We start from the raw sequence: 280,626 nt of genomic DNA, 5'->3' as shown, positions 1-280,626 counted from the left end.
TCATTTTTAAGTTACAGCAGCTATGCGTCCACTTGCTACTTCGCCTTGCCGTATCCTATTCATGTTAATTGTGAGCTCTACCATATTGCCCAGTGCATAAAGGGTTGTGGTGCGGCAAAAGCAGAACTCAGCTTCATGCAGATGAGTGCAGCTGTTCCTTTCTGTTCAGCCAATCAAGCAAGAGTAGGCCAGTCTTCTTCATGAACAGCAAGCTTTCTTTCTCATCTTTAAATCCATGACAGTGTAGTTTAGAATAAAAATGTCTGGTTTTATACAGAACTGTTGACAGTAAAGATTTGGAGGGAAGGCATTAGTTTAGATAAACTTTACATGGTTCGAGCGGGAAAGCAAACCATAAACTATATGAAGTGCGCAAGTTAGTTAGGTCTTTGTGAGATCGAGTGAGCTAAGTTCCTTGCTTGTGACGATTGGTGCATTCTGAAAGTTATAATAACATAAAAAAGCATAAGTCTAAATGGTACCACTTCAGAATAAGACTACCATCATAAAGGGTTTATAAATGGTTTATTAATGATGATTAGTTAGGTCACACAATAATTAATTAATAAACAGTTATAACACATTGATAGAAGCTTAATAGTTTAATCAAGCAACCAGCAAGATCTGAGGATTAACAGTATAAAAGAATGGGGTTTTACTATTTGGCAAACAACAGGTCAGTGTTTCCCTTTTTATTTATGTGTTGTAACTAATTTATTTTTTAATTAATGACTTTTATGTGCTTGAGACTTAATTAATAATAATAATAATTAAGGGGTATTCTTATTTTAAAGTGCTTATTTTAAAGAGTTTTTGTACAGAACCCTGCTGGTGACCCCCCGTATAAATAAAAATAACACAACATATTTTAACGTGTGGGAATAAGATCTTACTGCATGGCCACAACTTAGTAAAGCGTAAAGCATGAGCTGTAGTCATGGCTTAATTATCTCATTCTCACACCTTACTAAGTAGAGGAGATGCCTTGGGATCTTGTTCCCACACTTTACTAAGCCACAACTTAATTATCTTGTTCCCATGCCTTACTAAATTGTTATTTTTTAATATTATTATTATTATTATTTTATTATTACTATTATTATTATATTTTATTATTATTATTATTATTATTTTTATTTTTATTTATACAGGATGTCACCAGCAGGGCTCTGTACTCCGGCTATCAGATTATTTACTGCTCCTCATATGTTCAGTACACTTCCTACAACATAGAATTGCCCACCAGTGGTGAGCGGAGAGATCTGGTGTAATGAAATGCGACAAGAAAAAGTGCAAGTGGACACATAGGGACAGAGCAGGGAAAACAAAAACAGTGTGGTGCTGCAGCTTTCCAAGGTTTTAGCTTTGACAGATTTAGTATTCTTCATGTTAGTTGTCTAATTCAGTCTACCACTTTGCTATTTCCTCTGTAGGCTTCAGTTAAATCCCCAAAACACGTTTTGTCATTTCCCTATTTTGTGTGTAAATGTATGCTTGGGCTACTATAAATAAAATAAAAAACTTGCAGAAAGACTGCTATAATAGACATTTTTAAGCAGCAGCAGTGCTTTTAGACCACATCCACCAAAACCAAGATGTAACACTATGTAGATTTATTGTGTTTATTTGCCTCATTTGGTCCCGGTATCAAGTCCTGAGGCAGCCGTAGTGTTGGCAGTTAAACACATACTCAGGATAAGGCATAGACTAGGTTAAAAGCCATTCTTTATCCTGTAGAGGATAAAGAATAAAATAGTATGCAAAAGTTTGCGCGCCCCAGGTCACGTTATGTTTTGTTTTTCTAAGTGAATAAAAATAAGTGAAGCAAAGTGAAAAAATGAAGTAAATAGGGTAAAACATACTGTTTTATTTTCACTTAGAAGATCAACAAAGCGTCATTTGAACAGGGGTGTCATATCTCTAACTCTCTCATTTACTCTTAGCTAATAGGTAAATATTGTGTTTATTTTGGAGATGGAGAGTGTTAGCTTAGTTATAGGTACCTGTTATAGTAAAAATAGGCATTAGAAAGTGTTTTAAAATGGAGAAAAAAGGAAAACGCACACGTTTGCTATTGTAACTTACAACAAAAAGTTAATTGATATTTCTTTCGGAAACAGTCTTGGAATTTGAGTGCCAAGTGGTAGCGTCTCTTCAGGTAACAAAGACCTTTATGAATGTTGACTGCATTAAGCTACATACGTTGAATTCCATGCCACTGTGTGGAAATTAATGTTGAAAACTAACCATTGAAGTATGACCGGTCAGCTGAAGTCTGACAGTATGGGCTGAATCTCACCAATGTTGCAAAAACAGTGTTAAAGTACCTGTTCTCCAATTAAAAATAGTGAGTTCTAGATGTTCTAATGCTTGATACTTGTAGTGAGCATCAGCTGATATTGAGTCTGCATGGATGGAATTTGATTTGTAAATTAAGTTTGGGAGAAAATCTACACCTGAAAGTCTTTCCTGTAAATTTCCACGATCACCTTTCTGTTCCCCGTGACAGCATTTTCAAATTCCACCACTAGGGGTGGACAATATGACAAAACTAAATATCATTTTGCACATTGTGTATTGTGAAAAAAGTATTGTGATATTGTGTTTTTGCCAAATTGCCCACCTTTACTTCTACATCTTTCAGGCCTCCAAGAAGCTGAAACCACCTAGAACTCCTGCCCAAATTTCCTCCCCCTTTTACAGTGTGGCAACAACGTTGAATACTTATTCACGATTCATGACATGCATCATAATATTCAGCTACTACATCTATTGAGGACCTTGGCTAAATCTCTTTGCAATGAAAATTCAATGGGTCACAGCTTTAAAGTCCTGGCGATATCTGTGGTAGGTTCAGAAAAGCTTGATGGAATATATTGTGCGGTATCATATTGTCATCCTGCCATCACCGTAAATAGAAGAGGTGGTCTACAAATGAACACTGAATGTTATGCAAGACTGTCCAAAAGAAGGGTGCAGTATTCTTCTTAGTTTCTAGAAAATTCTCCTAGGCTGCAGTGGCATTTGTACTGTTGCCATTCGTAACACATACTCAGTACACAAACTGATACTCCTTTCTTGAATGTTATATATAATAGATCTGCTTTCATTGTCTATATGCACCATTTTGGTGTTTGGAAATCTGTAAGTCTGCTTCGGTATTCTACGATTTCGTATACCATTCAAGAAGTTGCAATACGTGTCTTATTAATAAAGTCTTTCTATATTTCCCTTTATGTCATGTTTATGTGCTGATTGGACTTCGTAGAGGCTGCCCACTTTGAACACACCGTGTGGAGAGAAGGCCTGTAAGGATGCGAAATAGCCTGCAGTTTGCTCACTCTTTCTCTCTCTTTGAAATCGTGGTGTGTGTTGTCTTGTACGCGGTCTGTAGCACATGCAAATCTTTTTTGCACATAAAAGTATGAAAAGCACAACCCCCCCCTCACTTTTGGGACATTTTTCCTCTTGCTTTTGCTGCTCTAGGCATTTTTAAATCAGTGTTTTTAACCTGTACGATTACCTGTATTAGAAATGACAATAAAACTATATTCAACAGTACCATTTGGAATGTTTTATATGGAAACAAGCTGGAATATTGTGAAATATACTGTTAAATATATTTGATATAAGGCAATATCATCTGTTATTACACTGCTGGTCTGCTGTGGTATTCTATTCTGTTCTATTCTATTCTATTTAGAGTTGGCACAGTAACACTTTCTTTTCCAGTACTGATGCAGAAACAGTGAGTATTGATTAATAGCAGCAATCTGATATCGTTTTCCTTTAAGAACTACTACACTAAAATTGAAGTACAGTACTGCAAAAGTCAGAGGCCACTCTTTATGTATTTAATTTCCAGTCAAAATATAATCATTTTTCACTGTCAAGAAAATGCAGAAAACATATTTAACAGAAAATTTATCAGCATTTGTTGTGCCCACGCTTTACCTTTATTACAGCTTGCATTCTTTTCAGGAGACTCGCTTGCGGTTTTTCAAAAACATCTTCAGGAATCTTCTTCCATATCTTTAAAGTTCAGTCTTAGAAGTTGGTTGCATTTTCTGCTTCTTATGATCCAAGTAATCCCAAATACAATGTATGATGTGGAGGTCTGGACTCTCGACTGGTAAGTCCATTGTTCTGAGAACACCAGCAGCTTCTTTGTTTGATGTACTTCTTTTTGTCTATTTCTTTTTCTCAGTGAAGGCTTCTTGACAGCTACACATCCTTTCAGTCCCATAGCATTAAGGTTGTCTTCTCACAGTGGAAAGATGGACAGAAACACCTGTTGATTTTTTCACATCTAAAGGAGGAGTGGAGTTTGATTATCCCTCTCAAAGGTGAAAGCTTTAAGTGCTGTTCTGATGGGGACAGTTTTGGTGGTCTACCAGTCTTGCACGGTTGTTAGGAGACCCATTTTCTCTTTACAACTTTTAATAATTTTTTGAGATCTGGTTTAGGGAACTCCTGTTTCTTCTTACTTCCCTTCTACTCTCCATTCTTATGCAAGTGGATTATCTTAGGTCTAATCTCTTCAGAGTAACTGCTACTTACTGGATGTTTGGACTGGGAATTAAATTAAACGCAGGGTGGTCTGTGATTTTTCACAAAAGAGTATATCATTACAATTCTATGATACTACTTAGCTGTTTGTTGTTCATACTGTATGTTTGGCTACTTGTCACTACTCTTGTTACCAGCATCTACCAGTACCGACCCAATACAGATACTCGGATCAGGCCCATCTCCAAATCTGCTGTAAAGTAAAGATGTAACCCATTCCTCTTCTTTTTCAGTGGTTCCTCAAATGAAGTATATCCTTAGTGATGGCTATAATTTTCTAGTCTTCTCTTTTCCCTGTTTTTTCCCTTTGTTTGACAAGGCCGAGATGAATTTCCAGCTGGCAACAGTTCACAACTGTGAGCCCTCATGATTGAATTCTGCATCTTCATGCTCAACATCACATCTTGTGTCAAAGCCAAGGGGAGTTCCTGGGTACTTCACATGCACTAGTGTGTCCTGCTCTGAGCCTGTGGGGGGTTATGGGTAAATGTTAAGGTATCGACTGCTCTCTGACCTTCTGACTCCCCTGTCATTTTTTCCAGCACTGCTTTCTCTTCGTTCTCCTTCTCCACACACCCTTTTCTCCCATCAGACACTTTCAGACACCTAACATCATGTACATTTTTCTCCTTTCTTCAGTATTTTTTCATAAGGCTTTATCTCCTTAAACTGCAAGGATCTGTATGTGGGCCCACACTTCAACTCCTCATATTGGTTTCACAGTAGTCACTGAATGATTAGCCTCACTGAATAGTAAGCATAAAAGGGCCCATATCATGGAAAAACAAACTTTCCTCACTCTTTCCTTTTGTTTTTCGAAATAAAAGAATTTGATGCAAAAGTTTCAACAAATATCATTCACTCCCTCATTCATACAGTCAGTATATAGAAACTAAGCTGCAAAACAGCCTTTTGAATTGATTGTTTTGTGATGTCACAAAAAACGAACATTTACATATATCTTCATCCTACAGCGGTTTCATTTACATATATCTTCATCAGCGGTTTATCCCCGCCCATTTATGGTTTTGGAAAACAAGGCAGCCCATCAGAACCATAACCATTTACATATATCAGTCTTAAAGGCACAGTAACAAATACATCCTCTTTAATTCTAATGGATAAAAAGAGTTTAGGAAATGGTCATGTTTAAATATTTTCTGGTACATACACTACGCAAAGAACAACACGGATGGATGGATGGATGGATGGATAGACAGATAGATAGATATAGGTGCTAGAAGAAACACTGGTCTGTGACGGAAGTTTCAGAGGATGGACTGTTGAGTGTGAATATATATACCAATATATTTAGATTTATTTATATTTTACTATCAAATTTGCATATCAAAACTCAGAAGACACATGTAGGTTCACTGGTGGCTTTAGATAATTAAAGTAGCTGTATGTGTTGTAGACATGGCGACTCCTGGTTCCTGTCACCACCACTGTGAATAAATCTGAGTCTGTTTATCTACAATGAACCATTTCACATCAAGCCACTCTGAATGAACTCTGTTTTCATCCCAACCATTAAACTATGCAGAAATTGTGGAAAATCTGTGGAATTCCCCTTTGAAACTAACAGCTGCATAATACGCTTGCGGTGTAAGATGTTAAACTGGTAGTTTGCTGGCATTTCTATAGTGAAGGTCATTTGTTTTACACAGAATATTTCAGTTAGTCTTTTGACACAAAAAGCCACATTTGTCTAGTGAGCTGATGGTTTCACTACTTCCTTCTGGTGTCCTAGCAGAAGATCTCACATCATCAACTCAATACACTCAATTTAAATGCTCAGTGTGAGTATTAAAATGAAATTCTGGCAGTTTTTGCATCATCGTTTGAAACAAAAGGTTCAAGCATTCACACCAGGTTTTAGTATCGTCATATGTATCAGTCAAAAGAGACTGAGTCTGATTTTAGTGTCAAAATATCAATTACAAAAAGAGTCCTTAAAAGAAATAAATGTAAGTACAGTGTGAAAGACAACCGACAGCAAAGGATTTCTTTCAAAATGTGTCAAAAAACATCAGTACCCTCAACTGTACACTAGATGGCACCATTGTCATCTTATAAAATTAAGACTGATAAAAATGGACTAAAATCGAGGTCCTTATTCAGCCCTTTATAACTTGTAGCTTTTATTTTATTAATCTATACAGTCTGTCTTTGATTAAGTATTTCTTCTCCATTACCGTTCCAAACTGAACTTATATTTGGTCACTCTCTGTATTCTAAGCGATCAGTTTGGAGCTCAGATTTATATTTTTCTGTCAGAAAATCATAATTTCCTTTCCTAATAACACATTTGCGTTCTGTTATATTCTGTTCAGCCACGTCCTCCAATCAAATACAATCGAGTTACTACAAATCACTGTATGGCACACATTTCCACTCAGTCAAATAGAGTAGAGTCAGCATTTGCGGACTTTGTTACCTCAGCATAAAATGCGAATGCAATTAATGTCATTTTCAGTTGTCACGGGTTAAACAGGCCTCTTCGCTGATGTCTAAGTGCAGTTCTGCTTATACAGAAACATTGTCTTGTGGACATTCCAACCATGAATCATAAATAACATGAGCAGCTTTACGGCTAATGAAATGGTTGATGATGTAAATCTTATGCAACATTATGGCACCTTTTTTTTAATATTTAAATGTTTACTATCATCTTCACAGTAAATCTTATACAAAAGAACAGCATATTAATCCAACACAAGAAACAAATAGGCACATCTAGGTACAGCAGCATAAAGGGGAGTTTAATGCATGTTTCAAAAGGAATTCAGAGTGGTTTTGGTGTGAAGTGCTCTGTTCTAGAAACGTGCTGAGTCAGAATGGTTCACAGTGGTGGTGATAGGAATCAGAAGCTTTTAATGAAGAGTTTAATGCCTCTAAAAACTATGTCACAAAGAGTTATTATGTAAAATGGTTCCAAATACATTGTGTGAAACTTGAGACATTGTTTTGTTTAGTTTTGTAAAGCCTGTTCATGGCGAAGGGGTACATGCAGGGTGTTTTAAGGTGAGATAGTACATTTTTTTTTCAGATACCAATATTTTACCATTGTTCACATCACAAATACAAACTCAAGACACGTGTAGGTTCACTGGTGGGTTTGGATAGTAAATAAAATGGCTGTGTTTGAAATCTAAGTCGTTACGTTTCTCCACATTGTACCATTTCATATCAAACCACTCTGGATGACTTTCAATTTTAACCACTGAATTATGCAGAAATTTTGAAAATTTGGTGCAATTCCTCTTTCAGTTAAGGATGTTAATAGTTTTTGACATTGCTATTGTGAAGGTATTTTGTTTTATATAGCATATTACAGTTAGTCTTTTGACACAAGAAGCCACATTTGTCCTGTGAGCTGATGCTTTCACTGCTGCTTCCCAGAAGATCTCACAACAACACTCAATGAGGAGGACATTGAAATGCTTACAGTTCATCTCAACCATTGAATTATGCAAAAATGTTGAAACATCAATTTAAAAAAAATAATAAACAGTGAAATTCCCCTTTGAAATGAAACACTCCAGCCACATAGCATTTCACACATTACAGGTCAGTCCAGTTTAAAAGGCCCATATCGTACATTTTTCTTGTGTTATTTTTTCCCCGAGGTCCGTTTAGCACTTTTGTGTAGACTTAGATACAAAAACAGTTCATTTTTACATGACCACTTTCTTTCCAACCTCTCTTAATCAATCAGAATTAAACAGAATGCTTTTGTTACTGTGCCTTTAAGATTGATATATGTTAAAAACCTCTGATACGATTGGTTGCCCTGTATCTGAGTCTCCTTGAAAGCAGTCAGGGCTGAAACACTTCTTAGAATGTCAGTGCAAAGCTAAGCTGGAACGTTAGGTCAAATAAACAGATATATTGGTTTTTGTGACATCAGAAAAACAGTGAATTCATAACGAGCTGTTTTTGCAGTTGAGCCATTTCTCCATATGTAGACATATAGAAACTTTAACAGTGTTTAAACACCATATCAAACATTTTTATTTATAAAAAGCAAACCTTTTTTTCCATGACATGGGCCCTTTAAACAGTCCACAGCATTGGATTAAGGACATTCTTTCCAGTAGCACGTTTTCTAGTAATCCTGGGATGTTTTCTCTTGAAGTGTAACTCAGTGATTACACCCACTGCATTTAAAGAAGCCCAGTCGTTTTCATGTACACCTGGGAAAAGAGAAACTCAGCATTATCACAAAGGCAGAGCTTTATGAGCAGTGTGAGCAGTTCTTGAGAGCATGCTGTAGGTGATGTGTAATACTGCGGAGAGCCACTAGAGGGCGGCTTTCTGTTTTCTGGCTCTGCCTCCACTCTGTTTTACCTAGTAACAGATACAGGTCATAGGTCTCTACAGGTCCACTAACCAACAGAGCATCTCTCAACTTAAAGGAACAATAACACGTGCTTTTCATCAAAACCTGATGAAATGTTAAGAGAAATGACGTCACTTAGAATGTGTGGAATGAGAAATGGTCAACAGAATTGATGTGGACAGTGTTCTATAGGCTGAGAAAGGCGTTTTTTTTTTTCTGAGCTGTTTTTCTTTCTCTGTATTCGCTCACTTAGAGCTGCCGTAGTCAGCCAAGTGCAATCTGTGTGCAATAATGATCTAAAAACTGAGCGTAATGCTGTGTGATATCGCAGTGTTACGATTAGAAATGATTAAGCAGGTGCTGTTTGAAGCAGTGATGATGGGAGTGACCTACAACGCAGTGACCTATCCCGAGAAATAAACATACTGGCCATATACTGACAGCATATAAGAATGTATTACATATTATATCTTCATACATGGACATATTTTAGGCAGCACATTGTTTGGTTTTAGACTTCAGCTAATCTGCACTTCATGAGAATCTACACAGTTGTATGGGAAAGGACTTTAGGCAAAAACTTCACTCACACTGCAGCTGCCTCTCTCTGTCTGTCTCTCTCTCTCTGTCTCTCTCTCTCTCTCTGCCACCTCTAGCGTATCTCTAAGGAATGTCACAGCAGATAACGCTCATGCCATTCTGATCCGACTGGGAGCACCAGGAATTCTGGGTCAGTGTTCCATGCTGGTGAGGTATGTGTGTGTGTATGCATGAAAGACAGTTTGCAGGGGAGAGGCACAGTACTGCAAAATTCAGAGACCACCCTTCATTTATTTGATTTCCGGTCAAAACGGCCATTAAGTACAAGTTACTCATTTTTCAGCTCAACAACACAGAAGCCTCAACAACTAAATGTACTATCAGATTTCGGTACTGAGCCTGTCCACTCTTTATATTACAGCTTCAGTTCTTTTCAGGAGACTCGATTTCAGTTCTCAGAAACATCTGCAGGGATATTTTTCCCTCCTCCTATGTTCGGTCTTAGAAGTTGGTTGCATTTTCTGCTTCTCACAATCAAACTACACATTCAGTGATGTGGAGGTCTGGACTCTGGGATGGTGAGTCCATCGTTCTGAGAACACCAGCAGCTTCTTTGTTTGAATGTTTCTATTTTCTCAGTGAGGCTTCTTGACAGATACACATCCTTTCAGACTCATAGCGCTGAGTTGTCTTCTCACAGTGGAAGGATGGACAGAAACACCTGTGTATTTTTTCAGATCTAAAGCAAACATGGAGCTTGATTTCCTCCTCCTCTTTAAGTGCTGCTTATCTGATGGGGACAGTTTTGGTTGGCAACCAGGTCTTCCAGGTGGTTGTTAGGAATCCCATTTCTGCCAGGAAGACTCAGGAGGCAAGAGTCATGGAGGACATATTTTTTATACCCTTGATGGGATTTTTCAAGTCGAAAGATAACAATTCAGTAGAAATTAAAGTGTTTGGCGTAGGCCCTGTCCTCGGTCCAGGTCTTGGAGTGTTGAGACCCTCGATGACCCTGCTGGATTGAGACGGACAACCAGACAGGGGCCCAACTGGCGGTGGTGTGGAGGAAGGAGGGGAACATCAAAAAGTAGGCACCTTCATTTTGAAGACAGGTGTAGGTCCATGATTGGTCAGGAGTAATGAATGAATGAATGATGTAGCACTACAGTCTTCCTTGCAAAACTTTTGCTAAAGCTTCCATTTTTTCTGTATATTTTAATATTTTTTTTGAACTGCCACTTTGTAAATGCTTAATTTTCACTTATTTTGCTTTGACTTCCCCCTTTCTTATTCAAGTGGATTATGTTAGATCTAATCTCCTCAGAAATATATACAGAAAAATGAATAACTTATACTTAATGGAATTAGATAGACTAGAAAATAAATGCAGACATTAGCTTTGGACTGAATCATTTTCTAGCTTTGCAGTTATGCTGGATGTTTGTTATGACTGGACATTGCATATTATACATCATTTCACACTACACAGTACACTGTTATAGGCCTATATTCAGCATATACTAAAAGGGCTCAAGACCTAAATATTAGTTGTATTTTATTCAAGAAATATGTGCTTTTACATACCACAACCAGTTTGAATTTATTTTATTTGACGGTTTATTATTATTATTATCTTTATATGACCTCTCTTTATCCCTTTGAATTAAATAGACTGTAAATAGAGGTTACTGTGCCTTTAAGACAGATGTATGGGAACAACCTCTGATTGGCTCTGACTGGCAGTCCTGCATTGTATTCAAAAAGCAGCTGAAACACTCCTTATAACTTCAGTGTGAATGGGCGGGGCTAAATTGCTGTACAATACAAAAAGAAAGAATTGAAAACAGGCTCCGTTTCCATACATGCACTGCATGAATGGTACATTCAATAATGTTTACATACAATTTCAAACTGAAAGAAATTCAAGTTGTCCATAATATGGACCCTTCAACATCACAAGAAATAAACAATAACCAACAAACTGTCAGGTTAGGGTACAGCAGGACTGGAATAAACCATCTGGAAGGGTTCAGGACAGGTTATGAGAGCGATCAGGTAAAGTGGGACACTCTGGATATGTAATGTTTAAGCCAATTCAAATGAAACACAGAAATATAAAAGAGCACTAATGGAACTAATGAAACCAAGAGAACTTTACTGGTGACTGACTGCAAAAAAGTGTCCCACTTTACCTGAACTCGCTCTATTCACTCACTTTTTTCCTCCTCCTCCTCTTCTTCCTCCCTGCTCCCTCCCTCCCCTCCACATCCACCCCCCTCCCTCCCTTCCCACCCCACCGGAATGACGAGCGCAGCGCGTGCTTAGCAGCAGAGCCCTCGCTCGCTCGTTCGCTCGCTCGCGCGCGGTTGCCGGCCCGTTGTAGGCATGCTCAGCTCCAGTCCCTTGCAGTGGCAGCCGCCCGCTCGCTCGCAGCAGCAGCAGCAGCGACGCCGCGGCGCACGCGAAGCGCCACTGGCCGCGCACAACGAGGCAGCAGGTAAGGCGGAGCGCGAGCGCGGGCTGGAGCCGTAGCCGGAGAGCCGCAGCCCCGGCCTGCTGCACGCGCACGGCTTCTATTTCCTTCATGTTTTTTTCCTTACTAGGGAGCGGTGGCAGTGTGTGTGTGTGTGTGTGTGTGTGTGTTTGCAGCTCAACACACACACATACACGCATAGGGTGCACGCGCGCGCAAACGCAGACCCCGGCAGCGAGGCATCTGCATCTGCAGATTTTTTCGTGGAAGGGGAGGAGGGGGTGGGGGGGGGGCTTTAACTTGCAAGCTGAGGAGGGGTTGGTGAGGAAAGGTGGTGTTGGTGGTGGAGGGGGTGGAAAAATAACCGTTAACAGTTCGCCCGCGTGCAGTTCGTTCGTTTAGGCGTCTAGGCCGAGTACGTGTTTATGTTCGCGGTCGACGTGGGCAATATTGCAAAAAAAGAGAAAAACTGATATAGCAGCATGATTGGCTGGCGCACGAGCCGTCCGTTTGCTGACATTTTTTTTTCTGTTACCCCACACACACACACACACACACACACACACACACCTCCACGAAGCTGAGCTGAAGTTGCCTTCTTTTTTTACGAATTTTCCCGTTCCACCTTAAATGCCAGGCGCCAGAATGTAACCGCTGCAGCAATTAAGGTGGAACGGGAAAATCGAAAAAACAGAAGCTGGCGAATAGGAAGCACCACTTCAGCCTCGTCCCACCTCCTCCTTCCCGACCCCACCAGCCAATCCCACCACCACCTTGCTTGGCTTGCTTGATTTTTTGGCCCCTGCTGCACCTGCGGCGTGGCGTTACGGTACGTGCTAGGCGCATCTCTCACTTTGCCCGTGCCCCAACGAGCGTGCGTGTGCGTGTGTGTGTGTGTGTGCGTGCGCGCGCGCGTGCGGCCTATTTTAATGTAGGTGCACCGTAGCCCACTGCAGCAGAGCGGAGCAGCGGCAGCGTAGGTCATAGCATGCTCCGTACGCACCTTTTTTCCTCTGCAAGCCGAGTGTGCGCGCGCGCGCTCGCGCATGTGTGTGTGTGGCGCAGTGGAGGGGCTTCTGTGTGCGAAAACGAGAGGTGGAAATTTCACGGGAGTGCACATTTGGAGGGGTGTGTGGGGAGGGCGCGGAGACGGGGTGTGTGTGTGGGGGGGGCAATAAAAAAAGGTAACGGAAGGCGCGTGCGTCCGGTTTTTTTTTTGGGTGTTCCTTCCTCGCTGCAAAGTTGCTGTTATGGCGACGCGCTGTTATCGTGCGTTTGAAGCGCTGAAGTGACGCTTGGCGTTGTGTTTGTGTGTGTGTGTTTTCTGACCCCCCTGTTCGCTTTGGCTCACCTGCTCGTGCTGACAAGAAGAAGCTACCTGGCTGCACTCTGCACCGGGGCCTTCCCCCTCTCCGTAGAGGCTGCATGTCTTAAAATGAATGCCTGGGCAGCTGTTGCCATGCTGCCAACTGGCCATATGCAGTTGTGCATACTGAAGCTAAAACAGCTGCTTGTAGAAGTGCCAAAGGTGATGCTTCAGTTAAACGCATGCAGTTGCAGTTCATTGTCATTGGTGTTCTCGTTTCGTCATCGCCACACCTTCAAAGTTGCTGCGATTCAAGTTGTTTGGAGGAGAGACGAGCCCACAAACTGTAACTGAAAGCGCCTAAGCAGCTTGTTATGTACCGGCACAAAAGTAAGCCATTAACAGTCTGTGCAGTCTGTGTGGCCTAAGCTGTTTCGGGCGTGGGGGTTGCTGGGTGGGGTGGGGGTGACTCTGGACTGTGTCCCGTGTCCCGCTCAGTTGATATCCTTACATTTGTTACAGCAGTGAAGCTACTGCACTCTCATATGCCATCAAGATGAGGCAGCAACACCCCTTTTTCTACCTAGCAACACCGATGTGATATCATTGACAGCAGCTGTCATGGTCATATCACACTTGGACTGTGCCTGTCTCTCCCCTCTGACTGTTATCGTTAAACAGGGAACACCACAGACGGCCGGGCCGGGGGTCCATCAGCCTGTTATAGCGTCTCACCTTGTAGCCAATCACAATGTTCAAATGTCGCTGCACAAGCATCTGAATTAGAGTAGGCCTAGTGTCATAGCAGTTCATTGTTTTTTTTTTTAAAACTGACATGCATAGCATGCACGCTATATTTATCATGAACACAGTGACATCATGATTTATTAAGTGAGTTCAGGTAAAGTGGGACACTTTTTGCCCATAAAAACAACTATATCAGCCCAGTGATAATAGTTTCAGATTGCTGCTTGATACCAATTTTGTTTATGTCAGTGCTTATCTATGGTTAAATGTGCTATGATTAGAGGTGGGCGATACGGCGAAAATTTAATATTGCGATACTTCAGGAAATTTTCATGGTACATGATATGTCATGAAATATAATTACAGACATCTGATCAGTAGGAACAGAGAAAAAAAGAACCAGTATTGCTACATTTTAAACATACTGTCAGAAACTGAATACAGTGATTTGTAGTTAATATTTGTTATACTCTGTTGCATTAAATCCTGTTAAACTGCACTAATTTTGCTCTTCATAATGAAACATGCGGTTGGTGAGTGTTCGACTGTACTGATATGTTCAGAAAAGCATATTGTATTGTGACATAATATATTACGATAACTATATATATTGTAATATTGCCCAAACCTAGCTATTAGGTTTGTTTCAATTGCTGCTGAAATAGTTTGATATTAGATTTGTGCACGTTATTGCTTATATAGTTTTATTTAAACTGCTGCTGAAATAGGTTTATATCTGTTTTGCTGAAGTTAATGCTTACATGTGGTTAAATGTGCTGCGATATTAGTATCGTTTATTATTGCTGCTGAAATAGAAATAGGCTGATATCAGTTTTGCGTAATGCTGAACTATGACTAAATGTGCTGTCTAAGCAAATAATGGATCCATTTGTTTATAAAAGGTTTATATTTTTCTTGTATTTTATATTCTCCCTAAGGCTTCACTTAGGAATTTTGTGTAGGTTTATGTACCAAAAAACAAAACTTAAATAATTAATGACTGCATCAACACTCTATAACCTCTACTTATACTTTTGAATTAAACAGTTACTGTGCCTAATTCTGATTATGTCAATGATGTCTGTTCTGATTGGCTGCCTCATTCAAAAAGCAGTCCTGGCTGAAACACTCCTTGAAACTTCACTGTGAATGGGCGGAGCTAAACTGCTGTAGGCTGAATAGGCAGATATATGCAAATGTGTTGGTTTTCGTCATGGTCTGTTTGTGCAGCTTAACCTCTATATATGGACCATATAGACTTGAGAGCAAATAGTATATTTTGGAATTTTAACAATGTTTACATTTACATACCTAACCTTTTTTTTACAGTTTATGACAATATTATATTGTATTAAGAAGCAATATTATGCACTACTATGCACTACTATATATCCTATGTATAAGATATGTACATTCACAAGATGTTCTGAATGCTATTGATTAATAGCAATAATGTGTTGGTGGTATCATGTTTTTGGTTTCCTCTAGGTTGTTTTTTCTGTTGGGTGGTAGACTCTCTCACTAGCTCAACAAATAAAGCATGAGATCACTATTTGAGAGCAAAGGGGGACCATGTGAACCCAAAGCTACGCTTCATATCTTCATATGTACTACGTTGACTAAAATGTTGTGGTGTTTCACGATAAGAATATTGTTTTGATACCTTATAAATGAACATTTGCACATGCCTGGCAGGATTATGTGTGTGGATTTGAACCACTTTTTGCAAATGCTTAGCTAACTACTTCTATTATAATTCTGACTAATTTTGATAACCGAGTTTCTGTAAGGATTAATGAATGTATATCTGTTGAAATGTGATGAAAAAATGGCAAAAAGGGAAAAAAAAATCAGATTTCAGCTGTAACTAATGAAGAACTATGGCCTTTCTTTACTGGTGCATGTTTTATTATTTAAAATAGCTGAGGGGTGGGCAATATGATGGTATTTTATCATTATCGTAACAAATTATGTCACAATACGCCTTTTGTAGATACCGTCAATATTTAAAGAACACTGACTAACTACACTTTTCTTTACAAAGAGAGCGTAATTAGGCGTAAAGAGGATTTAGTGCAGTGCAGTTTGTAAACCTTGAATAAGAATCATTGTAGTTGTATAAGTAGGCTTATAGTTAATATGATAAATTATAATATAAAATATATATAGTATTTTGTATGCGTGGCGCTACAGGTTCTATTTTGTCTGTTCCAACTAATTAAATCTCAGGAAAACTAAGATAAACTGACATCAGCATATTGTGTATCGTAAGGATGTCCTGAAGTATCGTGATATAACATTTCTGCCATATTGCCTACCCCTACTGGTACAACTGCATGCTGATGGTGACTTCTACAGGTGATTTTATTAAGGTCATCTTTATCAGATGATGTCCCAACATGTAAATTTATCAAAGAAATATATTTGAACTGTTTTTTTGGACCTATGTTAGCTAACATCAGCCTAGCCTATGTCGTGATAAAAAAAACGCGCTGTCCCTGCCTTCTCAGAGTTCTTGTCAATGCAAAAGTTAGTTTAAATATGAGCAACTCTCTCACGTTTGACCATAAATGCACTGTTTTACTGAATTGCTGTTCTGTATGTGTTCTCCGTCTTTCTGTGATGAAATGCTGCGATTACCCAGTTAGTGATTTCAGAATTTGAAGACTGGCACCATAAACGGTTAACCTGAGCGCTTACCCATGCACATCCCTATTTACATCACTTGTGTATGCCTGTAGTTGTAGCTGCAATTTGAATTACCATTAATGTAATTGTGGTTGTAGTCACTACAGTGTTGTTTTTCTCACAGCCTTACTTACAGTCTCATTAATGTTTATTAAAAGTAATGCTTAAAGTAATCCATTCCAAAGAGACACTGTCTCACAAACAGTGCATGTTCATTTTAAATTTGCTTCATGTGTTAGCCTGGTTGCAGTGTTCTGGACTATGAGCCACACACTATTTTGAGATATGAACATCTGGCTTTGAGAAGAAATCACAAACAGAATGAGAGTCTGTGCAGAGGTCATACAGAGGGCGTGTGCGCATGCTTGTGTGTGTGCGCGTGTTGGAGGACTGCAATGTGCAGAGACATTATGCTGGTTCCTGCTTAGTTAATGTAAGTCTCAGCTGAAGCCCCCAGCATAGCTTCCGGTATTTCACCCTACGCTGCAATTTCAGCCTCACTGCATAGCAGTCATCAAATCATCTCGGAGAATAGCTGTGGAAAAATAAAGGAATATATTCAGCGAGGAGAGAAAAGGACACAAGTAAACACACATGCAAATGAAAAGTATTTGCAGGGTGCCAGGCAAGGTCATTGTCATTAGCATCGTCTCGGCCAAGTTCAAGGTCACGTTGAGGTCGTTGCCAGGCTCGAAGGTTACAACTTGAACAAACACAGGATTAGGGTGTTGTTGTGTTATTGTAGGTAACCATGGAAACTCAGCTAGAGCAAACTCCTGCAGTTTAACCCAGCAGCGGCAGGCAATGCAGCTCTGGAACTGACGCCCAGTGTTTAGCAGCTACTAAAGCCTACTGAAAATGTTGGCTACATGGGCATTTTCTTTTCCATGTATCTTTATGCCTTTTCAGCATTTAACAGTTCAGTACTGGCCATAAGAAATGGATGATGTCACCCATCAGTTTTTAATAATGTTTAATATATCACTAAGTAGTTTATCAGTTTATCATTTCAATGCCAAGAGTAACGGGGCAACCTTGACTTAGACTTTTAAAGAGAAAGTTATCAAACCCAAGCATGGCCCACATTATTAAGCTTATCAAAGTAAGAATGCTGATCTAAGATCCGACCTTATTAGTCTATCAGTCCATAGCCTATTCAGTGCTTGTAAAAGACATAAACTGACCCCAGATTAACATTTTTACTCTGCAAAATTTCATAAATATGTGCTGTTGTTTGAGCGTTTTTCTGAACGAGTGTGGGAATGCGGGATTTCTGACATGCCAGATGTATTTTGTAGGCATGCACTGAAATGGGAATTTTATACTGAAACTGATATTTGATATTTTTCATGTACGTCTGCCGTTGTCATGACGTTAACATTTATAACATAGAAATTGGGAATAGATCCATCTGGATTAGCATTACAGAGAAATATAACATTTAGTTCTATATGGTTATAAATGAGTGGTGCAGTGGGTTGTGCTTTCGCCTCACAGCAGTGATTCCTCGGCCAGGCAACCAGGGTCCTTTCTGTGTGGAGTTTGCATGTTCTTCCTGTGTCTGTGTGGGCTTCCTTCCACAGTCCAAAGACAGGCCAATTAGAGATGTTAAACTGCCCCTAGATGTGAATGTATATGTCTGTTTGTCTGCCCTGTGATGGACTGGTGGCCTGTCCAGAGTGTTTTGTGCCTTTTAATTTTTCTGTGTAATGTTTAGTCTGCAACATCTGAACTTTTCTTATTTCTAGTTATGCTACCATTCAAAAGTTTGGAATAATTGGCCATATTAACGATTTTTGTTAGTTTGTATTCAATAATAACGTATACAATGTGGATTTAAACATTACAAACTAAGCACCAAATACTAAATTTAGAGGTTTTATGCAATATTTCAAGAATTTTGTGAGCAAGACATTATTAAATGTTAAATAACATACTGTAATTATTCACATTTTTTTCAAGCTATCTGCCTTTAGAAATAAACTAAATTATGGATATTAATTTTATTATAATTCTTCATTCTGAACACACCTAAAACGACTCTTCTTTTTTTACTTACAGCTTCCTTGTGTCCTATTCATTATTGAAATCTGTGAAGTTGCACATAATTAACATTTAAAAATAATTTTTATACACTTTTCTAGTTTTAGATTATTGAAAATATTGATTCCAAACTTCTGAATGGTACTGTGTCACACCCTTAACCCTCAGGCTTTTGAAATGGAAGAACCATTATTTAACAGGTGTAATGAGCACATCCTATTTGTCTAGAGAGAAGCTGCAACACTGACATAAATCCCAGCATGTAGGCTATTGTTATTTACTTGTTATCAGTTTCTGTTTGTGGACAGTTTCCACCTGAGAAATGGCAAAAACTTGCTTTGCCAGTTAACAGCACATTTATTGTAATGTAATGTAGTCAACAGCACCTGTATAAATATTATCAAACTGTTGAGCATATGGTTTATTTGCAAAAACATCCCTTTAAATTGTTTTATTGGGATGGTTCCTAACAATGACAAGAACATAACAAGAGATTTCTTATTTCTGAAAATGTGTGCATAATTAAATAGTTACGATGTAAACAAAGTCATCTAAAGTGGTTTGATGTGAGATGCTCCATTCAAGGGAAACTTACCGAGTCAGAACTGTTCACAGTGGTGGAGACAGAAACCAGATGCCTGAAGTGTTTAAAGCTCCTGAAAGCTCCCTCACAGAAAGTTACTACATGAAATGGCTACAAATATTTTGTGTGATGTCTGAGACATTGTTTTCTGAAAGTTTTGAGATTAGCTTGTGGACTAAACATATTTCATTAAATACAATCATGGCGGAGAGGTACATGCAGGGCGTTGCGGGGCAAAACAGTACCAAATAATTTTAGATTTAACACTATTTTACCATTATCCACATTACATATGAAAACTCAGAAGACGTTTTGGTTTACTGGTGGTTGTGGATAGTAAATAAAATGGTTCTGTTTGTGTACACATTGTGACTCCTGGTTCCTGTCACCACCACTGTAAAGAAATCTGAGTCTGTAAGTTCCTCTAGAATGGAGCATTTCACATCAAAACACTCTGATTGACTTCGTTTATATCTTAGCAGCTGAATTATTTAAAATTTGAGAAATTGGTGGAATTCCTCTTTAACTAATAAAAGTTATAAAATTATGCAAATATAATACCTATGGTTTCCCAAACGCATCACATTGCACAGCAGCTTCGATATAATGATAAAAAGCGCCTCATATTTTAATATGTAAAGCCATAAACCTTAGCAGGATCTAATGAACGCATGTGTTTGCAGTAACAACTTTCAAAAAAAAGAGAGGTAAAAAAATTTACTGCCAATAGATATTGAGTTACTTAGTATTATTTATGCCCATTAATGAATTTCATTAAATCAGTTAATGCTAAAAAGCAAAAGCATGTAAGGTGCAGAGTGTAAAAAAACACAGCTGCAGTGAATCATGTCTGTGTGTTTCACTGTTGATCTGCTGCTCAAACTGATCGCATCTATGCTGACCAGTCCAGTAGAATGAAGGAAACAAACAGCGTTTTTAATCAGTTTCTCATTTGAATCGACAGTTCATTGTAGACCTATTTAATCTTTTGGGTTTTTTTTTTTTGTGCCAACAATTTTGACTTTTTTCACTTTTAGCCAAACCATTTTCAGTTAAAAATTTCCTGCAGCTGAAATTTCAGTGCATCCTTAGTTTGAACTACGTCTTCCACTGACAGTTAGAATACTCAGAACCAGTTGTCTGTTCTATTAAAGTGTAAAATTATTCTCTATTTCTCTCTCTGTCTTCAGTGATGGCCTCTGCTGAGCAGCTGAGTTCCTGCCTTCACCAGCACCGCTCCTAGGCCACACACACACTCTCACATACACACTCACACATACAGACACACACTCCTGTAACACACCCCCTTCAGGTACACCTTCATACACACGCAGACACAAGCACGCACGATGTACAGCGTGGAGGACCTGCTGATCTCTCATGGATACAAACTGCCCAGGAGTGGCCCCGCATCCTCCTCATCTGCGCCTTACGACAATCGCAACAACGAGTGTCGGCGTGACAACGTGGAGAACCGTCCTGCTGGTGGTGGAGGGGGTGGGGCCCTGAACGGTTTTGGGACAGCAGAGGGCGGAGCAGACGGGCGGACAGAAACAGGGACGGGGGCATACAGGCCAGCTCAGACTGTAAAAGCATACCCCGAAAACAACAATAACATTAATGAGGGGACATGAACGAATCCAGAGGAGGCTGGAAGTTCCTGTTGGTTTCCTTGGTGACCTGCAGCCTCTGGGAGACTCACTGGCTACTGACAGTGGGTGAGTGGGTCATGCTATGTATGCAGTAATGATGAACAGCAGTGGGATCATTCCATTTCAAAACAGTAGAGCAGAATTCCACCCATCATGGACCAGTACCTACTTTACCTGATGAGTCCTTCATTAATTAAATTAGGTGTGCTGCTGTTGGAATTAAAAAAATCCATGCAATGGCTGCAAAGTGCTCATCTAACAGTCTTTTTAACTTTTTAAATGTTTATTTGCAATTATTCTAATGTTATATAGTGTTTTTACTTGCAAAAACATTTTTACTGCCAACATAAATTGTGTTCGCAATAGGCTAATGCTGGTACACGTGAACATTTTTGCCTCTTCTAGAAAACACAGACATTTAAAGCTTGCTGCCACTGCTGTTTTCTGTTTGTAACAACTGACTGAAACCAAGTTAATGGCTCATATTCACAGTCAACAACGTATCTAGAATTTCCAGAACGACTAGATAATGTATTGTATCACTAAATTGGTCCTACTCATTGAGAATCAAAATGTGATTGGTTGATTCCTCTGTCACTTCATAATTCTGTTGGTTAATTTTACTTGTACCAGCCAATGAGAGAGCTCACTTGACTGTATCTACCTAGATACCACACCAATAAAAATCCTGATTGGACAATTTTGCATCGGGCTTTTAAAGGTTTTAACCATTTAGTTTCCAAACATAACTTGAAACAATGAAAGTATTACTCCAGTACTTGCAGAATTTAAGTACAACAAGTAAAATGATTCTATTAAGCACAAATGAACTAAAAATTACTTTAGTAATTTTAAGACTTGTACCTTTTAGTTCGCAGAAATCATCAGGCATTTTCTGAAGGCTTAAAAAATAAGATATTGGCTATGAGATTTGTGACAGGCAGTGTTACAAAATCTCTTTCTCTCTTACGTGTGAAATGACTGGCCAAATTGCTTCAGGCCAGCATTTGTGTTTGTGTCTGTCGATAATGAGTGTTTTCCTATAAAAAAAGTCCATATTTTTGTGCAAACACAAAAATAAGGCATAAAATCTACAGTGCTGGCATGTGTAGGTGTGGCAGATAGCATGCACGGTTTTAAAAGGGCGGCCGGAGTGGCCAGTATCTTCCCTAAAATCTGATTGGCCACCCCAGATGCCACTCCCAAAATTTCTGCCACATCATTGGCTTTCACCTCACTGTGGGGTGGGTGTTTATGCCTTTGAGAGGAGAGCTAGAAGAACAACGCTCCAACAACTCCGGGGTCGCATAATAACACTGCCACCCTGTCAAAACTCTCTGCCACCCGTGGAAAAATTTTGGCAGATTCTTTTTTACTAGTATTAACTATCATGAATTACCAATTATTCACACTGCAAAAATGGGATTTCAGTTGTAAGAGTTATTTTTTTAGGTTGTCTTATAACTATGAATTGCATTTGTATTTCATTATTTTGATTAGATTGCGTGCATGCCGTTGGTTGATAACAGACATGACAATTGTAAATCAACCTAGACTGAGTAGTTTAGGATTTCCTAATTTGAGATAAGCGATATTTTTTAAGTTAAAATAGGATTTCCTCCTGTGAATTTGCAATTTGTAAAAGTTTGGCATAAAGTGGCATAACTGTAAAATTCAATGCATGGTAAGGCTTTCTGCAACAATATCAGTCAAATCAACTCCTCTTGTTCCCTTTGAGAACTGTGTGCACTCTGTTGGGCTCTAATGTCTTGCCTATATGTAGCCTGTAGTCCTGTAAAGAGCAGAAAAGATTTGATCATCTTATAAATTTCACATCAGTATTTTTGTAGTCTAAATAACCAGTTGACTGATATAACTCAACAATGTCATTGTCTGTCTTCTTATGTGCTTGTGAGTCATTTTCCTAGTGAATGTTCACTCGGTAGTGAGTGTTAATATTGGCTAATGCCTTGTCTCTATGATGCCAGTAAATTTGTGGAGTCTTTTAAACCTGTAAACCATGAGTGATTTGGTTAAGGGGTGTTGTTAGCCACTTAACTATGGTAAAAGGAGTCTAATGCACAGCTCCTCGTGGCATATTGCTTTTGTAAAACGGTGACAAAATACGATAAGATACACAACTTTAGCCAGTAATTATGTATTTATTCTTAATAATAATTACAATATTAGGTCTGTATGATTACTCTTGTGTAATGCTACATCAAGTGTCTGATTTAGTAGCCACAACAAAATTGTTTGTCTTTTGTTAAAATATTCTAGTCATATTTAGCTAGTATTTGGATAAATTTGCCTATTTATACTGAAGATAAAGTTTATATAGTCTACATACACAAATTGTAAGAACTGAAACAGAACTTTGCACCTGTACTTGAAGTTAGGTAATATTTTTTGTCCCTTGTGCCAAGAGTGGGTCCTGGGAGGCTCTAATGCAAGCATAAGTTTGGACTAAAAGGGGTGTGAAAATAGCACTGCACTGGCGGCTTTACGATGGCACACCCCTTGTTGCACCCATGCCAGGTGCTATCTTTTCTGGACACCAAAAAAACAACTGAACAACAAGGAAGAAAAAATGTATTTGTGCCCAACTAAATTAGCAATATTCCACTATTAAACCACTATACGAAGCTTGTGAATGCACAAAAATAGAGCCCCATGTTTTTCTACTTGAATGCAAAGCATCTATTTCCCCTTACTTCACTTCTGCTACTCATTAAATCAATTTAACAAAATAATTTACAGTTAGCTGCTGCTTTTTCTGTGGTATTTCAGAGAAATATTGTGCACTAGATATGGCATATTGGTATCAGTCTCCATTGAGCCGATATCAACAGAAAATGCTGGATGGGATAAAAAGAATAAAAAGTAAAAAGTAAAAAGAATAATTCTGATCCGATCCTGTAACAAACATATCCTGAAATTAGCTTGCTCATTCTGTGTGATGTGATGTTGTTAGCTGTGTATTTCTGTTTGATGATCGTGACAGCCTGCTTTAAATGCTCATATTAAGTGCTTCAATAAAAAAAAAAAAATTAAAGTCAGTATTTTTTAAAGTCAAATTTTGGAACAGTATTGGCTGCGATTCAAGGCTTCACTGATGGTATCAGAAAAGAAAAAGTGGTTTCATGCCATTTTCTATACATTGTAGAATGTAAGGTATCATGTTTGTATGTTCGGATGTTAACAGTGTCAGTCAGATTGCATTTTTTATCTCTGTATGCACAGCACAACCTTGGCTCCATCAACAAAACTATACTTTTTGTAATTTCTGAATAGAGCAGTGTATTCTTTCTTTCTGCTACATTGTGTCATTACATTATTACATGCTCAACAGAAAAGTTGTGTATCCATAAAATTGTATTTGTGTGCCAGGGTAAATTGTATGGCACCAAACTTGTATTACTTTTATTGCTCATTTCGCAACCAGCTTGAATGAACAAAACTTGCCAGTGTATTAATTTGTGGTCAGCTAAGATAAAGAACATATATGTAATGTGGAAGCCATATCTGCTCCTAAATATAGAGTACTGGTTCCCAGTCCTAGTCCTGGAGCACGCCTGATTTATTTTTTATATATTTGCTGCTCTAACATCCTTGATACAACTAGTCAGCTGTTGAAGAGTATGTTAGGGCAGTGAAAACACTGAGTGTGAATCAGTGGTTCCTAAACCTGGTCTTAGCATACCAGGTTTAGGAACCACTGATGTTGAGTAATTGAAACTGAAAAATTTGTATGGCTAGAAACATGAGTTGTGGTTATTGCTGTACTTCAAAAATCTTTTAAACTATTTTTGTATGCAGGTTTTATGATGCCCCCAGCCTGACATTTTCTGAACATACAGAAGAACGAGATATCTCCTACTGGAGAAGGAGAGGGCAGGACTTCAGTGCCCTGTTGGATTACGGTGATCCTAGGGAGCTGCGTGTGTCTGGAGGGCTATGGAGAGGCCCAGTGCTGGCTGCAGAGGAACTGAGGGCTGAAAGGCCATTGGCACGATGGGAGGAAGGGTCATGGATGCGAGAGCCCATAGACTCAGGCCCAGAGACTCTGCGGGTAACTGGGGAGAGGAAATGCCAGAGCCTAGGCACAGAGGAGTGGCGCCCTGCGGTGGGTCTGGGTCGGCAGTTGTCTGATGGGGAGGCTGAACGCTGGTCTCAGGAACAGCAGCACCGTCTGCGGCCTGCAGAAAGTAATGTACCTGCTACGGTCAGGATGAAGTCTCAGTCACTGCCCCGTGTTCTCTCTCCAGAAGATCCACAATACAGAGAACTTCCCCAAGCAGGTGCCACAAGCCAGGCCCCTACTCAGAGAAACAACAGCTCTGTGCCATATGGTCGTTATCATAGTGAATGGCCAATGGGGGAGCGGTGGAGTGGTCAGTCTCATGGTCAAGGTCCTGTTGCACTTGTGCCAAAGCCACGATTCAGTCGCCCTGTAAAGCCCCCATCTTATGAGACTCACCAGCAGAACAGGGGGAGCTGGGAAACACTCTCCTCTGAACCAGTTTCCAAACCTAGAGATCGGTCGGTTTGTTATTCTCAGAGCTTTGAACCATTAAGAGACAGGTCTGGATGTTATTCTCAGAGTGCAGAACCCTTAAGAGATCGGTCCATTTGTTTTTCACAGAGTGCAGAGCCTCTAAGAGACCGCATGGTGAGCCACTCTCAAAGTGCTGAACCACTACGAGATCGATTTATCAGTCACTCGCAAAGTGCAGACTTGTTAAGAGACCGCTTTATAACCCACTCTCACAGTGCCGATCTGTTAAGGGACAGATCACTTTGTTATTCTCAGAGCTCAGAACTACTCAGAGACAGGTCCATCTGTTACTCACAAAGTGCAGAGCTACTGAGACCAGAGGCATATAGGGCAGATTTGCTTTATCAGGAATTGACTGGTATGGAGCCCCCTGGATACATCCCACCCCCCTCTTACAGAAGATTTCCGCCTCCCAGGGGTGGACAGATTTTCCGTGCTGACTCTGCCCTTGTCCGATGGAAACGAGAACCAGTAAGTGCCGAGATGGGGGAGTGGTTTTCTAGAACAGCCGGATTGTCATGGTCAGAACGCCGGGAAGACAGGAGCATGGCAGTAGTCCCCAGAAGGCCAGTGCATCCAGGACCTGTTGTACCAAATCGGCCAGGGCACGTGCAGTATGTCCCGTTTGATGACCCACGCATCAGGCACATCTCAGGGGGGCCAAGTGGAAACTCACTCACAGACGCAGACAAGATCCGTCACGTCAACAAAGAGCTTCCCTGCGCTGCAGCTTTAGGACAATCCACACATGATAGTGCCTTCCTCCCTACCCAGGGGCCGAGCACGGACACTCACAAACCAGCTCTCAGTGAACATGAGAATGCTAGTCGATGGCACAGGGGGTTGAACAAAGGCAGCGAAAGTGTAGCACCAGACCAGAGCTTTTCCAAGTTCCCCACAACCTTTCAGACCAGGCCCTCACAACCAGTCATCAAAGTTGACAGAAGTGCAGACCAGCCGGTTAGGGTAGACAGAATTCCAGACCAGGGTCAAGTCAAGGTAGAGAGGGTAACAGAACAGGTTAAAGTGGACAGAGCTGCAGAACAGGGCAAAGTAGACAAAATCACAGACCAAGTGAAGCCAGACAGAGTTGCAGACCAAGTCAAAGTTGAAAGACTTACAGAAGTTAAGCCAGACAGATTTACAGACAAGCAGATTAAAACAGACAGAATGCCAGAACAAACTAAAATAGATAGGATTCCAGACCAGGTTAAAACAGAAAGATACTCTGAAAAACAAACTAAAATGGATGTGAAAGCTGAAAGAATTCCAGACAAGCCACTCAAAGCTGACAGGATTTTAGATAAGCCAAGTAAAGTAGATAGAGTGCCAGACAAGCAAGTGAAAGTAGACAGAATTCCAGAAAAATTAAAAGCAGACAAAATGGCAGAAAAACAGAGTAAATCAGATAAATTAACTGAAAAGCTGATTAAGTCAGAGAAACAGACAAAAGCAGATCTAAGTATGGAGCAGATAAAAACTGAAAAAGTCTCTGAGAAACAGACAAAGGCAGACAAATCCATGGACAAAGGTTCCTCAGAGAGTGTTTCCACAGCAAAAACAGAACCGACCCAGGAGCCTGAGAAAAAGAGTGTGAAAAAGAAATTAAGTGAGACTATTTTCTGCTTGGTGTCTGTCCCCCTTTCACAGTCTAGTGGCAAGTCCAGAGATCAAAACAACAATGAAGAGAAAGAACCGGATTCCCCTCCAATTCCTCCACCTCCTCCACCAAGCTCCTCCAGTGAGAACAGCAACACCCTTGGCTCCCTGCCAAACCAAAGCCTCAAAAGCACATCCACCACCTCCACTGACTTGGAACTACAAGCACTCACACTTGGCAGTGCGTCCAGTAGCATAGTCACAAGAAGAGCTCATCGCAGGAGGAACTCTCGTACTAGGATCATTAAACCAAATCCCCATGATGAGCTTAGACGGTATTCTGGTGCTTGGCCAGGGGACCAGTATCGTGACCAGGAAACCCAGACTAGCCCTGAACTTGCAAAGAGTGCTCAACATCCGGGTCCTGATAAAATGGAAGCACAAACCTTGCCTGCAGTCCCAGAAGCAGAGGTCCCTGCAGAAAGTGGATCAGGAGCTCCAGGTGCTGCAGGGGCTACAGGATCTACAGGGGGCACAGGAGCCCCAGGAGCTCCAGGAGCTCCAGCAGTTCCAGGAGTTACTGGAGTTCCAGGAGCTACAGGGGCCACAGGGCCCACAGGGCCTACAGGGCCTACAGGGCGGTAAAGGGACCACAGGGGCATCTGGCGCGGCTGGGGCAACAGACCCGAGTACTCCCTATGGGTATCCCATGAAAGGTCAGAAAAGCCTAAAACCATCCAGCAACAGCGCCTTTTCAAGGACAGGTACCTTCAAGAGCACAGGTTCACACAGACCTCCACTACACCCTCCTCCACACCCTCCACCCCCACCTCCAAACCAACCACCATCTCAGCCTCCACCACCACCCCCAACACAGCCCCCAGCCAAGTCACCACCTTTGGACCAGGCTGAAAATGCAAAGTCATCTGCTGGCCCTAACCCAGAGGCTTTCGGTCAATTCCTGCTGAAGCCAGTGACCCGACGGTCCTGGGACGCCATTGAGGAGCTGGAGTCTATTAATAAAGAATTGCAAGAACAAGCAAGTAAACGTCCTACTGTGGACCAGTGCATTGAAGATCTTAATGAGGCCTACAAAGACATCCTGGAGCTCAGCACTGCCAGCAATAACCTTACCAACCGCTCCTCCATGCAAATCCCTGACCGCATCAAAGCCAGACTGTCCAGTGAACCCCTGGGAATTTCTGCTACTACACTTCGGCCCAGCCTGGTCCCAGGGAGTGACCCAGAATACAGGGAGGTTAAGAGTGCCTTTTCCCGACCATCAACTGGGAAGAGTGTTAGCTTCAGTAAACAGCTAAGGGAGGAGATTTGTCCTGCACCTCCTCCACCAGACACAGGTTTCAGAGATTACAAAACAGTAATGTCCCAGATAACTCACCGCAAAGCCTGTAGATCAGTGAAGTTGGACCTCCTGACTTCTAAGGAAACTCCAGTCAAAGATGACAGTTTGGCTGCACTAACTTCCTCCACTTCGTCCATGGGAGCTGAGGTCCCATGGGCGGACAGGCAGCCCATGCAAGATGCCTCTACTCTAACCAGCCCCCCAGACTATGAGCACATATGTCAAACGCTCCAAATGGCCCGTGATTCTGGGGCCATCAGCCGAGGGGCTTCTGTAAAATCCAAACCAGGTAGTGCTATGAGCATTGACACCCCACAGCATGTGGCCATGCCTGGTGTGTCTACAGTAGATTCAGAGCAGCCATGCTGTTCCTTAGCATTAGATAATGAAAAACAGGTAAGACAGGAGCCAATCTCTCTATTCAGGGAAGAGAGAAGCTCAGGCTTTAGGCGGGTAACAAGCCAGAGTACCAAATTCCTTGGAAACAGGGGAATGCTGAGTAGTATGGCAACTGGCAAGTCAGTAGGAGACAAAACAGGTTTAGAGGCAAACCCTGAAGTACCAGCTGACTGGCAGATGCAGCTGTCATTAGCTGAGAAGCATATTGCTACCCTTATCACAGGGGAAGAGTCCAAACATGGGACAGCCGATGACATAGATGAAATGAGCAAGGTTGATAGAGCAGAGGGCATTCCTGCCAGTGAGTTAGTAGAAGATCAAGCAAACAAGACAGTGCAAGTAGACAGCCTTGTCACTTGTGAAGAAAGGGATACACAAATAGAGACGCAAGAGAGTGAACCAACACAAGGGGCTGAAAGTCAGCTGCCTATAGAAATAATGAATGATGGTGATAATACAAAGGAAAATATACAGATAGATTCAGAAAAGACTGATCAGGAAGACCCAATGATTAAAGGCACAAAGGTGCAAGAGCAAACCGAGGAGGGTGACCCAGGAGAGCCCAAGAAAGAATCTAGTGTTACTTTAAGATCTAACAAGGCTGCAATGTGGACTCATTCAGGTCTGGATCCAGGGCTACTGCCAGAATTTCCTCCTGATCACCTACCCCTGTCTGTGTTATCTTATCCAAATCGTAGGTTATCTTTAGGGTCGGATTGGGAGAGAGGTGGCTGGGAAGGAGAAAGGTGGAACAGTGGGGGTGGCTGGGCAAGAGAGAGGCGGTCCCTTGATGCTGAAAGGCAGGACTTAGATGGGGACAGGTGGGCTTTAGATGGCGATAGGCAACAAACCAGTGGTGAAAAGAGGGGTCTGGGTGGTTGGCGTGGGTGTGGAATTGACAGGCAGGGTGCTGATGACTTAGACTGGGATTTAGACATTGGTAAGCGACATACGGACACAGGGGATAAGGAGCAGAGTGTGGATGCAACAAAATGGAACGTAAAGCAAACACAGGATCAAAGTGAAGATCAAAGTAGTGCTCCTTCTAACAAAAACTTAGATGGGGACAAACATAACACTCCAGATAAGGGAGAAGTTCGAGGTGCTGAAGTAGATCCAGGAGTCAAAGAGGTGCAGGCCTCAAGTTTAGGAAGACGGGGCCGTGGACTTTCTCAGCGAATTGAAGCCCTGCATGATCGTTTTATGGCCCCACCTGGACATGGGTCAGAGGAGAGACTTGCCCGAATGAGGGAGGTGGACACTGTCTCTCGCATGAGACGCCTTAGCCTCCGTAGCACAGACTCATGGGATGGACTATACGGGGTGAGCTTTGTGACTAGAGCTGAAGAGGTGGGGAGGGATGATGAACAGTCCCTTCCTTCCTCCCAGGAGCTTCCAAACGCAGCAGAGAAGGTGGAGAGTGAAAGCAGTGTGCCCTGTACAGACAGCAGTGAGCCTGGTGAAACACAAGATAACCAGCCAATCACAACAGGTACAGTTTTTACAAGCTCTAGCAACTATTTGAGATACCTACAAATATGGCTTTGAAAACATAGTTGATACTGTATTTTTCACACCCCTACGTCATTTTCAAACTGTATAATATTGGTCATACATGGTTATTGTTTTGTTTAACAATGTTTTTTGCTTGTGACTTTCAGTCAGTGTTTTTCAGACGTTCTGACTAGTGCACTAATGAAGTGCATATAAACTGATTAGCCAAAATCGTCATAAGTCATTGGTAGTGTAAGATCTTTCCAAAGTCTTGACACACTTGGATGACTGAGGGATACAAATGGTATGAAAGTGTTGCTGTTGAGTTAACTAGGAAATTCATACACCATCCTTGTGGTGATGAATTTTCCCTATTTCCTGTGACAAGCTTTTTACAGTCATCATACGTTCCCTTACTACATACCCATACATACCCTTACTCTTATACACTTGATTAAATTCATCCAGTAATTATCAAGCCAATAAAGAGCTGATTAAAATTGAAAATGCAAAAATGTGTAGTACATGGGATCCTCAGGACTGTGATTTAGGACCTCTGCTCTGGAACCCAATTCTTCTACAAGACATCCCATAATTGATTGTTTTGGTGATGAAAGGCTGACAACTGTTAACATCTTCCTTGCTATTTTCAGCTGGATTGAGATTTGGTATCTGAGAAGCATCAAGGAGAGAATGGCATATGCAACAAATCATTCTGTGGCTACTTTTGGAACCATTTCTATCAAGGCAGAAACGTTTTATAACAGTCTTTCTAGGTGCCACTATATAGTAGCTGTATAAGGTGTCTATAGTCTGGTCTATTCATTGCTTAGTCAGCCCTGTATTGAAGTAGAATTGGGCAATATGGCAAATTGGAAAAGACAAAGTAGTGCCACCTTTTAAAAATCCTATTAAAGCCTATGTATGATTTATACTCAACAGTTCACACACTGCACTGCAATAAGTCAAATTTAACAAGTCTAATTACGCTCTTTTGTAATCAAACGTGCACTTGTGTACACTGATATGTTTTTTTGAGGACTGATGATATCCATAATCTACTCAGAAAAGTATATTGTGACATAATTTATTACAATATTGATAAATATCATCATATTGCCCACCTATACACTGAGCACCTGTTTTGGTATCTCAAATGTTTAAACAGGATAATGTTTGAACTGAAATGAAACAAAGACACATTTACTTGCTATTAGAGAAGAATCACAATCAAATAAGTGGTTGATATATACAGTCTCTTTCTAATATTAATGCATTGTTTAGGATAAAAGGAGAATTCCACTGATTTTTCAAAATTCCTGTATAATTCCTTGTGATGTAAATATTTACATGTAAACAAGTCATTCAGAGTGGTTTGATGTGAATTAGTGCATTGTAGAGAAACTGACTCAGAATTCTTTACAGTGGTGGTGATAGGACCCAGAGGTCACAATGTCTGCAACATAAATAAAGCCAAATTTTTCACTACCCAAAACCACCAGTGAACCTGTACATGTGTTTGTTTACTATTTTGCCTTAAACATCCTGGGAAGTTTATATCCAGCCATAATCTGACAAACCTGTTCCAGCTAATTAACTTCTTCAGAAGTTCTTGATTGGCTGGAACTGATAACAACACTTACGTAAGGACTGCTTTGATAAGTGGGAGGCAGCATGTTAGATGCTTGTTGGAAATAAACTTGGCAGAAAAGCAGATCTCCAGGAGAAGGATTAGTGACCACTGTTTTAGAGGCATTTAATACTTAAAATGTCTGGTTCTGTGAATAATTCTAGCTCAGTAAGTTTCTCTAGAATGGTGCATTTTACATCAAAACACTCTGAATGATTCTGTTATAGTAATAGTCGTATTGTGAAGAAGTGTTAAAAAAAATTAGTGGAATTCCCCTTTAAAATGTTGTCTGAGTGATGATACAGGATAACCACTAGAGGGAGCAGTACTCTTGCAGTTGTGATTTCAACCTAAATTCTGAGAGGGGATTGCAGGGGTTTACTGACTAGTTTTCATATGTTTTCAGACTATTAACACATTACAAAATCAACAATCATATAGGTTTTTAAGTTTTCCTTTAGGATGTACATTTGTATGCAAAAGTCTGGGTGCCAATGTTCAAGTTACATTTTGTTGATTTTCAAAGTGAAATAAGTTAACACACCCTCTACAGAGAACACACTTCTACACGTTTAAATGCAGGTACTGTTTATTTGCTGAATTTAACAAATTGGGGAAATAATAAAACATAAAATGTAGGCTGCTACGTTTTATGTTTTATTATTTTCAGTGTTAAACTCAAATAAATAGAATAAATAAATTATGCACTAAAATTTGCCAAAAAATGCCATATTTAGGTTTGTTCTCTGAGTGTTGACTTAGAAAATCAAAACATATAAAATGACCAGGGGTGCCCAAACTTTTACATACAACTGTACTTCAAAGGAATGTATTAATTAGGGCTGTGTATTGGCAAGAACCTGGCAATATGGATCATGGTACAGGGACTGCTATTCAATATATTTCGATGTACTGCGATACTGTAAGCAAGGCAACACCCCAAGGCTCTACACCCCAAGTATTAATGGCTTTTTTATTGCGTTTCAGAGTCACAGGAGCCCACCGAGGTGGAGAAGTCATAGCTGATTGCCAGAAGTCAAAGGTCACTGGGTCAGGAGTCATCCATTGCCACTAAGGGCCAGCTTCCAACACTGTGACCTGGCTGTCTGTTAAATGCCTTCATTTTCATATGCCGCTCACACAAAAATACAAAGACACACATACGCACATACACTGACAGACGCAGTTCATGCACTAAATAATTGCATAATGCATATGCAGACACGTTAACATGTAAACAAACTCACGCAAACATGAATTCATCGTCATGTATGCACATTCTTACATGCGTTCAAATACAAACACACACACATATAAAATGGCCTTCTCCGACAAGAGCATTGTGTATCAACTCCACCCCACCTCCGCTCTGATCCAGCTCTGCTGGATTTCTTAATGTTGCTGCTCCACTGCCAGAAGGAGGCAAGTCTCAACCATTCCTACCTTCCACATCCTCCCTCACACAGTGCGTTTTATTTCTATCCCTTAACGTCTGATGGGGTCTGTAAAACTCAAGCATTCCCTGTGGCCCAGTTTTCTCTACACGAAATGTAATATATCGCAAGTTTATTACAATATAATCTATATTATAATATAGCCCTGCTATATATTCCATTTTCCTATGGGCCAGACCCTTTAAAGGGATAGTTTAGCCAAATAATGTTAAATGGGAATTCCACCAAATTTTCATAATTTCTGCATAATTTCAAATGTTGAGGTGTAAACAAAGTCATTCAGAGTGGTTTGATGTGAAATGGTGCTTTGCAGAGCGGCATACCAACTCAGATTTCTTTGCAGTGGTGATATGAACCAGGGGTTGTAATGTGTACAACAAATATAGCCACTTTATTTATTATCCAGCATAACCAGTGAACCTTCATGTCTGATAAGTTTGTATATGTGATGTTCATGATGCTAAAGTAGGGGAAAAGCAAAGAACTATTTTGCCTTACAAGACTCATCTCCACCATAAATGTTTTTTATAAATACATTTAAGGCCAAAATTTTATCTTAGACGATGTCTTAGTCATCAGGCAGTGTCTTCTTTACCATTTTGTATAATAACTTTCTGGGAGGGAGCTTTTAGACACATTAAACTCTTCAGACATTAGGTTCTTATCACCACCTCAGTGAACCATTCTCTCAGTAAATTTATCCATAATGGACTTCCTCACATCAAATCACTCTGAATGACTTTTACATCTTCAATATCTAATTATGCAAATATAAAAAAAAGTGAAATTCCTCTTTACCTTTCATGAAAACTTGCAACCTTAGCTTGTATTAATTATTACCCACATTAGCATTGTTTGGTTGAATTATCCCTTTAATACTAAACCTGCATGTGTAAAATTCATTCTTATGTCTTATTGTGTCTAAAACATTTCAGACACTTGTCTCCGTTAACGACCCCCACAACAAAATAATGCCAGACCTCGTCAGCCTGTTCATGTTGGGAAGCCTCCTCCCCTGTCCTCCCCCTCCAAAGTTAAGTTGGGAGTGAGTCGTAGCGGCACCTGTCCTCTTTCCCCCAGTGCTTCTCTTCTGCTGACATGGAACTTTTGTCAATTGTCGGAACTTGTGGTCTCTTCGTAGTCCAGTGTAAGTCAGTTCGTCTGTTTGGACATGAATGTTCCGTCGGCGCTTTTACATGTTCATGTTTTGTTTTCATTTGATTTGAAACCAGTGTTCGCAGACTTTACAGGACTGTTTGCATTCCTTTCTTATTTTAAGCATTGCCTGAGCTGTTTAATTCCAAAAACAAGAGCTCCATCTCAGATGGGCAGCTGGAACTATAGTAGCAAGTGAAGATCAGTGGCTCAAGAACTGTTTTCCTTTACCACTCAAATTGATCAAAGAAGCTCATTGCTTTTTTTTATCCACAGTGCCCTAATACCAGAACTTTTTCAGCACACTGTAACATATGTCCCTGAGAGCTACAGTACATGCTGTGGTGATTAAAATGGTAGATGTATTATAGATTAAATAGAAGCCTGGGTAGGATGAGCATTTTAGAATTTGATGAGAAGCACCTTGTGAATGGAAGGTTATCAGATATTTTATTTTGCTAAAATCAAAGATAATTCGAGCTACGGAGTGGCCTTTTTTTGAGAACACACCAGTAATGATAAGCCTATGTGGAGCCACCAACACAATGTTTGATATGTTCCATATCAAAATGTTTATGAATGTTTGTACGATATGTCAAGTATCTTAAATGCCATTGATTGACCCAGGTTTGGGGAATTTTTTTTCAGGCAAAGACTTTAAAAACAGGGTCCAGATATGAACACATATATTAATTCCTGAATTCAACGCGGTGTCTCTGTCCCCCCCACCCCTTCGGTAACTCCCGAGAGCAATAAATGCTTACAAGTGTTTGCGATGAAACAGATAAACATGTACAGATTTTTAGGACTTTAAGTAGGGAAAACGTCAATAGGACATGATTTGAAAAGATACAAAACATTAAAAAACATAATGTGATATCATTACAATGCATACCATTTTGCTAATAGTGGTCCCAGAGACAGCAAACGTTTGATAGCATACGGCACGATATTGTATGGTACGGTAAGGTGATAGTGTATGATAGCTAGAGCAATATTGTCCAACATGACGCTCGGTGGCTGTAGAATATGTGAGAACCAGGATAGACTCATGTGTAAAAGTGTCATCTGTCTAAATGTCGCTCAACAAGAACGTGTTTCAGATTTCGTGTGTGCGTGTGCATGAGTGTTGGCTTGCTTCCCCCCCACCCCACCGCCTGTCCCGTCATTGCTCTCCATGCCATCCATGTGTATTTACAAAAAGAAAAACTGCATTTCACCGAATATTTATTTTTGTTATCATTAAAATTGTTAACCAGTCCGCATAATGTACAAAATAAAAGTATATTTTAAATATTTTAAGAGATATTTTGTATTTACCATGATATTTTATTTCTTCGCTCTTGGATCCAGTTGGCAGTATCATATTGCTGTATAGCGCGGGAAGAAGAGTATATAATTTTCTAGTGCTTTTAAAAAAAAATTAAGAATAAGTAAATTTAGCTGAGCTAAGAATATCTCTGAGACACCTGCAGTATGCCTTGTTCTTGCTCTGAAATTTGTGAATGATAAGGGTTGTCACTGTATACCTTGATTTGACGTGGATTTCAGCTTGTGCTTGGAATACGTATCACACTCAGTCGATATTTGGTACTCTGAATAAAGGAGTCCATATTGCATTAACATTTAGTGAATTGGCCTTTCAGTCACCTACATCAGCCTACACACTTAACAATGGCCACCTTTTTCCAGGCAGAGATTAAAGCTAATAGTAGAATAAAAAAAAAACAAAGAAACCTAATTGACATTTTAGGTTGTTTCAAGGCTAAACTTAAAGGAAACATTTGGCAAAAAATCAAATGTACACAATTTTCTACTTTCCCCAGATGTAATTCATGTTTGGTGTCTAAATTTTGCTTCTTTAGTTTAGCACTGGAGGTGCAAGGCTAACGTTGCTATTACTAGAAGTCAAAAGTCACCCACATCCATTGCATAAATACATTCTCAGAATTTCTCTCAACCCATTCAAACTGCATCCAAATCTTCGTCGAAGTTCAAATTTTGCTTCTTTACATTTGAGCTGGAGTTGCGAGGCTAACGTTGTTAACAAACACTAGAAGTCAATAGTCACCCAAATATTTTCTGGAAAACACATCCTCAAAACTTCTCTAAATCTGCTGAAACCATACCCAGATCTTCACTGCAGTCCAAATTTTGCTTCTTTAGTTTAGAGCTGGAGCTGTAGCCTAACATTGCTAACAAAGACTAGAAGTCCATAGTCACCCAAATCTTTTCTGTAAAATACATCCTCAAATCTGAGACTGACAAGAATCAGATACAAGATCAGTCCAGCTGTGTGAGCTTTGGTTTCTGGTTTGTTTGAAATGGCTGCCTGTAGCAGTGAAGTTTATTTCATTTTAATAGCTCACAGTAGGTCATAGTGTGCTCTTAAGCAGGGTTTCTCAACCTGTGGTCCGCAGACCACCAGTGGGCCATGAAGCACCCTCTAGTCGTTGGGGGGCCTGAACTGTGGGGAGGCAGTAGTTTTGAGTGACTTTAAGTCACAAAAACATCACTTTAAGTCATTAAAACATAACTGGAAAAAAGATTAACTTGTAGATTGTACATACAAATAAAAACATTGCACATCATCAGTTTGAGAAACACAGCCGTGGGCATGAGATGCAGACAGTTAGCGAGCCAGATATGGAGAAGTTTCTCAGGGTGCTTTCAGACCTGCCTTGTTTGGTGAAGACCTACCAGACTTTTTCTTTAGTTTGCCCCGTTTTTACGTCTGTAAAAACTCCACCCGTATTCGGGTCTGCAACAGACAGCTGAACCAGTCTGACGAAAAACACGGGTCTCGGTTCGCTTCCACATGACCCCAGTCTGTTGGTGGGAAGCAGTCTGTGAAGAAATGAGGGGATTCATCAACAGAGCTTGCTTTCCTCTTCTAGCAGCACGTTGGCGCTGTACTTTTAGCATAATCTGCCTGTTCTAACATCTCACTCTTTACAGACTCTAATGCTCTCATTTTTGCACAGCGAACTGCTTTAAAATAAAATAATAGTGAAGATATGTGTTTGATTTTGGCTCATAGATTGGAACATATTTTTGCATCAGTGACGTGGTTGGTTAAACTCAAATTGATAAACACATGACATAGAAGCAGATATAAAATAAGGTTTATTATCATTGTTGATTGTGACGACGCTAATCCAAAAGCCCAGTGGGTGGACTGTGGTTTGGCTATTTCAAATTAATTACAAATACCATCAAAACTAAAGAGAAATCTCAAGACCAAAGGCAATGGAGTATTTTCATTGAAAACGCAATGGTCTTCAGCTCCAAATCACAGTCCACATCCACCTTGTACTTTTATATTCAGTGTCTATTATATTCTATTTAATATCTCTGCAAATATATAAATAAAAAAAAACTTTTTTTTTAACATAACTGCAAATTTTGGGACTTGTGATTGAGCCACGATGGACAACCTGATCTTGTTCAGGCCCTGATTCACAGGTTTTCAGGTTCAGCATTTAAGAACGGAAAAAGAAAATCGTATTTAAAAAGTTGATTTTAGTTTTCTTGTGGGCCGCTGTGCTTTGTAATTATAAACAGGTGGGCCTTGGGACAGAAAAGGTTAAGAACCCCTGCTCTAAAGCACATGTCTGCATGATCTTAACGAAGACCTGGATGCGGTTTGAGCTGGTTGAGAAACGTTTTGAGAATGTATTTACGAAAAAGATTTGGGTGACTATTGACATAGTGTTTGTCAGCTGCGTTAGTCTCACAGCTCCAGTTCTGAACAAAAGAAGTAAAGTTTTAAAACCAAACATGCCTTGACTTGGATTTTTTGCCAAACTATTTCCTTATAGGAGCATTCCACAGATTTCTTCAGAATAATTTCGGAGTAATTTAAATGTTGAGATATAAACAAAGTCAAAATGAACTTCTTCTGAGTTTTTACATGTGCTGTTGCTAGACAGTAAAATCAGAAAAAATATGTTTTCTTTGAGTAATATTTTCCTTACATGTACTATTCTGCCATGAATAGGTTTTGTAAAAGGCAAAACCTTATTTTAGAAATATTATAAAACAATGCATCAGTCATCTGCATATTCGTAACTATTTGATTTAATAACTTTCTGTGAGGGAGCTTTTAGAGACATTAAAGACTTCAGATGTCTGGTTCCTATCACCACCACTGTGTTTCTCTACAACAGAGCATTTCATAACAAACTACTCTGAATGACTTTATTTACATTTTAACAATTCAATTTTACAGAATTTTTGAAAAAGTCAGCGGAATTCCTGTTTAACCTAGGGTTTAGTCCAAGGCTAGACTTAGACCTTAGATTTCTTTATGAGGCTCAATTAAACCTGAAATCCAGCCCAAAGTTCATATGGTAGCCTAAAGTGTATATGACAAAGCAAACAACTGCAGCATTAGTAATTACTTTCTTTAACTTTAGTTGTTTTATAAAAGCTAAATGTGGCCTTATTTTTATTTGAGCATTTGTATGTCTTTGATTGTGAATCATGCAGTGTTATTCATTCATTCATACCAACATTTTTATTTTCTAGAAATAAAAAAGAAATCTTTTAGTCATGCAGCCAAATATGTATTATTTATTTGCAAGTATGATAAGCTAAAGTCTAGCTGAAAGGAACATTTGTAGCACATGGACTGGAACTGTTCTCCCCCCCTCTCATTCAACAGGCCCATAACTGTTATTATTTTGAGCTGTTTTCATGACTGATGTAGCATTTTTCACCAGTGTAGCACTCGGAGAACGCTCATTGTGGAAAAAGTAGATGAAATTCATCATTCTTTTTGGAAGTTGTGACTTTATGGATTTCATAACAGTAATGCAGTGTATACCTTTAAAGCATAAACTGCTCTTTACATTTTGCTACATGCTATGGGGTGCCAAGAGTGACATGATTTACATTTTGATGCTAATTTTCCATATCTTTGAGGTACCTGGACCATTATTCATTTAGCAAAACATAACTGACTTTTGGTTCCATGTTTGTAAATGGTTAGGCATTGAAATGTAAATATGTTAAATAAGTTAAAAAAGTCAAATTTAATAAACATTTTCTACAATTTATCTCTGTTTCTTAAATGTTTGAATTATGAATGCTGAAACTGTTTGTTTTGTTTTGATGATATCTGAAGGTTTGAATTTAAGCAAAATGATAAAAAACAATGCATTGATGACCTATTTATATACATTCATATTTTCATTGCTTTTATTGCTTCATTACTTTTAGTTTTTAGGACACTGTATTGATGATTATTTGTATTGTCTAGAATTTTAGCATTAGTATAAACGCATATATTATGTATATATATCTATATATATATATCTATATATATATATATATATATATATATATATATATATCTATATATATATATCTATATATATATATATATTTTGTTTTGTTTTGTTTTGTTTTGTTTTAATTGCTGTTGGATGAAAACCTCGCATCTCCAAAATGGTAACTTTACAGGAAAAAACCTACTTTACTTTTAAGTCAACTGAACCAGACCTTTTTCCAATTCATTTTGGGCCATTTCTTTAGGTCCATTCATCATGAAATTTACAATTATTACATTTACAAATATATATATGTATACATATATATATATATATATATATATATATATATATATATATTACATTTAAGGTTTCTGACATATATCTTCATATATACACACATTATATATACATACAAGTGAATGCAAAAGTTTTGTTTTGTTTATTTTCTATGTGAAAGGGACACCAACTTAAATATGGCATTTTTCTGCACATTTTAGTGCACAATTTCTATTTATTTATTGAGTTTAACATACTGGGGAACATACAACATACAGAAGTGCTATAACTTTTGCACAGGTCACATTTTCTGGGTTTTTTACATTATACGTTAAATTGTGCAAATCATGTTATTTGACCAGGGTGCCCAAACTTTTGCATTAGACTATAGATGCAAACTGTTGGAAACTACTGTTCCAAAGTTTGAAGTCACTTGATCACTTGTCATATTAATTACTGTTATTATGTTGTCTAATAATAACATAAACAGTGCAGATTTAAATACTATAAGCTAGACACCAGAAGATATAATAAGATGTTTTATTTAATATTTTACATGTTTTGGGAACATCGAGAAGTTATTACATTTAGAGTACTTTCAGTGCATTGTGCTATTTCCAGTAATTTCTTGATAAGTTATGTGCTTCGAGATTTGATCACCTCTTGTTTATCTTTTAGCTTAAGTTTTGCTGTTAAACAGCTTTCTCAGTCATTATGGAATCTTCTACAGCTTCATTCAGGATACATCAAAAATGTCTTCATTTTCTACAGCTTCCTGAAAATTAGCTAAAACCAGTGAAGACAGGTAGCATCATAGGTTTTTATATTAATGACAGTGATTCCAAACTTTTGAAGGGTGATTCCATTTATATATAGAACTGTGCGAAAGTCAGAGCCCATAATTTATTTAATTTATTTAAACCCTTAATTTATTTAATTTTCAGTCAAAACAACAGGTACAAGGTATTTATTTTTAAGTGTCAGAAAAAAAACAGAAGACATTTAATAAAAAATAACACAGACACCTCAACAACAAACCTTTGCCTTTATTACAGCTTCCATTGTTTTTGAGAGACATTCGATCTCTCTGCAGGGACATTTTCCCATCTTCTTGTAATGACCTCCAAAGTTCAGTCTTAGAAGTTGGTTGCAGTTTCTGCTTCTCATGATCCAAGTAATCCCAAACACATTCAGTGATGTTGAGGTCTGGATTCTGTCCAGTTTGGGTGTTCTAGTGCACAGTTTCTTCCTTTTAGTCTATCACATTTTCTCAGTAAGAGCTTCTTGACACCTACTCATCCTTTCAGACTCATTGAGTTGTCTTTCCTGAGTGGAAGGATGGACAGAAACACCTGTGGATTTTTCAAATCTGTAACAAGAGAGGAACTTAATTTTCTCCTATGTCTCAAAGATGAAAGCTTTAAGCGCTGCTTTAACTGATGGTGGCTGTTTTGGTGGTCTACCAGGTCTTGCATGGTTGTTAGAAGTTCCATTTCCATCTATATCCAGTTTTGGAAACTCCTGTTTTTCCCTTTGACTTTCTCCTTCCTTGTGCAAGTGGACTGTCTTGTATCAATAACAGTCTCAGAAATATTCACTTAATATTATATAACTTATACTCAATGGCCTTTTTGACTGGAAGTGAAATAAATGAAGGGTGGTCTCTGACTTTTGTGCAGTACTGTATAAGTGGAAGTGTCAATGTAATTAAATATGTACTACTTTTGAGAATAGGGAATATTCTAGCCCTAAAGTCAGATGTCATTTTTCTAAATGTTCTCCAAGCACGTATGTTCCAGACTATTACATAACAGAACAGTTGTTTATTTCTCATTCACTTTAAAATAATTAAAAGTTTCTCAATGTCGAGAATAGCTACAGGGTTTTTATGACTTGTGCAACAAAATGTGCGTGTGTGTGCACGTGTGAGTGCTTCCACGAGTGGGGAGAGTGAGAGAGAGTTTGGCATACACAGTTTTTAGCAGGTTGGATGGATGGATGCCCTCCAAATTTCCCAGAGCATGCTGGGAAGATGTTAGCCTCCATTCAGAAAGCGCTTCGCTGCTCTGATTCATTCATGAAATACTGTGCCAGTGCTATGATCCATTGATAAAGAGTTCTGCCAACATTCAAGTCCAAATGGCTGAACTCAGTATGGCAGTCTGGCAAGAGAAAAGTGTCAAAATCACTAGCAGATCTCTCTCCCTCTCCCTCCCTCTCTCCCTTTTTCACAACACAAACAGACTCACAGACTGCGAATTAAATTGTGTTCTGTTGTACATATTAGAAAGTTTAAGATGAGGTGCAGATGACTAAAGCTTTTAACTTGCACCTCAAGTTTCATCTGCAAAGATCTAACGTTGGTCATTACCATGAATCTGGATGGAAAGAACACATTGCAATTCCTCCCCACTTTCATTTACACCTGGTGACTTAATGCATTTTGAGTATCGGGATTATATCTGGATAAGGCCAAGCTAAATAAAAATGCATGTGTGAATGCACCCATGATGCTTTTAAAACAGATACAAATCTGATCGCTCAAACCACTTCAGGAGCTGGTCTGAGACACCTTTGAGCCATGTTATAACAGTGTAAACGCATCCGTCTCTTCAAGACACATCTGACAACCAACCACCCCCGCATGACAACCAAAACTCCTCCCAGTATAACCAAAACCCCTCCCCATGCAGTACACATGATTCGTGTCTGCAAAAAAATATAATCATGGAAGACTGGATGAAACCAAATGCTTAATAGCAATATGGACAGACACTACTGTTCAAAACAACTGCAGCTGATTTACAGGAACTGTGCAATATTCCCTGTTGAATTGGTAAAGACCTGGTAGCTGACTGACGCATAAAGATATTCCATCCACACAGCAATCGGATTTCAGTCCCACTGACCGAAGACGCATTTGACTACCAAGTGTAAATGCATGCAGCTCAGGGGCGTCACTAGAGGTTCATGGACAGGGGGCTAAGACCGTACTAGGGGGATCTGGGGACACGGTCCCCCAGAAGAATTTTTTAAATGCCCCAAAATGTCTGTTCATCATGACTTTTAAAGTAGCAACAGCCAGAAAAAAACAGCTATTTGGTCAAAATAGCACACAGTAAATCTGTCTCTCTGTAGTTTATATTAAGCACAGTTAGTATAACTTAAATACTATATTCATCCACTTACAACAGACACAGATGACCCAAAGGTACTGAAGTCAAGCAATGCGATCTCCTAAATAGCCCCTAAATATATTATTCAAAGACACAGATTATAGATCAGTCTCAGTTGGTGTAATCAGTGCAATAGGCAGGTTTAATAAGCTATAGGCATGTTTAATAAGCTAGATGACAGAATTTCATGCTCACAGTAACATATAGTATTCATTTGAACTGAAAGCTTAAACAACTGTCCGTCGCTTTCTTCTTCATCACTAACCTTCATCAGATCTGCTCCTTCAGTCCTGTCAGTCTGCTTCAGCTTCTTTCTCTCTCTCTTTTCCTGTGTTTAGTAATACATTTTTAATTAAACTCTGATTTACAAGAACTCTAGAGAGCAACCTGTTTTTTTTTAACTGGCAAAAATCCTCTCATCTGGCTGGCCTTCGACAGAGCTGCCGCCTCTAAATTTACATCTACAGCTTGAGGAATTGAGGGATATAAAACTGTTTTATGAGCAACGCTAACTATATGACATTTTCATTAAGATAAACTTACTGTAAACAACAATAAAGGGCAAATACTGGTGTCACTATTTCCAAATACTTTTGAGAAATATACCAATAAAGAGCTGTCAATAACGTTATTTCTATCTCTGTCGCTCTTCACACTTTTACTGTCACTATGAAGTTTCGTCAAATTCGTAAACCAGCTGGCTTGTCAGTTAGCTAACCTAGCTAATGTTAGTGTTAGCATAACCGCTATTCTCTGCCTCACGTTAGCTAGCTAGCTAACAACCAAGAGTAAAAACCCGACAGCTATACTCACCATATTTTGCTGAAAATTCATATTGTAGTTGGGTATCTTCACTTTGTAACTACTTACTGTTTCACTCTGTATATTACAGATTTAAAATGTCTAATATTTAGCGTTACTTTAGTGAGCTTTTTGCCAAAATCCTGTAACAATTTCAGCGGTTGCTGGCAGAGTAAACCAGTAGACCCGCCCCCAAGTCTGATATGATTGGCTTACAACGTACGAGGTCTGATATGATTGGACGAGCCGGGTTCCACTTTTCACGTTACGTTAAATCTCTGGCAGCACAAGCAGAGGCAGCGCTGTATTAGAGCAGCAGCAGCGCCTCCCCCAGGTCGCGCCCTGCTATCACAGTAATGGGACGCGAAGGCACACTGTGATCTGTGCGCACACACGCACACACACACACACACACACACACACACATATATATATATATAATGTATATAAGAATATATATTCTTCAAGTGTTCTTTAGTAAAGGGAATGGTTCATGGTTCTATGTAGAACCACGAGTGCTCTATAGAACCACTGCATGCTTAAATGGTTCTTCAGATTAATGGAGAATGGGTTGTATATGGTTCTACGCAACACCATAAGGGTTCTTCTACTGTTACAAGCTTGACATTGTGACAACAGAAGAACCTTTTTTGGTTTTATATAGAACCATGCACAACACATTCCCCATCAGTCTGAAGAACCTTTTCACCACCCTTTAAGCATGAAAACTAAACGCTGAAAAACAGTAAGACTGCAGACTTAAACATTCAGCTCACAGCATCAATCACATGAATCACGTGCACAGTGCTTGGCGCGCGGCTACGTGCTGCATGCTGTGTCCTCATTGGTCACAGGGCTTGACGTAAGTTTTAAATAAGATGCCGTACCTGCTTTAACTCTTCTCACTGCGCAGCGTCGTCTCTGAGGAAAGAGCCTCTGTGTGACGATGGTTATGCCGCCTGATTAAGGAAAGTTAACGGAAGGGTACGCTGAAAGTATTGTAAGGATGCAGGAGGGCTGAAGTCGGAAGGTAAGCTAAGCAATATTTCTGTCACCAAACATTGTAACCACATGTTGAACGAGGTGTCCTGTACAGGCGCGTTTACTCTGCGTCTGTCCTGTGTGTCCATGTATGACGCTGTCTAGCCTTGAAGATTCTGTATTAGCAATACACTGATGCAGTTAACCCTTGCTGGGTGGAAATATGTTTTTTTTTCTCGCTTATTGTCTCCTTTTGTTGATAGACTGCTTCCAGCCTACCAACCTCTGGTGTCACTATCCCTGCCCTTTTAAGTTGAGCTTTAAGAAGGCAGTTTGTTTAGTTTTTATGTGTGTAGGTCTAGGATGGGATTTTAATTGAAAGGTAAATCTGTCTGGCCTCAAAGCCGGGTGAAGGGTGTTGCTTTCTCACTGTGCACAGGCCTGCACTGTGTTTTAGGATGGTTACTTTGGCCCTTTACAGTTAGTCAGTCCTGGGACCTCATGTTCTTTTACCTTTTGTTGTCCCTAAATCTGTGTACCCTGGTTCAACTCATAAGACTCAAAAGCCATTTAATTCTTTCACAAGTTGGGTCAGGAACAAGCAAAAATGAGTGAGATGAGCTCAAAGATAGTGCAGAAGTGCAAGAGCTGAGGGTATTGGGAGTCTGCAAGTGATGAATGATTGCAGTCTTTTAACACTTAAAATCTGTAAATGCTGAACATTTTACTGGACACATACAACTAGACCTGCTTTCCTGCTTATACAGTGTATTCATCAAGCAAACGTTGAAGGGCCCACATTGTACACTAATGTTTTTAGGTCCACTTATAACATTTGTGTGGTTTTAGGTACCATTTTCCAACCTCAGTGTTGTGTCCATCTTTCATAAACCATAAGTCTTCAGATTGGTTACTTTTGACTGTTACACAGTCTCAGTGCATTTGCTGTTCCAAAGCTGTGGAACAGCTTACCTCTCAATATTACAAATGCCTCATCAGACCTTTTCAAATCAAGACTTACAACTTGCTTTTTTACACTTGCATTTTGAAATTGTGTTAATATTGTGATGTTTTATTTGATCATTTACATTATCATTAGTGTTTTTATTTCTGATTAGCTATTTCACTTGTCCTGTTGCTTTTTTTTTATATGGTTTGCTATTTGTGTTTGTTTCTCTTTATGTACAGCACTTTGGTCAACTGTTATTGTTTTAAATGTGCCCTATAAATGAAAATTTGCTTAGTTACATGTGTGTGCAATTTGGTGGAAGAGTTCTTCCTCTTAAAACAGAGTTTCCCACCAGGAGGTACCTCGAAGTTGTATGTTGGCCATGTTATAATAAAGGCTTTTCTTTAATGCAGTGTGCCATGATTTTACACTTTTTTTCTCTAGATTTTTAACCCCTGGTCACAGAGCACCTTCAATACTAATTGTTTATTTCTCTACCAGCAGCACTCTCCATTTAATTTTGTTGACCCATTGTTGGTGTGAAATGCAGGGGTTGAGGGGTCCAGGACATGCAATGTCCTGAGGGGTCCAGGACCCCCTGTTTGACCTCTAGGACCCCCTGAATGTCTCAATCAACATTCTGGGAGGTCCCAGAAAATAAACTTACTATAAACTAATGCTGGCCGTTATGGAAAAATAGACGCTCAGATACAGTTTCAGGAAAAGCTCATTGTTTAGCTGCTTCATTTCACAAAGTGAAATTAATTTATCCAGTTGGTCCTTAATATCCTAGTAACTGTAGCTATGCCTGGGATACCTCTGAAAAACTTTACAATATGTTGTAGCATATTTGTAAATCTGAGTTTGGTGGAAAGAGTGAATTGTTACTCATTTCTCAAACCAAAGACAAAACAGGAGATGTGTAAGGTTGCAGTGAATGTGTGGAAGAGCGCATTACCAAACCAGAAAAGAGCCCTTCTAGAAGAAGACTTGTTAAACCAAACATTTTGCAGCCATTGAAGCTAGCATCAGTGCTGCTAAGGCAAGTGAGTTAGCAGTCAGCTAATGCTGGAGTAGCCCACCAACATGAATACCAGGGGGTATTTCGCATACTACCCATTTCACAACCAGTGTTCTGTTCATCTCTCATATAAATCACATGAGCGTTTGCCTTTGACAGTTCAACTTCAGAGAAACCTTGCGCTCCACATTAGCATTGTTAGTTTTGTTAGAGCAAGCAGTACGTTATGAAACTTCAGCAGTGCTTATATATGTCAGATTCTTATTTCATAAAGGTAAGGATTAATATTTACATGTTATGGGTTCTTTTTTTTTTTTTCTTGCACTATGCATGTTTAACAGCTTAGTTTGTAGTTTAACGTTGAAACACCATAAATCCACTCAAGCTGAGCACATTAGCAAAACACACTTAGAAGTATGTACTGTATGTGAGCCACAATGCTCTTTTGTGTATTGGTTCTCCTACATACTGACACGTTGTTCAAGGATTCAAGGAGGCCTACACTTTGCCTGTTCCTGGGACTGAGGCCCATATGTTGGTGACTAGGTCCGGTTAGTACAGGCCATAAGCAGAGTGCAATGTCCATCTTCCTAATGCTTAGTAGCTTATCCTGCATGTCTGAACCATGGCTTTGACCTGGTGGCTTCTATGGTGGTATAAGAAGACTGTTGTGAAAATGACTGGTAGCTCCAAACAGCAGCTTTTCAGAAACCTTTTATGTTTTACTGTGTTTGGATCTAATCAAAGGTTTTGAGAGCAGAAAGCAGGCAATGACTCTTGGTCTGTTTTCCCCCTTGTTTTTGACATATATGCAGAAGTCTTTACTCTGGTCTTTCTTTAATGGACTCGACTCTTAACGTGGTCCCTTTTTAATCCATACTGCAGAAGTATTTGGCACTGCAGACAATTGTATGCGATTCTTTGAGTTTCAGTACTTATTAGTGTTTGAGGTGTTGGTCAGATGAGTTGATGTGATCTTGAATAGATATGCTGATCACTGCTGAAATAAGATGCATTGATTTGGGAATATTGGGCCAGGGCTGATGGCCGATATTTTTCATCTACAATAAGTTTAGCCCAAAATTAATACCCATGCCAAATTTTGATTTGTAGGGAGTTTTATTTGCCCAGTAGGCTTCATCTGGCTGGAAATGACAAGTGACAAAGGACGATAAGACATTGAGCTATAGTTATGAATGGGGGGAAAAAAAAAACTTTGCTTTTGCCTGGGCCTGGGTTTGATTCCTTGGCTGGGTAACCAGGGTCCTTTCACGGTCCTTCGTGGAGTTTGCATGTTCTCTCCTTGTCTGTGTGGGTTTCCTACAGGTGCTCCGGTTTTCTCCCACAGTCCAAAGACATGCAGTCAGGCCATCTGGGGATGCTAAATTGCCCCTAGGTGTGAATTTGTGTCTGAATGTGAGGGATAGGCTCCAGTACCCTCTGTGACCCAGAAGGATAAGCGGCTTAGGAGATAGATGTTTGTTTTTGCATTTCTATGAAAAATGCCATGGCCTTTATTTGGCATCACAGCAATCAAATGGTACTTAGAAATGCTGCTGAGCCTTTTGCATGTCTCCACTGGCATTTGGATCACTTCTATTTTTCTGATGATCTCCAGGGCTTTGATATTAGAAAGCTTCCTTGCCATTACTCTGGTCTTTAGTTCCCTCTGCAGATTCTTGATAGGATTTAGGTCTGGACTCCAAAATGTTGGTATTGTTTTCTGTTAACTATTTCTTGACCGCTTTGGGTGTATGTTCTGGATCATTGTGTTGTTGGAGGGTCCAGTGCTGCCCAACGTCAGGTTTTGCCTGATGTTTTCCTCTAGAAACCTAATCTAGTCCTCGTTTCTCATGACGATGTTTACTTTGACAAAGTTGCCTGGCCCATTGGCTGAAAAACAGCCCAAAGAATTACATTCCCACCACCATGCTTGACCTTGGGTATGGTGGGGATGGGGTTGAATGCTTCTTTCTTACACCAAACAAAAGCCATGTCCCTGTGTCTAAACTACTCAATTTTTGTCTCATCTGATCGCAGAATTGAAGACCAAAAGCTTTCTTTTTTTGTCCAGGTGAGCTTTTCTGTGCCTGTCTTGGAGAAGTGGAGTCATCCTTGGTCAGTGTCCATCGAGACTAGCCTTGTGCAGTGTATTGGATGGTCTGCTATGAGATGTTGGTACCAGATTTGCTCAGATTAATCACAACGGCCTTGGTGGTGATCCATGGGTTTTTCTTGGCCTCTACTATTCTCGCCAGTGCAGGGAGTCACTACCAAGTCAACGCACCAGGAAATATTTTGTATTTTTTTGTAACAAGTGGATGCTGACCAAGGAGGACTCCATTACTCAGACAAGCACAGAAAAGCTTGCTGTCAATGCAGAATGTAGATATTGTAAATTACTTATAGTAATAGATGTTAGTTCCATTGTTTATTATAACTGAAATATAATTATCTGAATATTGTTACATATAAACAAAAGTGAATTTGAATCATGACAGTTTATTTGGATGATTGTGCAGATGATTTTTGTCTAAGTATACATTATCGTCCAAGCTTAATACGGATACATAAACGTTTATAAACTGTTGCAATTGGTAAGAATGCACTGATATGAGAATGAAGTGCCGATGCCATGTTATGATCACTTTTTTGGACATATCTGCTGATGCTGATACATAAATGTTTATGAAATGTAGAAACTGGGATGAAATCTACCTGGATTAGCATTAGAGAAATATAACATTTATTTTTAGAGGGTTATAAATGCAGTTAAGTGATTAAAATGCAGACGTCCAGCATCTCTTGGAATGCAATAAGCAAGTCATCAAATGTCTGTTTGAAATACCAGTCAAATATAAACATCTGTCTGATGTTGGGGTATGTCTATGTACATGTAAGCACTTATCTGTTTATGAAAACAGTAAGGTGTGGTTATGCTTAGGGCCCTAAAGCAGAGGGAAAGCAGCATAGCAGAGTTCAGATTTAATCCAAACTGTAGCACACTCTTGGTTTTATAGGTAGTGTTCCAGCGTAGAGCAGGGGCGCCCATTCCTGGTCCTGGAGATCTGCCACCCTGGAGAGTTCGTAAACCCCATACCTGGCTCTAATTCAGATGCCTCTGATAACCTTTGTTACCTGGGTCAGGTGTTTTGATTGGATTTGGAGCTAAACTTTGCAGGATGGTAAATCTTTAGGACCAGGTTGGGCACCCCATGGTGTGAAGTTTTTTTTTTGAGTATTAAAAAAAATTAATACTCAGTATTTTGGTTGTGTTGTTTTTGTATGGCAGTCTTACAAGTTCATGTCTTTGCTTTAGTGGTGTATGCAGTTTGGCCCACCAGAGGGCACTATGCAATTATTTCCTTTCTCTACATCAGGGGTGTCCAATCTTATCCGCAAAGGGCCGGTGTGAAAACCTGCAGCCACACTGGCCCTCTGCGGATAAGATTGGACACCCCTGCTCTACGTGGTGGGCAAGTAGAAGGGGCACTTCTTGCTATAAGTGCCATAAGCAGTCGCTTAGGGCCCCTGAGCCACAGAGTATGGAGCATGTAAGTATTTTTAATGTTATTTCAAGCATCATATCTGAGATACTTGGGTCAAAATAAAGAAAGGTAAAATATCAGCATTCAAATATTAAAGACCAAAGTTAAAAATAATAAACATAACATTAACAGCGTTAAAGTGTAAGCTTTAAAAACACATTAAAGTAATGCATGTCATGTAGTATTATGCCTTGAAATACCTTGCACTCTTGCTCTTTATCAGTTTCATTTTATGCTGATATGGTTGATTGGATGTTTTAAAAAAACATTGAAATGTGAAACTCATTTGACTTGTGAACAATTAAAAAAAAATGTTTTTTGAGGTTTGTAACTTTTAAAGTACTTTAAAATGTAAATTAAAATGTAAGGATTAAGTTCTTTTGTTATTTGTAAATAGGCCTGTAACAATTGGTCTCCTGGTGGCAATAAATTGAACTGATCAGTTTAAGCTGACTGCAGTTTTCCACAATTATTCCACATTATTTTCACAATCATGTTTATATCACAAACAAACAGAGTGTGTGTGTGTGTGTGTGTGTGTTTGTATGTATGTATGTACGTATGTATATATATATATATATGTGTGTGTGTGTGTGTGTGTGTGTGTGTGTGTGTGTGTGTGTGTGTGTGTATATATGTGTGTATATATATATATATATATATATATGAGAAACATCTTAAACATCGGTTAACCCCTCAGGATCCAAAAAGTTGTTATACTTTGTGATTATAAAGATGCTCTTTCCGCTGCTTTCCAGCCCTGTTAGATACACTCAAACAGTCTCCGCAACCTGCTTGCCAGATTGGTTAGGATCCCCCGGAATAGCATTTTGTTACTTGGTTCTGACAGTAAATGTTTATCAGTGATGCTTTTTCCATGACCTTATAGTGTTTAAAGGTTTAATAATAATAATGATAATAGTGATAATGAATAATGATAAGATAAAAAAATTTTCATTTCTTAATCTTTCCTTGTTCTTACAGAACAATAGAATATTTGTGATGACATTCAATAGAATATTTGAAAAATAGTTTCATTCCAAATTGTGACAGACCTAGATGGAAATGGAAATGAGTAAGAGGACAGAAGTGTTATTAAAACTGAATGCTTAAATCTACAAATCTATAATGTAATGTTTTTAGAGCTTTGTTCACACTTAGGCTTCTCCAGAGCTAACATACTTCACCCAGTGTGGACTGTCTGTTCCTGTTTATCAGTTTACTGCCGTGCTTTTGAGGTTAGGTTTCATCTGTCATGTGACAGTGTCTGATTCTAGCGTCTCTGTACTTTATGACCTAATTAATCTTTATTATATGGTCCTCATGAGTGTATGGGGGGTTACATGGCTGACTTTTAAATAACTAGTCAAGCAGACATGTGAAAAGTCTTGACAAAGATATTTTTGAGTGTGTTTAGTGGGTAGTTGACTGAGAAAAGTGAAAAGTGTTGCAGGACACATACACACTCTTTCCAAAAATACTGTCCCTCAGAAGTTTGAGGACACCTAGTGTTCCAAAATGTTTAATTCAAATGAGCACATTTTCTTTGTCTTACAGTGACATAACTATAAACTAGTTTTATGTCAAGGACGACAATTTCACGCATGTAAATATGTGGTATAGTGACAGTGCAGCATTAAGAATGTCATGACTTATCATAGGCTTTAGCATTTACACTTGTGATGTCATCATGTGTGTGAACTGTAAAACACTGTCTCTGATGCGACGCGCTGCTCTTATGAAGCATCAGAAGCTATTTGACTGCTGGTGGCGCCCCCTTGTGGAGAATTTGTAGCCTGTGAAGGGGTGAGTGCCTTGAGGTGCTTCAGTCTGAAAACTCAGGATTCCCTGAACAGCTTTTTCTGTTAGTGCCTGCAGTCAAGCTCCAAACATGAATAAATATGTTTAGTTTTATTTTCAGTATGAGTGTACAAACATGTGTGTGCTGCTTATGATGATGCAGATTTGCTGTAACAGTAGCCATTACTGCTTCATACATTTTACCACACAGTCTAAGGCCCAATCCCATTTCACCGCTTACCCCTACCATTTCACGCCCTTAGGCTTCTGTTTTGCGTGTTCATGTCTAGGGTTAGGGTGTCCCAGTTTCTGTTGAGATAGAGGGGTAGGGTGAAGTGTTAGGGCCCTCCAAACGAAGGTTTTTCAAAGACTCACTCCAAGCGGTTTGAGGAAAAAAAGAAAAACCGGCAATATGGCAGCGCGAGCGACCAAAGAAACCCACAAATGTGAGAATTTTCCTAATCAAAAAATTACGATAACCATTGGATTATCTTAGTTTAATGTCGTTTCAATGTATTATGGTGGTTTTCTTCATAACAAGCATAAAAAATCACTAATAGCATGTTAATGTCTCGGTAGCTAGCTAACCTTCCCATTCCACCTTAAATAGTCCAGCAGTTCTGACGCCTGAAGTGCCAGAATGTAACTGCTGCACCATTTAAGGTGGAACAGGAAAATTCGAACAAGAAGCTGGTGAATAGCTGACTTCATATCACCAACGAATTAGCGGTGGGTGATAATAAATAATTGTCTTATACCCCTCTTTGAAAGCATATGATGCCCTAAATGTAACCAAAGCCCAGCAGCGAGGTTGCTGAACGTTTCCCTTCTCTGCCGTCACTGAAGTAGTTCATGGTAGAAACGTTTTTGAGCTGTCTGTGCATGTTCTGGATTTTGCTGTTTGGCCGAATGAGTAAGTTATTTGCTCTCTAACGGAAGATCAGGGTTCAAGCCCAGCACAGGGAAGCACTTGTCTGGTGCTGTGTATGAGGTAATTTGATCTGTTCTGTCATAGCAGCCTTTAATGTGTTTTTTGTGGAAACTCATGTTAAATAATTTGAATTATCAAACAACCCTGGTGTAAACCACCTTTGGGCTTTTCAGTTAAAACTATACCCTACAAGAGTCTGTACATTACAGTGATTTTATCACTGGTAGGTAATTTTAGGTGTAGAGTGCCACGCATTTGTTTCTCTCACCAGGTTTAATGCTACTGATAGTAGATCTACCACAAATGGACATTTGCAGCTCGTAAGACGTTAAAGACATTCTTACTTAATGTGCTGTTTTATAGTGAATGCTTTAGGAAATGCTTGAATTCTAACACCTTAATTCTGAAGCCTAACTCCCAATAGTAATAGAGGAGCCTGTTAGCTGTCTCCTGAGTTGATCAGCCTAGTTCTAGTGTTTAATAAAATAAACAAATCCAGGTTTTTACGTAGGATATGTTTACAGATTTGGGCCCTTCATGCACATGCTGATGCCTGGTCCCATCTACAGTATCTTTAGTATCAAATTTCAGTATAGAGTGTTTCACAAGGGATTTGACCATGGCTCAATCAATCAGATTACAGGACTAGGTTTATACGTGTCCTTTTGACACCTAACAGTAGTTTGGAAAGGAACTATTGTTTAGGCAGAGCCTCCTCTTTACATATGGAAAAAGCAGTTAAAGTAATTGAAGACTAACAGTGAGCATTGAATTCACCACTTGGTAAAATTTTAAAAGAAGACAAAGTATGGCCTGACCTTTCATAAATATTTATCCTGAAGCAGAGCATGTATGTGAGTAAGTTAGAGGGGTTAAAAGATTGCAGTTGTCTGGTCATGTGCCCACGTATGTCACAAAATCTGTCACGTTCAACATGGCTGCTGCTCAGTTTGGCCAGAGTGACGCTGACCGTTTCTCCAGGCGGCTGCTGGAACGCCTGAGGCCAAAGCCAATTAGCCAGCCAATCAGCACAGCTGATATATATGTGTGTATATATATATATATATATATATATATATATATATAGTATATATATATATATATATTATATATGTATGTATATGTATATATATGTATATGTATGTGAATGAATGAATGACATTTCTTTTTGAGAAGAGATCCCACAGAAAGAAGGTGTCATTAGTGAGACTACAAATCTCTCTCTCTCTCTCTCTCTCTCTCTCTCTCTCTCTCTCTCTCTCTCTCTCTCTCTCTCTCTCTCCATCCCTCTCTCTCCCTCTGGCTATTTATGGCAGGTTCTCCTATTGCTGTTTGCCTCTCTCAGGCCCATACATGGAGCATGCTGGGTGAAGATACCTCTCCCACGTGTGTGCTCGTGTCTCTGCCTCACACTTGCCGGCGCGTCCCCCTCCCCTTCCCTCTCTCGCCCTCCTCTCTCTCCCTCTTCGTAGTAGTTTGCTGTGTCACCCCAGAGCTCCGCGGTTAGCTGAGAGGGAAATTCAGAAAATTCCCACCTGCGGCTTTTCCAACACCGACAGGAACTCTTCTCCTCCACAGCAAGAATCCAAAGAGCTTCCTTGTGGAATAGTTCCGAAGAACCCCTTCTGGAATATTCTCTTCCTTTCCAGACTTTTCTTCTCTCTATATTGTCTATATCCCTTTTTTTTTCCAATTTTTGTTTACTTTACGCTTTTTTCTCTTTCTGCCCATTTTCTCATCCCTTCCAATCCTTTCCTTCTCTCCATCCCCTCCCTCGCTCCTTCTCCTTCCCTTCCCCTTCCTTCCTTCCCCTCATCCCATAATCCTCAACTGCAATTTTTGCTTTTGGAATTTTGACTCTGAATTTTGCGTAACAGTTTAGTTTCATGTATTCGGATATACCTCAATCACACTTCTATCTTTTCGGCGGGGGGTTGTTTTTCAACCCTTCGCCTCCCTGGTTTAACAAGGAATACTGAACTATAAAGACTTCTACAGAAGCTTTCAGGCTAATAGAGCATTTTGCTGATCATCTAATAGTCACCTGCCACACCTGCTCATGGTGTGACTACATACCACCTTTTCTGGACAGAGCTTGTGACACGGTAAGTTTTTCCACGCCCCCTCCCATCTCTGATCTGGGTCGAAAAAAGGGGAATTACACCGATTTTTCCAAATTTCTGCACAGTTTAAGATTTACAAACTTATTCAGACATGGTGCATCGTAAAGACTTACAATGTGATGCTGATTTCTTTACAATATTATTGCTGGGAACCAGGGGTCACGATTGTACCCAATGCAAATATAGCCATTATTCACTGTCCAGTGAACCTACACATCTGAGGTTTTATACATAAGGCTAATATATAGTGGTGAATCCAACACGTTTTCTTTGCATATTATTTTGCCTTATAATCCTTTCCATTAAAAAAAATACATTTAAGGCCATATCTTTCTTAAAACTATATCAAAACAATGTTTTTAGAGATTTTAGAGGCATTAAACGCGTCAGATATCTGGTTCCTGTCACCGCTGCTGTGAAGAAACCTCAGTTTCTCTAGAACAGAGCATCTCACATCAAACCACTTTGAATGACTGTTTACGCTGCATCTCAGAACATCTACCACAGCTCATACATCAACTTGGATGGATGCTATTTCTTATATACTGGACTTTGGTCCTGCTTTCAGACCACTTTGCTGTCATCTAAATCAGTTTGCTTTATGTGATACAGATTACAGCTGGGCGGTGGGGCTGCTTTTAGAAAGTGGGCTATAATGCTTATCAGATTTGCCTTTTCTTTACTTGTTTGGAATCATGTGTTTAGACAGGCCTTCAGTATGTGAGCGTTTGTTGGAATATCTAGGGATGTGGATACTGATACTGATCTATGTGGTCTGAATTATTGCTGTTTTGATATGAAGGGAAAACTTGCAACTGACACTCAGACATTGAATGTGTTGTGTAGGTGTAAACAGGTAAGATTTAAACTGTAGTGGATGTCAGGCCTCCACAGTATGTTGTTTAATTATTATTACAATGTTGGCTTTTGCAATATGTATATAGCAGTAGCCTACAGAGTGCAAATTTAGCTCTCTAATTATTGTGTATTATTTATTTATTTTTTTTGCAGTGGTGTCTCAATTCAGTGCATTTTTTGATACAGAAAGAGTGCCTGAAATTATGCCGTATGTCAAGCTTTCTATTTTCAGGTTATTAGAGCATTCAACGTTATAAAAGTACAATATTTTGAAACAAAAGCTGTGCTTTAGTGTCCCAGTCTAAAAGAATGCTGCGTTAGTCCCAAGTACAGTACGATATATATGTATATATATAATATGATGCAATGTATCGTTACATTCTTAATGTACAGGCAGGCTGGATTTGTGGTGGATACATCTAAGACACAGCAGTTTAGACTGAAGCTGCTGTAGATGTGTAGGCGGTTGACACTCTATCTGCTACACTTGTTTATGTGCTTGTTTCTGTTTTAGTTTCACTCATAAACGTAGAGGTTAGAACTTGCTGTTCCTCCTGAGCCTCTGATCTTTTCTAGAATCAGCTGCCACAGGCAGCAGTGTAACTGGAGTGAGCTGGCGAGCGGCACCGCTGTGCCGGCATGTCCGTTCTTGGCAGCCTATGTCTGTTTACGTTTGAGATGCAAAGACGGATGCCGTGAAAATCGGCAGACTAATAAATACTTTGAGTTGAGTGGCAAAGATAGACTTGCTGCTCATTATTTCACTTACAAAACACAATATTCTGAAACTAAATATTAGATAGGGGTGAGTGATATGGCAAAAATATACTGTTGTGAAGTCAAGAAGTTTCATGATACCCAATATGCATGAAGATATTTAGTTTTTTTGAAGGTGATGCATTTGTTCAGACAAAAAGAACCAGTAGTGCCACAATTAAAAGAAAATAACTTATAAAAAATATATGAATGCAATGACTTTTATTCAGTGTTTCACATACTGTAGATCCTGCAAAATCCATGATATGCTCATAGTCATGTTCCATCCTCTCTTCATCCAGGCTGTTTTTGTGACTGTGCCTTTAAGATTGATATGTAAACGACTTCTGTTTTGATTGGCTGCTCTGTGTTGTCTTATTCAAATAAAGGAAATCCAAGTTGAAACACTCCTTACTTCAGCGTGAATAGGTGAAGCTAAGCTGCTGTAGGATGAATAGGTAGATATATGTAAGTGATTTTTGTGACATCACAAAAATAATGAATTCATAATCTGTTTTACAACATACCTTCCGTATATTTCCATACTGGATGGGGAGTGAACCGTACATCTTGTTTAAAGTTGGCATTTCACGAAAGGGGCCTCAGATGGCCTAAGATTTTTGCACAGTACTGCATGTTAAATAACTTAATCTGCTAATGATATGGTGCTGATACTCTGCATTGTGACTTGGATCTCCATGCCAAATCATGTAGCTAATGCTCTGCGGTCCTGAAGATCGGTCCAGCAGACGTCTCTTGAATTTGAGACAAGACTGAACTCTCTAACCTCTCTAGACCTGCAGCTGCCCTCTGACTTGTGGCTTTAGCCAATAACTGGTGGGCTGCAAATGTGCAGCAGAGGTTTGAGTATTTGTGCCTTTTTATAAGACAGTCAATATAAGTAGAAATGAACTCTTTGCAGTTCAGGTATTGTTTAAAGCTAACAATCTATTAAGAGTGTGAATTTAAAATATTCATACTTTCAAAAGAACATAGGACGCTGATGTGTCCTGTGCCGAGCAGGCCTAGTAAGTGAAGTTGAGATGAGCTTCAAATCATGCTGGCATATTGACCTTTTAGAACCAAGTCTTGCCAAGCAGTCTGGTTTAGTTGTTAGTTTGTGACTTCAGAGCCTGTGGAGAAATCATGAGAAATGATTCTTTATGAAATTAAATCTGTTTGTTGTGTTTTGTAGTTGGGAGCTTGTATCTAATTGCTCTGAAGACCCCTCCCAAAGGGTTTGGATGGCTCGTGGCCAGGCTCTGCTATTGCAGCTGTTGCGTTAGTCGCACCTGCCTTCTGTCAAAATAAACAGTCCTATAGACTGTCTGTGGTCAGCCTCACTGAATTTAATCTTGTCCTTGTATTGCCCATTCTGAAACAAACTGCAGTACTTTTAAAGGGCCTATATCCTCTATTTTTCTTGTATCTTATTTTTCTTTACTCTGATGACCACTTAATTACATTTAAACTAAAAGCTCATTTTTCAAGCCATAGCTCATTTTTACATGAGCGTGTTCTAAACTCTCTTTAGCCTTTAAAATTAAACAGGGCTGATTTTGTTGCTGTGCCTTTAAAACTGATATGTAAATGACCTCTGTTCTGTGCCTTATTCAGAAAGCAGGCCAAACTGAATCAATGCTTATATCTTCAGTATGAAGGAGTGGGGCTAAACTGACACACTGTGTTGGTGGATATATGCAAATCTGTTGCCTTTTGTTACATCACAAACATTTCCGTATGTGGACTGTATGGACTGAGGAGTTAAAACTTAAACAATTTTTAGGTACTGCAGACAAGCTCTTTTATTTAAAATAATGTAAAAATTCATTTTACATGATATGTGCTCTTTAAAGGAAGCAGGCAGAATATGTTTTTATTTTGAATTGTGTTTGTTTGTTTTAGGCCAAGGTATACTGCATGTCCAAAAGTTTGTAGACACATACTCACCCAACATATCTTTGGAAATCAAGGTTGTAGTAACTGTCTTCCTCTGGAAAGGCTTTACACTAGATGTTAGACCATTGCTGTGAAAATTTGATTGCATTCAGCTACAGGAGCATTAGTGAGGTCTGGTACTGATGTCGGATGATCAGTTCTGGATCATCCAACTCATTCCAAAGGAGTTGAATGGAGCTCCATCACTCTAGTGAATGCCTAGCCTAATGCTAGGGGCTGGTGATGTTTGGCATTGGGCATGGTGACCTTAGGGTCATGTGTGGCTGCTTCAGAGTGTTCCATTCTATTGATAATGCTTCTCTATGCAGATTATACATGCAAAGAGTGCACCTTAAAGTAGTTGATTTCACTAATTAGGAGTGTCTACAGTAGTGTACCATGTGAAGTGATGAGTCAACAGCATGAATTGCTTCTAAAATGTAGTGAAGATCTGCATACTGTTCCTCATAAACAGCCATATTTAAAAACCTCTGACTTGTTCAGTGCTTTCATTATTGAACAAATACAAGACTGTTACTAACTATTACATAATAGCTGAAAGATATGTAAGCCTTAAGAGAATTAACTCTGGAAAAGAGGATGATTTGAGTCAGGTGCTCCGGTCTGTTCATGCTCACCTGCCCTGCAACATGTTAAAAGGTTGGTTACCTTCCCATTAAAAAAAGATATTGGATTTAATTGGATTTAGTGCAGCACAAAATGTAAAGTCGGATAAAAATTATTGTACCTGGCACTACTAGTCCTTTGGGTCTTTGTTTAATGTGTCAAAACGTTGATATGTTTTGTGTATCGTGAAAATGATATATTTTTGCCACATATATATGTGTATGTGTGTGTGTGTATATGCTGCCTGTCAAGTGTTTATAGGTTGACGGGGACTTGGTTTGAGAAGCAAGTTTGTATGTGTTCCTTGGATGTAACCCTCGCTGTAGATTTGATGGTCTGTAGTCCAAGTGAAGCTCAGGCCTTTAGCGGCTCAGCTAAAGATCTTTTTCAGATCTTTGCTGTGTTCCTTAGTAATAGCCATATAAGAGCACACAGAGAGGGGTCAGTGGTACCCCCAAGGGTACGTCTTCAGGACCTTAATAATTATAACCTGTTCTGTTGTAGTCACGTTTTAAGTTGCACAATGTCTTGACTGCAGGCTTGTTATTGCGTTTTTCTATATTGAATCATTAAGATATGAAAAGGTACAAATATGCATGTTGCCCTTGGAAATTCGAAGCTATGCTTTCAAAGTTTGGGCGTTTGGAAACCTTTCTGTTGGAAATGTGGTAACACATATGGTGGAACATTTTCTAAACATCACTTGTACTTCAGACCCCTTCCCTGTGCAGATGAATCTGAAAATTATTCAAAAAGAACTTAAGTCAAAACTTGAAGGAAGTGCCTTCCGAGGATGAGTGAATTATCTACTATTGTCATCGTATGTTCATCAGTACATTTGTGGATTTTGCATCTGAGACCTTTTTATGTTCCTTTCTTTTTCTCATCCTCAGCAATGCTACTGTCAGCTTTAACCAAAAAAATACAAAGTGCAGCTTTAAGATACGTAGATCGACCTTAAGACCAGTGTTGTATATCTGAGGGTATGTTAACATACCCTGATCACCCAAAATGGTCCTGTATGGCGCCCCTGTTTCTGACAGCGTATGTGTTGAAGTTAGCTTGGAGAAAATATCTGGACCATCTGGGGGTCCCTGAGGATTGGTTTGAGAACCACTGATTTAGGCTGAATATTGGAAGTTTACCAATGTGGAATTTCAGGGCTGTTAACAATAACTGATAACAGCTTGTTTCAGCCAAAAATTGATTTTCACTCTGTAATCCATATATAAGTACAGTGAGCAGGGCAGATTAGGATGCTGGAAAATGCTAGGTGCTAATGCTAGCTGTCTTTTTCCTAAAGTGTAAATGGAAAAAGCTGAAGTTGTTGAAACCTGTAACATAATGTATTATTGTTGTTATTACTTTAACTATAATTATTACTAGTGTTATTGTTATTTGGCTGGACTCTTCTGAGTTTCCCCACCGACATCATTCCAGTTCAGGTTTAAAAACCCAGCATGTGTCCCACCTTTTCTGCCGTTGGTCTGTTTTTATTCATGACTTGAATAAATTCAACCTACTGAACAAGCCTACAGCTACCTAAAGCTTTTCTGACCTGTAAAGGTCTTATTTCCATCCGTTAAAAGCAATGCCTATTTTGTCTGTCGTCACTGGACTGAGTTTTTGTAACTGACCAATTAGATTACAGATATTGAAAGTGTACCATGGCTGAACATTTGTTGGAAACAGTTCTGTTGTCCTCCGCTGTAAGCATGGAAAATCTGCTGACGTTTTCCCTCTGCAGTATCCGAGCATGTCTGTGTGTCAGTGTATCAGCGAGCAAAAATCCAAGTTGTAGATTGTAATTGTCTGCTGTATTCCAGTATCAGATGGATAATGATTATTAAATGTGTCTTTTATCTGAAAATTAAATTGGCCACATGTCTCACACACCCCTAGTGTATCTTTTAAAGCTACTCAATGGGGGCTCCCGAGTGGCGCAACCGTCTAAGCGTTGGCCCTATCATCAGGAGATCGCGAGTTCGATCTCTGGTGATGCTACAGCCATCCGTAGCCGGGAGTCTGAGAGAGCACAATTGGCCTCGCTCTCTCTGGGTGGGTAGGATGGCCCCTACCTCTCCCCCCATCACTCAACGCGATGCTAGTCAGCGCAGGCGTCTGTTAGCTGACGTAACAGATCTGGCGGTTGGTGCTTTCCTCCGAGCCCGTTCAGCTGTCCAGTGACGTTGCGTGAGCGGCAGTTCGAAAAGAAGCGGTGGTTGGTTTCACAGGTCTCGGAGGAAGCCTGTGTTAGCCTTCACCCTCCTAGCGTTGATAGCATCGTGTGATTGGGGGAGTCCTAACTAGCGGGTGGAATTGGAAACGACAAAATTGGGGAGATAATTGGGTAAAAATCAAAAAAAAAAAAAAAGCTACTCAATGTACTGCACCCTGGTGTCTCTTTAAAGCATCTCAGTACATGTAGTGATCATGAATGAGTGCCCACTTGAGTATAATTGCTGGATACCCTGATACACAAGATAGCCACAGGACTGGGCACTAAGCTATCAGACCTGTTCACTAGCCTCACAGGGTCTTAACCTTTACAGTCCTGAGTGTGCGCTTGTAAGAACAGCACTACTACACTGGTTTGTCTCACACTGTCGTCTACAGTCTGGTGGTAAGTTAAACAAACTGCGCTGGGCCTGTGTGCATGTGCTCTTTGTGCCCTAATAAAGGCAGAGTACTGGGAGCAGAGAGAGAACGGGAACTTTCCCAGTCGGAACTCTTCCTCTGTGCTCTGGCTCTAGGAATTTAAACAGCCTTCAGCAATTACCGGAGCGAATTTAGGAATTCCTTTAGTGAGTCGATGGGAAAGTGGTTTCTAAACCCTGATGTAGGGAAGCACTGGGATACACACTTTGGCATTTCCACTATTCTAGTACCCTTTTCCATGTCATCATGGTGTTCCTGGGCAGTTGAATTCTCGGATAAAGAGGAATTCCACCAGTTTTTCAAAATTCCTGCTTAATTAAATGGCGGAGATGTAAACAAAGCTATTCAGTGGTCTGGTGTGAAATGCTCTGTTCTACCGAGTCAGAATCATTCACAGTGGTGGTGATAGGAACCAGTCATCTGAAGATTTCAATGCCTCTGAAAGCTCTCTCTAAAAGTTTTTACTTGAAACAGTTATGAATGTTGCTTGTTGCCTTGTTTTGATAGTTAAATTTTTGGCCTAAAACATACATTTATAAAAAATTTCATGGTGGAGGCGTACATGCAGGGTGTTCTAAGGCGAAATAGTCCTCAAATAAAACTTTTTTTTAGATGTCATGCTTTTTTACCCTCGTCATACATGTAAATTAAAAAAATAAAAATAAAAAAGGTCTAGGTTCACTGGTGGTTTTGTATTGTACGTTATATGGCTACTTTTGCATTGTAGCCATCATGATTTCTAGTTCCGATCACCACAACTGTAAAGAAAACTGAGTTTCTCTGCAATGAACCACAATGAAACACTGTTCCTTCACTGACGGAACGAATATCCATGAACTTTTACAGATGTTTGAATATCAAGTCAGAATGCAAATCTCTAAGCAGGTGTTGATCCACAGGACTGAATTTATGCCATCAGTTATTTTTCATTAGGTAAAAAGCATTGTGACTAATCTCTCTGATCTTCAGTGTTTACGATGAGTGAGTTGTCACCGCACCTTTCAGCAGCACGATCTGATCTTAGCTCGGGCTGACATCATCCTGGGCTAACTGGGTCTGTTGTGGGTTGTCATCATGTGTGGGTGGGTGTGTAATCCCTGAGTGATGACATCCTGAACGCACAGTTGGAATGAGCGCACTAAAGCAGTAAAGTTTAGTCATTCGGCGACACTGACACTGGCTTTCTAACCTAAAACGAGATGTGTAGTCTTCTGTAATTCAGCATTGGTGTATTTTTTTCATGTTTTCCTTCATCATTTTTCTCTCACTGCAATGCCCAGCGTACATAACACAAATACATCACACAGCCATATAGGCTAATAAATACACAGTTCAAGCCCAACCCCAAAGTACTTGTACCTTTTCAAAGTTCCTCCCACCTTGAAGATACATCAGAAGGTGGTTTTCTTAACAGATCTATTACTGTGGCACAGTTGCAGGATGCATGTAGCCATTTTTGCAACACATATAGCAACAGTTAATTATAAACTATAGTAATATGTAAATATAGTAACAGTATGTCCACCTAAATTTCTATCTGCATTAGTCACGATTAAAAATGAGTAGCAGTCTTGCCTTTACTTGGTTGTAATGTCATGTATTTGCCTTTTTTTAAGAGCACTTCTGACAGCTGTGGTCATCTGACTGTCTTAAAAACTTTGCTGTTTCTGTAGTCTACAGGAATGCAGGCCTCTAATATGGAGCATTTGTGCTGTAACACCCCCTATATTGGATCCAGCATCTATTTTGATGGATCTAGGTGCTTGTTCATACAAGAAATAAATTTATGAGGCAGTCATAAGTTTCATGCAAAGTCATATATATATATATGTATGTATGTATGTATGTATATATATATTATTATTATTATTATTATTATTATTATTATTTTATTTATTTATATATATTATTTTATTTATTTATTTATTTCTACAAACAACTTTCTATATCCACATAAAATGTTGCAAATTTGACAAAAATAACCCTGGCACCTCATGCCCCTCTGGGCATTAGTGCTACTACCGTGGAAATGGCTTTGGCTTTGACTTTGCCTATGAAACGTTGAGAAATACATTGAACCGTACATGGCGTCATGCTATGGCATGCAAGATATTCTCAGGTGTGGGAAGTGCTTGTTTTTGCATTGGTTTTTATGCATCTAACTGTTGATGGTGCTAAAAATGTAACACCAGTGCAATATTTATTGTTCTTGAGTAAGTTCACTGCTGATGCGATTGTCTGTTACATTCCTTGTAAGTTAGTAATGCTGATCAAAACTGGCTCATGCCATCATTTTATCAACTAGTTATACTTTAGCTTGACCACGTGTTGCAGGGAGCTGTTTAAGTTACTCTTTAGAGTTTGTCTTTGGGAATCCCATGTACAAGAGATTAGGTTTGTTGCTTAAGAACAAGATCCAATGATAATAATGAAGTCTGTAGCTGAGCTGCATGTCTAATGTTTACTTGGTCAACTCTGCTACTTTTTGGCTTTGGACATGAGCTGCATAGCACAGTGGTGTATAGAGATACAGTATGTACTGGATGGATTTAGAGTTACATTTGGGAGACATTAAAAGACAATAACTGTATCAGGTCACATGCTGATGTCTCTGTCTCTGTATTCACAGTGGCTAGTGCAGAATACCTGAACTACATGTAGCCCTGCACTAATCCTAAAGGCTTATGTGGAGGAATGTGAAATCAACAGTGGTGTGTGTGTATACTGGCAAGCGGTGGCTTATGCTCCAGAATGCAGGGTGAACTTTGTGTTGTCTGACACTTTGTGGTCTGATCGGAGAAACTTCCCACTATGCTTTGATGTGGCCTGCTGTTTTCTTTTTTTTGGTCTTGTAAACAGGTTTGTTGCTTGGAAACCACAATGCAAGCTCCTCGGGCATGACAAAGGCATGTATGTGTTAGGAATGAGGAGATTAACATTAACATTAGATTCATATTGTACATGGATAGTGGAAGCTGCCCTATAGCTACTGTAACAACCTGCTAAGAGATTCTATGTGCAGATTTCATGTGCAATATCATTTAATTGCGCCCCCTAGCTATCGGCGATCAATGATACTATCTTGAAGTGCACGGGCAGGTGGGATGGTAGGCAGGTTTCTTTCTCAAAGAAAAAGTAAGTAAAATAAATGCCTCATTGTATCACTTCATGTTAAAATAATAATACAGCTAAAGCTTAACCCTGTGAGGTAGCCTGAAGGCTTCTGTTCATGTTTCTTGAGTAAGGTCATTCCGTGCATGGAAGGCTGCAGCACGGCTTTATCGGTTTAACAAGCGCAATCACGGATAAGAATAAAAGATCTACCACGTCACTGTGTTCTAAAGCCAGACAACATAGCTGGGCTGATTCAAATCATGGACGTTATTATACATGAAAAGGAAAAAAAAACTGAGACAAGTGATTCGTTTTTTGCATCCTAAAGTCGAAGATGGCATGTTTTCGGACGTTTTAAATTGTCCAACTTGACAATTTGTTGAACTTGATTGACAGTCATGATAGTTGGAAACTATCAGTGATCAGCTCAAGCCTATCTTGTACCCCCTAAATGTTAGTCCCTGGGGATATAGTGGAAAATGATAGTTTGTATGATGGTAAACTTGAGTGTTATATTGCAGTTGGATTTAATCCAAGTTGAGTTTAAACAAAAAGAAGAAATGTGGTAACACTGCTGAAAAAACAGTTGCAGAGCAGAGCAATCTGTGAACTGTTTGAGGCCTAAAATTCTGAGCACACTTGATTGACATCCCTCTGTCCAAGACTCCTAGCCTGCGATGTGTCATGTAAATGGAACTATAAAAATATAGTGGCACATAATGGACAGGAGAATCTGGATTGTTTAAACTGACATGTACAAACCAACCAATGCTGACTTTGAGAAACATAGTTCTGCCATCAGATAACCTGCATTCATGAGCGGTGATGGAATGATCAGTGTGCTTGCTAGGTTAGATTTTTTTTTGTCTTGTTAAGTAGCCTAGATTTGCAGAGGCTGCTCAAATGAGAACAGCTGTAATGGAGGGATGAGTAATATCAGCTTTGTGACTGAAGCAGAAAGTCTTATATAAACTTTGCCCAAGGATAGGACTGCACAATTTGCATCAGAAGAGGAGAAATTCTGGTGAAGTTCATATTGGCATTGGAAAATTACTCATGGGTCCTGCTTTGTCCATGCTTATAGGTACCCCCAAGACCAACGTTAACCTAATTAAATGGCAGTCATCGGTTTTGGTTCCCTGCGTGGGAAGTTATTTGTTTATTTAAAAAAAGTAATAATAATAAATATTTAGACATTTGCATCATGCTTAAAATGTATTATGTTCATTGTGTTGAGTCACAATGTCAGAGCACTTACTTTAAACAGATCATTTCAAGGCTTATATTTCTTTTGCTGTTCTTTCAAAAGGCAGCTGATTTGTTTCAGATAATTCTTTTAAGCTGTTTCTTTGAAGACTTCTGCATATTTCCATTCAGAATGTCAAAATGTATGCTTCTGAGTCCATGTTCGCTAATGGGATCATGGACTCAGGAGTGTGACGTCCCTGTAAAGTATCCACAGCAGAATTTGAGGTTTCTACCTCTGTGCTTCTTAGAACTCTTGGTGCAGTCAGGTTAGAGTTCTCTTTTTCCATACCGAGAGTCTACAATCAGTGTGTTTTTCTCTGAAACAAATAATTTCGTTGAACATTTCGTAAAGTAACCTAAAGTTTACCAATGATAAAAGTAAATACCTCTGGGGGGAACTGTAAGTAGTATCATGATGAATCAAGTTGGTGGACCGTAGTCTAGTATTAAGACTGTATCTGTATGTTTTTTGCATGCTGCAAGCTACCATTTAAAGTTTCATCTGAACCCCTCTAATTTCAACTCCAGAATGCCCAGTTTTGTGTATTTTCGACTAATATTTGAGTCCCACGAAGGGTTAATAAATGGGTAATCGGTAAACCAAAGGGAAGGAAAAACCAATGACAGAGAAAATGGAATTGGGCTGAAATTAATGTAGGGATGTGGGTGACTGCAGTGGTGTGCAGTGTTGCAGTCTGTCAGCAGCACGCAGAGGAATACATTTGACAACTTGTCGTAATATATTTTAGGGGCGTCTTTCAAGAAACCCAAGGTTACCTTACAATGAAAAAAAAATCAAAAGAAAAACTGGATGCTGATGAGGGCTCATCGTCTTACACATGGCCTTTTTTCCCCCTCAGTGGACGATGTGCCAAAATATTACTTTTGTCAGAGAAATGTGTTTTCAGTGTTTCTGGACCTAGCTAACATCAGATAAAGTAATGTAATATGTTTTTGTCTTCCTGTGATGAAGCGATTTTAGTATTTATTTCAACATTACCGGCACCTCAAATAGTTCACTAAGTACTCAAGTGCCCGTGCACATCCCTAATTAAAACCTTTGAAGGATTCCTATTGATTTTCCATGTTCACCCCTTGGCTAGGCCTGAAAGTAGTTGAAAGACTTCACTATCACCCTCTGGTACTTGTATTGGTATTGAGGGGGCCAAATCATGGAAAACTTATTTTTTAACTTTGACAAATAGTGTAATGTAAAGTTTAAAAACCCACCATTCACTCCAAAGTATGTACATGTCCCCATGTATGGAAAAGTTGAAGAAACAGCCTGTTTTGAATTGAATGTTTTTGTGATGTCTCAAAAAGCAATACCTTTACATATCTGTCTGTTCACCCTACAGCGTTTAGCCCCACCCATTTACGCTAAAGTTATGAAGAGTGTTTCAGCCTGGACAGCCAATCAGAACAGAGCACAGAGAACCGAGTTCATTCATGTACACCAGTTTAAAAGGCACAGTAACAAAAACAACTTGTTTAATTATGGTTGGAAAATATTCATGAGAAATTGAAGTATGAAGTATTAAACCCCCAGACATTATAAGTGGACTTAGGGGGGAGAAATAAATTACAAGAAAGTACTGGATATGGGACTTTTAAAAAGTCCTGGAATGCTTCACAAACAAAAGCAATAGTAGTATCTCAATGTCTGGATCCAGGTTATTCTAATATAGACATACTGTGGTCATACATGTGTTTGTCCGTGCTCATAGACAAATTGACCTCAGCTCACCTTTATGAAAAGGGTGCACATGTGAGTAGGACGTGTGCCCACATTACGCAGAGGTTTGTTTATTTACGTCTAAGAACGTGGATGGACAGGGAATGATCAGCATGTTGAAGATTGAGTTGTGCTCTTTGGTGATGACAAAGAAAGGGGAGGAAAAGTGCTAAAGATGGATAGAAGAAAAGAAAAGGCAGAAAGAGGAGTAATGGTATGTTAAACGAGGTAAAGATGAGAGACTGTAGCGAGTGAAGAAGGGGAAGTGGGGAGGAAAAGGCACACAGCTCAGCGGGGTAAACACAAGTTCAACACACCCCCTTTCAGGCCTCTCAGCCAATCAGAACACACATGACCTTATTAAGGGCAACCGTGGAGCATACTGGGGGATGACTGACTGTGTGTGTGTGTGTGTGTGTGTGTGTGTGTGTGTTCAGCATGAGTTTATTTTATCTAGATAGTGCTGTTTTAATATTCTAGATCTCAATGTTGTCTGTCCAGAGTTCATCTATGACATAAAACCATATTAACTGTCCTGTAACTTTAATACTAGCCTATAGAAAAGTTAAGTTTACACTTATTTCTCATTATTAGAAATGGTGGTGTCAATGTAAAGTTGACATGTCTAGTTTTTAAAAAAGCTGCTTCAAAAAGCTTTGAATATAACTTGGCACCGTTTCATGAGGTCAGCTTGAACTCAACAGTTGTTGTGTTGTTGTTGTGGTGTTGGTGTTGTTGGTATTGTTGGTGTGTGTGTTATATAGGACCAAAGATAAGGAAGGATTTCTTTGAGATGTATTTTCTCCCTTCATAGCTCACTGTGAGCTTTCGGTCAGACAAGTGTTGCCAACATTGGGCAATACATTGTCTATACCATTTTATTGATATTGACTCATTTTTAATGATATATTCAGTAATATCCATGGTAAAATGCCCAAAATATAGCCATGGGCTCAGTTCCCAAGCGGCTTGTTTTCAATCTTTTTTAATTGTATTTTGTTTATGTATCCAGCACAGTTAGTTAAAGGATAATTCCACTGATTTTTTTTAATTTCTGCGTAATTAAACCATTAAGCCATTCAAAGTGGTTTAATCTAGAATGCTTCATTCTAGAGAAACTCAAAATTGGTCACCGTGGTGGTGATGGGAACCAGACGCCCTGTAACATTTAATGCATCTAAAACCTACGTCCTAGAAAGCGATGACATACAATGGATACAAATACAATGCATGATGCACTGATCTGCAGCAATTTTGCAATAACTTCTTGGCCTAAAAAGTATTTTTTTTTTAAATATGTACATAGTGGAGGGCTACATGCAGGGTGTTGTAGTGCAAAACTGTCCCCAAAGAAAACAGTTTTAAATTTTCCTACTTTTGTGCCATTAAACATTTGCATCTCGTATGAGATCATCATAATGAATGTTGGTTTTAGACAGTGTATAAAATAAATCTGTAGACATTGTGACCCCTGGTTCCTATCACCACCACTGTAATCAGAGTTGGTAAATTTCTCCACAATTAACCATTTCGCATCACACCATGCTGAATGACTTTCTCAATGGAATTGAGATGCAAACATTTTGAAAAATATGTGGTATTCTCCTTTAATTGTGTTGAGTGCATCAAATTGTTTTGACAGGACAGTTTAAAATCTGAAAAATCAGAGTAGATTGGAAATGTGCTTGCTGGAAATCTGTCTGGTTAGTGTTTATATCATGTAAGGTTCCCTTTTGCATCATTTTGACGGAAGAAAACAGAATGACAACAGTCCAGTCAGAAAGCTATGTGAAGTTTGTAAGACAGCCTTTCAGCATTGAGTAGCAGTTCTCAGAAAGCATGTGTTCAATAACTTTATTCATTTAAACTGAAGTACCGTCTGATACGGTTACCATGATATATTCATCAAATACTGTGATATCAAATTTTATTAATACTGACACTAAATGCTGTTTTTCTTCGCATACAGTTTAAGGAGTTCTTTTCAGTTTAATCATTCCTTATTAATCTGCTCTTGTCTTCTTATGTTCAAATTGATCTTATGTGCTTGGTCATTGGCAGCCTCGCTCTAGAACCGTCACCAGCTAGAACAGGACAGTAGAAGGTAAAGGAGAATGCACATGCGGCCACACATGCACGCCAAGATTAGCTCTCACTCATTGCATTGTCATTAAATCTGAATGTCCTTACAGCTTACAGCAGTGCCTTGTTCTTGGCACAACGGTACGCCCTCTGCTGAGCTACTTTAGAAATAGCTCTTCTACAGATATGCTCTACGTGTCCAAAAGTTTGTGGACACCTGCTCATGCATTTCTTCCAAAATCAGGGGTGTTGATAGGGAGTTTGTCCCGCTTTGCTAAAGTATCAGCCACTATTCTACTGAGAAGGCTTTACACTAGATGTTGGAACACTGCTATTGCATTCAGTCACAAGAGCATTAGTGAGGTCAGGTACTGATGTTGGATGATTAGTTCTGGATAACAACTGCCACTCTGGCTCATCCCAAAGGTGTTGGATGCACCTCCATCACACCAAAGGATGCCGCTCCACTGCTCCACTGCTCAGTACTGGGTGGCTTATGACTGGGTGATTTAGTACTGAGGACCTTGGGCTTGTATGGCTGCTCCAGAGCATCCCATTCTATTGGCAGTGCTTTTTCACAGAGATTACACAAGCTGTGTTTGCACAACTGAACATCTGTGTCAGCTGTTAAAGGGACACGTCAGCCAAAATGAAAAATGTAACCATCGCTGCATCTGCTGTAAACATTTCTGCTTGCATCCTACAGCAGTGCCACTGTAGTCTCTGGAGCCCCCTTCTGTTGGAGGTGGGAGGAGCATTTAGCAAACTACAAACACTTTGGATAGATTTTTAGGGTGGTAGGCTGTTTGAATTATTATTATTTATTTTTATTGGTGAGGTGACTAATACTGAAGAAAGCCAAATGGCTTATGTTACTGCTAGGAAGCCTCTACGTTAGTGGCTATTCTAGGAGTCAGGATTTCTTTATCATGGTATGGGGGATTCCCAATGGTTGTGTGATGTAGTTGTTATGCATGTTGGGTAGTGAGAGTAGTAACATTTGATAGACAAACACACCGAAAGGATTCAAAATCATGAATTCCATCAAACTGATGAGGCTGAGGAATGCAGTTTTGGGAGCTTCCGAGTGGCGCAGCAGTCTAAGCATTGGCCTCATCATTGCAAGTTGTGTTCAACTCTACATCCATGTTATGTTGGCTCAAAAAGATGGCTGATGGGCTTCCTGAGGAAGGCCTTCACCCTTACAGTGTTGGTAGTCTCGTGTGATTGGGGGAGACAAAGATAGCAGGTTTGGCTAACAGAAAGATGCTATTTTTGGGTCGGAATGCCTCTTTAAAATTGAGTGTCATGATTTGTGTTTGTGACTAAGCACATGAGATTATCAGTAGGTATATTGTTGCTGTCAGAATCTCCACTTTTATTATTTTTTCTTTTTGACATATTTAGAAAATATCAGCTTACCTTTATAAACCAAAATGTCTTGGTGAATGAAGCAATAGAGATGGTCCAGAATTATGTGGAGTAAAAATAACTTTGCCTTAACTTGCCTTAGAAGTTATATATATATATATATTTCCTTTCTCCTGTAAAGTTACTGTTGAGATACAAGGATTTGTTCAGACAGCGACGATATACAAGTGAAAGTCTTCTGTTTTCCACATAAAGAATAATAACCATCAGGGCAACATGCGCACACACCATCGCCTGCAGCACTGTGTAATAGACACCTTTGAACTGCGTGTGTGTTGCTGTCGTAAGTCTGGGAATCCACCGTGCTCCTACAATCCACTTTTATCATCCAGGCTAATTTCTGCCTGTAATCAGATTACTGCCTGCGAGCTGCCTTAGCACCTCTCTCTCTCTCTCTCTCTCTCTCTCTCACACTCTCTCTCACACTCTCTCCCTCTTCCCCTCTCTCTCTCTCTCTCTCTCTCTCTCTCTCTCTCTCTCTCTCTCTCTCTCTCTCTCTCTCTCTCTCACACTCTCTCCCTCTCCCTCTCCCTCTCTCTCCCTCCCCTCCTCTGTATGTGTGATTGGTCTAACCCTGGACGGCTCTGCGTGGGACTGCATTTCCATCGCGTTGAGTTCAGTGTTCATAGCTGTCTGTCTCTCTCTCTCTCTCTCTCTCTCTCTCTCTCTCTCTCTCTCTCGCTCTGTCGCTTGGTTTCTGTCTCCTTTTGTCTGGACTCCTCCTTTTTAAGAGCTGGACACTTCATCTTTCATTTTTCCTTTATTTTTTATACTTTTTTTTACTGAAACATGTTGAAGAACCAGTGGATTACTAACTATCTCAGCCATGTCACACAGTGTGGCCAAGGTAAGAGCTAGCCCCCTTCACCCAGCGACTGTTACCAGGCAGCCGGATTGATTGACAGCTTGGTTGCAGGATTGTTGTGGTGCCAGGGTCAGGATGTTTACCGGGGGCGATGGAGTGATTGATTGGCCCGTTGCTGGACTGTGACAGGGCAGACTCAATGTGCATGTGTTTGGTCACTTTTTAGGCTACTGCTGATACAACGTGAAAAATCCAGTTGGTTTTACTTCCACCTGCAGTTTCTAAACATAGCTGAACTTGTGTGAAGACGGCACCAGAATTGAGGATTAGTCACAGTTTGTATGCGTCTGCTTAAAATGGACAGAATGTGCATCATCTTGTGTAAAAGGAATTGGAGCATGTTAAGTCAGACAGGAAATGATCAATAATGATGTCGGTCAGGATGTGTTCATACATTTGACTGTATCTGTTGGCTCTTGTTCTGTAGTTATTCTCAATTTTTCATGCCACATTTGAACTCCCGATGTTTCCGGCCTTCTCAACGACTGCCGTAGTTATTTTCACAGCTTGGCTCATGTATGTTGACACCATGTAAACATGACGTCAGAGATCATGGGAAGCAATGGCTGTTATAACAGTATCCTCTCCCCAACACAACCCACTGTGCTCCTATGTTGCTTATGAGGTGTCTTGCTCTGGCTCTCCACTTTCTCCTCAGAGAAGCTTCAGAAGGAGGGTGGCACTTTTAGAGAGAGATCTATTTTTCACCTTGTCTGTCCCTCCCTGTATTTTTAGAAAATCCCTCGTTCCTCCCCTCGTCGGGCCGTGGGTTTGTGGCACTCAGCATCCTTAAGCTTCTCACTGGCACTTGCACAGAACACAGACTCATCTGCACTGCATCAGCTTGTTCAGCTGGGATCTTATCCACACTTTGCATTTACACTCTTCACCTCTGTAGCCCTTCATTGGAGTATAAATGTTGTCTGTACAGGGTGAATGTGTGGTCCTGTGGAGTGTTCCTCTAGAGCATGGTGTTGGGGACCCCCTACACAGCTCTCTCACACCTGATTCAACTAATCAGCTGATTAAAAAGCCCTTCCTGGATGTGTTAAAACAGGAAAGGCACTAAAACGCTCAGGGCAGGGAGCCTCCAAGGACAGGACTGAGAGCCACTGCTTTCATGTTTCAAGTAGGCCTGTCATAATTATTATACAGTCAAATGATGGCAGGTATTTTACTCAGTTCTTAGCTTTCATGACCATATTTACATTGCAGCACACAGAATGTGAATTGAGTGTTTCATCATTTGGGTTGAGACTAATAAATATACATAAAAGAAAACAGAAAATGCATTTATTCACACTTGTCATGGGTCTTATAAAAACAAAGGTTCTAACTTCCGACACCTTTAGAGGGCGGTGGTGAGTGTTTATTTGAGCTTGAGTTGTTTTTGTTGTATGTTGGGAGCTACTAAGTATCGACAGCAAAGAAGCAAGATGGCTAATCTGCTAATTTGGCCAAGAGAGACTTGTATTTTAGTAGTTGCATAGAAAGAACAAGAAAGGTAATTAAGCAAATACGAGGAGGAGTGTGTTATCACGAAATAACATCACGGCTGTGATTTGGTCGCAGGCACGAGCCAAAGGCGAGGTGTTATATGCCATAACACATGACCTCGAGTGTTCTATTGCTTTTATCTAACAGTTAAATAAATAAAGTGAGAAATTAATAAATTGGGCCGTGAAATGTGGTATTTAATGTTTTAATGTCAGCAATTCCTTCCGCCAAAGTATAGTTCCTTAACAAGCAGCTCGTTGCTACGTCAGAGTAACGAGCTCCGCTCACTCGCTGCACAGCCGGCAGTTCGTTCAGCTCCTTACACTAAACTCCCAAACTGTCATCACCGCTGAGCAGCTTTTCTGTTTTTTATTGCGGCAGTTTTATGGCTCAGTCCGATTTGGTCAGACTCTGAAGATCAGACTACACGTTTGGTGAATGGTATTCGGTTCATGTCTGGCTAATTCTAGATTGTTTAGCTGTTCTTCTGTCACAGCTGCCGACTGAAAAGCTGCACAGTGGTGATGACAGTTTGGGAATTTAGTCTAGTCTCATCTTGAGAGACTGACCAAATCGGCTGTCGGTGAAATGTGATCTTCAAAGTATCTGTTTTCTGTTTGTACGCAAAGTCTCAGCAGAGTGATAGTGTTTGTGAAAAACCTGTGATGTTATGGTGAAATAACAGCACGGTTAGAACGCTTCTCAACCAATCAGCTTTGGTGGCCAGAACTAACTGTTGTATAATTAGATCGTAAATGATGGATATATTTAGATCTATCAGTCATTAATTAAATTTCATGATTGTGACAGGCATAGTGTCATTTAATGAATTTGGTCAAACTTTTTTGATGGTCTCTTATTAGCTTATCTACAAATGCTCAGTTTGTTCTAAAACTTGGTTGATTATTAATAGTGTTTACAATGATGACCTGGGTTAGTGTTAGGTTTAGTAGGCCTGAAGACAAGGGACATGGATATTAAGTTGAATGCAAGTTAAAATCAAGATAAACATCAATGATGGGGCTGTACCAGCTTGACATAAAATGCGATGTTTGCAAAATAAAGAGAAAATAAGTACTTTTTGCTGTTTACATCAGAAATGCAAGCAGAAGGCTGAGAAACAGTATTACCTCCACAGCTTTTTCTATAAAGGCTACAAAAACACCCACATTTACTGAACTGCTTAAACCCATATCCTTCTGGGTTGCAGGGGGATGCTGGAACCTATCCCAGTAGTCAATGGGTGGAAGGCATTCACACTTAAGGGGCAATTTAGCATGTCCAGTTGGCCTGACTGCATGTCTTTGGACTGTGGAAGGAAACCCACACAGACACAGGGAGAACATGCCAACTCCACACAGAAAGGACCCTGGTGCCCAGCTGGAAATCGAACCCAGGCCCGTCTTGTTGTGAGGCGACAGCACCACCCACTTTATATTTTACATAGGCACACAAGAATGAATAAAGTTATTAAATATGTTGTGACTGTAGGCATTACTGCCTCACACACTTAAACACAGTACTGGTTGTGAGAACAGTCCTAATGTTTGATGCATTTTTACAGGCTTGTAGTTCAGGATGGAGTTTTTGAGCTGTGCATGGTACATGTATGTGTTTTGTAATTGGCCGTTTAGCCTAATGGTTAAGTTACTTGTGTCCCATGTGGGAGAGCAGACTTCAATCCGAGCACACAGTAGTGTTCTTAGGCTTACTACTGTTTGTGCTAGCAATGATATGGCATAATCAACGATCAACAATACCTCCAGAGATTAGATCAGGTCAGTAGTGGAATATCAGGGTCTGTGATCACTTATAAATGCTGCATTTCACAGTTGGCATTAACAACATGGGAAGTTGTGTAGTGACCATAGCTACCCAGGCTGCTGCTTAGAGGTTTAGTTTGTAAAGAGGCTCCATGTCCAATAAAAGGTTTAAAAGACAGTAACTCAAGATGTTTTCTATTCTGGGAAAGTTCTTTATGACTGTTAGAAATGGTTGGAATGCAGTGAATGCTGTGAGCTGGAATGTTATAATTCTCTTTTGCACGTTTAGTTCGACCGCTTTCCAATCCATGCTATGTTTTTTATGAAGTTTACTTTATTTCAGCAGGGGAGAAGATCACTTTTCATTTTTATAACCCCCTGAGAAATTATTCTGTAATGACTTTATTAAAAACATGTCATTTTAATCATTTGATTTGAGTATGGCAGCCTACATTTCCCCCTCACTCAGCTGTCTTTATAAGGCAACTTCTGAGGGGAAATATTTGCTAAGACATTGCAGGCAGCCTTATAAAGGCATTGAATGCTGCTCTGGAGTGTGAAGAATGAGGATTGCCCATCCAAATATCGTCTTTGAATTTTGTTTGGTTTGTCTCTCTTCGCAGGGCGGGGAGGTGAGCCGCCTGTTAAATTCTGCAACCCTGCGCTGCTACAGAAAGGAGCTCTGAGGTCTGTTTCTTTTATTCCGCTTAAGTTTTACTCATTTTTTTTCAGTCCCATCATCTCTCTCCTCTCTCTCACACACAAACTCTCATGTAATCACTCCCTGAGGTCCATTTGTGCATTGTCATGCTGCTACAAGGGACAAGTTAGGTATGTGAAGTAGAGATGACACCTGTAGTCACAGTGTCAGCTCTATTATGAATGCTGTGGCCTGTGCGGCAGGCATGTTGACAGTCTTTAAACTTTTCACCTCGGTGTGAAGGCCAGCATGTCACAACTTATTGGCCAAACAGGAGGTTAAATGCGGAATCAGCTCTCAATACCAGCGAAGTCACACTGTCAGTGGCCAAATTTTTCTGAAGTGCCAGAAATTTAGCAGTGGCCTCTAAAGGCCAGTGGTCATGGACTGGATAATCACTTGCTTAGTGATGTCTTATTGTGGTTACCTTATAAATTTCACAATTGAGAATCAGTAGCGTGGCTGTAACTGCCCTCTTCAGCATCTCATTGGACTTTAAACTCCGCAGAATGGCTTTAAACATAAGCATTGTGGCCTATACTCCATTCTGGTGGGATGCTGTAGGATTCCAAAGCCAGCAAGCCACATGACCGTTAATTTAGTGCAAAGGTACATTTAAATTTTGAGTTCCATCTGTGTCACATATAACTAGGGGTCCTTAACTACACAGTTGGTAGTGTTGGGATTGGTAGGTTACTTCTCTCCCCCATTGCTGTGATGTGCAGAACTCGGGACCCCCACTCATTTATTTAATTTTCATTCAAATTGGCCATTATTTACAAGATATTAATTTTAGGAACAAGATAAGCCGCTTGCATTATGAAGGGGATAATAAGTGGAAAAACAGGAGTTTCCAAAACTGGAGATGATAAAAAGATACAGAAAAAATGAGACTCATAACCACCTTCAAGACCTGGTAGACCACCAAACATGTCCCCATCAGATAAACAGCACTTAAAGCTTTCATCTTTGAGAGTGAGGAGAAAATCCAGCTGCATCAGATGTGAAAAAATCCACAGGTGTTTCTGTCCATGCTTCTACTGTGAGAAGACAGCTCAGTGCTGTGGGTCTGAAAGGATGAGTACACTCTTAAAAAGGTGGTTCTTCAAGGGTGCTTTAGTAAAGGAAATGGTTCTTTTTGTTCTTCAGATTGATAAGGAATGTTGTACATGGATCTATATGGAACATTGGAACAAAATGGTTCTATATAGCCAAAAAAAGTGTTCTATCATTATGTCAAGCTTGTACCAATAGAAGAACCCTTTTCAAAAATGTTGTATATAAAACCATAAAGACATTCTCCATCAACCTGAAGAACCTTTTCACCATGCGAAGAACCATTTAAGCATGAAATTGTTCTATATAAAACTCAGGGTTCTAAATAGAGCCATTCCCTTTACTAAAGAACCCTTGACTGTCCATCCCAGAGTCCAGACCAAAGTATCTGAATGTGTTTGGGACTTCTTGGATCATAAAAAGCAGAAATTGCAGCCAACTTCTAAGACTGAACTTTGGAAGTGTGGAAAAAATATCCCTGCAGACTCCTTTGCAAAACTGAAAGTCTCCTGAGATGAATGGAAGCTGTAATAAAGGCTGAAAAGGCATTTTGTTATTTTTAGTTGTTGATGTTTCTGTGTAACTTTCTGGTAAATGTTTTCTGCTTCTTTTCCTGATTCTGAAAAATAAACAACTTGTATTTAATCGCCATTAAATAAATGAAGGGTGAAGAGTGGTCTCTGACTTGAATGGTAGTTAGTATACTTTCATGTGAAGTTTATGTAGGGCAGTGAACTTTACAAGGTTGTAAGTTGTGAGATGTGGCAGGCATCAGTGGAGAACACGGGTTTAACCTCTGAAGGTATGACTGATCTCGGTTGACCATGTTTTCAACAAACCTGGGTGGTATTTGGAACAAATAAAGCTTCATCAGGCGAGTGTTTAAGCTATTGTGCTGTTATCTGGCCCAACTCCATACATGGACATGTGGGTTTTCTAATGTCTTCTTCGGATTTGTAAAATGCATGTTATAAGATGAACTCAGCAAAAGTGGGATTCTTTTGGTAAATGCTCTGGGGTCCAAAGTGATATAGTCATGTCTTTTGTGTCTGTTAGTTGTCACAAGCTTCCTAAATGTAAGCGTGTTAAAACTGTATTGAATATAATTTTCATTTAGATCTCCTAGACATAGCAAGGGTGGACTTTGGCATGTTCCATACCCTGGCGAGAACTGCAGTTGAGGCTTCCATATATTTCTTCTTCCGTATTTGATTGGCTCCTTTCACGCAACGTGCAAGTTTTCTTGACACTCTTCTAATCGTATTTATAACTGTTAATCTGTATATGTTAACTGTTAAACTGTTAATAATATACTGTTAAATCATTAAAATGATCATTTATGTGTTTGAATGGTCAGCCTGTTACAACGGGTCTAATAGAGTTTTTAACTAATGTTAACGTAAAATTTATTTAATTGTTTCATGTACCTGCATTGCAAAAACTGGTATCTTGTCACATAAATTTATCTTAAATATAGTCAATAGATCTAATAATTCTCATTAAGATTGTTGTAAAGAAGGTAAATAATATAATTACTAGACATTTTTTACTTGTTTAAAGTAATTTTATTAAGTAAAATTTTCTCAATATATTGGTGGATACTTTTGCTTGTTTTAATAAATTTGCTTGAAACCAGCAAAATTCTGTCAGTATAGTGAGAATTTTACTTGATGATAAAGTCCCGTAAAACAAGCAAAAATGTCTAAAAATGTGCACAAAATGGAAATATTAGATATATTGACCAGATTTAAGAATTTCACTTGCCAAATACCATTTTTGCAGTGTACAACATTCTTCGTAGTGTAGCATTTTAAACTGGAGACATGATGTTATGTCATAAGCTTGGATGATAAACCATGTCATTATCCAAATTCAGTTATGAAGAGCCACATGTGAGCATTACAGAGCTTTACCCTATAGCTTAAAACATTTCTGATTGTTATATAATTACCATTTGAACTGGCTTCTAATATACTACTTTAATTTATAATGATAGCTATATTCTGCATAGACAGCATGTAACACTGTTAACGTCCAGTGGATCTCTGCACTTGTTTGAAAACCAAAATATGGCCAAACTGGCACATTGGCACCCTTCCCCTGGGCAATCTCATCCATTTTACCACCCATGTAGCGGAGTTTCTTTTTTGATTTGTATATTCTCAAGCATTTTTTGCCGGATTTAAGATCTACATCATAGTCTTTCCAAGTGGTGTTCAGATTTTGTGTGTAGTTGATTAGTTGATGTTCTGTCTGTATAGCCTACAGTTAGGTGTAATCTTTTCTATTGCATTGTATTGCAACATAGATTAGAATGATTGTACAAAGGCAATAGTTAAATAAAGACAAAGCAATAAAAATATTGCATATGACATGGCTAATGTCAACGTGGTTGTGAATGTCTCAGATATGCACCCACTGATTAGAGCTTGCTCCTTAAAAGATTATTTGCGAGAAGTTGCCTTATGTTTCATTAGCAGCCAAGTTGGGGAGCAATAGGAGTGCCCTGTTTAGACTGGGCGAGCATGGTGCCATGGTAAGGGGGAACTCAAGTGAAGATGTATTAATAGTTTAGCTACTAATCTATTTCTGTGTCAGACCAAGAGTACGTTCAGAGTCCTCGACACCCTCCACTAATTCATCTTAAAATGTCACACAGGAGCACGGGACCAACACAGGACTCCAAAAACATCCTCCTTCTATTACTCTTAAGCTAGTCTTAGGCAATACTATGACCTGGAAATTGAGGGTGCTCTTAATCACTCGGTGGTCTTGAGTTTGCCGTATCAATGTACTGAAATGTAGCAAATGGTTGCTCCACAAATTTCATATGCAGTAGTTAGAATTCAAAAGCCAGAGACCACCCTGTTTAAACATTTTAACAGAAAATACACAAGCTTGAACAACAACGGCATATAATATCCAGTCAAACAGTGTTTAGTGGGCCACCCTTTACCTTTTATTACAGCTTCCATTCCTTTCAGGACACTTGCTTTCAGTTTTTCAAAGAAATCTACAGGGATGTTATTTCCACACCTCAAGTTCAGTATTAGAAGTTGGTTGGATTTTCTGCATCTCATCATCCAAGTGATCCCAAACATGTTCAAAGATTATTCGTTCTCCACTTTGCAGCTTTTCTAAAGACTTTGAAGACAAGAACACACTGGTTAGGAGTGTCACAGATATCGATGCCAACCTTCTTGCTGTGTTGCCCAAAGGTGAGCAGTGTTAAGCATTCTGCTCGTCTTTAATCAAAGATGTTTATAGGGAATTTGAAGGTCCTCACTAAGCTTTTTTTTCATAGTTTCAGAGCTAAGGAAACATTTTGAAACGGCAATCAAAACTGAACCAAAAATGAATAGGTGAGTCATCCTCACGGTCTCTCTTGCTGTTTGTGTGTAAATAATGAACTACTGAAAAACTTTTGAAATGTACTTACTGACATTTCCAGCTTGTACCAATTGAAAGACCTAAAATAAGACCATTTTCTCTTACAGGAAAGAGAGGATTGCACGAAGGCTGGAGGGTATAGAGACTGATGTTCCATCAGCACTGGTTTCAAACATGCAACATACACCTGGACTGGTGACCAATCGGTTGCTAGAGGAGGACACTCCACGCTATACACGTGCTTCAGACTCCAGTGAACCAGGCATTGTGGGTAAGATAAATGGGCTGCCATACTGTTTTTGTTTTTTGTTTTTTTTTGTTTTTTTTTGTGTAGATATCATAACTCACTGGGATACTACTTAAATATATATTTCTGTGTTGGTCAAGCTTTACAGAATGCTACCAAAAATCTTGTTCAGTGAGAAATTTTACCGTACAGCTAATTTTTTGTCAAAAAACAGGGTTCCTACAGACTCTTAAAGTCTTATGTCTTAAAATAGATTTATCATGAAATAGCTTTAAAAAATCTTTTATTTTTTTACAATCCAAAAATGTTGGGACGCTGTGTAAAATGTAAATAAAAACAAAATACAATGATGTGCAAATCATTTAAACCTTATATTTAATTGAAAATAGTACAAAGACAACATATCAAATGTTGAAACTGAGAAATGTTGTGTTTTGAAAAAAATATGCCCATTTTTAATTTGATGCCAACACGTTTCAAAAAAGACTGTTGCAACAAAAGGCTTATTTCAGCAAGACAATGTAAAGCCACATTCTGCATGTATTACAACAGCATGGCTCCATATTAAGAGTGTGGGTGCTAAACTGGCTTGCCTGCAGTCCAGACCTGTCACTACTGAAAACATTTTCGTGCATTATGAAATGAAAAATATGACACATGAGCCCACAAACTGTTAAGTAGCTGAAATCCTGTATCAAACAAGAACGGGAAAACATTTCACTTTCAAAACTACAGCAGTGTCTCGTCAGTTCCCAAACGCTTACAGAGTGTTGTTAAAAGAAGAGGTGATGAAACACAGTGGTAAACATGCCCCCGTCCCAGCTTTTTTGGAATGTGTTGTCGGCATCAAATTCAAAACAGGCATCTATTTTTCAAAAAACAATCATTTCTCAGTTTCAACATTTGATATTTTGTCTTTGTACTATTTTCAATTAAATATAAGGTTTAAATGATTTTGCACATCATTGCATCCTATTTTTATTTACATTCTGTCCCAAATTTTTTGGAAATGGGGTTGTACTATTAGAGGTATTAAATGTAGGCATAATTAATCTAGCATTGACTAAAATGCCAGTCCAGTTCTATTTTTTTTTGTTGTTGTTGTTTTTTGTTTTGTTTTGTTTTGTTTTGAAAACAAAACAAAGTTACCCTAACCCTACCATCTCACCCAATGAGAGAACAAACATATTTTTGTTATATAATATAATTTTATAACTCCTTAAATTGTATTTTTGAGGTATTTTAGTAGCAGTTTTTATTTTAATGTTATACAATATTATTATTTTTTTAAACTTACCTTTTTTATTAAATATTTGTATATTGCTGTGTTTTTTTGGCCTTTGTCTTGCCACAAACATTGTCTTGGGGGGACCGAAGTGCAAACACTTTGGGGTCACTTATTTGTGTCCTGTCCATATGTTTATTTTGCTGCTCTTGTTTTGTCACAGTAAGGCGCTACAGTCGTGATGAGCTGGAGGCTCCAGAGAGGCAGTCTAGGCCGCGTACGCGGCCCGATCACCAGCCTCCTGCTCATCCAGATCCGGCCCCCAATCCTGGAGGACCCGACCCGGCAAGCCTCAGCTCCAAAGCCGAACGGATCGCACGCTACAAAGCCGAACGCCGGAGGCAGTTATCAGAACGATACGGGATCCTTCTTGACCAGGAGGCAGATACGGATTACACACCACGATACACGCGAGCACGGAGAGAGTCCGACCTGTCAGAAAAACAGGCTCTGTCTGACAGGGGGCGGGGCGAGAAACAGGAGGCGTGGCGAGAGGAGGAGGGCCACGAACGAAGTACCAGCAGGTCAAAATACAGCAGTTCTGGGATGGGACGGGTTTCTATGCCAACTGATTCCACCCCTGCCCCTGACACCACCCATTCTAGGCCCAAGGAGCAACTGACCACTGTCCAAGCCCAAGAGAAAGACCGCCGGAGCTTGGATTCAGAGCGAGAGAGAGAGAGGGCAATGAACCTGGAGAACTACAGGCGAACACCAGACAGGGGCCCTAAACCAAGCCCACAGGAAGCTCCGGTCACTGTAGAGATGACGCCTGCCCAGCCAGCCAGGGGTGTTGCTGTGGTGGCAATGGCCAGCTCCCCACGGACAGCACGACGTGCCTCACTGCCCTCCACGCGGTACGGCATCTCGCCCGGAGACCTGTTTATCGAGCAACAGGCACAGAATATTCTTAGCCGCCAGGGGTGAGTCTGCGCTTCCCTGTTCTCCTAACTATTCTTAATTCATTATGATGAAGTTGTAGAAGGTAAATTCTCTAAGCTGGCAAGCAAGCGCTAAAATCAGAAGGCAACAGGATAACATGTTTGTGAATAATTTGGTCGTTATTAACTCAAGTGCACAACACCAGTTTTACCACTTAAAGCAGCACTCTGGTCATCTTGAAACTTTTGACACGTTGGTGAGAGTTAATATGGTCAAGGGCCTGTATATCCTCAGTGAATAAATGCTCCGCAAGTGGAGACTACTGTATATTTACCACTGTTGACAACTATGTTAAAACAGGCACTCTGTGTATTACCATAAAGTCCCCATATAGAGCAGCAGCTAAGCATTGGCAGTTGAGTTAGTGGTAAAATTTAAGGTTAGCTTTGTGAGTTTCTGAGTGTCAAGATCCACCGTGCTCAGAGCGGAGTAGCAGATCTCGTACCAGAACCTGCTGATGTTTCGGAGTCTCATGTCTGTCTCAACCTCTTAGCCTCTTTTGTCTCTTCACACCTTTTAGCTTGAACCCAAAACAATAGCCTGCCAATAGCTGGACTTCGCCCACACACTGAAGCTAACAGAGCTATTATTATGGCTGTTGCAGTTATGGCAGATGAATTCTATTTAAAGTGCTTCAGATTTTTATTCCATAAATTTTCTGCATAGTTACCCTCACTCTACAGGCCCCCTAGTGGTCATTCTGCTTGCAGAATGGAAATCAGCTTGGATAATTTTATTCAACATAATGACAAAGTATTTTTCCCCAGTCACTTTATTATCAGATTAACTAGGAAGCTCTCTGTGTGTGAAATGTTCTGACTCTGCTGAGCAGCTAGTGACCAATGAGGGGTGAGATCCTCCTGCTGTGAAAACTCTTCACACCTCTCCATAAAGATGGCTGTACATAGATAAAACAGCAAAACTGCAGTATTCTTCACATAAAGTGGGGGAAAAAAAAAACATTTTAACACAAACACTTTTAAAATATTGATCTGCTTGCTCACTCGCAAAGATGAAAATCCCATTCGCTTCTGGTTCTGTAAATCACATTTCCATTGAAAATATATTCCATCAGCGTTATTGAAGAACAAGAGTCCCTCACAGTTTCACCGAGGGGCTTCCAAAACAGGTGGATATTGCATTTTATAGCTACTGTGAAAAAAGGGTTAAATCACTTAAATGTACAATGGTAGAGTGTTTTAAAGTGAAGTGCTCAGTTCTGCTGAAACTTGCAAGGTCAGAGTTGTACACAGCTACGATGATGGGAACCAGGTGTCCAAAGTACTTAATACCTCTGAAAACTACCTCACAGTTGCTATGAAATAAAATGGTTGAGTATGCTGCCTGATGCCCAGGACATTGTTTTTCGATAGTTTTGAAAAGGTTTTGGCCTTAAACATTCATAGTGAAGAGGTGCATGGAGGGGATTTTAAGGCGAAACATTCCACGAAGAAAACTTTTTTTGCGATTTAATACTACTTTACCATATGGTCATTTTTGATGGCAAATAAAATGGCTATTTTTGTCTTGAAGGCATCCCGACTCCTGGTTCCTCTCACCACTATTGTACAGAAATGAGTCAGTAAGTTTCTCTGCACTGCACTACTTCACATTAAACTCTCCAAATTACTGTTAACAATTGAAATGTGCAGAAATAAAAAAATTGAAAACCCAGTGGAATTCCTTTTTAAACCTAAATGATTACCAACAATGATTTCTTCCCCTTTCCAATGTGTGTATTCTAAGCAGCTGATGGAGACCTTGCCTTTTGCTGGGTAAGGCTGAAACATGCCCTTGTGCGTCTGCTAAATGCTGAAGAGTGGTATTTTTGAAGTCAGGAATGTGTGAAACCAGTCAGTAGAGTAATGCAGTGGAAGGAGCAGAGCTGTAATCAGTGCATCAGCAAGACTTCCACTTTACCTCACTGTGACAAGCTTTTATTTATTTATTTTTTTCCCCTAGATGTTGCTATGCAACATACTTTAGGGAAAAAAGCTATACACATGATACTTCCCCATACTGTGCATGCAGTGCATATAGTATTACAACTTGAAACATGCTGTATTGCATTGAAATATGCTATATTACTGTATTTATTACCTGAACAAACGAAGGTTGAGGTGAATTGTAAATACCCCTGTTAATGTGTTTAGTCTGCTTTTGAATCTTTTCAGAATGAAAATAGTGGTTACACAATATTGCGTACCTCCGAGGTCCACAGTGATGGCCTAGAATGTCACAGTGACGGCAGATTGAGGGTCTCTACTGTCCTTCCCAAATCCCAGAAGTTAGCTGATTCTGATATATATATATATATATATATATATATATATATGTATATATATATATATATGTATGTATATATATATATATATATGTATGTATGTATATGTGTGTGTGTGTGTGTATATATATATATGTGTGTGTGTGTATATATATATATATATATATGTGTGTATATATAAATAACATGAATAGTCATCGTCAGGAGTTTGATCACTGGTGATGTCACAGCCATCAGTGTCTGAGAGAACATAATTGGCCTTGCAAAGGATGAGCATAGAGAACATAGAGATGGCCCTCCCTCTACCCCATATAGCCCTTCATCCAAGGAGGGCATCTGTTTGCTAGCGTAACAGAATTAGCAGTTAACATTTTCCTCCAAGTATTAAGCTGTCCAATGACATTGCATTAGCAACAGTTCAAAAAGATGCGTTGGCGCTTCATGTGTCAAGAGGTAGCTTGTGATGGCTTTTATCTGTTTGGTGGCATTGTGTGATGGGGGAGATCTAGCTAGTGGGTGGAATTGGACATGGCTAAATTGGGGAGAAAACTGAGCAAAAATTACCCCATAAAAATTGTGTTAGTGGGGCTGCAGTGGGAGATGGTGTGCAGGAGGTAACAGAGGAGGATGTGAAAACTTGCGGAATTTTGAAGCCAGTTTTCTAAGTGATATGCTTATTAATTGAAATTTGCCTATATATATATATATATATATATATATATATATATATATATGTATGTGTGTGTGTATATATATATATACATATATACACACTAGGGAAGAAAGGAAGATTATGCAAAAGACCAAGCAATAAATTATTAATCAAAAGAGCAGGTATCATTAGCTCTTAACTTTTGTCTTAGTAATGAATGATTGTCCTGTGTGATGCTCTATCCTTTCAATAGAGAGCTGCTTGCTGTTTGGTTTTGTATTGTGGTTTTGTTCAGTCGCTTTAAAACATATAGTGTATGATTGGTTGAAACAATGGCAAAAGGAGCAGTTATAACGTTCTTTATTTGCCTGACTTGTAGCAAAGACATTATAAGAGGAGGTCTGTAAGGACTTTGAAATGCCCTCTTCAGCCCCCATGGCACTGGCCCTTGTACTTGGGGGCAACTAAGTGGCTTACCATGTTAGCGGAAAGTCACCGGATTTGGAAAGTGTATTTTATTATACTTTATTTGGAGGGTTGTAGGCATTTTTAATATATTTTAAATAGTCTTTATGATGTTTAAAGTTTGTGTGCATGTAATACAGATGCAGAGGGAGAGGTCAGTTCCTCGTTTGTGACCACACGTGTACAATAATTTGCCAAGAGTATAAATCATCGACTAACAGCTCTATGGTTCATCTTGGTGTATAAAGTGTCTTAAAATTGGCTGCATTCTCTGAATGCTGCCTTGTGATATAACATCCACCAAAACATGTAAGCAATGTGAGGAAGAGCTAACTTAAATATGACAGCAGTGACTGAGACACATCCTAGCATCATGGTCAAATCCTTTTTAAGAGTTCTAGCCTTACTCTGAAACTTTGAAATGATAATGGCACAGTGCTACAGTTACTTATACATTTCTAAGCTGCACTGTTTTGGCTGATGTTCTTTAGCTTGGGGTCTCGCTCTCAAAGTGAGTGGTCTCTCCTGAAAGACTTGGATGGCGACACAAACTCTGTTATCAGCTGGCCTTCCAGGTACCTGAGTGCTGGGTGTGCGACCCCACGTAAACCATGGAACCTGCTAACTTTGACTTGCTAACTTCATTTGTCCCCATCGTACTATATATATTGTGTACATTCAGAGATGTACAAACATGCACATCATAGATAGTCTTCCTTCCTAACATAGCTTCCTTACTTAATGTGATCTGTTTGAGTCTTACATCCTGACTGACAAACATAAATACCAGGAAGTACAACTAATGTTCAGCATCACCCCCCACCTCACCCACCCCCCCAATTGATTTGTTCATTCAAACCTTTTACAGTGGGTCCAGTTTCACTAAAGACATAGCTGACAATATGAACATAAGTTGCACCGAGGATATTAAAAGCGTCACTGTCTAGTGCTTCTTCAATCTAAGATTTCGGAAATATTTGTTTAAAGTTATGTGGTCCGTCCAGCATACAACTGGCAAAAATCTAACTTCGGAGCTTTTGGGATGAAGGGTCTCAGGTGTTCACTGTTCATGCGTTTTGACCATCTGAGGGTATTAAGGATTTTTATTTGTGAATGGTTGTGAATATTCATAGTTTGAAATATTGGCACTTTTGCAAAAGAATAAAGGCTATTATTCATTCAGTTGCTTAGACAGTGCAGCTGTATATTGGACCCAATTTTATTCCTGCACTCCAGCACTTTAGATTTGAAATGAAACGGTGATACTGAGGTGAAAGTGCAGAATGCCTTCCTCCATTACAGGAGACCCTAATTATTTGAAAGAAAATTAACATTTTCATAACATTTTGTCGTTTGGTAATTGCGAATCCTTTTAATGTCATCAAATGCGACTAACAGACATAACGATGGTGCGTCTTGATTCAAGGTAAAGTGGCATCCACTGAGTTTTTAAGCATTCAGTTCGATCAGAACGGTTAAATAGTTAAGATACTTCTATATGCTTCTGGATTTATCCTGCAGTTACTTCAGTAAAGGCAAGTGATTAAATATTTATTTATTTTAGCAAAGTGAAACCTGGATTTTCTTTTGCTTGTTCTTACCATTTAGCTTTTGTTAGCTTTCATGTTTGATAACACCTCTGAGGTCACACTAGTGTACTCTTCTTTTTATGGTAGTCTTTGACACACGGTCTACTAAGTAGCACCAAAAGTAGATATAATTCCTAAATAGCTAAACAGTCTTTGACACACCCACACACCAGTCTTTGATACAAAAAATAGCCAACTCAATACAGGTATAAATATATCAAAATAAAATCTTTTTATTTATTATTGGAGCACAGAGTTATGGCGAAAGTTGTCGTTGTCCTGTTACTAGCAGACTGCACTGTATACTATACATGGTTAACTGTCCATATGGTTTTATGGCTTTACAAACTTTGATGTATAGATGTACGCTAATATTTCTCTTTTATCCCCTGACAAAGAATACGAGTGAGAGAAAGACGTGCAAGGGAGGACAGCTTAGGACGAGCATCTGATTCAGGATCAGATGCGTCCTCGGTCAGACGTCACCCAACAGTTACTCCTCTGTATTTGGCCCCTCACTCTGAGCCAACAAACCAGTTGCGTACACGGAGTGCAGAACCCCCAGTCCAACAGCAGAATCTTAATGCTGAACCACTGCATCACCATCGAGCACAGAGTACTGAACGCCCACGATACCATCACACTCAGAGTACAGAATCAGCTGGCTATAAACACACACCTTCAGGTGAACATCAGAAGTACCAACACACACCAGAAGCAGAACCTCATGGGGTGCTTCCTAGCATCCTAGTGGGTCACCAGACAGATTACAGGCAAGCACAGCAATCTTCACCAAGGTGCACAGACATCAAACAATCTTCTCAAACATATGCACCTCCTCAGCAGTCTTATTCTGGATACTTTCAGCAACCATTGCCAAGCACTGGCCCACATTCTGAACCAAGATACAGAGACTCCCATCAATCAATGCATATTGGTAGTGTCACTCACCAACCTGCACAACATCTACCACCCAAATATGAGCATGCCTTGCATGCCTTTCCATCATATGGACAGACAAAACAGCTTGTACCTGGGTACGCTCATGGTCAGCCATCACCTTATGGTCCCACAGGAGGACTGCCTCCTACCTATAATCAAGCTCCCCACTCTGGTCAGGCCCACCCTCCAAGCCAACGTCCTGCTCCTTTGAATGAGGATACTGTTCACTCTTCACCTGGACCTCCTAAAATGCTTGAATCTCATGAGACTTCAGACCTCCAAGGCCATCCATCTATGACTCGGTTGGTACCTGGTAGGGAAGGTGTAGAAAGCAGGAGAAGTGCTAGTGCAGATCATATTCAGCCTGTCCACAGAGAGGGTCGAGCAGCTTCTAGGGCTGATCCACACTCTAAAGAACTGCTGAAGAGCAGAAAAGCTGTGCTGCCTTCTGAAATCCGCCGCAGGGAAAAGAGTGTAGATGATACCATGCAGAGATGCGCCGAAGAAGCTTTGGAGAGTCGGAGAAGTAGGAGGATCAGCCAGTTAGAAGAGGCTAAAGGAAGAGGTGGAGGGCGGATTAGGCAGGGTGCAGATGAAGGTGAAGGGAGAGACAGAAGAAGGATCAGCAACTTGGAGGCAAGGGAAGGGCTTGAAGAAAGGAGAGTAAGACATTTAGGAGATGAAGGTAAAGGAGAAAAGAGGATCAGCCAGTTTCAGGACAGAGTAGGTAAAGATGAGGGGAGAATCAGCCAGTCACAAGAAACAGAGGGACCAGAGGGCAGGAAAAGCATGATTGGGCAAATTTTTGAGCATGGTCACAGGAGGATGGACCAGTTAGATAAGAGACAGGAGAGGGAAGTTGGTAACATAAACATGTTAGATGAAGCTCAGCAATGTGCTGAAGGACGATTTGATGGGAAGGCAGGCCGGTTAGAAGGAAAATTTCTTTGGGATGATAAGAATATTGGGCAAACAGGAGATGCAGAGATGGAAGTTGAAAACACGGATGTACTGCAAGGCCAAGATAACAAAAGCATGAATCAGTTAGAGGTAAAACATGGACAGATTGGACAGAGAATCACACAAGTCAGTGACAGAGATGAGAAAGAAGAAAAGAATGTAAAAGAGTTGGATAAAATGGAAAGTGATGGTCAAAAGGTTATCCAAAAAGAAATGTCTGAGGTATATGGTAGACGAAGGAGGATCAGCCAGTCAGAGAATGATGAGGGGCAAGTCAGACGCAGAAGGATAAGCCAGTCGGAAGAAGATTGGAAAGGACGTAGGGTACATAGAATCAGCCAGTCGGATAAGTGGGATGGCAGAGATCAAACTGGTCAATCAGGTGGACAAGGGGAGGGAGGTGACGGAGACAGTCATCTGCATCAGAACCTGCCAGAAGCCATGGACACCACACCCCCACAGCAGCAAGCCAATGAGCCTTCAAATCAGAGGGTGCCAGAAGTGAGTGGGTACTTACAGAGAGGCTCTTCCCTCCCTCAAGCACGCCATAGGGGAAGCAGGGATGGTGGCGACCTCAAGCCAAAAATCCGGACTCGTTCCATGTCAGACATTGGAGTGACTCAGCGGTCTGCAGTATTCCGCAGCCTAGAGCGTGCTGCAAGTCGAGAATCTTTGCCGATAGGAATAGGAATCCATGCCAAAGAGACAGGAGCCACTAATGGTGAAGTGGGCACCTTGGATACAAGAGTTTCTGTGGCAAAGCTTAGACATTCCTACCTGGAGAATGCCTCTGGACGCAGGCCTGAACTGTACGCAGACATGTCACTTGTAATAAGACGGATACTCGTTAGAAGTATTCTTCCAGTGTGGAGAATGCAGCTCATGATGATAATTTGAATGCTTTGGTATTAACATTGCCAGAGGCAGTAACTAAAGGTGCACTAGTTAACGTTTTCTTAGGATTTAAAAGACGTACATAAATCTTTTGGCACCTTGAAATGGATTATCAATTGACCTTTGACTCTATAGCTTCTGTTTCTGTTTCTTGTGCCATGATACAGTGGGAGATTTTGAAAAAATCCAAGGCAACTCTTAATTAGTGCACCTTTTAGTATTCAGGATTAACTTAAATCTTGCCTTGCTTTTCCTAGGGTCAATATTACAGAGACATTCTAACTCACACTAGGGGGCAGTGACACTTCCCCAGGGCGGTGGGCAGTCCTATCCACAGCGATTGGGGAGCAGTTAGGGGTTAGGTGCCTTGCTCAAGGGCACTTCAGTCACGTACTGTCGGCTCAGGGGATCAAACTGGCGACCTTCCGGTCACAAGGCTAGTTCCCTAACCTCCAGCCCATGACTGCCTACGACTACGACAACTTAGATTAGGATCTCATTTTGTAAAAATTATTCTTTAAGAACATATTTTCCTGATCCTGCTATCTTATCCTATCTCCAGAGAGGAAAATGAGTATTACAGAAGCATCCTAGTCTGCTACAGTTTCCTAAATAGTGTAATTTCAGGGTAACTCCAATTGTGCCCTAATGTCCTTATGTCCACTGGGACAGCATAAGTTCACAGGCTTTAACTGGCATAATGATAAGGTGCCACCACAATTTTCTAACCTAAACCAAACTTTCTAAAGCTTTCAGTTCATTGCAGTTTTTTTCATTTTTAAAATGATAGCTGTCTATCTATAGCTTACATTCTTGCTTGCTTCCTATGGTTGGTTGGTAACAGACATACAAATGATTATCAACCACAAATGAGTAGTTTAGAATTTCCTTGGTTGAGATAGGATGTTACAAAGTCAGAGAATTCTTAAATTAAGTTTTACTTGTGAAATGTGAATTTGTAAAAATTCTTAGCTTGAGTTGATCTTAACTTGGGACTAAAGAGAGGATGTTTCTGTATATGGCCCCTGGTCTCTTACTTGCTTTCTGCCTTGATTCATTGTGCTGTATGAGATATTAATGTAATGGGATAATATATTTTTAAATATGTGTAAAGACTTGCTTACCTAAAAATCCCTAATATGTGATCACTAACACTAATCAGTGAGTAGAATTACTAAGATAAATCTTTTTTGAATATGGTCACCTTTATTGAATGTTCATATGATTGTGTAGCAGTCAGTTTGACATTTTCGTTCCTGAAAAACTGCATGTTTGTGAAATTAAAAAATAAAATCTTAACTGGGTGGTTGTTGAATACATTGCATGGATCTGTGCTTCTCCAGTTGCTTGCTGTGTGATTTAATGAATTTTGGAGGAAACATTTGTCTCTCTTAAGTACTGAATAGTTGTTGCTGAAAATGTAAGCATTCATTTTTGTTCTAAATTTTTCTCATGTTTCTACTTTTTGTCTATTAATTTTACCCTCTGTGGCAAAGGGAGTCCAAGGTAGACCCAACTGTTATGGAGGCTGATCCAGCAGGGGGTGTTGACCGAGAGAAAGGACCACGCCGGCCTAGACGATACATCACCCCTAGTGATGACCGCAAGGCTTCTGAAAGGTTTAGGACTCAGCCAGTCACATCAGCTGAAAGACTAGAATCAGATAGGTATGCTGAGAAATGGAAGACTTTCACTTAGTCTTTCACCTAGACTTTCTTTGGACCTTTTTGGGGTTCATTTTCTTTCAGTATGTTCCTACAGGTATTTTCTGCAATGTAGTAAAGTAGTCTGTGACAGTGCAACTGAATTGCTGCTTGAACTGACATTAGTCTTTCTTTTTTTCTGTCAGTGATAGTACAATTATTACATTTTATTTAACTTTGGTTGCTCCTTTTTAGATCTCGACTTAGTCCTACAGAGCTACAGAAGGCAGAAGGTAAGCCTCTATAGCTTTCTGTTAGTCTGTTTACCACTGCTCAAGCCTGCTGTATCAATGAAACAACAGACTTTCACCGAAGTAGCAGGATTAGTGAATAAATCTGAACATTACTCTTTGTTTCTTGATAGTGGATGAAGAGAAGTTGGACGAGCGAGCAAAGATGAGTGTAGCAGCCAAGAGGTCTCTCTTCAGGGTACTGGAACTCTGGTTCTTTATTCTGTACACACGCTTATAAAAGTGTGGCCTGTCTATAACTCTGCATATGTTTGTGAAACTAAAGTAATGCTATCCTTGTGCTCATCAAAAATCAGAGACGTATTTTACATTTCAGAGCATCCAAGAGCTCTTTGCCGTCTTCCTTTTTTATGTGTGTATATATATATATATATATATATACTTTTCTTATTATATCCCTCAGGAGCTTGAGAAAACTGCAGAAGGTGGTGTTCCCAAACCTCGGTCACGTAATGCAGCAGTGGAGCGGAGACTCAGACGGACACAGGACCGCTCACGGACCCAGCCCGTCACCACAGAAGAAGTGGTCATCGCTGCAACGTAGGTCATTTCCTCTAACGTCGCTTCAGAATCAGTATCTCTATTTCGCCAAGTATGTTACACATACAAAGAATTCGTCATGCACACGTGTGACATATAACATATTAAACAGACCAGACAACACACATACTATTAGCAAGTAACTTCTGGAAATGCTCAATTAGGGATGTGAGTGTTGATCTTTGAAATTCCTGCCTGAAGGTCTTTTGGCAGATCAGCTCTCTTTGAAAGAGTCTGGGCCTTTTTTAAGTTAGTTTTAGCATATAGCATTATGTTCTTGGATTCTAGGCTTCTGTTTAAAGCAAACACACAGTGGTTTAAACATTATTTATTTGTAGACAAACAATCTAGGAGGCTTACAGTTAATTCTGAATCATTCATTTAAAGTATGTATTTTTATGTGAAGTTATGTGTTGGGACAACATGTAACACATGCTGGCAGAATGAGAGATGACACTGGATGGCTATGAGGCTACTTGTTAATATATCGGTAAAGCCATTTGATTTTGTTGGTTTGTTGCATTGCCGTGCTTGTTGTGTCTAGTATGTCTGTATTGTTTTGACTCCTCTGCTGTGACCTCAGTGTTATTGCTGTAGCTTCTCATATTTTACTGCCTTGTGCTTCTCTAAAGTTCTCCTGGTTCCTCATCCCAAATCGTCACTGCTCAAACTACAACCCCCAGAATTCCCAGTCCCACAGTAGTCAGCACAACAATGACTAGCTTCAGGTACCTGTATGTGCGTGTGCATGAGATTTAAGGCTTCAAATGAGCTTTCTGGCTAGCAGGTCTCATGGTGTTCTTGAATTTAACCTGTGTGTAATGCCTGAATGTACATCAGGCGGTGCTTGATACTTTCTTTGCAGCATGGCTTTATCCAACTGATTTACAGTTAAGATGTAAATTGCTGGTCATTGACTTGCTCAGCTGGCAAGCTTTGCTGAACAGATCCCTGAGATCTCCATGACATGGAAATGGTCATTTCTGTTGTTTCAGCAGTCAAGTTTGTGTTCCACAGCACACTCTGCTGGTTGAATGCTGCATTGTCTCAGGTTACAACCCTATTTTTACTCTGCCACAGTCACAGGAAGATTGAACTCTGTTTTACATGTAATAATAGATTTTACTGCATTGTTGAAGTATATCCCACACAGAAGTGTACATGTGGGGTCAAACGTGTTTGTAGGTGGGGCTTGTCCACTTGGTCACTTGGAGAAAACAAAACACATTGTGTTCTTCTTGGGAGCACGAAATGTCAAAGGGGCAGCCACTTAGAGAGAGAGAGGAATGAGAGTCTGTGTATTTGTACTAGAGATAGTTACATAGTATGTTGACTTGAAACTGATTTAAATAATTGAATGTATTTATTATAATAAATAAAATAAGGGAAAATGGAAGTGTTGGGTGCTCTGAGTATTTTTGTGTAATTGCTCTTATTCATTAAACTTGCTTAGAAATTAGTGCAGATTGGAGTTTGCAGAATGACTAATTATGAACTACTTCTAGGCTGACTCATGAAACTTGTACCACATTGAAATGAGTGGATATATGAGCACAATCAATAAAGCAGCTTCAGTGTGTGAAAACAAGCACCTGTGCACCGTTTACCCATTAATATATTATTTGGAAATGGTGCACCCCAATTATTCCTCTATATTTAATTTATATGAAGCACACCCCAACTCATGCAGATTTTACCATAGTGGGCTAAAAAAGGAAATGGTTTCTCATGAACCAGTGGTTGGCCTCATAAGCAGAGTTTGGGGTCACACAGGGAGTGCACTGCTCCCCCTACTGGCCAGAGCTTTGGCAGCTGTCTAGTGTTAATTTTACAGCAATTGAAAAGAATAAAATGTAAACCAAATATTTTTAGTCTCATTTAAGATGGTACAATGATGTGATTCTGTGTTGTGATTATTTTCCTGAAAAAACGAACTGTTTGAGCAGTAATATTGCAGAATGAGAGCTTCTACTGCACTTGGTAAGCTAATTATTGGCTGGTAGTTATTTACTGTATCAGTTGTAAAAAAGCAAAAGCACAGTAGAGTATGTCTTTAAATGGAACATATTTTTTTACACAGTAAAGAAATCACAGTGCATGTTAAAAGTACATCTCTATTCTCTATTCCATTTTGTTTTGGTTAATATTCATATTGATGATAATTTGATGATTTAACTGCAAATCAAGCATTTTTCAGGTTGTTAAAATTACAGGCACTCTGTCATGAGCTTAATCGCACATATATATACCAGCAACGAAACTGATGGTAAAAACTTGCACACTTTTGTAATTGAGAAGTAGGCAAAGTGTTTGAATCTTGCGTGTCATGTCTTCTGTGTTGCGTTATCATTATTAAATATGCAGCACTTCTGATTGGGGTTAATCATGGTTTCTTGAGGGTTTTTTTTAATGTATGCTATTCTTTTCCCGGCCTACAGTTCTTCTTACATTATATTTTCTTTGTTTTACATAATTTCCATGCTTATGCTGGTAAAGGGTATTTGTGTGTTTTCTGAGATTCGGCTACCAAATTGAGCATGTATTATTAATTTCTTAGTTAATATGCTATTAACTACTTTTGTTTACTTTTTTGTTTGTTTTTCTAATTTGTGTGTAGCTACTTTGGAGCATGTGTGGCATCTGTTGTATGTAGAGTGCTAACTCTCTAAGCAAATGTGTTATTCTCATTCTTCTATGTTGGGATGTTTTCTTTATTTATTCATTATTTCTTTTATTTTTAACATGTATTCGGTTTAACTTGTCTTGTTTATTTCTCCTATAAGCCTGCAGGCATCCTCAGCCCCAGGCTCTACACCCCGAGAGAAGGAGAAGGAGGTTCCACCTAAAGAAGTGGAGTCAGGACAAGGAGCCGACACAGAGGAGCCAGACCTATCAACACTGAGTCTGGCAGAGAAAATGGCTCTATTTAATCGCCTGTCACAGCCTGCTGCCCAACCAGCAGACGGTGCTCGTGCCGAATTGCGTCAACGGCGGGTCAACACCCGCTTCCAAACCCAGCCCATCACTCAGGGGGAGGTGGATCAAGTGAGCGTAGCAACCTTTTTAGTTATTTTAGAGCAGGGGTCGCCAGTTCTGAAGCTAGAGGGCCTTAGACCAGCACAGTTTGGTGATTTTCCTGCTTTAAGACACCTGGTTCAACTCTAGGTCGTTTAGTAAATGTGTTAGAATTGGGGAGACTGGCAGACTGTGCAGGACTTTGTCTCCAGTACCAAAACAAATGATGACTGTTAGATGTTTTAGCAAAAAGATGCTTATGGGATGTTTCTGAGGTACTTTGTCATAGCTAATGTACTGCTTTGTCTACGGGTGGCACATTATTAATCCAGTGAACATTGTCTACACTCTTAAAAAAGGTGGTGCTTTAAGGGTTCTTTAAAGAAATTGGTTCTGTATAGAACCATGATCACTCAAAGAACCGTTTGCATGATTAAAGGGTTCTTTGCATCATGAAAGAGTTCTTCATGTCCATGAATGTGCTGTAGACGGTCTATATAGAACCTTTTTGAAAAGGGTCCTATATATCAAACAAAAGGGTTCTTTTATTGTTACAAGCTTGACACTGTAACAAGAGACTGCTACATAGAACCATCTATAGCACATTCTCCATCAATCTGAAGAACCATTTAACTATGTAAGGAACCCTTTAATCATACCGAGTGGTTCTGTATAGAGCCATTGACTTTACTAAAGAACCCTTGGAAAGGCATCTTTTTTGAGAGTGTAGTTTTGTAGGACATTTCCATGACTTTTTCTTTCAGTCCTGTTTTAAGTGTGAAGGAACATTGTCCCTTTTTACAGGAACTAACACAGGACATAGCTTCATCAGGTCACAAAGATCCTGATGCCATCACTAACGTTTCTGTAGAACCACCACAGGGCAAGCAAGTAAGAAAATATAGATCACTTTTGATTGGCTCATTCGTGAATCCTGCCTTGATCGTTCAACAGCTAGAACAAGTAGTTCTGCATCTTCTTAATCTAGACTGTTTGCTTGACTGCTGTGCTCTGGTTGGGATACCTTGTAAGGATGTTCTTAAGAAGGCCATGTGTGAAGGAACTGCAGCATCTAGTGGATGAAGGGTGAAAGTTCTTGGTTTGAGACCTGGGTGTGTCCTCCTTTTCTTTATGCAGTTTGTAATACTAGTTGCTATGAGAAAGCTGCAATATGGCAGCTGAAGTTTTTCCCACCTTTGAGAAACACCATCAGAAGGGGGTTTCCTAGTCTGGCTGAAGTGTCCCTTAAAAATATTTAAGACATTGTTAAAATTGGCAGACGTAGCATAACTGAGCCTGGAGGACAAAATAGCATGCTAAAATATGGTGTCAGTGTGCTGTGCTGCTTCGAGTCGCCCTGTGGAGGCTTAAAAAGAGATTTAAAAGTCAGAGGTGTCTGGTTGGATTTTAACTATGTCATACGTCTTTACATATGAACATTACGCGCACAGACTCTGGCTCAAAGGCCTGGCTCAAAGTTTAGGTCTCAAATGCCAAATCAGCATTATACTGATGAACATATGATGACAATGGTAGATAACTCACTTGCTCAGAAAACGTCCTTCAAGTTTTGACTGAGTTCTCTCTGAATACACGTAATAATCAGATTCATCTGCTTGGGAAAGGGGTCCGAAGCACCACCAGCATTACAAAATGTTCTTTGGCATGTTGTACATTTCCATCAGAGAGGTCTCCAAATCCCCAAAACTTACATAGTGTTTAAACTTAGGTTTGGGTGGTATCTGCTTTTCATGTCACCAAACAGTCGTAAAATATTCAAAGTAACTCTTCCATGCTGGGAGTGGCAAAAACCAAAAGATCCGTCTGCATCCACAAGGCATGTGCAAAATAAATCCCACAGCAAAGAGACACAGTCTTAAGAAAAAATCTAAAAAGCCTTTACTGAAACATGACAGTATGTATAAATGTGTGCCGATGCGTTGCAGCCTTCTCAGGCCTTCATCAGGACACAAATGGCGTATCTAAAAATATTAGCTCAGTATAACATATTACCAAAAAGTAGAAAATAACACTGCAAGAAAACAAACCAAAAAGTCCACTTTCCAGATGACGGACTGGGGTTCAGTTCCCTGTTTTGGCAACACTCCTAACACTGCTCACCCACCTCTGTAAAATTATTAAAACTGATTCGCTCTGGGCAAGAGTGTCTGTTAAAAAAAAAATGTATGTAAATATTCACCTGTCAGTCAGTCCATCAGGGCGTGCTATTCAGAAAGGGGGCTTTATCTGATCCAGCCTTAAGAACTTATACAAGCAATTTGTGCAGCAGCAAATGACTTTTAGATGAGAGTTTAGATCTTCTAAACTGAATTGAACCTTGTGGTCTTTAGAGCTGTTGGCTTCCTAGCTAAGCCAACACCAGTACCACAGCTGGCCCCACTCTACTGTCCTACTTAGCGCTGTTTAGCTCTTAGCGATTGATGGTTTAAAATTTGAGTGATGAATTAAAATATAAACTGAAGATTGGGCTCGGGATGTGTTTATTTGACTGCAAGTTTGTAATACTACTGTAATTTTTAAATTCCACAGGATACTATATTACCATTATGCCACCAAACCCTGATTAAAACACAGTTCATTTTGTACCAGCAGCTGCTCTGATATTAGTAGCGTCTTTTGATGCTTTATGAACATCTGACTCTTTATCATAATATGCATGTTGCAGGATTGTGGACTGAAAAGGAGGAACCCAGGTTTGCTGTAGAGGCTACTCTGTATGCCATGCTTGTAGTCACCGTCCAAGCTTTCTGTGCATCATGCTGGCTGGATATGACCTCTGTGATGAATGTTTTTGATCATTTTAGCTGAGAGCTGGTGATGGTAGTGACGTGAATGCTGACGTGTAGTGTTTTTAATGAAGATGAAAATTCATGTGCTCTTTCACAACTGAGATCTGTCTATCCGTTGTCGTTTAACTGTTACTGTATTTGAACCCAATTTTAGCTGGATCTTTTTTCTCTCTGATTGCACGTCCTACCTCTTTTTTATTCTTCTCTCTCTATTTGTTCTCTTTCTCTCTGTAGCTGCAGAACGGCAGTGTGAAGTTGGAGCCTCTCTCTGCATCGTTGGTCCGGTCCGTTGCTGCGGTCACCGCCCAGGCCTCTGTTGCCACGGTGACAAGCCCTTCTATGGCAATGACTGGAGACGTCCACTTGGGGATGTCCACGGCCCTCCCTCACACGCCGCCCACTCATCCCTCACCCAATCAGCCGCCAGACAGTAAGCTTCCAGCCTATGAGAGAGGAGTGCGATATTTCAGCCTCACAGAGAGTGGAGAGAACCGTACCCCTGAAATCTACTCTCCGCCCCCAGCAGAGGCCCTCGGCCAGTCGGCTCAAGGCAAGGGCGTGGCGGTAGCAGTTCCAGCGAATGAGCAGAAGCAGGAGGAGGAGAGTGGGTGGAGGGAAAAAATTGGCTTTGCAGAGCCCCCTCACGCCTTCCCTCGTACACACACCCTCTCACACGCTCACGGCAGGGGTGAGACTGAGCCGAGCCGCCAGCCAGAGCAAGAGAGGCAGCGTGAATGGGAGAGAGAGCAAGAAAGAGAGCAAAAGGGAGAGAAAGAGAGCACACTCATCCCGAAAAGAGGCTACCTCTCACCAGACGCTTTTCAGACGGGGCAAGGGTGCAGCAGCTCAGGTAAGGAAAGGAAAGAAAAGAGAGGGAAAATCATGCAGGACTGGGCTTAAGAGCTGTTTAGGGGGTGCAGTTTTGCTCAGCTGTATCCTTATTGTGTCTGACACACATGCACAGGCTCTGTGTCACACTTGGCTGCCTGTCCGCCAGAGCCGCGTTCTGATTGGGTTAAGTAGGCTCCGTCTGCCATGCTGCTCGGGGCTGAATGTGATTAGCATAATTTTGCCATCCATCCAGCCCACGGCTTTCTTTGTCTGCGCCGGAGAAACCGCAAAACAAACTGACGATGCTGGTGTGAAGGAGGTGGGAGGCTTTTTTCACTGGAGTGTTACTATCTCTCCTTCATGCTTTTGTCTCTGGAGAGAAGGATGTGTTCTCGGTGTTAAGTGTGTGTGAGTGGAATTGCATTAATAATTTGCTGGCGTGTTCTAAGGTGGGGAAAAAATGAATGAGCTTAATCTTCCATGAGATGTCAGTACAGTGTAGAGTGTTTTTTGATGCAAATAAATACATGCAAATATACATTTGTAACCGGCTACTTAAAGTAGGGTCACACAGAAACATAAAGACACAATGGAAGCCTTGTGTGTTGGGTTTCATTTATTCACCTCAGTATCATCCCTATGTACATTTGCAAGGAAAAAAATCCTGATCAGTGCTGATTTCCTCCTGTTTGGCATGGAGGTCTGAGCAATTCAGGTATATATGTAGCACCGTGTGATAACGACATATAAGAGACAAATAATTAAAGAAATACTTTGATGGAAAAACAAATATGCAGTTTTCCCACTTATTCCAGTTGTCGATGTTAAAACGACTTGTTTGGTGTCCACATTTTCGTGGCTGAATTTAGCACTAGAGCTACGAGGATAATGTAGCTAACAAACAATGGAACTCAATAGTCACCCAAATCGGTTCTCTAAATGCATCCCCAAACTTTTCTCAACTTGTATAACTTACACAACACTATGGTTGTACAAAATGGCTGACTGTAAAATTCAGCTACACTGTGAAGTTTTGTTAATTTTTATAGATCACAGTCTTACTGTGTCCTAAACCACATCAAGTCTGCATCACCTTAATGAAGAGCTGAGTGCGGTGTCAGTGTGTTTAGAGAAGTTTTAGGTACTTAAGGAATAGATTTGCGTGACAATTGACTTCTAGTGTACTGTCATTTTTCCACTTGGTGATTAGTACTACTGTTGCTTGTTTGCTGTTTACATTAGATTCTTATGAAATAGGGTGATGAAGTTGGGTGATGTTAAACAGACACAGGTACTTACGCAGGGTAAGGATAGTTGTGCGTTTGGATTTGTAACTGTACCATGTGGAAACTGAATACTGCTGCTGGAAAACACTATATATAAGCATCATTAGCCTCAAAGCTGCAGCCCCAACTACAGAAGCAATATTTGGACACTGAACACGTCTTAGCTGGTTGACTACATTTGGGGGACTACAATTTTAAACCAAACCATTCTTTTAAAGTGGTAGACACATCCTATTGAAAATGCAAGAATATACAAGATTGGTCACTCTTGGTCAGGATTGGTTCAATTTTCCGTTTCATGTTCTAACTTGAATATAATGTCCTTCATTTGTGTACATTTTTCCACAGACACTCCTGAACCCAGACTTCAAGTGCGTACCGTGAGCACTGTGGCTGTTGCCTCCAGAAGTTCTTCACACGCTTCACACGTCACCTCTCACACACTTCCTTACCTACAACAGACACCGCCTCACACATCACCTCAGTCCCAGCCACAGCTGCAGTCCCAGCCACAGCTGCAGTCCCAAACCAAACCGCTTCAGCTGCACTCTCAGACCTCCCCTCAGACGCACATACGCTCTCAGCCCCAACTTTACGCTCAGACCTCACCTCAGACTCCTCCTAGAGCCCAGCTGGCCCCCTACCCTGACCACCAGTCTCAGCCTCAATCCCACCTATACACAGACGTCCAGTCTTCACCTCCACAACAGACAGCACAAGCATACCAAGAACCCCAGCGACAGACACCAACTAAAGCACCCCCACAAACCCAACCGAAGCCTCAGACGTTCATCCCCACTCAGTCGTATTCCTACACCCCTCCGCAGACCAAGGTGCCACCACAGACACAGCCCAAACCCCAGTACTTCATACCAAATCAGCCCGAGGTCCAAACAGGCCCCTACAGCCAAGCTCAACCACCGGAGATCTCTGTCTCTGGCCAGCTTGGTCCCCCTGAACCCCTCGCATCCAGGGAAAATCAGCCTGTGGCCCACGAAGAACCAGAGACAATGACATCCATGTCGATTAAAGAGAGGTAAGTGGATGTGGGGCAACACTAGGCAAATACAAGCAACTACTAAGGGCTAGTGTTGGGCAATAGTCAGTTCTGCTAAGGGCTAGGGTTGGGCAGTATTCAGTTCTACTAAGGGCTAGGGTTGGGCAATATTCAGTTCTACTAAGGGCTAGGGTTGGGCAATATTCAATTCTAAAAATGACTGATCCAGACGTGTGTAAAAGTTTGGGTGCCCATGGTCAAATTCCATATTTTGTTAATTTTCTAAAATAAGGTCCAATCGCATTTCACTCTTTGCCACTACCACTAGCCCTTACCCCTCTGTTTTGCATGTCTAGGCCCTCCAAACTGAGTTCTTCCAGACACTCCAAACAGAAGTAGAAGTAATGTTCTCATTATTTGAGGGTCCCATCTCACAGGGGAAGATTTTAACCACTACCCCTTGTAACTCAGTCCCAAGGGGCAAGGTGACACTCGAAAACAAGGGGTAGGGGTTAAAATAGGAAATGGGGTTGGGCCTAAATATACACATCATCTACAGATCGTTTAATTTCAGTGATGTGCTGTAACGAATACCCAAATAGTGATTTCAGCATTCAAATGCTGGTGGTTAACCTGGACTGGTTAAATCTGTGGTGTCCTATCTGATGTGGCTGCAGTACTTCGTCCAATAGTAGTAGAAGCACACAAACTTGTTTGAAGACTTACCAAAAGATTAAACAAGTGAAATCAAGTGTGCTTCTGCATGTTTGGAACTAGAACCTGCAGGCACACTGCAGGTAAGATTGGACACCACTGGGTTAAATGAATACTTCAGTACCCGTGCACACCCTTACATGCTACGTGCAATGCAAATGTAAACCTTGAGTTGACACATGGCCTTGGTTCATCAAAATGCTCACAGAACACTCACTGAGGAGTATCTCACAGCATGCAGTAAGCAATTTTGTAATATGTTAAAGCACTCCTTTGCATTTTGTAGCCTTCTGCAGTACAGTGATGGGGGCGGTATTCACTTTTGTTTATTTAATATACTTTAGTGCATATATTCACTTCATATTTGTACTCCCAATCTCTTGACTTTGTATTTATAATTAAGAACAGATGTATTCAGAATCATAAAACAGATCAAAAACAAAATTGATGGGTGGGGGTGGAAAAAGTATTCAGACACCAAATATATTTACTTTGTTGCAAAGCCATTGTTGACAATTACAGCATTTGAGAAGTCTACACTAACAGGTAATTTGCTTTCTAACAGGATATTGGTTCAGTTTTTGGCCCATTCCTCTTGGCAAACCAGCTTCAATTCCCCAAAGTTCCAAGAGTTTTCCTGATGGAGCTGCAATTTGAAAATCCATATATTTTCAATGGGAAGTCAGGAGATTGGATAGGCCATGCAAGCACCTTTGTCTTGTTGAAACTTCCATCTTCTCCCCTTTCTTGACTGATGAGATTAAATTCTGCACCAATAAGTCCTGGTATATCGCTCCTTTCATGTAATGACATGTAATTCCTGGTTGTGTTTGTAGACATGCAGCTCCACATCACGAGGTGCTTATCACAACACTTTAATACAGTGTCATAGTAGAACATGGTCAATATTCAAAGTGTGTGTATGCGCTGTAAGTGAATATTAAAAACCAAAAACTGAATACTCGTTTCCCCTCACTGTATCAATTGTGCAGTTGTGCAACCCTTTCACAGTCTAGAGGAGACCAGAGCAATGATGCACTAAATTGTAGGGTGCTACCTAGGATATCACTTTAGGCTTTAGCCTCTCACTGAGGATGATTTTTGCCTCGTGTCGTGTCCCAGAGTAGCATTTTTCTCTGACTTAGATCAAGCCTGGTCCATTGACCATCTGTTTAAACACTAGATTTCGCACCAAATTTTGCAAAGAGACCAGAGGTTTGTTCTTGATGCTAAGCTGTGTAGTACCTAGTCACTGAGCACATTGTGCTGATGTAGGGGGCATGATACCAGCACTGTTCTCCTTGTGTCCTTTTTGATGAATGAATGTGGGTCAGCGCGCCTCTCTCAGCCTTCACTGAGCCACAGAGAGGTCGCTATTTTAGAGCACAGCTCTGCTGTCTGCTCTTCTTTATGGTGATGAAACAGGGAGAATAGAAAGAATAGGGGTGGGGAGAGGCAATGGAAAGAAAAATGTAAAGTAATGACTTAAGAGAAAGCAAAATTGCCTTGACTAAAATTATGATTGAAGTCCTTTCCTTGAGTGCTTTTCCCTGTTTTTGTTTTTGTTTTCTTGTTTTTTTTTCCCTTGAACCTTCAGGGGATCATCTGTCATCTAATAAAAGAAGTGCCACCAGTATTTTTAGGTTATATTTGGAATATTGTTCAGATGATGTCACTTCTCCTTCTGTCCCAGATTAGCCATGTTGAAAAAGAGCGGGGAGGAGGATTGGAAGAACAGGATCAACAAGAAGCAGGAAGTCGTACAAGAAGTGGTGTCAATGAGTGAGAAGAGCAGCCAAATATGGCAGGAGCAAGGCTTCAAGAAGAAGGTAAATGTTCAGACACTGCTTTCATCTGAAGTAATGTCAGACCAGACTGAACCAGTGGAGCAGAACACACTGAACATGCATGCAAACCCACTGACTTTTTGTGATATTCCCCGCTTTGGATGATGAATGTCATTCACATGAATTGTGTAGATTTGATGAGTTTAAGTTTAGGGAGCAGGGGGGTCTACTTAAAGCAGAGAGTTATGAGAGAGAATACAGTTCAGTCATTATTTAGTGAGCCCAAATGAATAGTATTTATTTTTATTGGTCAGTCAGGACTGAGATATCGTTACCGAAAAGTAAAAAGAGACACGAAGTTTTTCATTTTCGCATATTCAGATAGCTGTGGAACAGTAGCCACTGTTGGCAAATAATGTTGACTGCAAACAGTATGTCGTTGTTTTCAACCTAGACAAAGATCTACTGCTTTGTTTTTATTTTAAATTGATTTCCCCAGTTACTGTGGACTGCTATAACAGCTAAGACAGCTTAGCGGCGTTTACTTCACATATAGGTATCATCGAGAGGACCAAACACGATGACACTTGAGGCAGTAGAACACAAATGAGGTCTAAGCGGCCTTTAAGTTTTGTACACGTTGCCCTTTTGACCTTGGTATGGTAAGCAACAGAGTCAAAATGCGTAGGAAACTGTATGTGTGTATGTTTGTATGTATGTATGTATGTATTTATTAATTTATTTATTTTACAGCTCCTGTATTTTGAGAGCTCACCAGAATTTTCATGAAATCATTATCATTTTCTGCTCATGGTTCTCCCGTATTTCTTCTCAGGAGTTTATCTGAGTGAAAGAACAGAACCTTCAGGATTGGTTTTACCACAAAAAAATTTCAGCTCTGTAATTTCTCGTTGCATAAAATCGTGCTGGAGCACCTACTGTGTAAACCTGTTATACTGTAGGTTTAGAACATTGCTCGAGTTGTATTTAATGCTACATTTGTTTGCTCTCTTCGTTTTGGCTATGAAGATTTTGGAAATTCCTTGTCTTTTTTAACCAGGATTAAAAATGTTAATTATGTATTGGTGGTCAGTTCATATACTCACTTAAAAATAGCAAAAATGTGTTTTTTCATAATTGAGGCAATTTTTAGTCTAACCCTGCCATAGAAATTAATGGTGGGTGACTCTGTAATCTTGATCTCTTGACCACTAATCCTATTATCAATAATTATTCTTCAGCAAGACACCAATTATTGTCCAAGGTGTTTGATTATGTACATTCATGCAACGCTTCTGTTCATCCTGTTTTCAAGTTGACTGGCTTAACTGTTGTTGCCTAAAGAAGCATAAGTCCTTACCCTCCTATGTGTATCTGGTTATAACACAATAGTATATTATACTTTATTATAATGTTTGTCATGTTCAGTAAAGAGCACAGCTATGCTCACGCATACACAAAGTGCAATTTTGAGCTTCAAGTCTATTTTACACCTTTTGCTACTTGCATGTTATTGGTTTCTAGCTGCAAGTAACACAAAATACATAATTCAGAAAGTATTGTTCCTTCTAGGCACATGAACAAAAAGGCACATGGGCTGTATTTCAACTTTTACTTTTTCTGCATCCTCCTCCTTCTCAGCAACCGATACTGCTCCTTTGGACTTATAAGGGAAACATTCTGGTAAATTCAGTACAGTGTTTTTTGTTGTCACTGTTTCTGGGGAAAAAAAACAACCCAAAAAAACAGTATTCTTCGATGCAACAGGCGATGATGTTACAGCCATCCGTTGCCAGGGAGTCAAGATAACTGAAATGAAATTTTCTATTATTCTAGTATTGTATTGTAAATTTCATATTGCTGCAGCCGTAGCGCAAGCATAATTTTTAACGGATATCTGGTGGTGCCTTACATGCATTCCCTGTGTGTTGTAGGAAGAAAGGGCTGTTGAGGAGTTTACGTCATCTGAGCAGGTTTGGGTAAGATTCAAGAGTGCATAATACATTTAACCACTGCAGAGGCTGCAACTATCAGAGCCTTTTTCTGCTGCACTGCTTCTTGCTTTCTGCCTCACGCTTCGAGGTGAATGATGGATGCCCTAAAAGGCCAGGGAATTCTTCATGCTAAGTTCTGCCACTTTGACTTCTTGCTTGTTCTGCTTGTCTCTGATTTCACAAACTACTTACTGGGTTCCAAGCACAGGTCAGTTCCTTTATTCAGGCTGGCTATAAATGGGTGTGCACTAACAGGTGGCTGCCTTCATTCTCAGTGTTTCTTTACTCATGCTTTGCCTTAAAGTGGCTGTAGGGAAATTGGACAACTTCTAATCATTTAAATACACTCTTAAAATTAATGGTGCCTAAATGGTTCTTGGCTTTGATGTAAGGTTCTGGGAAAACCTTTCCTTGCTTTCTTGAAATGGAATGGTTTGATGTTTTGTGTAAGCATTGTTCGTTTCTAAACGCATTTTTCCATATATCGTCCATATATGAAGGCTAAGTTGCCAAAATGGCTAATTTGGAATTCATTGTTTGATGCCACAAAAACAATGTGTTTAACGTATCCACCTAATTTGGCTTACCGCAGATTAGTGCGTTCACACTGAAGTAGTGTTTCAGCCTTTTTGAATGAGGCACTATAAAGGGCAGCCAATCAGAGCAGAGACCATTTGCGTATGAGTCTTAAAGGCACAGTAGCAAAACTAGCCTGTGTAATACTAGGGCCCATGTGTCAAACACAAGGCCCACAGGCCAGATGAGGCCCACCACACAATCCTATCCGGCCCATAAAAGTATTTAAATTTTTATTAATATTAGCCTGTTTCATAATGGCCCTGCGATGGACTGGCGACCTGTCCAGGGTGTATCCTGCCTTCCGCCCAATGACAGCTGGGATAGGCTCCAGCACCCCACCGCAACCCAGAAGGATAAGCGGTTTAGATGATGTATGTATGTATGTATGTATGTATGTATGTATGTATGTATGTATCATAATGTGCTGTACTACAGTCCCCAGCATGCACTGCAAAGTAATGTGCTCCAACTCTCCTACCACAACAACAATCTATGGGACAGCGGTTGCGACTCAACTCTACACAATTCTGTGCAATTCTACACCAGTCACATAACCAAAATGCATTTCAGCTGCAGTTCAGCCAATATCAACACCTAACGTCAGCTCAGCAGCTCAGAAATTGAGCCCAGGTCTTAATGAACTTGCAGCAAAGAAAGGATACCAGGTGTGTAGTTCAATCAAATAGGCAGGTTTAAAAGACTGAGCTCCTGGTGACATTTAAAATTTGGATATTTCAAGTGTCCGTGTAATATTTCAAGGTCTACTAGAAGTGTCTGTATTTTACTGGTGAAGTTTTTGCATATGTTGAATAAACAATGGCCAGTTGGGTTATAGCACAACATAAATTGTTTTTGTTTAATTTATAATTATTTCTCTGGACCACAGATTTGATGAGATTTTTTTTTTAATATGGACCTTTTACTGGTTGAGTTTGACAACCCTGTTGTAAGGGATAAAGAGAAGTTTTGTGCGTGAAACCACACAGATATCAAAAATGGATCACATGGGTGTGGAAAACACTAAATTTGGATATGGGCTGCTGAATTGGTATAGAAACTTAAGTTCTCATTTAGAAAAATGATTCTTTATAGATGTACCCATTGAAAGGTTCTTTACAGGACCAACAGTGGTTTTTCTGTGACATTGCCACAAGGAACCCTTTTTGCACGGTTATATTTAAGATTGCTGGATTAACATTTCCAAGCTTTTATGCTTCTGACTGGTGTTGGACCTCTTGGTTCTTCATTTCTGTATCTTGTGTCCTGTCACAGATGTAAAATGTTGCAGTACTGACTCTGCGTGCATGTGCCTAATATATGACTGCAGCTTTTGAAGTCCTGTTTTGTTCTTGTCCTCTCGTACTAAAAGCTGTGCGTTTTCTTCTGCAAGGTTTTTGTGGAGGCATAGCTTTCAGAGGTCTGAGTATATTAGGATTTGGCCCACTTTTTAACCGCATTCATTTCTCTTCAGCTCTTACCCATATTCTGTGTCACTTTCTCACATTGCTCTGTGCCTTTCTTGTCGCTCATCCTGTCCTTTCATTTTGGCCTTTTTCAGTTTGTTTCTTTTTCTTTCCTTCTGTTCTCTCTCCCTCTCTCCTTCTCACTCCATCTCCTGTCTGTAGGAGCCTGTTTTTGCCTCCACCTATTCTCCCCCTCCTTTCCCTTCCACCCAAAAAAGTCAACCTGTAGAGCATCCAGGGCAGGTGAGTGTTAAGTCCAAAATGAGGTTGATGGGCCTTTCAGGGATGGTTATTTATTTATTTATTTATTTATTGCCTGTTATTCTACTAATTAGAACCTAACTGATACAGTAATATGCAAAAGTTTTGTTCATTTTCTACATAAAAATACGTTCACACTACTCTACATACTTCTGCACATTTTAATGCACAGTTACTGTTTATTTGCTGAATTGCACATATTGAGGAAAAATTATGCATTAAATGTAGCCTGTGCAAAAGGTATGACACATTTTATATTTTATATTCCCCAGTATGTTAAACTTGGCAAATAAATAAAAACTGTGCTCTAAAATGTGGAGAAAATGCAATATTTGTCTGTACCCTGTAGTTAGATTTAGAAAATCAACAAAATATGTATGTTGACCAGGGGATTTCAAAGGTTTACGTAATATTAATAATAATATTTTACAATTTTTATTTAATTGTGTGTTTCTTCATTTTAAACACCCAAAGGTTTGATTTTGACCTTGATTGTGTCTCAGGTTTGTCATCCAAACCTCGTATTTACCATTAGAACAAACAATGCAACTTTTTCTGTGATGAGTAATTAATAAAAACCAAATCACAAAGAATTCTGGGTAACTCACCCACCATCGCTGCAATGTTTATATTATTTAAGAATGAGCTTCTGTTTATTTGAGATTAAGAAACATGGCCGTTTGAGAGCTGACAGTCACAATTTAGTCACAACTGACAAACATACCTGTTTGTAAATCACTGTTTAATTAAACTACTGGGGAACATTTACCATATGAATATAAATGTAAAAATATATTTTTAGCCCCTTTACATTTGTATTGACCACAAAATGTTCATACCACAGCCTTTCTGCGAGTGGTGTAGCTGGGTAATTGTAGGTTAGCTGTGAGTCGTAGCAAATAACCGTTGAGTTTGTTCATAAAAAGATTTTAAAAGGAGTCATAGTGGGGCTAAAAAGCTCTTGAATAAGCATCTGAAAGTCTTGAATGAATGTCTTTTATGCACCATAGTGGGGAGTGAAACAAATACACCTACATTATAATCCAGTGCTAATATGCTGCTTACACTCAAACAAAGGAGTCTTTTCTTGATACTGTATGGGTCCAGATCAAGGTTACTCACTACAGCTGAAAATGATCCTTTTTTTCCTTCCATGTTAATATTCATAATTAGAGCATACATATTTAGTTCTAATAATTCACTTATTAAAACTGTGCTATGCCTCCTGCCCTGCTTTCAAACAATGGCTCATTTTATATCACTTCATTTATCACTTGACTGGCCTTGACTGTATTTTCTCCTTGCTTCCTGTTGAGTTGTGAAGCTTGCAGCATATGTAACAAGTGTCCTTTATGATGTGGTGTTTCTGATATCCAGTTTTTCTCTATCCACTCAGAGGCTGGGAGAGGAGGGCGAGAGGCAGATGTCTATTGAGGAACGGAAGCAGATGATCTCTACTCGAGAGGAGGCGTGGCAAAGCACTGGCAAGGGTGTGGCAAATGACTCTGGCCAGTACACTGTGGCAGCTCGGATGGTGAAGAAAGGTTGGGATACACGTGTGTACATGTACTGCTAGTTAGCCCAAATTCAGGATGTATTATGATGGTAAAAGTGAATTAGAAATATTATATTCTTCTGTTCTGTGATGCATTTTTGTGTGAAAGGGTCTCTGAGCTAGCTGACCATTTTACACTGTGATAGGTGGTGGTGATGGGATTAGAAGGTGAAAAAAGATTATTGGGTTGTTATTAAGTTGGTGGTGGTGGTAGTAGTAGTAGTAGTAGTAGTATGATTAATTACTAGTGCATAGTGAAATAATTGAAAAGAATTGTCTTTTAAATGATTGATTGTGCTTAATATGACCAGGAACAAATAAATATAATGAAATGAAATAAAATCAAATAAAATGAAAATGCCCATTTTAATTTCAGATAGACTTTAAGTACATATCAAATACATAATCAGAATAAAACTTTTTTTTCTTAGTCATTTTGTCTTTTCTGTTGGTCTTTTCATTATAAAATGTTCGCACAATTTAAATGGCTTTTTTACATACAAATAGACATCGGACTGATATTTTTAGTACACCTGAGCTATTTACTGTTTGCTTGTTTTTGCTTATTAATCATTATTTTTTTAAATTATTAATCAATCTTATTATAATTGTTGTTATTATTATTCAAAATATTAAAGCATCAATATTATGCTTTTTGTCATAGGTATGACCGATATTAAACAGTTTCCCTTTATTTAATTTTTAGTAATTCTTTCTCTTATTATTTAAGACTGAGTTCTTAAATGACCTTAAACTATAGAAACTCAAACTCAGTCATATTCACACTATCAGTCAATTCACACTCACAACAACCATATTTTAGTAAAGCACTATTTAACTAAAACTATTATAGTATAAAACTATTACCATATTATATATCAATATAATTGTAGCAAAACTAATTGCTTATAATTGCTTATGCATTTTCAGTTCTTTTAAATATGTAAATATGTATCTATTAACACACAAAGGTTTGTGTCTCAGGTTTGGCTGCTTCCTCAGCGGTGATCAGTCCCATTCTGTCTCCTGTTTCTGCTAAATTGAAGAGCAGCATACCAGCCGTCTCCAAACCACAGGAGGGTAAATGTCACAAACCACTCCTGCATCTTTCATAGTAACGTCTTCAATTTAGCATGCATGATGAATCATGCATGTGATCTTCAAACTTGCAAATATGATTTTCATTCATATTGGCTATAAAAGCATCTGTCCTATTGCAGAGATTGAAGCCAGAGCAGATATGGAGTCTGATAAGAAACTGGATAAGTTGGAGACGTTTTTGGGACGTTTGAACAGTAAAGGTGAGCACAGTAGATGCTGTGATACGCTCGTTCTTTAGGCCTCTCTGAATATGGAATGGCTGTTCTTTCCTGCTTGCTCTATTGTCACTTGCTTGCTCTCCCTTCATCCCCTTTATCTCTCAGTGACAGGATTGCAGGAGACAACTCTGACAGTCACTGAAAAAGCAGTGAAGGAAGTGATGCGATTGGATGACGAGATCTTCTCAAAGTTCTACCGTCACGTGGCGGACATTCCACGTAGCATTACCAGCAGAGTGCCGATTGAGGAAGATTTTGATGTCATCTTTGGTAAACAAACACCAAAGTGAGTACATAATGAAATAATTAATGCTGAATATGAAACCCCAAAATGTCAAATCCTAAATGGGCACACAGTCTTTTTTAGAAATTAGTTTACAACTAATTTTTTTACACTCTTTCTAAAGTGATGTGATGGAAGAATCACTTACTTTCCTTTCAGCACCAGTCAGTTACAAGTTTGTTTATGGAACCAACAGTGGTTTTTCAATCATCACGTCAGAGAACCTTATTTTGCATGTAAATTCAAATTATGGCATGGACCATTTCCTAAAGCCTAAAGCATGCATTGTAAGAATATTCTGACCAGATCCAAGGATTTAGGCATATTTTGATGGATTAGGTATTCGCCTCTGTTGTAGAGATGACAAAATCAGACATTATCCACAACATGCAGGAGTGAGATGCATTTTCAGAAGTTAACCAAGTTGTCTAAATGTCTGCAGTGTTTGTTGAAACAGCTAGTCCTGTTTCATCTAAACACTGTTATGGAAAAAGTAAAAAGCTTCGAGTCTACTTTTTGCCACTAACTGCGAGCATGAACAAAATACACTTTGCCACATTTTCACTCACAAGTTGCTAAAAAAAAAATATCTCTGCTTTATTAGCTGCATTAGCAGAAACCACATTCAAAACTAAGCGTGCATATTAAAATTAAATGTGAAATAATACAGTGTTCACGTCCCTATAAAATGATTACTTCACATAAGTAGTCCACAAAAACAAAATATGCATTCGGGTTATATCACTATGCACAAATAAAACTTGGCAGTCTAGCATATCTTACCTGAATTGTGACTATATTATCTATGAGAAAACAAAGATCTGATCAACCGATACAAAACAAAGTACTCGTTGATCAAGTTGGGCAACCCTAATTGTAATAAGTCTCTTTAGTCTAACATCATTCTTCAAATTATGCAGCTCTTTGGACATGGTAATCGCCAAGATCTTGCTCTGTAGTTCTTTGTTTGCTTATTGTGTAGAAAATAAAGGAGTGTGACTGACTGAAAAATGATCTGAGTATCTGCCTCGGTTGCTGTGCTCTTAGCTGTGATTGTCTTTGACCCTGATGGCTCCTGCAGTCTGTCAGCCAGAACTAATCAGAGGAGTTCAGAGTGAAACGAGAGCAGTTAATAAACTTTGCAGGAGTATTTAATCAAGCAATTATGCAACCAAATGCGATGCTAAAAATGCATGATTGAAGCGCAGTGGTTTCTGTCCTTAACTGACATTGTGCACTCCACACCTGTATACTTCACACGGTCATTTGCAAAAGTTTGGGTGCCCTAGGTCAAGCATCCTCTACAGCATTAATAATTCTGCACGTTTTACTTCTTATTTGCTGAATTTAACATATTGGAGCATAATTGTGGCCTGTGCAGACGTTATGGCACGTTTTGTACTGTTTTTTCAGTATTTATTAAATGTTATATAGAAATTGTGCACTAAATTAGCTGGAAAATGCCATATTTAAGTTCATTCCCTGTGCAGGATGTTAACTTATTTTCACTTAGAAAATCAACAAAATGTGTAATTTGAAGGTGTTGAAACTTTTGCATATGCCTGTACTTCTGAGATGTACAAATGCAGACCCAAAGCACATGTTTATGTAAGGCACATGCTTTTGAGCCTCACCCAAGACTGTATATATACTGTACACTAAAATGTACTCATTCTTTTGTCATGATTTTTTCACATATAGAACACTCCTGTTTAAAAGTTTGGAATATGTGTTCAGTAATATTCAACCAGTTTGTTTAAAGATAAAAGTAGGAAGTAAAAAGTAAAAGTTGGGACTGGGAAAGCTGTGTCACATTGTGAATTAAATTCCAGAATGCTTCGTATTTTAAAAATGATGATCAATCTTAAGGCGCATAACTTGACAAATGAATATTGCAAATGGATAATTATAGTATACTGTTTATCATTTAATGTACTTTTTGCTGATCCAGAAATATATGAAATGTGAGTAAAATACCTCAAAGTGTCTTCTACTGTCAGGTTTTTTGTTTACTGTCTAATTTCAATCTGTAATATACAAGTTATTAATAAATAACATCATTAAAAGGGGGAATTCCACCTATGTGTTTTAATAGTTGAGATGTAAACAGTCATTCAGAGTATTTGTTTGTGGAATCATTCACTGTAGAGAAACTTACCAACATTTTCTTTATAGTGGTGGTGATGGGAAGCCAGGGTTGTGATGTCTTCAACTCAAATATACCCAATTCCCTTGCTACCCAAGCAGATGAGGGAACTTATGTCTTCTGAGTTTTATATGTGTGAGAAAATGGTGCTAGTTCCTGTCAACACCACTCTGAATGACTTTGTTTACGATTGGCTTACTGATTTAATTACGCAAAAGTTGAAAAATTGGTGGAAATTTGACCAACTTTTGTGCATACACATATGTATTCATTTTCTGACCCCTTCTTGACCTGTTTGACCCCAGGCTGACTTCAGCAATGGTGCAGCACAAGAGGGCAGTTCGTCCATCACGTAATGTTCAGGCTTCTCGAAATCCACTGAAGATTCTTGCAGCGCGAGAGGACATCAGACACGAGTACACTGAACAACGGCTAAACATTGGCGTTCTGGAGAGCAAGAGGATCAAACAGGAGAAAAGTGAGTGATGGAGGGAGGGAGAAGTTAAAGTGCACATGTAATGGCAAGCCCAATTTTCTTTTTCTGCTTCTTTTGTAATATGTAAACATTTGTTGTAGTAGAAAAATTTACGATTTGCTCTCCAGTCCATACAGTCCACATACGGTCGTATGCAAAAATTTGAGTACCCCTGGTCAAACTGCATGTCAACACGTCCTCACAGCGGGGGTTCTTAATCTTTTTGGGCTTAAATATTTCACCCCACACACCCTGGTATACACATTAGAGAAATTACTGGAGAATAATCAGAATGGAAGTCTGCTCACTTACTCTAGCTGGATTCCATAGCTAGCACTTCACCACAGACCACGAATCTTTAGCCTGGTGCTGAACAAAAGTTTCAAATTCAGTGCCCAATCAAGACCCTCCCTCAGTAATGAGCTCATCCAATAGAAATGTATAATCAACATTTAGCCTGTACGTGGAGCCGCTCAGCAGACCTTCTATGCACTCGTCAAAATTATTTTCTCTGTTTGATAAGGTATACACCGATCAGGCATAGCATCATGACCACCTCCTTGTTTCTACACTCATTGTCCATTTTATCAGCTCCACTTACTATATAGGTGCACTTTGTAGTTCTACAATTACAGACTGTAGTCCATCTGTTTCTCTGCATACTTTGTTAGCCCCCTTTTACCCTGTTCTTCAGTGGTCAGGACCCCCATGGACCCTCACAGAGCAGGTACTATTTGGGTGATGGATCATTCTCAACACTGACGTGGTGGTGGTATGTTAGTGTGTGTTGTGCTGGTACGAGTGGATCAGACACACCAGTGCTGCTGGAGTTTTTAAACACTGTCCACTCACTGTCCACTCTATTAGACACTCCTACCTTGTCAGTCCACCTTGTAGATGTAAAGTCAGAGACGGTAGCTCATCTGCTGCTGCACAGTTTGTGTTGGTCATCCTCTAGTCCTTTATCAGTGGTCACTGGATGCTGTTGGCTGGATATTTTTGGTTGGTGGACTATTCTCAGTCCAGCAGTGACACTGAGGTGTTTAAAAACTCCAGATCCTGATCCACTCAGACCAGCGCAACACACACTAACACACCACCACCACATCAGTGTTACAGCAGTGCTGAGAATGTTCCACCACCCAAATAGTACCTGCTCTGTGAGGGTCCATGGGGGTCCTGACCACTGAAGAACAGGTTAAAGGGGGCTAACAAAGTATGCAGAGAAACAGATGGACTACAGTCTGTAATTGTAGAACCACAAAGTGCACCTATATAGTAAGTGGAGCTGATAAAATGGACAATGAGCATAGAAACAAGGACATATAGCTCATAATGTTATGCCTGATCGGTGTATGACTTAAAGCACCACTCTCGCAACCCCCAGGTTAAGACAGAGAACAAACATGGCAGTTTCTAAAAATGAAATGCACATTTTTCTTTCAGAATGTTAAATTCAGCAAATAAATTACAGTTGTGTGTTAAAACATGCAAAACTGTGGTCTCTGTAGAGGATGTGTTAACTTATTCTCACTAGAAAAATCAACAAAACGTAATTTAATTGGGGCGCCCAAACTTCTGCATAAGACTGTGTGGAGACGAAGCTAAAAAGGCCCATTTTGAGGTCACAGAAAACTCATTTACATATCCAACTGTTCAGGCCAGAGGTCATTTACATATCAGTCTTGAAGGCACCTAAGTGTGTTTACACATCATGTAAAATACTTTACATGGCACATAAAACCACACAGCTGTAATATGTGGACCTTAGGAAAAAGTAAAATACTGGAAAAATGTAGAATAGGAGCCTTTAAAGAATCACAGAAGAAATGAGTTAACACTGACCTGTGCAGTGTCCTGCTGGAGAAAGGAAGGGGCTGAGGGTGAGTGACTAACTAAAGGTGAACATGTACTCTCAGAATAGAAATTTAGTGCAGGCCTGCTGGAGAGCAGGAGGATCAAAGAGGAGAAGAGGGAAGTGAAGGATGTGCAGAGAGAAACAGAGGGAGGGGTGAGTGGGAGAAGAGAATAAGACAAAGACTATGCGTGCGTTGAAGTGAATAAGCACCATTTTTTAAAGCTTGTTGTTTTAATCTATTTTAATGTTGGTTTTAATGTGTGATATGCGTTTTATAGTGAGCAGGAGCTCCAGTCTATTGGAAAATGGCTCTTGCAATACTGATATTTCAAAATTCTGCTACATGCAGATAAGCCTCTAACCAGTCACTGCTGTGTGCTGTGAGCATTCTGTCACAAGCCTTTTTCTGGATGGATCAAGGAATTCATATGACAAATAAATAATTTTGGTCAAAAATAGTGTAGGTGAGCCCTTAAGGTGGCCTAGAGCTAGAGTAAAAAAGTTAGCCCCTCCAATTTTACAGAATTCAAGCTGCCTTTTATATTGTGTTATAATGTAAACATGAATAGAGCAAGATAACTGGTCCAGAATTACTCAAAGAAATCTTGTTCCGTTAACTTCCATTTAAATGCAAGTTTTTTTGTTTTTTTTCCCCTTCTCCTGCGATGTTACCATTTTGGAGATTTGATGTTTTGTTGCAACAGCAACTGTTATGCTCTATTCTGTAGCAGTGTGTGTGTCTTTAATGCTCTATTCTGTCAGTCTGTGTCTTTAATGTATATGTACATGTATGTGTATCTCTAAGTCTTACCCATTTGACAGATTTTTTATCGTTGTCATGTTTTCGTTTAATTGTTCTCTCACTACAATACCCGGCATGCATTTCACAAATACATCATATTCAAGGAATCACTGTGGAGTCAACCGATCCTGACTACTATCACAGCCCCTGATTTATAGGCTAAATCAACCAAGCCAGAATTACCTTGGTTGTTGAATGAAATCAAAAAGATTCTTTTTGCAGCCATTTTACCCATTTAGTCAGAGAAAAGGGACCAAAACTGAGGTAAGGTATCTAGACAGCCAGCAGCCTTGCTAATTATAGATGTTAACTTTTTGCCCTCCACAATTACTGAGGCATTTCTGTCCTTTGAGTAGTCCATTCTCTCCACAGTAATGATGAAACAAACTGCCTGCCCCCAAAGATTCATCCCAAACCAGTTTTTCAAAAGTTCTTCCCTTCATGGCATGTCCTCAGAAGAGGCTTCTTTTAGCTTTTAAAGCTGAAAATCTCACTCTAGAGGCTCTCTCTGTTGCAGCACTGCTATAGGATACAAGTAGTATGCTTACAGTATATAGATACACACATATAGTGAAGGATACATTTTTCATTTTGGCCAGAGTGTCTCTTTAACCCGGTGATGTAAAAGCTTCACTAATGTTTTTTAAGGATTTTGGAAGGTATATTGTAATGGCATTATATAGCAGTATAAACAGAAACATTGAGTGGTTGTTAGGTCCTGTTGGGAATCAGATAATCATGGTAAATTTGTCTCCTTTTTCTGTTTCAAGATTTGTGATACTGTGATGTTTTTCATTAAAAATACCATTTAACCCTATTTAGCAGCGAGTAAGACCTGCAGCCTGTCGTTTGCTGCTCTGTCTGTGTGCATTTTTAATATATGTTTTGTGTGTTTTTCAGTGAGTAAGAGCTCCAGTCTGTCGGATGCTGCTCTGGCTGGTTTGGCCAGTAAGGAGAACTACAGCAGCGTTAGTCTTCGCAGTGTCAGCATCTCTGAACAGGTCACCAATAACAGTGCTGCTCCCTACAAGAAGCTCATGCTCATGCAGGTCAAAGGTCAGTCTCAATCATGCAACGTTGTTGTTTGTTGTTGTTGTTGTTGTGTCAAACACAGCAAATAGAAATTGGATTATTGGAGTTTATTTTTAGAGTTTATGAGGCTGCGGGTTCAGGGGTTAAGGGGTACCTTTTCCTTACGTAGGTCGCAGACACGTCCAGACCAGACTAGTCGAGCCCAGAGTGTCCTCTCTGAACAGCGGTGATTGCTTTCTTTTGGTTACGCCTGAGCACTGTTTTGTTTGGATAGGAGAGTTTGCGAATGTCATCGAGAGATCAAAGGTCAGTCTATCGGGGTTATTCCTCATTATTAGGCATACTAGTCCTTTTTCACAAATAGTTTCAGAGTAAATATGTATTATAGTTGTAGGCATGAATGTTTACATCAATTGTGAATATATAATGTAAATGTATGAATGTAAAAACTCGTGCTGAATCAGAAAGTGGAGCGTCACTGTCCAGGATACAGAATGATCTCTTTCTGTCTCTGTCTTTATTAGGCGTCCGAGCTGGCCTCTTTCATCCAGTTGAACCATGACCTTGGTTGCCGGGCAACACAGGTGGAGACAGTTGAGGAGGGGGTGAACTCTCAAAGCCCTGCGGCAGCAGAGTTCTGGAAAATTCTCGGCGGATCATCCGGTTACCAGTGTATGTGTCTAATGCACCGACCTGTACACACTGAAATTAATAAACTTTATTAGTCCCCATGGGGCAGTTAATCACTGAGCGTCATTCATATTTACTTTTTTAAATGAAAATACATGTTTGTACAACTACAGCGGCTGGGTCTCCAGAAGAGGACGAGTTGTTTGAGAGTGCGATTGTGGAGACAAATTGTATCTTCCGTCTGGTGGATGATAAGCTGCTTCCTGATGATGATTTCTGGGGCAAAGTACCTCGCAGCTCCCTGCTGGGGTCCAAAGAGGTCTGAAATCAGCTATTCTGATTACTTCACTTTTTTGACACTTTCTGTTTTTTTTTCTGGCATTCATGACGATTGTTTTACTGTGATTTAACTGTTTTACTGTGATTTAACCATGGTTAAGGGGTGGTATTTGGTAAGGGTGGGAAGAATAAGTAGTTCTTAGATGCAGAATCCTCTCTTGAAAGTTGCATTTTGGCAAATGGAATTGAAATTTAATTGAATAAAGTATCGCTTGGAGATTCTCACCCTTAGTGTTTAGCATGGTGCGAAATAACCATGTTATTGGGTTTAGAACATGGGAGCAAATGGAAGCATGTGTTCAATAAATAATTTAGTAATAATAATAATTGCAGCAAATGTAGCAATGTAGTTTTACAGTAGGTTATTTTCTGACTTAAATGTCATTGTTCTGTGAACTGCCCAATGGTTTTTAATCACTTGTTGCATACGCGTGCGTGCGTGTGTGTGTGTGTGTGTCTTCTGCAGTGGCTTTTTGTGGCTCAGCCAATCAGATTTTAAAACTTGAACCTTTCATCAACGAGTGATATTTTCTTACTTTGAAAGCTTGTAACAGTCATTTCTTTTTGAAGTACTTATATGATGAATGTGATTAGATTCCTGGTGAATGTGTGTGTCCGTGTAGGTCCTGGTGTTTGATTTCGGTAGTGAGGTGTATGTGTGGCATGGTAAGGAGGTAACTCTGGCTCAGAGGAAGGTGGCCTTTCAGCTGGCTAAGCACTTGTGGAATGGCACTTTTGACTACACTAACTGTGACATCAACCCACTCGACCCTGGAGGATGCAATTCACTCATTCCCAGGTTTGGAAACAGTATAGTTCACACATGTACACTGAATAATCTTTGCTTTCTTGCTGAAGGTTGTACCTTGCAGTTGCTTTTTCAAGATGTATGCTATGTGTGTTTATTCAGGAAAGGTCAGGGCCGCCCAGACTGGGCCATATTCGGCAGGTTGACGGAACACAATGAGACATCTTTGTTCAGAGAGAAGTTTATAGACTGGAGAGAGATCACCAGTTCACCACCAAAGAACGGCAATGAACAGTCCTTTGAGCAGAAGGTAGGTATGATGAAATATTTGCATCTGACTGATTCACATCTAACTATATATGGATTAAGAAACAATTGGGATTATCAGACAAATCCACAGAGAATGCAGATTTATCTTTTGTACTTTGTCAACACTTCAGTCGCAGTGACGCCACACGTTTAGCAAGAATGATAATTCTGTTCAGCATGAATGATGGAAAACATGCTAGAACAGTGTGAATGAGGGAGAATATGCAAGAACAGTGTAAATACGAGAACTTGCTAGGACAGTGTGAATGATGTTAAATTTGCTAGAACAGTGCAAATGAGGAAGAATATGCAAGAACGGTGTGAATGAGGGAGGACTTGCTAGAACGGTGTGAATGAGGGAGAACTTGCTAGAACGGTGTGAATGATGGTAAACTTGCTAGAACGGTGTGAATGAGGGAGAACTTGCTAGAACAGTGTGAATGTAGGAGAATATACTACAACAGTATGAATGGGAGAGCAGCGTGAATGAGTTAGAACATGCTAGAACAGTGTGAATGAGGGTGAACTTGCTAGAACGGTGTGAATGGGGGATGACATGCTAGAACGGTATGAATAGGGGGACAGCGTTCAATAACACTGAAAGGGGGAGAACTTGCTAGAACAGAGTGAATGATGGTAAACTTGCTAGAACGGTGTAAATGTAGTAGAATATACTACAACAGTATGAATGGGAGGACAGTGTTCTAGAGCATGCTAGAACAGTGCAAATGAGGGTGAACTTGCTAGAACGGCGTGAAAGAGGAGAACTTGCTAGAACAGTGTGAATGAGGGGGAACTTGTTAGCTCCCCATTAACAACCATTACATATACACCCCTCAGCTCTCTCAGGGTCCGGACTCTCGATCAGAGTGTTGCGCGTACGATGTGGCTCTGATGTTGCCGGTCCTCCAGTCGCCCATCAGCATGATCCTAGATGGGCAGGATGTGGGTCGGGGTCACGGGCCTGTGGACAGCGGCTCTGAGGACCGTCTGCGCTCTCTGGAGATCAGTACGGTCAGTGTGGACGTCTGGCACATCTTAGAGTTCGACTACAGCCGGCTGCCCAAGCAAAGCATCGGCCAGTTCCATGAGGGAGATGCATACGTGGTGAAGTGGAAGTACATGGTGAGCGCTGCAGGTCAGTACTGTCAGCTGGAGGAAGCTATTTGAGTATTGTGTTTCATTTGAATGTGCATAACAGTTTGCAACAAATAAGATTAACCCCTTAAAATCCCAGGCTTGAAGGCCTAGATCTAATAGTCACTGTACCCTTGATTCTTACATGGCAGATGGTGAATTGGGGGAAATCTAAAGGAACTATATAAATTATATAAATGTATATATTAATTAAATATATATTATATAAATTACGTATTGTATTAACTATGCAAATGTAAATGCATGCAAATGATACCAAAGTACCCCATTAAAAATGTGAAAAAATCAATACCCTCAATTGTACAATTGTACACTAGATGGCGCCACAAAAACCTGCAGCATGTCCTACACATTGTCGGCACAATGTAGTGTATTGTTTTTATGTTTTTTTATTTTATATATATTTTATTTTTTTGTTTACAAAAAAAATTCATTGCTAGTTTTCATTTTAGTAATAGTTTTCCTTAACCGTGTAGCTTATCTAATGAGTATTCTGATAAGAATTAGTTTGACCCTGTGTGTGTCTGTGTGCAGTGGGGAACAGGCAGAAGCCTGAGCAGGTTCGCAGTGCTGGTCCAGGTCGGGAGAAGTGCTGCTATTTCTTTTGGCAGGGTAGGAACTCCACTGTCAGTGAGAAGGGAACCTCTGCGCTGATGACTGTCGAGCTGGATGAGGAGAGAGGCGCGCAGGTAGTGTGTGTGTGTGTGTGTGTGGGTGTGTGGGTGGGTGTGTGTTCGGGTGTGATTTGCTGATGGGAGCGCCATAATAGACCTTGCACCCTGTCCCCTATTTAAAGCACTCCTCAAAGTTGCCCAAAGGGTCAGTTTATTTAGTGGCAGTAGGGCTGGACAAATGCACTGATGGATCAGTCTGAAGGTGACAGTTCAACTTTTCAAGTAATTCTAAATTAGGGCTGGCCCCAGTTCAAATACTTGAGTATTCGTTTGTTACATTGGTATTTGTTTCTGTAAATAAGTGTAATCAGCAAAGACATTTTATATACAACAAATATTGTTAATATATGAATATTAAATATAATAGTTGGTTTAGTTTGCAGTGAATCTTTATCATTTTAAACTTATTTAATTTAGATGTTAGATGTAGAGCTATTTTGGGCAGATCATAGTAACACGCTCTGGATTACTGCCTGCATCTGGCCTGTACAGAATAGTAGCATGCAAGTAGTGTTAGTGTTGTGCCAAAACAGGTAGAAGCCTAATTTGAATGCGTGTTGACTGACAGGTGCAGGTGCAGCAGGGCAAAGAGCCACCGTGCTTCCTGCAGTGCTTTAACGGAGGGATGATAGTGCATTCTGGAAAGCGGGAGGAAGAAGAGGAGAACATTCAAAGTAAGGACATGTCTAAGCTTAAACACTCACTGTCCACTTCATTAAGTACGCCTTCTTGTTTCTACACCTATTGTTCATTTTATCAGCTCTCCTTACCATGTAGATGCACTTTATAGTTCTGCAGTTACAGTTTGTAGACCATCTGTTTCTCTGTGTGACTTGTTAGCTCCCCTTTACCCTGTTATCAGGGATCAGGACCTGGACAGGACCACCACAGAGCAGGTATTGGGTGATGGATCATTCTCAGCAGCTGCTGCTGGAGTTTCTAAACACTGTCCACTTGCTGTCTACTCTTAGACACAGCTACCTTGTTGGTCTAGCATGTAGAAGTGAAGCTAGAGATTATGGGCTCATCTGCTGCTGGAGTATCTAAACAACCGTCGCTGCTGGACTGGAACTAGTCCACTATAAAATAAACCCTTCAGAATGATCCACCACCCAAATTCTACCAGCTCAGTGGTGGTCCTGTAGGGGTCGTGCAAAGTTTGAATCAAATACTTACAAATAAAGTCCTAAAATAGCTTATAAATCTTAGTTTTTTTTCTATTGAATGTATTAAATTTAAGGATGTCAGATTTTTTTGCCTATTTTAATGTATCAGTACTGGCTCTTTTAAAAAGAAAAAACTTAAATATTTGTCCACAGAGGCAATTAAATTAACATAAAAAAATAATGGCTGTTCTTAGTGAGCATTTCATGCTCTTGCACATTCAGGGAATGGACAAGCACTCTGATGGACCTTTGCTGTTGAGCTTTGGGTTTATTTTATTTGTCCTCAAATTTGCATTTTGTCGGTAGGTTAATTTGAATTGGTTGTTTTTATTTTGCAGCAGCGTTGATGCTTAACATTTTCCGTTTTTGATTAACACCACAGACTTCGAATTAATGACACATCATTTTTCCGAGTTTTCCGTTCATTCGTTTTTAAGCACTCAGTTTTTGTTGTAGATTTTTATTTTTACTATGTTGTTGCTTCACTACTCAGACCAGAAATAACAAATAAAATGAAATGCCTTTGGAAATATGTGTATGTGCTTTCTGACTTGATGTCTGGCCCTTTTATTTCCTGACCGATGAGCTGCCTTTGGCTAAGTCACTTACATAAATGTGTCAGATTGGATAAGCCACAACACCAGGACTGCTACAGAAGCCACAGTGGTTCATGTTCATGTATGACTCAGAAATATGACCATTTTTTTACATACATAATTGGCTTTGCTAGAGTTTTTTTTATTTGCTGGGTCTGCCAGTTGATGACCCCTGCTTTTATACCATGATTACGCTCCTGGTGATTCTCCTGCAGCTGTATTACACTGGATTCTCATACAAAAACAGTCAAACTTTTATGAACTGTGAAGTCTTATCATATAATATGCTAGAGTACATGCCCATCACTGCAAATCAGTGGGATATTTTGGAAAAAACATTTGGTTAAACTAGATGTCAGTGAACATGTATCGTGTTGGTTGTTGGCAAATAGACTAAACTGAAAGTTTTTGAAACTCACTGATTGCTTCCGTACTTTGGGCCTGTAGTAGGTCACTCTGTTCTGTCTCTCTCTCCTGCCAGATGAGTGGCGTCTGTACTGTGTGCGTGGTGAGCTGCCAGTAGAGGGCCACCTGCTGGAGGTAGCGTGTCACTGCAGCAGTCTGCGCTCTCGCACCTCCATGATTCTGCTCAGCATTAACAAGGCTCTCATCTACCTGTGGCACGGCTGCAAGACTCAGGCACACACCCGTGAGGTGTCCCGCACCGCCGCAGACAAGATCAAAGAACAGTGAGTTCAGGAGATGTCTGTGTTTGATATAATACACATCAGCGGTGCTTGCAGTACATTGCTTTTCTGACCTTTTTTTAGGCTTACTTGTTCTTACAAAGCTTGAATAAACATGTTTTGTTGAACTGAATACCAATAGCTTGATCCTATGTATTTATAGGCGACCACTGGAGGCGGGCCTTCACAGTAGTTGCAACGTGACCGTCCAGGAGTGTGAAGAGGGGGCTGAGCCGGTGGGATTCTGGGAAGCGTTAGGCAGAAAAGATCGTAAAGCTTATGACTGCATGCTTCAGGGTACAGTATTTCACATTTACCATTAATTACAGCCCTTGTTTGGAAAGGGACTTCCATGAATTTTTCAAAATTCCTGCATAATAAAGTTAATAAAGTAAATAGTAACAGTCATTTAAGGAAGTTCCATCTATTTTTTTTTCAAATTTTTTGTGTAATTCAGTGGTTGATGTAAAATTCATTCATGGGGGTTTGATGGTTTATTGTAGAGAAACTTACGGCTCATGTTTCTTTACAGTGGTGCTGATAGGAACCAGGGGTCACAATGTCTACAACACAGATTTAGCCATTTTATTTACGATCAAAAAACACCAGTGAACCTACACATCTTCTATATGTTTTTATATGTAATGTTTATCATGTTAAAATGGTGGCAAATTTGACAAAAGTTAGGTTTTCTTTTGGGATTGTTTTGCCTTGCAAGTACTCCTCTGTCATGAATGGATTTTAAAATGACTTTTATGCCAAAACTGTGCTTCAGAACTATCATAAAGCAGTATCTCAGGCATCAGGCAGTAATGTAATCATTTCACATGATAACTGTCGTGAGGGAGCTTTTAGAGCACAAATCCTGGGGGGCCAGTGTGCATCATACTTTGACGATTTATCTGCTTAAACACACCAGATTCAGCTTCTATTTCTTGCCAACTTTAGTGGGAGTGTTTGAGTATGGCAACTATCAAACTGTGCTGGACTCCAGCCCGTCAGGACCGGAGTTGTGCACCCCTGTTTTAGAGGTTTTAAACACCTTGGACAACTGGTTACACATCAGACCAGTCTGGCTGACTTTGTTTACATCTCAGTGATTTAATTCTGAGGGTAATAATGTGGTTGAAGTTCATTCATGGCAGATAGGTACATGTAAGGCAAAATAGTCCCAAAAAAAATGTACTTATCCACCTATTCAGCCAATAGCAGTTAAGCCCTGCCAGTTCACACTGAATTTATAAAATGTATTTCAACCTGGACTGCTTTTTAAATGAGGCGTAATATAGGGCAGCCAATCAGAACAGAGTTCATTTACATATATAAGTCTTAAAGGCAGTCTAAAAACAGCCTGTTTAATTCTAAAGGACAAATAATGTAAAAGTAATGTAAAATGATAACGTAAAAATAAATTATGAATATTTGTCTCGGATCAGGACTAAATGTCATAAGTGGGTCTTAGAGTAAGAGAGGCCCTTAAAATTAAATTAAAATACAATAGAAATGCTGGACAAGTTTAACAATTGGTAGAATTTCTCTTTAACTTGATATTTTTTTTTCTTCATACTCTTAATGTTTCCAGATTAACCTTTTATAATTTTTGTGTTTGTTTGTGCTATTAAATCTCTCCCTGTCTTGTTCTTTGGCTTTTTCTCTTTAGACCCAGGCAAATTTAACTTCACCCCGCGACTGTTCCAGCTGAGCAGTTCTTCGGGTGAGTTTGTGGCTCAGGAGTTTTTCTATCCATCCAGAGTGACGGGCCTCGACAGCTCTCTCCCTTTCCTCCAGGAGGACCTGTACTCTGCACAACAGCCAGGTAACCCTAAAAACACAGCCCTTGACCAGCAATCCCATTAAAACATTCATTTAAGCCTTGTTTTGGTTTGAGGTAATCATACAAAAGTTTACAATGTAGAGAATGCGCTAAAGAATTGACAGTTGGCAACTCAAATGACCCCTTTTTCTTTTCTTTTTTTTTTTTTTATTGCTTTCTGCTCTCCCTCTCGCTCTCTCTTGCTCTTTTCCCTTCTCTTTCTAGCCCTGTTCCTGGTAGATAACTATCATGAGGTGTACCTGTGGCAGGGCTGGTGGCCGCAGGACACGGAAACGCCCGGCTCAGCCCGCATCCGGTGGGATGCTGACAGAAAATGCGCCATGGAAACGGTGCTCCGGTACTGCCAAGGTGAGGCCCAACACGAGATAGAATGTGTAAAATACCTTTTTACAGCTGGGTTAGTTTTATCTGGGGAGCTACTGTAATTTAAAAGATTATCCATAAAATCTATGGTTATAATCCAGTATGAATCTGCTGTGCCCATAGTCTCTAGAACTGTTGGGTAATAAGTCTGGAGTAAATGACCTTTTGTATTTTGCCTCTACCAGTTTGCCTCACTTGAATGTAATAACTAAAGGTGGTGACAAAGAATTTTGGAAAAATTTGATAAATCAGGTCAAAATATATTTTAAAACTACAGGTATTTGGCCCTTTAAAGGAGTAATTTATAAGATTTTTAGTTTCAAACATTCTAAAGTTAACTTAAAATTATAAGTAGACTGTGAAGAAATATGTTTTGACGTTATGTACCGCATTGCAGAGATATCTACTGAAGTTAGCATGCTAGCCCGTCCTGCCTCGTAATACCTCTTTGTACCTCGAGGCCATAGTGAGTCACTGTAGCGTCGTGTCTGCCATCCATTTCAACATGAGAGGATGAAAAAGTAGCGCACCCACTCCAGGCAAGAAACCACAAAGAAAAGAAGTGACATAAGTAGAAGCCAAACAGTAGCTAACATTGGAGCTGTTTTCCGCTGCTGGAGACTCGGCTCCTGGTGAGTAACGAGATGAAGTTTCAATGACAAACTTTTAACACTGGTAAACAGGGAGAGGAGCAGAGTGGGAGGAGGAAGGACGGTGTGGCATATAAATTCGACAGGTTGTCATCTTGCACATTGTTCCTTTAAGGACGTACGTTGCACTGGACATGTTTACATTTAAATAACTTTACAGTCTTCTTTTTGTCATTTGCTTGGCAGCCAGGCAGAGGATAAAATACACCATCCAGCAGATCCAGTCAGAGCAGGGATTTATCTTTGGATACCCTTCCACCCCGCACGTTCCACATGTGTTGCAGTCACATCTGAAACATTAGTGGGTCCAGCACAACTTATGAAAGACAAAACATTTACCTTCCGACCTTAATCTGAACATTTAAGGTTTGTGTTCAGTAACTAGTATTACTGTAAAGCTGAGTTTGAGCTGAATCAGATGATCTACTTGTAGACAGTGTATTGTATCACTACTGTCACTGCAGTTAAAAATAGAATGTCAACTTGGCCACTTCTAGACTTACACTTTAAAGGGTTAACAGGTACATATTTAGTACATCTAAGACAGTTTCCATTTGCTGTAAAGGGTGCAATAAAACCTTAAGGCCTTTTTCACAGAGTCCAAGTTTTGAATGTAACATCTCATGTAACGTCTCAGCTAACGTCTTTGTCAAATCTTTCAAATGAAACATTTCTTCTTCTGCTTTAGTGTTTAATATAAAAGTGCATTGGACTTGATGTGAAGGCTTCGGTGTATTAAAAATTACATCTGACTTTTATTCACGTGTAGAATGACCTCATGACAACTGAACATTAAACAAAAATTTAGTAGGAAGGATACTGCTTCCAGTGTCGCTTTCCCTGTGTGACAGCATGCCAGTGTGACATTAACTTACACTACAGCTCAGAGGATACTCACTGTCGTGTGTGAATGTAGTGAATTCAGCACTGAAGCTCTACATCAGGGACCAATATGCTTGTGTGCACAAACAAAGACAAATTCTATGACTGAGCACAGATACATCAGCCCATACAAATCCTTTACAAATGACCGTACAGAACAACTTCTCATAAAGCTACTCCAGCTTGAATAGTGCTTTAGTCCGTTGTGCCTTTTTGGTGAAAGATGAAGGCCAAGCTGCGTTAAGGTTTACTTGTTCAGGAATTTGTCTTCCTCTTACAGAGAACAATGAGACAAATCCACCCAAGTCATACCTGATCCATGCAGGGCTGGAGCCTCTTACTTTTACCAACATGTTCCCCAGCTGGGAGCATCGAGAAGACATCGCCGAGATCACAGAAAGGGTGAGACTGGTGGCACATACAAACATAAATACACTCACTGAGTATATACATTGCATAGCTGCACACATGTAAATATACAAAAAAGAGGGAGAGAATTCATACAACAGCTGTAGCTGTCTTTATTTCTGTATTAAATGTGGAGTTTTAAGCATTATCATACTAGGAATGAATGTGTTTATTTGAATATATGGATAACGACCTTACTATTGGTTTACTCAGTAAAATGTCTGAATCCTAGTTTATTATTTTGGATAAACATGTGATGAACCTTAAATGTCTGGAAGTTCATCATACACTGACATTGCTTTTCCGAACAGGCAAAATGATACAGCCTATATATGGAAATACTTCAAACAAAAATTGAAATGTAAACGATTTACCAACAAGATCTGTGATTTTATTCCACTACAAATGTGCAGAGTTTGCAGTCTGACGATCATTCTGGAGTTGATACTTCTGTATCTTACTAAATTTACATTTTGTAGATCCATAAATCGACTGAATGATCATGTAGGCATCACCTCTAGCTGCACAGATCTTCTGTTTTTATAATTAACGATTTCAGAGACATTTTATAATGTAATGCCTTTTGTTTAAAAATGTGGACATTCAAATAGCAACTAGTTATTTATATATTTATTCAAGTCAGTCAGTCATGTTGAATGTTCATTCATTTTTTCAAAAATGCCCCGTTATTAAAAACTGTATTTCGCTGTTACAGTGAAACATAAAATTGCTAAGAACAAGTGTCAAAAAAATTCACCAATACTGTATAAACCTAAAAAGTCTAAAATAAGTGAACATTAGAAATTTCAGCTATTCTACTACCTATATTTCATTCTCATTCAGCACTCTGCAGATATAATGTGTTGTTAATCTCTGGTATCTTTCAGTCTGGCATGTTGGAATGACTAGCTTGATTGAGTTCCTTGTTTGTGAGCCTGTAACCTCCCATCTGTTGGGAAGATAGCCAGTCTCTAAAGTCTGACCCCTACAGTTTTTAACAAAATGCAGCCACAACTTTTTGCAGTTGACAAATCCCACTGCAAGCTCTCTTTTTAAAAATTGTTCCAACATTTTGTCTTGAGCTCTAGTGAGCGAACTATACGAGACAGGAGATGCATGTACGGAAACAGGCCGCACATAGCCTATATAAAAGGGTACCATAGTCCTTATCAAGAACAGTAATTTCTTAAGGTGGCACAGGGCAAACAGTTCCCTGTTAGCTAAAGACACAAAGTGATCCACTTGACTGTCCCGGCGAATATCATCCTGAATAGTGATGCTCAAGACTTTCACAGCATAGACAGACTTCCCAGGGGTTTTGATTGATAGAGTATTACTTGTTAATTGTAGGACCTGTTGCTTCTTTAGGTTTGATCCAAAGAAGTGTGCTCACATTGACCCACATTTTTAGGTTGGTTAGTGTCATCTGGGGGGCACAAGCTGTCCAAAATGTCTGGGCCAGACTCATATCGTCCACATATTTTCTTTGACTTGCTTAACTCACAAAGGTACCATTAATTGGTACTAGAAGAATAGTTGGGCAACTCCACAGGTTGGATATTGGCAGGTGGATAAATAATTCTGGTAACACTTTCTGGCAGTGATCGGTCATAAAGCTGCAGATCTGTTGGACCAGACCCGGTCAGTAAAAATAGTTTCTATCCCTATCTCTCTGTTTTTGTGTTCCATGTGTGACTTCTTCTGATTTGTTGTGTTTAGGAGGCAGAGGTGTGTAACCAGATCATTCTGGTGGAGGACGTTCTGTCTCGTCTCTGTCAGAGCACCTATCCGCTTGAAGCTCTGCAAAGCCGACCCCTTCCCCATGGTGTTGATCCTCTGCGCCTTGAAATCTACCTATCAGATGAAGACTTTGAGGTGAGACTGCAGCCCCTCATTAGCGCTAATTTCTCTGTGTTTGAAATAGAGATGCATATGTGGGGGGGGAGGTGAACATATACAAATATGTTTGAAGTACATTTCAAATGCATTGCAGTCCATGCCTACATGCAACTGAAAAGAATATAACAAATACAAATAAATTCATTTTAAAAATACATTTAACAAACATGTTTTGGCAATTTTCATACATTGCAAAAATGTATTTGATATTTTTTTTTTTTCTGTATGGGGATCTAAAATGATTGTAACTATTTAAAGGGATGTGCTGGCTAAAATGACTACTTTAACCATTGGTGCATTTGCTGATATCATGCCTACTCACCTCCTAAAGTGGTGATACAATAGTCTCGAGAGATTTTTTTGGTTTAAAGATTAGAAAAGCCCCTTCTGATGATGTATCTTGAAGGTTTTGGAAGCTTAACTACAGGAACGTCAGGGTGGGATGCTTAGATTATTATTTACCTACCTTGCTATCTGTGTAAAGCAGATGGAAGCCAAATGGGTAGTGTTACTGCTCAGAAGCTGCAAATAACATCTGCATTTTTTAGGTATTGTAGTGAGTGGATGTTGATGGACAGAAACACAAAATAGTACAAAATTGTAACTTCTGTCAAATTGATGTGTCTGAAAGCTACAACGCTGTGTTTCAGAATACATAACTTTTTAAAGCTAGTTTTAGGCCAGAATGCCCGTTTAATATGAAAGTGTTTCCTTGTACTAAGCATCTAAATGTGTAGAATGTCTGATGTTTTGCTTTTTATGCTCCAGGCTGGTTTGTAGGGGTTTCTGGGTAGGTGAGTTTCTTTTTAAATGAGTGAAATCACTGCTCCTGTCCTTTCTTCACCAACGGACCTGCTCACCTTATTCTTCCTCTTGCACTCTGTTCCTCTTCCTCACTCATATCACAGTCTCCTCTATTGCCTTAGCTAAGGTTTAGAATGCACCTACAAACACATGCTTCAGTACAGGTGTAAGGTTTTACTTTATTGTGAATGGATGGACTTTGTCTTTCATGTTTTTCCTTGTAAGGTTGCTCAGCATGACCACACCCTTGACTTTTCTTCTGGTAAAGCAGGAGTGGGGAACTGAGGGCCAGAGTCCAGCACAGTTTAGTGATTTCCCCACTTTGGCACACCAGCTACACCTGGTAATTAGCTGTTGAGTTGGATCAGGTGTGCTTGAGCAGGCAAATCAGCTGTGCAGAAAGCTGGCCCTCGATGACTGGAGTTCCCCACCCTTGTGTTAAACCACAGCCTTAAATTCATATGGTCACTCTTGTGCTATCAGCCCTCCTTCTTGAGGAATGTCTTTTTTCCCTTCTTTGCTCCCCCAGTAAATTCATCACAGCCACAGAGGTTACATTCAGAAAAAGAGAGAAGAATTCAAATGGGCTTTGTGATGCTTGCTGAGTGGTTCCTCAGCGCAAAAGTAGTTATGAGTCCAGCAGACCCCTGAAAGGACAATGCTAGATTCATATGCTTTAATATCCGTTTTAAAGCCAAGAAACAAGCCTTACTTTAGCTATATTCAGTTCTAGAGCTCTCAAAACAGTAAAACAGTTTGAACTGATATACTGATTGACAGTACACTGACATCTACTGGCCAATAAAATTATTACATGTTAAGCACGCTCACAGGCTTTGACTACATAATGTGTGTGAATGTATGAATTAGTATTGTCAAGGATTTTGCATTTCATTTATTAGAAGGACCCATATAATCAAAAATCTAATTTTTTTTAAATAAGTCATTTTTTTAATAAGATGTAGTTTGTAATTGTTTTCAGTATTTACTGTCTAATCCATACAGTTCATACCAAAACTAAGTTGCAACACAACCTGTTTTGAAATTATTTTTTGTCATGAAAAACCAATATATTTACATGTATCCACCTCTTCAGCCTAAAACAGTTTAGCCCCACCCATTCATGCTTAAGTTATAAGGAGTGTTTAGGTCCAAACTGCTTTACAGGGCAGCCAATCAGAACAGCTGTTATTTACATATATAAGTCTACTATATTTAACATACAAGTATCATTTATATCACAACGGTAGCAGCCTGTTTAATTCTAAGGGATAAAGAGAGGTTAGAAAATGATTTTATATGAACAAGACTGTTTTTTCTGTGCATAAAACCCCAAATCCCCACCAAAAATTAAAATAAAAGAAAAATCCAGGATATGGACAACAATAAATAAAGAAATGAAACCTAAACATGTTTTAGCTCAACTTAAGTGAGACAATTGCATACCGTCTTCCCCTGGAATTTTTTTTTTTTTTATGTTACCATATCCTCTACAGAGAACATAATTCTATTACTATACTGTTTATTGTACTGAATTTAAAATATTGGGTGGGGGCGGGGGGGTATTAAGCTGTGGCCTGTGTAAAAGTTATGGCACATTTTATTTCTAATATGTTAAACAATTTGTTCACAGTAGAGTGAGTGTTAACTTATTTTAACTTAAAAACACTGGTGACATCACTACATCCTTATGGGTGGGGCTGTGCGTGTCCTCACTTGTGGTCCTCCTGTAACTGCTGTGTATCTTCTGTTTTTTTTAGAAAGCCCTGGAGATGAAGAGAGAGGAGTACGAGGCCTTGCCAGGGTGGAAGCAAGTCAACGTTAAAAAAGCCAAAGGACTGTTTTAAAATCACCTGTTGTCATGTTGATGGTACCCTCACTTGGGTAGTGTGGCCTCCAGTTGTCATGAAAACCACCCCTCAGGGGCACAGCCATGCAACACGCTGAAAACAGGGTAATGGGGGGGTCAGTTCAAAGGTCACTTTAGAATTCGCACTTGTGTGTTAACCTGCTGCGGTGTCGGTCTCTGATGTAATCGCTGTGTTTGGAGGAAGTGATGTCGTCGTGTAAGTGTCAGCACAATCTACGCACTTTCAGCAGCCACCACTGTCCATGTGAAGTCATGTTTCTATGAACTGTGCTGTGCAGTACCACAATTTACAACGATCATTTTTGTCGTTTTGTGTTTTTGTTTCTCTTTTTAATGGAAAAAAAAAAATAACAGTTTGGTCTCTCCGTCTCCCCGTTTTGTCCTGAGTCTATTCCGGGGATGGTGCTGTCCTGGTGCGTGCATGTTTGAGAAGAATGCAGCGTTATTTTTGAAAATGTGTGTTTAAAAAAAAACAAAAAAAAACAAAAAAGTCTGTTGTAGTATTACAGTTGCTCTGGTATGTTTCCATCGCGAGAGGAGTTTACATGCTAAGTATGTCAGTTCCTTTTTCTGCATGGATGAGGTTTGGCTGTTGTGGTGATCTCTTGCCTTAAAGGTACAGGAGCATCGATTATGTGAGGAGAAAAGAGATTAAATTAATTAATATCTGTAAATGTACAGCATAGTGCCTTGCTTTTGTGTACAGTTTATATACAGAAGGGACTCTAGTCTGCCTTTCAAAGACTTTCTTTGTGATAAAAGAAATGGTGAATAAATGAAGCATATTAAAAATTCAACAATCCAGCCCAATCATGTCTTACTGTTGCTCTTCATAATTGTTGGCAGCTACAGCATAATAACAGTTAGAGATGGGCACAGGTACTTGGTTAACGGTTTTAAGTGCCAGTGTTGAAATACTGAAATCACTATCTGCGTATTCATTATGTTTCATCATGGGCTACCAAATCAGGAAAACGCAGATTTTACATTAACATTTTATTGAGTTTAAGAACCTTTTTAAATGGTTCTTTGTGATGCAAACCTTTTTTTTTTTTTAGGAGTCCAGTTATGCTGCAGGGTTTGATACTGTACTGTGGGGTGGGGGTGAGCAACACAGCGTTCAGCTGCAGAATCCTGCCTGGGGTTAATAATCGGTGTTAATGACTGTTACTCACACTCCCACAACCCAGTACCTACCCAACTTGCTCAACAGTTTGCACAGCCTGGAAACATTAACATGCATACTGACATGCACAAACAAGCATACATGCAACTGAAAAACTTTGCTTAGGCCTGCTGTTTTTTTTGGTTTAAACCAAATACAGTCTAAGCATGCACAAAGCAGCAGGCTTCAACACCATAAGATTTATTGCCCAGTTGACTAGGACAAGTAAAACAAAGCCAGATCAGCAGCTTTAAATGTTTAGACTTGTTTCAGAAACATACTTATAGACTTTTCTCATATATTTTAAGGTAGCGCTCTAAATAAAACTGTAGGTAGGATATTTTTATGGCTTAAATGACCCTGTCAGAAAATGTGACCAGCACCAAAATCTATACGTAGGATAATTTGATAGCCTGAATCTCCTTATTATAAAACGGTACCAGCATTAAAAGAATAATTAGTATATTTTGATGGCCTGAATCACCTTATAAGGAAGTAAGGAATAATATTAAGTTGAGTTTGTACTGAATTAAGATTAAAAACAATAAAACACTTGAAACTAAGTTACTACACTATAGTAATAATACACAAATGCTCAGTAGGACCACTCAATATGTAGGACAAATTGTTTCATGCCTCCCTCAAAAATCTTCCATTGCCCTCAGTGTGGCCAACAGGAGTGCAGTTAGCATGTTTGGTAGTTCACTTCAACATGGAAAAAAGGCTTTACTTGGCTGAAGTGTATAAAGGAATCATTGGAGCAAAACAACTGAACACCTGTGACAGTGAAATTTGTAGTTTCACGTGTATCAGTAAATTTGAAGTCACAGACAAATATGCTTTAGGAGTTTAGGAGTCAGAATTTCAGGATGTCGCGGGCAACTTTCAGCTACATATGTCAGCGACTGTCCGATGTATAACAGAAGCAAAATACTCACATGAGGCGAACCATATCCCTGAGAAAGCAAGTAGGAGTTGTGTTGTACTGGCTGGCAACAGGGATGGGTTACCGCACGTTGTCTAACTTGTTTGGCACCAGCAAGGCGTCTGTTTGCTTGATTATCCATGATTTTGGCATGGCTGTGCGCTATATTCTCATGTCTGACTACATCAGGCTACCCCAAGCAGATTTAATGCGTTTTTGCTGTTCACACTGCCTCAAAGGTAACGCATCTGTGTGATATATGAAGAAAAAGATCGGATTTGGGCCACTTTTCCCTGCTGTGTAAACGTAGCCGTAGATTAGAGTTCAAACTAAACTTTGCAGAGCGGCAGACCTCCGGCAACAGATCTAGAGAGTACACTGAATATCATAAAACATTTTAACACTGCTGTTATATTTTTAAGAGCTTTTAAACTCGAGCTATAAGAGTTTAAAACGGCACCTCATGTATGTTCATGACGTCAGTGAGCGCGAACAGCCAATGAGCTGCTCCGCTCGCCAATCAGTCAGCACGCTCTAGCGGTAATGCCCGCCTTCTGCTGCCCAAAACCCGTTTGCTGTAGAAAAAAGGAAAAATGTAGGTGAGATTTCTTTGTTTTTTTAGTGAAATACATCCTTCTACTTTCTAAAATTAAAGAAACGTTATGGGCGAGTTATTAGAAACTATTTTAACTTTTTGTTTTTAGTCTTTGAGCACCATTTACTCCAATTCACTGAGGACTCGCGCACGGGCGCCCTCTGCTGTTCAGCAGTCCTGTTTTTGATATAAGGGGGGGAATAGGAAGAGGCCAGGCTCCTCATAAACCGGCTCTGACAGTACCTAACTAAAGCCTACCTAGCATAAACACACAAGTTAGCAGCTTTACTCACTGCCTCTTTGATAATTTATGTTTTTTGTAATCCGCCATTACTGACAGGTTTCTCTCTATTTTCCAACGAGACGCAAGGCTGGTGTTTATGTAGCAGTGTGTAGAATATATTTACTAGGTGGGTCTTATCACCACCAGCCAATAGACCACTGTGGTCTTTTTATCATTTTATTGTCGGCGCCATGCTCTTATGCCCATATTAAGAGCTCCGGGTCTGAAAGGAATTTCCCTGAGAGAATGATTGGAGTTTTAGGCTATTGAAATGTCCTACCTGGAGGTTCTATTTATGGGCATACCTGTACAAATGCACTACAGTAGGACATTTCGATAAGGTATCACAACTCACTAGAACACCGCCATAGCCCACGTTACTTTAGTGTAGCTTTGTGACATCACATTGATGTGCAGTAGCATTGGCTTGCATGTAGCAATATTAGTAGCCTATTAAGACTCTTTAACAACCTCATAATTTAGAAGATCCAGTGATGTTCAAGAGAAAAATGTACGCAGGACAAAACATATCGGGTCTTTTATTTAACATAGGGTGTGACAGAGGTAGGGCTGCAACAAACGATTAATTTCACAGTCGAATAATCGATCGATTACTGAAATTAATAATCGATTATTTGGATTATGAATCACTACTTTACCAAATAACACTGATGTAGCTATCAGCCTTTAAATTTAGCTTTTTTTTGTTTTATGCATTTGCTAACTAACTAACTAACTAGATAATAAGATGAAGATAATAAAGATGAATATCTTATTCAAAAATTCACCATTTTAATGAACTTTCCTGCTAATACAAAAGATAAATAAAACACAGATATCTTTTTCCTGTTAAAATTGAAAACCAAGGATGTGCAAAGTATCAGCATTAAAATATAACAAAACTAAATCAGTTTTCCCTAAATCAAGTAAATAAAAATTGGGACGGGGGACCAATCTAAATTTAAATTTTAAATTCAAACTGTGCTTTGTGCTTCTGCTGTCTGTCTACACTCTGTTGCAGCTAAATTTTACAGTCACAGGTCTTTATTGATGCGGAAGAGAGTCATCATCTCTCCGTGCTCCTATGAGAGTCTCGCTCTCCTCTGAGAGCAGATATTCACCGCTGCAGAGGAGACGCGCTCTGATGGAGCGGATGGGAAAGTGCCGAACATTTGTGGCAAACTTCTCTATGAACAGTTTATTTCGACGGTAACACTTTGTCCAGCTGCCTTGTATGTCCACTGAGAACTACCTCCTGAAACTGTTTGTGAGTGGAGCCAAACGTTCGCGGAAAACAGGAAACTGTGTGCAAACGCTCTCCTGTGTCCTGTGTTCGCCGAGTTTGAACGCACTGGTGGCCTCGACACTAAGACACCGATGCAATGTTTAAAAGTGTGAATGTTATCTGAAAAGCGAACAGTGAATAATAGTTACTTGCTTCTCTGTTCCAACTCCCTTAACAATTCCAGAGAACCTGCATTTAGAAATAGAAAATGTTACAGCTCTTTTAAGACGGCTTCTAACTAGCACTAACATTAACATTAGCTAACTAGCGCGCTAGCACAGCTATTGCTGCGTCCCAAACCACACACTTCTGTACTTCACAAACTACAGTAATGAGTGCACACACACACACACACACACATATATATATATATTTGCCCACTATTTAGTGTGCTAGTATGCGGTTTGGGACGTGGCATATCTTATTGAGATCAATCTTTGTCCAGTGAGCCGACGAGTTTCCTTCTCAAATGCTCCAGCGTGGAGGATGTGCTCCCATGCCAGCTAAGGTCAGCTTCACAAATAGCACAACTACAACCTTTTTTTCTGAGTTTAGCGTTAAATGCTCCCGCACTTTTAAGGATTTTGTCATTGAGGCAGACATCGTGCTTTTGTTAACTCTCCAGTAAGCAGTAACCCTCCACAGCTGCAAAAATCACTTCTGCACAACATATCTGGACCATGGAACGTGGAGCAGAAGTGATTTTTGCAGCTGTGGAGGGTTACTGCTTACTGGAGTTAACAAAAGCACGATCGCAATGAACTTGTGATAGGTGAGCAAAAAAACGCAAATATAGCCCTATTAATGTGAGGTTTTTATATGTAATACTGAAAACACATGAAAACCATCTGTCGTGCTGTCTTAAGTGAATGCACTGTCATTAGCAATGTCATTAGCTTGGGAGTTTATACACAGACAACACGGCAGCATAAAATCAAACTTTTTTTTGTATTTTTTTGCATGTTGTAATGTTCTGAGTTGTACATTCAAAGATGGACCGCACATATCAGCTAGATTTTGGCCACAGAGAACAAAAGTAAATGCTTCCATACCTAATCTCTTTTTTCCACAGAATATGGTGTTTTTACGGACATGTTAATGTGCGCAGTATTTATATAACCTAGTGTTATTTCTGTGGCTTGTTTTATTGTAGGTCAAAAGGCAGTAGAATGATTGACATGGTGCATTCGGAGGGGTCTAAAGTCACAGGAGGACATCAGTAAAAATGACTAACCTACCTCCTCATGTAAATAATCTTGTCCGAATGGAGCCTTAGTCTTTGGGAACTATTTTACCTTAAAACACCCTGCATATACCTCTTGGGTTTTAAAAATACACGTTTAGCAATGTCTCAGACATCAGTCAACATATTCCGCAGTCATTTTATGTAACAACATTCTGTGAGGGAGTTTCTAGACTCAAAAAACTCTTCAGACGTTTCCTTTCACCACCATTGTGAACAATTCTGACTCGGTAAGAGTCTTCAGAATGGAGCATTTCACACCAAACCACTCAGAATGACTTTGATTACATCTTTACCATTTGCTTATGCAGAAATTTTGAAAAATCAATGGAATTCCCCTTTAAGGCATTTTAAAGATGTGATCTCTCCACACGCCTACCTCTCCACCCACCTCCCCTTTGTTTGTTCATCAGCGAGACTGTACACGTCCTGTAGACGTACACTGTACTGTAGAACAGCAGAAACTGACTAGCATTAGGGAAGCATTGCTGTTCAGCAGTACTGATTGAAGAAAAAACCTGAAGAGACTGTCAGTGTGAGTAGGAAACTCATATAATAACTCATATAAATATTTTCTTTCCTGGCAGTTGGTAAGTAGGTAAAACCTAAGCCTATTAACGTTCTAATTTAGTCCTATCATTGTTTTGTATTAATTAAAGTTATGGCCGGATCTACCATGTTGGTGACGTGGGTGACTGCCCAGGGGCACTCAAAGGCTAGGGGCACCACACTTCTTGTATATTTATGTTCAGTTTGTTTGAAATCTGTTCATAGGCTACACTCAGTTTGACTTTTAATCCAGCTTTTAACCATTCAGTAGGCGTAGGCATAGGCATTATTTATACCTTAGGAATTATGGACAGTGAATGATAAATGATCGTTTTGGCACCTCATTCACGTTGATTCTGGCGTTAGCGATCTTTGCAAGTGAGATGTCATTTCAGATGTATGATTTTGAAAGCTGAGGAGCTGTGAAAACAAGTCTCCAATAAAACGGTTTGAAGGTGTGTGCTGTCAAACACCTTTTTTATACACATAAAACAATTGTTCTGGTCCTAAAATTTGATTTGTTGTAAAATACTTGACATCATCTCAGATGTCTCCTTCCTACTTATATAGTGTAAAAGGTAAGTTCTGAAATTCTCGGCTTCTGGGGTGTAAAGACTGAACTGTGTGATTCTTGTTCATTTTGGCCTCATACGACTTTGGTGATAAGGTCACTGGAAATGCAGTGTGTGTGATTAGGAGAATGTTTTGTTCTTAGCAGTGGGGCACCATGGCTATAACAACCAGGGGCATCAGAGATTCTTAGTCTGGGCCTGGATCTGCTGTGAGTGCAGGATTTTGTTGACAAGGCAAGCATTTTGATTTTACATATAAAGTGTATTATACAATAGATTATCTTTTTAACACAAATACTTTAATTCCATGTAGCAATTTTCATCGACTTTCAGTGATTTTTATATTGAGACCATGTAGAATATTCTTAGTAGAAATCTTTTAGGACTTAGGACCAAACTTGAGGTGTTCTGTTCACTTTGCTTGAGTTGTAGTCATGAATTCTGTGAAACCAGTGTCACCAGAAACTGAACCTGAATTCATGATGCTAAACATGAATTTATGATGCTTGGAAAAAAAAAAAAAGCCTGTGAAAGTAGGTGTTACTGAAAATGTCTGTGAAATCTTAGATATTTGAAATTCAGGTATTGAAATTTAATTTAAAAAAATCAGGTAATAAAAATTCAGGTAAAATTCAGATTAAAAAAATCCGGGTGAAACATCCAGGGTACTCAGAAAGAGCAGTCGAGCCTGGATGTAATCGAACTCAATCCTGGCCAGTCACAAGGCAGCTCACAGGTCAGTGGGCAGGGCTTCATGGCAGCGTTGTTGAAGCAGAGGAGATATATATGGAAGATATAATGGAATACAGCTTTCAACGTCATTTAGCCAATTTATCACATTTGGTATCGGCAAACTAACTCTTCACAAACTCACTGTTTTTAAGCTTAATATATGAGGTGAAATAAATTGTGACATGACTGGGCTAATAACATTAGCTGAAATGTAAGATGGTTGGTGTTTGTCTGTTTATCTTGAAGACTGAGTAGCTTAGTAATCCTTTAAGAGAAACCTAATAGGCCTGTTTAGCATGTGGTAGTCTGATGGACAACAGGGCATGCAGTAGTGTAGGCGAGCTGATGAGTCAAGACAGGAGCACAGTTAAAGTTTTTGATTTTACATGTGGATAGAATTCCTAATTTTCATAATCTGCCTTTTATATTATCACCTTATTTCTTATGTGTCACTTCTTTAGTAACAATTCTTCAAGCAGCTTTAGGATCCCACTGGCCCAGACAACTGAGGTATTTTCCTATTTAGCAGCTTATTCCAGTTGTGTGAATGAAGAATGAACGATGGAGGAGGACCGTGGTTATGGTGAGTGTGATCTCTGGAAACATTTCACAGTTCACTCTGACTGCCAAACTATGTTGGCGAGAATGTAATTGTATTAGTATGATTTAGATATTGATTATTGAACATCGCCAAGTGCATGTAGACAGTGTGCTCAGTTGGAGAAACGTTATGTAGTTAAGGAGATATTCATATCTGAATAGTTTAGCCCTGAATTAAGCCAGAATCACAAAAGTGGTGAAGAGCGTAAACATGAACTGAAATAGTGAAAACATTAGATTAGATTGTGGTCTAATGGTATGGAGGTTTTATGTTGCCTCAAAACATTATTATTATTATTATTTTTTTTACAGTGGACAATTCTTTTATAAGAGCAGGAGATTCACGGTCATCTGGATTAAACATCAACATGCATGTAGGATCGGGTGCTCGGGTGTTCGCACCGATTTTGTCGAATGTACAGGCAAGGGACGTGACGTTCGCAAAAAATGATGGTGGTAAGGATAACTACTTTAGGTTAAATCTAAAAGCTTTAAGAGATATAAATTATCATTGATATAAAATATTTTATATATAAAACTTGTGATTATTATTATTATTGTTATTGTTATTATTATTATTATTATTACTGTTGTTATTGTTATTATCATCATTTTGTAATTTAGGAAAAGTGCATACTTGAAAAACATGTGCTTTTATAAACCTCTTTGTAGGTGCAAGCCTTTCTGGAGGTGAGATAGGTATGTTAATTTGGCATTTCAGTGACAATATATTTTTTATATGCCTTTATATTTTATAGTTCAAATAAAATATTACAATCTGACAAACATCTATTAATGAGGGAAATTTTAATTTCAGAATATCCGTAAAATACATTTTTTTAAGATGTATAAGGCATTCAGAGTGATTTGGTGTGAAATGCTTCATTCTAGAGAAACTTACCAAATCAGTTTTGTTGACTGTGGTGATGAACCATACTATAAAAGCTCCCTCACAAAGTTATTACATTATATGGTTATTCTTCTTACAATAGCTGTAAGATATAGTAATAGATAGATAGATATAGTAATAATAATAATAATAATTACTATTATCATTGTTGTTGTTGTTGTTGTTGTTTTGTTATTATTATTATTATTATTATTATTATTACTGTTTTACAATTTTGTATTTAAATTTGCTATATTTACATTGTTTCTTGCATTTCACATCAAAACAGTAACACTTAGTTTACTGCTCAATAATTGAGTGGGGCAGTATAATTTAAAAATTGATGGGAATCCCCATTAAAAATATGATCCAAATTCACATGAAAAGGAATATTATCTGTTGCAGTAATAACGTTTTTAACAGTATTGTGAAGGCATCACACGTTGCTCACTGCTGTGCATGTTTTGTAAGATGAAACTGACCTTGTTTTGGTTTGTCATTGCCAGATATAACTTCTGTGATTGCAAAATACAAGAAGTCACTGGTGGCTGAGCATGCATGCATTAGGGAATATACCTCCCTTCCTGGTCAACATGTGCAGCTTTTAGATCGTTATGTGGATCCACTCATCATCCAGAGACATAAGGAGAAGAAAGAGAAAAAAAAAGAGATTTGTTCCAAAGGAGAAGATTTCCACCATGCCAGAACCCACCATACAGACCACCATATTACTGTTGACAAGCTGTTCAGTCAAGAGGATAGCCCAAACAGCATGCGTCCAAAAGCTGTTATTCTCCAAGGCAACTCTGGAAGTGGAAAGTCTTTCACAGCACAAAAGATCCTTTACGACTGGGCGAATGGAAATCTCTTTGCAGGAATCTTTGATGTAGTCTTTCATCTGAGATGCTCAGAGCTCAATGATATTGCTGGAGACATAAGTCTGGTGGAGCTTCTGAACTGCAGTGAGGAAATGGCTCAGATCTTAAAGAAAACACCAGAGAGAGTACTTTTCTTGCTTGATGGGTTCGATGAACTCAGGCTTTCACTGCCTAAAAAGCCATTGCCTGTCAAAGCAGACATCAAAGCCGGGCTTGGTGCTGTTCTAAGCTCCCTTCTGAGGGGATGCATGTTGAACGAGTCCTTTCTGCTGGTGACCACAAGGTCAGTAGCGGCTGAAAAACTGGGAAAGCTACTCAAGCATCCACAGCGCTTCACTGAGATCATGGGCTTCTCTGAGAACGGGATACAACAGTACTTTCAAATGTTCTTCAAGCATGATGGGCGTTCCAGACAAGTTTATGGCCAAGTTAAGGCAAATGGAACACTTTACTCAGCCTGTTCCAGTCCAGTCATGTGCTGGCTTATCTGCAGTGTCTTTAAGGAAAAGAGCAAAATGAGTAAAAGGATGACACGTGGATTCAGAAGTACCACCTCCATATTTGTTGATTTTGTGTTTATTCTGCTGGAGCATCATTGCCAAGGCTTAACTGAATCTCAACAGCGTGACCTGCTGAAGGACCTTGGCCAACTAGCGCATAAAGGTATTCTTAAAGGCAGAGTTCTGTTCCAGAGAAACCAAGTGCCTGAGACGATTTTAAATGTCTTAGATTCGACCAGAATTCCCTTCCTCTGCACCTTTCATTGCAAAGACAGAATAAATGTGAAGGAAATGTTTTCTTTTATGCATCTCAGCTTTCAGGAGTTCTTTGCTGCGCTCTTGTACACTTTCCTTGATGAAACAGAGGCCAAGCTAAAATTAGAAAAGCTGCTTACTGATTCATTGCAGGGTGGTTATCATTGCTTACCTATTGTCCAGTTTCTTTTTGGTCTCTCTAACAAGGCAGTGAAGTCCTTACTCATGGAGAAGCATCAACAGGCAGTGTCTTGTACCACATGTGCCCAGCTGCAAGAATGGCTCTACAAATTTGTCTCACGAAAACTCAACATGCAGTTGAGCAGTTTTACTCTTCAGTGCTTGTGTGAGGTCAACGACAAGTACATTGTGGAAAAAGCTATGAAGATTTGGGAAACAAATGGAGTTGAAATTCAACTGAGTTCTTCAGATATGACAGATTACCATGCAGCAGCACAGTGTCTGCAATTCTGTCGACGTATCAGAAGCCTGAAATTGCAAGGAAGTACAGTGGAGAATCTAAAAATGCTTCACACAACATTGAACAAATGTGATAAACTACAGTTAGTATTATCATCACTATATTTCATCGTCAACACAATGTTCAGCAGCATTACTCTGTGATTTAGTTATATAGTATATTTATATATTATATTAATATATACTCTGTTAGTATAGTGGTAATGTGATTGCAGTTTAAGTGACATTTTATCATTGTGTTTACATGCTCTTGATATCATTACCAGATTTTTGCAGTTATCTGATTGTTCAAGTGGTTTGTTCAAGATTTCTCAGATTGGATTAAGGCCTAGAAATCAGATTAAAAAGTCAGATAAAGAGAGCTGGATTTTAGCTCAGTAATCAGGTTTTACAGTGCATGTATATTCTTACTCTGATTTCTTTCATTGTTCTCAGTCTGTGAATATGCAAAAATAGACCATGGTACCAGGAAAAGTACTTAACAAAGCACCTACAAGATGTGATAAAAACACTTTGGGAGTGACACTGAAACCAACTACATGGTTGATGAAATGAAGAATTGAAATATTGATGGTGTATGTTCATATATTCAGTGAACGTGGCTCGATGTTTAAAAAAGCCATGGCATGATGATGAGTTTTATGTTACTTTTACATCACATCTTTTTCTGTGAGTTCAGTGGATTGTTGCAAAGTAGAATTCTGATTATTGCCTGACTCATGTAGACCCGGATTTTCGCATCATCTGATTACTGAAGTACATGTAAACGCAGTGAACAGATTACTGACAAAATCTGATTTTCTACATTAATCTAATTATTAAGTACATGTAAACACACTCATTCACTTGGTGTTTTAGTACTGAATTATCTTACTGTCTTTTTTTTCAGCTTAAGTGTCAGCTATGTGTCAGATATTGATGTTGCTGATCTGATCTCAGCTGTGGGAAAAGGAAAAGACCTTCAGTGTCTGAGGTAATCATTTTTTCAGTTTCCTCAACAGTTCATCAGAATGTCATAGGGGCTACAGATGGCATCAGTGTGCTAGTGGGGACTTTCTGCTTCTGTTGTTTTGCTGTATTATGCATATATGGAAATGTGATGTCATAACAGTGTTTTCTGGGAGATCCACCATCAGTGTTGTGAACTTGATGTAGTGACTTTTCAGACCCCTTTAGCGACTTTTTTTGTTTTTTCAACTAGCGTGAAATCTAGCAACTTTTTGTTTGGTAGTGTTGCCAAAGAACAATCAACAATCTGGATTATTTGCTCTTCCATTGTTTTAATTTAAACAATTTAATTTGATTGTTTTGGGTGTTATTACTGATCACCCATGGGTGTCATTCATTTCTGCACTAGATGAGGGGAAAAAATATGATATTCTGATATTCTTTCTTTCTGACTGATAATTTTACATGTTAACATACCTGAAATCCCAGCACAGCCGTTGTCGTTAAATAATGTTTGATGATTTTGTCAGACGACGTCTTGGTTAAAATTTTAGCAGTGCAGAGCAGCAGCTTCGAAATGACTTGAAAGTGACTTGATTAACCTGTAGTTAACTGGCCACGTTTCTTTCAATTATTATTTTATACTAATCCTGTTGTCTTACAACAGAAACAGAACAATCTGTAAATGAGAACAGCTTTATTGGTAATAGAACACAGTATATGTGGACACAGAGAGTAGAAGAAAAGCAACCAGCTGTAAAAGGCTGACACCATCTGATACTTTGCAGAATGCAAATGCAACATGATGATGTCACAAATATGCTAATAAGAACATAATGTCATCTTGTGACATTTAGGGCTTTAGGGCTGCTATCTGTTTTCCATGATTTTGACTGATCTGAAGCTAACTAAATAAACTAAAAGTTGGCAGAGCTAACTAGCATGTGGATATACATGAATATTGGATTAAAGATAAGAGCAAAATCAAGAAAGGCAAACAGGACAAAAAGGTTCATTCAGCTATTCAGACAAAGCTCTAGTTAAACAGTATGTACGAAGCGGTGCAGTAAGTGTGGATAAACATCAAGCTCGAGCTTATTTTGTATAGATTAAATGGAATAAATAAGATACATCCAATTGTCATCCATCCAATTCAGTTTCTCTCTTTCTCTCTCAATGCAGCACTTTACTATGTAGTAGTTACTGAGCTAGTCAGAAGTTTTTTTTGTTTTGTTTTGTTTTGTCTTTTTGTGAACCCAGTAATCAATTTCTTTCTCTTTCTACTTGTTCCTCAGTGAGTACTTTAGCATTCCTTGTTGCATTAAGCAATGGTTTGTCCTTCAGTATGACTGAATGAAAGTTGGCACAGGTCAGGTCGAAGTTAAGTTAGATCAGGAGCTCACTCCTCACAAGCTTCACAGAGCACTGGCTCCGGACATCAGTCCATTTGTTTGCCATCCAGGAGAAAATTCTCTCCGTATACCCTCCTGAGGCTGGTATGCTCAAGTTCCAGGAGATGATCGACAACATATTGGGGAAATCAGCTGCCTGAAATACAGCCCATCCACCTGACAGCCAAGTCTGTGCTCTTCCACTGATCGTCCTCCTGAAGCTTTTCCAGAAGGCTGATTGGTTTTCCGTGACTTTCTGTGACCTTTTCAGAGTCATGGAGAGAGAAGACCGTGAAGCCATTTGCTGGTGGAAAAGTCAAACCACTTTTCACTGTACTTTATGGCAGTATTGATGAATGCAGTGAATTCTTGGCAGTTACCTTGTAGAAGATTATTTTGGCTTTTCTTTAAGGCGGTGTAGACTGAATTGTGGATCTCGTAGATAACATTTGTGTTGTCAGCGCTGAAAGCTGCCACTTGACCCAGCAACAGCCCAAGTTTTTCTAGACAGCACAGTATGCACTCCACTGTTCCTTTGCCGGATTCATTGGGATTCTCCATGAAATCAACCATTTTGTGGGGATATTTATGCTTAAATTCTAACTCTAGCTATATGGGGATCTTGCCATAGGACAAAAGGTAGAGGAGAGTAAGAGAGTTTTTCCGTTATTAATTAAAAACTAACCAGTGTATTTTATTTAATTGCCAACTGTTCTATGTCTATTTTTTAGATGCCAGTGTGTGAAAGATTTGTTGACGATAGCTGTCTGGAAGCTAACATACCAAATATTTGTAAAAATCCACCAAAATTCTGTACATCTTGCATTTTGCACTGGTTCAGACCAGGCCCTCGGCTTTTGATTTCCAGTGCATGCCATCAGAAGTAAGCTGCTTAGACCTGATAGGACCATTTGAGAGAAGCTCTCTGTTCACTTCCATTCATCTTGGACTGTCTTCAGTCCAAAAATAAAGGCAGTGGGCTATTTTAAATTGCCGTGCTACACTGTCTCCCTCTTGAGAGACCGGAGAAGCTCCTTAATAATATAAAGCATGGAGCTGGTTTGCTGTAAAATAATCATAATAAAAATTAGGGATGCATCGATGCCATTTTTTCAGACAGAATATGAGTACATGTTTCTTAGTACTCACTAATATCATGATGAATTACTTGTACCTTAACAGTTAAATAATTCAAATTTAGCTGATTTAGACATTGGTATTATTTAACAATATAGCTAGCAATGCTACATCGGTTACCTTGGATGGAGTAGCATTGAAGTAGAGAAGAGCAGGTTTTGTTCCTTGTCAGAAAAGCACTTCTGTACAGTTGTAAGTAAAGTACGTTAAGTAAGTAAAGTTGGCATAGATGACTTTTTTCACCCCCATTTTGCCTCTGTGTCTCCACCTGTAATAGGGGAGCAGTTGTAATTGTGTTTGTGTATTTTTTTTTAAAAACCGGGTAAAAACATAGTGTATTACTGCCTATGTCATAAGCTATTAGCGGGTATTGGAATGTTGGTACCAGTGAATTTTTATAATTGAGCTTGGTATCGGTCTGATACCCGAATAATGGTATTGATGCATCCGTAATAATAATATTAATAATAACAACAACAACAACAGCTCTGCGCTATGTTATGAGCTTATGCTCAGCGGTACCATGCTCCCGGTTTAAGATGGACTGTTGTTCTGTGGTTTAGTGGTACTTTTGTTTATTGGAGTAATAGTCTGAGGAGTGTGTGATTAGCAGTTAACTAATGGTTAGAAGTGTCTACCCTCCTCAAGTGTTGTGTCCTCCTGTGCTACCCCTCCCATGTTTCACGTTGGGGTAGCGCTTGGCATTTCTAGTCTTTGTAAAGACTTGCTTTTGAAGTGCTTGTTAAATAAAGAGCATTTGCCCATATGTGCTATGTTTTCCGCATCTTCTTTTGTGCCAGCGTTACAATACTCAACCATCACTGCACGCTACATACTTCCTCTCCATATTTAAATGCAGTGAGATTACAGTATTGATTATATTGAATTATTTAATCTGTATTTTTAAATACTGAAAAATATGCAAACACAAATTCCTGATTTCTGAAATCTGATGTAAAAATAAATGTACATTTCTGAACATTGAAATAAAACTATTTTGAATTTCATAGTGGTTAATTAACACCAAATAGTCTACATATAATGATTTTCAAAGAAATATATTTCAGTGCTATGATTTGTGTTTAAAGCTCGGATATGGGAAGTTGTAGTTTGTCATGAGACCATTTATAACATCCTCGTGTTCAAGCTACGGAGTTGAGGGGAAAACATGATAACATGTTTATAATGTATTTACTTTCTCAGCATAGTGACCTTTATGGCCACCATTTTAATTCTGTATGTTGTTCTAGAGAAAATATAATTTTACTGTAGAGAACTTGTTCTTTATTACTGTTGATTGTGTGAGCATCATGTTGATTTGATGTCATACCTTGAGATTGACAACACAATCTTAACTTTCCTAGTTGAGGGGGGGGTTTTCTTTGATTTTTCCTAGTCAGATATGCAAAATTCCAAGTTATGGGCTTCATTTAAACACAGCATTGAACTCCAGCACTATGGAAAGTGAAAGGAACAAAAAGCATTTTAAGTACTATTTCTTCTATTTTCATTACCATAAAAATAATTTGTAATGTCTTACATTTTTTACTTTGTTGTAGGTCTATTTAGTCTGTTTTTTGTTAAGACTTCTTTTTCAACCAAAAACTGAAAGTGCTTTAATTAAACAACATTCTGGTATGCTCAGTGGCTGAAATTTCTCTAATTTTATGTTCTGTTTTGACATTGCCACAGTGTAGAAGATGGTGATCTCTCTGACCAAAGTGTGAAGGGGATCATGAGCGCACTGCGCAAACGCAAATCAGTGAATAGCGTTCATCTATCAGTGAAGACAATCAATTACACCAATGCTGAAATCTTCATGAACATTGTTGAGAGTAACTTGGTTTCAAACAACCTCAGGTAAATGTTAAAAGTGCACAGTGTCACTGGTCTTGCATTTAATTAAAAAAATCACACAGACTGCAGACGCACACTTGGGCACACATAGGTGTTATACCCTTTTGTAATATATTTTGTATTTTTTTTATGTTTTGTTTTGTAATGTAACTTCTAGTGTCAGATATGCAGTCCCTGAGACCCTAATGTTACATATGTCTTTCCTGTTTAAGTGTGGCTACAAACTGCAGGAACAGTGAAGAGAACATCTGCTCAGATCTTGAACTGTCAGGTCCAGATATGTTTCACAGGTGAAACTCTACTCATGGACATTGAACTTTAAATATGATACAATTTAATAAAGTATAGTAAAACCAATGTGCTCTGTATATTTACAATATGTCTGATACCTTTTTTTTAGAAATACTGTGGTAATGCTTTGAACTTAAAAACGTTTATATTGCTCTGAAAAGCCTTTCTGTATTTTACATTTTCTGCTTTGAAATTTCAGAATATATGTTTGTCACCCAAGTTGGAATACATATGACTTGCACATTGATTCTGGGAAATCTGGACAGACTTTCAAGTCCATCTGCCTCAGCTGTGGTGACTTTAAACGAGTGATGTCACCCTCTGAGTGGAGGAAGTTCCTTCAGATATCAAGTAATCTAAAACAAATGTAAGATCATTTCATCTGCCTCTTCTAGTTTTTTTAAACTACTTAGTACAGAGATCAAAGAAATAGAACCCACCTTCTGAATGGTTTGACAGTGGATAAAACCATATGTAAAGAATAGACATCAATACTAGCTGTAATCCTGTGACTGACTATTGAAGCAAACCGAAATATTCCAGAAGATGCCCTTAATGCTTCCTAAAACAAAGAAATGAAATATGTATTTTAATATTCTTGAATTATGCTTTTAGTGTTTCTTGCCTATTTAATATAAAATATTCAAAGATGTAAAATATTCACTAATGTTTGTTGTTTCATGTTTTCTAGTGAAAATCATGAGTTCCATGGGCATATGGAAGAATTAGTGTCTTTCCTTAAATCTGGGCCTGAATCCTGGCCTACGGTGCACCTTGATGCCAAGAGCTTGAGTCAGAAGTGTGCTGCAAAGATCCTTTCATTCTGCCATGCCACACCTGCATTAAACTCTGGATTTGACAGTTGGTAAATACACAAAGCTACATGAACTACATTTAGCACATTGGAGAAAAAGTCACATTTGTGTTTTACAAGTTAATTTGTTTGAACTGGTGCCAGCCAGACTTGTTATCCAGGTCCGAACTCGTGGGTGGGGATGGGATTCTTGGCAAATTCTTTTGACCAATAACCCACCGTTTTAACTGTTAAACTACAAACCTAAAAGCATGGACACGACCCAATGAAAACATCAAACAGCACTTTGTTTTGTATAAACAAGGCTTCAGGCTTTATTGAATGAAGAAACTCAGCCAGACATAGCAAATATAGCAATAACGTAATGTAGTTACATTTACCTTCATCTTTGCCCAAGGATGCGAATGCAAAAAACAATGCCAGGCCAACACATTTTAAATGCCCGGCCCTTCTGTTCAAGCTCACCGTGCGTTCCTATGTTACTGTGGCAGTTAAAACACTCAGTACTCAAGGGGGCGACGGAGGACAAATCAGAATGAGAGCTACTATTATGCAACAGCCTTAACAGCTAAACGTGGACAGTAGAGGAGCATGAGCTGCTTTACCTGTTCTGTTGGAATAAAAAGGCGATAATGTATCATATATGTTTACATTTATGTAAGCAAACCATTTTTGTGTGAAACTCAACTGCTATTTGCTATGGCAATTGAGAAAGCACGCTGGCGGTACAAGACAGGCTGTCGCAAAAGCGCCCCTTACTGTAATGTTCAGAATGCAGTTTGCGCTTGTGTTGCTTTACAAATTGCGTTGTGACACATTCTTGAGCGCAGTACTGTGCAAAACCCTGTCTGCGTGATTGTCTGTGTTTACGTCTTTGTGTGATTTTTCCACCATTAATCAGCTTTGAAGTAACAGTGATGCCTGAATGGATTTAAATAGAAAATATCTCAGGTATGGGGCTAGGAAACGCTGAAGCACTACCTGAAAATCATTCAGCAGCACCCCCTGGAAAATATTCATAGGCCTATTGACTACATGCATGACTGCAATTAGGCAACCATTACATAAGTCAGTTTACTCTTTTAGCCACATATGCATATACAGTTGCATGCAAAGGTTTGGGCACCCCTGTTCAAATGACATGTTTTGTTAATTTTCTAAGTGAACATAAGTTACACATCTTCTACAGAGATCACATTTATGCATATTTTCCTGACAATGTTTCAACACACCTGCAGCACACCCATGGATTCATATAGTTGGGTTGATGTCATCTGTTCCAGTTCTGTCTGGATAATGTAATAAATGAGCACTACTGAAGTAATGTTAATAAACTCTATTTTAATCATTTTGCTGTTTTCTCTCATTAGTTGGTTTAATGTGGAAAGTCTCAAGGGCATGGATGAAGAGGACATCTGCTCTCTGTCATTGCAAACACACTGCTCAATGTGAGAAGACTTTTAAGGTCCTTTTTATTTCATTGTGTTTGTGCAAGAGGAGGTAATGTAAAATGTCTGCCTGCGTGAGACTGCCATATGAGCAAACAAAGGAGTAGTTTAGCACATGTTCTGTCTTGCACAACTGTTTCAGCATACATTTGGAGGAGGTAACAGCGATCCTTTGCCATTTACCCCACTTTGCAGTCTTCCACTATTTTATACCTTTCATCAACACTGGAAATAGCCCAACATTGCAAAAAGAGTTCAGTAGACTATTGTGAAAGATGGAGTCTCTTCACAATACACATGTAAAATGTATTCTGTATGAATGGTGGCACAGTGGGTAGTGCTGTTGCCTCGCAGCAACAAGGGCCTGAGAATTCCCGGCCAGGCAACCAGTTTCTGTTCCTTTTTTTTATTGTCCCTAGGTGTAAATGTGTGTGTGTGAATAACTTGCCATTTAAATTAAGTCATGAGGCACTACTATAATGAGCCACCCAGTGCAAATGTTTACTAGTTGTTGACTTTTTTGCCTTTCAGTTCCATTTTAGATGGTGTTCTCTGCTTGGATTTGAAAGCACATGCTTGGAGGTATGGAAAGAGGGAAATAATATGATCCTTTGTTATCAGTCATGTGGTTAATTAGTACATTTGATGGAACACTAAAGCTGGGAGAGGCAGGCCCATGCTGTAGTCTTGTTTTTCCTCAGATGGTATTTAAGACTGGACATTCATATCGACATATTAGTAACAAAGTTGAAAGTAATATATTCTTCCTTGGCTCTCGAGGAATGATGTTAAAACCTGAATTTACTTGAGTTGAAGATTTTAACATAATTTGTTCGAATGGATTGGTTTCAGTCCTCACACAACACAGAGCACGGAGTCCACACCAGTACTGCGGGAAATCTCACTTAGATTTCCAGTCATTTCAGAAGGGGCCAATGTGGATTGGGAGGATCTTCTCAGAAGGCTCTGCCAGATGAGGAAGTCCCTGGAAAGGCAAGTGCGATGTGCCCAATGATCTTTATTGCACACACTGGCTTCATCGGGAAACTTTAAAATTCCCATTTATTTAGAGTGTACAGTTATGTAATAAACTTACAACTAAAAAATACTCTTATTGTCAAGCACTTTTTTGTACCAGCAAGTTTTTTTAGAATACTACAAACAAAAGTTGATGTTTTTCTACTATAACTTCAAAACCTTTAAAGCTATTTTACTATTGCAAGTAATGAGTGTTGCACATGACGTTATTTTTTGTGAAGCTGCAAACAGAAAGTCAGTAATGGCACAAAGATTAACCCTTTACTCATAGAAAAGACATTATCAAATAAAAAAATCAGGTGGGATAAAGCAAATGATGACAACTAACAATGTAGTACGTGTAACATAGCTCTTGATGTTGAACTTACACAGGGAATGTTTATGTAGATATGCATAATAACCAACTAACTAATAACTAGCAAGAAGAAAATTAGGCTAACATAGCCTGGCTTTACAAAGCCCTGTCTGTAATGTCAAAAGGTGTTTTTGACATTGTAGTATTAGAAGAATGTAAACTGGATGATGATAATCCAGTATGACTGGATTATTCCACACCACCTCACCTACACTCATAAAACAAGTAAATGTAGCATAAAAAAGTTAAAATCAGCTTGTAAGTGTTTTGACTGAATAATGTGTACTCACCAAATTCAAGTAAATCACACAAAAGTGATTTTTTGTACATTCTAATTAAGCAGACTGATTAAATGAATGTATTACTCCTACATTCAGGTTAATATGGTTATGTTTAACTAATGAAGTAGAAGAAGCAACACAAGTCATGGGTTTAAGGTATATCTATGTAAGTTGTCACTGTTTTAGCTCAGTGCTAGGGTACAATGGTAATTCAGTCAACAACAGTCAACAACAACATGACTAGCTTGTTAAACAAGGAGTTTAAGAAAGGTAGGGGAAAGGACAAGTAGTAAAACAATATGCAAATCACTGATGTCAGGGGCCAGTGGGAAAGGTGTTTAGTTTTACTCAAGACATAATAAACAATTATTAAGTAAATTTGACAAGTCACTGTATTTCATTGAAATAGCCCAACTGACAGTTACATGCAGTTGTCAAGTAACATGTAGGGCCTAGTCAGATATGTCATTGATTTCCATGAAAAAAAATCCTAAGTCATGGATTTATTTGTGCAGTAATGTAAAAGTGCTACAAATAGGGCTCCTGAGAATGTCTTGTAAAGGCACCCAACAGGTATGTTGTCTTGCTGGACAAAAATCATCAAAATGATTTTCCTACATTCTGGCTGCAGGGAACAGCTTGAAAGTGATGAGAGTGAGAAAAGACAAAGATGACTTTTTATGGTTATATTTCTAAAATACTGCTTAAAAAAACAGTAAAAAACTTTTTCTATCAGTACTTCCACCTTACAGTGCCCTGCAAAGCCGTAAACAAACATTAACAAATATGTGTTACGGTAAATCCTTATCTAAAACCTATAGTAAAATAATGGTATTTTGGTATCTTATTGTGATGTAGCTTTTAGAAGCATAAACACTTTGGACATCAGTTTCCTGTCACCGCCGCTGTGAACAGTTCAGACTAAGAAGGTTTCTCGAGAATTGGCCATTTAATGTCAAACCACTTTTAATGACTGTTTACATATTTAACCATTTAATTATGCAGCAATTTAGAAAAATCAGTGGAATCCTCCTTGATGTGCAGAAGTATTATGTATAATGTATAATTATGGGTAGGGGTAGTAGCTGTCTGTGTGTGTGTGTGTATATATATGTGTATATATATATATAAATAAAATACACTGCAGCCACATTTTTGTGAAGAGGAATGTGGTGAAACACTGGTGAAACTTTCGCTGTGGTTTCCTGACATTCTTAATATAACACAGTTTTAGCTTTTTTGAATTTAAGATCTGAACTGCCATATTTCACAGAATTTCTTTTTTTAGATGTCCACTCTTCTCTGTTCTCCGCTCTTTGCCTGGTTTGATGGAGGTTACGTTGCGCTTGAGCAGTCTACTTGGAAACTGGGCAGTCGTACTTTCCTTCTTCCAGGAATGCACAAGTCTACAATATTTTCAGTATGATTTCCCTTTGTTTGTTGAGATATATCACCTTTTTTATTGTAGTTTGTGTAAAATTGGTGTTTATTTTCTGCAGGGTGAAGGTGGAAAACAAAAGTGAAAATCTAGAAATCGTCAGAGGAGACACTTTAAGGTTAGACATTAAATACCAACTTGCTTTTAGTGTAAGTGTACTTTTTTACCATTATCCCACCCTTAAATCTTACTTTCAGTCTTCCTTATATGCCCCTCCAACTATTTTGACATTTTTTTAAATTGTTTAGCTCTGCTTCTCATGGCTGAATGTTGTAATGGCTTAACTATTTTAACAGTACATATAAAAAGCTCATGACTAAACTGTTATTCTCTTCTTTTTTTTTTGTTTTAATGCTTTGAAAGTAAATTTTGGTACACCTAAACTGAAGTAATATCTTTGTTTTTTTTCTCACTTTCTCTCCTGCTTTCTTTCTTTCAGAAACACTGCGAGTGTCTTCCTGAGGAAAAAAGCGGTGCTCTCTCTTGGGTGCAGTCATTTGTATTATCCGTCCAAAATGCACTCAGAGTATGTATTAAAAACTACTGAGCTGTCTCACTCTTTAATTGTTATGTAGTGTTAATTAACATTTCTAAATGTAAGCCTAACCAGAGCCTTAGCAGATCATTGTGTATAAACATGACCGTAACAATGCTGAACACTCGATTGTTTTTATATTGAAAATGGAAGGAGGGCAATAGTGGAATTGCAAGAGCTGCAGCTTTAATTATAGCCTACATACAGAACCTGTCAGCAGGTAGTCTGGCACACTACATTCAGCATCACACTAGTAAGAAAGTATTTAAGTCTAAGAAGAAGTGTTTAAATCTTAGAAAGCATTTAAATCACACTAATAGTACTGGTCAGAAAGCAGAGGTGGTCAGTGTGGAAAAACTGTCCTCAATCTCTTGGAATGGAGTGGTATTGGAGTGATCTTGAAGTGAGGGAGAACACCATTTTAATCCGCCTGCTACACAGTTACATAGGAACTTACCCCAATATGAGTGACACAAACCGCTTCCAGCATGTGGCAGACTTGTGCTTTAATAATTCAGTATTTTTCTCTTTTATTATAAAAAGTTATATTTGAGAGGAAAGTGTTTCATGTGCGTTCTGGAGAAACTAACAATAGCAACTTCATTCAGTTTATCGTGCGCCTCTGTGTGCATGAATGAAGTGATTGTCCTTTACTGTTGTTAAAGCCTGCATGATGCTTGTTAGAAATAGTCTTGAGGTAGTTTCATTTTTGCAGATGCAGTTTAGATCGCGGTTCTACTCAGTCATTAGTTTGTAGCTGCTGTGAATCAGTGCTTTTAGCATTTTGTTGACATGTTTATAGCACCGTTAAATGTTGAGCTGATGATGTTGCTGGGGATGTAAGTAATCTGTGGTTCAGATGAGTGAACATTTTTGTTACTCGCTGTTCAGTCGCAGACTCTCACACACATGTATGTTCCCTCATATTGTTGCTGTCGGTTTTCTAATTAAAAAAGTAGACCATTCAATTCTTTGCCTCTCATAGCTCTTACCAGAACTCCAGACTGACCCGTACATCGAATACAGAAGTACAGAAACATACCTAACTTTATTTTTTCTGTTATTTATTTTAAGATAAAATTAAACAAAATTGTTTGTTGTTTAGTGTCAGAAGAAATGCTGTATAAATAGGCTACACTTTTATTCACCAAGGTACAATGTAAATATACCATCAAAGGTACAGTAATAGTTGTAAGCCCCAATTATATTTCCAAGACCTAACTGAAGGTCCTGAGGATGTACCCTTGAGAGTAACACCTCAGTGACAGTTAAGTACGTTTTATAAGACAAGACCTTTAAAAGTCTCAATGTCCTACATATCCGTTATGGCAATGTCCTTGTGTTGAGTGTGACAGAGAGGGAGTAGCGGCAGGACATTTGTCTGAGGGGGTACGGGGCTGTATGTTTGGGAACCACTGTTCTGAGGGATTCAGTCTTGTTTGTCAGGCTACAGAAGGGTTGGTTCAAGGGAGAGGAGAAGCAATTCCAAAGAGAGATATTACGGGATAGCGTCACATTCTCTCTTTATCTTTTGAGTTAAGAGACTTAAGACTTAAAGTGTTTCTGTATATCTCTAGGCTGGCTTGAATTGTGTTGAAGTAAGGTCTTTCCAGTCAGGGTGGACCTTAATTTTTTTTTGTCACCATTAAATAAGAGTCTAAATAAATAAATTAATGACTGCTGTGTTATTTTATAGGATGCTTGATTTACAGTGCACACTAGGTAGTCACGAAGTGGTCCCCTGTATCATCCTCATCATGACAGACAACGCAGAAATCTATAACATAGACTGGAGACAGTTCTTCAATTTTTACGATCAGCTGAAAGGCCTTACTGAGCAGTGAGTAACAATATGGATATGTACATCCTATTACGTGCTATTGCATATATATGGGCTTTTTTAAAGTGTAAATGTATGTCCTATTGCAGTTGTCTAGAATATGATCTGTCCATGGATGCCCTGCTGTCAGTTGTGAAGTCTGTTCCTGGTCTTAAAGGTATGAATCTGGCGTTAAGATTCTTGACAGTTGATGGTGCTTTCAGCATTGTTCAGCTTATGCTGACCTGTCCCAGCCTGCATAAGATTGAGTAAGTATCCAGACTCTCTGTTATAGTCTTTTTGGTGTTTGTTCATTTACAACCACAATTCCAAAAATAAATAAAAATGCAAAATGTTTTTTTAGACAGAATTTTTTTTTCAGTTAAAAAAACCTCCAAAAAACAAAAAGTTGTGATTTATAAAACTTGACCTGTATTTGAACAAAAACCGTGCAAATACAACATAATTAACATTTTACGTTATCAGCTTCTTGGTTTTCTATAAATACATGCACATTCTAAAATTAATGCCTGCAACACATCCCAAAAAAAAGTTGGGAAAGAGGCAAGTCTAGTAGCATTGTGAAGTGTTTAAAAAAAAAACCTTAAACAGATCATGCAGTTTTGCTTAGGTATGAAAGGAGCATCCAGGAAAGGCTCGAGTCGAGCTCGCCAGTGTGGCAAAAATGCATCAGCAAAAATCCTACAGTTTAAAAATAAAATTCCCCTGCCAGGGATTGTGAGGATTTTAGGTATTTCACCATCTACAGAGCATAATATCATCAAAAGAATGAAAGAATCTGGAGAAACCTCTGTACGTAAAGGGCAAGGTTGAAAAGCACAGCTGAGTGCTCATGACCTTCAACCCCTCAGATAGCACCATATGGTGGATATCACTACATGGATTTAGGCTTAATACTTTGTCAGTAAACACTGTTCATCACTGCATCCACAAATGTAAGACTGTATGATGGACAGTGGAAGCCATATGTCAGAAACGTCTAAAACACAGCTGAATGTTCTGGACTCAAGCTCATCTAAAATGGACTTACACACAGTGGATCCAGATTGTGCCAGCATAAAGTTCAAAACCCAAGGTCTGTCATGGTCTGCAGGATTAGCTGATAACCTGCATATCTGTGAAGGCACCATTAGTGTTGAACACATTTAGGAGCAACATCGTCCCGCTACTGGCTGCGGATACATGGGAGGTGTGGCCACATGCTGGAACATTGCGAGTAGCGCCAGACTCTCAGTGACTTAAATCATGTAAATGAGGTATTGTTGGTTGGAAGATATGCACATGCATTGCATGTGCTATATTGTGCTGGATTTTGGGGTAGTTTGTGCAGTGGCAGTGCCTACTGTCTACTGTCAGTGTGGAATGCATGTCTGTATATGACCTGCCTGCTATCCTAGCCGTTCAGTAGTACTGAGCTGCGGGTCTCCTCTGCTGCTTTGTGCAATAACAGAGCATTCATTTGAAGCACTATTTCCCGCCACTTATAACTCTGTGTCGATGCCACACTGGTGTCAGAAGTGGGATTGCCCCTTAGCAGATTGGAGGTGAATGGTAAATTCAGCAGCAAAATGGCAGAGAGGACCGAGCCTGGCTGAGCTGAGAAGACAGCGGTCAAGGCAGTGCGATGAGGCTTAACATTTTTGGTCAAGATCAACGTTGGAGCTTGACCAGTGTAGAAGCTTGAGCTTGGTCAAGGCCGAGCATCGGAAATACAGTGTCCCAAGTAGCAGCCTTGCTACCGTTTACAGCATGGTGGGCGGCAGAGAAAGCAGAGAACAGCTAAAGGAGTGCTATTGCTATTGCTGCTGTAGTAGAGAAAGCTGGCCAAGGAAGCATCACTGCTGCTGCCACCACCCCCAGTAGCAGGAGTGATGCTGTGAGCTGTGAGGAGATCCACCATGCTGGAAAGGAGGATGCAGCGCTCAGTCTCTCTGTTACAGCACCCTGCAGAAGAAGACACAGCCTCAAAGGAGTAGCTCCATGGTGCGAGTGTTAACAAGGACAGTGGACATTCTGTAACCCCTGCTCGGAGAGACTGCGAGGGTGGTGGTGGTGTGCCTCTGTGCTCTGTGGATTCATAGTAAGAGAGGCTTAAATCATAGTTTAGATTTTTGCTAAATCATAGTTATAGTAAATAAGTTGCTATTGTTAGTTGAAGGATGTGTACGTGTGTTGCATGTACTATATTGTATGGGGTAGTTTGTGCAGTGTTGGTGCCTTTTATCAGCATGAAATGTGTTGCTGTACATTACCTGCCTGCTACATCAGCCATTCAGTATCGCTGAGCAGCGGGTCTCCTCTGCTGCTACAGTGTTCAATAAAAGAGCATTGGTTAGAAGTTCTTTGTTTCCCACGTCTTCTTACTCTACGGCAAAGCCTTTTAGACACTCTTTTTAGGGATGTTCATGCTTAACATGACAGCAACAAGCCACAATCTACACGTTACAACAGTGTGGCTGCTTAATAATAGAGTGCAGATACCAGACTGGTCTGTCTGCAGTCTATAACTATACATTAAGTGTTGGTAAAAGGAAAGGTGATGTTACACAGTGATAAACATAGCCCAACATTTTTGGAACGTGATGCAGCCATCAAATTTGCAATAAGTGTTATATTTCCAAAAAACATATGAAGTTCATAAAGTAAAATCCCAAACATTGTGTCTTTGTACCATTTTCAATAAAATACAGGTCAAATAGAATTTACAATTCACTGCTTTCAGTTTTTATTAGTATTTTGCACATTTTTTTTGGAATTGGGGCTGTAAACTTGTAAGAATTATCATGTACAGTTTTAAAGGCAGCTTCATTTTTGCACTCTATATTTTGGATTGTATTGAGTGTATATGACTGAATATATTGAGTTTGGACTGAATTTTGCTAATGTGTTATCCAGTGCCAAATTAACAAGACTTTGGCAGTGCACGTAATAGATGTGATTGATGTGAAGTAATTTCATCAACATGAAATAACCTTGAAGTTTATTGTTTGTTGATTTATAAGGTTTCGATTGTTTTGACTTGTTGAGATTGTGTTTTGATCCAGTGTTACGGTGCTGGCTCAGCAGAGTAATTTCACCAGCAGCAGGTAGGACTTCACATAAGTATATGAATTATATTTTAAAATGTGGATGAAGATGTGTACACATATGTAGATTAATTACTACAGATGTCATTAGGTTAATACTGGAAGGGACAATAAGAATTTAACAATAACTCCTGAAATGTCAACACATTTTGTAACACACAGACAATGAGGACAACTTTTATTACAAAGAACATTGTCAGAACTGAACTACAGAGCTTCAGTCAAAAAATATCAGCAACACAGATTCTGTTGTTAATGAAAAGATAGATAATGTTCACAGGAAGATACCATACCGACATTTTTCATCAGAAGGGGGTGCCAGTCTCAAAAAGGCAAATTGTGCGAGCGCAGACAACAAAATTAAACCAACTAAAACCAAACAAGCAAGTCAACCTGATTCCAAAATAATCTTCAACCAAGTTTGGCAATAAAGTAAAAATACACTTACAGTGAAGGGGAGCAAGTGTTTATTCACTTATAGCCACTTCAAATCTTTGAACTTCTTGCAACTTAAAATTTGTTTTGTTTTATACTTATAAAAATGGACAAAAAATATGTATCCATGAGCATAAACAAAGATCTGCCTACAAATTTAAAAGACCACAAATCTATAATTTTACTTTGTTTCAAAGCTATTGTTGCAAATAGTTTTGTTTGCAACAGCTTCAAGAAGTCTATGGTAAGAAGTACCATAGACTGCTTTTTGCACTATTGTGGTTCAATTTTGGCCTATTCCTTTTGGCTTACTATCTTAAATTCCACAAGGCTATCAGGGTCCCTCTGATAGACTCACAGTTCCTCCATTACTTTTCAGTGGGATTAAAGTCAGGAGATTAGCTAGGCTATGTAAGGAACCTTCTTTAGAAACCAGTTCCAGAGGAAAGAAATTCTTTCTTAAAATTGTCACAGAGAAGTAAAACAGATCTCAGGGTTATATTAATGAAGGATCACTAATTTGTTTCTCCTAAACCCCCCTTAGGAGAAAAGAGGAGATTAACATCAGCATTTCACTGTGTGAAGTTCTGGTGATGAAGGAGAAAAGCTTGAGTTCTCCTTCTGCACTGACAGACTGCTGAGAGAGTTCCAGATTTATTTTCTTGGCCTGTAAGGCTACGTTCACATTACCTGGTTAAAGTGGCACAAATCTGATTTTTTCCCCCTAATGTGACTAAGATCTGATGTTTTCAGGGCTGTGTGGACACACAAATCTGATCTTTTCCAATCCGACCTGAGCTACTTTCATATGTGGTCCTAGATCGGATACGTATCCAATTTGAGGACATGCGACCTTAATGTGACGCTCAGATTGAATTCAGCCTTACAATGGCAGCAACGTCGAACAGAAGTTAAAGTGGAAAAGCCACACATCTCACCTTTTTGCCTTCATCTCACTCTAATAATGCAGCTAAGAGCTGATCAGAGTTAATTATCATCGCAGCAAAGGCTCGTTCTGCTCGTTAGTTTGTTTGCTGATGATGCACGTGACGCACATGATTCATTCACGTGGTAACACACCACCACCATGTCAGTGTCAATGCAGTGCTATGAATGATCCACCTCTCACATAATACCTGCTTTGTGGTGGTCCTGTTGGAGTTCTGACATTGATGAACAAAGTATGCAGAGCAAAAGACTACAGTCTGCAATTCTGATTCTGATTCAATTGTAGAACTACAAGGTACACCTATATGGTAAGTGGAGCTGATACAAGGGACAGTGTGTGTAGAAACAAGGCAGTGGTTTGGTTTTAATGTTTTGGATGATGAGTGTGTAAGGGAATGTGATTGTGTGGACACTTAATGCAACACTCTGCTATTTCTCTCCAGTGCACTCATTTATTTGCATTCCTATTTCATGTATATTGACTATCCTCTGAAGAAAAGGAAAATAAGAGACTATTTACAAAAACAGAAAGGCTAATCATGGATAAAGATTGGTATCAAAATTGTTGCCCCTGCATTTTTGGGGAAAATATTCTAACACCCTTGCTTTCCATATATATATATATATATATATATATATATATAATATATATATAAACTGTTATTTTCCAGTTAGACTAAGCGATAATGTATTGTTGAAAGGTAGCAGTAGTGACAGAAACAGAAAAGAATATGTGTACAACTATCACACAGACTCAGTTCTTGTTTTTTACAGAATGCAGTATTACATGAGTATAGGCAAATCTTATCCAGTGGTTACCTTGTGACATGCAGTTTGCTGTTTTAGATTTTGTAGTGGGAATTCTTATATCATAGCAGTTATAATACAGAAGATCATTAATTAGATTAATATTGTGTTAGGTGATTCTCTTCATCTATCAGAGGACATCAGACATGGCATGATGCTTGGTCATAAGTTGGCTTTTACTGTGTCATACAACTCTGTTGTGTGGTTTCCCTCTGGACAGGGAGAGTGACAGTGAAACGAACAGCGTATCCACAGATCACAGTGACTCAAGTGAATCAACAGACTCCAGGTATAAAAATACCCTTTACTTCAGAATTCTCAGTAACTTGTAGTTGCCAAAAAAGAGGTAAAAAAAGGAAAATATTCATTATTTGCAATAAAAACTTGAAATGTAGTTTGAAGTTTTAAAAGGCATTTGTGTAGTAGTTTGACTACATGTAGTCACACCACTGGTCAAACGACATAAAATATAAAATGTGCCATAACTTTTGCACAGGCCACATTTGATTATTATTATTTTCAAATATAATTTATTATAATATATAATTTAATTCAGCAAATGAACAGTAATTGTGCATTAAAATGTGCAGATGTGTGTTCTCTGTAGAAGATGTTAATTTCAAGAAAATATTATTTGACCAAGGGCACCTAAGCTTTTGCATACGAGATAAGGAAATGTGATTGGAAATGTGAAAAGTGTGGCCACTTAATGCAAAGTCTAGCTGCTACCTCTGCACACTGCACTCATTTATTTGCATTCTAATTTAGCACATATTGACTATCCTCTGAAGAAAATAAGGAGACTGTTCACAAAAGCAAAATGGTTATCCATTGACAAAGACTAGTTTCTAGTTCTTACTCTACATGTTTGTCTATTTCTTAGGCTGATTATTTGCAAAATTGTTATCCCAGAATTTTTGAGGAAAATAGCCTAGCAAAGGCCACATTTTATGTTTTTTTTTGCAATATTTTTAGTTCAGCAAATAAACAGTATTTGTGCAGAAAAAGAATATTTGACTACAACTATTACACATACGTTGCTGCTGGTTCTTTAAAATGTCACAGAATGCAGCATTACACAAATATAGGCAATTTGTGTCCAGCGGTTACCCCTGTGGTGTGCAGTTTGTTGTTTCAGATTTTGTAATAGGCATTTGTATATTATATAGCAATAAGTAGAATATTATTAATTACGTACAACACAGTTTTGTGGTTTCCCTCTTTACAGTGAGAGTGACAGTGAAACGAACAGCATCTCCTCAGATCACAGTGACACATGCAGTTCAACAAACAGGTATAAAAATACCATTTACTTTAGAATACTCCATAACTTATAGTTGCCAAAAAAGGGAAAACAGGAAATATTCATTGCATTTGTGAGTTGATTTTAGCAGTCGCCTACATGATAATGAGAATTCATTTTTAAATACTGGAATTAATCACTACAAAAAACTACAGAACTGAGTAAATCCATCTAACTTTTTTTTTGTTTTGTTTTGAACGATAGTGTTTCTGAAGAGATAGAAAATTACGAACTGGATCTCTGCTCTGAGCTAATAGTGAGGAAAAACGCCAGTAACAAATTCAAGTGAGGATGTTTCTTTCTGTTGTTATAAATTCACTTACATTACCATGCAAATCAAATGTGGCAGGTTGAATAAAGTAAACGTAAATATTAGGTGTTTTTTAAAACCATATCTTGTGCTTGACTTCAGGTTGTCTTTGAGATGTAATTCCTCGGATCCTGATACAAAGGCTGTTCTTGCATACATTTCACTCATCCTGACTGAATACACAGAAGAAAGTGAGATTGACTGGAGATGCTTCTTTCAGTCATACTACGACTCAAAAGGGTCAACTGAGAGGTGAGGACACACAGTTAACTCCTGCGTAGTTGCTTTCTAGCCTTCATAACTTCAGAACAGTTTAAGCGACAAACTTCATACATATATCAGAACACTCAGCAGACCCAACACTCACCTAGTATGATGTCACTGAGCTGTGACATCAGCAACAATGAATAATCCGTCCCAAAAAATCACCCAAATTCCTGATATTAGCGCTTTTAGCCTTCATATTCCAACAAAAAGTCAATATAACGGCAGGCTTCACACATTACAGCACTCAACAAACCCTGCCTTCACTAACCAGAATGATTTCATCCACAACATTAGCTAGCAATCCAGCTCCAAAATCACCCAAAATCCACTCACTACTGTTATTACATCTCTGATTTTAGCCTTCATAATATAACAGTTAAAATTGCGACATGATTAACACATCAGAACACTCAGCAGACCCTGTTCTCACTAGCCAGAGTGAGAACATCTAGCTCTAACCAAGCATTAGCCAAAAATCCAGCACTAAACACAGCCAAATCCACTGCTGTTACCTCTCTGCTTTAGCCTTTGTATGGCAACAAAATGGTTAAAACAGGGACACGATTCACCCATCACATCAATCAGCAGGACTTACCCTGTGTGTTCAGAGTAATTTTATGGGTGTTTAGCAAAGATTCAGTCAGTAATCCAGCTAAGAAAACCACCATTCAAATTCTATGTTTATGTCCATTTAAATGCCCCATTAAAATGCTTCACTGCACGTCTCCAACTGTCCTCTGATTGACTCAGACTCTGAGTTTAGTGATAATCAGAAATTTACAGCTAAACACAGATAAAAAGGACACAAACACTGTCACACTGTAAGGAATACGAGGCCATGTGCTCTGCGCTGTTTCTGCTTTGAGAGAGTGGGGAGAGGGTGGAGTAACACCACAGAGGGTGTGTTGCAATCCACAGGACTGTGTGTACTTTAATCTTTCACTCAAAATGAAACAAACAGGCAGTAAAACATATTTTAACACATAAATAACATATATATTATAAAATCAATAATATTTAGCTCTGTCTTTAAGTTTACCTTGCAACTCAATTTGAAATTTAAAAATAAAGCCTGTCTTACTGTGTATCAGTGTTTTAGTACTCAATATCAATAAAAAGAAAACATGGCTGCCCTATGCTAATCATTATTTTTTACTCAAAAATAATTAATAGGATGAACCACCATCAAAATTCTAACATTTTCAGCTCAGACACTCTAGACAAAAAAAATTCTGAAAAGGTATCTGAGGTGACTCATTTCTTAAGATGTATATAAGCAAAAATGTAAACAATTCTGCAGGAGCTTAGTAGATGTTTGATTAAAACATGAGCCAAATTCATAAAGATATCAAAATTCTTGCATTTACGTGTCAAATAATGGCATATCTGAGTATCAGGAGATAACAGGAGATCCTGGGCTACACATGCCATACGTAAATGACATATGGCACGTGTGACTGTCTCATGTAAATATCCTATAACTGTAGTTGTAATTGACCAAAACACCAAAGAATTTCACAAAATTACCCTAGGGTTCTAAAAGTCTGTTACATTTAAACTATATTACCAAAAGTGTTCACTCACCCATCCAAATCATTGAATTCAGGTTTTCCAAATCACTTCCATGGCCACAGGTGTATAAAACCAAGCACCTAGGCCTGCAGACTGCTTCTACAAACATTAGTGAAAGAATGTGTCGCTCTCAGGAGCTCAGTGAATTCCAGCGTGGTACTGTTATAGGTTGCCACCTGTGCAACAAGTCCAGTCGTGAAATTTCCTCGCTACTAAATATTCCACAGTCAACTGTCAGTGGCATTATAACAAAATGGAAGCAATTGGGAACGACAGCAACTCAGCCACGAAGTGGTGGGCCACGTAAAATGACAGAGCGGCGTCAGCGGAAGCTGAGGCGCGTAGTGCGCAGAGGTCGCCAACTTTCTTCAGAGTCAATCGCTACAGACCTCCAAACTTCATGTGGCCTTCAGATTAGCTCAAGAACAGTGTAGAGAGCTTCATGGAATGGGTTTCCATGGCCGAGCAGCTGCATCCAAGGCTTACATCACCAATGCAATGCAAAGTGTTGAATGCAGTGGTGTAAAGCACCGCCACTGGACTCTAGAGCAGTGGAGATGTGTTCTCTGGAGTGACGAATCATGCTTCTCCGTCTGGCAATCCGATGGACGAGTCTGGGTTTGGCGGTTGCCAGGAGAACAGTACTTGTCTGACTGCATTGTGCCAAGTGTAAAGTTTGGTGGCGGGGGGATTATGGTGTGGGGTTGTTTTTCAGGAGTTGGGCTCGGCCCCTCAATTCCAGTGAAAGGAACTCTTAATGCTTCAGCAGACCAAGAGATTTTGGACAATTTCATGCTCCCAACTTTGCGGGAACAGTTTGGGGACGGCCCCTTCCTGTTCCAACATGACTGCGCACCAGTGCACAAAGCTGGGTCCATAAAGACATGGATGAGCAAGTTTGGTGTGGAAGAACATGACTGGCCTGCACAGAGTCCTGACCTCAATGCGATAGAACACCTTTGGGATGAGTTAGAGTAGAGACTGCGAGCCAGGCCTTCTCGTCCAACATCAGTGTCTGACCTCACAAATGTGCTTCTGAAAGAATGGTCAAAAATTCCCATAAACACACTCCTAAACCTTGTGGAAAGCCTTCCCAGAAGAGTTGAAGCTGTTATAGCTGCAAAGGGTGGGCCGACATCATATTAAACCCTATGGATTAAGAATGGGATGTCACTCAAGTTCATATGCGTGTGAAGGCAGACGAGCAAATACTTTTGGCAATATGGTGTATGTGTCTTATTTGTGCTGGGACAATACTTTGCCTTAAGTTGGATCAAGTGCGCTGAGGGCAGAAAACACTGCAGTGCCCAGGGAATTGTGTTGGGGATCGCTGCTCTACTGTTCTCCGAATCATTGGCATTCGTGCAAGGATAAGGATGAGCAAAATCTGTAGAAAGATATTTGTTAGCTTTGTCTTGAATATACATGGGAAATCTAGCCTTCCAATTGCTCATCTTTACCAGTTTACCAATCTTTACCATCAAGTTGGATCACGCAGGGGTTCAAAAAAAAGGTCCGGCTTGATGTTTAGTTCTCAAATGCAAAATCAACATCATACTGTTGAAGATATGGTGACAAAAGTAGATAATGCACTCACATCTTCTGAAGACCAAATTTTGACTGAGTTCTCTTTGAATACTCTTTCAACATGCTTGCATTCATCAGATTCACCCGCTCTGAGGGTAAAAAGCACAACCGACATGACCAAATGTCCCTTCGCATGTTATGTACAATGACACATAGGGTAGCTTTAAATTAATATGTGAATATTGCAGGTCATTCTGGAGAGCACTGTGTTTGGGAGTGAGATAGTCTAGATAACTATGGCACTCCCAAAACATCTGAATCTCATGGTGGTGTTTTTTTGCATCCATCTCTAATATAAATGGGGACCCTTTTTAAGACGTTGTAATGAGATCTGATGATTGACAGGTAAATAACTTTATCAGAACCAGAAGTTTCAACCTTCATTAAAATATTTGATATTCACCCTTATATCTCCTACATATTATGCCCTACAATCTCACAACCACTGTAAAAAAAGAGAAATGTCTACAATTTTATAGTTTAACATAATGTGCTCTGATTTTCCAATTTATTAGGTATATCCCTAACATGAGTTGCACATTCCATACCAAGTCATATTTCATGAGTCTGTGGTGTATGGCACACAAGCGTTTCTAGCTACAACTAGCATCAGAGTTGATCACATGAATCACATGACGTGATTCACATGGATGGGAATTTGATTGAACCTTTGATCATTACTGTAAAAGTAACTGTACGGTCACACAGTATGTGACTACTTTTTGTTTTCAAATTAACTATTACTAATACTATACTAATTCGAAACAAAAATGATATCAAATGAAGTTGTGCTGCTTGGTGTCTAACTGTAGATCCACAGATTTTGATGGAAAGGTGAACAACATTTTGCGTTTCCTGCAAGATGTGTCTGGTCTGAAGGAAGTGGAAATGGGCATACACAGTCTAACTGAAACCTGGGCTTCCTGCATCCTTCACCTCTGTTATGCAAACAATAGCATTGATAATATCTGGTAAGAAAGCATCCTGATTTCCTTCCAACTCAGTCACAAGTTTGTGTGTTTGTACATAAATTAGTCATACGATACCAAATAATCATCATGATCATTGTTGTCCTTATAACTTGGTTACCAAACCAAATGAGAGAGAGGACAGAGTTTCAATGAACCAAGTGTTTCCTTTTTGACTGTAAAGTCGATGGTTTTTGTATTATGTATTCTTTCTAATAGCCTGCTGCTCGAAAAGGAAAAAGACATGGAGAGTGCTTGCTCATCTTTCACCATTAGAAGAAACCACATAGACTCCACGTAAGCCTTTTAAATCAGTTTTTGTTTCCTGTGTTTGACCTTACTGAAATTCCTAGCCAAGAATGTCCACATTAAATTAGTAATTCATTCTAAAAGTTTTTTTTGTCATTTTTTTAATAAAACTTTGTTCTCATGCTAATACGCATGTTCATACTTTAAGCAGTGATGACCACAATCACAGTACCACGACAGTGATGAGTAACAATAGAGTTAGCATATTACTTTTATTCTATTACTGTAGCCATTTTTTTACAATCAGTGGCAGTCTTCTCAATTTATCAGTCAGAGTGATCATACCATATGCTAATCTCCACTGGGTCACCACTCATGGCAAAGATATTTAAAAAATAACTTTTTGTGGAAATGAAAGCAGAAAAGTGATGTAATTGCATTGTGGACTTCTCTTTCTTTCTACAAATAAAATGAAATAAAATGTACTAACACGTGGCATGTGGTGGTGAGCAACAGGTTTTGAATTGTGGTAGAGGTCTTGGGGTCTCCTGGAGGAAAGTCTGGATATAAGGTGACCTTTAGTTATATAGTTATATATTTCATTTCCACCTGTAGTCTTTTTTTCACTTGTGTTAGACAGGAGTCATTTAATTTCATATCTGTATCATGAAAAATCATGTTTACACTTTTATGGATAATTAAAGAGAAAATATAGTATAAGAAGTATAGTAGAAAAACAGATTGTTATCAGCAGGCAAGTTTGGTGGATCCCATAAGAAATAATGTGAAATTCTTGCTTTATATTGGTAGTTACAAAGGTTAGTGTGAGCATTACACATCACATGTTCTCGAAGTTCTCTGCAGTCTGAGATGCACTCAAGCTTTACTGTTCACCAGTTTTAAACCAGAGTGACACAACACTAAATTATATTGCTATGTTACGAGTTTAGGCTAGGTGAGTTTACAGTTGAGGATTCTAATGTTGCACGCAATGAAAAAGACGAATGTCACTTTGTGTGCCAACCCTTGCGAGTAACACACCTGCATGTAGTACAGGTCTTTTGAATTTTAGCATTGAGCACCTACTGATTGGTTGATACTTTTTCTGATGATCACATTTCAATCAGTCACTGGTCACTCCCTGTGTTTTCTAAGGGTCACTGTTGAAATCCAGAGGGTAAAACACACAGAAACCTCGCCATCACTCATTTCCTTCAAGGTGCCTGATTCTGAGATCTGCAACATCAATGGGCATGACCTCCTTCACAGAATGCGATGTCTCAAATGTATAAATGACAAGTAAGAGTATTTTTGTATTTATAGATACTGCAGTATTTGAAAGTTTTGCCGCACCTGGTCAAATTACATGTTTTGTTGATTTTTTTAAGTGAAAATAACACATCCTCTACAAGAAAACACTGCATATTTGAATGCACAATTACTGTTACTTTGCTCAATTTGTTGTATTAAAAAATAAATCATAAAATGTGGACTATGCAAAAGTTGCGCCACATTTATTTGGCAAATAAATAGAAACTCTGGCCTAATGTTTGCAGAAAAATGCAATTTTTACATTTTCAAAAGATGTTATCTTATTTTTACTTAGAAAACTGACGGAACATGTCCTTTGGCCAGGGGTGCTCAAACTTTTGCATCTAATTATATTCAGACACTGCTACACAAACGCATTTTATAAAGTTTTTCATAACTACATTTCAAATTTTCATTGCTAATAATGAATGTTTCCTTTTTTTGCAGACCCCTTGAGTATGAGGAAGGCATAAATAAGCTGATGTCTTTACTCCATGGTATTCCTGGTCTTCAGGAACTGGAACTGGAAATAGGGACCCTGACTCGGAGCTGGGCTAACAGGATCCTCACCTTTAGCACCTGTCCCAGTCTTAACAAAATCTGGTAAGAACAGGCTTCATGCTTCTGTCTTTGAGTCATGCATGTGTAATGGATCCTTATATTTTATATCATAAAGTTCAGTGTTATTAGGCCATCTTTTCCTGGCTTGCCACATTTCTGTGGTCTGAATTTTGTTGCTTGTAATGATTGCATAATGAAGTGATTCTCAGTCCTGGTTCTGGAGGCCCTGCATTGTTCCATATTTTTCTTTCTCTAACATCCAGATCTCCCAGAACTCAGGAAAGCTTTGTTAATGAGCTGATTAGGGAGTCGTACTCCAGAACCAGGAATAAAAAACACTAGCATAATGTGTTGTAAAGACTAAAACAATAGCTGTCTTGTGTTTCAGTGTTAAAGGGCACATGTTAATGGAGGACGCAATCTTAACAATACAGAATGACTGGAAGCGTGACTGCATTGTGGTTCTGAAAGGGTTTGTTCTTTCTCCTTTTAACTACCCATTAATCTTACTGATAGATTTCAAAACATTTCATGTTCAGTGTGGCAAACCAACTTATAGCACTGTTCAGTGATGAATGGTGATGACGACACAGGGTGTGTCCCATTAGCTGGTGAGCTTTCTTAGTAGCCACTGTCTACTTAGGCAGCATTCTAACCGTCATCGAACCTTATAAGACACATAAATTAGACGCTGTAGTTAGACAGCAGTGATGTCACCGCTTGTTCCCGCCCACTGCACACGACCGGTGTTTACTTACCTCAGCCATCAGAATCGCCTCAGTGTTTTACCACCATGGATCCTGTTCTGGGGTTTTATAGTGATTTTGGTTGTATTTGCTCTGAATGAAACAGCAGAATAAAGAGGAGTTGTGGTCAGATACCCATATTAAAAAAATCGAGTGAGGTAACAGCCAATGCTCTCTCAATATTCAGTCAAAATAAGATATCTCAGTAGTCAGCATGTTTGAGGTATCTAAGAATTGAGACAGCCTTCTTGTCGGGACCGTGCATATTATGACGTAAAACACTGTCTATGTAGAGAGCTCACTAGGTTTTGAGACACACCCACAGAGTGCTGATCAGGTGTTTGAGGGCATGAATGAACATTAATATGGGGAGATTCACTCAAAAGAAGCCGGGAATATTCTGTAATAACTCTCACTAGGACGAAGCAATCTGAACGAAACAACGTGCAATGTGCTCCTCAGTATATGGAGCTTCGAACAAGCTGGGATGCCCCTGCGTCGGAGCGATGAGGTGGGCGCCGGACCGCCGTCGAGACATTTAACCTCTCTAATGCTTGCCGATACATTCAGGAACATGGAGCGCCACGTCGAAATGTGTCTGGCAGAAAATGGAGATCACTTCCAGTGTCGCATGTAATGCAATCGATTACACTTACGTCAAGGAATATAGCGTATATTTTTGGTTCAGATTGCTTCATCCTAAAGAGAGTTACAACAGAATATTCAGGGCCTCTTTTGAGTGAATTTCCCTGTAATGATATTAATAATATGTTTCCTGGCCTATTAATAAAGACAGAGATGCAGCAACTTAACTGCCAGATGCACAGAAGAAAACTAAATCCCGCACAGATATGTATTTTTGACTGTATAGTTCCAGAAACAGATCTATGTTTTTTGCATTATGTATTCTTTCTAATAGTCTGCTGCTAGAAAAGGAAAAAGACATGGAGAGTGCCTGCTTGTCTTGCACCATTAAAAGAAACCTCACAGACTCCACGTAAGCCTTTTGAGTCTTTGTTTCTTGAGTTTGACCTTACAAGTTGACTATCAAGTATACTCTGAAATTCCTAGCCAAGAATGTCCACATTAAAATAATAATGTACTCTAAAAGAAGATTTTTTGTTGTTTTTTATTTTTATAAAATTTTATTCTTGTGCTAATACATACATTCATACAGGGAGTAATAGGCCATAATGACCAGAATGACTTTTACCACTACAGCGATGAGTCACTATAGAGTTAGCTGTATTATTTTTATTCTATTACTGTAGCCACCTTTTTTACAATCAGTGGCAGTCTTTTTTTTTTACAATCTATCAATCAGAGTGATCATACCATTTGCAAATCTCCATTGGGGCACTTCTGATTACATAGATATTTAAAAATCACTTTTTGTGGAAACAAATGCAGAAGAGCTAAGTTCAAAATAAAATGTAATTGCATTGTGGGCTTCTTCTCTTCCTTTCTACAAATGAAATGAAATGCACAAATGCTTGGCATGTGGTGGTGAGCAACAGGTTTTAAATTATGGCAGAGGTTTTGGGGGTTCTCCTGGTAGAAAGTCTGACTATGAGGTGACCTACAGTTTCATGTATTTCATTTCCACCTGTAGTCTTTTTTTTTTTACAAGTATTATTGGACAGGAATCATTTAATATCTGCATCAATTAAAAATCATTTTCACACTTTTATGGATAATTAATGAAAATGTAGTATTAGACAGTAGAAAAACAGATTTAGTTGTCAGCAGGCAGGTTTGGTGGGTCCTATAAGAAATAAACGTAAGTATCCGTGAAATTCTTGCTTTATATTGGTAGTTACAAAGGTTAGTGTGAGCATTACACATCACATGTTCTTGAACAGTCTAAAATGAGAACTGTGCTAACCAGAAATTTGTTAGTTTATGGCATGGCTGCTAACATGATGTATTTTAGCTGTGCTCATGGCTGCTGCTTGACTGTTTTTGAACCAGAGTGACGCGGCACTAAATTATACTGCTATGTTATGAGTTTAGGCTAAGTGAGTTTACAATTCTAATGTTGCACACAGTGAAAACTTACAAAAGACGACCGTCACTTTGTGTGCCAACACCTTTATGAACGCTTGCGAGTAACACACCTGCATGTAGTACAGGTCTTCTGAATTTTAGCATTGAGCACCTACTGATTGGTTTATACTTTTTCTGATGATCGCATTTCAGTCAGTCACTGGTCACTTCCTGTGTTTTCTAAGGGTCACTCTTAAAATCCAAAGGGTAAAGCACCAAAAAACCTCGCCATCACTCATTTCCTTCAAGGTGCCTGATTCTGAGATAAGCAACATAAATGGGCATGACCTCCTTCACAGAATGCGATGTCCCAAATGTATAAATGACAAGTAAGAGTATTTTTGTATTCATTTTGTAGTTATAGCATTATTCAAAAGTTTTGTCGCACCTGATCAGATTACGTTTGTTTACTTTTTTAGTGAAAATAACACATCCTCTACAAAAAAAAACACACACAACATACTTGAATGCACAATTACTGTTACTTTGCTCAGTTTGATGTATGAAAAAAAAAGAAATCATAAAATGTGGACTGTGCAAAAGTGGCACATTTTAACTCGGCAAATAAATAGGAACTCTGGTCTAATGTTCGCAGAACAATGTCATTTTTACATTTTCAGGGGATGTGTTATCTTATTTTTACTGAGAAAATTGACAACACGTCCTTTGACCAGGGGTGCTCAAACTTCTGCATCTAATTATATACAGTCACTACTACACAAACGCCTTTTATCAAGTTTTTAGTATTTCATTCCTAATAATGAATGTTTCCTTTTCTACTATAGATCCTATAACTATGAGGAGGAAATGAATAAGCTGATGTCTTTCCTCCATGGTATTCCTGGTCTTCAGAAACTGAAACTGAAAATAGGGAACCTGACTCGGAGCTGGGCTACCCAGATCCTCTCCTTTAGCACCTGTCCCAGTCTTAACAAAATCTGGTAAGAACAGGCTTCATGCCGCCGTCTTTGAGTCATGCATGTACAAAGTGAGTGTAGCGGATCCTTAAATTACAGTTTCATATCTTAAGGTGCAGTGCTTGCCACATTTGTGAGGTCAGAATTTTGTAGCTTACTATTGCATCATGAAGTGATTCTCAGTCCTGGTCCTGGAGAACCCCTGCCATTCATATTCAGTATTTTTCTTTCTCTAACATCCAGATCTCCCAGAACTCAGGAAAGCTTTGTTAATGAGCTGATTAGGGAGTTGTACTCCAGAACCAGAAATAAGAAACACTAGCATAATGTATTGTAAAGACAATAGCTGTCTTGTGTTTCAGTGTTAAAGGGCACATGTTAATGGAGGACGCGATCCTAAAAATAAAGAAGAAGTGGAAGCGTCGTGACTGCGTTGTGGTTCTGAAAGGGTTTGTTCTTTCTCCTTTTAACTACCCATTGATCTTACTGATACATTTCAAAACATTTCATGTTCAATGTGGCAAACCAACTTATAGCACTGTTCAGTGATGAATGTTGATGATGACAGAGTGCTGAAAAGGTGTTTGAGGGCACAAATGGACATTAATAATAATATGTTTCCTGTCTTATTAATAAAGACTGAGATGCAGCAACTCAACTGACAGATGCACAGAAGAATACTGGTCACCGGAGAGTTTCCAGTCATGCAACAAGAAGGTGAAGCTATCACTGTGTAGAGGCTGTTTTTCAGAGCTGGATGAGAGTTACAGTGAGAGCGAAATAGACATTTATAAGGAGGTTTTTGAGGGATATGAAGATTTTCGGGAACCTGAATGGGATGATGAAGAGATGTGAGACTATTAAATGTTAGACTTCTAATGAAACATATTGACGAAAGAAGTCAACTCCAGGATATCTAATAGTCTTTCTCCAAAATGAAAATAAGATTGAAACAATTGAACACACAAATCAGATAAGCATTATGTAAATGTTTTGTAGTTTTAGGAGAGAATAGCAATGTTTTACTCACTACATGTTTTTACTGTACTTACTCATTTTTTTAAAGATTACAATTGCTTAAATGTGGTAGAGCTCATGGTGGGGGCTATTTCATTCCCTTTTGGGGTGGGGGGGTATTTTTTGTATAAAATGAAAAAGGAGAAATGCATATGGCTATGGAAATAAGCACATAGCCATTAAAGATATAAAAATATCATTAGCAGAGTAAATAAATAAATGTGTTGTCCTTTAAAATTGCCTGTGTTGACTGAGTCTGCTTTAAACTGACCATTGTCTACCTTCTCCTAATCTTTAATATACACTATATTGCCAAAAGTATTCACTCACCCATCCAAATCATTGAATTCAGGTGTTCCAATCACTTCCATGGCCACAGGTGTATAAAACCAAGCACCTAGGCATGCAGACTGCTTCTACAAACATTTGTGAAAGAATGGGTTGCTCTCAGAGGCTCAGTGAATTCCAGTGTGGTACCGTGATAGGATGCCACCTGGGCAACAAGTCCAGTCGTGAAATTTCCTCGCTACTAAATATTCCACAGTCAACTGTCAGTGGTATTATAACAAAATGGAAGTGATTGGGAACGACAGCAACTCAGCCACGAAGTGGTAGGCCACATAAAATGACAGAGCGGGGTCAGTGGATGCTGAGGCGCATAGTGCGCAGAGGTCACCAACTTTCTGCAGAGTCAATCGCTACAGACCTCCAAACTTCATGTGGCCTTCAGATTAGCTCAAAAACAGAGTAGAGAGCTTCATGGAATGGGTTTCCATGGCCGAGCAGCTGCATCTAAGCCTTACATCACCAAGCGCAATGCAAAGTGTCGAATGCAGTGGTGTAAAGCGCCGCCACTGGACTCTAGAGCAGTGGAGACGTGTTCTCTGGAGTGACGAATCACGCTTCTCCGTCTGGCAATCCGATGGACGAGTCTGGGTTTGGCGGTTGCCAGGAGAACGATACTTGTCTGACTGCATTGTGCCAAGTGTAAAGTTTGGTGGAGAGGGGATTATGGTGTGGGGTTGTTTTTCAGGAGTTGGGCTCGGCCCCTCAATTCCAGTGAAAGGAACTCTTAATGCTTCAGCAGACCAAGAGATTTTGGACAATTTCATGCTCCCAACTTTGTGGGCTCAGTTTGGGGACGGCCCCTTCCTGTTCCAACATGACTGCGCACCAGTGCACAAAGCTGGGTCCATAAAGACATGGATGAGCGAGTTTGGTGTGGAAGAACTTGACTGGCCTGCACCTCAACCCGATAGAACACGTTTGGGATGAATTAGAGCGGAGACTGCGAGTCAGGCCTTCTCGTCCAACATCAGTGTCTGACCTCACAAATGTGCTTCTGGAAGAATGGTCAAAAATTCCCATAAACACACTCCTAAACCTTGTGGAAAGCCTTCCCAGAAGAGTTGACGCTGTTATAGCTGCAAAGGGTGGGCCGACATCATATTAACCCCTATGGATTAAGAATGGGATGCCACTCATGTTCATATGCGTGTGAAGGCAGACGAGCAAATACTTTTGGCAATATAGTGTATGTATAATGACCACATTATCTGCTATTTACGTACTTACCTAGCTATTCCATTATTCACTAAAAGTATTCCTCTAGATTAAAGGACTAAGTCATACACATTCTGGCAAAGAATGATTTGTGACAAGGATGCACTGTTGTATAAAAATATGGAGAACTGTGTGCAGAAGTTTAGGCACCCTGGCCAAACTACATATTTTGTGGTATATTGACTTTTGAATTAAACACTTCTGCCACAAACTAAACTTTTTTTCTGTGTTCAATCACAGCTACTGTATATTTGATTAATTAAAAGAATAGTTACTATATTTACATAGTTATATTTGATTAATTTAAAAAATAGTTACAATACTAGTAACACTCCGTTGGCAGGTATCACAGGATTTGACATACTGGAAAAAAGGAATAGAACATAAAATGTGGCTTGTCCAAAAGTGATGCCACATTTTATATTTTATGTTAATTTTCTCCCAATATGTTAAACTTGGCAAATAAATGGAAACTGTGCCCTAATTTCTGCCGAAAATGTTATATCTAAGTTTGCACCCTGTAGAGGATGTGTAAACTTTTCACTTTCAGGTTTTCAAACATTTGCATATGACTATATACGATCACTACTACGCAAATGCCTTTATTAAAGTTTTCAGTTTTTCCTAACTACATTTTAAGTTTTTATTACTAATAATGAATAATTCCTTTTTTTCACATAGTCTTAGGTGCTTATTATACCAGAAGGAATAAGACAGTTGACCAAACTGGAGAGATCAGTGACAAAACTCTTGATAAAACGCAGTAGAGGTCGCACTACCCATTGCATCATTTTTTCCCCTGTAAAACTATTAAGGAAAGCATTACATGGGGAAATAAGCTTTAATAAGTAAATGTTTGGGTTCACTACAGATTTTTTGTTCTTAACCATATTTTACCATCACAAATATCTAAATAGCTATTGTCCTCCACTTTGAACCACTAGATAGTGTAACATTCATGCTGCAACAAGAAGAGTAATGACAACACTGATTTAGTCACTTGATTGAACTGGAAACAAAGACTTTTTCAACAAATTCATTGTAACATCTCATTAACAATTTACTTGGCTTTGATCTTTAAACAAAAATAGGTTTAAAATGACCTAAAATACATGTAAACTACATTTTGTACAATGAAAAGGTGACTGTCTTTGATTTGTCATAATTACAGAACATACCTACATTATTGAGGCCACAGTGTATGCATCTCCAATGCATATTCTGAAATATGCAGCCTTTTTTTTTTTTAACTGTTGCCTCTGCCACACCTCTGGTGCTCACTCTCGCTCTCTTTTCCCCTCACAAATTGAATTAGGCCCATCATGATCATGACATTTTAGCTGATGATCAATTGCTATATAAACAATTGTGATTTAAAAAATTTGTCTTTTTTGTTAATTGTATGCAACTATCAAAGTACAAGCCTAAAGTGGCCAAATTGTCTGATTAAATATCTTGTTCCCAACTGATGATAGACACAGCTCAAATAAACAAACGTTGCTCATTGCATACATGTCACCAGACTGAAAGCCAACTGTGGTAAAACACTGTACTGAGCTTAAATAATTGCGATTAGGTCATTATACAATAATTGTGACAGACCTACAATGAACAGACAGGCTCAAAGGACACATCAGTTACAAAAAGCATGATGAAAGCATGAGTCAACTTAGCATTTTGACATTAGGTTAAGTCTAAGCCATGCTGTGTTCCGTAAGTGGAAAATTAATTTTAAATGGTTTTAGTATTTTTTCCCCATTCATCAGCAATCAACAGTTCACTCCAGCATTCCTCCTGCCTCCCAACTCTAGTTTTGGAAATAAGTTGTGCAACAACACGAATATAGTAATCTTTTCTCCATTTAAATTTTGTTCAGGATGTCATGAGAATACCAAGTTGTGAGGCCAGGATTGTGAATCAAATTGAATTGATTGTATCGTTACACACCTATAATTGCACCACTAAAAACTCCTGCTTTCTACACTCCCAGACCAGGAATAGCGTCACGTCTCCAGCTTAACATGTAGTTTAGGATATTTAGGATGAACCATTTGTACCACCTGAGTCCTGGCCTTGAAAGAAGAGAATAAATAACTTGCCAATAATAAATGCTTTTGGAAAGAACTCTTTTACATATCATTGACATAATCATGCCATAAACGTTTCATAGCAGAAATTAAATGCAGTATATTTAGCAAAAATTAGCAAGTGGCATAAGCTGTCATGACATCAAAGAATGGTACGTCTATCATGACAGTTACTGGTTTTAACCCGTTAAAATCCCAGGCTTATTACACAGTAACCTTCAGTAACTTCATGGACTTCGATGCAAACTGGCTGAGCAATTCTTGGGTTATAGACGCCTTTGGGCCCGTGGCCATTTAAGGGGTTAAATGCCTCTGGCTTTTGTACACATACCTATTTTGTTAACATTCTTTGCAGGTGTACATTAATGATTATCTTTAAATGCACAATTTGTGTTAGTCAACCTCTAGCCCTTCATTAGTTCCTTACCACAGAACCGCTATTCTGTGGACTGGATTTTTTGGTTGGTCATGCCTGATATATTCATATCAGCACAACACACACCACTAGTGTCCTGAGACCAACAAATTGTGCTGCAACAGATGATCTACGGTCAGTTTAAACCTACAATTTTAAACCTACAAAGTGCACTTAGATCAGGTATGTCAGACTGGGGATGTTCTGGCCCAAAATTCTGCAGATATTGGTGTTTACCCTCATCTAAGGCTCTGAATTCAGTTAATGAAGGCCTTGCTAATTAGCTGATGAGCTGAATCAGGTATGTTTAATGAGGCAGTTTGCTGAAGTCTGCAGTGTTTTGACCCAGGAGGACTGGAGTCTGACACGTGTCTTGCGTGGTAGCTGTAGTTGATAAAAGACCCTATGAGTGTATGTGCAAGGCACCTAATAATGCCACAATTGTACCTAATAATCTAACAATTCAGTTGTAAATATTCCAGTGGTGACGACTTTTTTTCTTCTTCCTTTTCCTCTTTTGTTGTGTTCCATCCACCTAATGTGCTGAGCAGTCACTAGCCGCTCTGCTAAGCACAGTTCTTGAGATTGAGAAACAGAAGCAGTGCACCTTTAGCACCTTATGGTGACGTACGCTGAAAAAAAGACTTTAAAAAGCATCTAATCAGGCTGCCCTAAATTTTTCAGTTCACTGATACTCTAAGTTGACCAAACAATAATCTGCCTTACATTCTGTTAAATTATTATTCAAAGTTTAATGGCATCTAATTTTTATCTAGCCATCCATCCATCTGTCTTCTAAACCTCTTATCGTTCTGGGTCGCCGGGGGGGCTGAAGCCTATCCCAGCGCTCATTGGGCAGAAGGCAGGAAACACCCTGTTAGCAAGAATTAAACAAACAGATGATGCAAGTTAGTCTGGGAGAGCTTTTAAAAAAACAATGCAGAGTTTGTGTTTAGTGTGAGACCAAATATTCTCTATAGTGTTTACATATGGACTGTATGGAATGTGGAATGACGAGTCAAAATATCAATAAAAACATATATTTGGGGCTTATATTTTTTGACAGGGGAATGTACAGTGAAGATTGGGCAAAACTACTTTGAAAGTAGTGGAAGTAGTGATGGCTGAATACTGAATACTGTCCTGTATTCAGTAATGTATTCTGCTGCCATGCATAAAAAAGTAAAGTATTGAGAATATATTTAGGATACGTTTAAACGTTTACGATACTTTTAGGAATTTTTTTTTTTTCCCCCCACACTCTTAAAAACATGTTTCTTCAAGGGTTATTAAGTAAAGACTATGGTTCTATACAGAACCATGAACACTTATGATTTCATGCTTTAATGGTTCTCTGTATGGTAAAATGGTTCTTCAGACTGATGGAGAGTGTTGCAACACACACTAACACACCACCACCACATCATTGTTACTGCAGTGCTGAGAATGATCCACTACCCAAATAGTACCCGCTCTCTGAGGGTCCAGGGGGGTCCTGACCACTGAAGAACAGGGTAAAAGGGGGCTAACAAAGTATGCAGAGAAACAGATGGACTACAGTCTGTAACTGTAGAACTACAAAGTGCACCTATATAGAAAGTGGAGCTGATAAAATGGACAGTGAGCGTAGAAACAAGAAGGTGGTCATAATGTTATGCCTGATCAGTGTATACCATGGTTTAAACCAAGGGATCGGCAACATGCGGCTCCTTTGCTACCCTGTTGTGATTTCACAGCAGAATTAGATTTAAAAAATAAATAAATGCTGAACATTGGGTCACTGGTTTTTAGCCTCTCTCAAGAATCGTCCTTCGGCCTCAGTTTGGCCAACAGGAGAGCAGGTGGCATGTCTGGTAGTTCCCTTCAACATAGACGAAAAGCTGGTTTTACTTGGCCAAAGCGTGTCACGCAAAAGTTGAAATCATTTGAACTTTGTATGACTGCTGCAGCTCAGAGGCGAGCTCAGGTAACGGAGTACGCTACGGCAGACAACCATCCCACACATCCTAATGTATATAATCAGAGATGTTATAAGGGAGGAGACTGGTTAAAATATGAATGGGAAAGCTCATAACGCTAAACATGGTGTCTGTTCGCAGAGAAAGTCCTGCCCTTTAAGAAAAAGAGCCAGTCAGCTGGCTGGTTATGCTGCGAGCGGAGAAGCGTTGACTCTTGGATTTTAAAAAATACATGTGGCAGCGTAATTGTTAGCATTTCATGTAATAACTTTCTATGAGGGAGCGTTTAGAGGCATCAAACTCTAAAGACTTCTGGTTCCTATCACCACCACTGTGAACAATTCTGACAAGTTTCTCTAAAACAGAGCAAGACGCACTAAACCTCTCTGAATGACTGTTTTCATCTTCATCATTTAGTTACTCAGACATTTGAAGAATCATTCCCTTTTAATGCCTTTTAAGGGTGTGGTAGTCCAATAGGTCTCAACCCACCTCTCCTCCCACCTCCCCTTTTGTTCATCAGTAAGACTGTACATCTACTCCTGTACACATTCTGTAGTAGAACAGGAGAAACTGACTAGCAAATGGGAAGCGCTGCCATCTGATTTGGCAGTATTGATTCAAGAGAAACCTGAAGAACCCGACTGTGAGTAGGAACCTATTTCCTTTTCTGGCAGTAAGTAAAACGAAAGCCTTTTAATTTCCTAATTCATCAGTATTTTTCTGTGATCAAACAGTACGGTCTGCTGTGAGTGCAGTATTTTAACAGGACATGCAGGAGTGCAGATGAGTTTGTTGATGAATCAAACATTTTGATTTTACATATGGATAGAATTATACAGCTTAACAAAACTGCTTTAATTCCTCATAGTGATTTTCATGTTTTGCCTTTGATATATTCTGACCATTTACAACATTTTTAAGTAGAAATCTTTCAGGACCAAACTTGGTGTTCTGTCAATTTTGTTCTGTTTTCACATAAATCACGTCATAATATCCTTCAGAATTCTTTCCTTGGAGTGGATGGATGGTAAGAACTGGTGTTTTTGTTTTGGTGTTGCTGTTTAAGGACATTTTTTCACTATTTGTACGGGTGCTTTGTGAATGTGCATCCAGACTACCTAGATTTTCTGGTTTAGCAAGAGGCACGCAGGGAATGACTGACCTTTGAACTGCTTTTTAGTACAGGTTATAAGAGAAGAGACCCCAACAAGCCCATCTAACTCTAAATATGGACTTTCTTTCATATGGACATTGCAGTTTTTAGTGTTATATAATGAAATATCAATCTCACTTAACATAATCAAGCAAAATGTAATATGATTTATTTATTTTTTTTAATTCTGGAACCAAAAATGAAGGCACCCTTTTAAGCCCACCTCTGTTCACAAAAAGTCTAGTCAGTGTTTTATTTCAGAAAAATTGTTTATTTTAATAATTACATTCCACCTTCGGTAATTTACTCACAGCACTATTTGGAACAAAATGTAGGCCTACCGCCTAAAAAGTGCAGAGTATTATGCTAAATTGTAATCAAACTAAGTTGTAGAAGAATGTTTTTTATATTTTACAGATAAGAAGCTTCAACTCATTTCATATTCTGCCATATTCACATTGTGGACAGGAAATCCATCTGAGGATATTCTCTGTCAATCATTTTTTTCTGACCCATACCCTTTTGAGACCCATGTTCCTGAACATGAAGAGGTCAAAAAGCCCTGTGTTCTTACAGAACCCCATAAAAAGATGGTGCAAACTTTACCAAAACTATGAATGAATTATCACCTTTCAGCAAATATAGGAGTTCAGTTGATGAGGTTTGCAGGCAGACAAGTACTGCTGACTGAAAAAACTGACTTTCTTTTTATTTGTTTTTGGCTTTGCAAACGAGTAGAAAACAAAACACTCTACTCTGTCAAGATGTGGGGCGTCTTACAGTTTATTCTTATGACCGGATCTAGAAAAAGCTGGCAAGCTACAAACTAAAAACTTGACCAAAGTAATGTCAGACAGCAATGGTTGCTTTGCACTGATCTGAAGGCTGTTGGACAAAACGTTCTGGGCTATGCAGAAAAAAAAGCAGGCAGCACAAGCTCATTTTACACTCTACTCATATAGATATGATGGAATAAAGTTTTCAAGTTCATTTAGCAGTTTCATGTTTGGTATCAGCAAACTCGCTGTTTTTATGCTTAACATACGAGGTGAAATAAGTTATGATATGACTGGGCTTTTAACATTAGAGACATATTGTGTAGACGGTTTGCCTTTAGTCTCCTAAGCTCCTCTTTCAGAGAGTGGCTACCACCTTCAAGGGCCCAGATATCAGGCTGGAAAACCAGAGACAGTAACAAACTACAGATTCCAAAAATGAGAACTGATAGATTTCGAAAGTCACCCATTCCTTTTTTTACAAGAATAGTAAACGAAGATTTATAGAATGGCTTGCATCTTTATGAGGCATACAGTGTCGTATTTATTTATTTATTTATTTAATTTCATTATTTTCTTTCTTTTATAAATGTGTAAGTGAGTATTGTAAATACTCATGTAATTCAGTTTTGCTTTCTGTAAAACTGCAAAATGAGTGTGAAATAAATTCAATTCAAACATTAACTGAAATATAAGACGGTTGGTGTGTGTCTGTTTATCTTAAAGGCTGTAGACTGACTGCATTTCTCTGTATACATTTCAGGCCACGTGTCACTTATGGCTTTTTGTGGTTTCCTTCTGGGTTTATTTCAAAGCAGCAGCAGCAAAATTCTGAGTAGTGTTCTGTGGCTCGTAGAAAAACAGGGCAGTGCTGGAGGTCACTGAACTATAACATCATTGACTCAACCGGTGTGCATATATCCTTAAGAAAATGAGGCGGGACTTCATCTGCTAAGAAGGAGGAGTTTGCATTGAAAAATGCAGAGACGATTCACGCCCCCTAGTCTGCCTGTCATAAGTTGTACCCATTTTGTTTTGCAACAACTTCAGTAAAAAAAATTCAGTAGAAAGATTCTTCAGACGGTTTTAAGATCTCCCTGGCCCTGAAAACTGATGCATTTTCATGTTTAGCAGGTTATTGCAGTTGTGTAGCAAGAAGAGCACTGAGAATGAACAATGGAGAAGGACAGTGATTACAGTAAGTAACTAGATTGGCGAGAATGATTGTATTTATGTGATTTAGATTTGATCATTGGATGTCAAGTTCATGTAGGCAACTTTCTCAGTATTTTATAGTATTTGGAGAGACATTATGTGGGAGGGGAGATATTCATAACTTATGACTATTACAGTAGAGTGAATCTGTCTGAATCATTTAGCCCTGACATGAACTAGAATTACAAATGTAATGACGATCCTAAACTTGAATTGAAAACATTTAAACATGTTAGATGATGGCCTTTTTTTGTCATCTCAACAACTTTTTTTTGCAGAGTATAATCCTGCTACAGGAGCAGGAGAGTCACAGTCGTCTGGATTAAACATCAATATGCAAGTAGGACCGGGTGCTAGTGTGTTCGCACCTATTCTGTCTCATTTACATGGGGCAAGGCACATAACATTCTCACAAAATGAGGCTGGTAAGGATAACTATTTTAGATTTAAACTAAAAGCTTTAAGTTGACATTGTTGGATGTTGTGAATCATTGTGGTTATAAACCTCTTTGTAGGTCCGAGCCATTCTGGACATGAGACAGGTATGTTAATTTGACATTTCAGTGACTTCAGTGACAGCAATTTTATTTCCAGTTAACTGAAACATCTATCAAACGGAAACCGATTTTTAAAAATTCTGCATGATTCAATTGTTGGGATATAAGTCATTCAGAGTGGTCTGTGGTGAAATATTTCATTCTAGAAAAACTGATCAGATTTGTTCACAGTGGGAGTGATAGGGACCAGACATCTGAAGTTTTTAATGCCTCTAAAAGCTCCCTCACAGAAAGCTGTTACATAATATGGTTATGATTGTGTTGCCTGATACACTATATTGCCAAAAGTATTCACTCACCCATCTAAATCATTGAATTCAGGTGTTCCAATCACTTTCATGGCCACAAGTGTATAAAACCAAGCACCTAGGCCTGCAGACTGCTTCTACAAACATTTGTGAAAGAATGGGTCGCTCTCAGGAGCTCGGTGAATTCCAGCGTGGTACCGTGATAGGGTTGTGAAATTTCCTGGCTACTACATATTCCACAGTCAACTGTCAGTGGTATTATAACAAAGTGGAAGCGATTGGGAACGACAGCATTTCAGCCATGAAGTGGTCGGCCATGTAAAATGACAGAGCGGGGTCAGCGGATGCTGAGGCGCATAGTGCACAGAGGTCGCCAACTTTCTTCAGAGTCAATCGCTACAGACCTCCGAAATTCATGTGGCCTTCAGATTAGCTCAAGAACAGCATAGAGAGCTTCATGGAATGGGTTTCCATGGCTGACCAGCTGCATCCAAGCCTTACATCACCAAGCGCAATGCAAAGTGTCGAATGCAGTGGTGTAAAGCTCCGAAAACATGTTAGACGATGGCCTTTTTTGTCATCTCAACAACTTTTTATAATCCTGCTACAGGAGCAGGAGAGTCACAGTCATCTGGATTAAACATCAATATGCAAGTAGGACCAGGTGCTAGTGTGTTGGCACTTATTCTGTCTCATTTACATGTGGCAAGGCACATAACATTCTCACAAAATGATGATGTAAGGCTGCATCCAAGCCTTACATCACCAAGCGCAATGCAAAGTGTCGAATGCATTTAAACATGTTAGACGATGGCCTTTTTTTGCCACTGGATGCAGTGGAGACCTGTTCTCTGGAGTGACGAGTCATGCTTCTCCATCTGGCAATCCGATGGACGAGTCTGGGTTTGATGGTTGCCAGGAGAACGGTACTTGTCTGACTGCATTGTGCCAAGTGTAAAGTTTGGTGGAGGGGGGATCATGGTGTGGGGTTGTTTTTCAGGAGTTGGGCTCGGCCCCTTAGTTCCAGTGAAAGGAACTCTTAATGCTTCAGCAGACCAAGAGATTTTGGACAATTTCATGCTCCCAACTTTGTGGGAACAGTTTGGGGATGACCCCTTCCTGTTCCAACATGACTGCTCATCAGTGCACAAAGCCAGGTCCATAAAGACATGGATGAGCAAGTTTGGTGTGGAAGAACTTGACTGGCCTGCGCAGAGTCCTGACCTTAACCCGATACAACACCTTTGGGATGAGTTAGAGCGGAGACTGCGAGCCAGGCCTTCTCGTCCAACATCAGTGTCCGGCCTCACAAATGCACTTGTGGAAGAATGGTCAAAAATTCCCATAAACACACTCCTAAACCTTGTGGAAAGCCTTCCCAGAAGAGTTGAAGCTGTTATAGCTGCAAAGGGAGGGCCAACATCATATTAAACCCTATGGATTAAGAATGGGATGTCATTCAAGTTCATATGCGTGTGAAGGCAGACGAGCAAATACTTTTGGAAATATAATATATCTAAGGCGTTGTTTTACAATAGTTATAATGTAGTTGTTGATATCACATTTCACATCAAAACAGTAATACTCACTTAGTTTACAGCTCAGTGATTGAATGGGCAGTAAATTTTAAAAATTAGTGGCTTTCCCCATTAAAATAAGATCCACGTTCACATGAATACAAATAATATCTGTTGCAACTATAACAGTATTGTGAAGGCGTCACACACTGATCACTGCCCTACATGTTTTGTAAGATGAAACTGACCTTGTTTTGGTTTGTCATTGCCAGATATAACCTCTGTGATCGCAGAATACAAGAAGTCACTGGTGGCTGAGCATGCGTGCATTAGGGAATATACCTCTCGTCCTGGTGAACATGTGCTGCTTGCAGATCGTTATGTGGATCCACTCATCATTCAGAGACACAGAAAGAAGAAAGAGAAAGAAAAAGAGATTCGCTCTAGAGGAGAAGATTTCCACCATGCCAGAACCCACCATACAGACCACCATATTACTGTTGACAAGCTGTTCAGTCAAGAGGACAGCCCAAACAGCGTGCGTCCAAAAGCTGTTATTCTCCAAGGCAACTCTGGAAGTGGAAAGTCTTTAACAGCACAAAAGATCCTTTACGATTGGGCGATTGGAAATCTCTTTGCAGGAATCTTTGATATAGTCTTTCACCTGAGATGCTCAGAGCTCAATGATATTGTTGAAGACATAAGTCTGGTGGAGCTTCTGAACTGCAGTGAGGAAATGGCTCAGATCTTAAAGAAAACACCAGAGAGAGTACTTTTCTTGGTTGATGGGTTCGATGAACTCAGGCTTTCACTGCCTAAAAAGCCATTGCCTGTCAAAGCAGACATCAAAGCCAGGCCTGGTGCTGTTCTAAGCTCCCTTCTGAGGGGATGCATGTTGAACGAGTCCTTCCTGCTGGTCACCACAAGGTCAATAGCGGCAAAAAAACTGGGAAAGCTACTCAAGCATACACAGCGCTTCACTGAGATCATGGGCTTCTCTGAGAACGGGATACAACAGTACTTTCAGAAGTTCTTTGAGAACAATGAGCATTGCAGACAAATGTATGAAGAAGTTAAGGCAAATGGAACACTTTACTCAGCCTGTTCCAGTCCAGTCATGTGCTGGCTTGTCTGCAGTGTCTTTAAGGAAAAGAGCAAAATGAGTAAAAGGATGAGTAAAAGTGGATTCAGAAGTACCACCTCCATATTCGTTGATTTTGTGTTTATTCTGCTGGAGCATCATTGCCAAGGCTTAACTGAGTCTCAACAGCGTGGCCTGCTGAAGGACCTTGGCCAACTAGCACACAAAGGAATTCTTAAAGGCCGAGTTCTGTTCCAGAGAAACAAAGTGCCTGAGACGATTTTAAATGTCTTAGATTCTACCAGAATTCCCTTCCTCTGCACCTTTCACTACAAAGACAGAATAAATGTGAAGGAAATGTTTTCTTTTATGCATCTCAGCTTTCAGGAGTTCTTTGCTGCGCTCTTGTACACTTTCCTTGATGAAACAGAGGCAGAGCTAAAATTAGAAAAGCTGCTTTCTGCTTCATTGCAGGGCAACTATCATCTCTTACCTATTGTCCAGTTTCTTTTTGGTCTCTCTAACAAGGCAGTGAGTGACTTACTTATGAAGAAGCATCAACAGACAGTGTCTCATGCCACATGTGCCCAGATGGACAAATGGCTCTATGAATTTGTCTTACAAAATACAATCAGACTGAATGCACATTTATGCAGTTTCGCTCTTCATTGCTTGTATGAAGTTGATGACAAGTACATGGTGCAAAATGCTATGGAGATTTGGGAAACAAATGGAGTTGAAATCCAGCTGCGTTCCTCAAATATGACAGACTACCATGCAGCAGCGCATTGTCTGCAGTTCTGTCGACGCATCAGAAGCTTGGACCTGCAAACAAGTACAGTGGAGAATCTAAAAATGCTAGAAAAGGCATTGAGCAAATGCGAAAAACTACAGTTAGTATTATCATCAGTATATTCCTTAGCACCTTAACACAATCAGTGCTCAGCAACGTTGCCCTGCTGCTGCAGTAATTTAGTTATTACGGGTTATATACTCTGTAGGTGTAGTATGTTAAGTTATCCTCTTGACCCGCACGGGCGTGTCCACTGGCCGTCAGTACTGAACGAGAACAATGTGACTGAAGTTGGCTTCTTATTCAGATTTTCCAGCTCACCTTAAAATGCAGCAGTAGCAAGATTTTGCCAGTAGAGAGCAATATTTAATTGATCCGTAAAATCAGGATGTGAAAAAATTAGAAAGTGTGATTGTGTGTTGAGCATGTTTGCAAGAAAAGTGGTCTAGACAAACACTGTCTGTTGATCTCTTACTGAATTAAGATTCTCAAAATAACAGACTCTTATGGCTTATAATAAAAAAAGAACCGTTGTTTATCCACACCCAATAAATATGGAACAAGACTGTGAATACTAAACTTTACAATTAGATTACAGTGGCATTCTTATACTGTGACCACATCAGCCAACATTTGAGCATGTCCTCAAGACCAAACTCTAGATCCCATGTGTCAAACACAAGGCCTGCAGACCAGGTCAGGCCCATAGCACAATCCTATCTGGCTCGCAAAATTATTTTCATTCTCTCTTACTATAAGCCCATTTCAAAATGTGCTGGACTACAATCCCCAGCATGCACTGCAACAGGAAGTGTGCTCCAACCAAAAACAATCTATGGGACAGTGTTTTCATCTCAATCCTACCACACCAGTCACATCATCAAATGCACTAGCTGTGTTTCAGCAGCAGTCAAACAAGTAAAACACCTAGTTTGCTAAAAGTGAATGCTGGGGATTTCAAGACAAGTTGGAGCTCGAATACCTTTTTACTTCCAATACCTGTCTCTTTTGCAGAGATTGTGTGGCCATAATGAAAGAATACCATGTTAAGTACCATTAGGAGAGTTGGATAGACAGCAGAGGCAACAGAAAAAAGGCAGAGATGATTAATGTGACCGGTGGCGTGTGGCTAGAGTAGTTCATGCGAACAGACAAGTGACTCTGGCAGAAATCATATCCACATTCAATGCCCCACATGCATATCCCGCAGGTCAGTGCAGCGTTCTTTAGCTTCCATAGGCTATGGGAGCAGAAGACCCACCAGAGTGCCTCTTTTAATGCCACGACACCGGACACAGCGCCTCACCTTGGCTCATGAGGTTGCTAACTGGACACTAGAGGACTTGCAACATGAGGCGTGGTTGGGTGAGTCACGGTACTAATTGTTTCAGGCAGATGGTAGGGTTCGTGTGTGGCGCAGACCCCATGAAGCCATGGACCCCATTTGTCAACAAGGCACTGTGCAGGCTGGTGGTGGTTCCATACTGGTGTGGGGTATGTTCTAATGACTTGGGTTGGGTCCACTGGCCCACCTAAACAAGTCATTGACCGGTGACTGCTACTTTTCTTTGCTTGGTGACCATTTGCATTAATGGACTTCATGTACCCCCACAGTAGTGGGATATTCTAGTAGGATAATACACTGTTCCGTCTTGCCCAAGCTCTCCAGAACTGGTTCGAGGAGCATACTGGAGAGTTCTGACGAATGGCGTGGCCTACACGTTTGCCCAACATGAGCCCAATCAAGTAATTATGGGATGTGGTGGAGAGGTCCATTCGCAACTGAGACCCTGCACCTACAAATAACACTTGTGGAATCGATGCCATGTTGAGTTGGTGCACCTCACCGGGTTAGAGGGGGTCCTACATGATACTGGTTCCTGTCCCATGACTTTTGGCATATCATGTATTTCCTTTAGACCTACATCTAAATGATCATATTCTGTTGAATCTGACATTAAAAAATGTGATATTTTATAAAAATAGATCTAACAGGCCATCAGTTGCATGAATTACATTTTTTTTCCATTCTGACCCTTTGAACTCTGAGCAAACTGAGTGTCCTTTCTCCAGCAATCAGGCTCAACATACAATCACCCTCACTACTGCACGTCTTGATTTTACGAATCAGTTAAAGATGGCCCTCTACCGACAAAGTATTTCTTTTACGATGTTTTAAGATCGACCAGAGAATTTGAATAAGAAGCCTCCTGAACAACAAGAACCACGGACCTTTATATGAAGAGCATTCAATTGCTAATGACTGTAAATTGCGGCCATTTCATGGACGACTTTTTAACTTTTTGCATAACAATGAATGCATGATAACATAGCACAGTTCAATGCAAAAAAACCTTTGCTTTATATGTACTTTTTGTTCACTAAATTACTACCACAGTTAGTCTGCCAATCTAATGGTGCTCCTCTACCCATGCTGCGGCTGAATCTCAAATGGCTCCCATGCTCCCTACATAGTGCACCACAGCAGTGCATAATATCGCTAAAATGTAGTCTGGATTCAGCCACATCCATACTCAACAAACAGTGCACCATTTCACTGCAGAATCTAGAATTTCAAAACTTACATAGAACACTTTAGCTAGGGAGTACAGAGCCGTTTGAGATTAAGACCTGGGTTTGATGCTACTCCTAACTGAAACAAGGACATCTGAAGCATGCAAGCCATTCAAGTGACACTTGTTAGACTTTTATATTGCCGTTTACAGTGAATCATATCGTAAGTACTTTAATTGAAGCCTGCGATATTAATGTTGGCCTTGTTTAGCATGTTTGCTGTCTTTTAGCCTGTTATTTAGCTGACCAGCCTAGTTCTGGTTAAACAGAAAGGGGTTCTTACTTCATCATTACACTCGGTGGTCACTGCGGGCAGCATTAGAGTAAAGGATTATTCCATTAACAGCACAAGGGATTTTTCATGACATGGCGCAGTAGTACAGAGTTCAGTTTTTGTGAAGCGGTCATAGATGTGCTTATATCAGATCTGGATTATGAAGAACTCAAGTTCTCTGCTTATATTGTGTATTTTACAATGGCTTTGAACGCAGCTCAGCCAATCAGATTTTAGGACCGGAACTATTCATTTTACAAATCATTATTTGCACAATATCTTGCACAATTTATAAAATGATCTTTTTTTGGAAGCATGATCTGTACCATTGTCTTAAATTTCCTTCTATGTATTATCAACCCAATATCAAGCGTTCTTTTGGAGACTCCAAAGGTGTTTTTTTCCCCAAGTAAAACAAGAAGTTTAATGAACTGTATCTTTCCAACATTTGTGATTTTGTGTTTAATAAAAAAGAACAGAGCGATGCTGGTCAAGAGGAAAATACACAATATTAGTAAAGGTCAGGGGTCAGCAACCCAAATGTTAAGAAAAGCCATTTTGTCCTTTCAACAAAAACGAACCACCTTGGGAGCCACAACGTTTTATGTCCGTTTTATTGAAGTAAGATTTTACCATCTTTGCTGTAAATATGTCTCAGTATATTATCCTGGTATAGGCTAAAAAATATAAATGAAAACACAGACTTTGCTCTGCTTCAAGCTTTACCCAAGATATAGCCCCCTTTTTCACATCTCTGACAGGATACTTTTCCACAAAAGTAGAATAGTTTCTTGTAAAATTTGTTTGACTTTTTAGGAGGCTGTAGTCAGCGGGGCATTTCTCGTCATTTTCCCATTCCACCTTAAAATGTTGCCTGAGGTGCCACAATGTTAGAAAGTAGCTAACTGCGGTACCATTTAAGGGGGAACATGAAACTTTGAATAAGGATGGCGCATGTTGCTGACCCCGGTATGGGGGTTATGTGTGCTTGCACTTTAAAATTTTATCATTGACTTGCTGTTTTAGTACTGAATTATCATTATGTCTTTTTTCAGCTTAAGTGTCAGTCATGCCGCAGATAATGATGTTGCTGATCTGATCTCAGCTGTGGGAGAAAGAAAAGACCTTCAGCGTCTGAGGTAATAAATTAAAATTTTCCTTTTTTAAACTTTTTAAAATGATTACAGTATGTAGGCTACCTTATGTCCAAATTTTACTATAAGCCCAATTACAAAAAGTTGTCTAAAATACAGACAAAAACAGAAAACAGTGACTTACAGATCTGCTTTGTCCTGTTTTGACTGAAAACAGGACAAATACAAGATGTGTAGTGTCTTACTTCATTGTCTTCTAGACAATGGCTTTTTCAGGGACATCCATGCTTATTTCTACATGACAATTCCAAGAAACATAATTTGAGAGTGCAGGTGTTACACTGGCTTTCCTGCAGTGCAGAACTGTTTTCCACTGAAAACTTGTCCAAACACAACAATGAAGGCCCATACGGTTGTACAGCTATACACTTGTATAACAAAAGAATGGTAAATAACACTTTCAAAACTGGATCAGTTTTTGCCTTTATTCCCCAAATGATTGCTGTTAAAAGGAAAGGTGATGTAACACGGTGATAAACATGATCATGTCCTGTGATCATGGCTGTGGTTTGTGATGGGTTTTTGTCCTTTGGTTGTGGTTTGTGATGGTTTTGTGCCCTTTGGCTGTGGTTTGTGATGGGTTTGTGCCCTTTGGTTGTGGTTTGTGATGGGTTTGTGCCCTTTGGTTGTGGTTTGTGATGGTTTTGTGCCCTTTGGCTGTGGTTTGTGATGGTTTTGTGCCCTTTGGTTGTGGTTTGTGATGGTTTTGTGCCCTTTGGCTGTGGTTTGTGATGGGTTTTTGTCCTTTGGTTGTGGTTTGTGATGGTTTTGTGCCCTTTGGCTGTGGTTTGTGATGGGTTTTTGTCCTTTGGTTGTGGTTTGTGATGGTTTTGTGCCCTTTGGCTGTGGTTTATGATGGTGGGTTTTGTCCTTTGGCTGTGGTTTATAAGTGGACTTTAACGGACTTTAAGAGGGAAAGTTGTTTTGTAAATAACAACAGCTCTGCTCTTCCACACGAGCTGAATACTGTCTACACTCGTTTTTGAGGTAAATCACGTGGCGCTCTCAGAAAGAGCCCCCGCTACCGCTACAGCTACAGCTGAGTCAGACCCCCCTCCGTCTCACATGCGTTAACATCCACAAAGCAGCTGGACCTGATGGCATTCCGAGATGCGTCCTCAAAGCATGTGCACATCAGCTAGCAGGAGTGTTTACAGACATATTTAACCTCTCACTCTCAGTTGTTCCTGCATGCTTCAAACTGGCCACCATGGTGCCGTGTTGCTTTGACCTCCATCATAAGCAAGTTATTTGAGAAGCTCTTTAGAGACTTTATCAGCTTCTCACTGCTTGCCACTTTGGACCCACTGCAGTTTGCCTACAAACAGAACAGATCCATTGATGAACTGAAAGCCCTGACTCTGCACACTGCCCTCTCCCATCTGGACAAAAAGAACACATATGTGAGAATGCTGTTTGTGGACTACAGCTGAGCATTCAACACCATCAGGATCTGGGTCTGAACAATTCTCTGTGAAGCTGAATCCTGAACTTCCTGAGGAGCCGATGCCAGGTTGTAAGAATGGGCAACATCACCTCCTTCTCACTGACCCTCAACACTGGAGCTCCTCAGGGCTGTGTGCTCAGCTTTCTCTTGTATTCCCTGTACACCCACGACTGCTCAGCCAGACTCAGCTCCAATGTCATCATCAAATTTGCAGATGACACCACGATTGTGGGCCTGATCTCCAGTGACAACGAGGAGGCCTACAGAGAAGAGGTCAGCTCTCTGACACACCGGTGCCAGGAGAACAACCTCTCTCTGTGTCATTAAGACCAAGGAGCTCGTAGTGGACTTCAGAAAGCAAGAGAGTGCACACCCCATCACCATCGAGCGGCTGGAGAGAGGGTCAGCAGCTTCAAGTTCCTCGGTGTTCACATCACAGAGGAACTGACATGGACCGAACACACCACACAGGCACAACAGCGCCTCTTCCACCTCAGGTGGCTGAAGAGGTTTGGCATGAACCCCCTCACCCTCAGAACATTCTACAGATGTACTGTGGAGAGCATTCTAACAGGCTCCATCACCTCCTGGTATGAGAACTGCTCTGCCATCAAGCGGAAAGCTCTGCAGAGGGTGGTGCGGACAGCCCAGCACATCACCAGGGTCCAGCTCCCAACCTCCTGGATTCATACACCAGCGGGAGGAGCGGGAGGAGGTACAGAAGCATAAAGTCCAGAACCAGTCGGTTCCAAGACAGTTTCTTCCCCTCAGGCCATCAGGCTGCTGCCAGTACGGCTGGTGTATCAGTCTATGAGTCTGTCACTACACCTCTGAATCATCATCGTCATGATTTCCATGGACAATCCACACCACATCCACACCTTAAACAGACTCGCTCTGATCTTGCTGTAATTTTCATTTAGCAAATCTAGGCCTGCACATATACATTGACATCTTCTACCACATCTTGTATAATCTAGAATATATATATATTTGACTTGTTTTGGTTTGTGAAGGGTTTTTTTTTTGCCCTTTGTCTGTGGTTTGTGATTTGTGTAATGTGGTGATGTTTGTCTAATGTGCCTGTTAGAAACTGTGAAATAGTCCTACACTGTTGACATTTTCAGTATGTAGCTCCTGCAGCTCAGACTGTTTGAGTGTGTCTGAAGACTGCCCCAGGAAAGTAAATGAAGCTGAAATTAGGCTGTGTTTGACTTGGCTCAGAAGTGGAAAGTTGGAGTTTGGAATTATGGCATTTTTGACCTCCAAGCATTCAATCTACAATGTGCGGGAAACAATGGATGCCTCCGTGAAAGCAAATATTGTTTGCAACAAGTTAGCCAGCTATTGCCAGTGTTATGAATGACAACTTTAATGTTCGTGATGTATTCACCTCAACACAGTGAACTTTATGGTCATTGTTATAGTTCAACCAACTACTGTGTCTGTATGTTGACGGATCTAAAGCAAATCTCATTTAAAGGTAGAGAAGTGGTTTTATTAATGTTGACTGTGTGAGGAGCCGTGTTGATTTGATGTCATGCATTGAGCTGAGTTGGGAACACCATTCCAACTTTCCAACTCAGGGAATTTTTTTTTAATTATTATTCCAAGTGTGAGGTGGGAAATTCAGAGTTATAGGCTTCAGTCAAATGCAGCATTAGCTCTAATTGTGAGCAAGAATCTTGAAACTTGAGCTTTGTGGAAAGCTAAGGGAACAAACAGCACTTTTAAGTACTATTTCTCATTTTTATTACCATTAAATTATTTGCAATTTCTTAAATTTTGACATTTTGTTGTAAGCTTAATATTTTTTTCATTTTTGTTTTTCTTTTTTAACCAAAAAACCAACAGTGCTTTTTATTTTATGAATGCTTGGTGACTGAAATTTTAGTGCATACCTAATTTTTTTCTTGTTTTGACATTATCACAGTGTGGAAGATGGTGTTCTCTCTAACCAAAGTGTGAAGATGATCATAAGCACGCTGCACAAGCACAGATCAGTGGGTGATGTTCATCTATCAGTGAAGACCATTAATTACACCAATGCTGAAACCTTAATGAACATTTTGAAGAGCAATGTGGTTTCAGAAAATCTCAGGTGAATGTTAAAAATGCACAGTCAAAAGTTTTACATTTAGATCCCACCCCCCCAAAAACATTCATAGAGGCTGCAGAAGCCCACTTGGACTCCTGTAGATGACAGAATCTTAATTAAACAGAGAAAGTATGATCATATGATTGATTGTTGATGGTTCCTTTCCTGTATTTTTACAACTTCTAGTGTCAAATATGCAGAATATAATGTTACACATGTCATTCTAATTTACTCAGATTAACCATGTCTACAACGTGCAGGAACAGTGAAGAGAACCTCTGCTCAGAACTTCAACTGTTACGTTATGGCTGGTCTCTCAGGTGAAATTACTCATGAACGTTAAACTTTTAATTTAATGTAAGATAAAATATATATGTGTGTGTGTGTGTGTGTGTGTGTGTGTGTGTGTGTGTGTGTATAGATGTATATACAGTATGCAGGGCAAGCCAAACAGGAAATATTTAATGAACTTTGATATATATACAATGAACTTTGATATATATTGAATGAAAGTCGCTGTTGAAGGGTTGAAAGGTGAAGAAGAGTCAGATGAGGCCATGATCAAAGTTTGAAAAATGCTCTTTTATTGAGAACAAGGGAAAACAATGCCACTTGAAAAGCAACTAATAATTGAGGTAGGTCACTCCTAGCCCTACTCTTTCTTCTGATGGTCACCAAACACAAACACACTCTCACTAACAGGAAACACAAACACACTGTAACTGAAGAACAACAACATAACAACATTAAATAACAATTTAAACAGTCTGTTGGGGCAAGGCTACAACACACACAACTGCAAAAGTCCCTCTCTGTCTGAACAAAACACTTTATGAATTATATTATTCATTTTTTTATCTCAATGTTCAATCCATATTTATCAATATTAATTGTATATATATCACAGTTCATTCAATATATATCAATGTTCATTCAAGTATGAGAATGGGATCTCACTCAATTTTTATGTGCGTGTGAAGGCAGACGAGCGAATACTTTTGGAAATATAGTGTGTGTGTGTGTGTGTATATATATATATATATATATATATATATATATATATATACATACACACACAAAACAGTTAGCAGTTAGTTCTGGCCACCCAAGCAGATTGGTTGAGAAGCGAAATGGCGAAATAACAGCACACGTTTTTCACAAACACTGTATCACTCCGCTGAGACGCCATTGCTAATCAACGACTTTGACAGCTGTAGCCATTTGAACGTTTTTACTTCTTACTTTGTGCACAAACAGAAAATGACACTTTTAAGATCACATTTGACCGACAGCCGATTTGGTCAGACTCTGCAGATGAGACTACACTAACTTCTGAAACTGTCAGTTGGTCTGTATAAGGAGCTGGAGAGCGAACTGCCGGCTGTGCAGCGAGTGAGCGGAGTTCGTTACTCTGACGTAGCAACAAGCTGATTGTTAAGAAACTATAATTTGGCAGAAGGAACTGTTAACATTAAAACAAATATATATATATATATACACACACACACACACATATATATGCATATACATATATGCATATACATATGTATATATGCATATGTATATATGTATATTTGCAACTGATATGTTACATTTTTTGAAATACGATGTCAATTCTTTGAACTTAAAAACTTAAAAAAAAGTTTATATTGCTGTAACACAGGAAAAGGTGTTATGGCAATATAACACCTTTAAATGTATTTTACATTTTATTTTGCTTTGTGATTTCAGCATATCTGTTAAGCATGAAAGGCTGGATTCAAATGATGTGCACGTTTACTCTGGGGAATCTGGACAGACTTTCAAGTCTATCTGCTGTAGTCATTATTGCTCTGACCTCTCAGAGATGTCTGCTTTTGACTGGAGAAAGTTCCTTCAGTTATCAAGTAATCTGAAAAAAGGGTAAGATTATTTCATCTACCTCATCTAATTGAAGTTAAGTGAAGTTAAATTCTCTTCACATAATTACACCATAAATTTAATGTAGCACCCCTGTCCTGAATATTGAAAGTTACAAGCTGGTAATAAGAACTGGCCCCTGGGCTCAGCAAATATGCTAGGGTATTAACTGAAAAATACACTGCGGGAACGTTACTACACAGCATAAAAAGTTGTCTAGCCGACACTTACTGTGGTTAGTAAGCCTGTTTTACTCCAAAAACCTTGAAGTAAGCTATTTATTTTTCTGTCGTACTCCTACCATCCGTGAGCTGTCTTTCTCTCTCTCTCTCTCTCTCTCTCTCTCTCTCTTTCTTTCTCCCGTGCATACTCCTCCACCCCTCTACATGAGAACCAAACACAAGGACTCTGGCTAAAAACACATAAATCTGTCCAATTAAGAAGAAAATAAAAGAATGACAGATCTACTTAGATTGATTGCACTGAGCACATGTTTGCCCTGTACGTCCTAACCAAACTTTAAACATTCTTTTTTTTTCTTTTTAAAACTACATATTTCTTTTCAACCTTATGTTTTTTCTTTCTCTTTTAAAACGCTGAACTTTTTCTCTCATGATGTTTTCACAGATAATCTTCTTTGAACCAAGTATTCAAAGCAAATGCCTTTTTCTTCTCTTTTTTCCAGGGTTACATAGGTAGAATTAAAAGTATAAAATAAATTCTAAACCAAATTGAAACCATTTAACCAAATTAAACCATATGTAAAGAATAGACATGAATGCTAGCTATAATTCTTTTCCTGACTATTGAAGCAAACCAAAATATCCCAGATGCCCTTAATGCTTGATACAATGCATAATTAAATGTAAACATATTGTCATATTCATGACTTGTGTTTTCAAAGTATACAGTAATGTTTGTAATTGTTTCATGTTTTCTAGTGAAAATCCTGAGTTCCATGAGAACGTAGACACGCTTGTGTCTTTCCTTCACTCCATGCCTGACTTACCATATGTGAATCTTGATGCGAAGAACTTGAGTCAGAAGTGCGCCGCAAAGATCCTTTCTTTCTTCTACAGCAGGCCTACACTAGAGGATTTTAACCTTTGGTAAATACACGTTTCAAAACTAGACAAAAAAGTCACAAGTACACAAAAAGAGTTTCATAAGTTATTCTGTTGCCAGGTAGACTTGTTATCTAGACCCAAGGATAGGGATGGGAATCTTGTAAATTCTTTTGACCGATAACCGACCATTATTAGCCTGTTATAAAATCGGTAACTGACAGACCTAAAATCATGGACACAATGCATGAAAACATCAAACACAGCACTGTGTTTTATATAAACAAGGATTTAGGCTTTACTGAATGAAGAAACTCAGTCTAATGTAACAGATATGACAATAACATAGTGTAGTCTACTTACTTACGTTTACTTTCTTAGCTCTTTGTAGTAGAGGTCTGTACGGGACTGAAAAAAAAAGATTATATCCAGTTCTCGGCCGCTCCCACAGAAAATCGGAATAATTTGTCCCGCTCCCACCCGCAACCGAAACGTTTTGGCCCATTTCCACCCATGCAGTTCTGTCAAGGCAAACTGACATCCAATATCTGACAGAGTCTGTTCACAAATACATAATTCTCTGCTGAAATAACACAGTCATGGTCATCAGACTCACTGTGAAGTAACTTCACCAAACAGCATTTATTCCAAATAAACACAAAGCAGGAATTAAATAACAGAATGCTTGTTTTTCGTGTTTTGCTGGGCTCAGCAGCTGGGTCCATCGGACTAATAGGCTCCGCCTTCTCTGTAAACTAAACTAGAATTTTCATGCTGTTCAAGTGATCAGTTTTGCAACTCTTTAGAAAGACTTAATTCATTGTAATTGTTTATTTGTACGTGTGACCTGACCGGCACTGGTTAGTTACTCTCGAACCTTGAACCCAAGTCTTCATTAGATACATACAAGAAAATCATGTGTATTGTTATGTGAATCATGTGTATCATGTGTATTGTTAATCAGCTTTGAAGCAACAGTGATGCCTGAAGGGATTTAAATTCAAAATATCTCGGCACAATGCAAAATCGTTCAGCAGCCCCCCTTGGAAAATATCCGTAGGTCTGTACAATACATACCTGTATGTAATTAGGCAACCGTTACGTAAGTCAGTTTCACTCTTATAGCCAAATATGCATATAGAATCATATGCAAAGGTTTTGGCCCCTGGTAAAATTACATTTTGTTGCTTTCCTAAGTGATTTTCGAAGTGGACATTCTCCTGTTTTCTCTCATTGGCAGGTTTACTGTGGACAGTCTCAAGGGCGTGGGTGAAGAGGACGTCTGCTCTTTGTCGTTGAGCACACGCACACCACAGTGAGAAGACTTTTTAAGCTTGTTGTTATTTCATTGTGTCTATGCGAGAGGAGAACTGGTGAAAGATGTCTGGCTGTGTGAGGCTGCTACATGAGTAAACAAGTGAACGGTTTAGCATATGTTCTGTCACACATTAGCAGAGCTTTGGAAAGGGTAACAGCTCTCTTTTGCTATTCATCCCCCTTTTGCAATCTTTTACTATTTCCTACCCTCAACATAGGAAACATTGGTGTCTCTTCACAACGCACATATAAAATGTATTTCTGTACATGATTTTGTGTAGAATTTGAGTATTTAAATTTAAATGTTGCTCTGATGACTTGAGTATTGTAATATTATATTCAATGCTGGTTGATCCTAAATGCAAACAGCATTGCATAGAGCTTCTTCTGGGAGACGAATAACCATTGATTCAAGTGTCTTCTCAAAAACCTGCTTATATATTCCACCATTTCAAACTGTCTGGATTGGGCATCAAAGTGTCTGAAATGGTGGCACATGATCAGAGAACAATATACTATTAATTATCAGTCCAGGATTTTAAGATAGGAGCTTTTAGGGCACTAGCTTTTTGATGGAATTACTGTGACCTGCCATTCAAATGAGGCAATAATATATAGAGCTTTTAATAATATTTTTTCTTTCCTTAGTGTGCTTTATTAAACATGACCTTATTGCATATAGTTGTATGCAGAATTTGGTACATGTAGAGTGTTCTAAGGCAAAATTGTACCCAAAGAAAACTTATTTTTTTCAGATATACCACTATTTTTCTATTATTGTCACCTTGTAGATATGGTTTCTAGTGATCTTGATTATGTTTATTAAAATATAGTTGCTCAAAATAACTTTGACTTTTTTGCCTTTCAGTTACATGAAGAGACTTCTCCGTCTGGATTTAAAACCACATGTTTGCAGGTATGGAAAGAATATGATCCTTTATTATCAAACATATAGTTAAGCAGAACATTTGAAATGACAGGGCACAGCCGGGAAAGAAAAGCCCATACTGTAATTTTGTCATTTTGCAGATTTAACTGGACATATTAGTAACCGACGTAGAAATTAATACGTACACAAATACAAGCCTCTTGAGAAATTATGATAAATTTACTTCAATTGAAGATTTTAAAATACTTTATTTTGAATGGATCGGTTTCAGTCCTCACACAACCCAGAGCATGGAGTCCACAGCAGTACTTCAGGAAATCTCACTTAGATTTCCAGTTATGAAAGGGGACCATGTGGACTGGGAGGTTTTTCTCAGAAGGCTCAGCCAGATGTGGAAATCACTAGAAAGGCAAGTGTGATGTGCTGAATGATCTTTATTACAGATTCTGATTCTCATTCATCTTATCATGAAAGCTAAACCATGTTCAACCAGTCAAAGAAGCAAAATAAGTTATAGGTTTAAGGTACATCTATGTAACTTGTCACTGTACTACCCAGCTGTTTAAGCCCAAAAGTTAAAACTTAAATTTGAGATACTTGTGAGACTTGCATAAACCTTATGTATTTCAAAAGAATTAATACTACCTGCTGTATTCACAGCAAAAGTACTTAGATTGTTCAAAAGCTTTGAAGGACAGTATGCATTACATTCATGTAAACAATTCTTGTACTCCAAACTATAATAAACAGTATTTGCTGAGGCACATCAGAAGACAAAAGTAGATAAATACAGCTTAGTACACTTTATGCTGACCAGCCACACTAAACCATGGTCAAAATACATGAAACTGGAACTGTCCTCCCTTTTATTTCATAGATAAAAACATTCAATATTTTAATAATAAATTGGCCAAATTATCGAACTTCAGATATCTGATCACCTTACTATTCACTGGCAACTGAATTTACTAATTTAAGCAAAGCGGATGTTTGTGTGCGCACAACATTCCTTCAGGGGTGCAACTCTCCTGCTAACCATCATGCAAGTTGGCTAGCTAATGCTACTAGTTTAACATCACTCGCATGTCATGCTAATTTGTCAAGTTCACCTACAGTTTATTTCACAAATCATGAACTGTTAACTGAAAAATCTTAGACTACGTCTTAAAATATGTACTCTGCTTTACAATATCTCACTTCTATTGTTTATTTAATCTAGCTATTGTAAGGATAGCTTACTTTTTATCATGGCTGCAAACCTAGCAAGGATGCTGTCTAGCTAGTGTGCTGGTGTAGTTTACAGTATCTCTCAAAAATAATCAAAGTGGAGCATTAATATATGGCCAAAACATTAAAAAAATATGCATCACTACATCATTGTTGATACACTATATAACATGCAATGGCAGGAAATTGTAAGTATGTAAAAAGCCATTTCATGTCCACTATGTGAGTTTAAGCAATTTCCTGGTAGATGTTGCAATGGGATTTAGTAGGAAAATCTATTAGATTTTATCCAATTCCATCAAATTAATTTCAGATTTGTCCAAATTTGGTTATGTCTTATGAATTTAAATAAATAAAGTGTATTTTTTTTATGTTTCTTGTAAAATATTTGCTTGATGTTTATGATGACCATAAATCATTTTTTTTGAGTGTACATGGTAACTCTTACAGCTAACAACAACGAAGCTAATTGGAGTGTAAGTAGTAAAAGAAAGACAATGGGGTAACACAAGGAAAGGCAGACTAGGAGAAAGACAGAAAGTAAAATGTTTTGCATAAAGCTCGTGCCAGAAGCCAGTGGGAAAGATGGTGTTCCTCCTGACAATCACAAAAGGTCTCTTGATATCAGGGTAATTTTAAATGGTGATCTTCCCAGATTTTCAGTGCTTCAGAGAATGTCTGGTGTAGGCATTCAACAAGTATGTTGTCCTGGTGGCCATCAAAAAGACCTTTCTACTTTCTGGCTACAGGGAAAAAAAATTAGAATATCACATGACGCTTTGGTGATGTCTTTGTATATTTTCCTCATCCTTGTGGCCCAGACATTTTGCTTTGACAGGCAGCAAGACTGCATACTTTTTAAAGACTTAACACAGAGATTCTCCCAACAACAAGAAATTGAAAAATATATTACTTCTCAAAATTGAATAAAGAGTTCCTGGAGCATTGTGAAAGTCAGTTAGGAAATCCAGTGTTTTCTGTCTGCTTTTCTATTTCTTTATATTGTTCTTTTTAGTTAGAAATCTCACACTGAGTGATCATTAAACTATGAAGAAGTGGTAGCACATCTGTAATATTTTTATATTATATTACATATTGTAATATTTTTGTATTTTTTAGTAACTGTTCTCACAAACATTCAGCAAGCATGCTGAACAGATCTGCCCAATAGTTTTTACATTTTCAAACCTTTTCTTACTACCTACTGCACCTAGTTACTTTACGTTTGAGATATTATACATCACTCTCTTTGTATGCACAGGCACTTTACACATTATCTGCACTTTTGCCGTGTCCAAAGCTGTTATTGTGAGCTATTACTGACCACCAGTGGGCACTGATAGTAATACATATACAAAAGTAGTGGTAATAACTACCAAATGATAATAACTCACTTAACAGGTCAGTGGTGAGAGGGAATGACAGAGCTAACTTTTTATATATAATGTTCATAACAGTAATACCTGCCCTGCAATGCCATAAATGGATGTTAACGAATAAGTTTTACACCAAAACCTTATTTTGAATCTGTTTTAAAACAATAGTATTTGTAGCGATTTTATTTAACATCTTTCTGTGATGTAGCTTTAAAAGCATAAACACTTTGTATATCAGGTTCCTGTCAGTACTACCATGAACAATTCAGACCATTTGACATCAAACCAGTCTGTGGTTGTTAACGTATGTAACCATTTAATTATGCAGCAATCGAGAAAAATCGGCGGAATCCTCCTTTAATATATAAGTATTATGTGTATTGTATAAATGGGTAACAGCTATCTCTAGATCGTAATATTTATGTGGTCAAACACTGCAGTCATGTTTTGTGGCAAGAAGTGTTCAAAAACACTGGTGGAGCTGAGTTTGTTTTCCTGGCCTTCCTATTTATAACACAGTGTTAGCGTTTTTCATTCATGATCTGAACTCTGCCATAATTCGCAGAATTTCATCTTGTAGGTATCCACTGTTGTCCTTTCTCTGCTCTGTGCCTGGTTTAAAGGAGGTTATGCTGTGCTTGAGCAGTCTACAGGAGAACTGGGCTGTCAGGATACTTTCCGTCCTTCAGGCCTGTCCAAGTCTACAATATTTGCAGTATGGTTACCCTTTGTTTGTTGAGATATGTCAACTTAATTTGTGTTCCTCTGAAAATGTAAAATTGGTGTTTACTGTTTGGCAGGGTGGAAGTGGACAATGGAAGTAAAAATCTGGGAATAGCCAGAGGAAACGTTTTAAGGTCAGGCAGTAAAAAAGTGGCTTGCTTCTAGTGTGATAGCCATTATAAAATGTACTTTTTATCATTATGCTAACCTTATAAAACATGCCTTTAAATTACTTACTGTCTCCCCTTTTTCCCTCCCACTATCTTCACATATTTTTATTTGTTTAGCTCTGCTTTTTATGGCTGAATGTTGTAATGTTTTTATTATTTTAACAGTACATTCAAAAACCTCATAATAAAACTTATTCTCTTTTTTGCTATATTCCATGTTTTAATGCATTAATAGTGAATTTGAAAAATGTTTTCTTTCTTTCAGTGAAATATACGCAGTGAGAAAAGTTCTGTTCTTTCTAGGGTGCAGTCATTTGGACTGGCGTACATCAGCGTATGTATAAAAAACTGCTGAGCTGCTCTCTCTGATGTGCCACCTAGTATTAAACCACATTTCTAAATGTAATGCTGTTAAATGGGAGGTTTGGTAGCTCATAATGTATTAATATGACAGTAGTAGTGCTGACCAATTGTTTTTATATCAATCACAGTTTGAAAGAGTGGAATTTTTGAATTGCAAAAGCTGCCATTTGAATTATAGCCAACATACAGAACTTGTGAGCTGGTAGTCTAGCACACTTCGTTTAGCTAGAATGCCTTAAGCCCAACAAATGCATATGCTGTTCTTTTTGAGTAAAAAAGGCTTGAAGCTCAATTTGTCAGAAATAATTGCATTTAAATCACACTGGCAATATTGGTCAGAAGGCAGAGGAAGTCAGTATGTAAAGGTAGAAGAACTTAAATTTTCCTGAGCTTATTGACAGATCAGATATTTTGCTGTGTCATGCTCCATGTGTGAAACACAAGGCTTGCGGGCCAAGTCAGGCCTGTCACACAGTCCTATTCAGCCCGGGAAATTATTTTAATTTTCTATTCCTGTTAGCCCGTTTCACCCAGAGATGCACTACAGTCCCTAGGACGCACTGTAATATAGTGTGCGTTCTGACTCCCTACCCCAAAAACAATCTATGGATCAACGGATACACAAAAAGAAAAGATGCCTGGTGTCTAGTTCAAGCAAATAGACAGTTTTTTATTTTTTTAAATACCTTTCATTTTTTTATTTAGAATTATTTTTGAATAGTTTAAGTTTTCAATGCCTGTTTTGCTGTTTTGGCATATTTTGAATGAACAATGGCTGTTCGGGTCATTGCAAAATGTTAAGTAAAAATGAAATAAAAACTCTGCAGGTGCATGGTGAGTGTAAATATTGTAGTCACAAGAGCGCACATTTTGTGCTGCATCTGTGCTCATATGTATCTGGTCCTTAGAGTTGTAAACAGTAAGGATAGCAGTTTAGGCACACTAACCACTTTGATCCTAACCGCACTATACAGATTTTAGGCAGAGAAGTTTAAAACCGTTTATAGTAGTTCAGCGAATACAGATTTGACTCCATCCTGTAATGATCTAGTCTTTCGATCTAAGTGCTACATTACGGGAAACACTTGACATTCTCGCTGCAGCTTTTCTTAGTGCAGCTTTTGCTGTTGACCACAAGATTTTAATCCAGCGTCTTGAATGCTGGGTTTAAATCATATTTATTCATTCAGAACCATCAACCAACTGTGTTTGCACACTGTGGAATTAGACCTCCGCATTTAACCCATCCGTGCATTGAAACACCCACATACATGCACACTAGTGAACACACACACTAGGGGCAGTGAGCACACTTGCCCGGGGCGGTGGGCAGCTTTATTATTACTTAATATTTAAGTAATAGGCTGTTCATGGTTTCACTTGTAGATCATTCATCAAAAAGATTTGCCAACCTTGAGTCCCTCAAGGTTCAGTCTTAGGGCCTTTCCTTTTCTCTTTGTACATGCTGCCTCTAGGTGATGTCATTAGGAAGCATAGTATACATTTTCACAGCTATGCTGACGACACCTAGCTATACATTTCTATTCCTTCTGAAGATCAAGACTCTGTAGACAGACTAACCAGCTGTGTGTCAGATATTTCTCAGTGGATGTCACAAAAGAGAAACTAGTTCATGCATTTGTTACAAGCAGACTTGACTACTGTAATGTTCTTCTTGCTGGACTTCCTAAGACTGGACTTCACTCCTGTTTTTAAAGGACTGCACTGGCTGCCTGTATCATTCAGGATAGATTTCAAGGTTCTGCTACTGGTCTTTAAAGCTCAAAATAACCTAGCACCTGCTTACATCACAGAGTGTCTGTCTGTTCATGTTCCGGCACGTAATCTAAAATCTGCAGATACTGACCTTCTACAAATACCCTCTGTAAAATACAGAAAACATGGAGAGGCCTCTTTCAGTTATTATGCTTCTAAACAATTCCACCTTTTATTTGACAGTCAAGCTCAGTGCTCACTTTTAAGAAGTTTAAAGTGCTCACTTTTAGCTTGTGGTGTTTATCTTCTAATTTGATCTTTTTCATTTTCTTCTGATTCTAAATAAATACTAATGATTTCTTGTATAATTGTGTTTTATCACCTGTCTGTAAAGCACTTCAAGCTGCGACCGGCATGAAAAGTGCTATATAAATAAAAATTATTGTTATTATTATGTTATTACATAAGAAATAGGGAAGTGCACAGGTACTATCTCAACTGTTCAAGGGGCTATGATTCGAATACTGAAATTACTTTGTAGTACTTAGTTTTGATTTATGTATTGATGGCTACTCAGTATCTCTCCCCTACTAGTTCAAGAGCTTCAGTGTCATCCTGGACAACATGCTCACTTTTGACCCTCATATTATTAATAAATCTCAGATTGATCTTTTTTCACATTTGCAACATTGCCACAGCACAGCATGGAAATTCGCATCCATGCCTTGGAAAGATCCCAGTTTGCTTACTATAATGGTATGCTCCCTGGTGTCCCAAATAAATGTCTGTAAATATCAATTTTTCTGGGAATACCCTGTAATCTGAAAATGATTGTGGATGTCTTATTTAAAATTTTGGGAAAGTACTTCTTTTACAAACTTTGCTTCTCTAATGATGTTTCTATATTATATCTAATGGTTAGGATATCTAACTTTTGTTCAGAAGAGTGTTCAACATATGCAAAAACCAGCAATACAAAACATCTGAAATATGCTGCTTATAAAATAGACAGCATAATAGAATTATATATTCTGACAGATTGTATCGTTCCTTCCAGGCTCGGGAAGGGTTAGTTCAAGGGAGAGGAGAACCAGTCCTGAAGTGGGATATTACAGAATAGCTTCAATATAAAAAAAAGAGTGTAAATAAATAAATTAATGCATATTGTCTTATTTTGTAGGACATTTAATGTACAGTACACATTACCTAATCACGAAGTGGTCCCCTGTATCATCTTCCTCATGAGAAACAGCACAGAGATCTACAACATAGACTGGAGACAATTCTTCAGATTTTACCATAAATTGGAAGGCCTGACTGAGCAGTGAGTAACATAATGTGTGTGTATGTGTATGTGTGTGTGTGTGTGTGTCTGTATATATATATATACACACACACGTGTGTGCGTGACTAATTTTTTCATATTGCAGTTGTCTAGAATATGATCAGTCCATGGATGCCCTGCTGTCAGTTGTGAATTCTCTTCCTGGTCTTAGTGACCTGCATTTGGCATTAAGATTCTTGACGGTTGATGGTGCTTTCAGTATTGTTCAGCTTATGAAGACCTGTCCCAGCCTGCGGAAGATTGAGTAAGTATCCATAATCTTTTTTTTTCTTTTTTTTTCCATTTCATTTCTTGCAGGGCTGCATGTACAGTTTTAAAGGCAGCTTAATTTTTGCACTCCATTTTGGACTGTATTGAACATATAAGACTGAATATATTGAGTTTGGGCTGGTTTAAGTTCGCTGATTTGATGCCAATTTATCAAGACCATGGCAGGGCATGTCATAGATTTCCATGAAGAATTGTGGTTAATTCATGCAACCATGAAAAATGTAAAAGCTGTGGTACTGACAAGTTCAGACCCTGGACTATTTACTCCAAATAAATATAACACAGGGAGTAATACTTAATTTTAGATAGATTAGTTTGATATCAATAAATTCAGACAACGGATTAGTTGATTGCAGGGTGCACTCGTTCTGTGTCAGAGCATGAAATGTTCCATATTTAAGAATATCTGAATTAACACCATGAGTAAAACTCATTTCATAAGCCTTTTTGCTGTTTTTTGGAAGCCTTTTTGCTTTTGCTTTAGGCCTATACATACAACCCCATTTCCAAAAAAGTTGGGACGCTGTGCAAAATGTAATAAAAACACAATGCAATGATGTGCAAATGATTTAAACCCTATATTTAATTAAAAATAGTAGAAAGACAACATACCAAATGTTGAAACTGAGAAACTTGTTTTTTGAAAAATATATGCCCATTTTGAATTTGATGCCAACAACACGTTCCAAAAAAGTTAGGACGGGGGCAACGAAAAGGCTGGTAAAGTTGTGTAATGCTAAAAAAACACCTGTTGGTTGATTGGCAACAGGCTTGTAACCTGATAGGGTATAAAAGAGCATCTCAGAGAGGCTGAGTCTTCCAGGAGTAAAGATGAGCAGGGGTTCACCACTCTGTGAAAGACTGCACAATCAAATAATGCAACAATTCAAGAATAACATTTCTCAACATAAAATAGTAAAGAACTTTTGCTTTTCATCATCTATGGTACATAATATCATTAAAAGATTCAGAGAATCTGGAGAAAAATCTCTGTATGTAAGGGACAAGGCCAAAAAACAGTATTTGCTGGCCATGATCTTTGGGCCCTCAGGCAGAACTGCATTAAAAACAGACATGATTCTGTAGAGGAAATCACTGCATGGGCTCGGAAACACTTCTGAAAAAAAAAAAAAGTTGGTCGCTGCATCCACAAATGTAAGTTCAAACTCTTAAACGCAAAGAAGAAACCATATATAAACAGGTTCCAGAAATGCTGCCACCTTCTCTGGGCCTGAGCTCATTTAAAATGGACTGAGGTGAAGTGGAAAAGTGTCCTGTGGTCTGACGAATCAACATTTGAAATACTTTTTGGAAATCATGGACACTGCGTCCTCCAGACTAAAGAACACTCAGCTTGTTATCAGTACACAGTTCAAAAGCCAGTATTAATGATGGTACAGGGGTGCATTAGTGCACATGGCATGGGTGACGGGCACATCTGTGAAGGCACAATTAATGCTGAACAATATATACATGTTTTGGCAACATATGCTGCCATCCATACAACAGTCTTTTTCAAGAAAGGCCTTGCTTATTTCAGCAAGACAATGTCAAACCACATTCTACATGTATTACAACAGCATGGCTCCGTATTACAGGAGTCCATGTGCTAAACTGACCTGCCTGCAATCCAGACCAGTCACCACTGAAACCATTTGGCGCATTATTAAATGAAAAATATGACAAAGGAGCCCCCAAACTGTTGAGCAGCTGAAATCCTATATCAAACAAGAACGGGAAAACATTTCACTCAGTTCCCAAACGCTTACAGAGTGCTGTTAAACGAATAGATGATGAAACACAGCGGTAAACATGCCCCGTCCCAACTTTTTTGGAATGTGTTGTTGGCATTAAATTGAAAATGGGCATAAATTTTTCAACAAACAATAAAAATTCTCAGTTTCAACATGTGATATGTCGTCTTTGTAGTTTTTCCTTAAAAAATATGGCTTACATGATTTGCATTCTATTTTTATATAGTCCCAGCTTTTTGGGAAATGGGGTTGTGTGTGTGTGTGTGTGTGTGTGTGTATGTATGTGTATATATATATATATATATATATATATATACACATACACACACACACACACAGCACACACACACACACACACATATATATATATATATATATATATATATATGTAGTAGTGCCCTCCACAAATGTTGGCACCCTGATAATCATGAGCAAAATGAGCTGTAAAAATATTCTTAATTACTTAAACTACTTATTCTTTTTGATCCTTCATTCAGAATATTAGCAAAAATCTAACCTTTAAGTTATAATGATTGAAAGAAAAAACTAAATATTCTCATGGAAAAGGTTTTTCTGAAGTCTGTGTGTGACGCAATTCTGTGAATTTAACTGAAGAACAGAAGTATATTTCCATTCATATTTTCTGTATATTTTCATCTCAGTAATTAGGAAAACTATGAACCCCTGATTCACTGGGGAATATATCTAAAATGAAACATCAAAAATTCCCTCAGTCATCCATCACTATGAGAAAGACCAGAGATTACATCAATGATGAGTGACAAAGGAAGTCTGTGTACACAATATAGATAGAGATGTACATAGATTTTTTTTTTTAATGTTAAAGCTTGAAGAATTTACAGTACATCTGTGTTTTTTATACTTTCGTGCGACATGACTTTCCTTATTCAGGGAAAATATAAGGGCAAGATTAGTCCCTTTTGGGAACATATAGAATGAAAAAGGCATCTGAAATTTTTACTTGTGGAACTGTTTAGAAACTCATAGTCTCAAGAACTGCACGCAGAAATGAATAATTCCTAGGATAGAAATGTAGGAATACTACCCTAATATGTGCGCAAGCAGCTGGGCTGTAGGCTGGAGCTACAGATGGTTCAAAAGCTCAAACTATGCAAATGTGTTAATGGTTTTTAAAAAAATTGTGGTGTTAATAATTTATTACGGTAACATGTTATCAATATGTTAACTTTGACAGCACTAATTCAGAATTACAAAACCACCTGGACCACATTTGTGTAATATTGTGAATTAAATAGAACTTTTTTGTGCATTTTCTTTCATGTGATTGATGTGATCCCCTAAACCCTTGATTGACATGAAATAAACATTGTTTATGGATTGTAATATGAGCTTAAATTGTTTTGACTTGCTTGCTGAGATTGTGTTCTGATCTAGCGTTACAGTACCGAGTCAGCCAACAACAAATTTCACCGACAGCAGGTAGGACTTCACATAACTATCTATTATGTAGATGTGTAGAAATATGTAGATTCATTGCTATATATGCCACTAGGTTAAGACTGGAGGGGCCAAACAACACTGTCAGGAAAAAAAAATGAAAAAGAACTACAGTCTAAAAATACTGGACACAGTGTATGTTGGTAATGGATAGTCCAGCAAGGTAATGTTCACAGAGGTGTTTTAAAAGGTGCCACCATTCCAAAAGTGATGGAGAAAAACTTCTTGTTTCAAACAAAAAAGAAAATGAAAACTAAAAACAACACAGCCGGCTAGGTGACAAAGCAACTACGCCACTGACTGAGTAACTTAAACTACCTTTCATGCCTTGCTAAAAACATGTCTCTGTAATCCTATTGATTTTTCATATGGTTCGGTTCCACACCATATTGGCTGAAGTGGACCAAATTTCACACAGGAAGGTTTGTTTATTGGTCAGACATTTTGCAGGAATGCAATCACTTTGTTACTCTCACATATACACAATATAAATAGAAAAAAAGAGAGACCCTTTAATGTCTGTATCACAAAACAAAGCAATGATAATAAACTTTACTTGACATCTTCTTCTTTATGATTGGTTAAATTAAAATTAGTAGGCCAATCAGGGCGCTGATTGGTCAAAAATACGTTCTGTGATCCATGTTCCAAAATGAAAAACGCATCTTTGCTATTATTTTATAGCTCTACCGTTATTAACAACAGCTTGTGCTGCAGGAACTAAATGACAGTCTGTAAAATGTGAGTAAAATGTTAAAACAGGCAGATTATGTGGACAGTACAGTGCTGATATGCCCTGAGAAAAGCACCTTCTGATGTTGAATGCATTGCCACCAGGGGTTACTGGTTCACAGTTCACCTCTTTGGTGCAGACCTGAATATGAGTGGAGTATTCACACGTCGAAACAGACTGAATTAAAGAAACAGTTATGTAGGTCTGCAATAAAACAAGGCAAGCTTTGCGAGGTCTGTGGTAAAAGGTAATTATTTTTTTGCAGCATTGTGGTTAAATTTTGGCCTATTTCTCGTGGCTCACCATCTTAAATTCCCATGGTCATAAGGTCCCTCGGATGGACTCATAGTTTCAAAGTCGTCCATAAATTTTCAGGGGAATTCAGTTCAGGAGGATGGTTAGGCCATGCGACATCTTTACCTTTTTTTTATAAACCAGTCTTGAATTATTTTGGGTGTATGTTTGGGGCTGTCGTCTTGTTGAAACCTTTGTCTTCCTCCCGGATTCAGTTTCTTGGCCAATGAGATTAAATTCTCCTGTAATATGACACGGTTTGTTGCTCCATTCATGTTTTTTTTTCAATGACACATAATGTCCCAGTACCAAGTTAGTCTGAGAGAAATCTTGCATGGTGCACCTGTGTGGGGATGATTAGTTGTGGGCCTATGAACTTTGCAATTGTATATTATAAAACCAGTTGTACTGATGAGGATGTTTAAATTCTTTGATGTGGCTCTATACCTTTTTTTATTTGAATGTTATCTCTGACGGTGGTAATCTTTTATAATGACACCACATGCAAGTTGCACAAGAACAAATTTAGTTTTTACCTTTATGTATATGTTAATTACATATTAATACAGTTTTTAAACGTAATGTAGCATTCTCCACTATTTTTTTTTTTACAGCTTTTGCACAAATCTTGGTGCTTTATTTTCCAGCTGTTGCTGGCCACAGCTACACCATACATAAGCCACATTTTAAGCCAATCAGCTTGCTCACTACCCTTCTCACATCTCCTCTCTCAGCTCTCCCCTCACACATATACCAGGCAACTCCCACCCTCACCCTCCACAATCCTTAGCCTAATAACCCGGTGAATAAATGCTAGTGGACAAATAACCTAAAATTATTAGGTAAAAGCATTTATTGAACACACTATAGTATCTTTGTATACATACATTTTATCATTCATATTTATAATTTAAAATATGTTACATGTGTAAATTTGAGGTGAATATATGCACTGCAGGTATATTAAATAACAACTAGGTAGCCTAATAACGAACTTTATGATATGAAATTGTAAATAAGGATCTGTTACAACTCAAAGAGAGCAGCATAAAACCTATTCATACTACATTTTGTAAACACTGGGACATGTGCTGAAGTAAAGGATCCTGAAGACCAGGAATAACATGGAGGAAAGACATCAAATTTGTTCCCCCTTTCCTACTCAGAGCAGTTAAAGTAAATATTCATTATCATACAGTTTCAGTGAAAATGTAGTGGATGTTTGTGCAGTAGTTGTGTAGTAGTACTTCATATAGTTGTATTTAAAAACTGAACACCCTTAGTCAAACAACAGTTGTTTTAAATGAAAATCCCTCTGTAGGGAACAAACTTAAGTATGGATGACTTTACTATTCTGATGACTTTACTACACAATTTCTAATTATTTTTGCTAAGTTTAACACAGTGGAAAAAAACATAATATAAAATGTGCCATAACTTTTGCAAAGGCCACATTTTATGTTGAAGGTTTTTTGCTTATGAAAACAAAAAATGAGAAAAGAAAGAAAATGAAAATGAGAAAATATAGTGCAAAACGGCTATCTGTTAAAAAAAGACAGATCACTAGCTTTTATTCAGCATGTTTGACTTGTTGTTTGATTATTTGTTTCATTGTTACCCCAGAATGTTTTAGAAAAATAGCCTAACTCTCGTCCTTTCCATATAATATGTTATTGTTCTTTTCCAGTTAGTCTGAGAGTTAATATATTGTTGCAGGGTAGTAAAGACAATTTCTAATTATCTAATTGTTTTAGATGTTGTAGTAGACATTCTTATAACAACTACTAGAATAACATGAATTAGTCAGACACTGTTAGGTTGCTTTATTTATCTATTACAGGGCATTAGACATGGCATTAGGCTATGTGATAAATAAGTTGGCTTTTGCTGTGTCACACAATGCTGTTTTGCATTTTTCCTCTGGACAGGGAGAGTTACAGTGAAACAAACAGCGTCTCCACAGATCACAGTGACTCAAGTGGATTGACAGACGTCAGGTACAAAAATACCCTTTACCTCAGAATCCAACTCAGTAACATGTAGTTGCCATTTTAGATCCATTATAAATGTTTATATCTGTTATATTTTAACAGTGTAAATTTGTGTAATTGCAGTGATGGTGACGCTGATTGGGACAGTGCATCCTATCCAACATACAACAGGATGCCACACAAAGGGACAAGTCACACGTTACGGTAATTATACTTGAACTTCAAAATGTTCATGTTTTTCCCCACATCATTGGGCTTATATATAAAATTAACCATGAAAAGTAAGAACATGCAGATTAAAAACAATATTGAAACAAGTTATTTTCAAAGTATCATTTAAGATTTAAGAAGCTGTTTCTATTCATAGCTTAGGGAAAGCAGTAATAGATACTGCTTATTTCATTTTAGCTTAACACCAAGACCACTATGTTATGTGACATATTTACATTTTCGATTTTAGCAGTTCCTTACTTTTTAATGAGAATAATTTTTTTTTTTTACTGAAATCATTCACAAACTATAGAAATGAGTGAATCTAACTTTTTTGTTTTGAATTATAGAGCTGCTGAAGAGATAGAACATTATGAACTGGATCTCTGCTCTGAGCTAAAAGTGAGGAGGAATGCCAGAAATGAATTCAAGTGAGGATGTTTCTTTCAGTTGTTGCCCATTAACTTACTTTACCATGCAATTCAAAAGCTTTTTTTTTTTTTAAACATGTCTTGTGCTTGATTTCAGGTTGTCTTTGAGATGTAATTCCTCTAAACCTGATACAAAGGCTGTTCTCGCATACATTTCACTCATCCTGGCTGAATACACAGAGAAAAGTAAAATTAACTGGAGAAGCTTCCTTCAGTCATACTACGACACAAAAGGGTTAACTGAGAGGTAAGAACATGCTTAAGTTTATTATATGTATAGGTCCTATTTGTAAAGGGGTAAAAACTTGCCTTAAGTACTATGAATAAGTTCTGAGCTTCTGAGTTCTGAGCCATTAGCTTGCTCATCTCTACCAATTTTTATGAAAGCTAAATAAGCAAACAATTTTAAGCAACTTATATTGTAATGTTTTGGCAAAGAAGGAGACATGGGAAACACAGCGCCTTAAGTGAATGCTCTTTTATTGAACATGACCGCAGTGGAGGAACTGCTGCCCAGCACTGCTGAGACGGCCAAGATAGCAGGCAGGTCATCAATAACCACGTAATTCCCGTACATGGTGAACACACAGGCCCACTATCCAGCCCCTCAGTCTGGCACAGTAAAGCCCAATAAATATATACTGTTTTATGCTAATATGACCAACTATTTACAAGTGGGTCTCTCTTACTGCGAGACTGGTGCTCTGCACGTCACCGCTCTGCATGGCCACGCCTCCCTTGTGTCCATGGCTGAACAAGCTAGTAGTGGGACACTAAGTTACGTGTTCAGTATATTCCAAAACGAATATATTTTCATTAAAGCAGGCCTATGTACGATTTTTTTGTTAACATTGAAGGAAGTATCATTACTGAGTCAGTAATGCTAAATGATAAAATATGGTGTGTGTGTGTGTGTGTGTGCACTGCTGCGAATCACCCTAAAAAGCCTGAAATTATTATTTAAAGGTCAGAGGCGTCCAGTTGGATTTCGGACCATGTCATACTTCTTCACATACTAAAGTCACGCGTAGGCCCAAAAAGAAGGTCTGCCTTCATGTTTAGGTCTTAAATGCAAAATTAACTTTATATTGCTGAAAATATAATGACAATAATAGATAACTCACTTACATCTTTGAAATACATGTTCTCTATGAATACTCTTTCAGCACGCTCACAATCATCAGATTCATCCGCTCAGGGAAGGCGTCCGAATCACCACTGACATTAATGTTCTTCCATGATACAGTCTGGATAACTATGCCACTCCCAAAACAGCTGAGTCTCATGATGGTATCTTTGTATCCATCACGAATATACAAATGGGGACCTTTTTGTTAAGACATGTTACAATGAGATCTGTCAACCTGACTGGCAAATAAATTGACCAGAACCAGAAGTTTCAGCTTTTATTAAACCTTTTATAAAGATTATATTTCTTGCTACGTATTACTGGCAGCAAAGGGATGGTTCCATAGATTCATGCTTCTTCTGCCAAATTCTGAGCCTTCCATCAGTATGATGCAGAACAAACCTGGACTCATCCATCCAGAGAGTTTCTCTGAAGATATGCTTTCTTTGTATAACTCATGTTCGGGAGATGCTAGAACAAGCATGCCCTGTGCCACCTATCATGCCATGTTCACAGTCAAAAAGGTCACTCCTTTTGCCTATTACAACATTCAGATGTCAAATCGCATCTGCACATCCTTTTCTGAACCTCCATTTTTTTAAGTTTCACTGCATTTCTTGCCAAATTGTCTATTGCACAATAAAAGGCTCATTTAATGGTCCGTGATGTGATTTTCACAGCTGTGAATTTGGTAGCACATTAGTTATTTGATCATTACTGTGAAAGGTCATACAGTATGTTGCTCCAGTATGTTTTAATTTTCACTTCTAATTCTAAAAAACTATTATATTACATGAATTTGTGCTAGTTGGTCTCTAACTGTAGATCCACAGATTTTCCTAAAAAGGTGAACACCCTGCTGTGTTTCCTGTACTGTGTGCCTGGTCTGAAGGAGGTGGAATTGGGCATACATCATCTAACTGAAACCTGGGCTTCCTACATCCTTTATCTCTGTCATGATATCACTAGTCTTGGTAATATCTGGTAAGAAAAAGTCCTGTTTTCCTTCCCCACTCAAGCACAAGTTTGTGTGTTCATACATGAGTTAGTCAGCTCTCTCATGCTATTGCAGTCATACAGTAGTTCAGTGATAGTGCTGCGGGCTCAGAGGCCATATTAACAAATAATGTGATTTTATAACTTTGTTACCAAACATCTTCAGAGAAAATGTTTCAATGAATTGTGTTTTAGTAGTGGAAACAGTTATTTGTTCTGTATTATGTGTTCTTTCTATTAGTCTGCTGCTGGAAAACGAGAATGACAAGGACAGTACCTGCTCATCTTTCACTGTTAAAAGAAACCACAGAGACTCCAAGTAAGCCTTTTAACCCTCCTGTTGTGTTCGTTTCGGCTAACACTCATAGTGTTCCCGGTCACTTTTGCCCGGGATCATTTTATTCCATTATAAATCAACAATAATACATATATTATCACCTAATGTTGTGTTAGATCTTTTTATGAACTTCAGCTCTTGTGAACATTATAAGTTTTGAACTTGTAATTGTTGTTTATGTCCTGCAGGCCTCATTTACCTGAGCTCATACCTCTCGTTTTTTTAGGGAAAAAAACATTATATACATATTATTTTGACTATAACAAATACTAAGATGAAAACTATTGTAGTGTTTGTCACAGAGTACTTCACTGAAATGTTTACCAAAGTCACTTTTTTGAAACCAGTTAAGTTTTCTAAACTGTGGCACAAAATAACAACTTTTGTGTTCCTGGTCAAAACTGACCGGTATGATTTATTTATTGAAAACAAAAGCCCAAATGTACACAGGGAAAATTTAAGAGAAATGCTTGAACCATACACTGTATGAACATATTTACAATTTTCTATTGTACTCTGAAAAGACAGTGCCATAATGTTATCCTTATGTTCCTCAGTTTTGTCCTCTCATGAGCATGTGGGGCAATATACTGTGGTCGTTTCATGTTCTTTGCATATATATACACCGCATCTGTGGCACACAAAGCTAGTTTTTTATCTCTTGGTGCTCAGAGTTGGCACCTCTTTCTTTTGACTCCTCCTTTTCTGGTTGATGTGGATGTGCTTGATATGTGCTTGAACTCTGTTTTATACACTAATTGTAGTCTTATAGATTCATTTCCAATAACCGGTCATTTTTGACCAGGAACACCATGGGGTGTGTACAAGTTCCATAAAACACACAAATTTTTATAAAAATATTTCAGATTTATTTTAGGTGTTCAAATACCATGTGTGAACAAAGTCATTGAACCTCATAACAAACAGATGAAATTTACTACACTTTTTAAAGAGGAAACTTGTAAATCGGTCAGATTTGACCGGAACACAACGGGAGGGTTAAATCAGTCTTTGTTTCTTGTGTTTGACCTTACCAGTTAACTATCAAATTTACCATGAGATTCCAAGCCAACTGTGTTCACCCCAAAATAATTATCCACTCTGAAAAGAATCTTTTTTTGTCTTATTTTTTAGTTTTATAAAATTTTGTTCTGCTGCTGCCACATTTTCATATTTCAAGCAGTGATGACCACAAACACAACACCACTACAGTGATGAGTCACAACAGAGTTAGCTTATTACTTTTATTCCTTTACTGTAGCCATAGTATCCACTGGGGCATCACTGTTGACATGGATATTTAAAAATCACTTTTGTGGAAATGAAAGCAAATCAGCTTCTTTCAAAATGAATTGTAGTCGGATTTTGGGTTTGTTCTCTACTTTCTATCTATGAGGTGACCTATATTTATATATAATGTTTTTACATTATATTTGTGTGAGGGTGACCCCTGTAGTTTTTTTCACCGGTATTACAAGACGGAAGTCTTTTAACTTCATGTCTTTATCAATAAAAAATATTTTTACACTTTGGCCCAATCCCATTTCACCCCATGCCCCTACCACTTAGTCCTTAGCCCTCCGTTTTGCGCATTCATATCTATGGGTAGGGTGTCCCGATTTTTGTTGAGATAGAGGGGTAGGGCGAAGTGTTAGGGCTACATGGCCCTCCAAAGGGAGGCACAGAGGCACAACTCCAAACGGAGTGTTATGAGGAAAAAAAGAAAAACCAGCAAGATGGCTGTGCAAGCGACCAAAGAATCCCACAAATGTGAGAAATTACTATAACTATTGTATTGTCTTAGTTTAATGTATTATGTTCCTTTTCTTCATAACAAGCATAAAAATTGCTAATAGTATGCTAATGTCTTGATAGCTTGCTAGCTAAATTTCCCATTCTGCCTTAAATAGTCCAACAGTACTGACGCTTCAGGAACCAGAATGTAGCTGCTGCACCATTTAAGGTGGAACAGGAAAATTCAAACAAGAAGCTGGCAAATATCTGACTTCAGCTTCATGTCACTGAAGAATTAGGGGTGGGCGGTAATAAATAATTGTCATATCCCCCCTTTTTGAAAGTATATGATGCCCTAAATGTAACTAAAGCCCAGCAGTGAGGTTGCTGAACTTTACCCTCCTCTGCTATCACTGCAGACTGGCAGGGTCGCCTACAGAGCACCGCTAGTAGCCTGTTAATGAAGTAATGTTTTTTTATTTGAGGGTCCCATTTTGTAGGGAAAATTTCAACCACTACCCCCTGTAACTCAGTTCCAAGGGGCAAGGTGGCACTTGAAAACAAGGGGTAAGGGTAAGAATAAGAAATGGGATTGGGCCTTAGAAACTGACGGCAAACAAATCTAATATTCTACGTTTTCTTAGTTTTAATGAAAATATACTACTAGGTCGTAAAAAATGGATTTAGTTGACAGCAGGCTGGTTTGGTTGGTCCTATAAGAAATAAAACCAAATTACTGGTTTTACTGGACAAATGTGTAAAATACTGGCTATGCATGGGTTATTGTGCAAAAACACGTTACACAGGTTAGTGTGAACATTACACATCACATGTTTTAGAACAGCCTAAAATAAAAACTGTTTGCGAAAAAAAACAGCTCGTTGCACTAAATTATACAGCTGAATTATACAGTATACATACAGAATTTGGGCTGGGCGGGTTTGTGGTTTATTCAGGGGGAGGAATCAAATGTTAAACACAATGAAAACTTGGAAAAGAACATTGTCACCTTGTGTGAGGGTATTAACTTTAACTAACTTTATTCAAGGAAATAGCCCCTCCCTGTCCACCCAACCAGCATTGCACACCAATTGGTTTATACACACACACACACATTATCTCAGCTGCTTATCTTCCTGGGTCGCTTAGGGGTGCTGAAGCCTTTCCCAGCGGTCATTGGGTGGAGGCAGAAAACACTCTGGGCAGGCTGCTAGTCCATCACAGTGATTGGTTTACAGTTTTTTCTAATTATCATATTTCTGTCAGTCACTGGTCACTTCCTGTGTTTTTTTTAAGGGTCACTGTTAAAATCCGGAGTGTAAAGTACCCAGAAACCTCACCATCATTCATTTCCTTCGCGGTTCCACATTCTGCGATCCTCAACGTCAGTGGACCTGACCTCCTTTACAGAATGCGATGTCTCAGATTTTTAAAGGAGAAGTAAGAGTAGTCTTTGTATTTCTACTTACAGTTGTATGCAAAAGTTTGGCTGCTACTCGTCAAACTAAAATATTTTCTACAGAGAACACACTTGTGCACATGTTAATGCATGATTACTGTTTATTTGCTGAATTTGACATAATAAAAAATAAATATAACATAAACTGTAGTCTATGCAAACATGATGGCGCATTTTATATATTTCTGTTCATTTTATGTTAAAAATGTTAAACTATGTGAAATTTTGCCCTAAAATTTGCAGAAAAATGCTATATTTTCTTTTAGAAAATCAGCAAAACATTATTTGACTTTATTTTGTATATGAATATATACAGTGACTACTACACAGATGTCTTTTATAAAGTTAACATTTTTTCGTAAAATATTCCTTATAATAAAAATTTCTTTTCCTTTTTTTAGTTCCTATGAGTATGAGGAGGAAGTAAATAAGCTGATGTCTTTCCTCCATGGTATTCCTGGTCTTCAGAAACTGAAACTGGAAATAGGGGACATGACTGAACGCTGGGCTACCAGGATCCTCTCCTTTAGCACCTGTCCCAGTCTTAACAAAATCCAGTAAGAACAGGTTTCATGCTGTTATTTTTGTTCATCTCCGTCATGCATGTATAGAATGAGTGCAACGGATCCTTTAATTACAACTTCATATCATAAAGTTCAGTGTTATTAGGCCATCTTTTTCTGACTCACTACATTTGTGAGGTCTGTTTTTGTAGCTTGTAATGATTGCATAATGAAGTGATTCTCAGTCCTGGTTCTGGAGGCCCTGCATTGTTCCATATTTTTCTTTCTCTAACATCCAGATCTCCCAGGAAAGCTTTGTTAATGAGCTGATTAGGGAGTAGTACTAACCAGGAATAAGAAATACAGCATTATGTGCTGTAAAGACAAAAACAATAGCTGTCTTGTGTTTCAGTGTGACTACCTTGCATGGACACATGTTAATGGAGGATGCGATCTTAAAAATAAAGAAGAAGTGGAAGCATCGTGACTGCGTTGTGGTTCTGAAAGGGTTTGTTCTTTCTCCTTTTAACTACCCATTGATCCATTTCCAAACATGTTCAATGTGCCAAAAAAACATACAGCACTGTTTAATGCTAATGATGACGACACTGAGTGGTGGTCAAATGTTTGAGGGCACGAATTGACATTAATACTAATATTAATATTAATGTTTCCTGTTTATTAATGAAGACTGAGATGCAGCAACTCAGTTGCCAGATGCACAGAAGAAAACTGGACACCACACACTTATCTACAGTGCAACAACATGGTGAAGCTATCACTCTGTGGAGGCTTATGTTCACAGCTGGACGGGTGTTACAAGACAGACAGTGAGAGTGAAGTAGACACTTATGATTATGGCTTTGACTATTATGATGTTGAAACAGATGTGCAGGAAACTGAATGAGTGGAAAAAGAGGAAGAAATGGAAGATTATTAAATATCAGACTTCTAATGAAATACATTAATGAAAGAAATGAATTCCAATGTGACTAATAGTCTTTCTAATGGTACAAATATGTGTTTTGCACCTGCTAAGTACGTGCTGATCTAATCTATGATGAGAAATGTGGGATATCAAGTCTAAAGAAAGATGAAGATCCCCAAAAAAAAATCTCTCGCCCACAAAATAAAAATAAGATTGAAACAGTTGAAAGCATGAATCAGATTTGTATTATGTAAATGTATTTTAACAGTGTTTTACCTTTTTTTTTGCTTTATTTAAGCTTTTATTTTAATCTGCTTTTGTAAGATTACAATTACTAAAATGTGGCAGAACTTACAGTGGGGGTGTTTTATTGTCTTTGGGGAAAGAGGCTGTTAAAAACAAAGTATTAAAAACGAGAAATGCATATATAATTGGCTTAGTAAATAAATAATTAAATGTGTCGTTTTTTAAAATCACCTCTGCTGACTGAGCCTGCTTTAAACTGACCTCTGAAACAAGGAACAACATATGTTAAAGCAGTGATAATGTGCTTTGTATAACATTGTCTACACCCTCATAATCCTTAACATACGTATAATAAAATGACCACATTGACCACATTTTTTGTATTTATTCTTGTAATGTATTAATAATGTGAAAATGCCTAGCAGTGAACTTTTTTTCTCTAAAAGTGTATTTCTCTGGATTAAAGGCCCATATCATATACATTCTGGCAAAAAATGATGTGTGACAAGGATTCATTGATACAGTTGTATGCAATAGTTTAGGCACCCGGCCAAACTACATATTTGTAGGTTGATTATCAAAGTATCCTTTTTATGGAAATATTAATCACACAAAATCACAGTTTTTTTTTTTTATAACAAGCTGTCTCTGTTCTTGTTTTAGGAATTTTCACCCACTTTTCCTTAAGAATGCTTCTAGATCTGTGATATTCTTGAGTCATCTTGCATGCACAACATGTTAAAATCTACCTGCTTTTCATTGATGCTGAAGTCAGGGGACTGTGAGGGCCATTGCAAATGCTTCCATTTGCATGTCTGGAAGTATGTTTATGGTAGATTTTGTCTCTGTCGTCAGTGTCTACAACCTTTGTCCTTTTTAGGTAGTCACAGGTGTTTAGTATGCCAGAAGAAATAAGACAGTTGAACTGGAGAGATCAGTCTCAAAACTCTTGATCAAACACAGTAGAGGTTGCTCTGCCCATTACATTGGTCTTCCCCTGTAAAGATATTCAGATAATCGTTACATGGGGGACATAAGATTTGAGAAATAAATACATGTGATTGTTACATTTTTTGTTCTTAACCATCTTTTTTTTAAATCTCTTTTTAATTTAGTGTAATTCACCCACTAGAGAGTGTAGCATACATACTGCTTTGAACTCGAGTTATATAAGTTTAAAATGGCGCCGCATGTACTTTCATGACGCTAGTGAGTGTCAAGAGCCAATGAGCTGCTCTGCTCACCAACCAATCAGCACTCAGTAGCAGTAACGTTAGCTTCCTGCTGCACAAAACCCGTTTGCTGTAAAAAAGGAAGCATACAGTTAAGTTTTCTTTGATGTTTTTTAGTGAAATACATCCTTCTACTTGCAAAAATTAATGTTCTGGGCAAGTGATTAGAAACTATTTTAATTTTTCATTTTTAGCTGCCCCTTTCACCCCCATTCATTTGAGGACTCGCTTGCAGGTGCCCTGTGGTGTTTTGCAGTCCTGTTTTTGATGTAAAGGGGGAAATAGGAAGAGGCCAGGCTCCTCATAAACCGGCTCTGGCCCAATGCTCAATTCCTATTGGTGATCGCTATGCTGCTTCGTTTCTTTTTTTTTCATAAAGTTATGCTTTGACTCACTGACTACGCCCACTTCGTAGGGGAACCCCTACTTCCTCCTCTTGCTCAGGAAAGAGGCGGGGTGGGTACCCAAATTGGCATTCAAAGTGTGACATCCCCAGTGATGAGTGCCATAATGTATTGGGGGCGTATACAGCCCACAGCAACTGCTCGGACCAAGAAGCAGGGTTGGACGATGCCAGACAGTGCAAGGCTCTTCCTAGGTCTTGGTGGACTCTCTGTTTGCCCTTTAGACTGAGGGTGGTAACATGATGACAAGCTGACTGAGGCCCCCAGGAGCTGACAGAAGGCTTTCCAAAAGTGGCTCACAAACTGGGGGCCTCTATCGGACACAAGAACCTGTGGCAGGCCGTGTATCCTCACTACGTGCTGCAAGAGCAGCATAGCAGTTTCCTTGGGCCTCCTGAATAGAAGCATCAAGCTTAGTGCTCAGCATTCTGAATGTAGGCCAGATTTTTGTGATCGGTCCAGACCACAACTTGATGTTTGGCCTCCTCCACTCGTCCAGTGCCAGCTTAACTGCCAGCTGTTCCCAATTCCCTACATCATAATTTTGCCCAGCAGGGGTAAACCTATGGGAATAGAGCATGGACGGAGTTTCTGATCAGATCCAGACCTTTGTGAGCAGACAGTACCCACTCTTACCTCAGAGGCGTCCACTTCCACAATAAAAGGTGCTTCAGGGTCTGGTAATTGGAGTACCAGGGCTTAGGTGAGTCTATGCTTGAGGTCCTCAAAAGCATTTTGGGCCTCAGGGGTCCACTGAAACCGGCCTTGGGACTTCTTTATGAGGGCAGTAAGAGGGGAGGCTACACTACTAAAGGTCTGCATAAATTGCCGGAAGAAATTGCCAAAGCCCAAAAATGTTTGGGGGGTCACAGGTCTCCCCTCCTGGGATGGGCCCTGGCATTTACTGACAGCTTGGGACACGAGGCTCAAAAGTGATCTGGACTCCCACAGTACAGCCTGTCCCTCATATGAGCACATTGCTCTTGTTGAGAGAGGCAGGTGCTCCCTAATTGCATGGGCTGTTCGGTAGGTTCAGGGGGCTTTCTAACATGGGGTGGTTCATGTTGAATGGATAGCCCAAGAGGACATCTGACCTGAGAAGCTCTACGTTCTCTACGTCTTTCTCACAGGTGATATAAACTTCAGAGTAAGCTCATTCTAGTCCTCTAGGTATGGGAGGCCAAAGCGTTACTGGTTGAACCACCTGTTGTGGGCAGAAAGGGACCTCAGTGGCAGATCACAAGATGCAGTAAAAAAAACCCCAAAATGAATAGGGTAACAAAGTCTAGAAATGCTGGCCCAGATGCCAGGGAGAAGCCTTAACTAATCAAAAGAGGAGAAACCAAGAAAACACTCCACACTGGGATTAAACCATGGCCTAGGCAAAATAACAACTGACCCCTCTCATCCTGGACATCACCTCTTCTAGCCACTCCCCTCTGATAGATCGATTCAGGGCCATCTTAACCAGCACAACCAGACATAAATTTTTTTTTCCCAGAGCTTATCAATCACAGCAGACACCCCACATTTTAAACCTAAACAAAACCAAACAAACCTCCTTACTGTATTACACTAACTCATCTGTAACAACGTTTATTTGCAAAAGTGTTCAGATGTTATATCTGCTAATATTCTGTATATGTAAACAGTTTTTGTAGTATATGTCTACTCAGACCTGCATGATATTCTTATTTGCATATATACAAATATTCACACATCTCTTTAACTCATCTCCATGGCTCTTTATCGTTCTTTATTCTTTATTCTATTTGTTGTATTTTTATTTTAATTTTGCCTTAGCTAAATACTTGTTAACAGTCTGTTTGCTTGTCTGATCTGTTTAGTATGTTACATGTCATATATTCCTTTTATATGTAACATACTTTGTGAAATAAAGAAATTCTGATTCTGATATCCTACAGTCTTGTAGTATTTGACCAAGCATGTATAAATTAAATAAAAGCAACTTAAGAATTGAACCCGAGGGGACACCACAGGTCACCGGCACTCTTTCAGAAACATTATTTTCTATTTCAACAAAGTAGTCCCTTCCGTGCTGCTGTGAACTGAGCAATTTTAGGTCAGCTCTTGAGAGTCCAATCCAGTTTTCGAGTGTATCTATGAGAATTTTATGGTAAGTGGTATCAACAGCAGTGCTGAGATCGAACAGTAGAAGAACAGATATTTATACAGGATGGAATCTTGTTGTTAAACATCCACAAAAACATCTTTTAGCTGCTTCCGGATCTTTGAATTCAAATACTGACGCTCTGAGAACAAACACTTGAGGGATAGCAATGGTTGCTATGAAATGATTGGATTGGAGGGCTGAAGAAAAAAGGCAGATTCTGACATTTGTGACTGCTGCACCATTTAAGTGGAACAGAAAATTGGAAAATGAACCTGGCAGATAAAATCCAAGTTCAGCTTCGTTTAAGTTTGTGCAGTAATGGAAGGATGGTGAATGGCCGTACTGAAAGTCAATGCCATTGTGTGCACCTTCGTTAAAAACAAAGGTTTTGAGTTTTTGGACACTGTAAAAACTCCTTGAGGGCCTAGGAGCACCTGTAGCGTCAGGGCCCAAGAGTGGGTTAAAGTGCCCCTGGGCAAGACATCAGTGTTTAACGCACATTGCAGTTATATTATTATGTTATGTTTATTTAAATTCTGTATTATTTTGTATTATGGTTGAAATGCTAACTGTTTTTTGCATTATACTGGGTGGGTTTTCATGTATTTTCGTGGGTTTTGAATATGTTGGCTGTCAACTACAGCAGCAATCTGGAAACCCTGGTTACATGAACAAGCTATTGATTGTCACAGCATAGTGCAAAGAGGACATTTAATATTCAGCAGAGAAAGAGTTGAGGTGGGCCTGAAACACAGTTAAAAATAAATAAATATGTGTTAAATTTAGTATGTGTTTATTCTAGCAACTGTTTTAGTCGTAAAAAAGTATTTCTTAAGTTAGTGGTCACTGATACAACAGATTTGAAAGGAAATGTTTTCGTTTTGGTCATGAAACATTTAGATGCTTCACTGTCTAAATTTAAGTCCATTATTGCTAATATACAGCTAAATACTTGTTGTCTATAGTCTATAGAAAAAACATGGCCAGCAGCCATATGTACAAAATCCATGAAATCGTGAAAATCCATTAACACCCCACCTTCACTCCATGTGCTTGCTGTGGTAATTTATCAGTTTTGTGAATTCTGCCTACACTTAAAAGCACACTTGGTAAGTGAGGTTTTATGTTTCCAAAAACAGTAGATTTTATGTTGCTAGTACTGTGCTGAAGTGTGTCTCGAAAAAGTAAAAGATAGCTTTTTAACCAGCTAGCTAATTGTCAAGCTAATGCTATAAATATTAGGTTGGCTAGCCACCCAGGACCTACAGGGATCTAGATAGGGTCAGATTTAGGACATTGGACAAATCACAGGATTGTGTGGGCTTTTTTCAGAAACATACTTCATGTTTCCACTGCTCCAGAGTCCAGTGGTGATGTGCAACTCCAGATGACCCTTGGCATTGCACATCATGATCTTAGGCCTGTGTGCAGCTGCTCGGCCATTGAAACTCATTTCATGAAGCTCCCAATATATAGTTCTTGTGCTTATGTTGCTTAAAGAGGCCTGTTCAGACCTGGTAGCAAGTAATGCAACAGAGGCAATTTTTACACGCTTTTACATGCTTCAGCAATTGGCGGTCCTGCTCTGCGAAATTGCACGCTCTACCACTCACTTGTGGCAAAGGTGGCATCCTATGACAGTTTCACGTTTAAAGTCACTGAGCTCTTCCATATGTCCCATTTTGGAACTCTGGACCTTTGTTTGTAGCTTGCCTTGATGGTTGGGTCATTAAAAATGGCTTTACTGCCAGTGGCAGAGCTCACAATAAAGAAAGAATTGGATAACAACGTTGACAAGGAAAGAAAAAAAAGAACTGGAAAGTTCAGAGTTGAATTTTTGTGGCTAGAGTACAATGTTGAGAAGGATATGATGTTCTGTCAAGCATGTTATCTGTTTCTATGACAAGCAGACACCACAAGTTCATTCTTTACTGAGATTAACTAATTTAGAAGATGGAGTGGATCAGTGGGATTGAATGTTTTTTTAAAAATTCCCCAGTCAGGCTGACTATCAGTGTGTCCTTTGAGGGTTTGCTTAGATCCCCGAAGGCTGAACCGCAACGAGACAGTCTGCCCTACGGCGGATTTTCTGTTTGTGTCACAGCACCGCTGTTCCCGCCAACTGAAAAACAAGGATCCCTTCATGTCACTTTCTGGTTTGACCGCATGTAAGTGGAAGAGTCTATGTAATCTTGTTGCATTAACTGCCATTTAGTATTAATGTGTTTTTTTTTCTTCTGCTGTAACATTACCATTCTGGGGATACAAGGTGTTTTATCCAGACAGTGGGGATAAATGGTATGAAATGGATGGTAGAAGTGTAAGTCTTTTGTGAATGTGGATCCAGACCACTGAGATTTTCCTGCTTAGCAGGTTGGGTCAACAGTGTAAAAAAGGAACTCAGAGAATGACTGACCCTTGTACTGTTTTTGTTTAGTGGTACAGAATGTGGCTTGTATGTAAGTATGTTCCTTTTGCTGCGTCGACAGTACGACTGTTTCAAAGGTACAGAAGTAATTACTAATGTATTTTGACAGCACTGATTTTGTGAAGAGAAAAGGCATAAAATGAATTAACGTGTTGTAAATGTATAGCACTGTGCCTTTTATACAGAATGGATTCAAGTCTGAATTTCTTTGAAGACTTTTTTGTGGTTATTGAAATGGTGAGCAATATCAATTTAATAATCATGCAGTGACGATCAGTTCGTTTCATTGAAATTATGGTAACAACCGATTATGGAATTTTTGAAATTCACTTGTTACACAATATTTTTTTTGAACCTTTGGAAAGAAGCTTTACTTTTTGTTTTGTTTTTTTTTTTTGTTTTGTTTTTTTTTTGAAAAGCTGGTTTGAGCTGAAGTCAAGGCTGTAGTCAGTAGGGCTGCAACAAATGACTAATTTGATGGTCAAATAATCTATCGATTACTAAAAAGAATAATTGATTATTCGGATTATGAATCATTACATTACCAAATAACCATTATGTAGCTATTGCATTAAGCTTCAGATTGTTTTATGCATTTGCTAACAAACAATGAAGATAATAAAGATGAATAACACTCATGAATTTTCAAGACCTTTCCTGCTACTGCAAAAGATAAATAAAACTCCAATATATTTTTCCTGTCAAAATTTAAAACCAAGGATGTGCAAAGTAGCAGCAATAAAATATAACAGAACCAAATCAGTTTTCCTTTCATTTGTGGCAAACTTGTTCTCTAAACAGTTACATTTGAACGATTTTGTGGAAACGCTTCATTTCAGCTGTAACCTTTTGTCCAGCTACCCAGTGTGTTCACAGAGAACTACCTTCTAAAACTGTTTGCGAGTGGAGCCAAACGTCCTCAGAGAACAGAAAACTGCTGGGAAATGTTCTCTTGTGTTTCGCCGAATTTAAATGCACCGGTGGCTTCGACATTAAGACAACGTTGCAATGTTTAAAACTGTAAATGTTGTCTGGAAAGTGAACTGGGTCATTATGAATAAATAGTACTTGCTTCTCTGTTCCAACTCCATTAACGATTCCAGAGAGCAGCATTTCGAAATAGAACATGTTCACAACATGAAGTAAGACAGAATTTAACATTAACATTAGCTAGCACAACTATCACCGCGTCCCAAACCACACACTTCTGTACTTCACAAACTACACTAATGAGTGCACTTCAAATGGTATATGCGCTATTTTTACACACTATTTAGTGTGCTAGTATGCGGTTTGGGACCAACGAGTTTACTCTTCAGAGGCTCCAACATGGAGGATGTGCCCACTAAAGTCGGCTTTACGAATAGCACAACTGACAACTTTTTTTTCTCCCGCACTTTTGAGGATTTTATTCTTGAGTTGCCAACTAATTTGGTCGTCGATTTAAGTCGACTAAGTTGAATAATGCAATTATTGTGGTCAGCATGTTAGTGTGTCTTATTTGTCGTCACCAATACATGAAGAGTTCATTGAAACAATGGACAAAAAACTAGACAAGTGATTGACGAATTGATAGAGGCTGAAGTATTTTACAGACATCGTAGACTTTGTGAACAAAGAAGGAGATGAAATTGAATGTTTTATTGCTTTCGAGCCAATTAAGAGTCACATCAGAGAGAGTTTAGCCAACTATTGCCAAGGTAAAAGATGTTGGCTTAGATCTTCCTAATTGTAGAGGACAGTCGTATTATAATGCACATAACATGTCCAGGAAATATAATGGACTACAGGCCCACCTAACGCAAAGAAATCCACTTACTATATACCTTATGTTGCTCATTTCCTGAATTTAGTTGGGGTAAACAGCATTTAAGCTGGTGGTCCAGATGTTGGGCATTACTTTGAGGTTGTACACATTTTGTTCTTCTGTAGAAATAATAACAAATAGGGATAGCATTGAAATCAATATCAACTACCTGTTGGAGCAGACAGGCTGACTCTACTAAAGGGATTGACCAAAACTGCACAAATATAAGAGATGCATTGGCTGATATTGAAGGGGACACCAACTGGATAAACGAAAGAAGGCAGCCTCACTCCAGACTAAATGAGTCAGAGAATGTCTTTTTGGCTCATTTTTGCAAGGTAATACTTAAATTCCAACTGACAAGTACAAGTCTGCACAAAAATGATGCAGATCTTAGCACAGCAGTTAAATGGCTAGAATCCCTGTGTGACTTTGTTTCAACACAGAGGGAGCAGTTTGATAACTTTGAAAAGGAAGTGTTAGCTTTAGATGGAGTTTGTCAGTTGTACTGGTATGATCCGCAGCGCTCAAGGGGATGCAGTGTCTAATGGCAGTCTTTGGGCATTATTTTATTTTATTTTTATTCTAAATGGATAAGTATACATTTTATACTCAAAGCTATTTCAAAACTGTTGTAAAACAATGCCTTAGACATCAGGCAGCGTATTCATAACCATTTCATGTAATTTACGTCTCTTCTGACTCTGATGGTTCTCTAAAACAGTACATTTCAAATCAAACCACTCTGAAAGACTTTGTTTACATCTTTACCATTTAGAAAATGTGAAAAATCAATGGAATTTCCCTTGAAGGCCTTTGAAGAGTGTGGTTGTCCAATGGGCCTCTGCCCACCTCTCCACCCACCTCCCCTTTGTTTGTTCATCAGTTAGACAGTACATCTACTCCTATACATACATACTGTAGTAGAACAGTAGAAACTGACTAGCAAGAGGGAAGCACTGTCTTGATATTTAGCAGTATTGATTCAAGAAAAACCTGAAGAGCCTGTCAGAGTGAGTAGGAAACAAATTTTCTTTCCTGGCAGTAGCTAAATTAGTAAAACAAAAGCCTATTCACTTCCTAATTTATCAGTGTTTTCCACTGATTAAATAAGATTGGCTGTGAGTGCAGTATTTTACAGGAGCTGCAGGAGCGTAGATGAGTCAAACGTACAGTAGACTATCAGCTTAATAAAAATACTTTAATTCCTGGTAGTGATTTTCATATTTTACTTTTCATAAATTGTGACCATGTCCAACATTTTTAGTAGGATTTTTTTAGGACCAAACTTCAGGTGTTCTGTTCATTTTGCTTGAATTATAGTCAGAAGAGTGTTTTTTCAGAAGAGTGTTTTAATGGCATGAACTTGTATTTCTGTGCAGTTTTAAAACATTACCTAAATATCTGTAATTGTCCTTTACGAATGTGAATTTTCCTGTTTAGCAAGTTGGGTCAACAGTGTTAGTAGGAGAAGGACAGAAAATGACTATTACCCTTGTACTGCTTTTGTGTACAGATTATAAGAGAAAAGCACCCAATGAGCCCACCTACATCTAAATATGGATTTTTTTAGCTTTTAGTGTCATATAATAAAATTTCTCTTAACATGATCAAGAAAAATGTATATGACCTGTTAAATAAAACATGAAATAAAAAACGAAATAAATGTGAAGGTACCATTTAAGCCCACTTGTGTCCCCAGTAAACTTGGTCAGGGTTTATTTTAGAAAAATGGTTAATTTTAATAATTTGATAAGCTTATGAACAACAAACGCATTTTCATAAGAACCACTATTTACAAATCTCCAAGAAGGTGGAATGTAAACTTGCCAGACTACATTCCACCTTCTGCAATTTACTTACAGTACTACTTGGAACACGATGTAGGCCTGACACTTAAAAATGTGTAAGGTGTCATACTAAACTGTAGTCAACCAAAGCTGTAGAATGATGTGGCCTTTTTCTTGTTTCAACCTAGGTAAAAAAAAAAACCTCAACCTCAGATTTCATATTTTGTCATATTTACATTGTGAACAGTAAATCTATCTGTAGATATTCTCTTTAAACCATTTTTGTCTGACCAATATCCCATCCCTGAACAGAGGGAGGTTTCTTAATACCTCTTAAAAGATGGGGCAAACTTCACTTAAGCAAACTACAAATTAATTACCCACCTTCCAGCAAACACAGGAGTTCAGTTGATGGTGAGGTTCTCAGGCAGTTGAGTTGTTACGGGACGGCAGGGAGGTGGACCCAAGTGCAAAGATGAAAACCTGTGAGAAAGGGTGTTAAACAAATTTATTGAGGTAATTTATTGGGATGCTAATTTTTCACATTGGGGATGAGATGACCCAGAACCAAGCTCCTGTTACCGCTGTAACACTGAGAAGCACAGGCAACAATGGGTAAAACACCTCAAGGAATGGGAGATAAAAGGTGGGAAAATGGTAAACAAATGAAATGCTGAAAGCAGCACTCAAACAAAGGCTGAACTAGAAACAGAAACAAAAGATGATGAGAAAACAAAAGACTCTTCCACTGTAATTATGAACAGAAGGCGGACTTTATGCTTCACTTGTTTGATCTTAGAGTACACACCTTTTGTATGGCTTGGAGCCATTTGTAGCTCAAGCCTTCTTGTGTCTTTTTTTTTTTTTGATTAATTTTGGGGCAGTTACTCTCTTTTGTTTTCTTTTCTTTTTGTTTTTTCTTTTCTTTTCATTTTGTTTAAATACCCAGCCTGAGGGCTTCCGAAAATTGGAATTCCCTGAAGTTATAGCACTTTGCCGCTGTTGCCCTCTGCTGGCGGCTGGCGGCACAGGCTGGACCCTTACATGAATACTGTTGACCAAATAAGCTGACTTTCTTTTCATTTGTTTTTGGCTCTGAAAACAGGTAGAAAACCATACATTATACTCTGTCAAGATATCAGATGTATTTTAGAGTCTCCTTTTATGACCAGATATCATAATTATTATTACATAATAATTATTACATAATAGCACACTATTAACCAAAACCTTGAACAAAGTAATGGCAGACAGCAATGGATTTGCAGTGATCTGAAGGCTGCTGCACACAGAACAGGAAGCTCTGTGCCATGAAGAAAAGAGACAAGCACAAATTCATTTTACACTCTAGACCTGGGCGATATGGCAAAAATGTAACATCATTATATGTCAAGACATTTATCATACACAATATATCACAATGTGTATTTTTTCTAACATCTGATAAGTTGGAAGAGTCAAAGTAGGGCCACATTTAAAAATACTGTCAACATGAATGAATACAATTATTTGTATTCAGCATTTAATATAAACAGGAAGAATTAAACCCTCTTTGTAATCAAACATTGGAGAGTCTTTTTAAGTCCTGACAATATCCAGGAAATGCTCAGGGAGGCATACTGTGACATATAGTGATAATTTATCATGATAACTGTGATTACTGGCATATTGTTCAGCCCTACCTTACTCGTGTAAATATAAAGGAATACACCTTTCAATATTGTTTAGCAAATGTATCATGTTTGATATCCGCAACTCATTGTCTTTAAGCTTAAGGTATGAGGTGAAATATGTTATGACATGATTGGGCTGGTAACATTAGCTGACTGTCAGTGTTTGTTTGTCTTACAGACTATAGATTGACTGCCTTTCTCTGTTAAATTACAGTGGGGTAAATATGTATTAAACAAATCAACATTTTTTAAGTAAACACATGTCCAGTGCAGCTATTTTCATGAAATTTAGATCAGACATTGGTATTAACTCACTAGAACTACACAGCTAAATAATTTGTAGCATTCCCATCCATAAAATTTATGTGCAATAATATGCAATAACACAGGTAGTATTGAACTCTTACCTGTGCTAATTAGAATCAGCTAGTGATTTATTAGTAATCTGAGTTAGTGCATTTTGGTAGGTTGATACTTCCACCATTCGAAAAAGGGGTGCCCACCTCTGAGTGTAAAAAAATCAATTCTCACCAAACTCAAGAAACATCTCATGATGGGTAACACAAAGAGCTCTCCCAAGACCTTCCCAATAAGATTGAGCAGCACAGCAATGGCACTGGTTACTGAAGAATTTCTTAACTCTTAAACGGTCCTATAAGCACCATTGGGTCCAGTCTCCGCAAGTGGAAGGAACATCACTTGACCATCAACTGGCCATGCACAGGAGCCATGTTAAAGCTTGTTTGAAGTTTGCTACAGAAGATTTGGAGAAGCCTGTAGATTACTTGGAGAATGCTGTCTGACGAGACAGAAATTGATCTTTCTGGCAACAATATGACACAATGTTTGAAGGAGAAATGGCTCTGCGTATGACCCTAAAAATACCATCGCTACAGTGAAGTTCAGAGGTGGAAGCATCATGGTATGGGGCTGTTTCTCTTCTCATGGTACTGGTGGAACCAAACTTATGGAAAGGACGCTGAAAGGAGCCATGTACCGGAAAACTCTTGAGAAGAATCTTGCCATCCAACATGACAATGACAACAATTCAAGGACAACAATTCAAAATATACTACAAAGGAGACTCTCCTGGGGATTCTGTAGGAAAAAAAAAGTTGGAATGGTCCACTCAAACACTAGGCTTAGAAATGATGGGGAAAATTATGTATGTAACTGAAGATCAAGATTCATCGGGAGGCCCCTCCCCTCACAGTCCCACAATGGGAGACATTAGTTTGGTCATATAGTGAGTATCTTGCAGCTGTCACTGCCAAAATTGTTTCTCCACCAAGTATTAAATAAACTTCAGTTAGCCTGTTCAATATTTTTTTCCTGTGTCATTCCACTTTATTGCCGTTCGACTTTATTTTTAATCCTCTTTATTCCATAACTGTTCTAATGGATTGGAGTGTTATGTTTAGCTGTGTGGTTTCATTGAGTTAATATAAATATCTGGTCTAAATTTCATGTGACTAGCTGTGTTGGAAATATACTAAATCTAAAAAATGCTGATGGGTTGAACACTTATTTCCCTCACTGTATCACATGCTATGGTTTTTAGTGGTTTCATTCTGGGTTTAATTTAATGCAGCTGCGGGAAAATGCTGAGTACTGTGCTGTAACTCTTAGGAAAGCAGGGCAGTGCTGAAGGTCAGTGAACTATGACAACATTATCGATTCAACCAGTGTGTGCATAACGTTAAGAAAATGAGGCGGGTCTTCACTTGCTAAGAAGCAGAGGTGGTTATGCATTGATAAGATAAAATGCAGAAGCGATCCACACCCGACACCCCCCCCCTCAAAAAGAACAATGAGCCAGTCAAATGCAAGCGCATACCTAGATGCTAGTTGCCAGTAAGAGACACCTAAATAGGCCTGTTTAGGGTGTGGTAATCTGATAACAGGATCTGCAGTATGGTAGATGAGCTGACGAGACAAGACAGAGGCTTTGATTTCACATATGGATAGGATTATGCAGGAATCCAACAAATCCTCAAACTCCTAAGTTTCATATATTGTCATATATTGTAATCATTTTCTTGTGTGTGCAATAACTTGAGTAAAAATCCACAGAAAGATTCTTCAGACGGTTTTAAGATCTGCCTGGCCCAGACAACTGATGCATTTTCCTGTTTAGCAGGTTATTCTAGTTGTGTAGCAAGAAGAGCACTGAGAACGAACAATGGAGAAGGACAGTGATTACAGTAAGTCTGAACTGTGGAAATCAGTGATTAGATTAAACTACTGTTATGACTCACTAAGACTATGCAAAACTAGATTGGTGAGAATCTTTGTATTTACAAATACATTTCCAAAAAACAGTTGGGACAGCACATAAAATGAAAAATGCAGAATTTATTCATCACTGCTTTCTGTTTTTATCAATGTTTCACACACTGTCCCAACTGTTTTGGAAATGAGGTTGTATGTGATTTAGATTTTGATCATTGGTCATCTAGGTCATAGACAGTAGTTTATAATATTTGGAGAGACATTATGTGGTATGTAGAGGAGATATTCATAATGATGACTATTACAATAGAGTGCAGCTGGAATCATTTATCCCTGACCTGCTAGAATTATAAAAGTGATGAAGAGCCTAAACACTGAAACGTTAGACCATGTAAGGCCTGTTTTTTTGTTGTCTCAAACACTCTTTTTTGCAGAGTATAATCCTGCTACACGAACAGGTGGTTCACAGTCATCTGGAGTAAACATCCAAATGCATGTGGGATCAGGTGCTACAGTGTTCGTGCCTTGTCTGTCAAATGTGAAGGCAAAGGACATAACATTCTCACAAAATAATGCTGGTAAGTACAAATATTTTAGGTTTAAACTAAAGGCTTTAAGTAGACATTGTTGGTGATATAAAAGTAGTGTGTTAATATTACTATTATGATGATGATTATTATTATTATTTTGCAATGTTTTGGAAAAGTGCATATTACTTGAGGGGAAAACTGTATGAATGAATTGTAAATCATTGCTTTTATAAACCTCTTTGTAGGTGCAAGCTATTCTGGAAGTGAGATAGGTATGTTAATTTGGAATTTCAATTACTAAGAATTTTAGATTTGATCTTTTTATTACTTTAACAACTATTGTTAATTATTTCACAGATTTTTGACATAAAATGCATAATTAATTCAAGATCAAAGTCTGTTTTACAATAGTTGTAAAATAGCTTTGGCCAAAAGTTTACTTTCTTACAATCTAATTATGGCCTATTTACTACTATTTTACAATTCAATATTTAAATTTGCTGTATGTACATTGTTGATATCACATTTCACATCAAAACAGTAAGACTCAGTTCACATCTTAATGATAGAATGGGCAGCAAATAAAAAAAAATTGGTGTGATTCCCCATTAAAATAAACCATACTAAAAATGAATATAATCTGTTGTAAAAAATAATGCTATAAAATACATTGCTCACTGCCCTGCACGTTTTGAATCTGACCTTGTTTGGGTTTGTCATTGCCAGATATAACCTCTGTGATCGCAGAATACAAGACGTCACTGGTGGCTGAGCATGAGCGCATTAGGGAATATACCTCTCGTCCTGGTGAACATGTGCTGCTTGCAGATCGCTATGTGGATCCACTCATCATTCAGAGACATAGAAAGAAAAAAGAGAAAGAAAAAGAGATTCGCTCCAGAGGAGAAGATTTCCACCATGCCAGAACCCACCATACAGACCACCATATTACTGTTGACAAGCTGTTCAGTCAAGAGGACAGCCCAAACAGCGTGCGTCCAAAAGCTGTTATTCTCCAAGGCAACTCTGGAAATGGAAAGTCTTTCACAGCACAAAAGATCCTTTACGACTGGGCGAATGGAAATCTCTTTGCAGGAATCTTTGATATAGTCTTTCACCTGAGATGCTCAGATCTCAATGATATTGCTCGAGACGTAAATCTGGTGGAGCTTCTGAACTGCAGTGAGGAAATGGCTCAGATCTTAAAGAAAACACCAGAGAGAGTACTTTTCTTGCTTGATGGGTTCGATGAACTCAGACTTTCACTGCCTAAAAAACCATTGCCCGTCAAAGCAGACATCAAAGCTGAGCCTGGTGCTGTTCTAAGCTCCCTTCTGAGGGGATTCATATTGAAAGAGTCCTTCCTGCTGGTCACCACAAGGTCAATAGCAGCAGAAAAACTGGGAAAACTACTCAAGTTTCCACAGCGCTTCACTGAGATCATGGGCTTCTCTGAGAACGGGATACAACAGTACTTTCAGAAGTTCTTTGAGCATGATGAGCGTTCCAGACAAGTGTATGAGGAAGTTAAGGCAAATGGAACACTTTACTCAGTCTGTTCCAGTCCAGTCATGTGCTGGCTTGTCTGCAGTGTCTTTAAGGAAAAGAGCAAAACAAGTAAGAAGATGACACGTGGATTCAGAGGTACCACCTCCATATTCATTGATTTTGTGTTTATTCTGCTGGAGCATCATTGCCAAGGCTTAACTGAATCTCAACAGCATGACCTGCTGAAGGACCTTGGCCAACTAGCGCACGAAGGAATTCTTGAAGGCCGAGTTCTGTTCCAGAGAAACAAAGTGCCAGAGACGATTCTAAATGTCTTGGATTCGACCAACATTCCCTTCCTCTGCACCTTTCACTGCAAAGACAGAATAAATATGAAGGAAATGTTTTCCTTTATGCATCTCAGCTTTCAGGAGTTCTTTGCTGCGCTCTTGTACACTTTCCTTGATGAAACAGAGGCCAAGACAGAAATAGAAAAGCTGCTTTCCTTTTCAGGTAGGAACAGTTATCATGTCTTACCTATTATCCAGTGCCTTTTTGGTCTCTCCAACCAAGCAGTGAGCAACTTACTTACGAAGAAACATCAACAAGCACTCTCTCATGCCACATGTGCCCAGCTGCAAGAATGGCTCTACAACTTTCTACAAATCCATTACTTGGATGCACATTTATGCAGTTTTGCTCTTCAGTGCTTGTATGAGTGCAATAACAACCAGGTTGTGCAAAATGCTATGGAGATTTGGGAAGCAGCAAAGTCTGGCATTGAAATTAAGTTAAGTTCTTCAAATACAACGGATTACCATGCAGCAGCGTACTGTCTGCAATTCTGTAGATGCATCAGAACCCTGGACCTGCAAGGAAGTACAACAGAGAATCTAATAATGCTAGAAAAGGCGCTGAGCAAGTGTGATAAACTACAGTTAGTATTATCATCAATATATTTCATAGTCAACACAAATTCATTGTTCAGCAACATTACCCAGCAGCTGTGTTTAAAGGAGTTATATACTATATTAGTATAGTTTGTTAGTTTATCCTCTTGATCTGCACAGGCCCATCCACTGACTGCCAGAACCAAATGAGAACAAGAACCAAAACTCTGCTTTGACTCTACAATGATTCGTTCACATTATGTGGTCACACAGCATACCACTTGAAAGTATTACAACTCAGCTTTCATCCTCTGGACACCATTTTATGCCAACTATTTTGGTGTAAATGTTTAATTTTGTTTCATAAGGCATGCTTTTCTTAGTAAAAGAATCCATGTAGGTTCCTACCTCTAAATGCCCAAAGCAGGGAAACACAGTTGACCCTCCACTCAGACCATGGTGGATGTCTTGACAGAGACTTAGCAAACATAATCCAAAAACATTTTTAGTCCCAAAATGTGCTTGTGTTGTTGAATGTGTTAAAGAGTCTGACATGACTGGACTCTGCAGACTCATGCATTGTCTTTAAAACTACCTCCTGTTGTCCCCTGGACATGATAACCTGCCATCTCCTTTCCCTCATTGCCAGCTCCATGCAGATCTTCTTTGAGACATTATCCACTAGCTGCAGTGTCTCAAACTTGTTCCAAAGCCCTTTTTAATGGGGACAGGGCTGCCACCTCCTCTCAGTGCAGGTCTGAGCCCTGCCTCTGTTGTTCAGCCCACCCATCACTGTCCAATACCAGTGCTACACAGCTCTGTATGGTCACACTGCAAGCCACCTCATCCTGCTTGTCTACCCCCTGAGACAGATTCTATTCTTTAGCTTCTCTGTGCTCACAGTACTCGCATGCTGCTCACTACATGGGTGCCAGGAAAGGGCATCAGCATTACTGCGCTACTTGCCTGCACAGTTGGTTATGGTGAATTTGTACATCTCTAGCTCCTCCAGCCACTTGCCCTTCTGGTTCTCTGAAGGTCATCAGCTACTGCAGGGAGGCATGCTTGAAGTGAAGGATCAGCCTTACAGGTAGTATTTGAAGTGCCTGATAGCTGAGACATTCTTTCTCCGTCAGGCCTTTTCTGCGAAAATACTGCCCTCACCCACCTCTCTGCTGGTATTAATATCCAGAACATAGCGTGAGTCAGGGCAGGCGCCACACCCCCAAAAGTGGTGGGGTGAAACATATTGTTTCAAAAAAAGTGGCGAAATGCAATTACACCACTGACCAAAATTCCCTGTCTTTATAAACCTTGAGAGGTGGGTAGTAACTAGTTACATTTACTCAAGAACATATACTTAAGTAAAATATTGATGGATTACCTCTCCTGAGTATTCTCAAATCCTTCTACTCAAGTATATTAGTGAGTAAAGGAATCTTTTTACTCAGTTACATTCTAGTGATTTTAGCCATTTTACTCAGTTATATTTTCATATTTAGTTACTGTAGCACGGCATGTGCTACCCCGGGCTCAAGGAGGATGCTGGAGGCAGGATTCAGGGTTGCAGCAGCCATTTCTTTAATTCAAACCAAACAAACAATACAAAACCCCAAAACCTAGGCTGGCCACTTTTCAGTGGCTTCAGTCAGCTAGACTTTTCAGTCCTTCTCCTAAATAAGGAGCTTTCTAGCTCCTCAGTCTCTTGCTGCTGCTTGTCCCTCTCTCTCTCTGTTCCCTCTCAGCTCTTTTAAAAGGAGCACCTGAGCCGAGAGGGAACGAGAGCTCGCCGCTCCGCCTCCCTGTCACCGCCCCCAGCCTGCAGCTCAGCAACCCGGGTCGAACGTGAGGTGTAGTGAAGCGGCCTCGCTGCGTAACAGGGGGCGGGGCCCAGGCAGAGGGGCTCGGGACCCGCTCCTTGCCCTGGTGCCTCTCGTTGCCGGCACCATCGTCGTCTTCCTCCTCCCGCCGTCACTCGGGGGAGCCTGGGCTTTGCGCTCACCCGCAACCCCCCTCCCCCACAATTGCGGCTCTCTCCCTGCCGTCCTGGCCGAGGTTCGTCGCCGCTGGGTGTTCGGGCCCCATCTTCCTGCCAGCTCTCGCGGCCGTCATTGTCAGGGCCCGGGGGGCGGGCGTATGCCACATACCCCCACCACCCAACTCAGGCCGGGAACCCAGGACTCGCTCCTTGCCCTGGTGCCTCTTGTTGCCGGCACCTTCGTCGTCTTCCTCCTCCTCCCGCCAATATTTGTACAGCTTTGTGATTGGTTACATCTCTGACTTTGGAGCTTTGTAATTTAGACTAAAAAAATGGGCTACTCACATATGACATGCAGTACCAATCCCCACACCACATTTGTGATGCCTGAGGAATGTCAGTTCTTTGTTCAGAAATCTGCACTTCCTGAGATGTTATTTCAAACCTGCTGCCCTGATTTTTTTTTCCAGTACTTTGGGCAAAGCTGTTAAAGCAGAATTCGAAAGAGCTTCTGTTCACCAGTATCTTGTACACTTTGATGTCCTTGATGAAACAGAGGCCAAGACAGAAATAGAAAAGCTACTCTTCTGCAGGGCTGGGGGTAATGGACCATCCCCTGGTCACCTGTGCTGCTCTTTTTCTCTGTCTTCGGGAGGGTGAACTCTTCCCTCGGCCCAGTTCTTTGCAGCGTCTTTTCATCATCTGTCGGCCTCGCCTCCCTCTGAGCCCTCCTGGCATTCCCTAACTGGTGGCCATGCCAGATCCTTGCACTAGGCATCTGGTGGCTTCATCACCACCACGCAGCCATCTCTGTGTGGTACTCTCTAGGTCTAATTGGCACCCATGGCTTCTCAAAAAGTCCAGGCCTAGAATGCATGCCTTGCACTTCAGCTATCCAGACTAAGTGGCACATATTCTTGCACCCGAATGTGAGCATCAGCCATCCTCTCCCCCTCATCATTACTAGCTCACTGATCACTGTGCGGAGATGAACTGCCATGACTTGCATCTTGAACCCTGCACCTACCACTTCTGGCTGGGCCACTGTGACCATTGACCCCATGTCCACCAGAGCAGTACATGGAACCCCTTCAATGTTGTTGGAAACATGGCAAGGGTTTGATATGGATGTTCACTCTGCCATAGTCACTGCTTGTTTGCTGCCTGTACTGTTCTTTTGGGCTAGGGCTGCATACATCTAGGACATGGAGAATGTGGATATAGGGGTCTGCAATGTTCTTACTGTGACCCCGGCATATTTCCAGCTAGCTTCACCTCCAACAGACAAGCCCTAGCCAGATGTCCCAGCCAGCTGCACGTCCAGCACTGGCGGCCCTGTACCACTATCTGTGTGGCTGTGGGTATGGCCAAACTTTGGATCAGTTCTGTCAGCTTGGCTTGTCAAGATGGAAACTTTTTTTTTCTTCTGAGACCATTTGTAGTGTTCACCACTATTAGAAGACCCAAGTTGTGGTGTTTTATTTTCAGCTGTTACTGGCCACAGCTGCAAAAGTCCCTTAGAAAATGAACCCAGTTCTGTACAACACCTCCCAAAATCAAAATACAAAAATACTTCTTAAAGATGCTACGATATGATTGACAGCTCCTCTAGCCACTGAGAATTTGACTTGCTGGAGATTTAAAAACAGTTGTTTTTATTATAAAAGTAGGCCTTTATTATAAGAAATAATCGTAAATCATCTATGATGTTATATGATGTATAATAACATATCATTATTTATGCAATTTACACAATGATCTTTTGCAGTATTTTGTGCCATTGCCTTAAATTTTATTTTCAATAATTTCTAAAGTGTTAGCAGCCTAAAAACACTAAATCTCTAAATGTGTTTTTTCAAGACAAACAACTTTAATGAACTGAATCATTTCAACATTTGTCACTTTGTCTGTGTTTAATAAAAAAAGCAGTGCTGGTCAAGAGGATGATGAACTATATTAGTATAGAACAATTATGTAATTGTACTTTACATTGTACATTTACATTTTACAATAGTAGTGACATTTTAAAACTCTAAAAACACTCCATCATTCTGTCTTTTTTTCAGCTTAAGTTTCAGCCATGTGTCAGATAACGATGTTGATGCTCTGATCTCAGCTGTGGAAAAAGGAAAAGACCTTCGGCATCTGCGGTAATCATTTTTCCTATCAAGTTCAAGTTTCCTGTACTGTTCATGAGAATAAGCTTAAAAGTACATGACAAAACATACTTGGTTGAAACCAAAACCAATATTAAAGACACACTAGGATAAAAAACTGAAACAGGAAAATGAAAATGCTGACATTTTTAATTACATACATTTTTAGTTATTACATAAAATAAACTTATTAAATGATTATAGGCATAGCCTTCAGTATGTGTGAAAAATACTACAAACCCAATTACAAAAAAGTTGGGTTAGTATGTGAAATACTAATTAAACAGAAAACAGACTTGCAAATTTACTTTGACCTCTATTTGAACAAAAGTGTACAAATACAAGATGTGTGTACTACTTTTAAACTTCACTGTTTTTGTAAATAATTATGATTAAACTGATACCTGCAATGTTAGAAAAAAGTTGGGACAATCTAACACTAGAAACATTTGTTAAATGTTCAGATAATATTTTAAAGGAGGTGCTTAGGTATAAAAGGAGCACGTAGGAAAGGCCTAGTCCTTTATGGATGGGATGAGGCTAGGTGCTTTGCCAAAATACATCAGTATAAAATCCTGCAGTTTAAAATGTTTGCTCCTCAGTGAGTGTTTGTAGGGAATTTAGCATTCACCCTCTACAGTACCTAATGCCAAAAAAATCAGGGAATCTTGTAAAAAAAGAGGTGAAAGACAATTCAGATAACAGTTCAAAAGCCAGTGTCTGTCATGATATATGTGTGGGGTATTAGTGGGTAACCTGCACATCGGTGAAGGCACTATTAGTGCTGACCATATTTTTTAGCAATATGTTCTGCCTCTTAGACGATGTCTTTCTCAGGGCCGTCAGTGCTTATTTCAACATGAAAATGGGAAACCACATTCTGCATGTTACAACAGAATGGCTGCGTAATCACAGAGTGTGGGTGCTAGACTGGCTTTCCAGCAGTCCAGAACTTTCTCACTGAAAACGCAACAAATGAAGGACCCATACGGTTGCACAGCTGAAGAGTTCTATAACAGAAGAATGGTAAAAAAAATGTGCTTTCAGAATTGGATCTGTTTTTTGTCTTCAGTCTCCAAGTGTTTATTAAGGGATGTTAAAAGGAAAGATGATGTAACACAGTAGTAAACATGATCCTATCCCAGTTGTTTTTGATGAGCATATATTTACAAAAAGTTCATAAGGTAAAAGGTTAAATATTGTGTTTTTGTACCATGTGCCAATTTAATACAGGTCAAACAGAATTTACTAATCACTGCTTTCTGCATTTCACATACTGTCTTAACCTTTTTTGGAATTCGGTGTGTACGTCTTTGAGAGCAGAGAATGGTTGTTCATCTAAGGCAGTTATTTCCAGCCTTTTTTTCAGATTTTGCCCTTTGGCTGTGGTTTGTGATTTTTAAATATTTAATCATTGTTTTTTTTTCAGTTACAGTTTTCTGCCTTTTTCACTTTCAACAGAAAACAGAATTTTAATTATTTATTTTTTTCAACCATTGTTGGCTAAAAACACTTGGTGGCCGAAATTTTGCTACATCCCTAATTTTCTGTCCTGTTTCAACATTACTACAGTGTACAAAATGGTGATCTCTCTGACCAAAGTGTGAGGAGGATCATGAGCGCACTGCACAAACGCAGATCAGTGGGTAGTGTTCATCTGTCAGTGAAGACCATCAATTACACCAATGCTGAAATCTTCATGAACACTTTCAGAAGTAATGTGGTCTCAGAAAAACTCAGGTAAATGATAAAAATGCACACAGTCAAAAGTTTTACATTTACGTTCCCCCCCAAAAAATCACAGAGACATGAACACATGGATACCACATATCACTGCTGTCAGAACAAAACCTCGTATCTCCAAAATAGTAACTTTACAGGAGAAGGAAAAAACATACTTTACTTTTAATGTAAGTCAATGGAACCAGACTTTTTTCCAAGTCATCTTGGGACGTTTATTTTGATCCGTTCATCATGAAGTCCACATTCAATGGAAAGGGCAACAGGCATTTTCAAATTATTTCAAAAACTAAAAAATAACAAAAATGGTTTTGTTCTGACACCAGCAATATGATATCATATGGACACATATGATATAGTCATATGGACACATATGATATAGTCATATTTAATCAGAAAAAGCATGACGATTATGATTGATGGTTCCTTTTTTTTTTGTAATTTCACACCTTCTAGTTGCAATCTCTGATAATGTAATGCTACATATATGTTTCCTGTTTACTCAGTTTAAGTGTGGGTACAAAGTGCAGGAACAGTGAAGAGAACCTCTGCTCACATCTTGAACTGTCACATGAACTTGCATTTGCCAGGTGAAACTCATGGACGTTGCACTTTTAATATGATACATTTTAATAAAGCACAGTTAAACCGAGGTGTGCGGCATATTTACAATCTGTCTGGTACATTTTAGAAATACTATGTCAGTTCTTTGACCTTAATAAAATGTTTATATTGCATAGCAAAGGTAAAGGTTTAAAGGAAGCTCGCACTGAAAAGCTTTTCTGTGTTTTACATTTCGTTCTGCTTTGGGATTTCAGAATATCTGTTGAGCACAAAAAGCTGGATTCATATGATGTGCACATTGACTCTGGGAAACCCGGACAGACTTTCAAGTTCATTTGCTTCAGTGATGACTGCTCTGACATTTCAATAATGTCTGCCTGTGACTGGAGGAAGTTCCTTCAGATATCAAGTAATCTCAAAAAAATGTAAGAATATTTCATCTGCCTCCTCTAGTTTTATTGTTATTACGTTAAATGCTCCTTGCTAAATTACACAGTGAAACTCTACTTATCACAAAGATCAAAGACATCCCAAAGAACCCACCTTCTAAATGGCTTGATAGTGGATGAAATTAAACCGTATGTATGGAATAGACATTAATACCAGCTATAATCCTGTAACTGACAAACCAAATTATCCCAAAGCAAGCTCCTAATGCTTGCTAAAAATGCATAATGATATGTATATTGTAATATTAATTATGAATTGTTTTCAAAATGTTCAATGACGTTTGTTGTTCCATGTTTTCTAGAGAAAATCCTGAGTTCCATGAGAATGTAGACGCACTTGTGTCTTTCCTTCACTCCGTACATGATATACGAGAAGTGAAACTTCATGCTAAAAACTTGAGTCAGAAGTGCGCCGCAAAGATCCTTTCTTTCTGCCATGCCAGGCCTTTGCAAGACGAGAAGGATTTCCGTTGGTAATAGACAGTTCAAAACTACACAAACTACATACAATACATGTGTTTTAGAAGTTACTGTTGCTTATACTCTTGCCAGCCACACTTGTTATTTAGATCCAAACTTGTGAATAGTTGGAATAGGTTAATGATTGACACAACCTAAGAAAACATCAAACAGCACTGTGTTTTACGTAAACAAGGATTTAGGCTTTGTTGAATGAAGCTCAATCTAACATAACATAACATGGAGTAGCCAAGGCCAGTTAGTTACTCTCGAACCTTGGAATGAATTTTGGTGCAACTAGGTTAGAAAGAAAGATAATGGATGTGCAGAGGGGCATGCCCACCTGCCTAGTCTCTATGAGCAAGGGGTTATAGAATGTCCACTGTCAAAGTAAACACTCCCATTATGGGCACATGCTCTTAGCCACGTATGCCGCCAGTCCTCCCTCTGGACCACATCCTGTCCCCCAGGGCACAGGAGCAGAGAGACTGAGCACTGCGTCTCACTGCTTGCCGACACGAGTAGCAGCACTCCCCTGGCCGCTCTCCATCTTCTCCACCACCCATCGCTCCACAGATGCCAGCGAGGCTGCTACTTGTGTATGCTGGAGATCTGGTGTCTGGCCTTAACCAGTGAGCATCCGTGGGCCGGCCTTCCCTCACTGGTTCCGGCCTCCAGCCTTGCCGCTCCACCCAGGCCTTGCCGGCAGGTTCTTGTGGCCAGCCACCATCTAGGCATCTTCATGTTGCCCTCCAGGCTGGCTCTGCTGTAGAGCTTCTCTCAGCAACTTCTCACTGCCTGTTTTTTGTGCTGGTCCTCCTCCTTGACCTGGGCTCAGTTCACTATTCCTCTCCAGGGTGGAGGGAGCGATCCCACTTCTGACCAGTTTGGCATTTGTGCAGATTAAGAAGACTCAGGAAACATAGCAATTCAATTGGATGCCTTTTTATTGAACATAGCAGCAGGGGAGACCCGCTGGTCGATGCTACTGAACGCTGAGGATAGCAGGCGGCCACAAGCCTCTAAATGACTGTAGGCACTAACACTGCCTCACTACCCCCACACAGGAGCACAGAATACTACATTTGACACATTGCTGCACCAGTACCGTCCACAAGAACAACCCATTTACATTATTTAAGTCTCTTTTACTGCAAATCCAGCACGACTATGGCCAGTAGTGGGTCACTACAAAAACATGCAAAAACATGTCTTTTCAGGTGCATACAACAAAATACAGAATTGCTTGTGTCTATTTCTCAGGTATGATGTTAGGGAATGTTGATGTACCTCCTGAAATTTGTTCAGCGGCATCCCCTAGAAAATATTCATAGGTATATTGAATACATACATGAATGTAGTTAGGCTACCACTACCTCGAGAGTACATTTTTAGCCAAATATGCATATACAGTCATATGCAAAAGTTTGGCACCCCTGGTCAAATTACATGTTTTGTTTATTCTTTAAATATGAAATATTTAAAGAAAGTGTGAAATAAACACATCCCCTACAGAGAACACAGTTCTGCACAATTTAGTGGATAATTACTGTTTTAAGCATACTTTTTCCCCCCAAATAAATTGTGGACTAAAATTAAGAAAAATGCCATATTTAAGTTTGTTTCCTGTAGAGAATGGCTGTGGTTTCACATATTGCATGGGTAAGGCCTTTAGATTTAGCTGCTCTGTAGTACCCCTCCAAATGTTTCAACAAAACTATAGCACCGCTGTAAAAATACAACAAAAAACAAAACCAACAAACAAAGAACAACAACAACAACAAAAATCTAGTGAGGAAAGATAATAAGTAGTGGCTTTTTTGCTTTCCCCATATTTGTATATCCTGTTCTGCCTGGATAATGTATTTAAAAACACTACTGTAGTAATTTTATTAATTTCTATTTATGTACTATGTATGTATGAAACTGTGCAATTTTGAATCTATGTGCTCTTTTTTTCCTCATTGGCAGGTTTAAAGTGGACAGTCTCAAAGGCAAGGATGAAGAGGACATCTGGTCTCTGTCATTTGGCGATCATTTAGAGTGAGAAGATTTTTAACTTCTTTTTTTATTGTGTCTGAGGAAGAGGAGAAGTGAGGCAAAAAGGCGGACTGTACAGACTGCCACAAGAGCAAGCATATGAATAGTTTAACATAGGTTCTGTCTTGCACAACAATCTTAGCAGACATTTGAGGAAGGCTACAGCGATCCCTGCCGTATACCTCACTTTGCAGTTTCCCACTATTGTATACTGTTCAGCAACATTGAAAATAGCCAGACAAAAAGAGGTATTCTATAATCACCCATGAAAAGCGGCATCATTATGAAAGATGGGGTCTCTTTACAATGCACATGTAAAATCAGGGGCGCACTGGCAGCAAAAAGCAGCCTGGGAATTCACTGTCAATTGGCCCCAATGTGACACATCAAATGTGGATTGACACAACATATTTGACGATCAATGAGTCATTATTTGAAAAACACAATCTGTTAATTTGTATTTTTTGCATTGGGCTAATATGTAAAATGATGAAACTAATCTCCCAAGGTTTTCCTCCTCGTGTATGTGTGTACAAAAAGCAAAAACTCAAACTTGAATTAATGTAATGATAACCTGACACCTAATTTGTCGTAATAGCCTGCTATTATTATCAGACTTATTTAAAATAACTCATCACTGTTACCTGCAGAATACTTAAATAAATCTGTTATTTTAGCGCACTTTGTGGCATCAGCCTGCAAAGTCTTTTCTCCACCTTCTCTGCACCACCAGTGTTACATTAGATTCAGTTCTTCCTCAAATTTACGTTCCCCTTCAGAAATCAAGTGCCTAGTAGTGTAGAAATCAGCAGCAAACAACACTATGGAAAGTGTTCAAGAAAGGTGCAAATATTTGCTTTGTCCTCGATTTGACTATTAAATTGAGAATACGTTTTCACACATTTTGCTTTACATTGTTTTAATGCTGCGTGAATGCACCACCTGAGACCATGATTTATGAGGGGGAATTGATGCAGTCCTGCTAGAAATAGAAACCCAGAGAATAACGCTGGTGGAATTAATCCAAATGACCATGTACCCCATTTTTTGAACTCACTTCAGTACTTGTGATGGCTACTTGCTATGACAGATGACCTGCTGCTTAGACGACCTATTGGGGGGAAAAAAAAACCTGCAGATCTTTAATAACCTTGTGTTTGTGTACAAAAAGGTGTTGTTGCTTTACAAATGCATTATTCATTAATGCTGCTGCAAACAATTTGTAGATATGGTAATTAATGATCTTGATAAAACTAATTGAAATGTTTGTTGCTCTTTTTTGCCTTTCAGTAACATAGGGAATCTTTTTCGTCTGGGTTTAAAAGAACAAGCTTGCAGGTACGGAAAGAAGGGAAAGAACATGATCCTTTTATAAGATGTGTGGTTAATTGCAGCATTAGATGGAACAGGTTATAGCTGGGAGAGGCAAATTCATGCTGTAATTTTGTCATTGCTCAAATGGTATGCAAGACCGGACGTTCATATTGAAATAATATCAACATAAATCCTCCTCTTCTCTCGAGGAATGATGATAAATCCTGATTTGATGATTCTAATATACTTTGTGTTGAATTTAATGGTTTCAGTCCTTATACAACACGGGACGCGGAGTCCGCCCCACTACTTAGGGAAATCTCTCTTAGATTCCCAGTTTTGAAAAGGGGTTGTGTGGACTGGGAGGATCTTCTCGGAAGGCTCTGCCAGATGTTGAAATCACTGGAAAGGCAAGTGTGATGTGCTAAATGATCTTTATTGCACATTCTGATTTTCACTCATGTTTTAATGAAAGCTTCATCTGGAAAGTTCTTGTTTATTTAGAGTGTAAGAGTAAGTAATAATACATTTTTTAGAAGTAATGTTTTGTAGCAACTCTAACCGTGAGGGGAGGAAAGACGCCGGGGGCAGGGGTGAAGGCGGAGAGCTTCTTTTTATTATTATTGACACAACGCAAAACACGCGGCTAGCAGCCCACAAAAGTTTTACAACACGCTCGCTGGCCACTTTTCAGTGGCTTCAGTCCTCTGTCTCAGCTCAGCTCAGCTCTGCTCTCACACCTTCGCTGGTCTCCTTCTCTCTCCGGGCTCTGCCAGCTACTGAGAGAAGAGATGACAATAAGTAGGCTGGCAGAACCAAGGCACAGGTGAACAACATCAGCTACTTAGCCCACTGGTTCAGCCCGACCAGCCTCTCCGTCCCACATTCGACGCTCGGCCACGCCCCCTTCTCCACATACCCCCACCACCCGACGCAGGCCGGGCAGCCGTCTGGCCGACACCCCACTCCCCCCCGCCCGAGCGGGAGAGGAAGTCGGCCACCGCCATCTGAGCCTCCGGCCTGTGAACCACTTCAAACCTAAAGGGTTGCAGAGCTAGGTACCAACGAGTGATTCGGGAGTTGGAGTCCTTCATGCGGTGGAGCCACTGGAGAGGGGCGTGGTCGGAACAGAGGGTGAAAGAGCGCCCCAATAGGTAATAGCGGAGGGTGAGGACCGCCCACTTGATGGCCAAACATTCTTTCTCAATGGTGCTGTACTTAGTCTCCTGAGGCGATAATTTTCGACTAATGTACAGCACGGGGCGATCCTCCCCCTCCACTTCCTGGGACAAAACGGCCCCCAGCCCTCTGTCTGACGCGTCTGTCTGCAGAACAAAAGGGAGAGCAAAGTCAGGCGAATGCAACAGCGGGCCCCCACAGAGGGCTGCCTTAACCCGGGTCACCGCCTGTTGGCACTGCTCCGTCCACTGAACCGGATCTGGTGCTCCCTTTTTAGTGAGATCGGTCAGCGGGCTGGTGATGTCCGAATAATTAGGTATGAACCTATGATAATAGCCAGCCAGCCCCAGGAACCGTCTCACCTCCCTTTTGGTCTTGGGTCTCGGACAGGTCGCAATTGCCGCCGTCTTATCAATTTGGGGACGCACCTGTTCGTGACCCAAGTGGAAGCCCAGAAACCGTACTTCCACCCGTCCAATCGCACATTTCTTCAGGTTAGCCGTAAGCCCCGCCCGTCTCAGCGATCTCAGAACTGCCCTCAAATGTTGCACGGCATAAGCACAGTGGGGGCGGAGAATTCTATCCATGAGTCGCTGAAACGTGGCCGGTGCTCCGAATAACCCGAACGGGAGGGTGACGAATTGGTGTAACCCAAACGGAGTGGAGAAAGCCGTTTTTTCTCGGGATACTGGAGTCAAGAGGATCTGCCAGTATCCCTTGGTCAAATCCAGTGTTGAGTAAAAACAAGCAGCGCCTAACCGATCGAGCAGTACATCAATCCGCGGCATTGGATAGGCGTCGAATTTAGACACCGCATTGACTTTTCTGTAGTCCACACAGAAGCGAACAGTCCCATCGGGCTTAGGGACAAGCACCAAGGGGCTACTCCAATCACTGTGGGACTCTTCGATTACCCCCATATCGAGCATAGCCTTAATTTCATCCTGAACCACCCTTTTTTTTGTGCTCAGGCAAGCGATAAGGCCGGCTGCGTACAACCACGCCCGGAGGAGTTTCAATGTGGTGCTCTATGAGGTCAGTACGGCCGGGCAGAGGTGAAAACGCGTTGGAAAACTCCATTTGTAACTTTGCCACCTCTGCTTTCTGGGACGGGGAGAGCTGGTCCCCACAGGGGACCGGAGGGCGATCAAGTTTGGTTGGAACCTCCGGCCCCAACTCAGCTCGGGAACCACCATCGCCAGAGAAACAGGGACCGCCTCCTTCCAGTGTTTAAGGAGATTGAGGTGGTATACCTGAAGTGCCCCGCCTCTGTCTGTCCGTCTGACCTCATAGTCAACTTCTTCCACTCGCCGTGTGACCTCAAAGGGTCCTTGCCACTTGGCAAGTAATTTGGAGCTCGAGGTGGGGAGTAAAACGAGTACTTTGTCTCCCGGTGAAAACCTGCGCAGCCGAGTGCCCCTGTTGTAGGTGCGTCTCTGACGTTCTTGAGCGTAGAGAAAATTCTCCTGAGTTAAGTGCCCCAGTGCTTGGAGTTTTGCTCTCAGGTCAAGAACATACTGAATTTCATTTTTGCTGTTTGAAGGTCCCTCCTACCAATACTCTTTAATAACGTCTAGGACGCCCCTAGGTTTCCTCCCATACAACAGTTCAAAGGGAGAAAACCCCGAGGAGGCTTGCGGGACCTCTCACACCGCAAACAACAGAGGTTCTAGCCACTTATCCCAGTTGTTAGTGTCTTCGTGAACGAACTTCCGAATCATATTTTTAAGGGTCTGGTTAAAGCGTTCGACCAGTCCATCCATTTGGGGGTGGTAAACACTGGTACGAATCGATTTAATGCCCAACAATTTGTATAGTTCACGTAAGGTGCGTGACATGAACGTTGTGCCCTGATCAGTCAGGATCTCTTTCGGGATCCCGACTCGGGAGATTACTTTGAACAGTGCCTCTGGATATCGCGCTGCATAATCTACTAAGACCAATAGAAAGCGATACCCACGTGAGCTTCGATCTAATGGTCAGACGAGGTCCATGCCAATTCTTTCGAAGGGGGCCTCGATCAATGGAAGGGGGCGCAAAGGTGCTTTTGGAGTTACAAGGTTCCAGGTGTGAATGGGGAGCAGGGCTGTTAAATTTGGTGTTTTGGGTACAATTCTCTCATACTGGCCACTAGATATTCAACATGGCACCTCATGGCAAAGAACTCTCTGAGGATGTGAGAAATAGAATTTTTGCTCTCCACAAAGATGACCTAGGCTATAAGAAGATTGCCAACACCCTGAAACTATAACACGGTGCCCAAGGTCATACAGTGGTTTTCCAGGACAGAGTCCACTTGGAACAGGGTCGACCAAAGAAGTTGAGTCCACGTGTTCAGCGTCATATCCAGAGCTTGGCTTCAAAAAATAGACACATGAGTGCTGCCAACATTGCTGCAGAGGTTGAAGAAGTGGGAGGTCAGCCTAACAATGCTCGGACCATGCATCAACTCGGTCTGCATGGCCATCATCCCAGATGGAAGTCTCTTCTGAAGCTGACGCACAAGAAAGCCCACAAACAGTTTGCTGAAGACAAGCAGTCCAAGACCATGGATTACTGGAACCATGTCCTGGGGTCTGACGAGACCAAGATCAACTTGTTTGGCTCAGATAATGTCCAGCATGTGTGGCGGAGCCCTGGTGAGGAGTACCAAGACAACTTTCTCTTGCCTACAGTCAAGCATGGTGGTGGTAGCATCATGGTCTGGGGCTGCATGAGTGCTGCCGGCACTGGGGAGCTGTGGTTCATTGAGGGAAACATGAATTCCAACATGTACTGTGACATTCTGAAGAAGTTCCCTTCGGAACATGATAACGGCCCCAAACACACCTCCAAGATGACAGCTGCCTTGCTGAGGAAGCTGAAGGTAAAGGCGATGGACTGGCCAAGTATGTATTCAGACCTAAACCCAATTGAGAACCTGTGGGGCATCCTCAAGCGGAAGGTGCATCCACCAACTCCGTGATGTCATCATGGAGGAGTGGAAGAGGATTCCAGTAGCAACCTGTGCAGCTCTGGTGAATTCCATGCCCAAGAAGGTTAAGGCAATGCTAGATAATAATGGTGGTCACACAAAATATCGACACATAATAAAATATTTGCAGAAATGTAAAGGGTGTACTCACTTTTGTGAGATACTGTATTTTATTTTTGCAAGTAATGCATGTTTTACATTTTTATACATTATGTTACTACATTTTTGCAAAACTGAAAATGCAAACTCACTAATAACATGTAGATGAACACTTTACTCATAGGAAAGACAGAAACATTTTGGGTGGTATAAAGCAAACAATTACACCACTGAAGACTGTCCATAGAAACTGACATTGCAGAATGTGTAATATAGCTCTTGACATTTAACTTAACTTATAAATCAGCATGAAAACACTAGGCTAGCATAGCCTGATTCTACCATGCACTGGCCTTAATGTTTAAATGTCCATATTTTTGGCCTTTAAGTATTAGAAGAATATAAACTGGACTTCAACGTCAACTCACCAACACTCACAAAACAAGCAAATGCTGAATTTACTTAAATATCTTTTGTCAAGTTGTTCCACATAACTGCGTTAGCAGCTTCTAAGTGACTTGATTGAAAAATGTGCACTCAATAAATCACACAAACATTATTTGAATAAATTTGAATTAACTGCACTGATCAATTGTGTACATTATTCTTACATTCAACTTAATATGGTTATGTTTAACTAATGAAAGAAGAAGAAGCAACACAAGTTAAGGTAGTTCTATGTAAGTTGTCACTGTGCTGCCTAACTTTAGTAGAGACACACTCTGTACTAAGGTACATGGTAACTCCCTGTTACAATCAACAACGGTGAGGCTAGCTGGGTAATTAAGGAGTATAAGAACGAAAAAGGGAAACACAAGGTAGGCCAGGTGGAAAGACAACAAGTAAAACAATATGCAAATAGCTGGTGCCAGGAACCAATAAAAAAGATGTTCAGTTTTACTCAACAAGACTGTGTTGACCAAACAAAAACTTGTCAAGTAAATCTGACAAGTCACTCTTTTTCATTGAAACAACTGACACAGTTACACTCAGTTACATGTAACTGTCAAATAACGTAGGGTTTTACAGTTTGGCTTTTCAGTGCCCTGCAATGCCGTAATGTATTTTATGAAATGGATAAAAAGTTTTATGCCTTATCTCAAATCTATTGCAAAACAATAATATTTACAACAATTTTATGTTATGTGATGTAACTTTTTTTGTGCGTGATGTAGCTTCTAGAAGCATAAATGCTTTGGACATCAGTTTCCTACCACTGCTGCTATGAGCAATTCAGACTCATGTTTCTCTAGAATTGGCCATTTGATGTCAAACCACTCTCAGTGACTTACATATTTAATCATTTCATTATGCAGAAATGTAAAATATCAGTTTTGTGTGTAATGTATAAAGATGGGTAGGGGTAACAGTTTCTAGGTCAGAATATTTATATCTGATCCCACATTTTGTGTTTTCCTGACATTCCTGATTATAACACAGTAGTGGCTCTTTTCATCTGAACTCTGCAATGATTCACAAAATGTCTTCTCGTAGAGATCCACCGTTGTCTTTTCTCTTCTCTCTGCCTGATTTGACGGAGGTTGTGTTTCATTCGAGAAGTCTTCATGAGAACTGGGCAGCCAGAATACTTGCCTTCGTCCAGGCCTGCACAAGTCTACAATATATGGAGTATGATCATCTTTTGTTTGTTGAGATATGTCAACTTAATTTGTGTTCCACTTAAAATGTAAAATTGGTATTTATTTATTATTTGACAGGGTGGAAGTGGACAACACACGTGAAAATCTGGGAATAGTCAGAGGAGATGCTGTGGCGTAAGGCATTAAATACCAGCTTGCTTGTAGTATTATATCGATAATATCACACTGAAATGTTTTTTACACTTATGCCAACCTTAAAAAATGAAAACCTTTAAGTGACCTACTGTCTGCCCTTCGTGCCTGTCCCAATGCCTTGACATTTTTTTTACTCTGCTTTTTGTGGCTGAATTTAGTAATGTTTTAGTGCTTTAACAATACATACGAAAACCTAGTAACAAAACTGTTATATGTTTGTTTCATTTTGATATATATAAGAATATAATTCATTTAAAGTGGATTTTGAATTACTTGAAAAACTCTTTCTTTCTTTCTTTCTTTCTTTCTTTCTTTCTTTCTTTCTTTCTTTCAGCGATGGTGCCTTCCATGGACATACAGTGCTTTATCTAGGGTGCCGTCATTTGACCTACCCATATGATGATCGTTGTAGAGAGTACGTACCAAAGTATTAAACATAAGGTTAATTTGTATAATTGCAGCTTTGTCAAATGAAAGTGGGGGCTATGTGTAAGAAGTAGGGAAGTGCATGGGTACTTTGGTACTTCGAGGTGCCAGGAGTTGAGTACTGAAATCACTACGTACTATGCAGTTTGAATTTATGCATGGATGGCTGCTCCTTTCCCCTTCCCTACCAAGTTAAGTGCCTTGGTGTCATTCTGGACAATATGGTCACTTTTAAACCACATATTATTATATATTTATAAACATATTATTATATAATATCAATATATATCACCTGTCAAGTCAGATGGTCTTTGTCATTCCTCAATGTAGCTTGAATACGTTGGAATCAAGTGCTGTTCTTCAGGCTCTGTACTGCAACACACAACAGCAACACATCAACAACAACACAGTTACATAGAGTGCAGAGACAATAAATATACAGAAGAATAAATACATGACAACAAATACTAGACAGGATGAAAAAACTATGTATACAAATTGGCATCATATGTATGTATATACACACATTACATATATACACCTAGATTGGCATCAAAGCAACGTGTGAGTGATGGAGGAACTAGTACAAACATTGCCAGCTGTGAACTGTAGAGAAAGATGGAGGTCTCATAGCACCTTTCAAATAGTTAAAGAATGTAAATGCAGGTGTGCAGTGGTTTTCTGCCCCCCCCACCACAACCCCCGTAGAATGTATAGCGGCTGGAAGGGGGGAGGTTTGCTCTCTTTATCCTCCTATCCTGAAGTTGCTGCTTTCTTGGCTAGGCAGGTGGTGTTGAGGGACCAGGTGAGGTAATATATCTTTGATTGCAATTTTTTTTCACAACATCGCCAGACTACACCCAATCCCCCCCAGGACAGCATAGAAATTCTCATCCATGTCTTGACAACATCCTGGATTCATTGCTGTTATACTATCCTCGCTGGAGTCCCAAATAAATATCCATATACATCCATATGTCTTATTCATGTCTAAATGAATAAATAATAATGAATGTGGTCTTATTTTTATAGCGACTTTGAAATTGATATTGAGAGCGCACTAGGTTATCATGATGTAGTCCCCTGTATCACACTCATCATGACAAACGACACTGAGAACTACAACATAGACTGGAGACAATTCTTCAGTTTTTATCATCAGCTGAAAGGCCTGACTGACCAGTGAGTAACAAAAAAAAAAATATATATATATATACATATACATACATACATACATACATACACTCATACATACATACATACACACGCACACACACACACATATCGCGGTTGTCGGAACTAAACCTTGTATCTCCATTTTTGTCGATTTTCAGTTTTTGACATGTTGGCAGTTATATTGTGTGTAAGTTTCATGAAGGATGACTTGGAAAAAAGTCGGGTTCCATTGACTTACATTGAAAGTAATGCAGGTTTTTTCCTTCTCCTGTAAAGTTACCATTTTGGAGATAAGAAGTTTTGTTCCAACAGCAGCGATACGTGTATATATATATATATATATATATATATATAATATATATATATATATATACATACATACATGACTTGTTTTTCATATTGTTACAGTTGTCTGGAATATGATCAGTCCTTGGATGCCCTCATGTCAGTCGTGAACTCTATTTTTGGTCTTAAAGAAATGCATCTGGCATTAAGATTCTTGACAGTTGATGGTGCTCTCAGCATTGTTCAGCTTATGCAGACCTGTCCCAGCCTGCGTAAGATTGAGTAAGTTTCCAGACCCTCTATTACAGTCTTTTAAACATTTCTTTATTTACGAATCTAATTCCAAAAAGTTTGGACAGTAGGTAAATTCCAAATAAAAACAGAAAGCAGTGCTTTATGAATTTACTTTGACCTGTGTTTAAACAAAAATGTACAATTGTTTTACCTTATCAACTTCATTGTTTTAATAAATGTATGCTCATACTGAAATTTATGCCTGTAATGTGTTCCAAAATAGTTGGGGCAGGGTAATTTAAGACCAGGAACATTGTGAAATTTTGAAAAAAATAAAAACATCTTAAACAGGTGATGTAATTATTCTTGGATATAAAACGAGCATCTAGGAAAGGCCTTTATGAGCAAGGATGCATCACCACATTGCCAAAAATGCATCAGCAAAAATCGGGCAACTTTAAAATGAGCCAGGGATTGCAAAACCTTGTGGCATTTCACTCTCTACAGTGCATGATATCAAAAGATTCAGGGAATCTGAAGGAAAAGGCTGCAAACCATTATTAAAAGCCAATGACTTTCAACCTTTCAGAGGGCACTGCATTTAAAAACAGCATGCCTCTGTGATGGATATCATAGCATGAGCTCAGGAATACTGGAAAACCACCATCAATAATAAACACCCTCTGTCTCTGTATCCACAAATATGAGTTAACTGTACTATGTGCAGTTGAAATCATATGTCAACAGCATCCAGAAATGCTGCCAATGTCTCTGGACTTGAGCGCATCTGAAATGGACTGGTGTACAGGGGAAATGTGTATTGTGGTCTAACTAGTCAACATTGTAGATTATTTAAGGAAATAATGGATGTTGTGTTCTCTGGGCCAAAGAAGTGGTTTTTGACCTTTACCATTGGAAAGGTCAAAAACCATGGTCTGTAATGGTGAATGTGGGGAGAGGGGGTCTGGGGGTTTTAATGGGTAACCTGCATATCAACTCTAGTCACTTTGGAGCAACATATGCTGCCTTTTAGACACTGTCTTTTGGGGATGGTCATGCTAATTTCAACATGTCAACACCAAGCCACACTCTGCATGTCTTACAGCAGTGTGGCTGCTTAATAATAGAGTGCAGACACTAGACTGGCCTGTCTGCAGTCCAGAACTGTCTTTGATTAATACACGTGTCATATTAAGGTCAACATATGACATCAAAGACCCTGTATGGTTGAACAGCTGAAGACTTGTATAAGAGTAGAATGACAAAACTGAATCAGTTTGTGTCTTCAGTCCCCAAATGTTCATTAAGTGTTAGAGGCATCAAATTTGGAATAAGTATATATTTACAAAAAACAATGAAGCTCTTAAAGTAAAACATCAAATATTGTGTTTTGTACCGTTTAATTTAAAAGAGGTCAAACAGAACTTACTAATCCCTCCTTTCAGTTTTTATTAGCATTTCACACACTGTTCCAACTTTTCAGGAGTTGGGGTTGTAAATTCTCACATGTCTACATGTACAGCTTTAAAGACAGCTTGCACTTTGTTTTGGACTGTATTAAGCATATATGACTGAATGTATTGAATTTGGGTTTAATGATGGATTATTTCATGCCAATTTAGCAAGACCTTGGCAGAGCACATCATAGATTTCCATGAAGAATTGTGGTTAATTTTTAAAAATCTAGCTGATTTTAAATGACATATTGGCTAGCTATGCTACATTAGCTACCTTTGACCGAGTAGCATTGCAGTGGAGAAGAGTGGGTTTCTGTACACCTGTAAGTAAAGTACAGCCTACGTCTCTCCACTTGTATGGAGGAAGTGGTTGTGAGTGTGTTTGTGTGGATAAAAATGGGCTAAAATCACACAGTGTGTGCCTGGTGGGAATTTGCCAAAGCAGAATGTTTAAAGTGACCATTGTCTTTGTATCTAACCTCCATGGAGTCATAACACTTTTCTGTCTTATCTGATCCTTGTTCACTGCCAGCTTGAGTTGGGTTTTCATTAATGCTGCAGCGTTCACTTGGCTAACATCACACAGCGTCAGTGGCTATCATAATGTTGGTATTGGTGCCTTATTATCAGGTTGAGAATGGGTAAACAAGCACAGTCTTGGGCCAATACCCAGTACCATTATTAGTATACACGCATCCCTACAATATTAAATTTTAAATAGACTAGTTTAATGTTAATAAATTCTCACAACAGATTAATTAATTGGAGCACTCTTTCACATGAAAGGTTCCATATATAAATTTAATGTGTTTTTTAAATTCATAGCATTATCTTTAGTGTTTCTATGCGTCATAGCCCTATTGGAGCTGGATTAGTTTTACTCGGGCAGGTAGGAGATCCGTGATTTGAATCTAGTACAAGTCTGCCATGTCTGGAGTTTTTAAAAGTCTGCTAAGTAATGATTCTGGAGTGAATTACCTTCGATAATTCACTGAATTCTGAGCTCCCTCAGTAGTCCTGTTCAAATCGACATCACAGTAATGGAATAACAAATCCAGGTAATAGAAAACAGAGCTGTGGCGGTGGAGGGGCCAAGGGGAACACTGACTGGGAGACCAAACAAAAACTCAGACACACAAACAAACAAACCTCAACATGAGTGAACCCAAGTGCTTTATTTACACATTTAACCGAGAAATGAACTCAAAACAAATGCGGCTTGCTCAACCATAAACAGTCCTTTATCCTCTCGGGCTTGGTCCTTACTCACTGGCGTATTGGTGACCATGTAGCCATCCCCTCTTTGTCCAGCTCTCCTCTCTCTGTCCCTCAGAGAGAGGCCATTTTTAAAGGCATTTGTGCTTCTCCTCTGATTCAGTGCAGCTGTGGAGCACACGTCACGTGATGGGAGAAGGTGGTGGCTCTGCCGCTCCACTGCCACAGGAGCCTCGAAGACAAAGCCAACAGTTAAAATGGAGCTTGATTTGATGCAAATCTTTAATCCTCACGTTCGTGACAAGACTCTTGGAATGCACAGTGTTTTGGATGAAAATATTCTGAAAATAGTCACTGCATTGCTGTGGCGCAAACTGCGGATGGAGAGCAGGAAGTTACTTTCTACATAGAAGTCACTGTCACAAGCTCTCAAAATGCCTACGGTTTGCATAATTTATGGTTGCACAGATAGCTCAAATTGATCTAACCGAGAAACCCCCAGGAGCTTTTATAGAGTACCTAAAGTTGCTGTTCATGCTAGAAACTGAACAAAAAACGGCAACAAAAATGGCTTGCAAACTGCCATCTGCAGTTGGGAGGAGTGGAATATTGTATTTTGCACAGTTTATCTGTGGGTGTGTGCTGATGATAGATTTAAAGCAATAAACAATGGTGCACCATTGAAGGTGGAATGGGAGAATTAGAATAGGAAGCTAACTTAAGCCTCGTAAAGTACCTCCATACTTTTGTATGCTTTCATTTGTTTTCTTGGGTAGAATTATAAAATTATAGATATTAGTATCATTAGTAGTAGCAATAATAGTAATGTGATATTGTGAAATATTGTGTATTGACAAAAAGCAGCTGGTTAAAATTTGGACTTCCAACAGACAGCAGGCAGGTGGACTAAAACAAAGTTTGTGTAAAAATAAAAGAAAATCTTTTTGAACATAAGATATTCAACTAACAAAAAAAAACAAAAAAAACAAAAAAAAACAATAATACAACTTCTTCTTGAGTATGGATAGGTGGAATGTTGAGAGGTTGTGGTCATGTGATTCCCCAGAGGATTCTCGGAGTTGAAGCCCTTAATGGAGTGTTGGTCTCTGCCAAGCCAGCAGGAGGTGTGACAGTGAGACATGACTGTCCTGGTTCAGGAAAAATGAGAAAGGGTTTTAGTCTCTTTTGGGGACATGAAGAGTGAAAAAAACAATCAAAAACAAATTTTTCACTTGTGGAACTGTTTAGAAACTCATTGTGTAGCTTTAAGTACTGCATGCAGAAATGAATCATTTCTAGGTTTGATAGTATACTACATTTGATAGAATACTACATAATACCAAAATTTTGCAAAAATAATTTTGATTTTCAGTCATTCTGTATTTAAGATGCAATTTAGAAGCTGCTGGGGCTAATCGTACATATTCAAAATATTCAAATTATTCAAATTCAAATAATTAATCGCATTAGTTTGTTGTAGTTAATTGTGATTAATTACATTTGTGTAGGCCTGGCCCCAATTAATCAACTATTCTGATATTTGTTTGTTGGGTAGGTGTTAGATTTTTAAATTATGGAAATTGGATATTCTTTTTTGGCTAAATGTAATGAAATTAAACCAACTAAAATCAAACAAGCAAGACAACCTGATTTCAAAATAACCTTTAACCAAGTTTGGCATTAAAGTAAAAATACACATACAGTGAGGGGGAGGTTCTCTCATTTTCTTTTAAATGTTTGCATGTTTTGAGGACAAACTGCAAAATACTGTGACTATCTGAGTTCTTGGCAGAAAAATAAGCGATTCAATGTTATGGTCCATATTGTAGCTTTATGTTTAATACGCTGAAAACAGCGCCAAACACAACTAACAGAAATAGCCTCTCCAGCGCTATCAGCTAAAAACACAGCCCTCTGCTCTGCTCAGGAAAGCCCACCAGTCCACCCTTATTCAGGGTTTTTAACCTAATACATCTTGTACAGATGATCCTAAAACAGCCCAACAAAAACATTTCTTCACTTTAAAATACTGAACCACTCACAGAACTTTGACATCACATTTGTAAAATATTACATGACTGTGGAAATTAAATAGAACTTATTTACACATTTTTTTCATGGAAATCCATAATTTGGTTGATGTAATCCTCCAAGCCCTAGGTGAGTTGGCATGAAATAACCTTGAGGTTATTGTTTATTTATTGTAAAATACATTGTTTTGACTTGTTGAAATTGTGTCTGGTCTAGTGTTCTAGTGCCAACTCAGCCAATGGGCTATTTCCTCAACAGCTGGTAAGATTTCACCTAACTATATATTAAGCTGTATTAAATGTGGATGTTGATGTGCCAATAAAAATTGAACAGTAACTGCTGCGGTTCCCACGATCTGGTATTTTAGAACTACCATCTAAAATACCAGACACAGTGTCTTGGTAATGGAAGGCCCAGAAAGATAATGTTCACAGAAAGAGTACCATAGCAAAATGAGTGCAAAACAAAGAAGTTAAACCAACTAAAATCAAACAAGCAAGACAGCCTGATTTCAAAATAACCTTTAACCAAGTTTGGCATTAAAGTAAAAATACACATACAGTGAGGGGGAGCAAGAATACAGACACTTTTGTTTTTGTTATTTAATACACAACAGTGCATTTATCCACTTCAAATTTTTTGAATTTCTCTCTATTTATTTTATTTAATTCTTTTGACTGTCACAAAGCTGTTGTTGGCAATTAAAGCTTTGATAAGTCTAAGAAGCAACATGGACTACATTTTGCAGCATCATGGTTTAGGTTTGGCTGATTGCTCTTGGCTAATAATTGTAAATTCCACAAGGTTATGAGGGTCACCATACCCAGCCCTCCATAACTTTTCAAAATCATTAAAGTCAGGAGGTTGGCTAGGCCACACTTGCACCTTCTCCTTTTTCAGAAACCAGTCTTGGGTTACTTTGGCTGTATGTTTGGGGCTGTATGTTACCGTCTTCCATCTTCTCCCCAGATTCAGTTTCTTTGGCCAGTGAGAATAAATTCTCTTCTGATGTCTTCCAGTTCATCCATCTGTTCATGTTTCCTTTAGTGACTTATAATGCCCCAGTGCCATTTGCAGAGAATCAGCCTCATATCATGATGTCCCTCAGTGTCCGTATTTTTGGGATTATTCCCAATTCTCTGGGGATGATTAGTTGTGGTTCCATGAACTTTACAGTTGTATATAATGAAACCAGTTGTACTGACAGGGATGTTAAACGTCTTTGCCTTGGCTCTGTAGCATTTTCCATTTGAGTGTTTAATGATGTTGTCCCTGGCAATGGCAACATATTGTATGATGCCAGGTGCAATCTGCATAACAACATTTTTATATTTGTTTTAGCCGCTCTAAGATGTAGAACATATATATGAGTATTTTAATACAGTGTCCCTATCAGTTTCATTTTTTAAACATATCATTGTTTATGTTTATGAATACATATGAATCCATTTTTTGTCAGTTAAGACATTATTTGTGTAAATGTGAGGTGGATATATGCGCCGCAAATATATTAAACAACAAAAACAAAAATGTATAAATTCTTGTTTCCTCTCACTGTACATATACACCCTGCAGATGACAGAGTAAGCAACAATATTTCCAGCAGTTGGACTATAAAGGACAGATAAAATGCAACTATGCATAGTTTGTACACACCTGGTCAAATGAATGAATGTGTTCATTTTTTATTGTTGCAAGCCAGAAAAAAAAGATGGCCTAATAACACTGACTTTATGATATGAAATGGTTATTTAAGAATACTTACTCTACACATGCATGAGTCAAACACAGCAGTGCTATTCTACTAGGTTAACAGGTGCTAAAGGAGAAGATCATAAAGATCAGGAATAACATGGAGGAAAGACATCAGCTCATTTATTTCTTGTCATGCGGGATCTACAGTAAAAAAAAACAAAAAAAACTTACAGGGCAATAAAAACTTGTAGTATGTAGTTTACATACTGAAAAAATATATATAAAATGTGCCATAGCTTTTGCATAGGCCACATTTAACATTTTATATTGTAGTTTTTTTTTTGCTGATATGTAAAAATCAGCAAATAATTGGTAACTGTGCTTTAAAGCGCACAGCAGTGTGTTCTCTCTAGAGAATACAAACTTAGAAAATCAACAAAATATGTAATCTGACCAGGGCCACCCAAACATTTGCCTGTGTCCTCTGGGCTAAAGACGAGAAGGACACTCTTCTGTGAGGGCACCATTCATGCTGAATGATATAAAAAGATTTTGGAGCAACACATGCTGCCATCCAGATGACGTCTTTTTCAGGGAAGGCCTTGCTTATTGCAGTAAGACAATGACAAACCACATTCTGCATGTATTACAACTGCATGACTCCATAGTAAAAGAGTCTGGGTGCTTAACCGGCCTGCCTGCAGTTCAGACCCGTCACCCAATGTTAACATTTGGTGCATTATGAAATGAAAAAAACGACAGATGAGACCCCAAAATGATGAGCAGCTGAAATCCTATTTGCAGAACAGGAAAACACTTCACTTTCAAAAATACAGCAGTGTCTCCTCAGTTTCCAAACACTTACAGAGTGTTGTTAAAAGAAGGTCATTAAACACAGTGGTAAACATGCCCCTGTCCGAACGCATTCCTTCCATTAAATTCAAAATGGGCATATTATTTCCAAAAAACAATAAAATTTCTTAGTTTCATTTCATGTCTTTGTACTATTTTCAATTAAATATAGAATTTTAAATGATTTCCACATCATTATATTCTGTTTTTGTTCACATTTTGCACAGCATCCCAACTAAATATATATTTAGCATATTATTGTTCTTTACCAGTTAGACTAATAGATAATGTATTGTTGCAGGGTAACAGCAGTGATGAGAGAAACAGAAAAAGAATGTTTGATTACTACAATAATTACACAAACTCCTCTGCTGTTTTTTTAAAAGGCCACCATTACATGAATATAGGCAACCAGTGATTACCCTGTGACATGCAGTTTGTTGTTTTAGAATTTAGACCAATGCAGGGAAGAGACAGACACACGTGCCAAGGATGCTTCAATCAAAAGTAACTTTATTGGCTAAATATGACACTACAGTTGGATAACCGATAACTAAATAATTCAGTTCGCCGGTCGAGGCGCGGCTCTGGTGGGGCTTCAGAGTCTCTGGGCTTCTTCTTAGGGCTGGGGAAGTGCAGTCAAATTTCGAGGCTGCTAACCTGAATCACTACCCATCTTCATCAGAGCTGAAACCTGAAGAAATTCCTTACTTGGCCATGTAAAGAAATCTTCACTTTCTTCTCTAAGGTTGGGTTAAACTTAAAGGTATAAACAAAAGACAAACTACACGAACAACAAAATATCCAGATCTGATCTAAGCGTTCTAGACTTCTAAACTTTCTTTCTAACCGCGGTTGGCACAGACTTATGGAAGTTCCGTCTTCTTGTCTGGAACGCGAGCTCGAACTAACTGGAACTGGCGTGCGCTCCGGTTTTACCCAGCTGTTGGCCCCTCCCTTCGGGGGTGGAGCGAAGGTGGTTATATGTTCTCTTACCTAGCGGGTAATCAGCTATTCCTAGTTCTCGATTCTGATTGGGGGTGGTTTCTCTGTGAGCGCCTTCCCAGGGAACTCCTTTCTTTGTTCCCTCTAGGGTTGAAAAGCTTAGTTAGATTAACCAAACAGTTTCAGATCATTGAATTAACTTCCTAAAATCCACACAGACAAATCTAACATTTTTGCATTAACCTACTGTATTTATCCACATTATCTGAAAACAACTATTATAAAGGCAGAAATAGTCTTACAGGTAACCCTTTGGGTGTCTTTTCATGGCAGGAGATTTAACACAGTAAAATCATCACTTCAAAGAAATAAAATCAAGTAAACGAGACGAGTAAAATAGAAGGCTAGATATAATAAGTGAAAAGACAACCTAGGTGCATGCTTAGTTTTCTAAAATCACTACTTTAAATGGTTATTTCAGTAACTTTCAGACAGTTATCCTACACATTCCTAATGTCTGGTAAAAGAAAGGAGAATACATACTTTAAGTAACTGGGTACACAAATACAAGCATCACCTCTTGCAAATTAGATAGGATTGATAGTCAAACATACATATCAATGAATGTTTCTGGGGTCCTTTGTGAGCAACAGTCCTTACGGTGGTGATGTGGTAATTCTTGTTTTCACACCTTGGGATGCTGTGGGTCCATGTTTGAGATCCTCAGGGGGTTTAGAAAGTTTTCAATTTTCAGTTCTGATTGTCAGAGCAGTTCCGTTCTTGGCATGTCTAGTTTAGTTAAAATGAGTCCTAATGAATGGTTGCAGTTTGGAGTGGATATATACCTTGGAAATGTACTTTCTGTTACTTAAAGATAAAATTGTCCACAGGACTTTGGAGAGCCATATGCCACATTCCAGAGGGGGGTGCTCTGTTGCCCCCTGGGTCAAGGGAGAGGGGTGCTGGTTCTTGTTTCAGCCGTAAATTTGACTGAGTTTGGGGTTGGGGAGTGTTAAGTCGACAGATTTACACTTTCAACTCCAGACTTGCTGGAGCCAAAAGGCCCTTAGCTTTTGGGTGAACACTCAGTTTGAAGTTTCAGCCAGTGTTCGCTACAATAGCAACTACTAAAATATCATTAATAAGACATCATTTGTTTTATGTTATGCTGTTCATCTATGGGGGGCATTAGGTTAGATGAGAAATAAGTTTGCTTTTGCTGTGTCACGCAATGCTGTTTTGTAGTTTCCCTGTGGTCATGGAAAGGAACAGCATCTCCTCAGATCACAGTGTCTCAAGCGGATTGACAGACAGGTATAAAAATACTATTTACCCAGAATGATTCAATGAATTAGTTGCCCTTTTCGATCCATTATAAATTTTTAGATCTTTTATGTTGTTATTTTAACAAAGTGAATTTGTGTAATTGCAGTGATGGTGATGGTGATTGGGGCAGTCCATTCTGGAAATCATTCAGGTTGGTACTCAAAGGGACAAGTCACACGTTACAGTAATTATACTTGAACGGCAATTTTTTTTCCCCCAACACCATCATTGGGTTTATTCAAAAAATAAACATTGAAAAGGTTTAGATCTCAAAACCTTAAGGTTTGAGAAGCTGTTTCAATTCTTACCTTAGGTAAAGTAGTAATAGATAGTGGAGTCATTCACAAACTATAGAACTGAGTGAATCGGTCTAACTTTCTTTTTTGTTTTGGATGATAGAGCTGCTGACGAGATAGGACATTATGAACTGGATCTCTGCTCTCAGCTAATAGTGAGGAAAAACACCAGAAATGAATTCAAGTAAGGATGTTTCTTTCTGTTGTTGCAAATTCACTTACATTACCATGTAAATTTAACCTCTTATTCTCCAGGGCAGATTTTGGTTTTGTCCATCTGAATTTACATGACCAAATCGTAAGGCAAATTATTCAGTAACTGCATGAAATAAATGCAAAGTTGTATTTTATTTATTTATTTGTTTATTCATTTATTTATTTTTGTAAAATTTCCCCTCAAATTAATAGAAAATGTGTTTTATAATCATACACATATTGCTATATGCTTACAATTTACTTCTAAAAGCCAAAAACCTTAGACGCTCTTTGTATTATTTTATAAAAATTTGTGGAAGATTTGTGTAAAAATGGGTCGACTTGCAGTAGACAAAAAATTGTGAGTTCAGCTTCTTTTATTATAAGGGTTTAAAATTACATTACCCATCTATTTGACTGGAAAGAAGACAGTTACAGCTCTCATATGACACCCACCTTTTGAATGTAGCTTATAAAATATGAAAGTTATGAAGAATATGACGAAGTGCATGTTGGAAGTTCCAAGGAGTTGAAGAGGCTACAGCCCATTGGAATAAAATAAATGTTAATATAAGGTGTTTGTTTTTATATTAATATCTTGTGCTTGATTTCAGCTTGTCTTTGAGATGTAATTCCTCGGATCCTTTTACGAAGGCTGTTCTTGCCTACATTTCACTCATCCTGACTGAATACACAGAGGAAAGTAAGATTGACTGGAGAAGATTCTTTCAGTCATACTTCGACACAAAAGGGTTAAACGAGATGTAAGAACACACCGTTAAGTTCATTATGTGAATATGTCTTATTTGTCCTGGGGTAACACCTTGCCCTAAGTACTGTGAATAAGTTCTGACATCCCCTATAGTAGAGTTTCGCAAACCTGGTCCTGGAAGCCCACTGCCAGCAAATTTTAGAGCTTTCTCTCTTTAGCACAACCACTTAACTGAGCTGATTAGTTATGTGCAAGGTGATGCTCTGAGATAAATTTGCACTAGATTCTTTATATATATATATATATATATATATATATATATATATATATATATATATATATATATATATATTTTAAATATGAAACAAGGATGTGCCTCTCAAAATAAAAAACAAAATCATATTTATTTTGACAATACACCAGTACACCTTTCAAAAAGACAAAATAAATTATTTACAACAAAGAACATAAGATACAATCTTTCCTCAAGCTTAAAATTTCCATAACACAGTATGTCCTGCTTTAAACATCAAAACTGGAAAAAGGTATAACCTCATAAAAAAGTACAATCAACTTTATTCTTTTATTAAAAGCAGAAAAAACTACACTAACCAACTTCACAATTGCACAACACAGTGCAATAATGAACTACAGTTACAGCCACCCGCCACAAGCCACTGACCACCTGGCCTAGCCCAATCTGAAAGAAAAATAAGAGAAAAGAAATCTTAAATAAAGAAAAATCCAACTAGATAAAGTTATATAGTTCATATACAACCTCAAGATGAAACAACACATAGAACCTAAAAACTTATCTTGAACAAAAAAAAGTTCACTAAACAAGAAGAAAGGAAAAAACACAGGCAAAACAGCGGGATGACTTGAGACCCTGTCTTTGGACAAAAAGAAAAAATCATACTACACAATTATATTTTACATAAACTAAAAATAACTTGATTTAACAGTTACTTATGATGGGGGTACCCTTATTCAGTTGAAAACAGCAGCTCTGAACCCTCAGTGGTACACAGTATAACCTTGCAGGCCTTCACCACAAAGCAGCCATAGCAGCCAACCAATCTAGGGTCAAGCATAGGCCCACCAGAACACATGCCTAAAAAGTAAAACTTTAGTGCTCCATAAGCATATAGCACCTTTACACTAGCTAGTATGAAGCTGCTCTAAACATAAACTATCACAATCCCTTATCTTTGCAACTTCGGGAGACCAAAAAAAAGGCACCAGTAAAACTAAAAAAGATTCAAAAACATGAACCTACATCTTGTCGGATAAGATTAGTGCCTGTCCTTTTTGTTTGAATATTTGTAAAACTGAATTTATGGTCACACAACGTGTTGCTACTTTTTATTTTCAAATCAACTTCTAATTCTAAACAAAAATGATATTAAATGAAGTTCGTTGTTTTCTAACTGTAGGTCCACAGATTATGATGAAAAGCTGAACGACATGCTGCGTTTCCTGTACTGTGTGCCTGGTCTGAAGAAGGTAGAATTGGGCATACACAGTCTAATTGAAAGCTGGGCTTCCTACGTCCTTCTTCTCTGTTATGTAAATGATGATATTGATAATATCTGGTAAGAAAAAGTCCTGTTTTCCGTTCCCCTCTCAAGCACAAGATTGTGTGTTTGTACATAAGTTAGCTCTTTCATGCTATTGTATAGTCCGATGCTAGTGCTTCAGGTTGAGAAGCCATATTACTAAATAATATGATCATATGTATTATGTATTCTTTCCAAAAGCCTGCTGCTGGAGAAGGACACCATGGACAGTGGCTGCTCCTCTTTCACTGTTAAAAGAAACCACACAGACTCCACGTAAGCCTTTTGAATCAGTCTTTGTTTCTTGTGTTTGACCTTACCAGTTAACTATCAAGTATACTGTCAGATTCCTAGCCAATTATGTTCACTCTAAAATAATAATCTCCTCTAAAGAATCAGTTTTCTGTCCTTTTATATGACATTTGTTTCTGCTGCTGCCACATATTTTCATATTTTAAGCAGTGATGACCACAATCGCAGTAGCACTACAGTGAGTCACAACAGAGCTAGCTCATTACTTTTATAGGTTTACTGTAGCCACCCTTTTTTGCAATCAGCAGCAGTCTTTTCAGAATTCTTCAGTCAGAGTAATCACATCATTTGCTTTGACAACGCTAACTTCTTTCAAAATAGCATGTAGTTGCATTTTTTGGGCTTCTTCTCTTCCTTCTTATGAATGAAATGAAATGAAATATACAAATACTTGGCATGTAGTGGTGAGCAACAGGATTTGAATTCTGGCGGAGGTCTTGGTGGTCCCCTGGTGGAAAGTCTGACTAAGAAGGGACTTATATTTTATAGATTCTGTTTTCACAGTAATTTAGTTTAAGGTTTATCCTTGTAGTTTTTTCCACAAGCATTACAGGACAGGAGTCATTTAACAGCATTTCTGTATCAATACAAATGTTTTTTATACTCTTTTAGTTAATTAATTCAAATCTATTATTGTATAGTAAAAATTGATTTAGTCATCAGCAGGCAAGCTTGGTGGGTCCCCTAAGAAGTAAAAAAAAATACAATTCAGTTTGCTGGGTAAAGCGTAAAATTCCTTGCTATATACTGGTTGTTTCACGACATGCCTTGTGTGAACATTACTCATCAGATGTTCTTGAACAGTCTAAGGTCACGGCTGCTAAGAACATGTATTTTCTCTGTGTTAATGGCTGCTGCTGGCTTGAAAATCAAAATGATCTCTGCAGTTTGAGATGTGCTCAAGCTTTATCGTTCTCCAGTTTAAAAGGGGACCTATTATGCTCATTTTCAGTGTTTTATTTTTTGGGGTCTACTAGAATAGGTTTACATGCTTCAGTTTTCCCAAAACACAATATTTTTCTCATACATCCCCATTCACCCTCTGCCTGAAACGCTCTGTTAGAGCTCCTATGCCTTTAAGCCCCGCCTCCCGATGAGCCAAGTGTGCTCTGATTGGTCGGTAAGGTAGAACAAGTTGGTAGAACTGATCCAAGCTAGACTGGAGCAGTGTGTTTTTGAGTGATAAGTTCTCTTTTATCGTTCTGTGCATTGTGTGCCAAGCTTGCTGGAAGGCAGCAATGAGGAGACGTTACGGGGTGCCATCACCTTGTAGCAGAGAAAAGGGCTGGAATTCCAATGAGCTGAGAAAAGTGGTTTCTGTGGGAGAGAGTTTCTTCTTCTGGTGTGCATTTTGGTCTTTGTGACTTTGCAGACCATTTACATGCACAAAAAGCTACATAACACACTAAAGGAAAAGGAAAAAACAGAAAAGCATAACAGGTCCCCTTTAAACTGGAATAATGCAGCTCAGTGCCCTAGATTATATGCAAGATTAGACAAAATGCTTTGAAAAAAGTAGTGATGGCTGAATACTGGATACATTCAGAACAGTGTATTCTGTTACAGTACATTGAAAAGTAACAAATTCATTGACAATACATCTCGGTAAGGCAAGTGGGAAAACCTATTTTTTTCATACCGTTCGTCATTGTTACTGGTTGGCAACTTCCTTCATTATTATTCTGTTAATATGTTTCATAAAAACAATTGCTTAACACTTTAAGGGAAATTACACCCCACTGCTCCCACAGTCCCCCAAGCAGAGGTCCAGTATAATACCAATGCTAAACATATCACTCATGCTCAAACATATCACACATGTCCACTACCAGTGGTGGATGAAGTACAGAAATCATGTACTTGAGTTAAAGTAGATACCCAAGGTAAAATGTTACTCCAGTAAATGTAGAAGTCCTCACTTTAGACCACCACTTGAGTAAAAGTACAAATGTATTTGCCTTCAAATGTACTTAAGTATCGAAAGTAAAAGTACTAAAAGACTAATTATGGCTCTAATGTCCTGTTAGAATTTTTGTAACAAGACTTTTGCTTTATCAACTGATTTTAGGTGAAAATACTTCAGTGTCACGCTTGGTAAACCAGTCTTTTAATAGAATGTTATTAATTAATGACGCTGATGTCTATTAAAATTATCATAAGCACAAAACACTAAAGGTAAACAATTTCCATCAGGTAGAACCGAGTGGCTCTGAAATCACTTTTTGCAAACAAGCAAAGTTTTGGTTTAAGATTTATTTGCAACTTAGTTGTAAGCTTAAGTTTACCCTTGTGTGAGGGTATTCACACAACCCCTCCCCTGTTCAAACTCTAGTGCACAAAACATTATCTGCACGCAGTAGCATTGAGCACCACTGAATGGTTTTACTTTTTTCTAATTACCACATTTCAGCCAGTCTCTGGTTACTTTCTGTGTTTTTTTAAGGGTCAGTGTTAAAATCCAGAAGGCAAACTACACAGAAACCACGCCCTCACTCATTTCCTTCACGGTACCACATTCTGAGATCCTCAACATCAATGGACCTGACCTTCTTCACAGAATGCGATGTCTCAACTTGTTAAATGACAAGTAAGAGTAGTCTTTGTACTTGTAGTTACAGTTGTGTGAAAAGTTTGGCTGCTGCTGGTCAAATTACAAGTTAACACATCCTCCACTTCTACACATTTTAATGCACAATAACTGTTTCTTTGCTTAATTTGCCATATTGAAAAAGAAATAAAACATAAAATGGCCTGTGCAAACGTTTGACATTTTCTTCATTTTATATTTTTTATTTATTTTTTTTTCCCAATATGTTAAACTTGACAAATAATGTAAATTTGTGCCCTAACTTTTGCAGAAAAATGCTTTATTTTAGTGTGTTCTCTGTAGTGGAGATATTAACTTATTTTCACTTAGAAAAGTAACAAAATATGTCCTTTGACCAAGGGTGTTCAAGCTTTTGCATGCGACTATATGCAGTCACTTCTATATAAACACCTTTTTATAAAGTTGTCAGTTTTTCTTTACTACATTTCAAGTTTTCATTGCTAATAATAAATGTTTCCTTTCTTCTTTTACTGTAGATCACATGAGTATGATGTGGGAATAAATGAGCTGGTCTCTTTCCTCCATGGTATTCCTGGTCTTCAGAAACTGAAGCTGGAAATAGGCAACCTGACTGAGAGCTGGGCTACCAGGATCCTCTCCTTTAGCTCCTGTCCCAGTCTTAACAAAATCTGGTAAGAATAGGTTTCATGTTGATGTCTTTGAGTCATGCATGTGCAAAGTAACTGTAACAGATACTTCAATTTTAAAACTTTGTATCATAAAGTACAGTGTTATTAGCACCTCTTACTCACTACATTTATGAGGTCTGATTTTGTAGCTTGTAATGATTGCATGATGAAGCGATTCTCCGTCCTGGTCTTGGAGAACCCCTGGCCTGCGTTGTTCAGTATTTTTCTTGCTGCTTTGTTAATGAGCTGATTAGGGAGTCGTACTCCAGAACCGGGAATAAGAAATACAGCATTATGTGCTGTAAAGACTAAAACAATAGCTGTCTTGTGTTTCAGTGTGACTACCTTGCACATGTTAATGGAGGATGCGATCTTACAAATAAAGAAGAAGTGGAAGCATCGTGACTGCGTTGTGGTTCTGAAAGGGTTTGTTCTTTCTCCTTTTAACTACCCATTGATCTCACTGATACATTTCAAAACATGTTCAATGTGCCAAATAAACATACAGCACTGTTTAATGCTGATGATGATGACACTGAGTGGCGGTTGTGTTTGAGGGCACGAATGGATATTGATACTAATATTAATGTTTCCTGTTCATTATTGAAGACTGAGATGCAGCAACTCAGCTGCCAGATGCACAGAAGAAAACTGGACACCGCACACTTATCTACAGTGCAACGACATGGTGAAGCTATCACTCTGTGGAGGCTTTTGTTCACAGCTGGATGGGTGTTACAAGACAGACAGTGAGAGTGAAGCAGACACTTATGATTACAGGTTTGACTTAAATGAAGATCAACCAGATGCTCAGGAACCTGAATGGGCAGAAGAGGAATTAACTGAAGACTATGATATATTCGAGTTCTAATGAAATATATTAGCGACTGAAATCATCTCCAGGGTAAGCCTAATAGTCTTTCTAATGGTACAATGTGTTTTGCAACTGCTACGTACACGCTGATCTAATCTATGATGAGAAATGTGGGATATCAAAAGTCTACAGAAAGATGAAGATCCCAAAAAAAAAATTCTCACCTGCAAAATAAAACAATTGAAAGCTTGAATCAAATATGTACTATGTAAACGTATTATAACACAGTGTTTTACTTTTTTTTTGCTCTATTTAAGCACTTATTTTAATTAGCTTTTGTAGGATTACAATTACCAAAATGTGGTAGAACCTATGGTGGAAAGGGGGGTGTTTTATCATCTGTGGGGAAAAAGGCTGTTGTTTAAATAAAGTAATAAAAAAAATAAAATGCATATATAATTGGCTTAGTAAATAAATAAATGTCATCTTTTAAAATCACCTCGACTGAGCCTGCTTTAAACTGACCTCTGAAACAAGGTAGAACATATGTTGAACCAGTGATAATATGCTTTGTTTAACATCATCTATGCATAATAAAATGACCACATTGCCTATTTATTGTATTTATTTTTGTAATATATTAATAATGTGAAAATGCCTAGCTATTACCCCTTTTCTGTAAAGGTTTACTTCTCTGGATTAAAGGCCCATATCATATACATTCTAGCAAAGAATGATGAGTGACAAGGATGCATTGTTACAGTTAAATGCAATAGTTTAGGCACCCTGTCCAAACTACATATTTGTAGGTTGATTTTTGAAGTAAACTTTAAAAAAAAAGAAAAAATACATTAATTGATGCATGTGTAAAAGTTACATTGGTACTAGTAACACTCAGTATCACAGCTTTTTTTAACCAGCTGTCTCTGTTCTTGTTTTAGGAATTTTCACCCACTTTTCTTTCAGAATGCTTCTAGTTCTATAGCCATCTTGCGTGAACAACATATTAAAAATCTACCTGCTTTTCAAAGATGCTGAATCAGGGGACTGTGAGGGCCATTGCAAATGCTTCTACTTGCATGTCTGGAAGCATGTTTATGGACAATTTTGTTGTCACTGTGGTCAGTGTCTATGTCCTTTTTCCTTTTTAGGTAGTGATAGATGTTTAGTATGCTAGAAGAAATAAGACAGTTGACCAAACTGGAGCGATCAGTGTCAAAACTCTCTTGATTAAACACAATAGTGGATGCACTGCCCATTGCATTGTTCTTCCCCTGTAAAGATATTACAAAATCATTACATTATATATAAGATTTGATAAAGAAATGTTTGTTTGCTGTAGGTGTTTTATTCTTAACATCTTTCTTTATCTCTTTTGAATTTATTGTTCTCCACCTTGGACCACTAGAGGGTGTAACATTCACACTGCAACAAGAAGAGTAAGGACAACACTGATTGGCCACTTTTTAGTCATTTTATTTTTTAGTCATTTCATAGATTTCTAATTGTAATACATTCATTGTAACATCTCATTAACAACTTAGGTTTTGAGCAAATACAGGTTTAACATTACCTGAGATACATACAGGCTGTAATATGTGATACAATGTAAAGGTGACAATCTTCACAAATACAAAACAAACATGTTATTAAGGCATTATTATGTATGCATCTCCAATGCATATTGTGAAATATGCAATTATTTCATTTTTTAACTGTTGCCTCTGCCACACCTCTGATTCTCACTCTGTCTTTCCCCCTCACAATGAATTAGGCCTGTCACAATCACGACACTTTAGCTGATGATTAATTTCCATATAAACAATTGTGATTAACAACTGTTTATATGGAAATCGTTTTGTCTTTTTTTGTTTATTGTTTGCAGCTATTAAAGTACAAGCCTACAGTGGCCAAATTGATTAGATATATTACTTCTTAGCTGTTGATACTTAGTAGCTTCGAAGTGATGACAGACACAGCTCAAATATACAAAGCTTACTTATTTACTGCCCTCTAAATGTTATATCTCCAGACTGTGAGAGCCAACTGTGGAAAAACACTCAGCTGAGCTTGAATAATTGTGATCAGGTGATTATGCAGTACTTGTAACAGACCTACAATAAATAGACAGACACAATGGACACATCAGTTACAAAACGCAGGAGTCAACTTCTTAGCATTTTGACATTAGGTTGAGTCTAAGTAATGATGTGTTGCTTTAGTGTAAAAGGGCATTATTAATGTGGGATTTTAAATGATTTTGGTATTTCTCATTTTTTACCATGAGGGGGCAGCAGGTGTATACAGCCTAGGAGGGTTAAGCACTTCCTCTTTTTCAGGGTTAAAAAAGATGTATGCAGTACAGATGGAGGCTTCTACAGGGCCCCGTGGGTTACATCCTGTATAAATAAAAATAATGCATGGCCACGACTTAGTAAGCCCTGATCTCATTCCCATGCCTTACTAAGTTGTGGCCATGCATTAGGATCTCATTCCCACACGTTAATAAAGCCACACATTATTTTTATCCATACAGGATGTCCCCAGTGGGGCTCCGTAGCTTTCTGTCTGTACTCTGCGTGCATGTCATTTGTATTTGTGCATGTTCTCTGAAAGCTTACAGATATGGACGAAACAGATCAGTACCATCGGAAATCAGGGGGGGTTTGGCAAATAGTTCAAAGGAGACACAATTAGTTTCTCTCACTGGTAATATAATTGAAAAGAATTCTCCGTCCACATGTCACAAAGTATTTAATGGCCTCACAGACCACTGCTGTCTACAGCTCTGCCTCTTTCTTCTCTTTTGTAGTAGGTACACTATAGGCTACTTTCACATTTCTGGGTCGGTTTCTGTTAGCAGATAATTTAGTTTCCGTTCAAACCAAAACAAATGGCACGGTCCAGCTTCAAGGTGTTTTGCTGTGTTCCTTAGTGCCTAACAAATATAAATAAAAGCAGCCATATCTAGGATTTCATAAATCTCCAAACAAGCACATGTTAAGATCAAGAAATGGATCCAGTCACTCCAAAGGGTAGAGGGTCCTAACTTTAGAGTAAACGCTGGCGTTCATGTCTGCAGCCGTTACTTTGCAGTGAGTGATGTTTATAAGACTCCTTCAGGTCGATTCGTGGTCAGAGGTGATGCCCTGTTTTTTGGAATACCTTTAAGCTTTCTGACTTTAAAGATGAACTATCAAAAAAAAGATTAACTGTCATACAACAAAACATGAATGTTTACAGGGCTGAAGTCGGCTTCTCATACAAACTTCCTTTCCACCTTGAATGATGCAGCAGTCACCTTTAACGGCATGTAGGCCCCAGAATGTGACTGCAGCACCATTTAAAATAGTACATGACATAGAAACCGACTTCACCTTCATCAGAAGCTCATAGTGTAGCAGTTTTTTCTGATATTGCAAAAGCAGCCTGAACTAACAAAGCACTGCGACCGCAGATTTGAACTCATTTGTTGGTTAGCGCTAGTAGCTGATGTCCTTTGATAACCAACTCTGTATAGTAACGCCGCAGCTGCAGCTCTCTCTTTGTTTGTAGCCGTAACTGTCAAACCTGTACTTTGTGAGGTATGTCAGTCTTTTTAATTGATGTGTACACTCTGGCCCTCACTATCACCTCCTCATTCACGACAATTGGAACTAAATGTATGTATAAAAACTTTAATATATTAAATATATTTAAATATTATACATTGTATTCTAAATACAAGCCAACAATTTCTAGTTAAGGGTAGCTGTGTTAGCTCAGTAGGTTAACTAATTGAGCTGACATGCAATTTTCGAAGAACAGCCTTTTTTGTCCTTCATTTTTCTTAGTATGTTGTGTGTGTACATTCTTTCATGAATCAGTCTACATCACTGCCTGAGATATGAGGAAGGAGGACACCGTGTGAAGCACCTTACTTCCATATTTTGAAATGACGGCAGGCTAACCAGATGTGTTGTCACCCATGTGGCAGTTTCCTCTTTACAGCATCAGAGTATGAAAAGGACCTATTACCAAAGCCGACTGAGGAACCTGGCCACTTCCATGACTTTAAAACACCAGAGGGCACCCGCAAGCAAGTCCTCAATGAATGGGAGTAAATGGAGCTAAACGGCTAAAAACAAAAAACTAAAATAGTTTCTAATCACTTGCCCAGAACCTTCCTTTGATGTTAGAAAGTAGAGAGATGTATTTCACTAAAAAACAAAGAAAACATACTCATATGTTTCCTTTTCTCTACAGCAAAAAGGATTTGGGCAGCAGGACGGTGGCGTTACTGCTACTGAGAGCTGATTGGTTGGCGGCAGAGCAGCTCATTGGCTGTTTGCACTTACTAATATCATGAATGTACATGAGGCATCGTTTCAAACTTCTC

At 39.0% G+C, this 280,626-nt stretch overlaps 6 protein-coding genes and 1 long non-coding RNA gene across 12 annotated transcripts; all 7 read left to right on the top strand.

The window, feature by feature from the left end:
• Nucleotides 1–20,619: 20,619 nt before the first annotated feature.
• On the top strand, nt 20,620–33,698 carry LOC118801307. The gene is given in 5 exon segments (XM_036561560.1): nt 20,620–20,916; nt 20,918–21,012; nt 24,766–27,679; nt 27,723–30,357; nt 32,977–33,698. Coding segments are annotated over 5 exon segments (5,952 nt in total). The 5' UTR covers nt 20,620–20,643; the 3' UTR covers nt 33,012–33,698.
• Nucleotides 33,699–72,555: 38,857 nt separating this feature from the next.
• On the top strand, nt 72,556–134,972 carry svilb (supervillin b). The gene is made up of 40 exons (XM_036561559.1): nt 72,556–72,774; nt 76,676–76,739; nt 80,941–81,026; nt 81,113–81,170; nt 81,306–81,469; nt 82,894–83,653; nt 89,061–91,373; nt 92,955–93,125; nt 93,357–93,394; nt 93,526–93,590; nt 93,816–93,952; nt 94,585–94,680; nt 96,736–96,997; nt 97,772–97,858; nt 100,012–100,627; nt 102,243–102,930; nt 105,299–105,434; nt 107,327–107,371; nt 109,591–109,671; nt 111,086–111,233; nt 112,229–112,324; nt 112,465–112,545; nt 112,669–112,849; nt 115,298–115,470; nt 119,028–119,183; nt 119,329–119,465; nt 119,684–119,831; nt 119,963–120,108; nt 120,752–120,927; nt 121,039–121,186; nt 122,026–122,323; nt 122,878–123,032; nt 123,586–123,691; nt 125,261–125,468; nt 125,629–125,762; nt 127,126–127,281; nt 127,504–127,647; nt 129,475–129,596; nt 131,322–131,477; nt 134,066–134,972. The coding sequence occupies exons 1-40, from the start codon at nt 72,717–72,719 to the stop codon at nt 134,150–134,152; spliced, it is 9,081 nt and encodes a 3,026-aa protein (XP_036417452.1). The 5' UTR covers nt 72,556–72,716; the 3' UTR covers nt 134,153–134,972.
• Nucleotides 134,973–140,132: 5,160 nt separating this feature from the next.
• On the top strand, nt 140,133–154,027 carry LOC118801305 (NACHT, LRR and PYD domains-containing protein 1 homolog). Its single transcript, XM_036561558.1, has 13 exons — nt 140,133–140,206; nt 142,054–142,107; nt 142,437–142,580; nt 142,797–142,823; nt 143,520–145,209; nt 146,016–146,099; nt 150,295–150,462; nt 150,672–150,749; nt 150,950–151,117; nt 151,442–151,615; nt 152,935–153,012; nt 153,544–153,594; nt 153,865–154,027. The coding sequence occupies exons 2-13, from the start codon at nt 142,086–142,088 to the stop codon at nt 154,025–154,027; spliced, it is 2,847 nt and encodes a 948-aa protein (XP_036417451.1). The 5' UTR covers nt 140,133–140,206; nt 142,054–142,085.
• A 1,971-nt stretch (nt 154,028–155,998) lies between these two features.
• LOC118801312 lies at nt 155,999–176,654 on the top strand. Of its 4 annotated transcripts, XM_036561564.1 has the most exons (20): nt 155,999–156,106; nt 156,186–156,242; nt 156,564–156,650; nt 158,356–158,499; nt 158,589–158,747; nt 161,544–161,585; nt 163,996–164,064; nt 165,004–165,069; nt 165,283–165,363; nt 165,491–165,640; nt 169,627–169,785; nt 170,002–170,079; nt 171,187–171,330; nt 171,790–171,945; nt 172,292–172,375; nt 173,569–173,646; nt 174,881–175,024; nt 175,481–175,636; nt 175,975–176,061; nt 176,251–176,654. In XM_036561564.1, exons 1-20 carry the CDS (start codon nt 156,015–156,017, stop codon nt 176,465–176,467), a joined length of 2,250 nt encoding a protein of 749 aa, XP_036417457.1. In that variant the 5' UTR covers nt 155,999–156,014; the 3' UTR covers nt 176,468–176,654. The 4 variants fall into 4 exon arrangements, with proteins under 4 accessions (XP_036417457.1, XP_036417458.1, XP_036417460.1 ...); XM_036561565.1 differs by lacking the exon at nt 161,544–161,585; XM_036561567.1 differs by lacking the exons at nt 171,790–171,945; nt 172,292–172,375; nt 173,569–173,646; nt 174,881–175,024.
• A 6,456-nt stretch (nt 176,655–183,110) lies between these two features.
• Nucleotides 183,111–224,273, top strand: LOC118801314. 3 transcript variants are annotated; one of them, XM_036561568.1, is made up of 29 exons: nt 183,111–183,298; nt 185,719–185,782; nt 186,078–186,224; nt 186,315–186,341; nt 188,394–190,095; nt 193,899–193,982; nt 197,378–197,545; nt 197,779–197,862; nt 199,274–199,444; nt 200,383–200,550; nt 201,746–201,820; nt 202,691–202,738; nt 202,983–203,120; nt 205,895–206,029; nt 206,115–206,171; nt 206,473–206,541; nt 209,467–209,610; nt 209,717–209,875; nt 213,072–213,116; nt 216,090–216,158; nt 216,276–216,356; nt 216,713–216,793; nt 216,891–217,040; nt 218,748–218,906; nt 219,160–219,237; nt 222,286–222,429; nt 222,850–223,005; nt 223,364–223,459; nt 223,642–224,273. In XM_036561568.1, the coding sequence occupies exons 2-29, from the start codon at nt 185,761–185,763 to the stop codon at nt 223,856–223,858; spliced, it is 4,674 nt and encodes a 1,557-aa protein (XP_036417461.1). In that variant the 5' UTR covers nt 183,111–183,298; nt 185,719–185,760; the 3' UTR covers nt 223,859–224,273. The 3 variants fall into 3 exon arrangements, with proteins under 3 accessions (XP_036417461.1, XP_036417464.1, XP_036417463.1); XM_036561571.1 differs by having other exon boundaries at nt 185,716–185,782; XM_036561570.1 differs by having other exon boundaries at nt 183,111–183,328.
• Nucleotides 224,274–237,775: 13,502 nt separating this feature from the next.
• LOC118801304 (NACHT, LRR and PYD domains-containing protein 1 homolog) lies at nt 237,776–250,126 on the top strand. Its single transcript, XM_036561556.1, has 5 exons — nt 237,776–237,797; nt 239,082–240,356; nt 241,637–241,823; nt 248,656–248,847; nt 250,051–250,126. Exons 1-5 carry the CDS (start codon nt 237,776–237,778, stop codon nt 250,124–250,126), a joined length of 1,752 nt encoding a protein of 583 aa, XP_036417449.1.
• A 25,198-nt stretch (nt 250,127–275,324) lies between these two features.
• On the top strand, nt 275,325–276,628 carry LOC118801309. The gene is made up of 3 exons (XR_005006490.1): nt 275,325–275,437; nt 275,771–275,860; nt 276,044–276,628. It is a non-coding gene; the product is annotated as an uncharacterized LOC118801309 (long non-coding RNA).
• The last annotated feature ends 3,998 nt before the right edge of the window (nt 276,629–280,626 follow it).

This window comes from Colossoma macropomum, unplaced genomic scaffold (assembly GCF_904425465.1).
Source record: "Colossoma macropomum unplaced genomic scaffold, Colossoma_macropomum, whole genome shotgun sequence".
NCBI lineage: Eukaryota > Metazoa > Chordata > Actinopteri > Characiformes > Serrasalmidae > Colossoma > Colossoma macropomum.
Note: the sequence above shows the minus strand (reverse complement) of the source record. Positions and strands in the feature narration are given on the sequence as shown.

What these genes read in the sequence shown, in the direction of transcription:
- svilb (XM_036561559.1), top strand. Translation starts at nt 72,717, where the DNA reads ATGTTGAAGAACCAGTGGATTACTAACTATCTCAGCCATGTCACACAG. An exon ending in AGCAAGGCTTCAAGAAGAAG is followed by an intron (nt 105,435 to 107,326) that starts GTAAATGTTCAG and finishes TGTGTGTTGTAG; the next exon opens with GAAGAAAGGGCTGTTGAGGA. An exon ending in AGAAGAGGAGAACATTCAAA is followed by an intron (nt 123,692 to 125,260) that starts GTAAGGACATGT and finishes CTCTCCTGCCAG; the next exon opens with ATGAGTGGCGTCTGTACTGT.
- LOC118801305 (XM_036561558.1), top strand. Translation starts at nt 142,086, where the DNA reads ATGGAGGAGGACCGTGGTTATG. An exon ending in AACAAATGTGATAAACTACA is followed by an intron (nt 145,210 to 146,015) that starts GTTAGTATTATC and finishes CTTTTTTTTCAG; the next exon opens with CTTAAGTGTCAGCTATGTGT. An exon ending in TTGAAAGCACATGCTTGGAG is followed by an intron (nt 153,595 to 153,864) that starts GTATGGAAAGAG and finishes GATTGGTTTCAG; the next exon opens with TCCTCACACAACACAGAGCA.
- LOC118801312 (XM_036561564.1), top strand. Translation starts at nt 156,015, where the DNA reads ATGGAGGTTACGTTGCGCTTGAGCAGTCTACTTGGAAACTGGGCAGTC. An exon ending in AACGCCAGTAACAAATTCAA is followed by an intron (nt 165,364 to 165,490) that starts GTGAGGATGTTT and finishes GCTTGACTTCAG; the next exon opens with GTTGTCTTTGAGATGTAATT. An exon ending in AGAAACCTCACAGACTCCAC is followed by an intron (nt 173,647 to 174,880) that starts GTAAGCCTTTTG and finishes GTGTTTTCTAAG; the next exon opens with GGTCACTCTTAAAATCCAAA.
- LOC118801314 (XM_036561568.1), top strand. Translation starts at nt 185,761, where the DNA reads ATGGAGAAGGACAGTGATTACA. An exon ending in CGTTATGGCTGGTCTCTCAG is followed by an intron (nt 197,863 to 199,273) that starts GTGAAATTACTC and finishes TTGTGATTTCAG; the next exon opens with CATATCTGTTAAGCATGAAA. An exon ending in ATGTGGAAATCACTAGAAAG is followed by an intron (nt 203,121 to 205,894) that starts GCAAGTGTGATG and finishes TTCATCTTGTAG; the next exon opens with GTATCCACTGTTGTCCTTTC.
- LOC118801304 (XM_036561556.1), top strand. Translation starts at nt 237,776, where the DNA reads ATGGAGAAGGACAGTGATTACA. An exon ending in GGAGAAGGACAGTGATTACA is followed by an intron (nt 237,798 to 239,081) that starts GTAAGTCTGAAC and finishes TGTCATTGCCAG; the next exon opens with ATATAACCTCTGTGATCGCA. An exon ending in AAAGCTGCTTTCCTTTTCAG is followed by an intron (nt 240,357 to 241,636) that starts GTAGGAACAGTT and finishes CTGTGCTCACAG; the next exon opens with TACTCGCATGCTGCTCACTA.